The 205,177-nt window shown below is 57.4% G+C and overlaps 10 protein-coding genes and 1 non-coding gene across 14 annotated transcripts; 5 read left to right on the top strand and 6 right to left on the bottom strand.

The window, feature by feature from the left end:
* The first annotated feature begins 2,381 nt into the window (after positions 1–2,381).
* On the top strand, positions 2,382–33,093 carry RAB26 (RAB26, member RAS oncogene family). The gene is made up of 9 exons (XM_059826480.1): positions 2,382–2,585; positions 5,217–5,327; positions 27,902–27,943; positions 28,817–28,883; positions 29,277–29,329; positions 31,805–31,870; positions 32,048–32,104; positions 32,552–32,628; positions 32,914–33,093. The coding sequence occupies exons 1-9, from the start codon at positions 2,382–2,384 to the stop codon at positions 33,014–33,016; spliced, it is 780 nt and encodes a 259-aa protein (XP_059682463.1). The 3' UTR covers positions 33,017–33,093.
* A 4,100-nt stretch (positions 33,094–37,193) lies between these two features.
* Positions 37,194–37,284, bottom strand: LOC132318668 (small nucleolar RNA SNORD60). The gene has a single exon (XR_009484349.1). It is a non-coding gene; the product is annotated as a small nucleolar RNA SNORD60 (small nucleolar RNA).
* A 517-nt stretch (positions 37,285–37,801) lies between these two features.
* TRAF7 (TNF receptor associated factor 7) lies at positions 37,802–74,379 on the top strand. 2 transcript variants are annotated; one of them, XM_059826210.1, is made up of 21 exons: positions 37,802–37,838; positions 52,630–52,748; positions 52,997–53,054; positions 54,331–54,422; positions 59,015–59,131; positions 60,461–60,553; positions 62,341–62,374; positions 63,650–63,833; positions 64,556–64,690; positions 65,652–65,869; positions 66,463–66,536; positions 67,601–67,649; positions 68,152–68,279; positions 69,329–69,411; positions 69,833–69,872; positions 70,300–70,416; positions 71,616–71,738; positions 72,517–72,636; positions 72,860–72,991; positions 73,198–73,317; positions 73,563–74,379. In XM_059826210.1, the coding sequence occupies exons 2-21, from the start codon at positions 52,668–52,670 to the stop codon at positions 73,575–73,577; spliced, it is 2,013 nt and encodes a 670-aa protein (XP_059682193.1). In that variant the 5' UTR covers positions 37,802–37,838; positions 52,630–52,667; the 3' UTR covers positions 73,578–74,379. The 2 variants fall into 2 exon arrangements, with proteins under 2 accessions (XP_059682193.1, XP_059682195.1); XM_059826212.1 differs by lacking the exon at positions 37,802–37,838 and adding an exon at positions 41,335–41,407.
* Positions 74,380–76,875: 2,496 nt separating this feature from the next.
* CASKIN1 (CASK interacting protein 1) lies at positions 76,876–108,936 on the bottom strand. The gene is made up of 22 exons (XM_059826650.1): positions 108,843–108,936; positions 93,322–93,373; positions 90,360–90,457; positions 90,100–90,245; positions 89,912–90,007; positions 89,531–89,661; positions 89,354–89,462; positions 88,993–89,101; positions 88,778–88,872; positions 88,582–88,699; positions 84,636–84,743; positions 84,360–84,478; positions 83,283–83,370; positions 81,559–81,656; positions 80,989–81,099; positions 80,792–80,893; positions 80,142–80,280; positions 78,946–80,063; positions 77,951–78,911; positions 77,475–77,863; positions 77,014–77,034; positions 76,876–76,959 (listed from the first exon to the last, which is right to left on the bottom strand). Exons 1-22 carry the CDS (start codon positions 108,934–108,936, stop codon positions 76,876–76,878), a joined length of 4,386 nt encoding a protein of 1,461 aa, XP_059682633.1.
* A 2,804-nt stretch (positions 108,937–111,740) lies between these two features.
* Positions 111,741–115,597, bottom strand: LOC132318662 (hexosaminidase D-like). Its single transcript, XM_059826653.1, has 14 exons — positions 115,579–115,597; positions 115,286–115,382; positions 114,898–115,135; positions 114,643–114,752; positions 114,236–114,323; positions 113,989–114,153; positions 113,710–113,893; positions 113,431–113,502; positions 113,117–113,321; positions 112,939–113,021; positions 112,612–112,690; positions 112,286–112,387; positions 112,046–112,135; positions 111,741–111,924 (listed from the first exon to the last, which is right to left on the bottom strand). The coding sequence occupies exons 2-14, from the start codon at positions 115,378–115,380 to the stop codon at positions 111,741–111,743; spliced, it is 1,695 nt and encodes a 564-aa protein (XP_059682636.1). The 5' UTR covers positions 115,381–115,382; positions 115,579–115,597.
* Positions 115,598–120,156: 4,559 nt separating this feature from the next.
* On the top strand, positions 120,157–125,527 carry MLST8 (MTOR associated protein, LST8 homolog). Of its 3 annotated transcripts, none has more exons than XM_059826656.1 (8): positions 120,157–120,285; positions 120,460–120,508; positions 120,619–120,781; positions 120,897–120,972; positions 123,108–123,260; positions 123,467–123,591; positions 124,053–124,216; positions 124,764–125,527. In XM_059826656.1, exons 1-8 carry the CDS (start codon positions 120,157–120,159, stop codon positions 124,880–124,882), a joined length of 978 nt encoding a protein of 325 aa, XP_059682639.1. In that variant the 3' UTR covers positions 124,883–125,527. The 3 variants fall into 3 exon arrangements, with proteins under 3 accessions (XP_059682639.1, XP_059682638.1, XP_059682637.1); XM_059826655.1 differs by having other exon boundaries at positions 120,457–120,508; XM_059826654.1 differs by having other exon boundaries at positions 120,457–120,544.
* Positions 125,528–125,721: 194 nt separating this feature from the next.
* BRICD5 (BRICHOS domain containing 5) lies at positions 125,722–132,584 on the bottom strand. The gene is made up of 6 exons (XM_059826573.1): positions 132,561–132,584; positions 129,076–129,207; positions 128,221–128,373; positions 127,848–127,955; positions 126,280–126,433; positions 125,722–125,816 (listed from the first exon to the last, which is right to left on the bottom strand). The coding sequence occupies exons 1-6, from the start codon at positions 132,582–132,584 to the stop codon at positions 125,722–125,724; spliced, it is 666 nt and encodes a 221-aa protein (XP_059682556.1).
* PGP (phosphoglycolate phosphatase) lies at positions 132,275–135,721 on the bottom strand. The gene is made up of 2 exons (XM_059826657.1): positions 135,106–135,721; positions 132,275–134,633 (listed from the first exon to the last, which is right to left on the bottom strand). Exons 1-2 carry the CDS (start codon positions 135,719–135,721, stop codon positions 134,308–134,310), a joined length of 942 nt encoding a protein of 313 aa, XP_059682640.1. The 3' UTR covers positions 132,275–134,307.
* A 546-nt stretch (positions 135,722–136,267) lies between these two features.
* On the top strand, positions 136,268–145,697 carry E4F1 (E4F transcription factor 1). The gene is made up of 14 exons (XM_059826651.1): positions 136,268–136,424; positions 136,895–137,046; positions 137,186–137,282; positions 137,693–137,898; positions 138,115–138,235; positions 138,520–138,672; positions 139,007–139,173; positions 139,713–139,940; positions 140,268–140,373; positions 140,891–141,108; positions 141,484–141,682; positions 142,932–143,092; positions 143,913–143,975; positions 144,647–145,697. Exons 1-14 carry the CDS (start codon positions 136,268–136,270, stop codon positions 144,992–144,994), a joined length of 2,376 nt encoding a protein of 791 aa, XP_059682634.1. The 3' UTR covers positions 144,995–145,697.
* Positions 145,698–147,417: 1,720 nt separating this feature from the next.
* Positions 147,418–154,454, bottom strand: ZDHHC4 (zinc finger DHHC-type palmitoyltransferase 4). The gene is made up of 6 exons (XM_009808251.2): positions 154,257–154,454; positions 151,772–151,845; positions 149,940–150,118; positions 149,714–149,839; positions 148,820–149,064; positions 147,418–147,750 (listed from the first exon to the last, which is right to left on the bottom strand). The coding sequence occupies exons 1-6, from the start codon at positions 154,377–154,379 to the stop codon at positions 147,466–147,468; spliced, it is 1,032 nt and encodes a 343-aa protein (XP_009806553.2). The 5' UTR covers positions 154,380–154,454; the 3' UTR covers positions 147,418–147,465.
* Positions 154,455–160,446: 5,992 nt separating this feature from the next.
* Positions 160,447–199,158, top strand: GRID2IP (Grid2 interacting protein). The gene is made up of 23 exons (XM_059826572.1): positions 160,447–160,758; positions 160,855–161,010; positions 163,841–163,995; positions 174,202–174,456; positions 176,148–176,233; positions 176,662–176,731; positions 178,016–178,110; positions 179,578–179,761; positions 182,494–182,648; positions 184,668–184,769; positions 187,170–187,267; positions 187,747–187,864; positions 188,247–188,572; positions 188,810–189,223; positions 190,518–190,605; positions 191,975–192,052; positions 192,759–192,955; positions 193,502–193,657; positions 195,680–195,766; positions 196,341–196,470; positions 197,918–198,036; positions 198,504–198,668; positions 199,087–199,158. Exons 1-23 carry the CDS (start codon positions 160,447–160,449, stop codon positions 199,156–199,158), a joined length of 3,618 nt encoding a protein of 1,205 aa, XP_059682555.1.
* The last annotated feature ends 6,019 nt before the right edge of the window (positions 199,159–205,177 follow it).

Below are 205,177 nucleotides of genomic sequence, written 5' to 3'. Positions count from 1 at the left end.
GCCGAGTTTCGGGGGGCCGGGGGCAGCGGGGATCAGCACTGCTGCAGGCGCTGGAGCACACGACCTTTGATAAAGGCAGAATTAACCAGGCACGTTCCCCCGTTGCCGCCCATGATAAGGGGCCATCCTCCTCCGGCGTTGCCCTGATGCGGCGGTGATAAGCAGCTGGCTTTGTTTGCTCTTGAACACGAGGCTGTTGATGGAGATTTCCATCATCATCATCAACTGTGGCTGAGAGAGGGGAAAAGTCCCCGTGCGTCAGCGCTCACAGCCTGTGGGGGGGTGCGCCCTGAAGGCGCGGGGTGCCGGGGCTGCGTACCCCCTTCCTTGGGGCAGGTGGTGCTGGGGAAAAGCTCCACCGCAGCTGTACCGCTGCACAGGGATCAGTTAAAAACCCTACAGACCCACAGATGGCTCCAGCATCGCACTTTGCTCCGAGGCCTCGGCCTCTATTGACTGCAGCTGTCCTGGAAAATCAGATTATAGTGCAAAACCCTGGCATCGAGCCTGCTCTGCCGAGTCAGGTCTTCCATCTCCCGGCTAGATCACCAGGATGAAGAGTACATGAAGGGGAACGGGGGGATAAGCCTCCACCCTGACAGCTTTTCCTCTGGCCTCAGCTGTGTCGGAGGAGCGCATGCAAATCCACAGCTCCTCGATGTTCCCTGGGGCCCACGACGGCCATGGCCGTGCCTGAGGCTTGGGGTGGGTGAAGGGGGACCTCACTCAGGAGCCACGCACAGGAGCTCCTGACCCGGCTCGTCTCCCTTGTCCGTGGCCAAAGCCATCAGAGCTCTGCTGCCCACTCCTTCTCCTCCCCTGGAGTGCTTTAGGGCCCTTGAACAGGGATTAACTATAGATGTAAATGCTCCCAGGGCAGCAAAGGGAAAAGCTCGTCCCTGCCCAGAGCGACAGTGACCCCTCAGCCTCACCGCAGCCGGCACCCGAGCTCCAGCATTGGCACCTCGGCGTCACCGCAGCCGGCACCCGAGCTCTGGCGTCAGCACCTTGGCATCACCACAGCTGGCACCCGAGCTCTGGCATCGGCACCTCGGCATCACAACAGCCAGCACCCAAGCTCTGGTGTCAGCACCTCAGCGTCAGTGCAGCTGGCACCTGAGCTCCAGTGCTGGCACCTTGGCATCACCACGGCCGGCACCTGAGCTCTGGCGTCGGCGCCTCAGTGTCACCGTGGCCGGCACCCAAGCTCCAGCATCGGCACCTCAGCGTCACTGCGGCTGGCACCCGAGCTCTGGTGTCGGTGCCTTGGCGTCACCGCAGCTGGCTCCTGAGCTCCAGCACTGGCACCTTGGCATCACCGTGGCTGGCACCTGAGCTCCGGCGTCAGTGCCTCAGTGTCACCGTGGCTGGCACCCGAGCTCCGGCGCTGGCCCTGGGCTTGCCAGGCTGCCTGAGCCCTGCCGAGTTGGCCAACACCTCCCCTCCCTCTTGTGCAAGCGCTGTTACTTATTCACGTTTTCATTGTGTGCCGGCCTGGCTTCTCACCAGAGCAATTTCTTTTCCACTCCTGCTTCGGTGCCGCTGTTCAAGCCTCCTTTTCCAGTCAGGACGAGGCCGCACCACAGGACGTATGTCACACAGCGCCAGACATTTATTTCAGCTGAGACAGTCGCGGGCGCCCCAGGTGACACTTCATTTGCAGTCAGAAAGAAAGATGCCGAGTGTCGCTCGCCGAAACCAGCTGCCGAGAAGACCGGGGGTAACGCGGCTCCCCCCCTTGGAATAAACCCCAGCCGTGCCCCCCGCGGGGGCTGCCCCGCTCCGCGGCTGCCCTCGGACCCGGCTTCTCCCCGGGGCGCTGCCAGCGGCAGATGGGCCGTGTCTGCCTCGCGTGACCCCCACCCCACGCCGTGCCCCGACTGTGGCAAGCCCGGAGCAGGGGGGGACCCCGAACCCGGCCGGGGAGCTGCACCCGCAGCCCCGCCGCGCACTCTCCCTCCCTCCCCGCGGGGCTGCGGCGTGCGGGCGGCTCCGGGGGCGGCGGGCAGGGCGTGGGGCACCCCACGCTGCTCCCCGGGCTGCCAATGCCCCCGCGGGTGCGTGTGAGCGCCCCCCGCACCGCTCCCTTCCCGCGCGTGTCGCAGTCCCGCGCGCCGCCCCCCCCCCCCACGCGCGTGCACCAGCGCCCCCCGCGCGCCGCTCCCCCGCGTGGGCAGGTGCCCCCCGGTACCGCGGGTGCCGCGCGGGGCGGGGCGCGGGCCGGGCCGGGGCGGGGCGGAGCGGGCCGGCCCCCGCCGCCGCCCCCGCGGCGCTGCCATTGGCGGCGGGGCCGGGCCGGGCCGGGCCGGGGGAGGCGGCGGCGGCGGCGGCCGGCACAGCCCGCGCCCCCCCAGCGCCCGGCGCGGCGCCGCGGCCCCGGCATGTCGCGGAAGAAGGCGGCTCGCAGCAAGGGCGGCGGCGCCGCGCCCTCCGCCGCGCTGCCCCCCGCCGCCCAGGGGCCCGGCCGTGCCGCCGCCGCCCCGCGGGGCTCCGCGCCCGCCCCCGAGCTGCCCCGCAACGGCGGCGCGGCGGCCGGGCGGCCCTCGCTGAGCAGCAGCGGCGAGTTCTACGACCTCGCCTTCAAGGTGCGGGGCCGAGGGGCGCGGAGGCGGGAGCCCGGTGCACGGTGCTGGGGTGGCGGTGCGGGGTCCGTCGGGCGCGGGGCCGGGGGCAGCCTCGCCGCAGCAGCCGGAGAAGTTCCCGGGGGCCGGGACCGGGCGGGCACCCCTCCCTCCCTCCCAGCCCGGCATCCCGCCCCTCCTCAGCTGCTGCCGCCGGCGGCGGGGCTCGGGCGGCGGGGCTCGGGCTCCCGGGGCGGGGGGCTGCCCCCGCAGAGCCCTCGGCAGCAGGGCTGCTTCTGCGGGACTTTTGCAAGTGATGCCAAAAGGCTTTCTGCTCGGATGAGTTATTGCAGCCGTCTGGTTCCTCTTTAACGGCAGAAGAAAACAGGGTTGTAAAGCGGAGCGACGGTGCGCCTTGAGTCGCATCGAATCTGCTCTGGCTGCTGTCGAAATGTCTCCAGCTTGCGCGTTCTTCCAAGGGCTCAGATGGCTCCTTCTCGCCACTTCGGATTCTGGCGAGCGAGTCGCAGATCAAACGTATTTGCACCCCCCCTCCATCGTGCGACCTGATGCAAGCCTAGCTCGGAGCTCGCTTAGCGATTTTGGCTGAGGCTGCGATTCCGCGCGGCCCATCCGACTGCGTTTCTAACGCAGACCTTCGTAACCGAGCGCCGGGGGTTTAAGCTTTGAGAAGACGGTGTTTGCTATGGCAAGTCCAACCTTGGCATGTCGTGTCGGAGGGCTCGGTGCCTGTGGCAATCGGCGTGGCCATCGTCTTGTTGGGATTTGGGAGGCGAGGGGTGTTCAAGAAGTGAATTTGGTTGCTTTGGTAGGTGGTTGGTCCTGATACAGCTGCAGTAATAGTTCAACAGCCTCCCTAAAATGGAGCCACCTCCGTGTTCACGCTGATCCTTGGCTCCTTGAGCTCTCCTCTCCCTGCCCAGGCTGGGGCTTTCCCTGGGGATTGCCTCCACAGCACAGGGATGAGCCGAACGAGGTCTCGGATAAGCCCAAATGTGCTGGGTAGCCCAGACCTCTGCTAACGGTCTGGCTGGTTTTGAACCAGTGGCGGAGAGAAATCGCTTTGTATTCAGTAAAAACCTGTTTCATTAAACTTTGTCTTTCCCTTACCCCTCTCTTGAGGCTCCCGGGCTCTGCCAGAGGCAGTGGCCAAACCTGAGTCCCCGGCATGGGGCCAGATCCTGACCACCGAGCCCTTGGCGGGAGCCTGGCCCTGGGTGCTGCTGCGTGCCCCGGCTGAGGCTTCGACCGTGCTGGGTGGGCAGAAGCTGCCTTTGAGGGTCACCCTGCTCTAGAACAGAGGTCTGGAAAGTTTAGAAAAATCAATACTACTGTTTTGTACTAAAAATGACTTTTTTTTTTCCCCCCTTCACTTGGGTTCACACGGATGCATCCGTGGACTCACTGGTTCCCCCAACCCTGTTGTGCCAGAGCTCGGTGCGCGGCTGTGCGTGGTGCTCCCACGGGACACCCGGTGTGGGGCTCGGCACCGTCGCCAGATCCTGGCTGCCGGCTCCCCTCCCCGGCAGTGCCCCCCTGCCCCAAAACAAGTTACAGCTGCGGCCGGGGCTGCTGCCGCCTCTCGGGAGGCTGAGCCGCAGAGTGGTTGGTGGCCTTTGCTGCTTCCGATGGCTCCTGCGTGGGTTCGGTGTGACCCGGGGCAGTGCCGCCTTCAAACAATTTAAATTTGGTCACGGGCTAATGGCTTGCGGAAGGCTGCTGCCAGTGCTTTCGGGAGAGAGGGAGCCCTGCCATGTCAGCGTGAAGCCGTGCAAATCGGCGCGGGTGCAGAAGCCGCTAATGCAGCTCGGCTGCGTGGGCCGGGGTTTCTCGATGGCGGGAAGCTGTTGCCCTGCCAAGGGCAGCGGGGTCAGCAGCCCGGGGGGCAGGAGGGCTCAGGAGGGCTTGTGGTTTGAGCACAGGCTTTGAGGAGCTGCGTTTGGGAGCAGCGTCAGCTCTGCCATGGGTTTTTTGTGGTGGGGGAGTGCCTGCCCTGTCTGCGCCCGGGGTTCGCTGCTGGGTGGGGAAACTGAGGCAGGCTGCACTGGGAGCCCCTCTGCTGAGGACCGGGAGGGTGACCGTGAGGCTGTGCGGCTCCCGCCGAAGGAGTTTGCTCGCAGAGGGCAGAGTGCCCCCCTGGAGTTGGTGCTTGTGGTTGGGGGCCCCCCTGAAGTCTCCCTGGGGGCAGTCCCGCCCTCCCAGAAAGCCCCGCACGTGACGGGGTGCCGGGGTGTTTCGTGGGTGCGCCGGGGGCAGTGTGGGCCCTGCAGCCGGCGGGTCACAGCCTGCCTCGCCTAGACAGCACCTCTTGGTTTTCAAGGGGTGTTGGTGCCCCACGGGGGATCTGCTAAGTACTGGCCGGGGGAAGGTGTCTCAAGTTCGGCCAGTGCTCAGGGACACGCGTGGTGCAGGGTAGGAATAATCCCGCTGTGGGTCCCCCCTTTCTCTCCGCCACCCTCCCCTGGGTCCAAGGATGTTGCTCTTGGATGTGCTTTTTTTTTTTTTTTCCCTTCAAGAATACGGGATTTGCTGCCTGCTCCCGGGATGGGGCTTTTGGGATGGAGACGGGTAACGGCTGCGATGGGGCTTCCTTCCCGAAACCCGGTGCCTAATGCTCCCCTCTGTCCCTCGCAGGTGATGCTGGTGGGCGACTCTGGGGTCGGCAAAACCTGCTTGCTGGTGCGGTTCAAAGACGGCGCTTTCCTCGCCGGCAGCTTCATTTCCACGGTTGGAATTGACTTCAGGGTAAGTGCCTGGGGCGCTCCTCGGCCCCTGCCGCTCGGCCCCTGCCCGCGGGGTCTGGCAAGTGAGTGATGGCTTTTGCAGAGGAGTAACAAAACGTTGCTCGTCATCCTGACCCGTGTCGGCTCCAGCCGCAGCACCTCGGGGCTGAGCAACCATCTGATGGTGGTGGCGGCGCAGCGGCCTCTTCGTAACCGCTTTGCAGGAGGATGGGGGAGCGCGTCCTCTGCTCTGGGTCCTGGGGATGGTTCGTGTAAGAAGGACTGCTGAGGCCTGAGCATCTGCCCAATGGAAATATTTCTCTAAGTCGGTTTCAGTGTTTAAGAGTTTAAAAAAACCAAAACAAATGCAAAACTGACACAAAACAAAATCCCCTAGAAACATCTCCTGAGCGCAGCTTTGGGGTGCTGACGTGGGGGTGCGGTGCCGGGGTGGCCCTGCTCTCTCTGGCATGGAGGGGGGGCATCGTGCCGAGGGGTCTCTGAGCTGTCGGAGAGTAACTGTTCTGTTGGCAGCGACCAGAGCGTCCCGCTGCCGGTGCAGGGGGAGCGCCGAGGGCAGCGTGTCGGGGTGGTGTGGCACCAGCAAGGGCAGCGGGAACCTGGCCAAGGTGGGCTACAGTGCCGCCACGCATGCCCTGGGCTGCGGAGCGGGCATCCCTGGGGTGGGACAGCAGAGCAACGGGGACAGTGCCTTTACAGAGATGGCATCAACAGAACCTTACGGCAAGCTGTGAAGGGCCAGCGAGAGCTTTTGCTGCCAAAGCAGCAGCCGGCAGCATGCCTGGCTTGGGTCTCTGGCCCGAGGATGGGGTGCTCCCTGTTCCTCACCAGTTCCCCAACCATCTGCTTCCCCCAGCCCACGAGCTCGCCACCCCCCGAGACGCCTGGCCAGTGCCGCAGGCTCCTGGGGGAGGCTCGGCCCTCGGGACTGGGGACGTGCCCGGTGGCCGTGCTCTCCCTGCCCTGCTGTTGGGGCACCAGTTGCATCGTCGCGCTGTGCGATGGCTTTTGGCTCCCTTTTGGTGCCGCGGTGGTGATGGGTGGGTGCGATGAAGAGCTGGTGGTGATGCCACGCACCAGTGTTGCATCCTCCTGACCGCCTGTTCTCAGCAGGATCTCGGATCTCCCCCTTTCTTGGAGGATTTCTGGGAGATGGGTGTCTCTTGTAACCTGCTATTTTGCCAGGGTGTGAATAATACCTTGCTTGTAACAGTGACAAGTGGAAGAGATGAGGGATGGCTCAGAAAGCCTTCAGAAATAAAGCAATGCTCTTCCCTGCAAATGGGCTTTCGGTGCAGAGCGACGCTGCAGGCTGCAGCAGCGGCTTGGTGAAGTTGGTAAATTGGAGTCCATCATTTTATACAAAGGTAATTACACGGTATTTCAGGTGTTCGTAAAACGAAAAGCGTTTTATTACTGATTGCAATGATTGGTACCAAGGGTGGTCATAAAATCCTGTGACTTATTGATTAGAGCACTGAAACGACTGCTCTTGGGAAGCAATCACATTAGGGTTAATTTACTTCTGTAATAGAGCTGCTAGAGCTACATAGGTTTGAAATGGGCAGATTATACAGCGGGGAAGATCATGTGTATGCCCTAAAACTCATTATTGTAATCTTTGTAAGGCACTCATAATTTTTGGGGGGACATGGAAATAGTTTTTTGATTGTACATCTCTGTTTTCATTAAGATAATCCTGTTTGCAGGCGCCGTGTAATTGTGCCCCTCTCGCTGTTTGCATCACGATGCAGATGAAGCTCCGGGGTGGAAACGCTGGAGGCTTCTGCTGCGAGAGTGCGCTTGGGTTTTAATTTGTGTCTGTCTACCAACAAAACTGCCACATCGCGGTTCCTTTTCTCTGTAATTCCAGAATTTGGCATCGGGTTTTCTGGCTGAAGCAAGCAAGGCTGTTTGTCACCACGGGCGGTTGTGGTCGGGGAAGGTGGTCGCTGGGTTTTTGCTGCGTTCGCCTTGGACCGGTGCACGAGGCGCTGAGCAAGCGCAGGGCGTTATTTTGGTGCATCGGGTATTTTTGGCGGGGTGTGCGGCAGTCGCTGAGCCTCGCCGGCGGCGGAGACCGCGGGGCCCTCCCCAAGGCCAGGGCGTGCGGCAGCTGCGCTCCTGTGCACGCGTGACCTTGCTCGGCCGGGGGAGCCGGAAGGCTGGGTAACGGCTGGGGACGTCGCGGGGACGGAGCTGCCCGGCTCCTGCCGTTGTTCTCAGGACTGTCTCCGCTCCTCTTGATACCGGCTGGTCTCTGCGAAGCACCCTGGGATGGGACGGAGCCGTGTTGGGGGGCAGCCCCTGCGCCTGCCCAGCCGCTCTCTGCCTCCTCTCCCAGTCCGTCCACTGCTCCCAGCAGGCTCCAGGATCAGCCGCTCGTTTTCGAGGATGTCAAACCATTAGGTAGACGCAAAGCTATGGCTAATGGATTATGTAGGCCAGAGCGAATGTAAATGAATAGAAATCCATTTAAAATTAATCTGGCATTACAATTCCTAATGGCCCCCTAGGTTTTTCTCCTCCTGTTTTATGTTAGGGAGAACCTCTTGCATTGTGTTTGTTTATCATCGTCTCTTAAACAAAGAAGGATGTTGATCTAAATATATTTGGATAAAAACCCACTGATACTAGGGAAATAAAGATGATCGTGGTATTAAAAAATACATCAAAATGGTGCCTATTGGCTTCTAGCTTTGGAGATGCCGAGTCCCTCGGCTTTCCTTCCTGTGAAAATTGCGTTTACTGGGGCAGCATCTTTAGCTCCTCGGGAACACGCCAGCCCTCCCTGTTCAGCCAGGGCAGTGCCGGGGCGTCCAGGGTGCCGAGCAGAGGGTTTGGCTGGGGGTGCACTGCTGGGGCGAGACCCCCCCGTTCTGTGGGTGCCACTAAGGCGAGGCAGAGCCCTGGGGTGAGGGCTCCTGCTCCCGGCGGGGGCTCAGTCCGAGCAGGGGGCTCGCTCGGAGCGACAGCGACTGCTGTCCGAGTTACTGGGCTGCTTCCCTCCAAGAGGAAAGTCTCCCGGGGTGGGGGGAAACCCCTCTCTGCGTTGCCTTTGGGGTTCCAGCCATCGCTAGATAGCGAGGGGCTTAATTATTCTTTCCCATGAGCCGTGGTGTGGCCATGGCTATGCCGAACCATGGCACGAGGTCTTCCTCCTCCTCTTTCCCCGGGGCTGGGGGGGCTCCGCAGATCCCTCTGCTTGGTGGGTGCAGTGGTGGGGCCGGGTGTCTCCCTGCAGATCCCCGTGGGTGAGGGCAGGATGGGTCCTGCCTGTGCAGGCAGGGCGTGCATGCTTCTCAACTTCATACGTTAGGATTTTGGGGAGAAGGGTCTCCTGGAAAAGAGCAGGGTTATCACTCGGGGGTGTGAATCCCATTTTTCTCGGTGCTACTGGAAAAGCTGCCTTTTGCTGTAATTTTGGGAATGCAGCAGAAACCTTGTCAGAAATTAAAGCTGCGCAGCCATCGGTGCTTCTGTCTCGTCGTAACAGCTAACTCACAGGAGGAATCTCTTGCCAAAGCCGAGAAACCACAGGGCCACGTGAACCCGCTGTGTGCCCCCTCCCCGAGGACGGCCGGGCTCCGTGGGGCCGCCCCGATGCTCGCTGCCCAGCCGGTGCTTGCAGCCCCGCGCTCTGCAGGGTTGGGCGAGTTAAGATTTTTGTACTAATTGGACCTGAAAGGAGAAGAACATAAAAGAAAAAAAATTCAAGACGAGCCTTTTCTCCCTGGGAAGAGGTGCTAATGAGTTTCTTTGCGTTAGCGGGGGAGATGGTTTCTGCGTTAATCAGTGGGATGAAACTGTAAGGAAGTGCTTTGCTGGTGGGGTTCAGAGCAGGGCGGCTTGGCTTTGTTTCCCCCGAGGTATCGCTCGGGGTGCAGCGGTATCGCTCCTCTCTTGCTGCCCCAAGGCGAAGGGAGCAAACCAACATCCTCCTGGTGCAAAGCATGCTTAGGTGCTGCGGGAGGAGGAGGAGGGAGCCAGCCCCGCTGCGTCGACACAGCTTTGGGCTTCCGAGCAGGCGGCTGGCACAGGGAATGGTTCCCCTGAAGGCTGGGCTTTGGCACCCGCCGGTGTGCACCGACGTGCCCGGGAGGGGTTTCCACTGGTTGTTACCCCGCGGAGACCCGCAGCTCCCCCCAGCCGCAGCCTCCTCGGGCGAGCCGGCGGCGGCCGTGCTCTCTGCTCCAGCCTTGGCCGTGCCGCAGTTAATCTGCCCGCTGGGACGGCTGCTGCGCGCTGTAAATAAAAGCTGTCACTTGTGACCCTGAGCTTTAAGGACTCTTGATTACATTCAGCTCTGTGCTGCTCTGGGGGTGGAATCAGCGGTATATAATATGTTTTTTTGCATAAGAAATTTGTTGCATCTCTCGTTACTTTTTGTAGCTTGTGTGTGCACCTTCCGCCGGCAAAACAGCAGCTGCTGGCTGCCTGCCGACTCCCTCCGCGAGCTTCACTTTGCAGGAGACGGAAAGCTTCGTTCCAGCCATGCAGAGCGTGCAAACTAACGCTGGTCACGGGCTGGATTCGGCAAGTCTGGTCCGGGGTCTCCATGTGCTCAGGGGAGGGAGGGGTGGACGCCCTGAGCGCCCATGGGTCCGCAGCGGGTGCCTGCATCCCTGCCCTCGGGGCGATGCTCCAGCGTGGTGCCTCCCTTTGAAGGGTTGGTGCAACCTGGAGCCTTTTGAAAGCCAAGGGCTGGCTTTTATCTCCGCAGCTGGCACTGAGCGTTAGCAGGGCTAATTTTCTGATGGATCAATCTGGAAAAAGTGGGAGGGGATCTGCTTAGGCCGGAAGAAAGAAATGGAAATAAATGAATTCCAGCATGTCTTTCTATACAAAATTAGCCCTGAACATTTGAGGGAAGGGACTCTGGGCATCGAGCGGAGTGTTTAGTCTGTTCTGTTCGCACGCTTTCCCGCGTAGTGTGGCGACATGTGCGGGGTCGGGCAGGGGGGCTGCTGCGGGCTGCGGTCGGGTGGGTTTAGGTTGGTCCCCAGGGCTGTGAGCGGGACCACCGGAGGGGACAGCCCTGGCTCCGCACCCCCGCAAGAGCAGTGGCCTTCCCCTGGGAAGGGCATCTCGGTGCTGCCTGCGTCGCCTGGGCTGAGGGCCTGTCCCTCCGTGGGGCTGCCGTGCCAGCGGCAACGTGGGTGCCGCTGCTCCGGGCTGGGGGAGGCGAGGAAGGAGCCCTGTGCGGGCGCTGGCGTGGCAGGACGGGCAGGGGGATGCCTCTGCGCCTGCCTTGGGTATTTGCAGCAGCTCTTTGTCTGAAATTGTCTTGTTCTGCATCTCCTATTGCTGTATGAGTTTTAATAGAGGCCAGTACCTGATTTCATACTTTTGCATTTCTCGCTGTAAGGAAATCTGGGCTAAACTTGCCCCGAGGAGCTTCCCTGCGATGTTCCATCCCTTCTGCCTGGTTTAGGGGGGCAGATGAGATGCCGGCACCGGTGCCATAAGGACCAGGTGCCGTAAGGACCAGGTGCTGCCCGAATCCGGCAGCAGGTGAGGCAGGTCCCGGAGGGCTCGCACAGGGAGGGCAGGCGCTCTTGGTCGGAACACGCCTTGATTTTTATCGATTTCTGCAATCTGTGACTCGTAGGACGACAGCTTCTCCGCAGCTGCTGCTGGTTCCTGTTCCCCGCTCCCAGGACAGGCTCTCCGGGGAGTAAATAGCTATTTTTCCTGGGAAACCAAGCCTTGCTTTGCTTTCAACTGCTGCTCTCCTCCCTTGCGGAGGGACCCAGCTTTGCAGTCGGCGAAGCCTGTCATTTGCATGCAGGGGCTCAGTTGCCAAGAGATGCCGCGAGCAGCGCCCGTGGCGGGCTGCACCCGCTTTCTCACATCTGCTAGTATTTTATTCATGTTTCTTCGGCTCTTGCATTTGAAAAATAATAAACCTCCTCGGTGTGCTCCAGTTCTGCAGCACACCAGTAAAATGCACACACCCGTGTGCTGGCGGTAATCCCAGTGGACAGCAGACTCGATTCCTGCCTTGGGAAAGGCAAAAGGAAATAAGATGAATGTCTTCAAAGCAGAGAGGTGCTTGAGCCGCTCTTTAAATGAGCGGCTGGAGCAGCCTCAAGCCCCAGAGCCTGGTTAAGAAAACTCTTAACCAGTTTGCAGGATGGTGTGAAGGTGCCTGCCCCGCTCTCGGCACGCTGGGGGCTCTCCCACCCCCTCGGCGTCTGGGAAATACCACCCAGAATAGATTGGGTGTTTAATCTGGGTGTGACATTTTGCATCCGTTTCAGCTGACGGCGAGAGCACTGGGGACGTGGGGCTTCGTGGGAGATGCTTCTGGAAGGGCACTGGTGTCTCCCAGGCTCCCGCAGCCCCGCTGCTGCACGGTGGCTTCCCGGTGCGTGCCGGCAGCCGGTGTCCCCGCGGGTCTGTCCTGGCACAGGATGGTTGAAATAAAAGCTGTAATTAACTCAGGCGGAGGGCAGGAGTCTTGGGCTGCTCGGGAGCTGCAGAGCCAGGGCACAGGCACGGAGAAATACACGTGGGAGCCGCTGGCGGAACGTGGGAGGTTGTAAAGCTGTTCACCGTAATCTGCTTCTGTATCTTCCTTGTTTGAGCTCCCGTACAGCTCTAAACCCCGTTAGAGGATGGGGACCAACACGGTGGAAACTCAGGCGGAAAATGCAGTTCCTGCGCATCCGCAGCCTGTTGCGAGCCTACGTGGAAAGCGCGAGCCGAGTCGCTTCCCGGGCCCTGTAGCCTCTGACTGGAACGGCTTAATTTCTTAATCCTTTAATTTCTTTTCCGGGCAAGTTGCGCTGTGGCGGGTTGGGAAGCGGCACCCAGGAGCGAGTGGTGTCATTGTGGTGTCCTCTCCTTGAGCCATGGGCATCCCCCATGGCCGGGCCATCAGCAGGCGCAGTCCTGGCTCCGTGGGTGCACGGGGCTGGCGATGAGCGTGTCCTCTGTCCTCGGCGTGGGGATGGCACCGTGCCGTGGGGACAGCTGCCTGTGCTCCTGGAGCCATCCCATGCCTTTATCTTATTTCTGTTTTTCCTGCAGCAGCATGGGGAAGGGAAGCATTGCTTTGTGCGTCGTAAAATTGTATGAGCTTTTGGCGGTAGCTCGGTGGCCACACTTCAAAGTGCCCTGCGAGGTCCCTGTGGGGTGTTGGGCCTTGGTGTGGGGTGTCAGGCTTCGATGTGGGGTGAGGGACCCGCTCGTGCGAGTGTCCTCGCTGCAGCACCCATCTCTTGCGGGGATGGTGGGTACGGTGGAGCTGCTGCTGGGGACCGCTCTGCCTGTGAGCAGCAGCCGGAGGCATTTCCCCGTGTCCTCAGGGGTGTGGGTCAATGCCCCACTCCCTGCTTTGCTCTAGCTTAGTAGGCTCCCTGTGAAGGAGCCAGGTGAGGAGGAGGTCGGTGCTGGAGGAAGGCGGTGGGCACACAGATGCGGTGTGTCTGCGCCTCTCTGGATGGTGCCAGGCGAGAAACTGGCCCCGGGGAGGGCAATTCGGGTGCTGGAGCATCAGCTGCCCTGGTGCAGAGCCAGGCGTTACGCTGCGTCCGCTCGTGGTGCCGGGGCCTGCGAGGGAGCGTTTTATAGCCGATAAAACATTTAAATGGGTCTAGAGAAAGTCTAAATGGTTTGAATATTTAATGGAATACATTTGGCTTAATTTCACTTTCATCTTTTATTTGTGATAAAATATTGAATTCAGCTGTGCAGAACTGGGTTTTTCTTTGAAAGCAGAGGGGAGGTGGCTGAGCCGGAGGGGATGGGTGGGCTTTGGGGTGCCTCTGCCCCCCACTGCCACCCCCGTGATGGGCATTTAGGGGCACCCCTGCCCCATGGCTCTCACCTTGCTCAGCCCCCGTGATCCCCCCGAGCCCTTGCTGCCTCTCTGCTGAGCCGCTGACTCATTTCGTTACCGCTGATTAATTATTTGCCCCCAGCAGGCTTCGGTTTATTCCTGTTGTGGATGCCGGTGATCTCTGTGTGCACGCGGGGAAGGGCGAGGTGCCCCCCGGGTTCGGCGGTGCTGGGGAGGGCTGCAGCGGGACATCGCCACCTCTCCCGAAAAGCTGGTGTGGGGGGAGCCGTCTCCGGCCGAGCTCGCCGGGCGCTGACTGCGCATCGTCCTTCCCCAAAAACCACCTGCCCCTTCATCCTCTTCCCGAAGAGCCGCTTTCCTCCTCGCATCCGCAGAGGGTGGAGAGACCTGAGCCGTGGAGACAGGGGTCAGGTCGGTCCCGTTGATGGGGCTTTTGCTGAGCGCTGCAATGGTAACGCTGAGCATCGGCGTGGCAAATCGGAAGGGCAACGATCGGCCGCTCTGAAGCCTGGAACAGTGGGTGCCGGCAGAAGATTGTCCCTCTTTGGAAAAAAAAAAAAGGGGAAAACAATCCTTTCCAAGTGGATCGGAGCCGTGTTTACAGGGGAAGGAGCTGCAACACAGTGCGCGTCTGAGCAATTGTCCTCTCGTCCTTGGCTGGCGATGGGGGGACACATGCTGGTTCCTGTGGCAGTGGGGAATTTGGGGATCGAGGGCTTGTTCACCTGCAGAGCATTTGGAAGCAAAATATTTTGTCGGTGGCACTGTCCTGGGGGCGGGTGGGAGATACAGCGAGTGGGGGGACCCGGGGCGGCCGCTGGCAGGGAGCCCCGAGGAGGAGGGAGCTGTGGGATTCCCGCACAGGGCAGCGCTGGTGGCACCATGGGGACATCCCTGCTCCAGACCACTGTGGGGCTGGCTGAGCGCTGTGCCGTGCTACTGTATGCCCACGGCCGGGCAGAGCTGGGGCGATGCTCACCTTGCTTGGCCGCACCGCGCTGTCTGGGCAGCTCCTGGCCCCGCTCGCAGCCCGGCGAGAAGGGGAGCGAAGCCGCGGTGCTGCCATACACGCTGCTGGCCCCATCCAAAGCGATGGAGCTGCCCCTGCTCCCCCGACAAGGCATCTCCAGCAGAGCGGTGTAACTCATCCAGCTGTTTGTTTAACAGGGGCATACAGCATTTTTAATCCTGGCTGAGCACCGAGTCACTGCTTTGAAGGATTGTAGAACCTCTTGAAAGCAACAGCAAATATTTCATCTTTATGCCTGCATCGGGAAAAATGTTTCTTCCTGATCGTAACTAATACGCCTTGGGAGCTCGTGCTCCTTCAGCCTTCAAGGGTGATGCCCGTTGCCCTGGTCTGCGGCTGTCCCAGGGTGAGGAGAAGTCCGGGGGGTCCGGGGGTCTTGGCGATGCTTTGGGGCTTCAGGCTGGGGAGACGTTTGTGTTGCAGACGTGGTGGGTTTGGGGTCAGGGCTGCCCGCAGGCAGGAAAGGTCATCTTCTAGAGGTCGTAAGACCGGCAGCACGTCTCTGAGGATGCAGCAGGTCCTGTTGTGAACATCTGGACAGGTTTTGTTAAGCTTCGTGTGGGTTTTTTAATATTTAATTTATTGAAAGGAGGGGAGTGGCGGGGAGCCGTGCCCCGCTGCACCAATGCAGCCGAACCTGCCCGGGTCGGACGCCGCGAAGCCGTCCACCTGCGGCGAGCCTGGACCTCGTCAGCCCTCGTTCAACCTGCCCGTTTCTGAGGATGTTTTCCTCCTTCCTGCCGAGCCTCGATGTTCCCGGGCCCAAGTGACACGCTGGGGAAACGGAGGCTTTGGCTTTCCAGCTTTGCTTGCGCGGGCGTCGCCACGGCAACGGCGCGGCCGCCCCCCGCTCCCGCCGGCGAACGCCTCGCCCGACGCGCACCGTTTTATGGCGTTAACGCGGTTATGAGCAAAGTGCCGCCAAGCCGCCGCCGTTTGCGAGACGCGCCTGCGGTGCGATGCGTGCCGGGCGCGGGGCGGGCGGCAGAGGAGGAGCGGGGGGTCCTGCCCCAGCGCCGATGCTACTGCTCCTCATTACCTGTGATGGAGCTGAACCAACCTCAGCTCCCGGTATGGTTCCTGCCAGGGAGAGCTGCTGGCGTTGGCACTCCTGTGCCTGTTGCTCTCAACCTTGAAACAACCCCTGTTAATGGGGTTTTTTTTTGCCCCCAAAGCCAAGCGCAGGAGGCTGCTGGAGGCGTCCGGGGAGCACAGCCCCCGCTGGGCAGGACCTTGCCCGTCCGCTTGGTCAATGATGCTGAATTTGGTCCGAATTGCCGGGGTTTGCTTCCCCCATGCCGCTCGACGGCAGCAGGTCCCTGCCAGTGTCCCCGTGCCTCGCTGCTTCCTCTGAGCCGATGACTAAGAAAAACACAACTGCGTGGCCGGATGAATAATTCAGCCCAGCCTCGATGCTGGGGGGTTCGTAGCGAAGACCCTGTCTGGGGACCTCCTTGTCAGAGGGGGCTGGTCCCTGGATGAGGATCCATCTTACAACAGGGATTCGGTGCCCTGGGTGCAGGGTCAGTCCAGTCCCTTTCCTGAGTGTGCAGGGAGCCCTTCCCGCTGCTTGTGCAGCCCGATGGCTGGGCTTTAATCTGTTTTGGTTCCCCCCCCCCCAGCGTTAAGCACACTTGGCTCTCGGGAGCTGCAGGGAAGCAGCCGTTTCTCTGGGGTCACGGCTGTGGGAGCACAGCATCGTTTCCCCGGCGTGGCTGGGTGCTCGCCCTCCCGCCCCACCGGCTGCAAAGCCCCCACGGGCTCACCGCTTTCAGAGACGCCTCGTTTGCCGCGTGCCTCGGCGGAAACGCCGGGGGATTGTTGCTACTCTCAGCGTCAATTTTTAGAGCGCGGCGCGGGCTTTGGCAGCGGCGCCGGCCAGCCCACGCAGCCCCGAGCAGCGCCGGCCTCGGGGAAGGACTGGCAGCTCTGCCAGGCTGGTGGGGATGCGGCTTTCTGGGGGTGAGCGTGCCGTGCCATGCGCTTCCCCATGGCACCATCGCGGCCGGGCTGGCCCCTCCAGCCTGGGCAGAGCAGCGGGGCAGGGCTGGGAAGAGACCCTGGCACTGTGACAGTCATGCCACACTGCCCCGGGCAGCCGTCACCAATTGCATTTATTTTCTGCTGTAACCGTATGCCCTTGGGCGTTTCCGTAGGGGCTGAGGGGCCGTGGGGTGTTGTGTGGTCGCGGTGTGGGTCGGCGCATGGAGGGATCGGGGTTGTGAAGCATCTGAAGCCGTTGCACCACGGGTGAGGGCTTCCTCAGGCTCCGGTGAGTCAGTGCTCTCTGAAGGAAAAGCGTTCCTGGGAGATAGTGCATCGCAGGTTTCAGATGAGTGGGCTTTTCTTTTTCCTTTAAGTGCCAAAGCACGTGCAAGCCTGAAACCAACCCTGAGCAGCTCAGATGGTGCTGGGTCCTGAGCAGCCCAACCCCGCCGGCACGCTCTCCCCAGGGACCCCGGCTCCTTCCCCAGCTCCTTCCCTGGCTCCACCACGTTTTCCTGACATGGCTTGGAGAAACACAGCTGATGTGACGGGACCAGAGCAGGGCTGGGAATCGCTTCCCGGTGAATCCTGCTGCACTGGGTTTGGTAGAAGGGCTGGCTGCGGTGCATCCCTGCGGGGCATTGCCATGGGGCATCCCTGCAGCCCACCCCTGCGGCGTATTGCCACGGAGCATCTCTGTGGTGCCTTGCTGCGGTGCGTCCCTGCAGCACGTTGCCACGGTGCTTTGCCGTGGTGCAGGCACAGCAGCCCTGCGGCAAACAGCAGTGGCAGAACTGGGGGAGCCGGAGCCCTAAGAGGGGTGACCCCACCTGTCTCTGCCTGAGACCAGAGGTTTGTCTTGTGAGGAGGGGGAATAAAAGACGGAGACCGTCCTCTCTCCCTGTGCCCGCTGTCGCTGCAGTAGGCAAGTGGCACTCGGCTGAACGGCAGCGTGTGCTGGGGTGCGCAGTGCTGCTGCCTCTCCTGGGGCTTTGCTGACCCAAGAGAGCTGCAGGGATGGAAACACCCAAAACGTGCCAGCACAACGGCGCTGGAGCATGGTCTGCCGTGGGGGACGAGCGCTCCCAGGCCTGAGCGTTGTGTCTGCTGCTCTGCTGCCGTGGCTTTGCTGGGAAGGGACCAGCTCCTGTAGCATCGCTCTGCTCTGGGATGTGGGACATGCACCAAAATCAAAGAGCGGTGCCAGCCGTGGTCCCGGGTGCTGTGGTGCTGGCAGACTTTGGGGAGTGGCACCGGGAGCGCTTAATTTAGGAGTGACGAGGAGCTGAACTTGGAGAGCCGGCTCTCGCTGCCATGGGGGTGCGTGCCGTACCCCTTTGCATCGGGGTGAACCGCAGCTTGGCGAGGTGGCTCCCTGCGGGGCTGGGGCTCGGCAAGCGGGATTGCAGTTCAGCCTGAACTTTCTTAAATACATTAACGTGCTGCACTTATAAATGTGCATGAATTAACGTGAGAAGTGCTTGACAATGCCTAAAATAACTGTTCCCGAGCAAGCGTTAATGCCTGGCAGATGTGTTTTTCCCTCTTGAATAATACACACGCGGGGTCAAATTGCTCCCAAAAGCTCGGCGCGCTGGCAGTCCCGCGGGGCCTGGCATTGCCGAGGGAGAGCAGCGGGGAGCGATGCAGCTTCAGGGGGTGATTGATTCTCAGGGGGATCAGCCCCCCAGCTTGGCGCAGAGCTGGAAATCCTTTCCTGAGGACCCGGCCGTTCCAGGCTGAGTTCTCGGCTGCCGTCGGGCTTTCCAAGGGATGTCCCTGGTGCAACAAAAAAAAATCAAGGCAACTGCATGTGGGTTTTGGTTCAGTTTTATTTGCAAAAAGGTTGTCTGTGTCTCGCAGTAGCACCCGGCTGTCTGGGAGCACGTTCCGCCCTGCGTTCCCAGCCCCGAGCCCGGCACTGCTGTCGGACCTTGCGGTGCCCGTTGGTGGCCGGGCAGGACGGCAGCGGTGTTGCCGCCCCTGGCGAAGCGGAGCCGCGCTGGTTAGCGAGGAGGAGGTGAAACCTCAGAACGTTTTCACCCAGAGTTTGGAAAGCAAACACGGGGCCGAGGAGGGGTCCTGCCCTGCGGGGAGGGGGCCGGGGCTCATCGCGCTTCAGCCCCCACCGCCACCGCTGCCCGTGCGTGGGAGCTGCTGCACCACCGCAGAAACGGGCTGGGGAGTCAGTGAGCACCCAGACCTGGTATGTGCCCTTCCCAGGGTCTTAATGGACTTGTACGGACTTCAGAAAATCTCATTATTGTTGTTCAGGCACTCTCCTTCTTGAATCCTTTGAAGGATTCGGCTGGACTCGGGCTTGCTGCTCAGCGAGAACGCGGCTTTCGAGAGCTGCCTGCCTTAGCTGCAGGTGAAGGATGTGTGTGTATGTGATAAAAAGCTACAGATTCATCTGTCAGGTCTTTGGGGATTTTTTTTTTATTAGGGATGAGAAGTGCTATTTAATAATGCTGTTTGCAATGTTGTCTGCAGAAGATGCTGTTACTGCCAGATGCTGCCGGGATGTTTGCTGCTGGATATTCAAACCTCTTTTTTTTTTTTTTTTTAATTGGATTGTGAAGTCTTCTCTGAAACTTTGGGCAAGTTTCCATCCCTTTAGGTGCCAGCCCTCTGATGCAAAGAAGCCTGGCTGTGCCTCTGGCTGCAGTTGCAGGTACAGCTAATTGCACGCACCGTGCTGCGCAGGAGAGTTTTGGTGGCTGGTGCCCCGGAGCCTTTGTCAGGAGCATCTTCCTCCAGGCAAAGTGACCCCACTGCCTTCAGGAAAACTGTGTCTTATAGCAGGGATCGTACTGAGGGCAGATGAGGCTGCCCAGAAGGCTGGTTTTGTAGCTCTGAAACCAAATTACAGTGTTCTTCAGACTGGGATAGGCCAAATGGAAAATGTCTGGACCAAGCATAACAGCAGGAAAAATGAATCTTTCCTAATTTGCCTGCCGTGTCTGAGGGCTGCTCGGGCGTGCGGGGGTGAGCTGGAGCAGGGCCAGGCTTGCAGCCCCCCAGGGCTCATCCTGCCAGGCTGGGGGTCCCCTCGCTGGGTGTTTCCCAGTGGCTTTCTCTCCTGTGAACCCTGCCGCTGCATGGCTGCTTTGGGACCAAACCAGTTAAACTCCTCCTGAGCTGGGATGGGTGTTGTGCTGGAAATGAGAGGGCTGCTGCAGGGCTTAAATGTGGTTCCCGGGACCCTCCTCCCGGACACAACTGGGCTGAGTCAAAATCACGTCGCCCCGTGTCTGGGGCGGCTCCCCCGGAGGGGTCAGCCCATTTATCCTCCTTGGAGGGAGCAGAGGATGGAGCGCATGGGGACGGGGCGCACAGCCCGGGGCTGGCTGCGGTCACCGGGGCTTTGGCAAGGGTGAAGCTTAGGGTGCAAACCCGGGAGGCCGGTGAGCGGCGAGGCAGCGGTGCGGGGCACGGCTGTCGCAGCGGGGCTGCCCGGCTCGTCCCATGGCTCCTGCTGCTCCACGGGCTGCTGTGATGGGAGCGCTGGGTACAGCAGCACTTCTGACACAGGGACTGGCTTCTTTGACATAAAAACTGATGCAAGGCTTTACTTCCCCCGGAGTAGGGTAAATAATTCCCTGTATAACAGTAATTGATGACCCATTTATCATTCTCGTGGCATTGACAGGCGCTGTGTTCATTGTAAATGAGAAATGATATTGCAATAAATGCTCTGTAGAGATTCTTGTTCTGCTTTGCAGCATGGTATGTCCTCGATGAAGAAAATGAAGATAAATATGTTGAGTGCCACGTTACTTATTCTCTGTATTGGCACAGATCTGCATGAGCCATCTCTGCCCCCTTTGTTTCCAAGCCTGCCTGGTTTAGAAGTAAGCACAGATATTTTTAAAAATATCTCTTCTATTATAAAGTAGGAAAAAAAAAAAAGAGACTGAAGGGGTGAGTAATGCAGCCCAGGGTGGTGGGGGAGCTGCCGCAGACCGTCCCCGAGCGGGGAGGAGGGATGCGGCCATGGGCTCCATCCGCTCCCGGGACTCAACTGCGTGCTGGGAGCTGCGGGGATGGGCTGCAGCCTTCCTGCTGACTTTGGCTTTTTGGTGGCTCTGGTCTCTGTGGCGGCTGTAGCAGATCCTATCCCGTGGATTTTTAAGGGTGGAAAAGCCAGTTTCCCTGGCTGCCGGCGGGGCTGGGGCACAGGCTCGCTCCGATGTGTCTCCCGCCTGTTGGGATGACTCTGAGCAGCCCCGTCAGGCTTAAAAGCATCGATAGTCTGAGTCTCGTCTGCCTGCGCCTCCTTCAAGGAACCGTCCCCTCGATCACCCCCGGAGCGCTGACTTGCTGGTTAGATGGAGCAGCCAGGCTGGGGAGGGAGAGCGTCACCGACCCGGTACTGCTCCACCAGCACCGGGAGCCGGTGGCTGCAGGACACGGCTGCCGCGGGCGATGCCGAGAAGCAGAGCATGACTTTATTTTAAAATACATGATCCTAACCAGATCCTCTTACCTCTAATCTGTCCTAAAACAGGATTTTCTACTTCTTGCCAGAAAAACCTTTTATGTGCAGACTGATGTGAATAGAAGATGATAAGTCACTAATTCTTCAGTGTGTCTGCTCTAACAAGAGCCTTGACTCTTATCTCCTGCAGGGCTGGCAGCCAGGGAGATGTTAATTGTGCTTTAATGTAGCGTACATGGCTCTTGACAAAGCTTAGTGCTGCAGACATCCCTGGGGCGTTCGCTGGGTGCTGCAGGGTGCAGGGAAGGGGCCGCGCTGCCCGTGGAGGCGAGGGGCTCCGCAGGGCAACGCAGAGGGTCCGTGCCCACCTGGAGACCAGGGGTTGGGGTGATCTATATGAGGCAGGGCTTGCAGCTTCTCGCACCTCATCTGCAGCGCGCGGGGCAGGGTGAGCCCGGCGTGCAGGGGGAGAGGGGACACGGCGAGGTGACACCTCGAAGGAGGCAACATGGGGCGAGGGGACGCGGGGCCGGCTCCAGCTCCAGCAGCAGAGCAGATCAGAAGCGCCGTCTGCTGCAAGGTGCCGTGTTAATCTGCTTTTCGCGGGGTCTGCTGTTGAACTGAGCAGCGAGCGCCGACACGTTATCGTTTCTGAAAGGATCTTGGCACCGGGGATCGGCGGCTGGCTCTGGAGCGTCTCTGCTGCAGGCAGGAGTGTGCAAGTCCTGGGGAAAAAAAAAAAAACAAGGCAGAAGTTTCTATTTTTAGCTGCAGAGTGCAAATGCACAGTGCTGCCAAGGAAGTTAATCACCTGCCCTGGAAGATGAATGGTCGGGTTTTCTCTCCGAGCAGAAGATTTATGGGACGAGGTGGAGGGAACCATGGCGGGATGTCCTGGCTGCCCGGGTCTCCCCCAGGACGCATGCTGGGGCCGCAGGACACGTCGCCGACGGTGGCACAGCCAAGCTGTTTGTTGCTGCTCTGCAGCTGTGGAGGAGGATCATCGAACATGTTTCCCAGCGGCTGGGACTTACTCCAGCGGGACTCAGCTCGGCTGGAGCAGGACCGCGTCCAGCCACGCCATGGCACAGCCCTTCATCCAGCCCGTGTCCCTGCCCTGCTCTCCCAGCAGCTTTCCGCAGGCTCCCGCGCAGCATCGGGGTGTTCCCTCCCCTCTCTTGCAGGGAATGTGCTTCTGAAACGCTTTTTTCCTAAGCTGGGGGTAGTGAGCTGGCTGGTTGTGTTCTCTGTTGAGGCACTGCGTGGCCAGGCTGTGCCGGATGCACCGGCCGGCTGTCCGGGAGGAATGTCTGCAATGCCCCGTGAACCGGTGATGGGCAGAGCAGCCCCGCCACAATGTGCTTTGAAAGCTTGCATGAAGTCGAGATAAGAGCTCAGCACTGCTTTTACTGCTCTGGTGTCTGCTCGCCGTTGCTGAAACTTAAATATTTGTTCCCAGTTACTGTTTATCGCTGAACCGATCTCGATTTCAGAAGTGCGGATCCTTGTGCAATATCAGCCTCCCACTCTCTTCCCTTTTGTTACCCCCGGCAGAAATAACAGGAGGTTTTCAAATCAGCTGCTGCCAGGACAGTTTCTCCAACAAAAGCTCTGGGCAGCTTTTTCCTCGAGGTCGGGTCCGCTGCACCAGCCTCAGGCACAGCCACACTCGGCTCCCCTGCGGCATCGTGCCGGGCTGGTGGGCGCAGCCACTCTCCCGGCTGCTGAACCCCGCGGGCAGAGCCAAAACCTGCCGGGTGCTCACCCCGGGGGCCGTGGGCTCGCGCCGAGCTGCTGTCGCGCTCCCTGGGCCGTGCCAGCGTTGCGCACAGGCTGTACACAATGCAGAGCTGGAGAGTCGGGAAAGCTCCAGCTCCTCACCCGGAGCCTGCTCGGGTGGTCCGTACCCCGAGCCAGACCCTGCTGCTGTGTCCCAGCCTCCCGGCCCCCCCTGTTTGGGCACCCCCTGTTTGGGCACCCCGTGTTGGCCAATTTGGGTTGGGATTTTTTTTTCATTTTCTCAAATTAAAATGAAATTTTCTCATTTTCAGTCTCAAAAATCACCCAGTTTGGCTCCTTTAATTTTGAGGGACCAAGTTTTTAGAGAAGTGCTTGTACTGAGGGAGCAAAGGGGGGGGCTGCTTTTTGAGCCCTGACCTCGGCAAAGGGCCCGGCTGTGGCTGGAGAAGATGCTGAGCCACCGGGACCAGCTTGCTGGCAGCAGCACGCGTGCGTGTGGGAAAACTTCAGGGTTTTAATGAGTAAATTCAATGCAGCATCCTGCTGTTTTGAGCAGATTTCCATATTGATCCTTAATCTATTTTTACAGCCGCTTTTGAAGGTGGTGTTTATTTGTCTGCTATGGGTCCATCACAACTGTATCCCAGCTCCTCCCGGCACACGAGTGTTTATGCTCACGGAGGTGGGGGCTCCCCGGGCTTTGCCGAGTGGGAATTTGGAACCGGGTCCTGCCTTGGCACGGGGCTGGTGTCCCGCAGCATCCCTTCAGCCAGCTCGCCCGTGCCGTGCTGCTGTTTTCCTCCTGGCTTCCTAAAAATAAAGGATGCTCCAATCTATCGCCAGCTCCCCGCATGCTCCCGAGCGGCGAAGGGGACGTGGCAGCCCACCCAGCCCCGGCCGGTGCGTGACACCACAGCCCTAATGAAGTTTGCTGGGTGGCTGCGCTGTCAGTCCTGCAGCCCACAGCAGAGTCATTACTGCCGCTAATTAACTCGGCCAGTGCCCCGGCCGCCTTCGGTCGCATCTGATGTATATTTGCTAATGCGATTTTTTTCCCCTTTCTGCAGAAACTCGCCCCCGGTCGCCCGCGGGGGCTGCCTCCGAAGCGCACTGATGACGTTTGGAGGGTTTTTTCTTTTCCATTGTAAAAGTGGAGATGGGGATGGCTGGGGCCAGACCCCCACCGGCTCCGGGGACAAGCCCACCGCAGCACAGGCACCGGTGCAGCCGGGGCCCCCCGCAGCGGTGACGGGGATGGGTGCCCTCAGGCCCTGCCGGGACCCCGCAGCCGCCGGGTTTCTCTCCTCTCCCCTTCTCCAGGGTTTGGGGAGGAGCGGGGCTGTGGGCCAGGCACAGCAGGGTCCCTCAGCCGCTCCCCAGATGCTGCCCATCCCCTCTCCCCACTTTGGGGTCGTGCACGCCAGGCTGCCGCCGTGCCCGGGGTGTGCCGTGCTGCGCAGGGGGATGCTCCGGCGGGTGGGTGTTGGTGGGCGCTCCTGGGCAGCATCGCTTGAACCAGCACCCGTCAGAGGCACCGGGGAGCCAGGGTGAGGGGTTCCCCTTGCTGGAGCCTGAACGGTGTCAGCAAGCAGCTTTCCATTTATTGGATTAATTGCAAAGCGAGTTAATCCATGTATCCGATTTAATTTTTAAGGCTTTTATTAATGAGCTAATGCGTGGAAAAGCTGGGGAGCGGCCGGGTTGTCGTGCGATTACTGCCCCTGGGTTACACTGCGGCCTTTGCCGGTGCGGGCTCGGGTGTCTGAGGATGAGCTGGGATGTGCCGGTCACTCCCGGTGTGGTTTGCCGGCACCGTGGGAACCCCGTGGACCAGGGGAGTGGCATTACCCAAACTGCAGCCGCTGACGAGCTGACCCGAGAGCAGCATGGGGACACCTTGGTTTGGGTGGGAGCATCGTCCGTTGCGGGGTGCACGTTTTGGGGAGCGGCGCAGTTTCACCCTGTCACGGGCACTTTTTTCCTCCCTCCTCTCTGCCTCCGAAAGGCCGCTCTCATGCTGCGGTTGCTGGGGCGGGATCGCGCCGGGGCTGCAGCCAGCAGAGCCATTGGTGTGTTGATAACACTGCTCTTAATTGAGGACCATCTGCACTTGGTAATTTAATTTTTCCTGCATCTGCAAGGTTCCAACTTTATTTGTCTGACGTCCTGAGGATTATTTAACTTATGAGCATCATGTTCCTCCAACAAAGGCGCTCCAGGCATTCCATTGCAGCCCCTGCTAGAAGGTATTTTAATAACATTGTCAATGGCCCAGGAAAAAGGACACATAAAAACTGAAATTGCAAAAGGCGACAACAGAGCTGAGTTGCGGGGACGGCTTTCCTGCCCGCTTTTGCATAGCGGGTGGCGTGCTGTGAGTATTACCTCTATTATATTAAAATGTGCCCGATTAAGAATGAACCCTGAACAACACAACCCCGCTCGTTGTGAGCAGGCCTGGCAGCGCTGGCAGTGTATTTCACGTTTCAATGGGTTGACACACGTCGTCTTTTGTCTTTGGATGCTTATTAGTCGTTAAACCCCCCAGCTGTGCCTTTGGAGGGCTGTGAGCATGGAATTGAACTGCAGCTCTTAAAAAATAATAATAATTGGAAGCTGGAGAGTCTATTAGCGGTGGTGTGGGGGAAGAGTTGGGCATCTGGTTCACGTGGCACCGACGGGAGCCGTTGTGTGCTGCTGGCGGCAGCCCCTGCCTTTTCCCAGCCCGCTCCTCCCACCTTCTGCGTGGCTTCTTCACCCGTATTTTGCAGCCGTCCTGTGCTTGGGGGCAGGCAGGGGGGCAGGCAGGGGTGCAGGCAGGAGCTGCTGCTCTGGATGGCTCCGGCTGCGTCTCCTGCCTGCAGGAGCATCTCTGCAAATACTCGCCCTGAAACGCCGCTCTGTTCCACACCGAAACCCTGGGGAATCCATTTTTTTTCCCCAGCCCAGTCCAGCAGCACCTGGATCCATGTGCAGCCTTTAATTAGGTTTAGGCATTTCCCCCCCTAAAATGTAGGTCAGTCGTAATTAGTGTGAATCCTGCTGCTGCCAGCTTTGCTTTTAATTAAGCTCCTGAAGTGGAGGTTGATGCATGAGGTGCAGCATCGGAGCTTCAGCTTTTTCGGCTGCTTACCAGATGCTTTGTGGTTGCTTCAGCTTGGCTCGTCCGTGCTCAGGGCCAGGGCCATGTTCTCCCTCCCTCCCACCCACGGTGACCGGTCACCCTTGGAGCATGGCCATACTGGGGACATGGCCACGTTCCCAGGCACAGCCGTCCCTTGGCACACACTCTCCTCCGAGCTGGAGGTGCTGGTGCGGCCGTGGGGCTGTGCTGGGAAGGGTACTTGTTTGGTGCTGTTTTTAACATGAAGCTCCTGGTGTCCTCGTCCCTTGTCATCATCCATCACACCAAGCGTCCTTGTCCCCTGCAAGGGCTGCTGGTGCTTGTGCCGAGATCCAGAGAAGCCAGGTGCTCCGGGGCCAACGGGGAGATGCAGAGTGTTTTCCTTCCTCTGCAGCTCCCGGCACGGAGTCCCTGGGGACGGCATTTGGATGAGCATCGTGCCGGTTCAGAGCCCGGGGCGCCCAGCCCCTCCGCCTTGCGGGGTGTGCCGGCACCTCCTGCCCAACCTGCGGTAGGACCTGGGGTTTTGGAGGGCAAACTGGGCATAGAAACTGGTTCTTCTGCAGGAAGTAAATCTGTCCCATCTCACTCATGAAATGGGTGCCCGGCAGCACGGTTCTCCGTCCGCTGGGATGACAGCGAAGGTGCAGCTCCTCCGCTCGGATTTTCTCAGCACCGTTCACCATGGCGCGTGTTTCCACCCCAGGGACGGGGTGGCCACGCTCGCCCGGGAGCCGGCGTGCGGAGGTGCCGGGGATTGGGGAGCGCCTCACGGCAGTGGGGACCCTCGGTTTTAAGCACTTCAAGCTTTCAGCGGCCCCGGCTTCCTGTCCTGGGGAAAGCCTTGGCTCCGTGCGTGGGGCACGGTGAGCCGGTCCCAAGCCCCTGGCCGGCTTCCTGCACCCTTTTCGGCTCCCCAGCCCCGCAGCCTGGCTGCCTATTTTTACCGCTCCCAGGCTGTGAATCACTTTGCTCCCTCGTCTCGGTTGCTGCCTTTGAAGGTATTTATAAATTGCATTCGTCTCCCCTGTGCCTGCTTTAGCACTGTGTAAATTTAGCACTCTGGCTCACTCCTGCCCTTTCCTCCTCGCCCGTATCCTCGCTATTTGGCGAGTGTAGATGTGCAGGAGCCGAGCTGCTCCCTCTGCCTTAATTAAAAACATCAAACAGCAATGAAGAGCCCCACCGGTGCTGTCCTGGTGGGGTGATGCCGGACGCCGGCATCTCAAGGTGCCTGGTACTTGGTGCCGAGCGGCGTGGGATGTGTGGGGATGGCCTCGGCACGTGTGTGCCGCCGTTTGCCTGGCAGGGTTTTGGTGGCAACAGAGTTGGTGGCGTGTCCGGTGCCAGGGGGTGAGCCAGGGCAGAGCCCGCGGTCCTGCCGGTCGGTGGTGGGGAGCAGGGACGAGCCGGTGGAGCCCAGCCAGGGTCGGGGCAGCCCTGGCCGTCCCATGGCCGCGTGCCTGGGGAGGGGAGAGCACCCCACGCCTGCTCTGGAGCAAATGGGATTTAAATCGGGCATCACCGGAGCAGCGAACAGCTGCCCTGTCCTGCCGGCGCACCATTCCCTGGCCATGTTTTCATCACGTCCTGCTGATGACTGTGCTGATTTCTGTGGATGGAGCAGGCAAATTAATCTCTTCTCTGCTCCTTCCCCTGGGACTGCTGGATCGTTAGGGATGGGTTTCGTTAAAGCTTGGAGAGCCTGGTGCAGCTCGCCAGGCCAGCGGTCGCTCTGGGATGCGGTCAGGATCCGTCCCCTGCCCTCGCTGGCTGGCACAGCCGCCTGGAGGGGCACCGATGGGCTCCCCCGCCGCCCCGCACTGCTCCCGGCTCTGCTGGGGCGTGCGCCAGGCGTCACAAAAAGCATCGTGTTAGCTTTGGGGAAAACCCTGCGGGGCAGCGTGGAGGGGCACTGCCCCCTCTCCTCCTCCTCCTTCCCACCTTTTCTGCTAAAAACAAGCAAAACAGGGAAAAAAACCAAACCCTGAGAGAGAAACCAGGGCTCACTGGGAGAAAAATGGGTACAAACGGCAGGAAGAGGAGTTATTTTTAAGTTGCTAACTGAATATGGAGTAGTTGGCTGTGTCTTTTGAAGGCCATTAAGATGGGATGCTGGCGCTCATTAATTTATTGCCAGAGGTCTTCTAGCCCGAGCTGCGCTCCGCGCTAAATCAGCCTTGCAGACGCGAGGATGTAACTATGCAAATAGATGCAACTTGCAGCAGACGCAGGGAATGGTCTTCTGGCTGGGCCACGGTGCAAATGGCTCCAACAGGTGCTGAGACCAATGTATGCAAGTTTAAAAAGTGGGGAGTGGAGATCAGCCCGAGGGCTCGGGGGGAAATGCCGCCTGGGATGGGGGGTCGGGGTGCACGTGGCTCCCCGGGGTGCTCAGCGTCCCACAGCCGCGCTCGCCCCTCACCGTCCTTTCTCTTCTCTTTCAGAATAAGGTGCTGACGGTGGACGGGGTGAAGGTGAAGCTGCAGGTACGTCCCTGTGGCCCTGGTAGCAGCTCCCCCGCACCCCCCAGGTGTTTGGGGCTGGGCAAAGCCCCTCGGCAGAGGAGCACCCCAGAAGCGGGTTCCCCATCTCCATCCTTTGCCATCACGTCTCCCGCCCCGGGACAGCCTTACAAGCCCTTTCGGCTGCTCTGTCCCCTCGGCGGGTCCTGCTCGAGGCTGGGGGCTGTTCTGGCCGCGGTGACCCCCGTCCCAGCCCGCCTGCCTCCTTGCTGCTCCGTGACTGCGGACGGAGCCGGTGAGACCACAGCAGCACCTGCGGGGTTTGCCCGGTGTTCCCAGGCAGCTCCTGCTTTGGAAGAGCCGGAGGATGGTGAGAGGGACCAAGACCCTCCAAAGGGATCCATGTCCCCTGGCTCAGCCTGCATCCAGCCCGCGGGACACGTGGGAGATTTGGTGTCCCCCCGCAGCAGAGCCGCTCCGGCCCCCCGAGACCTGGCCATTTCTCTGCCAGGAGCTCAGTAACAACATTAGTGCTGATCTTCCCCTGACAGCAGTGTGGCACTCTGCAAACATATCGCTGCATTAAAAACTGATAAATTAAATTAGCGGGTCCCCACGCATCCATCTGTTGGATGGATTTTCCGATTAAGGGACATGTCGGGAGCCCTTTGCCGCGCACCATTGTCTCCATGTGCTGAGGAGCAGGGAGGTGCTGCTTCAATATTTATTGCACTTGTCATTTTTCCTATTACTGTCCCTAGAAGCAAAAAGCTGAAGCAGCTTCCTGGGGTTGCACTGTGCCGTTTGGTTTGGTGTGTTGGTTTTGGTGCTGGGTGGGTCCCTCAGCCTGCACGGCGGCAGGTCGTGGCTGACCCCCCGCTCCCGTCTGCCTTCCAGATCTGGGACACGGCCGGGCAGGAGCGCTTCCGCAGCGTCACCCACGCCTACTACCGGGACGCCCACGGTAAGCATGGCCACCTCTGCCTCCCGGGGCGAGCCCCCTCCCTCCGGCTCTTCGGGGCCCTGAGCCGCGACTCCAGGCCAGGTGAATCGGGAATCACCGGAGCGGTTTCCCCGTAGGAAGCAGCCACCAAGGATGGAGGAGCCTCTGTGTGTCGTGGTGCCAACACCACGTGGCTAAGGCATTGCCCGTGGTGGATTTAAGCATGTTGCTGTATGTTTTGCAGCAGGGACCTCGGCGGTGTTTTAACGCCACGTCCCCAGGCATGACCCACAGCGGGGCGTGCGCTGCCTCGGGGACCGGTGCAGAGCAAGCTCTGAGCCGCGGGCTCTGCTGGGCCATGCTCCTGCCTGGCACCACGGCACCAGCACTAATGCACCGTCCCTCTCTCCGCAGCCCTGCTCCTGCTCTACGATGTCACCAACAAAGCGTCATTTGACAACATCCAGGTACGGCAGCACCCCCGGGCCCCTCCTGCCTGTCCCTCGTGTGCGGTGGGCTGGGTTGCGGTTGTGGGTCGGCTCCGGGGAGGGGGTACGTGCTGCAGGAGGTGCGTGTTGGAGGTGTGAATCATGATCGTTTCCAGAAGGGCTCTGGTTAATGCTGAGCACCTGTCTGACGGCGGGTCTGCCTACAAGGACACCAGGGGACAGGCAGAGAAGGTTTTCCCTTTCATAGCAGATTCACTTCACCGGCAAATTAATGCCGTGTGTAGTTACAGCACCGGCTGAAGAACTTGCTCCGGTGAATGAGCGCAGGCAGCTTCACCGAGCAAGGTGCTCCCTCGTTCTCCTCTGCACCTTTGGGTCCCAACGGATCGGGCTTGGGGGACACGATGCCATTACCCACCTCAGTGCCAAACCCGGGGAGAGGGTCACGTCCTGCTGCTCACTCCCTGCCCCCAGCAGACCTGCCCTTCCTCACGGCTTTTGTGGGGTCCCTCGCGCCGCCCGAGTCTGCCCCCTCCCCGCTGACCTGAGCCCCTACATGGGTGCTTCAGGGGTGCTGGGGAGCAGTGTTGGAGCAGAGGGCTCCGTTAAATCTGGCAGAGGCGGGGAGGGCAAATGCTCCCCGTAGGCATGCTGCTGCATTGGGGGGCAGGAGGACCTGGCCTCGGCCTCCCCTCGCCCCGCCGGACCCGTGCGGCTGCTGGGGGCCACCTGTGCCAGTGCCAGCAGAGCGTGTCGTGAGCCCGGGGAGCAATTAGCCTCAATGAATAGGACGTAATTGCTCATGTCCCGGACACGGAGTACATCGTGTGCGTCTGCAGCAAGCAGGTTGCGTGCCCACAAAAACACCCTGTTCAACAGCGCGGGAGGTGCCGTCATCTGCCACATCAGCTGCTGGGGGGTCCTGTACCACCCTGACCCCCTGGCCCCGGGGTGCTTGGAGCTGTCCCTGCTCCGGAGCATCCTTCCATCGGAAGCCCCACACCTGCCACCCCCTTGCACCCACAGTCCCACAGTGGGGGACGGGGCATGTCCTGCCACCCTACTTCCATGTCACTGGCACTGGGAATGCTTCCTGCAAGCTGGGACTGGCCAGCGGTGGCATTTTCCAGCCTGAGGAGCTGGATGGCTTGAGGAGAGGCGTCTGCTGCTGGGTGTAATGGAGAGCGAGCGCTGGTCATTAACTAGGCAGCGGGTCTGCGCTGAGGTCGTGATCCTCCAACAAGATGGAAAATCACTTGGAGGTTTTGCTCTGCTGGGTAACATGGCCCCATCTGCAGTGCCAGCTCTCCCAGCCCCGTCGGGACACGGGAGGGACGGCTGTGGGCCATGCGCAGCCTCAGCGGGGAGGAATGAGCGCCCAGGGCGAGTGCGAGGTGCTGAAAAGAGGGATGGAGGGGGAGCGGTGCCAGAAGGGAGCCGAGGGGGGTTGTCAGGAGTGACCGAGTGTCCCTTGGACCAACCCATCCATGGAGCTGAGCACCCTGAGCCCAGCCGGGGTGCGACGGGGTCCCGGGGCTGCGTCCGTGTGCATTGGGCTCCAGCTCTAATCCCGAGTCATGCCTTGCTTTCCTGGCCAGCTGGGGGTTGATGCAGGATGCTGCTGGGTGGAGCAGTGGTGGAGCGGGGATCGCCCAGTGCTTGCTGTGTCCCCAGCGTCAGGGCACGGGCTGCAGCAGCCTGGGAGGCAGCAAGCCACCACTCGCACCGTGGGGTCAGGGATTATTGGGAATTAGGGCGGGTTTGATTAGATTAGGCTGGATTAGAGGGCAGGGAAGCCACCCCATGGCTTGCGGAGGCAGGTTCAGCCGCCTGCCGGGACGAGTGTGCTCGGCACGGGGGCAGCACGTGCAGGACACAGACATGGGGCATGTCCCGGGGCAAACCCTTGGCTTTATCCTCCAAAAGGAGGTTTAATCTTAATGTCCCAACTGAGGGGGAATTTGGCTTAAAGTCCTACAAGCGCCTGTGGTCAGACAGAGCGGGCAGCGGGGTTGAAAGGCTGCCATTGTGCTTGAAAATAGGGGCTGGTCAGCAGCCAAAGCGGGTCCCCTGCGGCTCGGTAGCACCCTGGGGTGCCCGCTCGTCTGCAGGGCTCTCTGGGAAAGGGTGTCCCCGGGGCCAGGTCACTGGCTGCTGTCTGGCTTCTCCTGCCAAACCGCGGGGGAAGAGGTGGCTCCTGTCCCAGGGTGCTGCTGAATTGCAGGGGACCTGCGGGACCGGCTGCTCCCTGTCTGTGGCTCCCGCCCTGCGCAGCTGAGTTTCTGAGCTGGGCTTTTTGTTTTGCATCTAACCCCCAGCCACCTCCTCCCTGTCTCCACGTAATGCCCCCCAGCATTGCTTGAGCACAGTAGCATTTCCCTCGGAGGGTGCCTGGTGCCCAAGACCAGGGCAGCCCCCCATCCTTCCTCCTCCTCCTCCTCCTCCTCCTCCCGGAGCTGTTGCTAACCCCTCTCTCTGGCTGCCTCCCTCCAGGCTTGGCTGACAGAGATTCATGAATACGCACAGCAAGATGTGGTCCTCATGTTACTGGGAAACAAGGTGAGCTCAGCCCCACGGCTTCGCTGGAGCCTTCTCTTCCTCCCCTGATGGTCCCACGATGGAGCCACGCTGCAGCCGTGGGCAGGGGAGCCTGGCAGGGTGTAAGGGGACATGGGGGTTGCCTACTGCTGACCTTCCAAATCATCCCAAATTGCTCTTCACCGTTACTGTCGGCAGGTGGATTCAGCCCAGGACAGAGTGGTGAAAAGGGAAGATGGAGAAAAACTAGCCAAGGTACGTGAGGTGTCTGTCTGCTGCAGCAGAATCGGTTGTTACGTGATCTGACCAGGGATGTGCGAGTACAACAACGTGTACTTGATGATGTACCCCAGTGAAATGGTTAACTGGAGACCAGTCTGACACAAAATACGTCTGGGAGCACTTTGCTTTTCTTCCCTTGTCTTGTTTTCCTCTTCCTCCTCATCTGCTCTTTTTCCTCTAAGCTTCCACTAACGTTTTTCCCTTCTTTGTCCTCAAAAATTATTTCTGAAGTTGTGTAAGAAACACCTGAGCTGTGAACCCTCGCTCAGCTTTTCCTGCCCACTGCGGCAGAGCTGCTATCCCAGAGCAGGCTATGAGCTCCCGCAGCAGGCACTGACGTCGGCCGGGCTCGGTGCGAGCTGGGAACCCCCGGGGACACCCCGGGTGATGTTCCTGATGCCAGTGTGTCTTGTCCCGCAGGAGTACGGAGTGCCCTTTATGGAGACCAGCGCAAAAAGCGGCCTCAATGTTGAATTAGCGTTCACAGCCATTGCAAAGTAAGTGACTGGTGCGGTGGCCGTGCTGGGCGCCTCTCCCACGGGGGGGACAGCCGTCTTTGCAGATACAGGCTGGCACTGTCACCCCCCTTTTCATTCCCTGGGCTCCCACCTCCAGCTCTTGTGCAGGCAAGTACTTGCCATCTCACGTGAGCCTTGAAGCGTCTCATCAGGGGGAGCTTTAGCAAACCCTCTAGACCAAGTCGAGTTCCACTGAGCTGAGCCAGGCAGCTTAGAAGCAGGCAGCGTAGGCAGAAAAGTAACATGTTTTTCCCCTTCCCGCAGGGAACTGAAGCACAGGTCCATGAAACTGCCCAATGAGCCCAAATTCAAGCTCCACGACTACGTGAAGAAGGAAGTGAGAGGCTCGGGCTGCTGCAGGTCCTAATGTGCTCGGTGCATTTGTACAGAGACTCATGCCAAGTGTTTGTGCGCCGCGCTCTCTCCTCGTGGACAGTGTGTGCATGTCTGTCTGTCGTGTCTGTATCTGCCTAAAAGGTGAGCGGAGACATGGGAAATGGAAGCAGCAGCAGAAAAAGCTCTCTCGGCTGGGGCAGACGCTGGCCGTGCTGCAGCCACGAGCCAGGCGCTGCTCCCTGAGCCCCCATCGCATCCATCCGCACTGCGAGCCCTCCGGCTTCCCTCGCCGGTCGCTCCTGCCTGGCTTGCAGCCGCTTGTCCCCACGCAGGTGGGCGCTCGGGAAAGGACTGGGGTGGGCTGGGGCTCGCCATTGCTCCTTCCAGGGCTGGGGCTGTCGGTAGACCCAGCTGTCTTTTACCTGTTCAGCAGCAGCCAGGAGTGTTATGAGGCTTCTTTAATGTTAGTAGGAATTATGACGTGACGAAGGGGAACGAACGCCTTCTCCCCACCACACATCTGGGTAGGAAAAAGTCCCGAATTCCCTTTTCTTTCCCCGCGTACCTGGAATTCAGCTGTTCAGAGCCCTGGCCTGGGGCACACAGAAAAGAGTTGGTTTTGAGGCAACAATTTTTGTAGTTGCTTGCGTATGTCTGTCCATCTTTCATGTGGTGTAACACACCTCCTCGATGAAGGTTTCTCCTCTTCCCTGCAGAAGACAAGAGCTTAGCCTAGCTAACCTACCTGTTGTACAGAGATTTCCTGAATGTTTATCTGTTTGGTAAAGGCTTTGGTTCTCTTACTACTGCCATTTCTAGTACTTTAATTGAGAAGAAATTGAATGTATTGCAGCTTATTCTAAATACCTTCATGTAAGTGTGATAGCGTTTCTAGACTGCAACAATGCTTTGATACCTTCAAAGTTCTCTTGGGACAGCTTTCTGTTAAGTGAAGGAAGCTGGGGGGAATGCTGCAGGCATTGATTTCACAGGTTTCAGACTCTCCTGCCAGCTCTCTTCAATGGACTCCTCACCCCTTTGGTCTGTGTCAGGCATTTGGCTTTTTTGTTTTTTTAAAGCTGCACCTGTAAGTACAAATTTGAATTTGGATGCAGCGTTCGGCCTTTGGCAATTTTCTTCTTTGAAAATTCCACACGCAACATCAGTTGCCCCCTGTGCCGAACCTCCTGTGCTGCCCTGAATGGGCCACTTAAAATAAAATAACCCATCCTTCACTCTCCAGCCAAGCACCAGCTCTCTCAGCACTGGGTTCAGACACCCCTGCCCCTTATTTCGCTGGGGGTGTAGCTCCAGCGCCGCATTCCTGACGTGCACAAAGACCCTCCGCAGCTACCGCGCGTGATTCAGGCAGGCAGGGACTCCTCAGAGCTAAACTCCCCAGTGAGCTACAGTAAAATGAGCAGCTACTGCTTAAAGTGGGCCCAGCGCAATAAAATTATTGAAAAGGATCTTCAAATAAACCTACTGCAAACAGAGCATTTTTTCCTAAATAGCTTTTTAGGGAGAAAGAAGTCCTTCAACTGTCTGATTTAAATTTTATTTAAATTATTTGTTGAAAAACCATTGCTGCAGGAATATTTGCGGGGCACGGCCTGGAACAGACCCCTGCTGCCAGAGCCAGCACCGTAGGAGCAGGCGGGTGAGCTCCACTGGCGGTAGCAAGCAGGGGCATGGCAGTCAGGGCCCTCCTGCCCCCCGTGTCCCACCTCAGCAGCAATGCTCCCCACAGATCCAAGGGGACAGCGAGCACTGGCACGGCTGCTCCCGCCGGAGCAGCAGCCATCCATTCCTCAGCCGAGACTTTCTCCGAAATAACCGGAACGACTCTCTTCACCTTTACCCGCTCTAAAAGGTGGTAATGCCTGCTACACACGCTCTCTTGTTTGCAAGTAGCAACAGAACATAGGGGAGGCTCTGCAAGTTACTTGGGCGGTCTCAAGTGTGCAGGAACCTGTAAAACTCGCCGTTTCACGCTGCTTTGGTGAGCTTCGCTGTGCTCCCGTGGCTGCTACTTGACCAGTGTCACCTACATGAAGCTGCTTATCTTACAGCCACCTCCATTCTCATCCTGGGCTGCGCAGCACACGCTTGCTGGCTGAGGTTAAAAAGGGAGTGGGGTTTTTGTCTAGTCCTGAGCTTGCTAAGTACCAGTACCACAGCTGCACAGTGAAGGGCCAGCCCGGCAGAGAGGCACAGAGCAGCAGTCAGGCAGCTCCAAGTCTGCTTTTGGCACTGCATTTTCTCAGCCTGACCTTAGCAGTGCAGCAGCAGCCCCTGTCCTGAGGTGCCTGTGGCCACACAGACGCACTACCCCAGAAGCTACAGGGATTCTCCCTGAAGGCAAAAATAAGCAGCAGTAGTCTTAAAGCTCCCATCAGGTTGCTGCCTTTCCTCTTCCTCGCAGGGCAGGAGAGCCTTGCACCTTGTTGTCTTGAAGCAAAAGCTGACAGCTCTTAGCTTACTTCTTCAGTGTGGGACCAAAACCAATTTAAAAACTAATTTAAATAAGGAAGATGTAAATGCTACCCTTTGGAGTACTTTAAATATGCCCGTTGGGAGCTAACTTTACTACAGCAGACATCACAACTGCATTGGTGGTATTAGACCTAACCTTTAAGCCAGACTCAGCCCCCATCTCTCCCAGTCGCAAGTTCCTCCTACACGACTGGTCTCCCAGTGCCTGCACACTGACCTTAGCCTAAAGCTCTTCCTCAGACTGTTATTTGGCGTCTTCTTACACCGGCCTTTACTGCCACCACGCGATGAGGAATTAATTGCTCAGTGCATTCAAACAAGCCAGAGGACTCGGCACTACATGCAACTTCTCATTTTTGCTGGCTCTTGTTTACAGCTTTTGTTTCATTCCTGTTAATAAAATTTTTTTAATAATCTTTGTGGCTACAATGGTGTTGTGATTGTCTAACATACACACCTACAGCGTTTCATCTTTCAAATAGTTCAGCTCATTCTTGAACCCATCCAGATCCTTCCATTACCAGCATGGGTTCAGGTGCTCCAATGCACCCAGCAAGAATTCAAGGGAGCTGGGCTAAGCTGAGCTGCAGCACACATTTTAATATCTCTGGTTCCCTTTAAAGTGAATAGTAACAGCAGAAATGCTCTGCTGAGTGCCCAAATACAAAGTCTGTGGTTTTACATGCCACCCATGGGATTTGTGAAAAACAGAAGCAAAAGCAAAACAAGTCTTTTGAAAGCTTTATTAAATCTGTAAACTATAAAATTGGCCTAATCTAGAAGCCAAAGTGGAGATACAGCAGCAAACAACTTAAGAATTACAAGGCTGAACTTGATTTGAGGCTGGGGAATGAACATTACCTGAGCAACTTGTTATATTCCAAAAAGCTAGTTAGCCCCAAGGACTCCAAGATTTAAACTAGTCATCTACACCATCTAGCGCCAGAGCTCACGCATACTGCGAGAACTGCTGTCTGTGAATCCTTTCAGTTACCCACACTATTGCATCCACCACCTACCACCGTCTTTACTTTCAGCTGCCACATGCAGTAGAGTAGAAGTCGATGACATTTGATTTCTGGTACTTCAGGCAGTTCTGCAGTTGCTTCTTTGTGCTTTAAAACTGCCCCGAGCCTCAAATTACACAGCATGAGAAACAGCAGCCTCCCTGTTTGATACACCAACCCCAAGTGAGTGTGGTTTTTAGCTTTACGAGGAGCTCATTGCTCGCTCTGCTCCGGAGCTTGCAGCCTGCGCCGTCCCTTGACCACCAGCTATGCCAAGGCACCAAGTAGTTGCTCCAGCCCCAGTTTCACCCGCCTGAGCCCCACGCCTGCTTCCCCTGCGGCCGCAGATCCCAGAAGCAGCTTACGGGGACGCGTGGTACGCTGGAAACAAGCGATGCCGCATTTCACCAGCTCGAAAGCCCGGGACCAGCCCGCGCTGCGGGCCAGGCAGCCTCCCGGCAGGCAGGGCGAGCGGGCGGGCCCCCGCCGTTCGGGCACGGAGGGTGCCGGTGGCCCGACCACACCGCCCAGGCCCCGGGAAGGCCGCCCGCCGCCGGGCTCCCACATCGCCGTTCACCGCCCCCGCCTCACCGCCTCCATCTTGCTCTCGCCGGTGCGATCCGGTTCCCGCCGGCCCCTAAGGAGAGAAGGCAGAGCAGTGAGAACGGGCCGGGCCGCACCGCCCGGCCCCGCCGCGCCTCCCTCGGGCCTCAGCCACGGATCGTCAGCAGGGGCCGCGGCCGCCCGCCGCCCTCAGACGAGGTGTCAGAAAGATAGATAGCGCTCATCAGCGGCCCGCCCCCGTTAACGGCCCCGCCAGCACCCGCGCCCTCTCACCTCCCGGCTGGAAAGACCGCTCTCTCCCGCCGCTGCAGACTTTATAACTCCCCTCACGTCGCTATTGGTCAAACTGCCTGCGACACGGCCAATCGCGAGCGGTTGGCGTGATCGCCCTCCCGCCTCTTCCAGCTCTCATTGGTCGCCGCTCTTCCTCGCTCCAATAGCGCCGCGCGGCGCAGCGTGGCCCGAGACGGTGGTCTGCCGCCGCCTGATTAGCCCCGGGAGGAGGCCGAGCCAAGCCAGTAGCAACAGTGGTTGTAGCATAGAGTGACTGGGAAAGCGCCAATCAGCGCTGGGCAGTGAGGACTGCTGGGAGTTGTAGTCCTAACGTCACGGAGGCGCGGCGAGGAGCCGGCGAAAGGCGGCGTGCCGGACTACAAGTCCCGAGGAGCGCAGGGCGCAGGGCTTCCGGCCCGGGCGGCAGCTGAGCCGCTAGACGAGCGGGGAGCAGGCCCGGGGTCGCGATGTGCCGGGGCCGGGCACCGGCGCTCCGGCCGCCGCCGCTGCCAGGTACGAGCAGGGCTGGGCCGGGCCGGGCCGAGGGGAACCGCCGGCTGAGAGGAGCCGGCCGGGCTGGGGGAGCTCTGTGAGGGGAAGGGCCGGGCTGGGCGGTGGGGCCGGTGAGGGCTGGGGGCGCTGGGCTGCGGGCTCCCCGCGGAGGGGCTGCGCGGCGGCCCGGGCGGGCGGCCCCGCTCTGGGGAGGTGCCTGCGGCAGCTCCCCCGGGGGCTGCCGGGCTGCTCGGGGCAGCTCCGGGGGCTGCCGCCCGCCTGGCAGCACTGCCGCGTCTCCGGCCGCCTCGTTCCCTTCCCTTGGGCGGTTTGTTTATTGGCTTTTAAACTCTGTGCAGGTGCCAGCGTGATTTTTCAGGTGCACAGAGGAGCTCGTGTATCACCTCCTGTGGTGTTCGGTCCTCGGTGAATCCTCTCCACGTCTTGCATTCTTCACCCAGGCTGCCTTCCCTTTGCTGTTTGATGTACCTCATCGTGGGGCATGCTTAGTTTTGTCTTTTTCTGCTCCATTACTTGCCTGACTTGTGGCACGTGTTGCTGATGGTTCTCTCTTGATTTCCCTGTAACCTCATTTCCTTATGCTTTGGTTTCACAACTTACGCAATATAGGACATTTGGTGGTAGATCTCCATAACTGCCCCGCGACAATTGCACATCTCGGAGCAGGCACTGAAATTGCGCTATTGTCTTCTCATTTCAGACACGCTGTTTAGTTCTGCCTTATTCTGCTGCCAGCTCGCAGCTGCTGTTCCTCTGACAGACTTGCTGTCAAATGCTTTTCTCGGTTTGATCCGTAATGGTGACCTGATGATCTTGTTGTGTTGCGTGAAAGCCAGAAGTGAGGACTTCCTTCCGTTTAGCTTGCTTTTGAGCTCTGTTGGTATCAAAGACAACGGCTCAGACACGCTCTGCTGGGGGCCGATGAGTGTGAGAAGAAAGCTGGTAGATAATGTAGTCAGGTTTGATATGTATGTAGCAAGCCAGGTCTGCCCTATTGTACCCTCTGGGGGGTAGGTGTATTGTGAAGAACTCTGGCCTAGCAGTTATTTTGTCAACTTTGACAATGTTGCCAAACACTTTTTTTCAATCCCAGCACTTTAATGTTGCCTCCTTTATCACCCCAGTGATGTATTCTTTTCAGTCTGTCTTAAGCAGTTAGTGTTCCCATTAAATAGCTGTTGTGTTTTGGCTTTGAGTGTTTGTCTGTCAGTGACTTTTGCTTACAGCCACAGTGAGATTTGTTGGGTTTGCAGGGAGACATCTGTGCAAGTGAAGGACGCTTCCAGAAAGCCCTTGCTGAGGGAAAATGGCGTGAGAAAGTCAACCACATCCATGACAGCCTTCATGCGGCCCCCTGGGAGCTGTGCGAGGAGGGGAGGTAGTTCACAGAAAGTGCGTTGTGGTGAAGATAACCCAGTGCACCCCCAAAAACTGGGCTGCATTGTGTTAAGTACTGTACAGATGTCTACTAAGCACGAGTCCAAAGAGCTGGCTGTCACCATTGACAAGGAGCGAGAGAGCAGACAGTGCTGTCCTCATTGCATACCCGGGGAGCGGAAGATCAAAGGGTTTTGGGATTTCCTAAGCATCACGCAGGAAACTGTAGGAGCAGGGAACCATACGCAGTCTGCTGGGTGCCCCTCCAAGTCCTGGGGTCCCCCACCCTGGGCACTGCTGGTCTCAAGTAAGGCTGAGAAAGGCCAGGGTAAATCCAGCCACGACAATCCAGAAAGCTCCAGCTTTGCTGTTTGGTTTGCTGCAGCGTGCAGCAGCAGATCGCTTGCAGGTGAAACTGCCTTGCAGAAAGGAATGTTTCGCGATGAGGGAGGTTAAATTTTACCAAGTGGCAGTGGGAAACCTAAGCCGAAGTGGAGTGACCAGAACATTCAGTCAGGGAATGCAGGTAGCTTCTCTGGTAACACCCAAATACGAATTTTCATGATGTTGATTGAACCCAAGGGAAAAAACCCAAATCCGTACTTTTCAGGCAGTTTGGTTCCCTGACCTGAGGGATCACGTGGTGATACCAGCCACTCTGCAGCTTAAGGGTGGTGGGGCTGGGCCCACAACTGCCCGTTCCTGTGGCAGCACAGCCTTAGATGACCTTAAGCCACTCGTGAAACACCACAGGTGAGTTTGTGTCCCCTGCCTGAACCCCTTCTGCAGTCAACCATTCCCTTCCTGGGGCTCCATGAACGCAACCACGCTGCTGGAGCTGCAGGGAGGCCCGCGGGCTCTGGGATGTTGCCAAGCACCATGTGATGGTGCTGGTGCCTGCTCTGCCCTGACGTGAAGCACCAGCCAGGATTGGTCCTGAGCAGTGCTGAGCATTTTGCAGCTTCAGCTGGCGTTCAGCAGTTAGTCACCTTATGGGCTGAGCGTTTGCCTGTTCCAAGAGACCTTCCTAGCCCCTGCTAGCCATGGCTGTGGCCCTTTGTGAAGTGTGATCGTACCTGCCTCTCAGGGTGTCTAAGCCAAGCCCAGCTGTGCCAGGAGAAAGCCATTTGTGAGAAAATCCTTCCTGGTTTCACTAAACACTCAGATTACGTGGACAAGTTCAGTCTGTCAGAACTCTTCCCTCCTGATTTTTATGCCCCTTGTCTTCTCTTCCCTGGCTGTACTCCTTTGCCGTGGGCATGATGAGGTGCATACTGGCATGTCCCCTTCCCCATGGGTTGGGTTGGGGAACGTAGTGGCTGCCTGGGGCAAGGGAGGAGGCGGGTGGTTGCTCACAGGGGTACGTTTTGCCCTTCTTTCAAGCTCAGCAGCTCCCCCAGGAGTCCAGGGCAGTGGCACCCCAACATACCCATTTACAGCCTGCTCCCGCTCTGCTTTTACCTTGTTGCTTTTAATGAAGTGTGAAAACTGCAGGAGGTGTATTGGGGGCTGGAGTGGGGTGAGAACTCTCCATGCAGTCCCTGCTCCTGGGAGAGCCTCAGCTGTGGGAGCACGTGTTTCTCCAGCGTGGGGTGGGTGTCCCTGCAGTAGCAGTCCCCCACTGTCAGTGCCTGTCTTTCAGGTGAGCCCTGCTCACTGGCCTGGGAAAGCTCTGCCTTTCTGTGGCAATTCTTAGTTAACTGGATTTCCCTGGATTGTCTCTACAAGCAAAGACACTGTTGCTGTTTGTTAGGCTGCTTGATATTCAGTATTATGAATAGTTTGGGAACTATCTAAAGAGGGTGAGAAACTCAAACTCCCTTTAAAGTAAGCGATGGACCGTCTTGTCCCTGGAGAGGTCTCTGATGAGAGGAATAAATCTGTGTGTGCTAAGAGAGTGGTTGTTTTTTCTGCACTAGACTAAACCTCTTCGGTCTCAGAGCGGCCAGGGCAAAGCTGCGAGGCAGCACAGAGATTGGCTGAGCTGTGGGATTTTCCAGCTGAATTTACATATCGCCCACTGCTCTGCATGCCTTTCTGTTTACATCACTTAAGAGCGATACACACATACACGCACACAGATAGCGGAAGAGACATTTTGACGGAGGAAAAGCCTGCCCACAGCTTAGGAACTTGGTCATGGTGGCGTCTTGCCGGGCTCTGCTGCTCCGTGCCAGCTTGGACGGCTGATGGTGAGTTTCCTCCAAGGTGAAGTGTTTGCCCTGGCTGCTGGATGTCAGGGCTGTGTCAGCCGTGTTCCCCGGAGGCTGCTGCGCTTTAGCGGTCGCAGGCAGTAGGGAGGGAGGAACTGTTTTCATGCTCGTGTCTAGATCTTAGTGAAGAAGCAGGAGGTATCTGAAATCCAACACCAGTTTGGAAGTGGGTACCTGTCGCCTGTCCGACGAGCTGGAGCTGTATTATGCTGATCTTGCGATCCTTCAGAGTGACCTTTGCAAGGACGTGTAACGCTTGACTCTGCAGCCACCCAGCAAGTGTTTTCTGAGGTTGCTTCTGGTGGTTTCAGAAATGGGAAATCCTTGATATTCTTTAGGTGAAGTTGTGAGCAAAGAAGCCAAGTTTGTGAGAAAAGGCAGTATCTCTCACTGCCTCTCCCTTGCATCCTAAGCCATCGTGGCTACAGTACAGCTGTTAATGGTATGTTGGGGGAGTAATTTAAATCCAGCTTTCCTAGCGTGGTGTTAGGTGTTTGTGAGACACTGAATGGTGCTTCTGTCTGAAAGCTGTCAGTAGATTTGCCACAGTGGAAGTGTTCACATCCACTGATTTCTTCAGGAATCAAGGATTCAGTGCTTGTTTATCAAAGGGCACTGGTCACTATCATCACTAGTTTGATCGTATTTTGCCCAGCTCACATGCTACTTGTAAAGCACTACAGTTTTCTCCCTTTCTCAGTCGCTGGTTAACACTCCCTAGCAGTGAGTGTAGCTGTCTTGCACTGTGCTCTCCTGCTCGTTCTCAGTGGCAAAGTCCAAGGAAACTGTACAAAAAAAGAGCAGGTGACTGAAATTTATGGTTTGGGTTTTTGTTTGTGAAGGAGCTGATGCATTTCAGATGGATCTTTAAAATGGTCTCATTGCACCCAGAGGGCAAGCAAGAGCATGTCATGAAGTTTCAAAGTTTTGGAGGATGTTGCGGGGGAGCAGGGGGTGGAAGTGACACTTTTGTGCATTTTGAGTAGTGATTATGGGCTCACGTTTCTTACGACTTTAATCTGGAAGAATCCCATAATATGATAGGAGTGGTTAAACCTTTCCAGAGAAGTGCAGCCACCTGTAAGGCAAAGCAGTTTGAAAAGCCCTCAGTGACTGCACAGCAATTGAGGAATGAAGTAGGGAAGAAACTTTGATTGCCTTGGGTCTAGCAGGGTGGCTCCAGGAAAGCAGAATGCGGCAGGCGAGACAAGCGTTCCTCTGGCTTCCTTGGAGGACATGGCGTGCAGCATCTGCTGAAAACTTTGTACGTGTATTGGTGTTTAACTCCTTTCCCAGGCCAGCTGAGAGCAGGCTTTTGAACTTTGGTACATTACCAGCCAAGGGTGGGACTAGAATGGCTGAGGATGGATTAGTTTCTGTTTTTCATGGGCAAGTCTCTAGGTCACAGCCTTGCTGGAGTGCTGGTGTTGGCACTGTGGAGGTGAGAGGTGCACAAAGGAGCTCGAGGTCTGTTTGTACAGGGGCTTTCTGTGTGAGCTCGTGCTGCTCCTGAACTGATCAACCAAGATTGAAGCCCTCCAAACAGAGGCTTTGCTTCCTCGTGTACTGTCCTGCCAGGACAGAGGCTGAATCTCTCCAGAACCAGGCTTTGCTGCTGGCCTGGCATTTCTTAAGAGTTTTTTTTTAAATGAGTTCCAAGCCCATCTATCTGCCGGATTCCTGCAGACCAGATTGCAGCAGGGAAACCAGCAGCAGACCCTCAGCTAGCCCGCAGCACCCCGTGGGGTCTCGGCAGCTGCTTGCTCTCTCTGTCAAGCAAGGCTGAGGAGGACCAGTTAGCACCAGTTCTGGTGTGATTTGTGTAGGTGACTATTCTTAGCTTTTGAAGCGTGATCTCTTATATCGTGACCTGCCTTGCACAGAGGAGATGGCCATTCCCTCTCAAGAAACAGCAGCAGGACTGAGATTTTGTCTTGGAGGGGTAGGAGGTTGTTGGTTTGGGAGCTTGATTGGGGTTTTTTTCTTTTTTCTTAAACAAATCCACAATTCAGTAATGTGAAGGTCCCCGAATGGGTCTGTTCTTTGAGTGAGGATGTGGGAAAGATCACAAGCTGTGAAGGGAACAGCATGCAGCACTGTAATGGTAGGGCCAACTTTTAAAGCACCTTTTGATTAAGGGCCTTGTGTGGAAGAGCTCTGAGCGTGCCTGTTTCTGCCAGACCGGCCACCTCAGCAGCGACCACGAAGGTACTGAGCCGAGAAGCCAATCTCGGTTGCAGGGGTTGGGCACTACCGAAACCTGGTCTGCAGCCTTATGCATAAGAAAAATGGTGTAGTAGGTGGATGCTTCCAGGTTTCCCAAAATGGAAGTAAAGCTTCAAGTATAGTTTTTGTGCCATGGAAACAGCATTGAACGTTGGCCTCTGTTCTAACTTCTAACTTGATTTTAGGTTTTTGGGAAAAATGAGATGCTTTGTTCCACTAGAGCAATCGCTTTTGATCCAGTTACAGACACATCTGAAAGTTACTGCCTCAGGTTTTAACATGAAGTATTGCAAAAAGTTTTTCTATCCCAAGGACTCATTACCCTTTAGGAAAAGCACCTAATACAAAATGATTTACCTTTCTGAACTGCATTTGCACAAAGGAATGACAGTGTTCAAACAGCTGTTGAATGTGCTCTCTCAGCTCTGCAGTCAGCTGAAGTGCTGGTAAAAGTAGCAGCAATTAAAAATACCACTTTTATTTTTATTGATGACAGCTCAGAACAATTATGGTCTCACGTTAAGTAGCTCAGAAAAGTTTGTGTGACTTTTAAGAACAATGCAAAAACTTGTAAACAACAAAAAGACTCTTTCTGTTCCACAGAAGCAAAGACCCACCAGATGGAAGCGCTGTGCTCTGTTGGTAAGGCTGAACTTCTGCTCATGTTTGACGTTCCTCTAACACTGTCTGCACCTCTCAGTGCATGAGCGTGGTCTTGGAGAGGTCACCCTAAGGGTGTAAGAAATGCCCTGCCGGGTCAGAGCATTGGCCCGCCTAGCCCCAGTTCTGTCTTCAGCAGTTCTGAAAATGGGTGCTAGTAATGGAGAGCACATGAACCTGACCACTTTCTACCATCCATTTGCCTCATATTTTCCTACCACTCAGAGGAGCTGGACTAGGGGACTGCATCTCGGTGATCATTTTATTTGTCAGTCCCTGAAGCTTCTCTAACTACACTGTGGCCTTCTTCTGAAGCAAAAAAACCAGAACGGCTACAGTACTCAGGAGACAAGTACATCAAGGTTTTATGTAGCACCCAAATGACACCCTCATGGTTGTTCTCCACAGCTTTTGCAATGCTGCTCAGCATTTCATTGGCTTGTTTGTCTGCCGCTGTCCTGTGGGCCGAGAATTGCAGCTGACTGTCCACGGAGACTCCAGCGTCTCTTTCCTGCGTTGTAGCATAGGCCTGCATTCATTATTTTCCCCTAGGTGCATTGCTTGACATTTATCTCCCTAAAAGCTCATCTGCAACCTTTTTGTCTCCTCAGTTTTGTGAGATTCTTCTTGAGTTCCTTACCATCAACATGGTATTTGACTACTCAAAAGAGCTTAGTGTCATCTGCAAACTTGGCGATTTCACTGCTCATTCTTTATTCGACATCTTCACCTATGACCTTGAAAAAGCTTATTCACCAGTGGTTCTTGGGGGAACCCTTGCGTAGTCTCCTCTAACCTGAGGAGTGACCATGGAGCTCCACCCTCTGCTTCCTGTCCGGTGACTGCCCCGAGAGATGTCTATCTCAGTGATCTGCTGTAGCTCACGCACGTTCTTACAGCCCGTGTTTTACAAGTCAGGCTAGATGCTGATAGTCCTTGTCACCGTGTTCTTTAAGCCGTGTTAGTGCAGTTCGCAAGCACTTATGAAATGAGTGCTATTTCCACCAGAGACACTGACCGAGAAAGCCAGCGGGACTGTCCCGTGGTTGTCTCTGTAGAAGAGTTGGCATTTGAGCTTATGAATCTTGTCTCATTTGTGCTTTGGTCTGAGACATTCCCTTGCTGGTTGCTGTGGAGCACTGAGAACCAATTCACAGAGAGAAAGTGTGGGCAACACCTTGGTACTGCAGAAGAACAAGGTGGAAAGAGTCTGCCCAAACTGGACTGGATTTACTAGCCCCGCTACCTCCCCCAGAGGTAACATCGCAAGCTCTCTCTGCGTGAGACCTTGCGATGCAGCCAAGGAAGGGGGTGTGGGTGTAGTCCACAAACGTGGCCCCCCTGCTCTTGGCACCTGCTTGCCTTGCCCTTGTGCTGTTGAGCTGGGCTGTTGGAGCAGCACCGTGCATTTTAGCTTTTGTAAGAGTATTTCCCCAGTGATATACTAATACTCTCAAGGATGTGTAACCCTTCCCGTTCTGGCTGTGGTGTTGTAAGAGGAACAGAAGCTTGTGTCTTATGCCATAAATATCCAGGCTGTGAAATAAGGAAATTCATGTCATCCGCAGCCTGTTCCCAGCCGGAGCACGATAATCCCATGCCTGCCTTTCTCACGAGGCCAGCTGCATGCATTGGCCTCGCTCTCCAGCAAAAACTCCTGCTGTGTATGATTTTGCCAGCCCAGCAGTTTCCGCAGGGGTGAATAACCTTAGAGACAGCTTCAATGAACTGAGGGAGGAAAAAAAGAAGAACAAAGCAGATGTAGGACATGTCACTGAGCTTTACGGGCTGTTGATTGCATAAGGCGGAGACGCTTACAGGTTTCTTGGCAAAGAGACACTGTGCAGCGTAGGGCATTGCGTCTGGCAGCCACTCCCCAGTGGTGCCGCGTTTCACCTGCGGGATTCGGTGCCGTGCCTGTGTCTCGCCCCGGAGAGCAGCTGGAGCACCAACCCCAGCAGTGCCATTGTGCCTGCAATGGTGTGTGGTTCCCGCATGAGGAACTGGCTCCTAATCGGGACCAGGTGGGTTATGTGATGTTAGTGAAGGACGAGATACTCTGCCATCCCTTCTCCTCGTGCCATGTCCCCCCTCAAACCCTTGGCCTTGATCTTGAGGTTGGTTGTAAAGATCTTTTGGTGAGTATTGGGAATAGCCAGGGGGGTGTGTGCACTCTGGGGGCTGAGAGGAGGGGAGACCCTTGAGGTACCCGTGCCGGTCCCACCAGACCTCTCTTGGGGGCAAACTCTTCAGCACGGGCCAGAGGATTAGCTGGGCCAGTGTTGATTCCCCTCCCTGCTTTGAGGTGCAGCGATGGGGTAGGCAGCAGCATGGAACAGCCGGCAGAAAAACGCTCTGTTGCTGATCCTGTTGGCCTCTACAGTGGGGAGAAAGAGCACTGCTTTCCCCAGCTGTCCCTGCAACTACTGGTGGTTGGGCTTTTCCTTGCCTGGATTACTAAAGTAGGAATTTTAAGGTTTTTCTTCTCGCTGAGTCTCAAAAGCCTGAGTTGATCCCTGTGGTGTGCAAATGCTGAAACCTAGCCCTTCCCCTCCCTCACATCTGGTGACTATCAGCTGTGTAATTAAGCGAATAGTGGGTCCCCACAGCTTCCTTTTTCCAGGCTAGATTCTTTCCCTTCTTTTTTTACTGTCAAAACCACTAAAGTTGCATGTTTAAAAAAAAAAATAATAAAAATTAACTCCGGGCAAGGAGAGTCTGGATCACAGGCTGGGTTCCCAAGCTGATCTCCAGACTCATGGGTCCACGCATGCCTCTCTGGTTTAGAGGGCAGCCCTGTGCTGTTGTGCTGCAGGGACACATACGTTCTTTCAACAGTTCTTGTCTTGTCAGAGCAAACGGAGCCTGTCCCCTCACTGCAGGTGTCATGGTGCCTCTGCAACCCGTTTTGCTGTAAATCATAACCTGACCCTGTAGAGTCCTGGGCCAGAAAAATTGGGGGAGTGTTTCCTGCATGAGGGCTTCTGACCTGCTGCTCTGCGGAGCTGCTGAAGATGCTCAGGGGGTTTCTGGAGCCCCTTTGTATTTGGTCATCTGAGAAGGACTTAGCAACCCAAAGGATTCCATGATTTCCAGTAAATCTTAGTTTTTCTTCTAGGTCACAGAGCACATGTGTTTCATGACACAAAATATTTGATACTTTGATTGTGTCATAGTCTGCATCTCCTCAGGACATGGTTCTCCTCGGACCCCGCAGGCTGAGCAGCTCTGCCTGCAGTCTGAGCAGGGGCAGGAGCTGCCCGTGGCCGGTGCAGGGTGCACCGGGGGGGACACCAGCCCCCCGGGGGGATGCTCGTCCTCCGGGCCTGGGAGCACAGGACGGTGTAGCTGGCAGGGTTCAGATGCCAAGCCAAGGTTCAGAGATCTGGTGGAGACTTTTGCAAGTGCTGTAGGACGTTGGTGTTAATGTCGACAGCACCAGCTGTTTTCTGCCTCCTTTTAACTTCTTTGATATCAGTTGGAAAAGGCCTGTCTCAGTACCTCTTGGAAGACTGCTTGAGATGTGAAGGAGCTGTCAGACACTGCTCTGGAGAGGTGTCTGCTCTGTTGAAATGCTTCCTATATATGGTGGTTGCAGAGATTTGGGCTGAAATCAGATATTCATGTGGCGGCTGGTGTTCTGCAGCCTGGCTGATATTCCACTCGACATTTTTTCCATTGCTTGCATTCCTCTGGTTTCTGTTCAGAGAAGACATGAAGCAGGCTCCCTGCTGCTGCTTGCAGGTAGGTTGCTCAGCCAAGCTGCAGAGCACAGGACATGCTTATAAGCGGTGAGTGGAAAATCCCTGTATTCCAGCCCCTGTTCCCTTCCTCACTTTGGATTTATCCAAGATCTGTTGAAGTTGGAAGGCGTTTTGCATCCGTTTCAGTGGGGCCTTGGGACAGGGTGAAACTGGAGATGTGCCTCCTTAATGCCTCTCAGCAATAAGCAGTTCTGTGGCCTGCTGGGTTACCCCCTGAGCCGCACCACTGTGGACACCTCCTAGCCTGCGCAGAAGTTTCAAAGGCAGTTATTTAAAGGATCATACTCACCCTTGGCTGACAGGCCATAACTCACTGATTGCAGTAGCTCAAGTGCCTGTTTGTCACTGTTTGTTGCACAGCTGATCCTACCTTCAACGATATTACAAAACTACTCAAACTGTTAGTTGTCCCCATTCTTGGTTTTTCCTGTAGCTTTGTGGTCCACAGGGAGTGCTTTCCCATTGCCTTTTTGAGTCTCCATCTGTTATGTTTGGAGGCAATACATACCCTGAAAATGAGAAGGGGATGAAGCTTTTGCCTGAGTCTCCAGGCAGCCCACAATCCTCCATAAGGATGGGCTTCCTCTCTTTCCATCTGGGAGTGATCGTTTGCTGTAAAAACCCAGTAGGAGTATTTGATATGCGAGGTTCCCTTAATGCTATCATGACTGGTGAGGTGGGACCATACCCCTGCTCTTCCCTTGTGAGTAGTGCAGGATAGAGGTGTTTGGGTAGATGCTGCTGAAGGAATCATGAATTCATAGCCCTTCTGAAAAGCAGGTCCCTCTATTTCCACCCTAACTGGGAGGAGAAGGGTGCTGAATCCCTACTCCAGAGGAGACTGGTGAGCTTAGCTGTATCGTTAGACATAAAGAACCTATATAGGAGAGGAACTGTAGGAATACATGCATGTTATTAGACATGAGACAATGCAACCTTGAGAGCTGACATCACAGGAAATGTGGCAGTTTGTGTCATCACTCGTGGAAGTACTTGCCTTTCATTATTTATGAGCACAGCATCATGTGGAGGCCACAGGTAAGGTGGAGACCTTTTTGTGCTAGACGCTGCACAAATATCCAAGGATTCTTTCATCTTCAGGCTTTGTAGTCCAGATACGCTGTGCAGAAGAGGTGAACTAAAAAGACTTGTGCAGGGAGGAAGCAGAGAGCTCCAGTGGCTTGCCCAAGGTTGCAAGGAAATGGCCTCAAGATGCGCCAGGAGAGGTTTAGGCTGGATATTAGGAAAAATTTCTTTACTGAGGGAGTGGTGAAGCACTGGCAGAGGCTGCCCAGGGAGGTGGTGGAGTCACCATCACTGGACGTGTTCAAGGAACGTGTGGACGTGGCACTGCGGGACATGGTTTAGTGGGCATGGTGGGGTTGGGTTGGGGGTTGGACTTGATCATCTTACAGATCTTTTCCAACCTTAATGATTCCATGATTCTGTGAGTGGGGTTCAGATCTCATGGGGCCATGGCCAGTGTGTTGCCCAAAAGCTTTGTCTGCCCTCTTCCCCACCACCCACTCTCCCTGTGCCTTCTCCTATCTGTGCTCTAAGGAACCAGTGAAAGGAATAAAAGGATCCTGCAGACCAGTGCCAAACTTCTTGCTTGCTGGAACCCAGCTTTAAACTCGGCAGGTCTCCACGATGCAGCAGCACAACACTACTTCATTCCTGCTGTTCTTGAGACAACTCCAGCAACTCTGCTTAGCATCTCCTAAGGGATCTGGCATTTGCAAAGGGCCAGGGCAGTGCTTTCAAGCGTGTGGAAAAACATTGTCCAGATCCCATTTTTGAGATGGTCTTGGGTTTGGTTTTGATGGTTTTGTTTTTTGGTTTTGGGGTTTTTTTTTTGTTTTAGACTATCACTTTTTTCGAGAGTATAGACCTGAGTAGTAGTTCCCTGGGCTGTGCTGCTGCTGTAACCTGGCTGCCTGACAGTGTCCGATAAAGAACTGCAGCCAGCAACACAAAGTGCTGTGTCAGGCGTGGCTGAGCTGTTGGCCGTTAGCCGTGCGTTGGCCGAGGACATCCTTGGCGTCGCCTTTGCAGTGTTTAAAATGGGAGTGCAGGACACGACCGGCCCTGTGCGCAGGCAGCCTCGCGCTGGAGCTCGCAGGGGAGGCAGGTATGCTCTTGGGCTGGGACTAAGGAGGCCCTGGGCAAGTCCCAGGTCACAGCTACGTTGCGTGATCCTGTCTCTCCGTGAGCCTCAGTTTCCCTTTCTGTAAAGCGGAGAAATCACAGCAGTCTCCTTTTTATAAAGACCTTGGAGATTTAGGGCTTGTCATCCTCAGGTAAGAGAAAACCAATTGCTAGAAACACCCTGAACGCTTCACGTCCCCAAAAGTTGGAAATGTGAGCAGCGGGAGTGGGAAAGCTTGGCCGGAGCAGTGCCATCTCAGCCAGGGCCAGAAGCAGGCACGTCTGAAAGGGACCGGGAGCTCTGCGTTGCCTGATTGCAGGCATCTGCAGGGTTTTTCTTCCGAGGCGCCCTTCGCTGGTGGTTGGCTCTCGTCCTGCAACAAAGGATTTTGGTTGTGTCTTAGTAAACCAGTGTTAGCCTGTCTGTTCTCGCTGCAGATGTCTGTTTGGCCCTTGGACTCTGCTGCTGGCAGTGAGAGTACCACGACTTAACTACACCTTGGACAGAAAGGGGTCTCTTAATCAGCATCCTTCCTGAGCAGCTTATTCCTGGCGTGCAGGGTCCCTGTCTCCTTGGACAGGCTGGGACAGCCTGTGAGTGCAAGCAGTAGCTCCCAGCTGCAAGGATGAAGGGGCAGCTTGGGAGGAGAGCTCAGTGCCCTGCTGAGTCTTCTCTGATGGAAACTTCTGCTCAAGCCAGAAGCACCTCCATATGATGGCAGAGGGGAGGTGCAGCTCCTTCTTAGGGGTACCCTGGCTCTGAAGGAGACTCTTTGAGAGCATCTTGTCAGATTCCCTGGGACAGCAGCATAATTTTGTGCCCTGAAGCCAGCATCAGGTTTCAATAGAGGTTAAAGGAAGCAAACTCCATGTGTTTCTGCAGATTATTATTGTGTAATACTTGCCTTTGCAAACTTGAACCTAGTAAAAACATGTGTAAACAACAGAGGAAGAGGAATGAGCCCCTCTGCTGACTTCTGGGGTGAGAGGGTTTTTCTTTCTGGGTGATGATCCAGACCTTGCTGGTTGTTTCTGAGCAGAAACTGGGAGGGAGATCCAGAATCACAAACATGTTACTTGAAGTAAGGTTTCTTTCATGGTTTCCTTGACCTCGTAGCTCAGACTGTGCTGGAAAGAACTTCTTTCATGCAAATTTAACTAAATCAAACATGGGATTTTGGCTTTCTGCTGAGATCTAGCCCTGGCTTTTGTGTTCAGCAGTACAGCCCAGGGCTTTTCAATTAAACAGCAAAACTCCCGCTGAGTTCATCACAAGAACAGGACGAGGCCTGTGCTAATCGCACTTTTGAATATGAGGCAGCCTTAAGTTCTGGGGGTGCAGGGAAGTTGAGGCTTTGGTTTCCTTGGCTGGAAGTGCCAGAAAGCGTGGCACAGCCTGCTTGGGAAAGGGGCTTCCTTGGCGGGATCCCCTTCTGCCGCCGCAGCCGACGAGGATGTGGGACTGCTGAGCTTCCCGGGCACCTCTTCCTTCATCTGGGGGTGGGTGGTCCTGGAGCAGGGAAGGCAGTCACAATGCCTTGTGCTAAAGCAAAGCCTTGGGTAACTGAATGGGATGTGTCTATCATGTGCTCAGAAGGTGGCCTGAGCTGCAAAGCTTCACATGAACAAGCTCCCTGGGCTCTGGAGTCCAGGCCAGCTCAGCTTGAGCCTCACGGTTAATGGGATAAAGGTTTTACTGGTATAGCTTTACATCCAGAGACCTTTTCTGCCCTCCATGCACTCACAGTTCCCAGGCACGCTGAAAGATCAGCTTGTGTCTGTGGCTTCTGCCAAAATCCCTCTGCCTGCCATGGTACAGTCTGCTCTGTGCTCGCCATTGCTGTGTCTTGTGGAAGTGGGGGGCTCCCTTCTAGGCCCCTGCTTGCTAATCACTGCTCTGTGCAAAGTGTTTTTGGAAGCAGTGGGTAACCTGCTTTCTGAACTGCGCTCAAACTGGGGAGGGAGAGAGGACCAGACACAGAGCCAGCATAGGGCTCTTCTCTGCTGGGGCTGTCAGTCACAACTGGTACATACTCTCATTTTTAAAAGATTGATGTGTATCGTGACCAGTGGAATGCTGTCTGTCTTAGAGTAATCCCCTGAGAAGCCTCATCTACTATTAAAACAGTTGTATACTTGTAAAAGCAGCTAATGATTATGGGTATTCCAGTATTTGGGTGGTTAAGGAGGCATTTTTAAAGATACTGTATCTTTAGAAAATGCTGAACACTCATCCAGGAATGATTTGAAGGAACCTGACTTTGACCTTGCCGCTTGCTTCTGAAAATCCAGGTTTATGTGAGCTTAGGTAAATACTTGGACTTAATGCTACAGGAGATTGTTCTCTGAGCCCAGGAAAATAAGTACAATGAACCTAACTCTCTTTCTGTCTTTCTTCCACAGAGCAAACTTCCCATGACTAACAAATGCTGGCCTAGATTATGAGCTCAAACAAGAACGCTCGCTACAATCGTTTCTCCAGTGGCACAACAAACATCACTACTTCCGAAAGCACTAACGGGGTAAGGCTCAGTGGTGTTGGCAGAGGATAGGGGCTAGGGCTGGTTCTTATGTTCTCATCCTTTCTTTTGAGAAAATGAAGATGGCTTTTGAAAGTATGGTACTTTCTTGCCTCTTAAAAATCACAATATGCACAGATAAAAGTTGGGAATATATATATATGTACATTTTTTTCCACCAGTTCAGGAAAGGTAGCAAGCCTGCTGTGCTGCAGTGATACACTCTGATCTTCATTTTGTCAATGTTTCAGACAAGAATGGAAACAACTTTTGGGCCAGCCTACTCTGCTGTGACGACCATCACAAAGGGTGAGTGTATTTCATGCATAGAGCTTCTCCCCAAAGCACTGTGTGTGATTCCTACCAGTTTTTTTGTTGTTGTTTTACAGATCAGAAAGCTGTTGGGAGAATCACTGTTCATTACAGACAGGTGCTGAGGTGCTGTTTTTAGTGTTAGGCAGCCCAAGTATTATTTAATCATGGCATCTGATCACCAGGCATGATGGAAATGAGCATGCACAGAAATTTTCTCCCATTAGGCAGACTTAACAGTACACTGGGAAGCCCTTGCTGAAATTAGGATAGTACAACAGGGTTTGATACAGAGCTCCGTCCCAAATCTTATTTATCCCTGTGACTTTTCACGCCATCATTAGCAGCACTGAAAATGCCCATCTTCGCCTCTGCCTGACTGTGAGTCACCTTGGACACTTCGGTAAAACCCCCATGGCCATTTTTAACTCAGACAGGAGCGGGTGCAAGCGTACTTGCTCATTTAAAATTCTTGTGCTTTGTTCCTCACAGCCCAGCAGGTGAGGAGTCTGAGCCCTGAAATGTGGTGTGAATGTAGGAAGAGGTCTGGTTTCATTTTGGAATAAAAATATCCTTACTTTAGTAAAGATAAACTGTGGCACTTGACACTGATTTAGATAAGGAAATGAACATCTGCCCGGGGGAAATGTTTGGATTACATTTGTACAGGACTCTGGACTGTAGATGTTTTTGGACTCCTGAATATTTACATTCAAAATTTTATATAAGTCAGTAATATGATCTTTATACAAATATCTCCGATTTAATTTAGCATGCTTCCCATGTGCTACAAGAATATCCAGACCTCCCTTGATCAAAGCAATTTTTGTTGGTGACTGAAATACGTGGGAGTATAAGGTTTCCTTTTAATAGTATTTTTAAGCTATGGACCTGGTAGAATATTATCTGTGCTCTTTTCTGGGCAAGCTACCTTCAAAGATTCAAGAAACGTGTGGATGAGGCATTGTGGGACATGGTTTAATGGGCATGGTGGTGTTAGTTGATGGTTGGACTTGATGATCTTACAGGTCTTTTCCAACCTTAGTGATTCTGTGATTCTGTGAAAGGGCCGCATGCATTTCAGCAAGCTATCAGAGATCAGGATTGTTCTGCCTGCACTGGTATGTCCAGGTCAAGAACTGGAGTTGGGGAATTCCTAGTCTTTTCCTTTTTCAAGGAACACTTACAGCTACAGAGATTGATTTGTAGCTCGGAAATGTTACTGAGGAGCCTAAATGCTTGCTTTTTTTTTTTTTTTTAATTTGCTTTAAAGCTGACGGGACCAATACTTTTAAACAGCATCGTCGGACCCCATCCTCCTCCAGCACACTCACCTACTCCCCACGAGATGAGGACGATGGCATGGTAGGTGTTGCCAGGAGCCCCACTGCTGACTGGCTTAGCTGATTATATGTCAAATGAGAGATGTCTGGTGCTCCTCTGGACTTCTCTGCCTCCCTCATCATTCCCATGCACTGCATTATATTGGAGGCAGATGTCTGCACCGGAGGCAGGACCAGCCTCAGCGCTTCCCGGCTGCTCACAGGGTTGGTGCAGTGGGGAAGCAGAGGCTGCTTCTGACCTGGGGCATTAGGCTGGCACTGCTGGTGCTCATTTTCAGACTGCATCAAAATGGTACGTGGTTGCAAAGCCCAGGAGCTACAAATCCTACAGGCCTACTTGTGAGGGTGTATCTGCCTCCTGATGTGAGCAGTGTGCTCTGGGTCTCCTGAGCTCGGGAGAAAACCAAGCTGCTGTCAGCGATATCTGGGGCTGTGGCTGAAGCCAGTCAGTCTCCATCAGGGTGTGTTGGATGGACCATCCAGCAGCACAGCTGGCCCTGCAGTTATGACCAGAAAATCCATTCCTCTTTCCACCTCCAGATGGGGCTTCTGACCACAGGGAGCACGTTTGAAACCTGCAGAGTGGGATGTCGGACACCACAGACTATGCTTGGCTCCTGGGGATTACATCATCAGGGTCTTACACAAACCATTCCCATGTCTCACAATATCTTCGCAGGAAAGCATTTCCCAATTTTGTACCCAGCTTTCTCATTCATCGCACTCACTTCTGAGTAACTTCTTTTTGGGGAATTTAGTGATCCAACAGGGTTAGCTGCTTAAAGAGAAATTAAATCAGCTACATCAATCAAATCAAGAACAGCAACAGAAAAGCAAACCTCAGTGAAGGGACTGATAGCTCTGAGGCCTTGATCTTCTCCTATCCCTAGTGCTCCAGCCACATCTCGTAACCGCAACCTCCTATTTAGATTTAAGCATGTGAGTAGTAGACTCTTCAAATTAAGTAAGTCATTGTAGACTTTGTCAGGCTACGAGACCCAGCTTCCAAGCCAGCGATAAATGCTGAAGTTAGGCACTGGCAGAAACTGGGGTCAGCAACAGTACGGAGCTACAACACTTCTTAAAATAAATTTGACACCAGATTGCAAAGAGCTTTATTGTCAGCATCCTGTAAAGTTCCTTCTGTTGCTCAGAGATCTTGCTGTGTTTTATGTGAGCCTGTGTTTGTTTTTTCAAAAAGTCCTTTGAACATTTGCCTCATGTCCTTGGCAAATGCAGCTCTCCATCACATCACTGACCCCATGGTGCTGGGCCACTGATCCAGGAAGCCCTTGGCTGTCAGCACTGATCCCGTGGGCTGAAGGCTGTGCTCACTGCACCCTCTTCACGAGCTGTGCAGTTCTCGCAGAGCACGGGTGAGGATTTTTCCAGAGGAGCAGGGGTGCTGGGGACATTACATTTAGCCAGGTCTGATGGAGAAGCTCCCTGGCTCCTTTGAAAACTATGGTGTGGCAAACTGAGGTGTGCAGCCAAGAATAGGAGAGATCTCTCCTAGGACCTAGCCTCAGTCCTCTTGGACAGTCTCAGCCCACCTTCCCCAGAGTGCTAAATATTCATAAGCAAAAATAGCAAAAGGATTAACAAGTGGTTCAGGAAGCAGCCTGCAGCCCTAGGTGCTAACAAACCAGAAGCGCCACAGCCCTTCTCTGCCTGCTGCACCATACAAGCTCTCACTAACCCTTTTAGGAAGCTTCCTTTGCTTTGTCAAGAAATAATCTGGAATTTCCCTTTTCATCGCTAAGTTTTCCCTTCTCCAGAAGCTGCCAAGGGCTTGTCAGTCATCAGAGAGACAGCTGGAGACGAGTCAGAGCCCTCCTCTGACCTCCACAACCCCTTTTTCTTTCTTTTTAAAGCTTCTGTTAATGAAACCAAAAGCAGAGCAGCATGTTCTGCCTGCAAGGCAGGGATTATTGAGCGGCTGCTGTCATCTTTCCTGAAAACTGGCACGGGTTCCCAGCTTCACTATGCCTACAGGGAGCGGGAACAAGGACTTTACTAGAGCCTTCACATGGAGGCTGCTGTTGTAGCTGACAGGATGGGAACTGTACCTAAAGATTACATCATTTACAATGAATATTGGGGCAAATGTATACTAATGGATGAAGTGCTGACTGGCTCTCCAAAGTCTCAGTTGTTTACAGGGAGCTCCACCCCTGAACCAGAGGCTGGACTGAGTTAGCGGCCAGCCACAAGCTATCCATCTTCCATCAAAAGACGTTTGAGCACTCCATCCTTGGGCTCTTTGAAGATGGACTCGATGTTTAGTGCAGAAATAGCCCTGGCACAGCTGTGGGGAGGTGGGACCCTTCTGACAGATCTTCCCAAATCCAAGCATTGCCCCTGTGGTAGGGCCTGGCGCTCCTCCGCTTTGGTGCATACGGGTCCCCCCAAACCTGGGCCAGTGCCCATAGGGTGGGAGTCCTGTGGTCCTTGCACCCTGTTACTCTGTTTGCAGTGCAAGAGCACCCTGCAGTCAGTCCCCTTGTGCTGGCTGCTCTACACACGACTAGTGCTGCAAAGCTCACTCTAAATAGCCAGGCTAGGAGTGGGAAGCAGTGCAGTGACTAACAAAGGCTGCAGACACCTAGAGGGGCAGTAAACGCCAGCGCACACCTCTGCCATTCAGCATTGTCGCTGCAGCTGACCTTTCTCAGCACATCAGCTTCCCTCCTGCGTAGTTTACACCAGCATTAGCCCAGCCAGGACACAGGGAGCTGAGCCTGCAGGGTTGCACAAGCCTAGCAAGGCTGTGTCTCACACCCCTGCCTCCTGGAAGTGCTCTGGGGCTGCAGTCCCCCTCCTCTCCATCCATGATCCACACAGGATGTTGCTCTTGATAAAACTGCCTCCCTGCAGAGGCTGCCTTCGCTGCCCTGATCTCTGTATCACCTCCAGAATGGGAACTATGCGCAGCCATTCTTGTTATTTTAATAACTTCTTTACTAGTGGAGGAAAATAATAAAATTAATGGATACACATAAAATTGATTTACCTCGTTACAACCATTCCTCCTCAAGGTTTACATATTTAGCCAATAAGTACGCCTTCTTTAAGAAAAAGAGCTTTATGCTTTGGCTTCTAAGCAGACACAGCATTTCTGAGCTCCTAGGATCCCAGTATCATAAAAATTAAGAAGCAGAGCAGTGTGAAGAACCAGCAGGATCCTGGTCTGCTCCTCTTTGGCAGCCCAGCAAGGACTGCACTCAGGCTGCAGTGTAGTCTGTCTCTGGAGAAGACAGCAGTCTCTGAAGCTCATCTTACATCTTTCATTGCTGAATTTCCTGACTGCCCCACTGGCTTCTTACATTGTTTTTGTCTGTCCTTGGGTCTGATGTCACACGCTTTCACCCAGGGCAAGCACACAGAATGCCGCTCAGGAGGTTCAGATTGAACACGAGGTAAAACCGTTTTGCTTACAGGGTAGTGCAGGAGAGGAACCCAGCATGGCACAGCCTCATCTGTGCAGCTTTCCCTGTTCCAGCTGGGCAGTGCCAGGGCTGACCTGATCCAGGGCCAGGGAGAGTCCCTCGTTGAGTGGGCAGCAGGGCCAGCAATCTCCAGAGCTCCTTCCAGCCAGCCCTTCTAGGAGTTTGCAACTGATGTAGGCTCCAGTCAAGCCACGTATAGGTGTGATGCGTGCAGGTGCATGCAGCCTGGGCATTGGTCATCTCGATGCTAAGCATCTGAAGCTTATGGCTTTATTCTGCCATGTCTTTGTCAGCCCATCCATTCTGCTCCTTGAGGACTTCTACTGCTCTGCACTCTTCCCAGTCTGCCAGCAGCATCTCTTCCAGAGTAACCCAGCAGTGGCTGTGCTACCGGCTGTTCTAGACCCCCAAATCCAATCATGCCGTGGTCTGAAGACTCTCCAGTTTCACTTTGACGCTGGATTGCATTTTGGCTACCTGCTGCTCATTGATATTCCACCCTTAGAGATGCGCTGCTGGTTAATATTCCAGGGGCAGCATTCCCTCAAAGCCAATCCCAAGGCCGCTGTAACCAGTGGGATTTTTCTTGATTGGTGCATGCGATGTCCACTTAGCTCTCCCCTCCCGAGCAGGAAGCGACAAAGCCAGTCTGTTACTGAATTGAATAGAAGGAAGTCTCCACACTTACGCAAAGAAATTTGGCAGAACTTAGATAGCGAGTGAAACAACAAGTGCTGCTGCAGAGATTATAGAAATTGCAGAAGTGGGTAGCTGTCTCTGGGGGAGATTTACAAAGCTTTCTGTGAAGGATTAATTCTTCCAAACCATTGCGTTGTGGGCACGCACAGTAAGTATACAAATGAATGCACCTTTGAGAAATTTACGTGCTTGGAATTTAGATGTCAGCTTGGTTTAGAAAGTTAAACCTGAATGATGCCTGTCCTGTCTCTGGGCACTGTGCACTGTTCCCGGCTGCCGGGAAGGGCACGCAGCAGCGAGACGTGCTGCTTCTGGGGGCCACTCAATGCAGCTTGGCAGAGTGGATGAACAAATGGAGTAGCTGAGTTTTGTGGAGGTGGGGGACTGCACTTGAAGTCTGTCCATAAGGTTTTGGAGTGGGGGGAATTATTTGCAATAACAGTAACTGGTTTTTATCTCTTTGAAGCCTCCGATCAGCACCCCACGCCGCTCTGACTCTGCTATCTCTGTCCGTTCATTGCATTCTGAGTCCAACATGTCCTTGCGCTCGACGTTCTCACTCCATGAGGAAGAGGAGGAGCCAGTAGGTATTTGGGATTGTCTGAAGGAGCAGTATTAGGAAGTTCAGTGTCAAAAGAGTAACTTAGTGGACTCTTGTGAGTACATAGAGCTATCATGGGCAGATTTTCATGATGTCTGGCAACTAAAAGCCTGGCTGTCAGGATACCTGGTTTTAATTTTGTTTCCACCACTGACTTCTGCAAGTTAATTTGCTTCCTTGTGTACCATTTACCCGTAAGTAAAGAGGGTGAGGCTTTTCTGCTTCTCAGAAAAACTGTAAGTCTTTGCAAAGTCACGTGTGATTCCCTGGCTCAGCTGCAGAGCAGTAGGGGGTTGCAAGTCTTTAGGCTGGTGGTCTAGCCCCAGGCAGCAAGACTAATACAATTCCCCCCTGATTCAGAGCCCCATCCTGCATTTAGGGCTGCGTGGCACCCCACTGACTTGATTGTAAGCCCCAGGAGGGTGCAAGGAATTGTCCGCATGTGACTCTTGTTGGGGGACGACACTTTTAAGCTGAGCTTAGTTTGTGACCCAGTAACTAACCCCAGACTGGATGCATAAAAGCTCAGGCGGCATTTTGCCACAGATCTGGGATAAAAGTGTGTGTTTCATATTTAGGAACCCAGGGGGTTGTGTTTGCAGTTCTGAGAGCAGCACAGGATGAAAAGACAGACCGAACTGCAGTGATTGATTTGAAATGCTCTGAAATGCGAAGCCCTACTTTGGCGTGGAGTGGGGAGCTGTGCTGCTCCGGGAGGACGTGCTCAGAGCCCGCGCTCCGGCAGTCTTAGTTGGTAAACAAAACTGGAGAGATGGGCCCATTGTGGCAGAAACAATGTTGTTTCTGCTTCATAAGGGAATGAAAGAGCCCTTCCTTCAGGATGTTTTAAAAATACAAAACAGCAAGCTGTTTTAAAATTGCTTTTAAACTTCAGGCTTAGTATGAGGGACATTTTTGACAAATGCACTGTTCAGTCCAACCAAGTAAAAAGTACCAGACAGTTCAGCTCATGCAGTTCTGGTGACTTGAGTCACTCTGGCAAAGAAGTTGGTCTGTGCAGTTTGCTGTCGGGTCCTGATCCTGCCACATGGTGGTGGCCCCCAGTTTGTGACGAGCTGAGGGTCTCCAGCCATTCCCAACTTCATTCTTCCCCTACCTCTTACATACTGGAGGTCAGCAGATCCAGACAAAAGTTTATTTTGAGATAATGAAACCCGTAGTGTGCCCTGTGCCCTGGGCTCCCCAAGGCTCACCGCTGAAGAGTTGTTTTGTTCCTTCTGCAGAGCTGAAGGCTCTTGTGTTTGGAATAATCCTTGTGCTCTCCCTGTCCCTTTCTCTCCTCCTCTTCAGGAGCCACTGGTGTTTGCTGAACAACCATCCGTGAAGCTGTGCTGCCAACTGTGCTGTAGTGTGTTTAAGGATCCAGTCATCACAACCTGTGGGGTAAGGCAGTACTCTTCCAGATCATGAGCGTGGGCTCCACAGGTGTCCTGTGTGACCCATAGTGAAGCTCTGACTGTCCTCGGTGACTGTCGCCCGTGACTGTCAGCCTGAGTGACCAAAGATGAGGCAGTCCCTGACCGGGGAAGCCAGGCCAGTGTAGGAGCAGAGATGCTGATGGACATGTGTTAGATTTCCCCACAAGGCAGCTCTGAACCAGGCTGCAGTGGGTGTGCGGGGCACTCTGCGGTTAGTCGGAGAAGCCTGGGGCTTGCTTAAAATTGGGATGCTTTTCCCAGGAGAGCTGTACTGTCAGCCTCCCTATCCTGGCCAGATTCAGTCTCCTTGGTGTGGCTTCAGTGAGGTCTAAAACTCCTCGTTCCCTGTCCTGAAGGGCTCTGCAGAGTGCTGCTTCCTCCTGGGCACCCCAGAAATGGCTGCTCTTCAGTTGTGAAAAAAGTGTTTCTTATAAAACAAGTATGGCTTGAAGCTTCATTTAGTTAATGCTTGCAAAGGGATTTGAGATCCTCTAATGAAAGGCACAGACTATTATGAATATTCTTCTATATTCCATTTTACTGGGATTTAATAGAAACTGTATATTATTCCTGCTTCTATGCTACATGTGAAGAAAGATGGCTTTCTGATGGGCTCTCTAATGCTTCTGACATGCTTATGATTGCTAGGATGGAGCTGTAGCAACAAAGACAGAGAGCAGGATTGTTTACTGCAGTGAGGGTGCCGTCCCCAAAGGTGGTGGAAGTTGGTGCAGTTTCGCTGCGCCATTTCAGTACGCAGCTCTTCATGGAGACACTGAGATTTACTGGTTAATATGGAAAAAAAGAATCTGCTGCAGGAAGCAGACTGGCTTCATTTGCAGTCCTGGTTTGGCAGCTCTGGAGAGAGCACCATGCAGCTGTGCAGGGCAGGAAAAGGCCATGTGAGCAGGGCAGCAGATAACAGCTCTGAAGAGTGACTTGCAGCCTCTCCAGCGCTGCTGCCAAGCGCTGGCCCCGTGGCAGGGGAATGTGGCTAAGGAGGCTCCAGGGAACCCACAGGGCAAGTTCAGGACCAGTAAAATGCTGCAGCCTTTGTTCTTCTCTTTATGTTCATTAGCATGGTAGATTAAATTTGCTACTTTATCAAGTTAAATTGTTACCATACTTTTCTGCTGTGAGAATAGAGAGATAGAGAGCTATCTCATGTTGCAAAATTTACAGTGCATTTAATGCGCTTACAAACCAGCTGTTCCATCCACCTGACAGCAGGACAGCTTCAGCTACATTAGAAGAGCTACAGAAGGGTAGGTGTGATGGGCTGACTGGCCAAGGACGGGGAGAGGCCAGACTTCCTCTTACTCTTCCCCTCGAGGACTTCTCAGGGAAATGAGAGGAATGACATGGACTAAATGGAGGGTGAAGAAGAGAAACCACATGCAGACTTGGAGGGTAGGAGTATCAGAGTGTGGCAGAACATGTCCGTGGCTTTGGCTTGCACCATGATCATGGTCTGATCTTGAACAGGGCAGAATCGTCAAAGCTTCAAACCATGCGCTTAATACTTCTTAGGAACAGGACCTGTGTTGCAGTCTTAGCTGCCTGAGCAAGCAGCTGTTTTTTGCCCTGTGGTGCAGACTCTAGAGCACGCTGAGCTATCACGCAGGCAGAACAGCTGCTGAGGCCCCTGTGCCACAGGCTTTGGTATCTCCTACCTTTCCCGTCGTTAGCCACAGGGAATAATTTGTCCGATACTGTTTACGCTGACACTGCTGTTCCTCTTTGTCTCCACAGCACACATTTTGTAGAAGATGTGCCTTAACATCTGGTGAGTACAGGACTGTTCTTGTGTAATGCAGCCAAAACGCTGTTATTTTCTGGTTTGTTTGCTTTCACTTAAAAAGAAACCCACAGAAAGATGTCTGAAGGGCTTAAAACAAGCTGTTCAGTCACAGGCTGCCACTGCAGCAGTGAGAGGCTGGGGCACGGGTGGCTGTGCAGCTCGGAGCTTTGATGGTACGCACTGGGCACTGGACGGCTAGGCCCAGCTCTTGGGCGCAGAATGTTCTCAAATCCTGGAATATGCAGTGGATAATCCCAGGATAATACATGTCTCGCCCAGAGCTGACCCACTGATTTCAGACAGAAAGCTTTCTGTGGCTGCATGTCTAAGGAACAGGGGGGCCATGTTCAGCAGAGGCCCATCAAACCCCTCCTCCCTCATCCCGTTAGTGTCAGCTCTCTGGCTGCTGACTGAGCCCGTGCGCAGCAGCACACAGAGCTGCTTTAGCTCACCCAGCTCTTCCAGAAACCTGGTGGAGCCCAAGTGTCTGGCTGCTGGCCTGGCCTAACCAGCTCCCGCTTGGTTTGGACTCTGCGCTACGAAAAAGACTTTATTTGGCACGAGCCTGTACCCCCTCTTGGAAAGTGGTTGTTCAGCACAAAGCCAAACCATTTGTATTACCAGAACAGCGAGCCCTCAGGAGGCTCCCTGGGAAATCCAGCAAAACAGCAGCTCTTTCTGCCTTAAGATGTTTGTCTTCTACATGTGAGGGTCCCCTCTGCTTTGTATGCTAACCCTCTATCACCATGTTGTGCTGTATTTATCCCAGACAACAGATTTGTAGCTAAAGGCTTTGCAGTTGCAGTCCTGAGCTGCTCAGTTTTGCTCCTGCCCTCAAAGCTCGTGCCTTTGCTTTGCTGCAGCATCCCTGGCCTGCAGTGCAGCGCTGGCAGCAGAGGAGCTGAGCCCCAGGCCTGGGTGGGGGAATGGGTTATGTATGGGGCATCTGCTGATTTGTGGTCACTGCCTGTGAATATTCTCACGTTTCAGCAAGCACAAGGTAGTCTGAATTAGTATGGCCTTCTTTCATTGGCACCTAGCTCAAATTATCATGGATTAACCTGAACTGAAACTTTTCACCAAGCCCCAAGACAAACCAGAGAAGGTGGCTTGCAGACCTTGCATGAATATTCATGGCTTATCCTATCGTCACCACTCTGGGAGTTTGCCGTCTTGGCCAGAGAAGGCAGAAGAATGAAATCACCTGCAGTGTCTCAGCCCTTGCTGACTCTCTCTCTCTTTTGCTTCCCTATCTGGCAGAGAAGTGCCCCGTGGACAATGCCAAACTGACCGTAGTGGTTAACAACATTGCAGTGGCTGAGCAGATCGGGGAGCTCTTCATTCACTGCAAGTACGGCTGCCGGCCTGCAGCCAGCAGCAAGCCCGCTGCCTTCGAGGTGGACCCCCGTGGATGTCCGTTTACAATTAAACTGAGTGCCAGGAAGTAAGTGGCTTATTACCAGCGTGCACCCTCTCCAGGGCAAGGGCTCCACCACCAGCAATTTGCTGTCGTATCTGAGCTGCCCTGTGGCTCCTGGGGACAGCGCAGCTCCTGCCAGCAGTGCTCTGCTGGGGCATGCGGGGGTGTGGGAATGGGCAGGGTGACTTGAGGGGACAGTTCTTTCCACTGTGTCTCAGTCTTAGGATGAAGGCAGATGGGCTGGTCTCAGGGAAAGGGTGCTGTTCTCTGCTCGCAGCTTACCTGAGTGTCTCAGCATCGGGACAGGGGATACACTGTGAAAGCAGCCACCTCACATCTGGGGTGAAACACTGTGGCTATGGTCAAGCAGAGACCTTGGGATTCTTTTTGTAAGAAGAGTTGTCCTAGTTATAGCCTAGGAATCTGAAATCTATCTCCCTCCCCATCCGAAATGCATTCACTGTCTTCCCTCTCACCTGGCCATTGCCTATTGTAGATAGCTGCCTAAAGGCTCAGCTGATCAGCTGCAGAAGTAGTTGTTCTCTGCATAAATGTGGCCTATTATTACTCTCAACTTACTGGCCAAATGCGAATTTAAAGCTGTAATTGCAGTCTTAGAGCAGGAGGCTTTCGATCACCTGACAGTCTCACAGGGCTGGTTTGCTCCTTTCCTCATGATCTGTGTTGTTTCCATTAATTTTTGCTTATCACTGTTTTTCCCTCCTTTTGCTTCTCTCTATGGGCAGAGATCATGAAAGCAGCTGTGATTACAGGCCAGTTCGCTGCCCCAATAACCCCAGCTGCCCACCTCTCCTGAAAATGAACCTGGAGGCACATCTGAAAGAGTGCGAGCACATAAAATGTCCCCACTCCAAATACGGGTAAGGTGCTGGTGCTTTTTAGCGGGAAGGATGCACTGAAGTCCTTTCTGAGCTGCTTTTTGGCTATTGCAGCCTTGGGATAGCCCTATGGGTTCTGAGCAGCTCTGCCCAGTGCTGTGCACTGGCCTGAGACTGAGATCAGGCTTGCAGGGCTTGCAGAAGGCAGCCCCCGAGCCTCTTGTTGAGAACAGGCAGGTCACGCTGCCCAGCTGTAAGCCCTGCTGGCAGCCAAGGAGGAGGCTGAGCGCGTAGGCAGAAGAACCAGCTGGAGGAGAGTCAGAGCAGTGGATGTGGCCAGAGCCACGCAGGGAGGAGGATGAGTACAAGAGTAATGCGAGTACCATTGCAGTGTCTTTCAAACCAGTCCTTCTCTCAGGGCAAGGGAAGTGCTGATCAGCCTCGGAGGGTTGATTGTCACCCAGGCAGGAGTGCAGCCCGGGCTGGGGGGTTCCCTGCAGGATGCACAGCTAAGGTTACTGTTGCAGGAAGAGATGTCTTGGCAGAAGCAGAGCAAAGCGAGTCCCGACAGAGCAGCCATAACTCCCTGCCATGCTGCAGGCCCAAGGCAGCATCTGCCGAGGTCAGCTGCAGTTTTTTCTGTTGGTTTTGATGGCTCTTAGATTGGGCTCCTGGTGAGCACACGAACTGACACCACATTCTGTCTCTTGCCCAAGATCTGCTTTTCCTTGCAACTACCAAGACAGACAGACAGACAGACAGACAGGCAGTTCAGTTTGCTGCCAATGCCCTGGCTGGAAGAATGTGAGATGCTTGGCCTCTCTGTTGCCCTGCAGTTGCCTGCACCCAGCAGGATGGTGAACCGCAGTACCACTGCTCCTGGCAGGAGGAGCAGAACAGCTGGGGACCCACACAGACCGGAGACCTCCCTCTGAGGAGCCAGTGAGCAAGGAGGTCTCCAGTGTGAGGCCTGCTCCAGCCAGTGTCTGCCTTCCCCTTGTAGGTGTACGTTCATAGGAAATCAAGACACTTATGAGACCCACTTGGAGACGTGCAAGTTCGAGGGTCTGAAGGAGTTCCTGCAGCAGACAGATGATCGCTTCCATGAGATGCAGGTGGCAATGGCCCAGAAGGACCAGGAAATTGCCTTCCTGCGCTCCATGCTGGGGAAGCTCTCAGAGAAAATCGACCAGCTGGAGAAGAACCTGGAGCTCAAGTTTGGTGAGTCTGCACCAGACGAGCTCTGTGGTCAGAGCTGTAGGGACAGGGCAGCTCTTTGTTAGGATGGTGCATTACAGGTTTCATTCTGTGTTTAAAACTGATGCTGAGCAGGTTTCAGGAGGTTCATATATTCCTTGCAGAGGAACAAATAGGGGTTCCATCAACTTCTCTGCTGCCAGAACACCATGGGACCTAATCCTGCAGTCACCTATCACATGGCAAGTCCTAGAAATGTCTGCAGGCAGCTACCACCTTTCTCCCATGACTTTTTCCTGTGCAGCCCATGGGCACAGGCCCCCATAAAAATCAGCAAGTTGAATAGGCAACAATGCAGCCATCCTGGAGCGAGCATGGTTCTGGACACCTCTGCTGTGCTCAGCCCTGTCGTGCCTCTGAAATTGACTGGGTCTTCAGCATCCAAGTACAACTGGCACTTGAGTAGCAGACACCCTTCTGCTTTTCTCTGCTGATAACAGCAGTGTGTTCTCCTCCCTCCTTGTTCAGAGGTTAGGTGGCAGCGGGTGTCCTCTGCCTGTTCCCCTGGATGCCATCACTGACTCTGCAGTGACTATGGGCCTGTCCATCTCTCGTAGATGTGCTGGACGAGAACCAGAGCAAGCTGAGTGAGGACCTGATGGAGTTCCGCAGGGACGCCTCCATGCTGAACGTGAGGAGGGGGCTGGGCCCTGGGGCTGAGCAGGGATTGCATGCAGTTAGCTGCTGGCTCTGCTACTAGTTAGGCTTCTCCTGCAGTGGGGGGAGTCTCTGGGGTTCCCTCCTGCTTGCTGGCTCTGCTCACCCCAAGTTCAGTTTGCTTTTACTGCAGCTGGGGTCTGGGTCAAGGTTTCCTCTAGGCTGACTTAAAGGCAGCTCAGTCAGCACATTCTGGTCACTGCATCTGAGCTGCTGTTTTAACTGTTCCTGCTGTCTTTTCTCAGCCTGTTGCTGCTCTTGAAATGTGTTACCAGAGGAGAGGACCCCTGCAGCAAGGAGAGAGCCCTCTGCTCCAAAGCCTGGGCACTCCTGAACTTTTTATACTAGCCAGGGGCAGTGTGCCCTTCTCCCTGCCTGCACAGAAAGGAGGAGGATAAGCAGATCCCTGCTAACAAGCTGGGAGTGAGAGCTGTCTCATGATTTTGGACATTATTCAAGCACTGATGTTAGATAGGCATTCCTCCCTAGTTCAGGCAGACTGCATCCTACCGGATGTACTTAGTGATCAGGAGGAGCTCACCCTGTTTTACTTAAGCATACTAATGAAGAGGATCCCCATGGATGCAGTAGGGACCGGGCCATGGAGGAGACTACAAAGAAACCTTCCAATTCTTCTCCAGCGAGGTGGGCTTCAAAGGCCTGGCTGAGCAAGCAGTCCCCATAACCGATTTGGTTATTTTTAGCAGTCTGGTGAATGGCAGAGCAAGGACAGTATATTCTGAAAGGTATTTCTGTGCCTCCCTGAATACTGAGGAGTTCAGTGCAGGTCTGAGATGCTGTCAGAGCACTGTGGTCTCTGGAGGGAGGTAACAGAGGGATGCATGTGTGCAGGCCTAGAGCAGGAGACCTGATCAGAGAACGAGTCAGCTGCTGAGGGAAGGCCTTCACAGGGAGTCAAGACCTGTGCAAAGGCAAGAGTGGTTTTACCACTGGAGGGGGACCGTCTTAAAGCCATGCCCAGAAGGGCAGGCTGGTCTTGATGGCTCTGCAGCTCATGCAGCATGTTCTGTTTTTCAGGATGAACTCTCCCACATTAATGCTCGGCTCAACATGGGCATCCTTGGATGTGAGTATGCATGTGGTTTTCATCCTCTCAGGATGGTTGGGTGGATGGCCCAGTGAGCCCTTTTAGGCACGGTCGCAGGTGTCTCTGGGTGCAGCAGTGATTTGTTCACAGGATCACCGCTGCTGCAGGAAGAAACTACTGATGGGAGAGTTTGCCAGAAGCACTGGCTGAGGGGGAGCTTACAGTGCTGCAGGGTTATTAGCTGCTGGGGGAGATGTCAAGTGGACTCTGCATCTCTGGCCTCCCTAGGTCCAGCCTGGGATTTGCATTAGGGAGACGAGTCCTGGGGCTCAAAGCAATGATAAGTCAATGAGTTGTAAGGGTGGGACACGAGACCCTCCAGCCAGACTGGGAGGGTCTCACAGTTCCTTCTGGCCTGCAACAAAGTGAAGTGCAAGGAGGACCTGCCGGGCCAGTGCAGGGAGCTCTGTCTCCTCCAAACTCACCATGACGTGGCACAGCACCCTTCTCCCACCTCTCACCTGCCCTCTTGTTTCCGTAGCCTATGATCCTCAGCAGATCTTCAAGTGCAAGGGGACCTTTGTGGGACACCAGGGCCCTGTCTGGTGTTTGTGCGTTTACTCCATAGGAGACTTGCTCTTCAGTGGCTCTTCAGACAAAACCATTAAGGTAAGAGCTTGCCTCTTCTGTGTGTCTTTTGCATTTGTAAATGTGCTCCTGGTGAGACAGAAACTGAGTTGCAGTTTGGGGAGGTGGGGACAGTGTCACTTCCCAAAGAATCTTAAATGATTCGTTGCAGTTATAGTTGGGCAAAATTCTTTGTGAGGAAATGTTATGTCATAGTGAAATTGAGACAAATTGTGGTTTTTGCAAAGCTCTGATTAGAGTCTCATTCCTGCTGCTGCTGGTTTTGCTTTAGATGGTGTTTAGGGCATCCAAGTCTATTTCGGGTTCTGATTTTATTTCCCCTTGTTATAAAAAATCATCTTAGAAAAAAATACTTTCCCCTGATCAAATGTGTCCTTTTTCCATTTTATGGCATGTTTGTTTTTCTTTGTCCTGTTTTCAATAACTCAAACTGACAGCACTGCTCCAGTGCAACCTAAACAACAATTCCCAATGTTACTGTGTTGGCTGCTGATGGCTGGGCTGGGGAGCCACGCGGGCTGCCGCGACTAGCCCTGCCAGGAGCAGAGCTTTGGTTTAGTTTCTTTAGTGGTAGCAAGAGCCACATGGAAGAAAATGGACATTGCTGTGCTTTATTGAAAGAAAACAGTTTCCTCCCCTGTCCTGTCTGCTCTGGGCACCACATCCCCATGTTCCCTCTCTTGAGAGACCGGTGTGTGCTCAGGGAAAAACCTTTGCAGCGGCAGGGGAGGCTGTGCTGTGCTGTTGGAGCCCTAGCATGGGGTGTGAATTACTAAAGCAGGAGCCCGAGAGCTGCTTCTCTGGTTCAGCGTGTTGTGTTGGCCTGGGCTGTGAAAGGCAGTGCTGGAGAGGGCTGATGCATACTGCTATCCAGTGTCTCATTAACTTTTGCAGTAAATTTCCTTTCCTAGACAAGCTTATCTCTGTCTGGGAGCCCGGAAGGCAGGTGCCCAGGTGACAGCCTGTTTCCTCATTTCGGTGCTTTTGTGGCTTTGCTGACATCCTGCTCGGGTCCGCAGCTGCTCTGTCTGCCATCGTGTGACCCTCTGCTGACTTGTGTTTCCTGTTAGGTGTGGGATACCTGTACCACATACAAGTGCCAAAAGACCTTGGAGGGTCACGATGGAATTGTACTGGCTCTCTGCATCCAGGGGTGAGTGGAGAGGGACACCTGCCCCTGCAGGACAGAGTGGGGAGAGCGCTGGGGCTCCTGAGCGTGCCCTTACAATTCCTGTCCTCAGTCCTGCACGTGCCAAGATGGTGCGGGAGAGGCTCATCTTGCCTCGTTGCTCTTTAAAAATCAACAAAGCACGTAGCTCTTTGGCCTCCCCTGGTGTCCTGACTTCCTTCCCTGGTCACCAGTGGGGTGCCTGCCCTCCTGCTCGAAGGGCCAATCCTTCCTGGCCTCCCCATGAGACCTGGGCTCTGCTCCTGGGGTTGGTGTGTTTAGTCTTGGCCCAGTGAGGCTGTGGGACTGCAGCTCCTCGCCCAGCACAGTGCCTGCGAACGAGCTGGGACCCTGCACTCATTGCTCTCCCTTGCTGACCTCCTTTTGTTTTCTGGTGACATTACAGGAACAAGCTGTACAGTGGCTCTGCTGACTGCACCATTATTGTGAGTACCCAGGACCCCTGCTCCGCTTTGCAGTTGGGATGTGAGGTCTACAGGCCAGCCCCAGGCTGTTGTAGAGCAGGAACCTGCATCCTTTTTTCTATAAGGCTCTTCAGCTGCCAGTGGTGTAAGACTGATAACCCGTGCGTGCTTTACCCACTGCCTTCAGCCAAGTTACTCGTGGGTTGGATTTGGGCGTTCCCTGCGGGCTGGATTTCCCACTCCCCGCTCCTGCGTGGGGAGCAGGAGGCTGGGGCTCTGAGCTGGGGCAGGGTGGTCAGTCCTGGTCAGGCCAGGACAGTGGCTCATAGAAGTGCCCTCTCCTGCCTGTGTTTTTGCCTGTGTGTGATTGCCTGCCTCCAGAGGCAAAGAGGAAGGGCTTCAGCACAAGGGGCCTGCCCCTCACGGGCACTCTTCTTCTCCTTTGCAGGTCTGGGATATTCAAAACCTGCAGAAAGTGAACACGATCCGAGCACATGACAATCCTGTTTGCACTTTGGTCTCCTCGCACAACATGCTGTTCAGCGGCTCTCTTAAAGCCATCAAGGTAGAGCTCTGGGGTGGCTCCTCTTGGTCTGGTTGGGGACTGACGGTACAAACTGTCAGGCAGCAGTGTCCAAACAGGAAGAAAGTGGCATTTTGGTCTGTAGGTGACCTTGTTACTATGCTTTCCTGAGCCACACAGAGAAGCACAGCTACACAGAGCAGCTAGCACTGCAGAGGTTTAGCCCGTGCTCTGTGCTGAAGTCAGAGATGTTCTGGATCCTGGCTGAAAAAACACTTTTGTTTCCTCTAACTCTCTAAACCTGAGGCTGCAGGTGGAGTATCTTGGCAGTTCCTGAAGGTGTGTGTCCTTGGGCCCCCTGCTCAGACCATTAGGAATTGTGCCTGGGGTCCAGAGTTGGCTGGGGGTTCAGGCTGCCTGTTTTGAAACACCCCCAAAGGATCTTGACTCTGCATTCTTTACCTAAAGCATGCAGAAATCAGGGAACAGCTTTGCAAGTTGCCCTTTAAAGCCTTGGCTAGATTCCCTTGGTTCTGCTTCCAGCTCCTGGTGAGACGGCTTATGGGACCGTCCATCTGTAAGAGGGCGCATGCTCTTTTCTTTATCTGGTGCCTGGAGTGGTTCAGCTATCTAGAGAGTGCTCCGGGCTGGAGCAATGAGACAGCACTAAGCAGAAGGAGAACTTGGGGCCTTTTTTTTTTTGTCGTCCCCAGCCACTTTCTGCCAGATGAGCCGAGCAGGCCAGGAGCGCCGTTTAGAGCGGCGGGGTGAGATCCGCTGATCCCTGCGTGCTGGGGGTTTTGGCCAGGGTTTCCCAGGAGCTGTGAGAATGGAGCTTTGTGGGGACAGGCTGGGAGTGGAAGTCCAGAGTCGTTCTTTACTGTAGATTTGGGTTAGGTTTTTCAAGCCCATGGCTCTGCTAGGGAAGGGTCTCTGCCAGTGATAATGCAGGCTCCAAGCGAGCTCTCCCAGGCCCTCCGGGAACATGCCTATTCAGCATAGTTACTGTGTTTTTTATCTGCAAGTCAGTGGGTTCAGGCAATTCCTGATTCCCACTGGGCAGGAGAGCCAGCACCAGGCTCCCCTTAGGGACCTGGTAGGGCTTTGTGCTGGCTGGCTGGGCAGGGGTGGGCAGCGCCTGGCCGCCCTGTGCTAGAGGCTGACCTGTTGTGCCCCATCACTGCCCAGTCCCACTGAAACTCTCCTCCGTGTGTGTGTGTGTATGTTTGTGCTTTCCTCAGGTCTGGGATATTGTAGGTACCGAGCTCAAACTGAAGAAGGAGCTGACAGGTCTCAATCACTGGGTGCGAGCGCTGGTGGCTTCTCAAAACTATCTCTACAGCGGATCTTACCAAACAATCAAGGTGGGACCCTGAGACCTGGGGCAACTCGAGGCTCTCTCCGTGCCTCTGTGTACCTGTGTTCTGTAGCATGGGTTGGTGGAGCAGGACAAAAGGTAGCTGCTAGGCTGTGAGAGCACTGCTGTGGCATTGCTGACACACTAGATTTTACTGCGTGGATTGCATCTTTGCAGGCACAAAGGCTGGGCTCTGGCTGGTCCTTGGGAGCGCAGCTGCTGGGGGATGCTTGCTGAGCTAAAATGCGGCCTCACAGCCACGGTGCCTCATGCTGCCTCCGCAGCTGCCGCAGCATTATCTGCGCTGACAGTCCTGCTGATAAGAGGAGAAGGTCACTGTCTGGCTGCAGAGTTACCATAAATCTGTGTGTGGTTTCTGAAATGCCCTCATCTGTGCTAGCTCAGGCTTTGATCAATAGTTCACCTCTCAGCATCTGGGTGACACAAGAGAATTGGAAGTTGCCCTCCTCAGTGTTAACAAATCCCTGTTAATTTGTCTGCATCAGTTTTCAGTGGTGTGTGCACAGTCACACACACAAGGTGTGCAATCTCCACAACTTTTTCAGCCTGGCTGTTCAAAGCTGGGCAGCTAAATAAGATAGGACTTTGCTCATCAGTACTGAACATTCCCAGCCAGACAGATTTGTCCTTAAAGATGTGATTTGGGCACACATGGAGCCAGGCTGACTCCATGCGTGGCTGGAGAAGAGCTTCAAGGGATCTCCCTCCTGGAGATAGGTGCCTGCATGGGTCTCATGCTGCCTTTGCTCTGGTGTCTCTTTCAGATCTGGGACATCCGCAATTTGGAGTGTGTCCATGTGCTGCAGACGTCAGGAGGCAGCGTCTACTCCATCGCTGTGACAAACCACCACATTGTGTGTGGCACCTATGAGAACCTCATCCATGTAAGGGCTGCGGGGTTTGATGCACTGTTTGGCCTGGGGCTGGGGGAGAGGGGCAAGGAGATGGGGACCTGGCTCTGCCGGTTGGTTCCCTTTATGGCACACCCAGAGCGTGGGTGCACAGCACCCACCCTGGAGGTGTGCGTGGAGGTGGACACACCTCTCGGAGGAGAAGTTGGTGGCCTGCAGCCCAGTGCAATCTCCGAGCCCGGCTCTCCTTCCGCAGGTCTGGGATATAGAGACAAAGGAACAAGTCCGCACGCTGACCGGGCACGTGGGTACAGTCTACGCCCTTGCTGTCATCTCCACACCGGATCAAACCAAAGTCTTCAGTGCATCATATGACCGGTCTCTCAGGGTACGTCTCCAGGGCTGTGCCGTTGCCTCTGTGGAGGACAGGGGATCCTCATTGCTGCATGCCATGTGGCCTCGTATTTCATTTGTGTCACCTGGCTCGAACCCTGTGGCCCTGTGGCACTCAGCATCCCCCATCCCTCCCGGTGCTCGGGGTTGTGCCAGAGCCCCGTGCCGCTTGCTTGGCTCACGCCTCCTGTGTGCCCGTAGGTGTGGAGCATGGACAACATGATCTGTACTCAGACGCTGCTGCGACACCAGGGTAGCGTCACTGCCCTCGCAGTCTCCAGGGGCCGCCTCTTCTCCGGCGCCGTGGACAGCACTGTAAAGGTTGGTTTCCTCAGGCTTCTCTTTGATGGTTTGGTCACTTCCAGTACTAGAACTAGGGCATTAAATGAGTTAAGAGCCGTCTTCAATCAAACAAGGGGATGGTTCCCAATGGGTGGGAGGTTTAACTCCTGACAGGGTGTTGTGGAAGCCAAAAGCCCCAAGGGAAGCTCCACGAGAGGATGAAGAGAAGCCCACAGAGCTGCTCAGAACAGTCACTGCCATGGGTTCCTGTTGTCTCTCTGCAGGTCTGGACGTGCTAGCGAGAGCCGCCACACTAGTCCTGCACACTGAAAGACCAAAAACTCCTCCCCTCCGTCGGCCTGCTGGGTGACTAACACCACTATGAAATAACTGCTGCAGCTCCTCTCCGCACCGACCACTGCCTGCCGCTGCCCATCGGCCGGTTCCCCCACCCGCAAGGACCCCGGCTGGCAGCTCTCAGGACAGGTCTGGCCCACGGAAGCTCCAGATGTCCCCTCAGATCTGCCGTGTATGATTGGATACGCAGAGGAAGCCGTTCCGGTGCCGGCGCCTTCCGCACCACAGGGTGCCCTCCTCTGCTTGCGTCCCCCCAGCTGGGGAGCGTCCTCTGGGGCCAGGGCTGGGGCAACGCTGGGCCTCCAGGCCAGGGCAGCCCCGCAGGGCACCGCTACGGATGCAGCGCAGCCCTCAGCCAGCGATGGGACTGGATGGTTCAGCTTGTCACGGGCGGGAGCCGGCGCTGGGAGGCTGGTCCCTTTGTAAATGGTAGGACTGAGCGTTAGGCCTTGCCCTGGGTTGGGACCCTGACCCCTTTCTGTCTCTAGTATTTAATTTTACTGCCAAGATGTCAGGCTGATCCATCTGGGAAGAGGTGTTTTTTGAGTAGCCAGGTACGATTTTTATGCCACAGCTAGTTCTCAAATCCAAGAACACAAACCCATTGTTCACCACCCTGTAATAATGGTCTCCACATTAAAGAGAAAAAGCCTCCGTTGCATTTTTACTCACATTTTCTACTGTTTTTAAGATTGTAATATAGATTTGATTATTTCTTCATTGACAATAAAAGTGGAAAGAGTTGTTCCTGGCCAGCGTGAGTTATTGCTGGCTCTCGGCGGGAGCCGGCGGCCAGCACTGGTCCTGCGGCAGCTCCTGGGGCCAGCCGGAGCCCATCCACCCCACGGCTGCTGCCGAGAGCTGTGCTTGGCCGCCCCGGAGGAGTGGGCATGGCCACGGCCCCCACTGTGAAAAATGGGGTGCAGGGCCTGGGCACCTCGGGGAGGGGGAAGAGCAGTTCCCAGCCAGCCAGGCAGCTGCACACCCCGCAGCACCCGGCCCGGGCTGCGGCACCCAAGGGTGGCCTTGAGCCATGCAGCACATACACCCGGCAAGACACGACCACGCCACAAGGACCCGGGTGCACCGCAGCATCTGGCACCCGCTGTGCCGGCATGGCCCGGGACCCCGCGGCTGCCTGCCAGCCCTGGCTGCACGGGGGGAGCCATGGCAGGCGATGGCTGATGGGTTTTGGACACAAACAGTGGTGGCAGCCCAGCAGGGGTTTTATTTTTTTATTTTTCTTTAAATATTTGTTGCCAGACTTCGTATAGGAGCAAACTTCTTCACAGCACCACGAGCCATCTACTATTCAGAATAGGAAGAATAAGACGAGTAGAGGTGAAATCTAAGCACAGAAGAGCAGGGAGAAGCACCAAGATGCATAGCTTGACAGATGGGATACGATACAGAGTCCATAACTTAATCATAAAAAATATATATATGTATATATCCATCATGTAGAACTTTATGGATTTTTTTTTTTTTTAAGATACATTTTTTTTGTTTATTTTTCAACAGATATTTTCAGGCGGGTGATTTTTTTTTTTTTTTGTTATTTTTAAAGTCTTTTTGTTGTTTTTTTTTTTTTAAAGAAATTTCAAAGTTGTGCCAAACACATCTGGATCAGCGACCACAACGGGAGAGACGGGGCGGGGAGAGAGAGTGAAAGGGGGGGGAGAGGGAGAGGAAGGCGGAGGAGGAGACCACTCTGTACGTCTCAAGAAAAGAAAGGTACAGCAACACTTTGTTTTGAAACCACAAGCAAAAAATGCATTCATCAGGACTCAAGCGACTGAACCAGACTCCAACTCCGGTTTATATAGGAATATACAGCGCTGCGTCCCGGAGAACGCCCGCGAGCACACGCACCCCCGTGTGCACACACACCCGCACCCACACGCGCACACCAAACAAATGCCAAAAAGAAAAAAAAATCGTAATAAACGAACCCGAAACCTGAAGACACTCCAAGAGAACTGAAACACCTCCAGTATAAGAATTAACAAAAACCTCCATAAAACAAGGCACATCCTTTGAGTTCTTAATGGTGTAAAAATAAAGACGTGACACTGAATCCCAACGGAAAGACCCGAACAGAACTGCTTGCACGTACCTTCCACCCAGAGAAAAGGTAAATATTGTGCTACTCTTAGAATGAGTTTGCCACAAGACACACAGCTTAGTATAATCTAATAGTTTTTCTCAAGCTAAAATCCAGTTTTCTCTTGATTTCTTTTAAACTGCTTTATATATAATTGCTAATATTTTTAAATCTTTTAAATATATATTTGTTAAAGTTTATTCTTTTTATTATTTTGGGGGTGGGGGAAATCTGGTTTATAACTTTTGTTTTTTCCCCCTCCAATAAATTAATACTTCTTTATAGCTTATCACTGTCCTCTCCCCCAGTGGGGAGGGGCCGGGCAGGGGCACGTCCCGCTGCCCCCCGTCTGCGCTGCCGAGGGCCCCGAGATGGGGCGTTCGCTCCCCGATTTGCAACCAACGCAAACGAACCCCCCCCTTCCCACGCCCAAGGCGAAGCCCCCGCAAAGGGGAGCCCCGCGGCCGGGCCCCCGCGCCCCTCGGGCAGCCCCCTCCATGGGGCAGCCCCCAGCCCAGTGCGATGCCGCGGCGGGACCCCGCGCCCTGCCCGCCCCCACCAACGACGACGGAAAACGAAAGAAAATTTTAAAAGGAAAATTAAAAAAAGGAGAAAAGAAACCCAAGTGCATTTGCCCACCCGGACCCGCCACCGGCGCGGCCACCAGCAAACGCCATCGGCAACACCCGGCACGCCGCTGACGGAGCCGCCGCCAGGGCCGCCGCGCCAGGCAGGGCTTGTGCTACATTCGGGCCGCGGTGACCCGCGGCGCCGGGGCCGACAGGGCATGGGCACGATGGCGGCCGCCACCAGACAGGTAGGTAGAGAGACCCCCCCGGAGCCCCGGCAGGCGGCGGGGGCCGTTTCGGTCCGGGGCTTGTTGCTTTGTTTCTTCTGTTGTTGGTTTTTTTTTTTTTTTGCTTCTGCAAAAGGGAGTCCTGCCGGAGCCGGCGCCGAGTCCGTGAGCACAATCCTGAGGTATCTTCTTCTTTGTGCAAACCCCGAGGGACGGGATGTCCGGGAGGGGACGGCTGTACAAAGGGGACGGGAGGAGGTCGATGGGGCCGGAGGGGGTCGTGGATCGTTGTGCCCTTGTGCCCACGTAAGCCCTGAGGTTCGCGGGGCCCTGGCGCCCCTCACTCCAGCATGGCGTCCAGCTGGTCCGCCAGGTCGTCGAACATGCTGCCGATGTCGTCCAGGATGCTCACGGTGCTCTTCGACTCCACGGCCGAGCTGGACGAGCGGCGGGGACAGGTCAGTGCCGTGCGCAGGACTGCAGCAGCACCGCAGGGTCCCTGCTGCCCTGTGCACGGCCCTCCTGCCCCCCTGAGCCCCGCAGTGCTCAGCACCGTGTCCCCAGTGTCACCTCCCCAGTGCAGACCCCAGTGCCACTGCACGGCCAGGGCCAGCCCAGCCCCACGATGCTCCAGCTCAGTGTCCCCCACTGTCACCTCTCTGACACAACTCCCGGTGCACCCACATGCCCCGGTACCCCTGCCCGTGCCGCTTTGGCACCGCACCCCCCAGTGTCACCGCCCCAACACAGCTCCAGCCAGGGCCCTGTGATGCTCCGGCACAGCGTCCCCACAACGTCACCCCTGGCACAGCCCGACCCCCTGCCTGTGATGCTCATGGCCTCTCGACCCCCCATCCCCATGCAGCTCGGTGGCACAGCACAGCCCCACGCCCTCCCCAGGGACCACCGGCCGCCCCCCGCGCCCCCTTACTCTGCCGCCTGACTGTCCTCCTGCTTGATCTTCTCCTCCACAGCCTGCAGCGCGGCGGCCAGGGACGCGCTTGTCTCCTCCAGCTTCTGCTGCGCCAGCTCGGGGCCGGCGCTGTCGACGGAGGGGCCGGCAATGGCGGAGCGTGGCGGCTTCACCGGCACCTGCTGGGGCTGCGCACCGGGCGAGAGGGGCTTGGCAGGGCTGGAGCAGAGCGAGGGCGGCGTGCTGGAGGGCTTGGCGGCGGCAGCGCCCAGCTGCCGGGCAGGGGACGGGGCCGGCGTGGAGCCAGCGCTCACCGACTGGATGGCGGCGTGGGGCTTGGGAGGCTTGGGTGCCGTAGGGGGTGGCACGGGCTTGGGGGACACCGGGGGCGGCGTGCCATGGACCCGCTTCACCTCTGCAGAGAGAAGGGAGAGGGGCAGAAGGGCAGCAGGGCCAGCCGGGACCCCCAGCGTCCGCCCCGGGGGGCTGGCAGGGCACCTACCTGGGCTGCCGGGGCTCGGGATGGGCACCTTTTTAGGGATGGGTGCTGGAGGCCCCGGCATCTTCTGGGGTGGCTGCGGCAGCACAGGCTTGGGGGACACCGGCGGCTTGAAGGGCTTCTTGGGCTCGGCGGGCGGTAGGGCGTAGTCGGGGCCATCAGGGCGGGTGGCGGGTGGCGGGGTGGGGGGCGGCTCGGCGCCGCTCAGCTCGGAGGCCGGCCGCCGCTTGACGGTGCCGGTGCCGTTCTGGTAGACAGCGAGCGGGGCTGGCTCCAGTGCCGGCTCCTTGTCCTTGGCCTTGGGCCGGCGCTTGACGGTGTCGGACTCGGTGAGGACGAAGCGGACGCCGTCCTGCTGGCTCTGCCTGGCCCGGATCCGCCGCTTGAGCGTGGCGCTGGCTTCCACCTTGGCCAGGTCCCCGTGGCGGTGGGCCGGGGACAGCCCCTCGCCCGCCTCCCCCCGGGCCGGCCCCAGGGGCCGCGGCCGCTGCTTGATGGTGAGGTTGCCCTCCTCGGCGAACGGGATGCCATCCGGGGAGCCACCGCGCTCAACCCGCAGCCGCTCACTGGGGCCGTCGGCACCTGCCTCCGATCGCACACTGTCGGCACGCTCGCGGCGGGCAGCTGCCACCAGCCCAGTGACGGGGCCGCTGATGGTCCGGCGCCGGTTCACCACCTCCCCATCCAGCCCGATGGCCTCCTTGTGCTTGACGGTGGCCAGGACGGTAGCCACGCGGGCACGCTCGGGGCTGCCCGGGGGGGCCCCCGGCTGCAGGTAGTAGCCCTCGGGTGCCTTGGCCAGCCCCGGCCCGCCGGCTCCATGCGGCTTCTGCAGCGCCAGCGCCCGAGCCCCGCCACCGATGGAGGACATCTCCAGCATGGCTGCGATGCTGCGCACGCTGCCGGCACTGCCCGTGTCCACGCTGCCGCCCAGGTCGCTGGCTCGCCGCTGCTCCCGGCGGCTCTCCCCTTCGGCGGGGGGGGGGCCCAGCAGCCACCTCTCCCTCACCCTCCTTGGGGAAGTCCTCAGCCATGCCAGCGCTGGAGATGGCGGAGCTGGAGCGCTTGGGGGGGGGCGGTGGGGGCCCCTTTTTCTTGGGGCGGACAGCGAAGGACTGGCTGCGGTTGACGTTCTTGTCGCCGCCGGTGGGTGCCCGCACCGAGTGGCTGCGTCCCACACGCCGCTGGACGGTGGCATAGGGCCCCGCGTCCGGCACCAGCAGCTCGTCCCGCTCCTGCTCGCTGTCGGAGGCAGCATAGCGGTTCAGGCTGTGCGCCCGCTTCTTCGGCCGCCCCGGCTCCTCCTCACCCTCGCCCGCCGGTGGCAGGCAGAGCACCGGCACTGAGACGGGTAGGACGGGCACCCCTGGGGGTCCCCCCTCGCCCTCGGTGGGCTGCGGCAGGACGTAGGCAAAGCCACGATGGGTGGGTGACTGGGGTAGGGAGCGGGGTGACGCGGGGCGCTCTCCCGGTGGCAGCAGCTGCGGGGTGGGCTTCACCTTGGCGGTGGCGTGGGGTGCTGGTGGGCCCTGTGGGGAGGGGGGCCGCGGCTTGCCGGGGGTCTGCGGCGGCGTCAGGTGCCCGGCGGAGGGCGGGAAGGGCTGCCGGGGCTTGCCAGGCACCGGGGGCACGCTGGCACGCTTGACAGGGTGGCCATGTCGGGGTGGGCGCCCCTCCTTGGGCGGTGCGGGGGGGCTCTCGCTGGCCCCCTCTGCCAGGTACTCCTGGCTCTTGGAGATTGCAGCGGTGGGGGGGGCCCGCGGGCCGTCCCCCAGCAGCTCCTGAGAGCTGCTCATCAGCCTGGTGCGGCCACCCAGCCCTGGGGGCGAGCGGTAGCCAGGGGCCGCGGGGTTCGCTGCCTTCTCGGGGGGCTCCTCGGGGGCTTCGCCTGTCATGGCCACCTGCAGCTCGCTGCTGAGCTCGCTGTCCTGGAAGGTGGTCATCTTGGGCGACTGGCACTCGGGCGGCTCCGGCGGGGGGGACTCGATGGCCAGCACCTCTGGGCACGCCGCCGCCGCCGCCTTCCTCTTCAGCGTGCCCGGCTCGTACTTGCCCAGCTCGGCGCGCTGCAGCTCCGCCAGCTTCTTCACCGCCAGCATCAGCTTCTTCTGGTGGCCTGGGGACACCACGGGGCATCAGTGCTGCCGCTGGGGGCTGGGGCTGCCGCGGCCGGCACTGCGGCATGGGACCTTACCCAGCTTGGTGATGCCGATCTCCTGCAGGTCCTCCCAGGTGATGTCGGTGATGAAGTCGATGTTCTCGTAGCCGTTCTCCACCAGCACCTTGTAGTACTGGGACAGCCCGATCATGGAGAGCCACAGTGCCAGGTTGGCCTGGGGGGGACACAGGGCACGTCTCAGCACCAGCTGGCAGCAGGGTCTGGCCCCGGCACCCCCCAGCACCGCAGCACCCATGCAATGCAGGTGATCCCATCTTGCTGGGGGACAGCCCCAGGGGGGCTTCCTCTTGTCCCCACACTGTCACTGCGCTCCACGATCACCTGGGGCCATGCCCAGCCCTGTTCCCATGGGAAGCCCCTTGCCATGACCAGCCGATGGGGCAGGAGGGGGCTCAGGGGACACACGGTGTCACGTCCATGCGGTGGCAGCTGACACCAGCCTGCTGGTCACCGAGCTGTCAGGAGGGGACGTGCGCAGCTCTGGGACCATGGGATGCGGGCATCGTCTCAGACCGGTGAGCCAGCTCTCACTCTCATCCCCCTGTGCCACCCCCTGCCTGGAGGGACAGGGCAGAGGGGACCGGCTGCCAGACTCCCAGCATGGCCGGGACCCCAGTGCCACCCTGGCTGTGGCTTCGGCATCCCCGGCCCCGCGTAGCCCTTACCGGTTTGTACTCCGGCAGCCACTCGGGGATATTGAGGTTGTTGATCTCAGAGGCGATCTTCTTCCTGTGCCCCGGTTTGGTGACACCGATGGCCGTGAGGTCCTGGGGCAGAGGGGGGGGGGGTTACTGCTGCCCTGCACCAACTGTGCCCCCCTGCCTGCGACACCGGCCAGCCCCGGCGTTCCCCGCAGCCTCACCTCTGGCGTCATCCGGCTAATGGTGGTGATGTCGTAGCCAGCGTTGATGAAGTTGGGCGCATAGAGCTGCAGCTGGAACTTGCACAGCCACTGGTACACGGCCTCCGAGCTCTGGGGAGAGGGACGGTGTGACTTGGGGCAGTCTGGGGGACAGGGACCCACCGCCCCTGCCCGTGTCCCTCAGGGCTGTCCCTGCACCCGTCCGCGTGCCGGCAGGAGGCCCCGGCTGGGAGCTGGCACCGCAGAGGGGCTGTGCTGCCCCGTGGCTCGGGGGGCCCCGGGGTGTGCAGGGAGCTGGTGCTGTGGAGCCGGGGGGGCCGGCAGCCGCAGGGATGACTCACACCACTGGCTCACAGCACGGCACAGCACCCCACGGGCACCGCCATCGTGGCCAGCACCCAGCACCATGCCAGCCTTGGTGGTCGAGGGCTGCCACGGCACTTGCAGTTATGGGTGCAGTGGGGGGGGGGGGGGGGGGGTGGCGCCGCCGTGTGGCCGTGCCTGTGTCCCCCCCCCAGCACCACGCTCCACCGTGGGGCTCCCCACACCACCCCAGCACTCCCCACTCACCTTCCCCTCCGATGGCGGCTCCATCTTTTTCAGCTGGGGCTCAGTGGGGGGCTGGGGGGCATACGGGGAGCTGGCCACACTCTGCGACCGCGACGAACCTGCCGGAGAGGCAGCGGTCAGCGGGGCTGGGGCCGCGTGGCCCCCCCGGGCTCCGGCCAAGCGAGGTGGGGAGCTGAGCCCCTGCCCCGGGGGGATGCCACGGCCATGACCCCCGGGTTGGCAGGGCCAGGACAGGCATGGGAGAGCGACACCCGCCCCAGCACAGCACCCTGGGGCACAGGGTCTGCTGCCCCAGGAGGGGCAGGGGTGGTGCAGGGCACCGTGCCTGGGCACTGCCGCTGGGTTGCAGCCCCTATCACTTAATCCCGGCGAGGCCGGCTGCACTGGCATGGGCTCACAGCGAGGGCTGCATCTGCATGGGGCTCTGCAGGGTGCCTGGCCACCAGCACCATGGTGTACACAGCTCCCAGGTGCCATGGAGCTGCCGGGACAGCCCGTGCTGCTGCCCTTGCCCACCCAGCCAGAGCCAGGCGAGCCCCCAGCCCAGCTGGGGACCGGGGTGCTGCAGTGCCCCCCAGGGAGTGCAGCCCTGAGCAGAGGGACCCAGCCAGACCCCTCCTCCAGAGTGGGCTTCCCTGGCTGCCCACCTCCCCCAGGCAGTGGTCAAAGGGTTCCCACTGCCCAAAGCCCTCCGTTCCCACTCCTCCGGCCACGCCACCAACCCGGGACGGGGCTCGGCCACCCGCCATGCCCCGCAGCAAGGGGCCCAGCCGGGGAGGGCAGGTTGGCACGAGCTGCCTTGTCCCCCGGGACCCCCGTGCAGGCAGCCCTGCTGCGCCCACCCTCCAGCTGGTGCCTTCGCCAGCCCTGGGGGTGTCGAGGGCCGCCCAGAAATTTCTGCCTCGTATTTCTGATCAGGACCAGCAAGAGCAGCCCCTTCCCCCCCGCTGGCAACTGCATCCTCTGCGTGCGCATCCCCCCCCCACCGCCGTGTGTGTGTTGTGCATCCCCCCTGTGCGTGCATCCTTCCGGCATCTGCATCCCACTTGCGTGGGCATCCTCACATGTGCATCCCTCTGCCATGTGCATCTCCCTCATGTCTGCATCCCACTTGCATGTGCATCTCTCCAGCACATGCAGCCCCCTCCCAGCAACGTGTGCATCCCCCCCACCGTGTGCGCGTCCCCCCCTCCCCGGGTTTCCATCCCCCCGCTGCGTGTGCATCTCCGCAGCCCGGGCATCCCCCCACGTTCATCCCCCACGTGTGCATCCTCCTCGCCTGTGCATCTCCCGTCTGCGCCCCCCCCCAGCACGTGCCTCCCCCGCGGCGTGGGCACCCCCGCGGTGTGGCCATGCCCCCCGCTGCTGCGCAGCCCCTGCCCGCAGCCCCCCGGACGGTGCCGGCGGTGGCGGGGGGACCCCCGCTCGGGCTCCGGTGGGGCTGGCGGGGGGCCAGGGAAGGGAAGGGGCTGGGGAGGAGCGCTGCCGCCCCCCCGCCTGCCCACGCCGCCCCCCCGCCCCCCGCGGGGCCCCCACTAACCGAGGCAGGAGAAGGCCTGGCAGCAGCCGAAAGGCGAGAGAGTCATTTTTTACCCACACGTTTTTCTTCTGGCGACGGGTGCCGTGGCAATAAAAAAAAAGACAAATCCCTGGATCCACGGCACGCCCGCGGCAGGGCCAGGGCTCCTCCTGCTCCCGGCAGCCGGGCGGCCGGCGGCACGCACCTGCGGGGATGTCCTGCGCCTTGGCCGGCCCATCGCCCACGGCAGTCTCTTGCGCAGAAGCCTTCTGGGAAAGGACCGTTGCCAGCAGCTGAAAAACACCCCGGGAAGGGGGGAGAGCAGGCAGGAGTGAGGCGAGCGGGCGGTGGAGGCCGGTGGGCGCGGGGGACGCGTGCTGCGGGTGCTGCGGGTGCCGCGGGTGCTGCGGGTGCCGCAGCGGCTGCCCCACTGCCAGCCCGGGCGAGGGTGGGCAGGGAGGGGAGCAGCAGATTCGGGCTGCGGCGGGGAGAGCGGGAGCAGCACAGATGGTGCTTCGCAGGCGGCGGGAGCCCGCGGCACCCTGAATCCAGCCTGACGTGCGCCCGGCCCAGGCTGCCAGCGCGGGCTGCTGGGGCCCCCCTGCCCACAAAGCAGAGCCCCCACGGCCGTCCCCAGGGTGCTCGGCTCCGGGGCACGCAGACCCCGGTGCCCAGCCTGCTCTGGCATAATGCAGGCTCGCAGGTGCCTCGGCCCAGGGACACCCCAGGCTGCCGTGGGCAGTGCACAAAGCGCAGTGGGCAACGTGCCGGCAGCAGTGCGCAGCGTGCAATGTGCCGGCAGCAGTGCGCAGCGTGCAGGCAGGAGTGTGCAGTGGGCTGCGTGCTGGCAGCAGCAGGCAGACGGCTCTGTGCTGTGCAGTGCAGTGCAGTGCTGCAGCAGGCAGCATGCCGGTGGCAGCACGCAGCATGCAGCGCAGCGTGCAGTGCGGAGGCACCCTGCGAGCGGCAGCAGAGACATGGCACGCAGCCTCGGCCAGACCCTGCACACGCTGGCAGCCCCTGCCCAGCCCTGCAGCGCAGGACATCGCGCCAGGGGCTGAGCCTGGGCTCAGCCAGCAGCTGGGGGCCAGCTGGGAGGGGACACGCTGGTGGCACACTGGGCACCGGTAGGACCTCACAGCACCCCGCCGAGCATCAATCCCAGCAGGAAGCAGATGCAGCTGCCAAGGAAGCAAATGCCTGCCCCAGGGCAAGCACTGGTGCCAGGACCGGAGCCGAGTGCCACCGCAGGCTGGCACGGCTGCCTCGGGGCTCGCCTTACCTTGACGCCTTCAGAGCCAGCGTGCAGGGCATGTGCCCCGCTGCCCATGCTCTGCCCGCTCCCCGAGCTGCGGGCAGAGGCCACGCTGCCCGTACTGCCCAGGCTGCTGCGGTCACCACCTGCGCAGAGAGAGCAGATGCCATCAGGGCACTGAGCCCCATGGCCGAGCTGCGGGACGCCACGGTGTGGCCATACCCCGCCAGAGCCACCGCCATGTCCTCCTACATGCCCGCCCCGGGGACAGGGAGGGTCCCAGCAGCATGCGCCTCGACGTACCTGTGAAGGGTTTCCGCAGCACCCAGATCTCCTCCGTGGGAGCCGGCGTGGCCGATCCACCCTGCGACGGTGAGAGGTGGGACGGGCTCATGTCGGCCCCGCGGGACCCTTGGTAGCAGAGCAGAGAGAGCAGCCATCAGGCATGCATGGCCCCGCGCGCTCAGGCTCACATCGGTGTGGCACGGGGTCAGGCGACCCGCAGCCCCAGCACCCGTCACTGCCGCACGCAGGGAAAACCCCACAGCGAAGGTGCGGGGTCCCCAGCCGCAGCCGTGCTCAGGGGTGCCAGTGCTGTCCTGGGGGCCTGTCATCCCCCCAAGCAGCTGGCACAGGGTGACAGCGACCAGCCCTGGGGCCCCGTCCTGCAGGGCACCTCCTCCCTGCCGCCAGCCAGGGACAGACCCATGGCGGGATGTCCCAGTGCCCCAGCTCAGCCCGGGCAGGGGACGGGGACCACGTCGTCTCTGTGCGCAGCAGGAGGGGGACATGACCCGGTGCGGGGGGGCAAAGGGAGCCGGGCAGACTCGAGCAGTGGGGAACTGGTCCGGAACCCACTGTCCCCCGGCCAAGACGGTGCTGGCCGTGCCCCTGCGGCTGCCTGCACCCATCTGGGGGAGGACGCAGGGGCCATGGGGGGGCCAGGCACCAGGTGCTGAACCCCCCGCACTCCCCAGGGTGCCTCATGACAGCCAGCAACACATGGGTGACACAGCAGTGGGTGAGAGGACCCGGCCCTCCTGGCGGGGCACAGCTCGAGGGTCACCCCCGAAGCACCGCTCCGTCACCGGCTCACCATGCTGCCCGCCTCTGCCAGGTCCTGCTCGCACCAGGGCCGGCCAGGGACGCCCAGCGCTGAGCCCAGGGTTTAAAACAGCATCAGATGAGATGGACAACAGCCCCGTGAGGCCCGGCGCTGCCGCAGCCCCACCGCCAGCCGCCGAGGAGCCCAGCCCCACCATGAGCCACCAGGTACAGGGCATTGCCACCCCACCGCTGCCCAGGCCGTTTTCAGTCATTAAGCCACTCACCCCATTAGCGGCCAGGCCGTAGCGGGGGGCGGATGGTACAAGGTGATAAAGTCACTGAAAAAGCATGAGGGGCAACAAACAGCCGTGCTGCAATCGGGCTGGGACATCCCTGAGCTGCACATGCCGTGGTCACACCGAGAGGAGCCTGTGCTGCCTGGGCAGGCGTAAGGCTCTGTGTGACCCAGCCGGGAGAGAAAGCCTGGGGGAAAAGTATTTGCTCCCTCGTCCCCATCACCAGCATGGCCAGCCCGGTGCTCTCCCAACACGACCTGCTGCGCCGCCGCCACCGGGCACAGGCAAAGACCCCCCACCCCCAGCCAGCCGGTGGCAGCCCCCGTGGGCATGGCATGGGCTGCACCCCTGCAAACCTCCTGCCAAACATCTGCTCTCCGGGCGCTCCCGACACGTAGACCTGCAGCATCCGTCACCTGCCCGTGCCATGGGGACAGTCCCCAGGATGCAGCTGGGCAGTGCTTGCGCTGAGCCAGCCCCGAGAGCATCCCCCAGGAAAACACGCCCGGCGCCACAGCCCCTTCCCACTCTTGAGCGCGCAGCCCCGACCCAGTTAGAGTGGCTCGCTGGGTGTCGAACACCCTGCGGGGGAGGCTGCAGCAGGCAGAGGGTCCCTGCACCCGTGGCTGCCGGCCGGGCACCGCGCTGCCCAGCCCTGCCCCCGGCACAGAGCCTGGGGAGTGTTTTTGGGGGTGCCCAGGCACCCAGACAGGGTGGGCAGGAGAGCAGGGGCCGTGCTGCCTCCAGCCCTGCCCCGCAGCCGGGGACACCGGCGTGGTGAGGGTGGGATGCGCCTGCAGCGGAGCTGTGGGCCACACGGTGCTACAGCAGCGCTGGAGAGGGCGTGCAGGGGAGGGGGCCGACGGCATGCATGTGCGCACGCATCTGCACGCACTGCACGCACACGCCTGCATGCACACACACATGCACACGCCTGCATGCACACACACGCACCCACTTGCACACGCCTGCACGCTCCCGCGTGCAAACACACCACGGCAAGGGGGAGAGAGGCCGAGCAGAAAGAAAAGACTCGATACACACTTGAAAGGAAAAGAAAGAAATCCATCGAGAGCACGAAGCGAGCGGTGAACTACCTTGTCCGTAACGCGGCTCGTCGGCACTGCTAGGGGAGAGCCTGTGATAGCCAAAGGAACTGAAAAGAGTCTGATGGGAATGTGGTGGTGGAGGTGGAGGTGGAGGCAGGGAATGGAACGGATGGGACGAGGCGTCACCGTTTAGCACAGCAGCCCCGTAAGCCGGGAGCGGGATCTTTTGGTACTGTTGGGGGATTGTTACAGTCTCCCATGAACCTGATAATAAAACATAACAAGAGACAAAATGAAAAGAATCAAAATAATAGAGACACGCTCAGCGCCACCAAAAAAGAAAAAAAAAGAAAAGAAAAAAAAAAGGGGAAAAAAAAAAGCGGCGAACAAAAAAAGCAACCAAAGGAACGTGGAGGAGCCAGAACCGAGACCCAACCGATGCGGAGCGGAGCCGAGCCAAGGAGCAGCAGCAGGAGCTCAGCACAGGGCCTGGCCCGGCAGCAGGGTACGGCTCGCGGGCACATCCCGCAGACCTGCCACGGCTCCGCAGTGGGGCACGGACACCGGGGCAGCCCCACGCTCGAGGCAGTGGCACATTGTGGGGCTCCTGCAGCTGTGAGGCTCCCACAGCCGGGCTGCCGGGGGTCCTGCTCCCCACAAAGGCATCCCGGGAGGAGGGGGGCTGCAGGCACGGCTGGGCTGGGGGCTGCAGTGCCAGCACCCTTGTGCCCGGCCGGCCAAGCCCTGGTGCAGCCACCACCTGTGCCCCACACTGCTGCCCCACTGCACGGGGCCCAGGGCTGCAGCCGACGGGATGGCAATGAAACCCCACACCCTGGCAAACGCCGCAGTGGAGCCGGCCGCATCCCAGGAGCCACGGCCCTCATCCCCGTGGTACCGGACCACGACCTGCACCCGGAGGGCAGCTTTGCCCCTGCCCGTCCGGCACGTGGCACCTCCGCAGCCTCCGCGGCTGGTGCGGCAGTGCCCGGCAGCTGGCAGGCACTTGTGCCACCGCTCCCCTGGGATCTCGTTCAAGTGCAGCCATTCCCTGTCCACACCCCAGAGATGTGGCTGCCCCGAGATTGCACAGACCGGGAGGAGCAAGCCCGTCGATATGCGACCTTTCAACGCTGCCCACAGAGGCACTGGCCCCATCGCACCGCTCCTGGCAACGGGCACAGCCACGGGCCATCCCGCGGGACCGCGCACCCCAATGGGAGCCTACAGGGGTGGGGATGGGGACAGGGACAGGCAGCTGCAAGGCAGGGGAGCAGGGTCCGATCCCTGAGACAGCCCCTGGCCAGGGAGAGGGCCCCCATGGGGCAGTGCCGGGTCCCTGGCACCAGTGCTCAGACCCCGACCACCGGGTCCCCTGGCCCCACCGCTGCGCCATCCCCTCCAAACCGCAGTGACGCCCCCGGCTCTCCCCATGCACCGACCTCCCGGTACCACAAACGCCTCCCCCAGCCCAATGCTAGCCTGGCCCCGGGGCTGCCCCGTGAGCACCCCGGGGCTGCCAGCACCGAGCCCCACGTGCACCAGGTGGGCACCGACCCCACAGGCACAACAGGGGCAGCGACCCTGCACATGCGATGGGGACACTGTCCCCACGCACTTCACAGGGCACTGACCCCACATGCACGATGGGGACACCGACCCCACACACTCTAAGGCACCGTCCCCATGCACACGACAGGGCATCGCTCCAGCTTGGCTTCACCGGCTGCACCCCCCCCGACACCCCAGGCACCGCCAGACCGAAACGGGGCTCCCTGGGGCTGCGGGTTTGGGCGCAGCCCCGCAGGGAAAGACGGGGGTGGGGGGGTGGGGGGAGTGGGGGGGTGGATTATTTGCCTGTTCGTTTGCTTATGGCCTCGACGAGGCTGGAGGGGAAGTAGCCCACGCGGTCATTGCCTGTCCGGTTGTCGTGAATGCAGCCCTTCCAGCGCCCGTCCGCATGCTGCTCCAGCACCTGCGGGCAGGGGCCGGGTCAGGGGACAGTGCCACCAGCGGGCCCCCCCCCCGGACCCCCCCTCCCCGCTGCACTCACGGTGATGACGTCCCCAGCTTTCACGTTGAGGCTGGTCAGGTCGTAGTTGTTGCAATAGTCCTTGACGGCCCGGACCTGCAGAGCGGCGGAGGCGTCTGCGGGGACAGAGCGGGAACGTTGCTGGCCACCCAGCCCCACCGCGGGGGCTGTCACCCCCAGCCCAGCACCCCCCCAGTGCCGGCGCTGCCGCCCCATGCCCCCCCCGGCCCCCCTACCCCGCAGCATCTGCTTGATCTCCTTGCTGGCCTGGCTGGTGGTGAACTGGTTGACGATGTCCAGAGCCGTCTGGTTATAGGTGTTCCTGACATGGGCGTTGATCCCACTCTGCAACGGTGCAGAGAGGGCTTGGGAGGAGGCTGCCCCCCCGCCACCCCCCGGGACCCCCCAGGCCACCCCGAGAGCAGGAGCTGGCGGGCACAGCTCGCTGTCTTGGTGTGTCCCCCGCCCCAGGACCCTCACCCCCATTCCCCAGGAGAGGTGCACATGCTGCTCCACAGCCCGCGGCCGTGGGTTCGCTCCCTTCCCGCAGCCCCTCCCTGGGCTGGGGGTGTCTGGGGGTGCCAGGGGGGCCCTTACATCCAGCAGCAGCCGCACCACATCCGTCTTGCCGCAGAGGGCCGCCTCGTGCAGCGCTGTGCCCGCCTTGGTTTGCCGGTTGATGTCGATGCCAGCCTGCAGCAGGAGCCTGCGGGCAGACGGCGAGGTCAGCGAGGTGGGGGGGACCGGGCTGCCCTCCCTGCCCACGGCACCTACCGGATGATGTCGATGTGGCCGTTCTTGGCGGCGAGGTGCAGGGGGCTGGTGCCGTTGGGGTCCGTGGCGTCCCCCGGCTTGGGCTCCAGCAGCGCCGCGCACATGTTGCTGTTCAGGAGCAGTTGGACCACCTGGCTCAGCAAATACAGACGGAGCAGGGCTGCAAGGGTGGCTCAGCCGCCTGCCGGGGCTGCGGCCCCCCCGGCCCCTGGCTCCCCTCCCTGCTCTGGCCCTCCTCCAGCAGCCGGAGATCCCCCACAGCAGTGACACCACGGGCCCCCACAGCCATCCCTCCCGGGGGCAGCACCCCCAGGGACCTCGCCGTGCCCCCCGCTACCTCCCAGTCTTCCTCTCCGGGATCCCGGCCCTGCGAGGACTTACCCCGACCCGGCCAAACTCGCACGCCAGGTCCAGGGGCGTCTTCCCCGAATTGTCCATGATGCAGGGGTTGGACTGGTGCTGCAGGAGCATCTCCGACTGCGGATGAGCGAGACCCCAGCTCGGCGAGGGCAGGGAGGGCGGCACGGCCCCCCCGCCACCACCACACCCCGCCGCCGGCCCCACCGTACCACGTCGTAGTGCCCGTGCTGTGCTGCCAGGTGCAGGGGGATCTGGCCCTCGTCCGATGGGATGTTGACGGAGGAACCCGCTTTCAGCACCATTTTCATGGGCTCCTTCTTGCCTTGCCAAGCCGCGTAGTGCAGGGGCCGCATGCCTGCGGGCGGGCAGGACAGGCACGCCGTGAGCCCCTCAGGCATGCCGACACACCCGGCCAGAGCCCGCAGAGAGGCACGGGGCGGGGGGCCACGGCCAGGACCCCAGGACTCGCCTTTGTTGTCCTTGATGTCCACCGCAGCCTGCGCCTCCAGCAGCAGCGAGATGAGCTCCGTGTTGCCGTTGAGCGCCGCATGGTGCAGAGCTGAGAACCTGGGGACCAGCCACGGTGTCAGGGATCCCATGTCCCTGTCGCCTCCGCAGCCCCTGCCCGGCAGCGTGGCCTCAAGCCTGCACGCACCGCAGCACCCCAGGGCACCCACTCTGCCTCCCGCAGCCCCCTACACACACATGTCCCCGAACTCCCCAGACAACCCCACCTCTACACCCCTCCATGGGCACTCGGAGAAGGAGCTGCCGCAGGGACCCGCTGTGGCTGAGCCACAAGTCGAGCCAGGAGCCAGCCACGTCCCAGCGCGCAACAAGAGCCAAAAGGTTGGATGTGCTGGGGGAGATGTGGGTTTGCTCTCCAGCCCATCACTTTATTGAGCTTCCCCTGGGGCGCTGCAGCCGCAGGACAGACCCCCCCGACCCGCACGGTGGGACGCAGGGCTGGGGGTGCCGCCCAGCTGGGAGCGGGGGCTGGCGGCTCTGATTTGGGGATGCTGCAGCGAGAGAGGCGCAGATGAAACACTCGCTGGGGATGTTGAGACCCCATGGGGCTGGAGGCGATGGGCAGGGCAGGCATGGGGGTGAGGGTGAGGGGTGCCAGGGAGCCGCCCTCCCCGCTGACCCACTTCCCGCAGCCTGGCCCCGGCAGCACGACTGCGGGCACCGGAGTTGGGGGGGCCCAGGCTGCCAGATGGCAGCGGTGCCCCTGCCCGGTGCTGCGCCTTGCCGTGGGGCAGGGAAAGCCCCCGGCCCCGCTGTGCCACACCCCGCTCTGCTTTCCTCGGGACTGGCCAAACCGGGAGGCTCGTTGCTGGGAAGCAGGCCAGGAGCTGACCTACTTGCTGCTCCTGGCAGCGGCATCCTCCACGCGGCTGCGCTCGCACCCGCTACCCCCGCTGCTCCGGGCCCCGGTCACACATGGCATCCCTGTCCCATCCCCGGGGCCATCCTGGTGTCACCAGAGCACAGGAACGGACTACGGACCCCAGCGGGACCTGCCGGCCCCCACGGCCGCCTGGTGCCTGAGAGGTGGGTGGTGGGGCAGCGATCCCATCTGCCCCCCATCACTGGGGCCCCCAGCTGAGGGGCGTCCACGTCCCCACTGGGGAGCACGTTTCAGCCACCACGTTCCCTGCGGAGCTGCCGCCTGTGATCCCCCGGCGGGGAGCGGCGATGCGAGCAGACAGCTCACACAGGAGGCCGATCCCCAACGTCTGCCTGGGAAATGTCAACATTTTCCGCTCCAGCACCCTGCTCAAATCCGCTCAAGATGGTGCAAATCGCAGCCCTCCCCCAGGCTGCCTCAGGGGCTTCCCCCGGCACGGCCCAGCCGGCCACAAAGGCCGCAGGACGTGCAGGGCACCGTCCTCCAGGCAAGTGGCGGGACACCAGCACGGTGCTCACTCAGGGTGCCAACCAGCCCAGGAATCAGCAAGCACAGCGGAGATGGGGAAACTGAGGCATGGCACCGGGGCTGGCTAAGCTGCACAGCAAGCCAGCAGCAGAGCAGAGAGCGCACAGGCTGCAGGCTGGGTCTGCCCTGCACGTTCCCAAGGGATGATCCTTTCCAGGAGCAGCGCTGGAGGCTGGAGGTTGCTCCCCTGTCGCAGGGCTGCTCCGGCACCGGCCAAGCTGGCTGGTAGCCGCAGGCAGTAGCAGGCAGGGCATGAGCGGGGGCCCTGCCCGCAGCTCTCGACTGCCATCCCAGCCCCGCCGCGATGCACAGCCCTCCGGCAACCTGCCGACCCCGGCAGCCACTGCATGAGGGGGTCTGTGGGGTGATACATCCCCTCGCCCTCCCCACATCGCGCCCTCCAGCCCCTGCCCCGCGCAGGCAGCGCCACGCACCCGCCCCACTGCTGGCTGGCGTGCCCACATGCTCCCGCTGCTGTGCACGCATGCTCGCGCACGCAGACACGCTTGCATGCACACACACGCTCAGCTGCACATCCGCACTGTTGCATGCACCCGTGCATGCACACACGTGCACACGCGCGGGCTGGCAGAGCCGATGCACCAGCGGCTACCAGGGGAAGCCCACTGCCACCGCTCTGGTGCCAGGGCCCTGCTTGGGGGGCGAGGATGAGGAGTGACCCAGGCTGCTGTGGCTGCGCATCCCCAGGGCGCGCCCTCCCGTTCCTGACCCCATCCGGCCTCTCCGCTCACGTGCCATTTCCATGGCCACAGCGGAGCCGTCCCTGGGGATCAAGCGGCATTGCCAAGCGGCACTGTGCAGCCCTGTGTCCTGCCACCCCACTCAATGGGGGGGCACAAGGCAGGGGGAGCCGGGGGGCACGGGGGGGCAGCTGCTGCCCAGCCCTGCAAGCATCTCTCCCCGCTCCCACTGCAGCCCCCCTTCTCTGAGGGGCTCTGGCTGCCTTCCTGCGCTGGTGGCCTCATTAGCGTGATTAGCAGGGGGTGAGCCCGCGGCCCCCTGCCCCGCTCCTTCCCGCCTGTTGGATGCCGGCTGCGAAGCGGCGCACCAGCGGCACAGCCCAGTGGGGTCATCGCTCGCCCACCCGAGCCCCGAGCCTGCGGTGAGAGCTGGGAAAAGGCCGGCAAGACGTGGGGCACAGCTCTTCCTCTGCCTTTCAGCCCTCGCCTCCTGCCTCCTCTGATGCCCGAGGCTGCTACGTGCAAGCCCACCGGCTCAGGGGTGCAGGCAGGGCTCAGCCGTGCTGGCTAACAGGGGCAAGAGCCCTTACCCACCCAGACCCCGGCAGCTCGACTGCATCACTGCAGAGAGCCCGGCATGCCCACACAGTCACACAAGACTCCTGCTCGCTGCAACTTGTGCTGCACGCATGGCTGGGCACGCGCACCCCTGCTCGCGGCACCCCACGGCACGCGCACCCTTGCCCACGCACCCCACTGCATGCATGCCCGGGCACGGGGCTCCCACTCACCCGTCGGTGTCTTGGAAGTTGACGTTGACTTTCTTTGCTGATCCGAGGAGCTCTGGGAGGGAGGGAAGGGGACAGGATGTTAGAGCAGCGCGGGAGGCGGCCGGGGCAGAGACCGGAGGTGTACCGGGGAGGTGACGTGGCTGCAGCTCCAGGTTTCCCTCCCCACCAAGGTTTCGGCTCCCTGCAGCTCTGTGGCCTGGGCCGGGGCACAGCGTGGTGCCGTGCAGGGCTGCCCAACCCTGCGGGTAGCTGCAGGCAGGAGGGCTCGGCATGGAGGGGTCCCCGCTGATGGCGGCAGAGCCCGAGGGCCTCTCCTGGCACCAGGGTCTCCATCCACCCAGGCTGCTGTGGGTTTGCCTGGGGTTCCCTCCCCAGCTCCTTCGCCTCGCTGGGGCTCTGGCATGGCCCTATGGAGCCCAGCGCCATACCGAGCTGCCGGGCTGGACTGCTTTGGCAGAGCGGGGAGCTCGGCACGCTCCCCTGTGCCCCAGCATGTCCCCTGCCCCTGCAGCCCCCCACCCAGCCCTGCCCCACTCCCACCCCACACCTGCCTGTGTGGGAAAATAAACCGCCTCGGGGCAATCCAATTAGCACCAGGAGGAAGGATGGAGCCAAATTTACATAAGATTTAACCGAAAAATGCCACTCAGGCTTTCCAGTGAGCCTGCTCTACCTCGCAGCCCCCAGCTGGGAGCCGGAGCAGGAGGAGGAGGAAGAGGAGGGTGGCTGCAGCATGGCAGAGCCCTGGGCTGGGGACCCATGCAGCAGTCCCCATGCCTGCCGCAGCGAGCCAGCACCGGCACAGCCCTGAGCCTACGGGAAATAACTCAAAGGCTGCACAGCCCGGCAGGGAGAAGGGGCGGCCATCCTCACCCCGGCAGCTCAGCAGGAAGCATGCCTGGGACAAGCGCACCGGAGACAAGCACTCACTGGGAGAAGCCAGCTGGAAGGGACAACTTCAGGCGGGGAAGGGAGCCGTGGGGCCAGAGGGACGCTCCTGCGCACCACGGCCACAGCCTTGCTCGCTCACCCGGTACTGTGTCTCCTTGTCAGCATCCCAGTGCGATATTCAATTATTCGGCACAAAGGGTTGCGTCAGCAAACGGGGCGCAGGGGGCACCGGCAGCGGGAAGGGTGGCTGTGCCTGGCCCTGATGCATGAGCCTGGGGAGCGGTGCCGGGCCAAGACATCCCTGCATGGGCCACGCATGGCAGACAGTCCCAGGAGCGGCCGGGACGGTGGCAGAGGTTTCTCCCTGCTCACACAGAGGGTCCCAGGCTCTGGCACCCAGCACCGGCTCCCTCCTGCGCTCCATCGGCCACCCGACAGCCCGAGCCGCAGGTCATTTGCTAACGACAACGCAGCCTGGTGCCGACTGGTGCCGACGGGCAAGAGTTACGGAGGACGGCTTCTGAACAGCCACAATGATCGGCCACCGGCCACCAGGTCCCCAGCCTCTCCTCCTGGCACACAGTGCCATGGGCTGCTGTGGGATGAGAATAGGCACTGTGGGGTCCCCCAGGACACAGGGAAGGATGGGGCATCACGAGGTCCCCAGGTGGGGAGGGACAGGGCACAGGGAGGGACAGAGCTCTGCTGGGTCCCTGCAGCCAGCCCCACTCACCGTCCTTCCAGCACACAAAACGCCACCAGCTCCAGCGCCACGTAACGGGCAGCCTGCCTCGCCCCGGCAGCCCGCTCTGTTTAACACATTAATCAACCTCCCCAGCAACAAATCCCCATCGGGGTAACTGGAGCCCGGGAATGGCCCCACACATCCCATACCCACTGCAGCATCCCTGTGCTCCCCGGGAAAGGGTCAGGCACTGCTGGCGGGCAGAGCCCCTGGCACTGGGACCGACCGCAGCGGACGGGGCTGAGCGGGTCCCTGCCAGCCCCGAGCTGTCGCCAGGCTCCCAAACAAAGGTGCCATTCAGTGCCGGTGGAGAGGAGCCCAGGGTCGCTTCCGCTGCCGCCCGGCGCCAAGAAGCAGCTCCCAGGAGAAGGGGGCCGAGCTGCCCCCCAGGGATGCAAATGGCCGGCGGACAAAAGGAGCCGGCAGGCACAGGAGCGGCACCATGCCCAGCACTGGCTCCAATCTCCGGCCCCGAGATGGGCCCCGCTCCGGCTAACGGGTCCTTGCAGACAGACGGACGGATGTCAGCAGGTCTGCGGTGCCTGGCCTTTCCCACGGGTTGCTCCCAGTGAGGGGCTGGGATGAGGCAATGCCGGGGTATCAGTGTTGTGGGGTGCAGCAGTGATGCCGACAGCGTCACCGCTGCACCCTGCGACACCAATCCCCAGGGGCATGCCAGCAGCCCCCGGCACCGGCCAAACCGGCATCAGCCGAACACACCGTAGCGGCACATCTCTCCTCCCTGCACCTGCAGGAGAGGCTGCGGCTGCCAAAATCTGTTTAGCACTTCCATCAACACCCGTGCCAAGTGCTTAGTCAGTGACTTCCAGCCGCGCAGCGGTTTGACTTTCGTTAAAGCTCTGGCAGCGGCCGCGAGCCTGCCGGTGCCCGTGCCGGGCTGCGGAGAGCTCAGGCCCCGGCCTGGCTTCAAGTGCTGCCGGGAAAAGGTCTCCAGGTGTAGCATCGGTCTGATGGGGTCCCCTGGGGAGCAGCCGGGTGGTCCCACGTCTTCCTGGGGTGCAGCACCCCGGGGTGCCGCCAGCTGCCCAGCAGCATGGTGAGCTGCGGCTGGTGGCATGGATGGTGGCACGGCGGCTGGCACCCCAGCGGGACCAGGCCGAGGCCCCAGGTGGTGGGAGCTGGCGTGGCACTGGCAGAGAATCAACCCCATGTCTGCACCAGCACCGGGGCCCTTGAGGGGTGGTGGCTTTGCACCGGCAGCGGGCAGGGCAGGGAAGGCAGCGGCTGCCGCGCCAACCAGCACCACCAAAGCTCCTGAGGGGCTGCGAGCAAAACCCTCATGCCATGGTCCCACAGCCCAGCAATTAAGCCCCTCCCGTAATGGAGCGGCGTGCTTGCCCGGCACAGCATTGGCAGCCTGGCATGGGGCACGACAGAGCGGTGCCAAGGTAGCAGAGCCGCGGCCAGAGCCTGGAGCCCAACCGGGCCCTCGGCACGGCCACACCGCGGCTGGGTGCTTGCGGTTCCTGGGGCAGGGAGAGCAGGACGGGCACCCCAACGTGCCGCTGGATCCGCAGCCCGGGGCCCTCTCAGCCCCACTGCCACTATGAGGGATTTGCAGCCTGTCTGGGGGCAGCGAGACACGGGAGAGCTCGTTAGTGGCTGGGAAGCACAAGGAAAACTCCTCCACTAACAAGGGAGAGGGAAGGGAGCTGAGAGCGCTGCCAATTAAAAATACCGGCTACAAAAGGAGACAGGCGCGGTGGGGAGGAGAGCAGGGCTCCTGCACGGCCACGCTGCCAGTGGGCACCAAGTGTCTCCCTGGCTGTCCTCCCCGCCGGGATCGCCGCAGGGGTGATGGAGAGCACCGAGCACCCACAAGCACCCGTGAGCACCGTCCTGCCCTGCCCGCGCAGGGGCAGATGCTGGGGCCATCAGGCAGCTGTTGCAGCACGGTACTGAGCAGGGTCGGGCAGGACCACATTGCCGGCCCCGGGAAAGGGGGACGTGCTGCATTGCCAGATCCAGCGAGCCTCAGCACCGCCGGGTCCAGCTCTAGCCCGCAACTCCTGCGCGCACCAAGAGCTGCAGCTGTCTGCCATAGACACCGACTATAAACAGCGTCTGCCGCGAGTAAACACCGCCACGGGGAGCTCAGCCCAGCCACTGCTCCCAGAAATGCCTTTACTTAAACAGAAGGATGACAGTAGCTACATGCACGCTTGAATTCAGCCCGGCGCTCTGCGTGCAGCGAGGGCAGCGAGCTCCTCGCCGGCCTCGTCCTCCCCTGCCACGCGCCGGCCTGAGCCGGCCACCCCGCAGCAGCGACAGCCCCAGGCGGGCACCGCGATGGCAGGCGATGCACGAGCCGGTTGCACGTGCAGGGCCGGGCGTGCACGGGGGAGCCGCTCTGCCTGACCCAGGGTCCGGCCGCACGTCACCCTGACCCCCTGCACCCCGGCACTGTGCCTGGCAGCTGCTCCGGGCATCTTGGTGCACACCATGGGGAGACCCCTGTCCCCAACCACAGCTCCAGGCATCCCAGTGCATGCCGCAGGGAGATCCCCATCCCAACTGCTGCTCCGGGCACCCTGGTGCACACTGCAGGGAGACCCCCGTGCCCAACCACGGCTCCGGACATCCCAGTGCACACCAAGGGGAGATCCCCATGCCCAACCGCTGCTCCGTGCATGCCAGTGCATGCCGCAGGGAGACCCCCGTGCCCGGCTGCTCCAGCCCTGTCCCTGCACACGTGTCCGAGGCCACGGCCCCACACGGTGGGACTCCGCAGTGCCCCCGGGGGCTCCTCTCCCTTCCCGGCAGTGGGGCCACACAGCACCCGTTAGCATGCTCATGCACCAGCCCCCTGCATCTGCAGCCAGTGCAGCGCCAGCAGCGATCGATGCCCAGCCGGGGCACGGGGGCTCCCGGCCAAGCCCCCGCTGACGAAGCACATCCTCGCCCAGCTCCCCCCCGGCAGCGCCACGCCAGCTCGCAGGGAGAGGGCGGCTGCTCCGAGCAGATGGCTCCAGCCTCTGCTAAATCAACATCTAATTAATGAGGGGAAAGCCGTCACTGCCCCCTCCCCAGCTTGGCAGCGGTGAACAAGCCGGGGCAACCCCCCCAAATCCTCTTCCCCATCCCTTCCATCACCCCACTGCAATGGTTCCCCCTCCCCTCCAGTCCCACCATTCCTGTCGCTTCCCCCCTCTGCGGCAGGACCCCTGTGTGTCCCCCTCCAAGCACAACGGGGACTCCCGGGACCCCACAAGCAGGATGACACCGAGTACCCACAGGGAAGACATTCACGGCAAAGCCAAGCGCCTGTTTCAGAGGAGGAGGGGAGGACCCTGCAGCGGCATCGCTGTGATCTGCCGGATAAAGGAAGCATCCAAAATAGCTGCTCTTAATTATATCCTTGCTGACGAGCACCACGCAAACAACGGGCGCTGCAAGCACTCGCTGCACGAGGAGCCCTGGCACAAGTGGTCTTATTCCTTGCAGCGGGGATGGGGTCCACGCTGTGGGGTCCCCATGGGGGCACGTGCGTGGGCAGAGCGCGTGACTACGCGCTCTGCCCACGCACGTGCCCCCATGGGGACCCCACGGAGGTGGCCACAGCAGCCCCGGCTGAGACCGGTGATGATGGGGACGCCGGGGAGCCGGTTCTTGCCACTGTCAGACAGCAAAAGGCTTGTACTCCTGCAGACAAGGTCGTGTCAAGCGCCAAGGCCGGCGCGATGTTCAGATGCTAATGAAGCCGTTATCATCTTCTGATCGATTTTGACTGTATAAATAATGCACCGGGAAGCTCGCGGGCTGCTCACTGCCTGGGAAGGGATTGCCTGGGGCAAAGAGGTGGCAGGGATGGGATGGACACATTGCAGCCCAGTGCCCACCACAGCTGGATAACTACTGCCCACCACAGCTGGACACCATAGTGCCCATCACAGCTGGAAAACAACCGCCCACCACAGCTGGACGCCTATCACAGCTGGATAACAACTGCCCATCACAGCTGAACACCCCAGTGCCCATCACTGCTGGATAACAACTGTCTATCACAGCTGGACATCACAGTGCCTGTCACAGCTGGACACCCACCAGCTGGACAGCCAGTTCCCATCACAGCTGGAAAACAACTGCCCATCACAGCTCGACGCCCATCACAGCTGGATAAAAACTGCCCATCACAGCTGAATACCCCAGTGCCCATCACAGCTGGACACCGCAGTGCCTGTCACACCTGGACACCCAGCAGCTGGACAACCAGCTCCCATCACAGCTGGAAAACAACTGCCCATCACAGCTGGATAACACTGCCCATCACAGCTGGACACCCCAGTGCCCGTCACACCTGGACACCCAGCTGGGTGCCCCAGTGCCCATCACAAGCCATTCCCCAAATCCCAAGGCACTCTTGGGGGGTGCTGGCCCCGTGCCCAGCGCACCTGCTGGTGCTCCGGCTGCCGGGCTGGGCCCTCGAGCCGAGCCTTCCCCGGGGAGCGGAGAAATCTGCACTTCAAAATCAATAGGCTGTGGCAGCCTGAGTCACGGTGCTGCAGCAGCGCAGGCAGGGCTGTCCCCCGGGGCCGGGATGAAGCAACTTAAATGCAGCTTTCTAGAGGCAGCAGGGACTCCTCTAATTTTTATTTTATTTTTTTTTTTTCAAAAAAAAGGAAACTTCGATTCCAAGGGACGACGAGGGGCTGAACTTGCAGGCTGTCAGGGCAGGTCGGGACGGGGGATGCGGGTGCACCCCAGGCAGAGCTGACCCGCTAAATACCTGGGGCTGGAGCCGGCCAGGGGACCCAGCACCCCCCTGTGCCTGCCAGGACTGTGCTGGGGCAGTGGTGCACACCAGCATCTACCGCGAGCATCCCTGCTCTCCCTGCCTTGCCAAGCCCTATCCTCACCCGACCTTTGCCGCGTGGTGCCACGGAGCCTGGCTGAGCCGTTCACCACCAGCGCTGCATCAGCCAGATTCCCCTGGGGCAGCTCTGGCCCCTCCAGGGCTTCCCCCAGCCCTGGTTTGGGGCTCAGCCGTGCAGCCCCCCGGCTCTGCAGGTGCTCCCTCCCAGCGCGGGGTCGCTGCCTGCGAAGTCCCGACAGCCTCCTGCCCGCTCCGGACTGCCGGCAAACCCGCTCACCCCCGAATAACACACAGTGCCACGCTGCTCTGCTGCGCGAAGGATGCCAGTGACTCGGCCCCGTGCGACCGGGGATGCAGGGAAGCCGGCAGCAGGGATGGGCTGGGGTGCGGGCAGCGGAGCGACAGGTCGGCTCTGGCCCCACAGGTGGGACACAGGGTGCTGCGCTCAGCCCCGCGGAACCAGCACCAAGTATCACACCAGCCCCGTCGCGCCCATTGCCGCCGGCCCGGTGCCAGCCGTACGCCCACCCTCGTCTCCGCGGAAATGCGTGTTGGTGCTGCTTCCACAGAGCCTTAATTGACAGCCTGCTCTCCCCGCGCCAGGGCGGCGGCAAACAGGTAATTTTCAGTAATCACCCTGGCTGGAAGGAGTCACCGCTGGCACGGCGAGGCTGCCACGGTGGGGGACGGAACGCGGCTGCTCAGGGCCACCGCCAGCCTGCGTCCACCTGTCCGTCTGCATCCCAGCAAAGCTGGCACCAGGCATCCTCAGTGCCTGAGCAGAGGCTGCCCAGGACAAGGGAGCAGAGAGGCGCAGATGCTGGCACCACTTGATTCCACCCCTGCTTCCGTCCTCCCCATCTCCTCCGTGGGGCCAGGGAGCCCCGGGAGGACCAACCCCAGCCACACCGGCCCGCAGGGAGGAACCAGTAACTTTGTGTACCTCAAAGCATCGTTAACTAACGAACAGTCACTATCATCTGGCCTCCCACGAACCCAGCCACAGCCCAGACGTCGCTGGGAAGTGGTGGGGAGCTCCCCGATGTACATGGAGCGTGTGCCCATGTGTGCACGCGTGTGTGTGTGGGCAGCCCAGGTAAATAAGAGGGCAATAAGCAATGCTGCAGCGCTGGGCTCTGAGCTCCTGCACCGTGCACGGGGAAAACAGGCCCTGGAGACTATTTTAAACATGGTGCCTTTAGTGCCATCATTCATCCTCCACACAACATCCTGGCTTCTGTGCGTGCCGGCGCACCGTGCCCACCCGTGCACTCTCTGCACTGCAGCGGCTTTCCCGGTGGTGCCTGCGGGCAGGACGGGCATGGCAATGGGCAGTCCTGTGGGCACATGGGCTGGCAGCTCAGTGATGCCGCAGTCACTGCCGGGGCGGATGGGCAGCAGCACGTGGATGGGCAGTCAGGCGATGCCGTGCAACTGCCCTGAGCACCGGGAGCCCAGACGGAGGCGTCACACTGTTCCCGAGGGCCTGGCAGCGCTGCAGGGGAAGGGCAGGGCTCGCAGGACCTGTCCCAGTGTCCCCAGTGGCCCCAGCACAGTGGGCACCGGAGGGGGGCTGGCAGGGGCAGTGCAGGACCACCTGCCCCATCCCTGCCAGGAGCCAGGGCTTGGTCAGAGACAGCCCCAGGATCCGCGCACGCCGGAGCGGAGACAGCTGGGAGAATAGCTGCTGCGGAGCTGCACAGCCGCGAGGAGTGCGCTGTAAACAGCCCAGCTGCAATGCAGGAGCCGGGCAGGCGGCTGCTTTGTCTGCTCCAACAGCTCCGGCAGCCACGGACCAAAAACCTACGGGGGCCTCGGCGAGGAGGCGGCGCAGAGCCAGGCTCCCAGCAGCCACATCTGGAAGGGATCAGCCGGCGGCTGCCACCGCCGCTGCCGAGAGCCATCCCCAGCGCCGAGCCCCACGCCAGGCCAAGGAGGAGGCACTGCCGAAGCGGCCAGCAGAGACGGCCCCAGGCACACGGCTGCATAGGGCAGATGCACATGGGCACACGATGCACACGGGCACATGCATGCACATGGATGCACAGGGGCACACAATGCACATGGATGCACAGGGGCAGATGCACATGGGCACACGCATGCACATGGATGCACAGGGGCACACAACGCACACATGCACAGGGACAGATGCACATGGGCACACGCATGCACGGGGGCAGATGCATGCACACAGATGCACGCATACACACAGGCACATACATGCATAGGGATGCACACAGGTACACATGGATGCGCACTGGCAGATGTGCTGGTGCAGAGCAGCCAGCTGCTGGCGGGCATGGTGCTCAGAGAAGCAGTGCCTGGGCTGTGCCCATGGCAGCTACTTGGGCACCAGCTCCAACCTACTCTGTCTCCTGCTGATACGGGCCGTGGCAGGGCACAGAGCCGGGGTCCCGTCGGTCTGCTGCGCCCCGGGGCAGCCCAGCCCCACAACCACCTCAATCTGCTCAGCTCTCACCAGGCAGTGACCTTGCTGGTGACCCCCAAGGAGACCCAGGCAGATTCAGCATTACCCCGCCAGCCGATCTCTCACACCATCCCAGCACTGTGCTTCCCCGGCCAGATGGCTTGCGCCGGGCACCGGCACCCATCCATCACCGGAGCAGGCCCATGCTGAGGCCGGTGCTGCGTCCCTGGCTTCCCATTTCTCAGGCTGATTGCCCCTGTCGCTGCGGAGCCCAGCGTTAAACACCTCATTTTCTACTCCCGTATTGAGTTGGAAAATACTATTAACATTTCATTACAGCTTAAAGATCCCTCTCAGCCCGGCATGAAGAGCCAGCCCGCTGGCGGGATCGCTCCTGCGCCGGGCAGGCTGCGCTGGCCCCCATCCCTCTGGGGAGAAAGGACAGGGATGGGAAGTCCCACACGCTCCAGCTGCGGGATGGGATGGTAACCCAGGGCAGAGGTGGACATCAGCACTGCACGCCGGCTCAGTGACCAGCCCGGCACGATCTGTACCCATGGCACGCTCAGCCGCAGCCGGGGCACAAAGCGGCAACAGAGCAGCAGCATCCACACAGGCCAGCATGAGCCTGGGCGCTGCCGCATAGGTTTTGCTTCCCAACGCCTTTCCCTCGCCCGCAGGAGCCCGGCCCCGCAGCATCAGCCATTAAATACCAGCAAATTAGTTCTCCAACGCTCTCCCGACAGTGCCTGACCACTTGTGAAAGGCACCTTTAGCCGCCGGCTGGGGAGGACAGCACGCAGCAGGTTCATGACCCGCGTTCAGCCGGAGGCTCACCAGCCCCGGCTCTTCAGGGTGACCGGCGGTGCCCAGCCCCGGTGCAGCGGCACACACCGCTCCCACACCGCCACCAGGATGGAGAGCACCACGGCAAACACGTTCAAACACAGCCCTGAGCATCGCCCCAGAGCCAGGCGGTCCCCTCCACCGCTCACCCCGCCAGCGACACACACAGCTGCCACCCACCACGTGCCCGGGGCCGACAGTCACCAAGGACCCACCGCTGCTTTGACACCTGCCTGGGCTCTGGCACAATGCTGTGCAGCCGCCGTCCATGGGCGTCACCACCGTGGGGCCCAGCAGCCGCCAACGGGGTCCTGTGGGCACAGGGGGAACGGGAAGGGGTTGGGGGCACCCAGGCGTGCCGAGCCGGGGAGGGGGCTGAGCGCAGCCTTTGCCGGCAGCTGGGAAGGGGAGGAAAGGCTTAAAGGGAGCACACCGGAGCAGGGGAGAGGAGCCAGATGCCAGCCTGGCTACTGGAAACCCAGCTGGGCTGGCAGGGAAGGGGGCGGCTGCAGAGGGGGGCTTGGGGGACCCATGGCACTCAGCCCTGAGCACCCACAGCACTGTCACCCTCGGATCCAGCCTGGCACTGCCACGTCCCCAGCCACTCCCTGAGAGCATCATCCCACCACGGTGCATGTGCAGCGAGGAGCATGCCAGCACCCGGCAGCAAGGTCCTCGAGGCTGCCTCGTGCAGGAAACAGCCAGAGCCCTGGTGGCCTCGGGAGAGCCCCGGGCACGAGGGGCCACCCGCCGCCGGCAAAGGGCTAATTGGTGCCAAGCCAGGTGAATTTGGGACTGCAGCAAAAAAATCCAGGCCAGCGAGGAAACCTCGAGCTGGGAGCAGAGCTGCCAGCCCACGGCCCCACTGCTCCTGAGCGTTGGTGGCCAACAGCCCCAGGTCCTCTGCAGCATCCCCCAGCGGGCAGGGACCCTGCAGCCGGCCCCGAAACGGGAGATACGCCGGGGCGGCAGAGGGGCAGAGGAGGGTTCGCACCCGCAACCCCAGCCCAGCCAGAGAGAGAGGCAAGAAAATGTCAAATAATGAGATGTCACCCCGGGCTGAGTAATAATCCCCCTCTGGAAGGAAACTTGGCACACGCCAGCCTGCGCCCGGCTGCCAAGTCCTGCTGGGAGCGAGGTTTCACATGTGGGCTAGAAACCCCCAAGAAGTTTATAAGGGACCCGCTGACACACCGTTAAGCACGGCAGCAGCAGGAGCTGCTCGGCCCCAACTGCCATCCCGCACGGCCCTGAGGCCCCACGCCTGGGACATGGCAGGGATGCACCGACGTTGCCCCGTGCCAGCATCGCCCCGTGCACACCAGCCCGTCCCCTTGGCGTTTCGCCCCTTAATCCGCACTGAGGAGATTGGGGGGCCACAGGAGCAGCACCCTGCCACGGGACGGGGGATGCGCGGGGGGCCAGCACCCCTTTGCAGCACCCCCAGCATGGCCAAGCTGCCACAGGGTCTGGCCCCGCAGCCCCATCCTCCGGCTCCAGGCGTCCTGCCCAGCGCTGATGGCTCTGGAGGCCGGTGGCACCCGGCGGCTCCGGTGTCCCGGTGAGCACTGCCTGCTCCCCCCCTGCCTGGGCTTTCTCTGCAGCGAGGAGGGGGCTGCCCCAGCGCCCGTGGCCGTGGCGCGGCAGCAGGAGCCATTAGGGGCAGCTGCCACCTGGGGAAGTTTCCTGCGTTACCGGAGGGCCGGGGGGAACGGGGCAGCTCCGGCGGCTGCCGGCCACGTGCGCCCCGGGCACTGCACCACAATTGGATTTGCAGCTGCCCTGCCTTTTACTGCATGGAAATTGAATTGTAAAATGTCAAAGACATTTCCTAACTGCGCCATATTAGCCTGGTTTTATTAAATACTGTTATCAGAGGAGATTATTAATGCAATCAAATGCAGGCAAAAAAACCCAGAATTAACTGGCCGCCGCGCAGGAGGACGCGCTGGGGGCAGGAGGCAGCCGGCGAGGCCCTGCCTGGGGTGCCCATGTCCCCAGGGGGTCTGGCTCCTGCCTCCCGCTGCCCCCGCATCCCAGACCACTGGCAAAGCAGCGATCCCGCCTGGCTGCTGCAGCTCTGCTTGCATCCCGGGATGGGTCCCCACCGAATGGCAGCACCCCAGAGGGTGACAAGCCTGGGGGTGCTCGCTGACCTTTGGGGTCCCTCCCCTGCTGCCTACTCCCAGGCAGGCTGCCCACGCTGCCTGCACCGTGCACACCCCTCCGAGGAGCTGCCTGGCTCCTGTCCGATCTTTTCACCCGTAGTGGGCTCTGCCTGCCACACACGGCCCGGAGCTGGGAGCAGCATGGCCAGAGGCAGCCGTGGGGCCAGTGGGGCTGGGGTCCCTACCCGGGCGGGGCAGGACCTGCTCCCCGCATGCAGCAGCAGGGTCAGGGCTGGCTGGGATAAGCCCCGAAATGCCGGGGCTGCTGCCAGTGACACGCGGGGCAGGACGCAGAGCCCTGTGCAGGCAGCAAGGTGGGAGCAGGGGTCTCCCACCCAGGGCAGGGGCACTCCAAGAGCTGCCTGCGCTTCAGCACCTGCACCCCCGGGCAGTGGGGCCAGGTGGGGCTGGGTTACCCCGGCATAGTGGGGCACAGGGCCCCGTGCCCAGGTCCTGAGCCCCACCAGGCAGCGCGGCTCGCCTGACCCCGGGCGTCCCGGAGCGAGGTACCCAGAGCTCCAGCGGCGCACGAGGACACGAGCCCCAACGGCAGCCTGCGGGACCAGGATGGCACCGAGGGCCAGGCGCAGGGGGGGCAGTGCAGCCCCATGGGACGCAGCCCTGGCTCCCACCTGCACAGCCGGGCTGCAGCCGGCCCCTGCCACACTGGGTGCTTGCCTGGCACCACGGGGCCACGTGCCAGGGCATCTCCTTCGCCGCACGAAGCCGCCCCGTGTGGAAGCGCTTTACAAAGCCCCCCAGCCTGGTGAGAGAAGAAGCCGGGGCAGAAGGGCCCGGCCCTCAGCTCGAGGTCCCTCTCGCAGCATCGGCGGGTGCCACGCAGAAGCCATTTCCAAAGCGGACGAGCCGCCGGCGGAACCAGCCTCAGAGGGAAGGAGCCTGCTCTCTCCAACACACCATGGCTGAGGAACTGCGGCTCCGCTGCGCAGCACAGCGCAGCCCCGTCTCCCGCTGCCCGGGATGGGGATGGTGCGGCGGGCATGGACGCTGCTGAGGACACCCTGGGGCCCTGTCCCATCTCACGGCACCAGAGCCAGGGAGCCGAGGGGAAAACGCCAAGTCACTACAATTCTTCGAGGTAGCACGGGGAGGAGGGGACAGGGAGGGAAACAGTTTGCTGCCAAATCCCTGCATCTGATTTGCGTAACTTTCAGACAACCTCATCAATTATGGATGCCCGGGAAGCGAGCGCGGTGTGCGCTGCGGCCAGCCCGGGCCCCACAAACTCGTACTCCACAGGCTAAATCGGGCCCCACGTCTCCATAGCAACCCGTGTTAATTCACGCAGGGATTTTTAAAATCTCATTTCTTAAACCCCACATGAATAGGATATTATCCAGATAGCAGAGCTAAGTTACAAATCTTCCTGGTGCCGCACAGCGCGGGGAGCACCGGAGGCACGCGTGGGACCGGCACGCGGAGGGGGTGGGGGGGACATGGGGACGCCATGTACAGGGACAGCCCCTGCTCCGTGCTCTCCCACCCCGTGCCACGCACCGCTCCTCCAGCCCTGCTGCCACAGCCAGAGGCACTTGTGCACCCCAGGCCGGGAGCATGGCACCCACTGCCACGCACACGGCCCTGCTGCCGGGCAGGAGAGTCGGGTCCCATGGGGAAACAGCGCCAGAGCAGCCCGGCACCGGCGGGTTTGGCAGAGCTGGAGAAGTGCAGCCCAGCCAGGGCACGGGGCAAGCATCCAGGCCCACAGCGGGAATCTCCCCAACACCGGGCTGGCTGGACTCAGCCTCGCTGGATGTCCCTTGTCCCTCACCCGCGAGCCCGGTACAGGGAGCACCGCCAGCCCCCGTGGCCGTGGTGCCCGGTAGCCGGAGGGCTCTGCAGTGGGATAGCGGCTGGGGTGGGAGATGTGCAGCAGAGCAGGGCTGGGAAGGAGAGGGATGTGGGAGGAGGTGGTGGCACTCCAGCACCGCTGGCCGTTGCCACAGCAACACCAGCTGTGCGCCCGGGCCAGCGGGGATCAGAGAGGGGTGTGCGGGGGACAGCGCTGGGCACAGGCCAGGCATCCTCCCTGTCCCCCCACGCTGCTCTGAGAGGCCATGGAAGTGGCAGCACCCGGAGTGGGTTGGGATGATGGGGGCTCCGAGCTGGAGCCCCTTCTCTCCCCGCACAGGCCCTCAGCAGCGACAGCAACGATGGCACTGGGGACACGGGGGACACCACGCCGGCCCTGCATGGCAGCAGGACACGGGCTACACCATGCCAGCTCTGCACGGCATGAGGGACACCACACCGGCCCTGCATGGCACTGGGGACATGGTCGATGCCACGCTAGCCCTGCACTACAGTGGGGACGTGGGGGATGCCATGCCAGCGCTGCTCAGCACCCGGACACGGGGGATGCCACGCTGGCCCCGCTTGGCCAGGAACACCCCTGCACAGCCAGGGACAGGGGACACCGCACCAGCCCTGCATGGCTCCAGGGACGCGGGGGTGCCCATGTTTGGGGAGCTCTGGGCCCTGGAGGGAAAGACGTGGGGTGCGGCGGCAAAGGGGCTGTGTACCCAGTCACCCGATGGCACGCGAGTGCTCCCCGTGGTCCCTGCCTGTGCCCAGGGACGGTCCCCGGCCCCCCGGGTCGGCCCCACGCGCCAGGCCTGAAACCTGCGGCTGCATCAGCACCATGAATAATTCAGTCCCGGGTGGAACGCCTCAACAGAGCGGTTATATCGTACAGAGAGCAGATACTCATGGAGCTACACACACGTACACACAGAGATACACACGTACAGCCACACGTACACCCCCGCAGCCTCACGCCTGGACACGCACACTCGGTGCACACACGGAGCCGTGCAAACCCAGCCGCAGAGATGCACACAGGGAGATACCCATGGAGCCACATCCAAACACTCCCACACGGAGAAACACCAACACAGCCACATCCGAAGACACATATGCCAGGGTACACACCGATACACAAACACAGACACGCACCCAAACACAGACACACATGCACACCCAGCACGCACGTACACGCACACAGCCCCAGCCACACGCACACAGACACACGCGTGTGTGCGGGCACCGGCACCGCCGGTGCACACGCGCAGGGTCGGTGCACACACGCTCCACGCACACTCAGGCACCCGCAGCTGCCCCCAGCTCTGCCCGGCCGCAGCCCCTGCCCGTGCCCAGGCCAAGCCCCCCGCCTGCGCTGGCCCGGCCCGGCTCCCCGGGGACCCGGGGGCTGCTCCCGGGCTCACGGCAAGGGCAGCCCGGCCGTGCCGGGGCTTGCACCGGGACCGGCGGGGCGACCCCGTGCAGCGCCGAGCACCCGCGCAGCGCCCGGGGATGCTCCGCCATCGCCGCCCCCCCCCCCCCCCCGCCCCGGGGCGCCGCCGGGGGTCCCCGGCACGTCTACGGCCCCCGCCCGCCCGCGCCGCACCGGGGAAGGGCCGGGGATGCTCCGGGGCCGGGCAGGGCGCAGGGGCGGCATCCCGGCCGGGCCGCGGGAGCCGCGGGCGGGATGCGGGCCCCGAGCCGCCGCGCCCGCTGCTGCGATGCCGGTCCCCCCCCCCGCCCCGCGGCGCCCCCGGCCCGGCCCGGCCCCGCCGCCGCCGCACTCACTGGCTTTGCCGGGCTTGGGCCTCTGCAGCAGCTTCTGCACGGCCGCGACGTCCTCCGCCTTCACCGCCTGCACCAGCTCCTGGTCCTTGCCCATGGCTCCGCGGCGCCGGGGCTGCCGGCTGCGGGCTCACGGCCCGAGCATCCTCCGCGGCGCGGCGAGAGGCGGGCGACGCGGCTCGGCACGGCTCGGCACGGCTCGGCACGGCGCGGCGCGGCGCGGGCCCCCCCGCCCAGCCCGCTCCGGAGGCGGGGGCGGCGGCGGCGGCGGGCGCCCGGGGCGGGGCGGGGCGCGGCGGGGCGGGGGGGGCCGCACCGGGAGCGCGGGGGGCAGCGGGGGAGTTCCGGGAGGAGGGGGCGGGCGGGGCACGGGGATCCCCCTCCCCGGCGCGGGGGAAGGTGCCGGGGCCCGGGGGACGCCCCGGCGGGAGCCGCCGCTGCCGCGCAGCCGTGGCGTGTAACGAGCTGGCGGGTCTCAGCGGCCCCGGCAGCCGGGGGCGGGGAGCGGGGAGTCAGGCTGCCCGGGGCCTCGTCTTCCTCGGGGAGGACGCCGGGGGGCGGCAGTGCCCCCCCGGGCGAGAGGAGCCGGGGCTGGGGGCTGGCCCACCCCGGGGTACCCCGCTCTCCCCCAGCCCCGCTCCGGGGTGCCCTTCACCGGTGCCCATCCCGCCGCTCTGCCTGGCCGCTGCAGTCACCGACCGGCAGCCTGTGGTGGCTGATGATGGGAACCAGGCTGGAGCAGCTTTTCAATTTCTTTAAATAAAGCCCTCATTACTGCCTAATTTTCCACTTCTGTAGACACAATGGCCAGTGACATTCGTCCCCTTCCACTTTTTTATGGCTTAAATGACCGAGACATTAAAGGTGTGGAGGGTGCCGGGCTGTGCCGAGGGCCAAGGATGCTGATGAACCGGATGGGAAACGGGGCCAGCGATGGACAAGGCGTTAATGTGCTCATGGTGCCCAGTCAGTGCAGAACACGGCCATCACCCCCACAAAATCACCCCAGATCTCTGCTCTCCCAGGCGAGCTACTGTCTAAAAGCTTTGCAGATGTCCCAGCTCCGGCAAAATAATGTTGGGGTGCGCTAGCCTGAAAGGCTGGTACCCAGCTAGCCCCTACAGCGCTGGTCACTGCACCGGTGGGTGCAGGTGGCTGCAGTGCACCAGTGGGTGCAGTGCACAGGGACAGGCGGCTGCAGTGCATCGGTGGGTGCAGTGCATGGGGACAGGCGGCTGCAGACCCGGGTGAGTCCCCGTGGCAGGGGGAAAGATGGAGGGAACCAAGCAAACTCTAGACAAACACAAACCAAGCTCCTCCCTGATGCCCCCTGCCCACCCTGTGCTGGCCCATGCCCCCGGCGCTGGAGCCCAAGGATGCCCTTCCCAGCGCCCAATTCCCTCCAGCCTGACCCCCCACTCAGGGACAGCAGGGTCTATCTCCTCTCCCCACCCCCACTTTCCAATCCAGGACATTTTGGTTGCCAGCACGAAACGCCGTCTAATCTGCCCTCTAATCCCGCAGCCTGGCGGTGTGTGGCTGCATGGGGGGCCTGAGCCACTGCGGGGCTCCCCGGGGGGGCTGGGGCTCTGCACGCATCCAGGGGCCCAGGCAGGTCAGGGGCTTCCTTCGCATCTGCCACCACTTGATAACAAACGAAGCTCCTCAACAAAGGTCCCTTTGTGCCCCACAGCCCGCTCCTGCTGGGCTCCCGCACCCAGCGCCCGCACCCGGGCACCCAGGGCAGCGGGGCTGTGTGGGGCGCGCAGCTTCCATCCCTCCTCCCCTGGCTGAGCCAGCCTTTTGCAGAAGGAGCTCCAGACCGCCCCGCGTTTCTGCGGCTCCCTCCGGGCTCTTGCCAAGTCGGCTTGGTCTTTGCAGAGCACAAAAATGTGCAGTGAAATGTCCGGGTCGCTGCCCTGCGCAGGCCAAGCCGAAACGGGCGCCCTGAACGGGCAGAGCCGTGGGCACGGGGGGGTTTGGCTTCGCCTCCCCCCGCTGCAGGAGCGGGCACTGTGGAGGAGCAGGCACGTGGAAACTCTTGCTTGCAGGAGCCGGAGGCACCATCGGCAGCGGGAGGGCTCGCCCTGCGCTGGGGTCCCCCCGCATCCCCCCGCCACGGCTGCCTTTCCGACGGCCGCAGGCGAGGAGCGCGGCAGAGGCCCCTGCCCGGGCGCGGGAGGTAGGACGTGCCTGGGAGCGCGCGGGGCCCCGGGCGCTGGATTAAAGGAGAGGAAGGAAGAGATGAAAGCGGTGTTTGGAAGATGGCTCGGCTCAGGAAGCGAGCCCCGTGCTCGCCTTCCTCCCAGCGATCAGGGGCTCACGGTGGCAGCCGCTACTGAAAGCGGCCACGGGATTGGGAAGGATTGCTGGTGGGAGCCTGGCAGGGCCCCCCCACATCCCCCCTCGGGCACTGCCCCATCCTGGGTGCCAGCCCTCGCCCCGTGGCATGCAGCACCCGCGCCAGGCTGGATCCTGTCCTGCTGGGAGGGCACGGCCACCCTCGAGACCAGCACGAGGCACACGGGCATCCCCGTGGGCCCGGTGGCACTGTCCTCTCCCTGCCCTGTGTCACGGCTCTGCCCTGCGGCTGCCAAACTCTCCAGCTCCAGCAGAGCAGGAGCGAGGGGCCCAGGAGCCGCCTGCAAGACAGACCCCGGCCCCCTGCGCCAGCCCCAGCTCCCCCTCACCTGCACGGCGGGGGGCAGAGCCGTGGCCCCCTCCAGCACCCACAGCATCTACGAAAATACTTTATTGTGGAAGTGGGACGCGTGGGAGCTCTCTGTACAGTACAAACCAGCAGCAGCGACGCAGTCACCAGCACACAGACACGCGACGGCAGCACCCGAAGCCCACCCTAGGGGGGCAGCGGGAGCTGGGGGGCCGGGGGGGGCACAGCCCCTACGTTGCCTTGGGCCTGGCGTTGAGGCGGATGATGGCCCGGTAGTCCCGCACCAGGTCCCGCAGCTGGTCCAGGTAGGGGTTGACGTTCTCCTCCATCCACTCCTCCACCGTGTCAGGGAAGTAGACCCTCTCCAGGTGGGCGCGCAGGTCGCGGACGAAGCTCTCCCAGTCCTCATGGAGCCTGGCGGGGGGAGAGCAGAAGATCCAGCTCCCTCCTGCGAGGGACCCCAGGGCTGAGCCTGGGACACCTCCCAGCCCCGCGCAGGCACCCGGGGGGGCTCCTGGCTCCCCCCACCACGTACTTCAGCACCTTGCTGCCAAAGCTCTCCATGTTGCGGGGGTTGCCGAACTGGCGCTTCCGGTGATAGGGGCTGAACCAGCCCTTGATGGCACTGGGGAAACATGAGAGGAGCGGGGGGCACAGGGCCCACCTGGGGATGGGGGAGCTACACACCGGGCAGGTCCCCTCCCCTGCAAAAACTCTTGTGCTCCAGCCCCATGGCCAGAGCCAGCTGACCCTGCTGCCTCCCGCCGCCCGTTACCTCTCCTCCTCCAGGGCTTTAAGGATGCTCTCCTTCAGGTGGCCATTAACCTGCTCGACCATGTGGTAGATCTCCGCACCAGGGAATGCTCCCCTGCCCTCGCTGGGGAAAAGGAGGAGGTTAGAGCCCAACATGTGGGGTGCACTGGCTGCGCCAGGGCTCCAGGCTGGGTGAACACCAGCACCCTGCGTGGCTGGAGGGCACCCGCCCTCGCCCCGGCGGGTCTGGGACCAGGGCACTTGGGTAACCAACCCCCCGCTCCCCTCCAGCGCATCCCTTCTGACGTGACCAGCGCAGCAGTGCCGCAGCCAGACTGTGCCACGCACCACGTGCTCTGCTCCAGCTGCATGCTCTGGAAGCCCAGCGTGTCCAGGACCTTCCTCTTCGTCTCGTCTGTGAAGCCCCCTGGGGAGGGCGAGGAGAGGGGCAGAGGGGCCCGGACCACCCCACCATCAGGTGCTCGCCCCTGGCTTCACCACACCCCCGAAACCGGGGGAGCTGACGCTCTCCTTCCCCTGCCTCCCACCCTGCTCCCCGTATCCCTCCCTGCAGGACGGGGTCTCGCAGGCAGTGGCTGCCCGCGGAGTGGGCAGACGGGGGACGGGCCCGTCCGCGACGGCTGGTCCGGTGCCAGCAGCAGCGGGGTGGCTCACCGTTCACCAGGGTCTGCAGGCAGATGGCCAGGGAGGGGATGCCGACGGGCAGCAGCTCGCAAAGCACTGAGTAGTGATCGTACCTGTGGAGCGGGGCCATCCACGCCATCGCCTCCTGCGCCACCGCCAGCGGGGCTGCGCGGGTGCTGGGGAAGGCGGGGGTCCCAACAGCCCTCACCTCTGCCAGCCGGTGAGGACGATGCCCTGGAAGCGCAGTGGGGCCAGCCGCGGCAGGGCCTGCATCACCTTCAGCCAGCTCAGGTGGTTTTTCAGGTGGTAGCTCAGGGGGGGCCAAGCCTGCGCTGGTCCTGTGGTGCCCTTGAAGGCGCTGGCAAACCACACCGCCTCGAAGCCGCTCTCCACGTACTTTGTGAGAAACGGCCCTGCAGCGGGACAGGCACAAGCCACCAGTGCCACCGTCCCTGGGAGGCTGGGGGGGGCTCGGTGGGGGTGTCTCCCCGCCAGCTCCGGGAGTCCGGCACGCCACTTTACCGATCTGCTCGGCCTCAAAGTCGGGTGCGTAGAACCACACCATGGGCGAGACGTGCTTTGCTATCCCGGACTCTGTGGGGGGAGCAGGGATGGGGACGTGGGCACCAGTGCCAGAGGCAGGAGGATGCCTGGGGCTCCTCATGCTCCCCCGAGTACTGTGTCCCCACAGGGCCAGGCACGGGCTCCGGCCGGGTGCAACGCCTGCCAGGGCGGCCACATGGACGGGTGCTGCCGAGACCCCTGTCTCAGGTGCCACCACTGCTGTCCCCATCCTCTCACCCCTCAGGGCTCCCACGCTGATCTTCCTCAGCATGTCGTCCCACATGAGCGCCCGCAGCCCCCAGTACTGCGTGGCGATGAAGCCCAGCACCTCCTTGATGTGCTTCAGGTACATGCTCCCTGCGTCGCCCTTGTTGTGGCTCATCCAGTTCTTGGAGTCCATCCCCTCCCCGAGATGGAAGACCTGGATTTGGGGGGGAAGGGGGATGCTCAGCACCCCTGGGAGCACACCTGGTGCCCGGGGCAAGGGCTGGGGTCCCTGCATAGCCCATCGCCCACCTCGTCTGCGCCAATGTGGATCCAGGCGGAGCGCCTGTGCTTCTCGATCACCTGCGACAAGATGCTCTTGAGCAGGGCCAGAGTGTCGGGGACGTGGGGGTTGAAGCTGTTGGGGAAGCGCTCGACCTCCCGCAGGTGCTGGTACTTTTCGTGCTTGAGGATGAACTGCACAGGAAGAGCCGTCAGGGGGGTTTCCAGGGGGAACCCCCCGCGATGCAGGATGAGGAGCGGGACCAGGACCCCCTACCTCCACGTGCCCGAAGGTCTGCACCAGGGGAACCACCTCCAGTTTGTGGAGCTCCGCCAACTGCTGGATCCGCTCGATGTCCTCCTCGCTGGGAGGGCAGGGACAGGCTCACCAGGGGATGCCGGGGCAGAGGGCAGAGCGTGAGGGCACTCCCTCCTCCTTCTCCGGCACCCTGCCCGTGTAGCCCTGGCCGCCCCACGCCTGTGTGGACTTTACTATGGGGACACAAATATTGACCCGGCGGGGCAGGAAGCCGGTCTGCCAGCGGCACAGCCCGGCACTCTGACCACGGTTATCGCGGGCACGGGTCCAGGCGGGTCACACCCAGCCCTGGGCACAGCGGGACCTGCTGGGGCTGCAGCGAGTCAGCAGCCCCCCGGCCAGCTCAGCACACAGCCCCGGCTCACCTGTAAGCGTACGGGGACTTGAGGATTTCCAGCTCCCCCTTGAAGGGGAACATGTCCTCGTACTCGATGAGGACGCCGTTGGCTCCCAGCTGGGACAGGAGGGGGAACACCTGCGAGGCGGGCAGGACGGGCTCAGCCGGCGGGGACGGCACAGTCCCGGGGGGCCGGCAGGGGCAGCCAGCACGTCGAGCCTTGCTCTGCCGCCTCGGCACATCCCTCCCCGGGACCTCCCGCTGGTCCCCGAGGCATCCTCACCTGCTCCAGGTAGGAGACCCTGGGCGCAGCTCCCTTGAGGTCCAGGTGGACCAGCCTCATCTCAGTGGCGCTGACATCTCTGGGGACCTGCTGCCCAGGCTCTTGCCTCGGTGCCGTTATCTTTGCCACAGGGAGCTCCAGAGCCTGGCTCTGGGGGCCGGCATCCTGGCCGGTGTCACCTGCGTCCCCCCAGAACCTGCTGTCCTTGCTGACGTGTTTGTGCAGCTCCAGGGTGAAGCTGCAGGGAGTGGAGAAAGGCTGCGGGTGCCACGGGGCACCAGCTGCCCCCCAGCACCAGGTCCCCGCACAGGCACAACCCCGGGGCTCCCCACAGACCCTGACCCCCCTGGGGCCCCCACCCATGCCTGGGGTCCTGCTGTCACCTCACCTGTCACGGAAGAGGAACTTGATGCCAGCCAAGGCCACGAGGAGCAGCACGACGAGGCGCAGCAGGTTCAGCCTGTGGCTCCGCTGGAAGGCCATCTCTGCGGGGCACACGCAGGGGTCCAGTCAGGTGGCAGCACCCTGAGCGCAGGTGACCCCGCGCAGCCCCACATACCGTGCCCTGCTTCCCTGACCAGGGCAGCACAAGACCCAGAGAAAGGGGACGTGGGGAAGACCCCTCCCACCACCCTGGTCCCCATCGGGGACATGCACAGAGGTACCCCGTGTCCCTCCTACCTCATGTGCCCCAGCACAGGGGCCAGTAGCCGGACCCGTCTTTGCCTCTGCCTGCAAGGGTGCAGCCTCCTCGGGCTCTGCCAGCGCAGGAGCAAACAAGGCGGTGGCTGCAGGGCAGGTCCCTTCTGGGGGATGCCCTCGAGCCACCTTGTCACCTCCAAGAGGAGGTCTGTGTCACAGGGCGGCTGGGTGGGGTGGCATCACCAGGCAGGCACGGTGCAGCCGGGGCTGGCCAGGCATGGGAGGCAACGCCCCTGCGGACAGAGGAGAGGCAACTGAGGACAGTCCGGGCACATGCTGGCACTGGGCTGCTCCAGGGATGGGCATCGGCACGGCCACAGGCACCGCCGGGGTGAAGGTGACAGCCCAGACCCCCCCAGGTACGGGCACATGCTTGCCATGCCCAGCCCGCAGCATCTGCCCCGGGAGGCGAGTCCCATCCAGCAGCACGGAGGGGAAGGGGCACGAGCTGCTTCGCCCATGGGAAAACAACACGGGAGAGGGGCAGGAGCCCAGCGGGGTCCAACCACTGGGGATCTGAGTCCCTGATCCCCGGTGAGAGGAGCTGCCGCTTCCCCCACAGAGGGGGAGAGGGGCGAGGGCGGGATGGCCTGTGCTGCCGGGGGCTGGAGACACCGCACCGCGCCGTGCGGGGAGAGGCTGGTCCGGTTAAACTGATGTTTCATCCCTCACGGGACAGGTAAGACAGGCCATGCGGCGCGCAGGGCTGAGCTCATGTCAAAGAGCTGTCACCATTAAGATTAATAAACTCCACTTGAAGTCTTTTTTTTCCTAAACCAATTTTGAGAACTCCTGAGGCGGGGATCTACCCATTTAGATGAAAGTGAGCCTAAACCAAAGGCAGTCTCCGCAGGGCGGGAGGCGGCAGGCGTCCCTTCCCCAGCCCCACCACGGTCACAGCGCAAGGGATTGTGCAGAGATTTGTACCTGCTGGCACGTGACCAGCACCAGCACCAGGACCCACAGCAGTGTCCCATGCAGCCGGCACCGCGGCTGCAGCAGGAGATGCTCAGCCAGGCCAGGCCCCCGGCGGGCACAGCGCTGGGGGCACTGCCACGACGGGGCCACCACTCCCGCCAGCCCCGGGGAGCCACCGACATCCGCAGCCCCAGCGTGCCTCTCCGGGAAAGCGCTGCGGAGGGGGGAACACCAAGTGCACCCCGTGTCCCCTGCTCCTGCAGCTCCCTCGGGTCTCCCCCTCGCCCGCAGCAGGTGACAAGGGACCTGCGGTGACACCTGCTCCCAGCCCAGGAGCCCAGAGTGGGCAGCACCTCTCCCGTGCCCCCTGCGGCACAACAGGCAGGAGGCAGCACGAATCCTCCTGGCAGCTGCACACGAGAAGCGCTAGCATCATTTCTGCCCTTTTTTCCTCCTTTTTTGCCAACTCCGGCATGCACAGCGGGGCAGGGATGGGGCAGCGCACCAACACCCCCGGCCCCCCAGCCCGGCAGCCGCTGCGAGCGCCAGGGCAGCTGCCACCAGCCCTTTCGGTGACTTGCCACCCAAACGCGCCAAAGTTTAGGGTTAAATTCAGCATCGCCAGATTTGGGAACTGAAAAGCAGATTTTGGCTGCTGCCGGCACACAAGCGGCTCAGCTGATCGCAAGGGTTTTGTTTGCGTTGCCAGAGCAGTGGCACCAGGGGAGAGCCGCGCTGAGCTGTCCTGCGCCTCCGGCTCTGAATTAGCCCTTTTGCTAGACACAGTCCTAATCCCTCCCGACGTGGTCTTGCCGCATGCTGCCACGGGGCACGGGGTGGGCGCAGTGGCCAGGACCCCCAACGCATCCTGCGGAGCCAGTGCGGGATGTCCTGGCCCCAGAGCATGAGGCCCCAGCGAGGCTGCGGCATGGGGCAAGGCAGCGCTGCATGGGAGGGAGCTGGAGCATCCCTGCTCCATCCCCATCGCCCAGTACCTGTGGGTACCCGGTCCCCCGGTGCTCATGCGCAGGAGGCAGGGCAGGATCCTGTTTTTGGGGCAGGTTGTGCCAGCACTGTCCCCTGCGCTCCTGTCCCTGCATGGACAAGATGCTTCATGCTCAGTGCTGCACTGGGCAAATGCAGCACCCACATCCTGCCCTGCCCGTCCTCACTGCATTTCCATCCTGCCCTGTCCTGGATGCTCCTGGCAGCGCCGGCACAGCCCAGCAGGGACGGCTGCCAGCCCCAGACACACCTCCGCTGGGTGCACGGGAAGGCGCAGGGCGGGTACGGGGGGGTCAGTGGCCCCCGGGCACAGGGCAGGCGGGCACGGGGAGCCCGGCACCCAGGAAGGCCATAAATATGCAAAGTGCTAATCGGGCTGTCATGGGAACACAGCGCCTGATCAGAACAGGGATAAATATTTAGACAGACGCTGTCAGCTCGCCAAGATTTGGCGGTTTTAATGTATGTTCTCTTACTTAAATAGAGAACCGGTTTCCAGGGGTTGAGCCTCCCTGGCACAGCCCAGGCGGGACGGGCGCACGCTGGTGGTGGGGCGCAGCACCAAGGGGTGACCGGGGGCAGCTGCGGCTCTGCGCCCCGTGCCGGCGGGAGATCCCTTCCCAGCGAGGGCTCAGCTGATTGATGCTGCCGCTCTAACCCAGCATCTCGCCGCTAGCACCCACTATATTTATTAACGTGACATCTTCCTCTGCCGCCCCTTTGGGGACAGCGCTGGCACGGTCCCTGGGAGGCGGGGAAGAGCCTGGCTCAACGCTCTCAGCAGCCGCTGTGTGAGGAGGGGGCCGGGCCCTCGTCCCCCTCCCCTGCCTCCACGCAGCCCATGTGGGTTTTGCTCCCGGCTCCCCACAACCAGCCCAGCTCCCCGCTTACCTTCCCGAGCCCGGAGGAGAGGAGAATGGAAGCAAACCCGAACCTGAGCCAGGAGAGAGCGGGGCCATGGGGAGGACACAGTCAAGTGTCCCCGGGGTGGTGGGTGCCCACCGCAGCCCGTGGGCTGGTAGCGAGGGTTTTGGGTGCCACCGCAGGGCTTGGATGCCGCCCGGCTGCCCACCGCCCCGCTCCGGCGTTCCCCAGCCGTTGCCGTGCCAAACCCTTGCTCCCGTTGGTGCACGCGACGGTGCGGCCGTGGGAAGCGTGACGCTGCTCCCTGCACACTCGCGTGCACGCTCACACACACGTGCACACGCTCACACGCTTCCAGAACCTTCCTCGGTCAGTCCAGCCGAGGCCGTCCCCGTCCCCAGCATGGGTCTCCCCCACGGGATGAGCTGCCCCTCACCACGGGCCACGCTGCTGCAGCCCCACGGCCGGGGGTCCTGCGTGGGGAGGCTGCGGAACCCCCCCGCGGGGCTACAGCCCCCACGGCAGCGGGGGGGGGGGGGCTGCTCCCCCGGCCCCCGGGCAGCGACAGCCCCTGTCCCCCCCCGCCGGGGCACACGCGGGGCAGCCCCGGGGCACGGGGGGGCCTTTCCGCAGCCGGGCCACCACCCGCACCCCGCGAGTCTGGGGCACCCCACACCCCCCCCACGTACCCCTCGGGCATCCCCGCACCCCACCGCACCCCGCGGGCTCCGCCGGGCGGCCCTGCGGCCCCGGTCCCACTGCGGCCCCGGCACCCCGGCACCCCCCGGGCATCCCCCCGGGCATCCCCCCCGGGCATCCCGGCATCCCTGCAACCCCCGGGCATCCCTGCGGCCCCGAGCACCCCCGGCTCCCCCGCCCTTACCGGCAGGTGCGGGGCCGCTGCGGGCACCGCCGGGAGCGGGTGCGGGCGCGGGCACGGACCGCCGCCGCCGCTCTTAAAGGGCCCGGGCGGCGCCGGTGCCGCGGGCGCTGCGGCGGTGCGGGGCCGAGGCCGAGCGGCAAGCGAGGAGGGATGCTCCGGCTCCCGCCACCCGCCGTGCACGGCGGGGCGGCAGCGGCAGGGCGGGGACCGTGCCCCACGCCCCGGTGCGACACCCGCACGGCGGGGGACACCGGCACAGCGCGGAGCCGCCCGCTCGCCCTGTCCTCCGGGCGGCACCGGCCCAATGGGTGGTCCCGGGACCGCCCCGCGGTGCCCCGGCGAGCCCGCCCGTGCCCGGTGTGCGCCCCGTGTGCCCGGTGCCCGCCCGGTGCCCGCCCCCGCCCCGCGGTGCTCGGCGCTGCACAGCCGCCCTCGGCGCTGCGGCCCCTGGCGGCGCTGCTGGGAACGGTCTCCCCCCCCTCCCCGTGCCCCGTGGTCTCGCCTCACCCCCCCCCCCCCCCGCGCCCTGCGTATGGTATCGCCCACCGCCCTGCTCTTGCGCATGCGTCCCCCGACGGAAGACGCCCCGAGCGGCTGCGCGCTAAGGTGGGGCGCCACGCTCATGCGCAGTGAGCCGCTCTGACGGCGTGGCGCATGCGCAGAACGAGCCGTGTCCCCTGCGCCGGCCGCGGCTGCCGGTACCGGGAGAGCGGGGGGGTGTGAGCGGGATCCGGGCTCCCCCGCGCCGCGGCACTGAGCGCACGGGGCGCGCACTGGGGCGCAGGCGTGGGCCCACGCGTGAGCGCGGGTGGGGTGCGGCGGCGTTGCGCGGGCCGGGACCGGGTCCGGGTCGCGGCGGGGCCTGAGCGGGCCCCGGCGGTGGGACCATGAACGCCGCGCAGGGCACGGTGGGCAGCGACCCCGTCATCCTGGCCACGGCCGGCTACGACCACACGGTGCGGTTCTGGCAGGCGCACAGCGGCATCTGCACCCGCACCGTCCAGCACCAGGACTCCGTATCCTTCACCGCGGCCTGGCGGGGCCGGGGGAGGCCGCCCCCATTCGCCCCCCCACCGCCCCACAGACACCGTTAGCTCAGTGTCAAGCCCCGCGTTTGGGAGTGCCCGGTGTCACTGGCCGGGTCCCGGCTGCTGCTTCTTCTTACCGACCTTAACGGGTGCCTGCAGCAGGTGAACGCCCTGGAGATCACGCCGGACCGCAGCATGATCGCTGCCGCAGGTGAGCCCGCCCGGCCCCCCGCTGCCCCGGGCACGGGTGACACTGGGCACAGGGGACGCTGGGCACGGGCGGGGGGACGTCGGTCATCCCCTTCCCGGTCGTTGTTGCAGGCTACCAGCACATCCGCATGTATGACCTCAACTCTAACAACCCCAACCCCGTCATTAACTACGACGGCGTGAGCAAGAACATCACCTCCGTGGGCTTCCACGAGGACGGGCGGTGGATGTACACGGGCGGGGAGGACTGCATGGCCAGGATCTGGGACCTGAGGTGGGCAGAGGCGGTGGGCAGAGGCGGTGGGCCCCCCCCCTCCAGTAGCACCCCAGAGGCGGTGGAGCTGATTGCATGCTCTTAAACATGCTCCTTCCTCACCGTTTTGTTGCAGGTCTCGTAATCTCCAGTGTCAGCGGATTTTCCAGGTGAACGCTCCTATTAACTGTGTCTGCTTGCACCCCAACCAGGTGAGCACCGGCTCCTCCGTGATTTCACAGGTCACGCTTTGCCGTGGCTCTTCTGGGTAAATGCGAGGGGCTGTGGAGTTTTATACTGGCAGACACAGCAAAAAATCCAGGGGCTGGCAGGGAGGGTGGCCTTCCTGGTGGCACAGACCTGCGAGCTCTCGGTGGCTTTGCTGGACAAGCAGCAGCTGGCTTCCTGCACCCAGGCTGCCCGTCCGCCTGCTCCCTCGCTGAGCTGCTGCTGCCAGGAGCTTTGGGTTGGTGTGGGAACACAGCCAATGTGGAGCCAATGCAGAGCCAACACGGCACGGGAGCCGGCACAACAGACGCGTAGTCCCTCTGTCTGCCCCGGGAAAGCCAATGCTGCTTTGTGTGGTGGAGCAAACCTCCCCGAGCAGCGGCGCTGGGAGCGGGCAGGTACTGCAGGCTCACGTTGTGCCTGCAGCAGGCGTCTGTGCCGCAGCCTGGGGGCTTTGTCCGCTGTGCTCGTTTGCCAGCTGGTGCATTTGTGCTAATTACCTGCTGGCTGTTCCAAAGAGACAGCGTAGCAGCTGCGCTGAGCCTCTTGTCCCGTAGGAGAGGACACTCCTTTGGAGCCATGTCTGCCCCGTGAATATAACCAAGGGGATGTTTTGGGAGTGGAACTGGTGGCGCGGGGCGGGCTGGGAAGCTTGAGGGTGGCACTGCTGCCAAGAAAAAGCATCTCAGGGCCCGTGGCCCCATTACCTTCAGGACTCAAGATTCAGCAGTCGGTTTAGAAGCTGTTGATAAACAGAGGGGTGGCTGGGGCTCAGGAAATGAGGCTAAAAGGGAGCACGGTGCATTAGAGGGGGAGGCGGTGAAAATCAATACCTATCATTGCAGTGTTAATAACCCGTCTGGTCCATTTTGTATTCACAGTGCTGTTGGGTTTATTGCAGACAGGGCACTGCAAACATTTTTAAAAAGCTGAGTAATAGAAACGTTTCTTTGCATTTGATTTTGCAAAGGTTTAATTTTGCAAATCCAGAATTTCAGACCAGATTTGAGATGAATTATTTAGACCGGACTTTACCCAAATGCTGCTGATGCTCCTATAGTGCCAGTGCTGTGAGAATGTATTACGTTAAAACAAATACCGTTGCACGTACATCTTACACATGAAATAATCGCTAACCAAGGTGCTGCTGGGTTGCAGGAGAAGTGTTGGCTTGTGAGCAGAACGCAGTTAATTAGTCCAAAGGTGGCAGTATTTATTCAGATAACTTCATTGCTCTGCAGTTCCCTGCTGCAGTGAAGCTGATCCAGTTAGCCAGGAGAGATTTCTCACGGCCTGGGTAAAGCCGTGACGGCTTTAGAAATTGCACTTACGCCTGCTAAGAGGGGGCTAAGGATTGAGGCGTCCAGAGGACACTTCTGTGCTGTGCAGTCAGCTAAATATATCGAGCGATGATTTGTCTTCCTCAGAAAGAAGCCTTTGCTTACAGGTACAGGATTAGCTGCGCCTGATGACCTGGTCTCCTCTAGGGATTCTGCTAAAATTATGGACAGCGCAAGACTGTCGATAAAAGCCCTGGTTTTAGTGGAGAGCTGCCAGCATTGTCTTCTGGTCTGAGCATGGGATCGGAGCCAGAACTCCTGCCCTTCAGCTGGCTCTTGTCCTTCCCCTGAGAAGGGGAGACAGAAAAAAACCCATTTAGGCTTGTGTTTTTCAGGTATGTGTACACTCTTGAGTGCTTCAGTTGTTCACTGGCCAACTTGCATCTTAATGCCCGCTTCTCAGACGTGCTGAAAATAATTTGGCTTCTGTTGGTGTTGTTTGGAGCTGTAGCTGTGCAACAGTTCTGGAAATCAGGCAGCTGCTGTCTGCTCTGGGGTTTACAAAATTAGCAAACACTTCTCTAAAGGTAAACAGCCTTTTTGCGGAGTGTAACGTGAGATCAGTACTCTGCTTGCTCTCAGCACACCGGGGCGGTCAGCAGGCTGCTGGAGCTCTGAAACAGCCCTGTGCTGGGGAATAATTAGGCAGAACAGGACCCCAATGCTTAAAACCAGAGCAAGGCTCCATTTGGTGCTACACGGGCACGGCCTGGGCATCGGCTTGAGGCTGCTGCTTGCAGGGTTCACCCGAGAGAGACAAGGCTGCTCTTTTCTTGCAGGCAGAGCTAATTGTGGGTGATCAGAGTGGTGCCATTCACATCTGGGACCTGAAGACCGACCACAACGAGCAGCTGATTCCAGAGCCTGAAGTTTCCGTGAATTCCGTTCACATTGACCCCGATGCCAGTTACATGGCGGCTGTCAACAGCTCGGTGAGCTCCGACGACCTCAAACGTGGGATGGGATTTACGGTGCTCCGGCAGCTGCTGGGCTGTGCCTCCCGTGGGCAGAGGCAACTGGTTTGCACGTACTGGCTTTGCCTGCAGCTTTGCTATGCTGTGGTGGGGTGCACAAAGTCCAGGTTGTTCTTGGGTGGGTGACTACCAGCCTGGCCACAGATCCCCCTGTCTTGCTGCAGGGAAATTGCTACGTGTGGAACCTGACAGGCGGCATCGGAGAGGAGGTGACCCAGCTGATCCCCAAGACCAAGATCCCAGCACACAACCGCTACGCTCTTCAGTGCAAGTTCAGCCCCGACTCTACGTGAGTGCGTGCCAGCCCCTCGCCTACCTGCCACGGCAACAGACGGTGCTGTCCAGGCAGGCAGAGACCAGCTGTGCCTCCAGCTGTTGGCTGATGCTGGCTCCACACTGCCCTGCGGGTCCCCCAGGGAGGAGCGGGACAGGAGGCATGGGGCACGCCGGCACTGGCTTGCTGTTGGTGGCATCCCAGCCTCCTGCTCTGTGATCTCAGCAACCTTTGCAGCCACGAGCTGTTCTTACAGCTGGGATCGAATTGCTGATCTCCAGGAGCAAAGAGGTGAACTTGGTGTAGTCCTTCACCAAGTCTATTTGCCTTGAATCTCATAAAGCAGATGATATAGGTGTAAAGAAATCTGATTAAAATGAACGCAGGTCTCCAGTTCGTTGCTGTTCCAGGCCCACATTAACGAGAGGCGCTTAGCGTGACTAATAAGGTTGCCCTTGCGTGTCTCTTCCTTGCAGGCTCTTGGCCACATGTTCTGCTGATCAGACATGTAAGATCTGGAGGACTTCAAACTTCTCTCTGATGACAGAGCTGAGCATTAAGAGCAATAACCCAGGGGAAACATCTCGGGGCTGGATGTGGGACTGCGCATTCTCTGGGGACTCCCAGTACATCGTCACAGGTGAGGCGCTGCTGCACTCCTGCCCTTGGCCCACCACTTGATTCGGGCTACGCTGGGCCCGCAGCAGCAGGGCCTTACACTGGCACAGGACTTAGCAGTTGCTCTAACTGGGACATTGGCAAACCCTCATGCACCGGTACGTGAGGAGAGAGCACCCAGCCTCACACCCACAACGCAGTCTGCTAACTCCCTTGAGCATTTTGCCTGTGCTGCAGTAGGGCATCTGTTTAAACTGGAGAGATGATCTTCGTGTGTGCAGTTTATTTCACCTGGTAGCAATGCTGCTTGTGGTATGCAGCATGATAGTGCCTTCAAAACACACACATTGTAATTTCCACAGTAACTTCTCTCTGAAATAATTAAAACCCCACATAATACAGAAATGCACTAAGCTTCTTGCTCTGCATGGCTCCCTTACCTGTCATCAACAGCCCTAATAAAGGTGTTGAATGAAGCAAGAGGAAAGTCTTTCTTATAATAATAATAATAAAGAAAGTTTAATGTGTAATGCAGTATATCCCACTCCTCTCTTCACTTTCTGTTCCAGCCTCCTCTGATAACCTGGCCAGACTGTGGTGTGTGGAGACAGGAGAGATCAAGAGGGAATACAGCGGCCACCAGAAAGCAGTCGTCTGCCTTGCATTCAATGACAGCGTGTTGGGATAGCAGTCACGTGTGGGAAGGAAAGGACCTCTGCTTGTTTTCCCTTGTCTTACAGTGGCAAGCTCCCTCTCTGGAGCCCGAGACATGCACTTGTAACCATCCCCTGCACTGACGGGGAGGGCTCAGTCTCTGGCATAAGCAGCTGCGTTTGCCTGGAGTGAGACCAGGCTTCAGCTCCGAGCAGATCATTACCGAAACGCGTGCGGCCTCTAAGGGAGGGTTAAATACCTCTAAGGGAGGCTGCTTGGACAAAAGGGAATGGGAGAGGGAGGCACAATCCCACTGAGGGCAGCTGGATACGGTTCAGCTGCAGGAATCCCCGTGGCATTGGCTGCTGACAGCTTTGTGATGTTCTTGTACCCCAAAGTGGAAAAAAAGAAAAAAATCAGCCTTTCTAAATGATGGAAGAGGCTGAGCAAAGAGAGGAAAGGCAGCTGTTTTCCTGTTTTGCAATCCCTTTATTCAGAGTGTATTTCACAGACTTACTTGGAGAGCTGCACTCTTAGAAAGCCAACAACCCCCCAAAAATGGAATAACCTTGTGTAGAACAGGGCCTGTAGCCATAAACCGCCAGCTACTTCACGTGATTCCTCTAGGCCTGGAGCTCCTAATACCTACATACAAGATGCAGCCCTGGAGCACAGCTGCAAATAAAGTGTCTGTACTGACAGTGCTGAGCGGAGTCCTGTTATTTTTCTAAACTCTCCTGAACGGCAGCATGAAATCAGCAGGAAGCTGTTGGGGGATATTGTAGATGTTACCTTCCTGGTCGAAATCAGAGGCTTTTCAGGAATCCAGTTCAAGTATGTAGAGCAGTGAGAGGGCATCTGTGGCTGCAGGGCTTACTCAGGGAGGTAATAGAAGCAGATAGACACACAGATGTTGCTTGGAAAACAGATGTCAATGCAAAGGTAGATCAGCCGCTGCTTCCCCGGACCTGCCAAATGAGCGAGGACAGAAGCAAGGTGAGAGAAATGCTTTGTAGTCCTGCAGATACAAGTCCCTGGGGAGCCAAACAAGTGGAAAGCCTCAGGGAATGATCTTTCCCATTAAAGCTGGAGTAAGACACAAAAGAATGAGAGCTTAGCAGGCTGCTTTTGGTGAAGGTGGCAAGTATTAAGCCAACAGCGTGGCCGGGGACTGCTCTGTGCTGTGGTTGTGCTGACTGGGGAAGGGGCCTCGGAGCCTTTCCCAGCCAGCACCACGGTTCACTGCAGGTTGTGGGTACAAGCCAGCGCTCGGTGATAGCTGAACAATGGTTTGATTTTGAACTAGAGGTCATCTGTCCCTGTCCCGGGCCTTGGACATGCATCAGCTTTTGCGCAGCAGAGCTTGTCCCTCTTAGATGTACTAGAAACAATCGTGCTTCCCTCTTCTGCAAAGGGACGCATACAACTTACCCTCCCCTCTCCTGACCCAGAAGATGGACGTCTGCTCACACAGGGTCTGGACAGCCCCCCCCAGGCTTTTGGGGTCCGCCTGTTCCCCCGCCAGAATGCCCAGGAACTCCCGGTAGTACTTGGTCTGGTTATTCTGATTTAGCAGCTGATCCGCCTGAAAGAAACGTGCCTGTTAATTCTTCCCAAGGCACTTTGCTCCTCCCAGCGCTGCCCTCCAGCCCTGCAGACCTGTTCTCGCTCTCAAGGCACCCAAGGAGCACTCTCTGCCCTGGCAGTAAGGGCAGGTTTCTCCCAATGGCTGCCCCATCCCACCAGGCTGCCGGGATGCTCGCCCTGGCCGGAGCAGCCTCCCAGGGGTGAGGCTGGAGCGGGGACAGCCTGCGGCCCCTCGCTAGCCCTGCAGCTTGGGAAGCAAGGGACGCGGTTCCTCCCGGGCCCTGCGCCGGGCTGCTTTGTCCACAGGCCTGGAGCTAAAACACCCTGTTGTGCCAGGCGTCACAGCCACCGCAGCCCGCTGGCAGAGGAGCATCAGTCTGACCCGCGCCTGCCCGCCCAGCACCGCCGCCACCCCCGGGCTTCGGCTGCACCAGAGCTGCGGTGACCCACGGCAGCCCTCTCCCCTCTCCATGCACAGTGGCAGAGCACCCAGCGCCAGGTGTGACGCAAATCAGCGCCCTTCAGCCCCGTGGTGGCTGAGACAGGACAAGGCTGAGCTGAGGCTCCTCAATGCCAGGTCCCATTTGACGGCCGACTGGGCTGCTGGCAGCCCCGGCACCACCAATTCTACTTCCATTAAGGAGCCTCAGAGCCTGGCGGATGCTTTCTTCTCCTTGCATCCCCTTTGGTAGCCTGCTCTCATGGGTGCTGTGTTCCTACACTCCTCCGGGTTAAATGCTGCCCATCGCTTCCTGGCTGGGCAGGAGCAGCAAGCGAGGGACAAGGAGCCCCCGAGGAAATGGAGAGCAGATGGCAGGGGCACAAAAAAATGGGGCCTTCTGTCTTCTTGAAACAGAATCTGCCCCCCGCTCATGCATCCATTAACATTTTGTTCAGAGGGTCTATATACATGATTTACTCCAACTTTCTTCCCTGTGAATTGCTAACAAACCCCCTTTGTTTTTTGTTCCCCGGATTTTTGAGCAGGTAACAGAATCCAGTGGGAGCGGGTCCTGCGAGAGCCCTGCTATTCACCTCTGTGGGACATATCCCCCTTCCCCGGCCTGCAGCACTGCTGTTTCTCACAAGATAGGATATCGGTAAAACTGAGAGTTGTCTCTCTGAGCTCGCACACTGAGCCCAGGACTGCAAGGCAGAGTTCTGCTCCTACAGAAGACACCAACCCAGCCCTTCCCCAAGCAGAATCACACAGAACAGGGGGCTGCCACTGCTACCCCCAGCTGGGAGAGCCCGTGCCCTCATTTAGCCACCCTTGGGATGCTGGTGTGCAAGAGTCACCGCTGCGAACACAAATCCAAACAGCCTTCAGTAAGCCAGGACCGCGTGCAAAGCCCGATTCATCACCCCCGTCCACTCAGCCGCCCTGGGGAACGGCTGCAGCAGCTGCTCACTCTCTGCTCGGACGCATTGAGGGAGGTCTGTAGGGTCTGGAGGTCCCAGGCGTCCATCCTCCTCAGGTAGCACGCGTGCTGCTCCTCCGGCTTGTAGCACACGTAGCCCTGCGAGACAGATTGTGCCCTGTTACAGCAGGCAGCGGCACGCACCCGCAGCTGTCTTTAAGATCCCAAACACAGACATTCCTCCTTTTGCCCTGCATTATCTTTCCCAACTAAAGGTGCAGGGAAAGGCACCAAACAGTAGCTGGTTGATGTTTTTCCTGGTCTACACCTCCTGCTCCCACCCCAGCAGCTCTTCTCCCAGCAGCCTGGGCTCCTCTGCTTGCTTCCAGGCTAGCAAGGCAGGTAATTATCCCAACACACTTACGTTCCTGCCGTCATACAGCACCACAGCGCTGTGGTTACTCTGCGAGGTTACGTAGTAGGTCACGGTGCTCCTGGACCTGTCCACCAAGGCTGTCTGATTCCTCAGCGGGTCTTGCTGGCCCTGGAGCGTTAGCCGGACGAGCTGCGAGTCAGCCTGGGCACAAAGAGAGGGAGGGCAGCACCAACCATCAGCTGTTCAGTGTCTGTGCGCAGCATCTCCCTACCAACATCCCCACCCAGCCCCTTCGCTGGCTTGTCTGAATTATTTAGCAACAGAGAGAAGCAAGCTCTGACCCAAGGGAGGGGAGCAGGTCTGTGAAGCAGACTGCTTTCCATCACACAGGGCTGGGGGAAGAGATGCCGGTGCCCCTCACGCCGAAGGCACCCACCTTGCCGGGCTGCAGGGTGCTGGAGGAAAGGGCCAGGGGACTCGACAGCCGCTGCCAGAGCCGCACACGGGGGGAGGTTGGGATCTGCCCCCCAAGGCAGCACAGCTCACTGGCAGCAGACGCACTCCCCCCTCGCCTCAAAGGCCACAGCCACGTGTCGGAATGTGCCTGCTTAGCAAAATACCAGCTTGCGGCTATATTTACAAATGATGCACTGAAGTTACTTTAAGCAATGGTATCTGGCAGGCGCACTGCAGGGGTGAGACAGCTGCTGCTCAGCGCGCTGCCTGCAGCGCTGCCGGTGCCTTCCTGCCCTCCTGCCTGCAGGTTGCCTGCATCTTCCAGAGGTGGGAACCGGCCAAACCCAGCCCTGATCTCAGCCTGTTCTTCCCTCCCAGCAAGTGCTTCCAACAGAGATCAGGGCTGCGGGCAGGACGAGGTCTCCTGCCTGGATCGGGATCCCTTACCTGGGCAGAGCTGGGGGAGAAGGTGAGAAACCCCGCCACGCTGATGCCAACAACTGCAAAAAACAAGGCAACAGACAAGATGATCCAGAACGTCCTGGACGGAGCCGTGAGAGCTGCTGCGGCCCTCCTGTCCTGGGAGCCAAGGCAAAAGAAGGAAAGAACAGGAGTTAAAGTGAACCCTTCTGCTGGTTATTCTTCACCATAAAATGCACTTCCCGCTCATGACACAAATCACTGTGCAAACTCCTGGGGTTTGAGTGCAGAACTGCCAGAACATGGCAGCAGCCCTGGAATAATGTCGCTTTTATCCCCCAGTGATGGAGTTTCAGAATCGACATCCCGGTAACCAGCACTCCCACAGCCGACCACTTTCCTCCTGCGGCCGGGGAAGCATGCAAGCACTGCAAACCCGCCGAGGAAGGTCTGGAGCAGGAAGCTTCCCACAAACAGGGGCTGCTGCTGCGCTTTAGCAGCAAATTGAATTATTTTGGTCTATAGCAGAAATCCCCAGGAGAACCATCAGCATTTGAAACAGGCCCCATGTGGTGTGATCATGCTTCCCTGCCCCTCTGTATATTTGGTTGTATTTTATTTTCTTGTTAAGTTGTTCTTCATGCAGACCAAGCTCTTACTTGAAGCAAAAGAGCTTGGCAGTCATGTGGCATTTCTAGTGGCTCGATTAAAATTCACTTTAATTCTTACATTGAAACAATTAAATTTAACTTAATGGCACATAAAATCATTTTTACAAAGCAGAAAGCATGTGCTTTCAATAACAGAGTTTCAACCAGCCTTAAAAAAATAACCTGTTTCTCAATCCTTCGAAGCACATAGAGAAATTCAGTAAGTGCCCATGGTGAGATTTGCTACTGCTGCACAAGGAATGGGCCAAGTCCCCGGGTAAGTTACTGATCTTTTGTGGTAACACGTAACTTCCAGATATATTCCACCAGAAAAGCAGGGAGTCCTAACAAAGTTAAAACTGTGTGCAGCTGAAAGCTCCTCAGTTCAAATGCAATAGAGCCCTACAGTAATGGGTAGATTTTCAATAGCTCACCAAAGTCCCTCGGGTGGGAAAGGTGCAAATAAAGAAATCCTGCGACTCCTGTCCCTCGGCAGGTCGCAGTTCACACGTGCACAGGCGTCCCGGGCGGCTCTGCAGCGTGCAAGCCTGGGTTCTTTACCATCCCCAACCTGACAGCCCTGCCCTGCCTTGTTACACGATCGGTTTATGCCATGGAAGTCCAGGCACTTACAAGAAAATCCAGCTGCCAGAGTCAGCTGCCTTACAGGGAGCTGAACTGCGGGGTGCTGAGGTTGGGGATGAACAAGATCTCACCAGGGTCCGCGGGAGCAGCAGGAGCTCAGCCCCTTCAAAAGGGGAACCAAGCACAGAGCAGGGACTCTGTTGGCGGTAGCTGGGGGACCGGGGATACTCACTGCAGTAACATCAGTGCCGGTGCCGTTCCTACTCTCCATCCTCCACTTCAGACGAGGACCTGGCTCCTGCAGCTCTGCCGTCTGATGACACACAGGCTGTGCATGATCCCCAACCCCGGGCACGCCTGGGAAACCTAAGCACGCATCCGTGAAATGTAAATAGGTGTCCCTTCGGCCAAAGGGCTTCCCAGCCAGGAGCTCCTCAGCTCAGACCTACGGGGAGGGTGAAACCTTAGAGCTGCCACCTGGGCAGAGGAGAAGGGAAGGGGGGGAACCCAGGGCTGCCGAGCGATGCTGTCAGCGCACAGAACTGCTCTTCCTGCTCACCTTGCGAGGCGGCTGGAGCGGGGCAGGTGGATGACAATCAGGGGCTTTATGTCGGCCCTCCCTGCTGGCAGGCGCTATCAGCGGGACTGGGTAAGTCTCCTGAAGAGATACAGTGAATAGAGAAAAGTGGCAGCCTGCCCTTGTCATCAGTTATTTCTACATTTCAACATGAACTTTGTGCTGCCAGAGCTCCGTGGGCTGAAGCCAATTGTTTATCCTGCAGACTGCTACCCTGCAAGCCTTGGCTGCACAGACGCGCTTGTGTTCCACCTACGGACCTCGCTTCATCCAGACCCCGGGGAAAAGAATCTCTGCTACAAAGTCATTGCCACAACCTGAGCTGCACTCGTGCTAACACCCGTGCCCTGTGATTGGAAACACCCCGCGGGGAACAGCGCTCCCAGGTCACCAGACCGTGGTTTTCCTGAGCAGTCCAGGAGCCCCTGAGGGAGCTTTGTCTTTCTGAGACCTGCCAGCCAGACATAATCAACCGAATGGAGGCAAGGAAAAGCTCAACAGGATTCCTTCATGGGGTATCTATCAAGGGAAAATACAGCTTTTAGACACTTTCCTATCAAACGTGGCCCAGGACCGATCAAACTCATCCAAGAGGGCGGCTTGTCTGGGAGTTTCTCATCAAAGCACTAGCAACCCCCCTCCCCACTCCACCTCTTCCCTTCTGTGCGTCAAAAACGAGCTATTTCAGTAGATCACCATCTCGTCCTAGCACGCTGCTTCTGCGGGACGTGAACTCAAAGTGGACAAATTCACACCTGAACTCTGTGGCCAGCGAGAGTCAACCAACCATCACAGTCACTCCTTTGAACCAGCAAAACTGAAAATGCCAGACTGCAGGGTCCAGTGCCGCAGCCCTGATGAGAAGGGGAACAGTGTTGGAACAGTCAAACCACCAGTTCTGCTTCCGCCAACCGCAGTGTTACAGAGATCCAGCAGTGCTCCCCGCAGCGTAGCCTGCTAGCTGGCTTCTGCTGCAGGGGAGCTTGGCACAAGAAGTATGAAAAACAAGCTGCAACACGCGACGGGGTGTTCTCCCCACAGAGATTTTAACAGCCACACAGCAGACACTTTCCTTAAGGAATTTATGCCCTGCCTAATCTAAGGCACAGGAACGAAGCAAAACCCTCTATAAAACATTGTTTATGAAAGGATTATTGCGAAGTGGAAAGCATTCTGCTCTGCGCTGTACTCTTATCAAAGCAGCAAATCCCAGCCCACGCTAAGAGCCTTGCACAGCTCTGTATGCCTGAACCGAAGAAATATTCTCCAGGGTTTGGGTTTCTTTCCCTAATACTGCATGTAAGGGGTAAAAACGATAAACACAAACTGAATCCCTAACTCCCAGAACTTCCACACAGTACAGCTGCACCAACGCTCACAAAGAGACTACAAAATAAGACAACGCCAAAGAAAGCAGGTTTCTAAGTTTAATGTGAATTCAAGTAGAGGCTTAAAAACCATTTGGAAGTTGATACAGAGTTTTGAAGCACAATTGACACCTTCACCAGAACATTTCAGCATATGTGAATCGAGGTAATGGTTCCCTTGTACAGTGAACAGTACTCGGCAGGGACAGCGCGCTGCTTGAACGAGGCTGAACGCCTCTCCTGGCGTTTACTGCTTTACTTGACATATTCTGAAATTATAAGCACCAGATACAGGAACTGAATCAAAGAACAGAGCATTAAGCCAGACCCTACCTGCAGTAAATCCAAAATGTCCATTTCCACGCTACCCAGATAAAGTTCTACCTGTAAGTATTTCTCTGTGACTTTATACGGTCACAGCCTTCTAGCTGGAGACAGGAACAGGGAAGAGATTATCCGTGTTTCTTTACACAGCTCCGAGTTACAAATGAACACCCTTTTACAAGATCCAGCTAATATTCTGGTAACACCGAAAGACAACACGAACAGCACGGTTATTGCTATACAAACAAGGTGGCAAGTCTACTCATTTTGAGTGGAAGGAAATGGTGTCGACACACTGCTAGAGCTATTCAGCTGAACAGTGGGAGACAAAGGAAGGCCAGTGTTTAAATTTAACTGCCAAGAGTGGAATCTATGGAATAAAAGCATGTTAGTTGCATATATCATTTTTCACTTAATTCTGTAATGCAAAAGCTTTCAACTGCGGCCATCGAATCAGCCAGCATTAAAATCTACCCCGTAGCCTGAGCCATGTATCACCCAAACCCACCTAAAGATCAAAATGAAACCATCACCTGAGCAAGCAAGCCCTCCTCTTTGGACAAGCAACCGGTGCCGGGCCCCCACGCCAGGCACACGTGGAAGAGATTAACCTCAGGTATTTAGAGGAAGCACATGCCATCGTCGCACACAGCCAGTACCCTCACAGGCGCGTTTCGGTGGAAAGCTGTACTGCGTACTGCCTCCATCCCCTGTGGACTGAGCGTTAATTCAGATTCTGCAGCTAAAGCCAAGGCAAGCAGCTATTTTGATGCTGAGGGAAGTACAAGAACTGACTCGGTACTTATCTGGTTATTTCTGGGAAGCAGCAGTAGTGAAGGACAGTCCTACGTGGTTACAGACTTTCTGCATTACCAAATGCAAACGCTTAGGAGAATTAAACCTACTGTGACCAGTAAAGTACATTCCTCTTATCCTCCCTTCTGGGAAACAAGATATATTATCATATACTATACTTAAATTTATATCTTATATATATTCTGATATATATTTAGGATCAGGGTATTTCTTGTATGTACATGTACTTTACACATACATCCAACGCTTGGACAAATACAGCATACAGAAGACACCGTTTGTGTTCTGTGAGTGGAACCATCTTAATCTGCATCACAAGTGCAATCTGCAACGGTCAAATAAATGAGACTGACGGATTTCAGTTTCTTTGACCTGACGTCGCGCTAGCAGCGGGCTGTACTGCTAAACAAGACCCTGTCCGGGAAAAAAAATTAATTAAAAAAAAAAAAAATCAATCTGAGGCCAAACGCTAATTCTGCCGGCCACTGCAAGCGTTTCCAAACACAGCCGCTAAGTTACTACACACTCCAAGAGTCATTTCCCTGAATAAGCCAGACTGAGCCACAGCCAGTCCAGGCGAGGACACACTGCGAGATGTTGGGTTCTTTTCCTCAGATCAACCAGCTCTACTCCCTCAACTCAGTCTAGAGGACAATGTGACATCGAGTATCACAAACATTCAGATAGATGTGTTGCTTATAATTTAAAAAAAAGCCCCAAGCCCACAAGATGTCGTGGGTGACACCGTCATGTCCTCTTTGTTTCAAAGTGCATTTAAAAATCAAGATGTAAACAACATCGTATCAAGAGAACAGAAGGGTTAAAAAGCTAAGGGTTGCTAACCGTGGGTGGTATCCTAGTGAGTACATTACTGTCACAAGGTGATTAACAGGGGCCCTCCTCGGGGTACCGCTGCAGAGGCTGCAAGTATTTTGCTATACTAATCCCCCAGCGCTGGGAGCAGGTCGGCTATGCTATCGACGTAGTAATCGGGAACCAGGCTCTGCCGGGCAGGACAGTCGCTCTCCTGGTGGCCCTTCACTTCGTCCAGCGTGGTGACCCCGGTAAGCGTCAGCAGGGTGGTGAGGCCGCAGCTATTGCCCATGAGGATGTCGGTGTCCAGCCGGTCTCCCACCATGATGGTACGAGCGGGATCGATGTCGAACTCGCTCGCCACGCAATCGAACATGTACCGGTTGGGCTTTCCTACGATGAATGCCTCGCGTTGGGCTGCCGTCTCCACCGCTTTGACCAGGCAGCCAGTTCCTAGGAAAGGAATAGAAAACATTGAGCATTGATTAGTGGCCGCAGAAGACTCTCGGCATTCACACGAGCTAGTATGAAACCGCGCGGCGCTTTGGAAACATGCCTCAGCTTTACAGACAGGACAGGTATGGGAACCGGTCAGTCCCAAGAGAGGCGGTGCACAAAACCTGCCAGGAACCTGGAATACCGTCCCATACGGAGATCAAAAAGGAACCGCTATTCCCCGAGTAAAGGATCAACAAGGATTCTCCCTCTTTCAGGAGGGTGCAGTGAGGAGGGGGGAAGCCCAGGCTCTGGGACGCTCAGGCTGTCACATCGAGGTGCAAAGAGATGCAGGGCCGAGCCCGGGGAGCCCCCAGAGCCCGGGGACTCGCCACAGGCGGCTCTGAACGGGCCGGGGCCACCTCCCCGCACCCACCGGGCAGCAGGCGACGCGCCCGGCCGCCCCCCGGTCCCCCCCCGCCCCGCGCACCGGGGATGGCGGTGCCGCCCTCGAGCGGGAGGCGGTGGTCGCGGTTGGTGCCGACGAGGAGGCAGCCGGGGCCGCCGCGCAGGAGGTAGCGCAGGGCCTGGCACAGCTTGGCGTAGCTGAAGTGCTCGTCGAAACCGACCAGGACGGCGCGCACGGCGGGGTCGAGCGGCGCCTGGGCCCAGTCGGCGGGCGCGGGGCCGGGCAGGGCGGCGGGGCCGGGCCCCAGGTGCGGGACGCCGACGGCCTCCAGCTCGGCGGCGAGCGCGGGGCTGCCCAGCACGTAGGCGGCGGCGCCGGGCGGCAGGGCCTGGCGGAGGTAGCGGGCGGCGCAGTAGGCCGAGCCGAAGACGTGGCGGGGCTCGGCGGGCGGGAAGCCCAGCCGCCGCAGCTTCTCGGTGTAGGCCGCGCGCGTCCGGCTGCTGTTGTTGGTCACGTAGCAGAGGCGCTTGCCCGCCGCCGCCAGCCGGCCCAGCGCCGCCGCCGCGCCGCCCACCTCCGCCTCGCCCCGCCACAGCACGCCGTCGCAGTCGAAGAGCAGCGTGTCGGCGGCGCCCAGCACGGCGCGGGCCGCCTCAGCCTCCAGCCGCCGGCACCGCCGCGGCCCGCCGCCCGCCATGTCCGCCATCGCCGCCCCGCCGCGCCTCAGCCGCGCGCCCGCCCCCCGGCCACCCCTATTGGCCGAGCCGCGCGAGACCCGCGCCCCCATTGGGCGGCGGCGGCCCCGCCCACCCCGCCGGGAGCCGGCGCCCGGCGCCCTCTCCCGCCCTTCCGCACGGCGCCACCGACGGCGGCCGGCTGGCTCCCGCTCTCATTGGTCGCCCACCTCACCGGCCCGCCCCCCGCGCTCTGCCATTGGCCAGGAGCGCGCGGTCACCCCAGGCGCTCCGCGACCCATTGGGCCATCCAGCCGCCCCGGGGGCTCGTTAGGTAACTCGCTGGGCTCCGGTCCGTCTGGGCACGGGGGTCAGAGGTCACCGGGGGACGCGGGGACCGGGCACCAACACCGCCCAACGGCGCCCGGGCCGCGCGCGGCCCCGGAACCCCCGCGCGGCGGCCGCGTTCCTCGCCGAGCCCCCACGGCGGCCCGTCCTGCGGCACGCGGCCCGTTGTTATGACGACACGGCCGTAAAGCCGCCATCTTGGCGGTGCGGCTCGTTGCGACATGGAGGCCGCGATGGCAACGAGCGCGGGGCCGGCGGGGCTTACGGCAGCCGCGGCCGAGGAGCGCGAGGGGGCGGCGGCCGCGGGCTCCGGCCCCGCCGCGCCGCCCACCGGCCCCGCCGCCTTCCTCAGCCTCCCGGCGCCCTTCAGCGAGGAAGGTACCAGGCGCGGGGCGGGCGGTGCCGCCGCGACAGGGCCCCGGCCGGAGCCGAGGGGAAAGCGGGGCCTGGGGGGCGTCGGGGCCTCTGAGGGGGCCCGGCCCAGCGGAACCGGCCCCTGCGGCGCTCGGCGCGGGGTGAGGAGGGTTCTGGCTGTGCCGGTTCTGTCAGCGGGGGTCGGGGAGGCGGCTGGCGCCGGGGTCTCCGTGCCCCGCTGCCCCCCGTCCCTCCTCCGGGCTGCGGGAGCGGACCCCCGGGGCCCGGCCGGGGGGGGGGATCGCCCCGCTCCGCTCCAGAAACCGCCTCGTTGCAGGAGCGAAAATACCCTTCGGCAACCCCCGCCCCCGGGTGCCTTCTCTCCTGGCGTAGGAGCTCACCGGGCCAAGCAGGACAAAAGTTTTCGGTGTAAACGCTGCTCGTTAATAGGTGCTGTATTTTCCTAAACCGATGACTGGATTTTTAAATCGTAGATGAAGATGACGTGCATAAGTGTGGTCGCTGCCAGTCGGAGTTCACCTCCTTGGAAGAATTTGTGCAACACAAATTACAAAAGGTCTGCCAGCGAGCTCCAGAAGCTCTTGCTGCCGCATCAGCAGGGCTCCTCAACCAAGAAGCACAAAAGGTGACAGCAGGCTTCTCCTCAAGCCGTGGCTGAAAATAATTAGGATGCAACGGTCTGTTGGGTTGGAGGGGAGAGAACAGAATACAGTGTTTTGAAAGGTAATAAAACCTTTCTGCTAAAATGTTATCTGTTACAGCAGGTCGTTCCTTCTGTCGAGGAGTCAATAACTGTTGCTCATATAGTTGTTGAAGCATCTTCAATAGCAGAGGAAATCGGCAACGCATCAGCTATAGTAGGTGAGCTTCGAGACGCTTGCCTTTATACCGCTGCTGGGTTAGGAACTTGTTTACTTGTCCAATGTCCTTTTTTGCTTGACTTGTGTCGTAGTTGGGTATGTGACACCCCAGTGTTACTGAGCTCTGGGACTTGGGACGAAGCATTACCTCAGACGTCTGAGAGAGGCATCCCTAGGCCAGCTTTGCAATTCTCTCCGCATTAATACAAATTAGATTTAAAACTCTGTTCCAGAAGTGTCCATTTTAATATTTATGCTGTGATAACATGAAGTTTGCAAAGGCCCGTGTTCCAGGTTTAAAGTACCTGTCTCTTCCTTCCTACTGCATGAAATGCTGAAACAGTAAATTGATCTAGTGGCGTGAAGCTCTCTTCTGTAAAGAACATAACTGTCCTCCTATCCTTTTCCCAGGTAGTGGGCACATCAAAGAAGTCATTGTTGCGGGAGACCACGTTTTTGAAAACCCAAATGGTCACGTTGATGGGGAAGTCACTGAAGAGCAAGGCAACCCTGACGATCAGGAGCAGGATATTTCCACAGAACTGATAAAGGTTAAGCTGCTGGTTAACAAAGAAGGGCGATATGTATGCGAGTTATGCCAGAAGACATTTAAAACAGTAAGTATCGCTTCTACTGTTTTGGGGTTAGTGAGTTATTTAGGCTGGCTGTTAACTAAGACATTTCAAGACTCGATAACAATGTGCTTCTCTACTGCATGCTCTACTTTCAAAAGGAAAGTTCTGCTTTCAGAAGGAGCATTGTTGTTCTTTACAGTTGAAATGTACAGTCCTTAACCATTTGGAACATCTTTTAAAATGAAATGCTTTCCGTAGGCCAGCATCCTCAAAGCTCACATGATCACTCACAGCAGCAGAAAGGACTATGAATGTAAACTCTGTGGAACTTCCTTTAGGACAAAAGGGTCTCTGATTCGACACCATCGGCGTCACACTGGTAAGACAGTTCTCCAAAATAAGAGCTCCTCGTTGCTGGAGTGCGCTGTGTGCGATTATCCAGCTTACCTTCCAGTGGAATGTATTGCTGCTTTCCATCTTCTGCTGAGCTGAGACCATGGAGCTCCCTAATGTTTGGGGTGCTGGGAGGCAATGCGAGGTCCTGGGATATAAGCACAGTCTGCTCGCTGTAGAAAGCTGAAAGGGTTCTAGCAGTCTGTCGCATAGAGCTAATACTGGCCGTGGTTAGTTTAATACTGTTGTGTCAACTCTCGTCATTTCCAGATGAAAGACCTTACAAATGCAAGAAATGTGGGAAAAGCTTTCGGGAATCGGGAGCTTTGACTCGGCACCTGAAATCTCTGACACCTTGCACCGAAAAAATTCGCTTCAACATGAACAAAGAAATAGTAGTCAATAAAGATGATTTGCCAACAGGTCAGTGATGCTGCCAATACCTGCCTTGTGTCTGATAAAACTGAGCATGCTCCCAGCACTTGAAGTAAAAATTCTTTTTCAGTTATGGAAAAAAAAAAATATTTGTGTGGTATTCAGTTTCTATCTTTTATACAGGAAAAAGTAATTCATAGAGCTAAACTTTTAACCTGAACGACATGTAGCCAGGCGTTGGCTGTGGAGAATGTTTGAGAATCTGGTGCAAAGATGGCTTTAAGAGGCACCTCATATTCTAAGACAGATTTTGTGTAGGGCACAGCAATTTGATGAGGGGTGGCAGTATGCCAAGTGATTCACTGTGCTGCTTTTCTTGAAGGATCCTGTAGTTCAAACACAGACCCCGTTTCATCGATAGCGAGTGAATCCATCGAGACCTCACCCGTCATTCATCTCGTGACAGACGCAAAAGGCAACGTTCTTCATGAAGTCCACGTCCAAATGCAGGAACTTCCTGTTGTAGATGCGAAATCCCTGGACCAAGATGTGAGTGTCACTTCTCTTAAATATCCTCTGTGTTTTATGCAAAGAAGTATTTTGAGGTATTTCACCTCATGAAAAAAATGTGCTTAGGTGCTGAGAATAAATCTGTGTGGTGGAGGTAAATGGTTAATTAGCTTCTTTTTCTTCTGAGAACATAAAAGGCAAACTCTGCTCTGACCTTGTCTGGCCATCTGCTGCTGCTGAGCTTAGCAGCACGCCTATAGCATACAGGGGGATGTGTAGGGTTCATCGCCACAGAAGGTGGACAATACAGAAGGTGAGAGGGTATTTTTGTTGACCATTCCCTGCTACGAGGCTCTGCGGTAGGAACAAAGGCTTATCATCCCTTGGACTATATGTTTTCAGAGTACAGATTCACCTCATCTTCCTCCCCAGTCCACGATCATTCCCTTGTTGAACTTTCAACCCTGTATCACAGCATTAGACACCCTAGAAAGAATGACTGTCATAGCAATGTTGCTGTAAAAAAAGGGCTAACTGTGTATTTGCTGTACCAATTACCGGACTGTTTATTCCTTCAGCAGTCGCATCCTGAGGAGCTGCCGTGTGAGGGGGAAGTGAGCAGTGAGAATCTGCTGAGGCAGGCCATGAGGAATTCGGGTATTGTGATAGAGAGAGTCGCTATGGAGGAAATGCAGAAGCCAGACGAGCCTGCTGTAGCTGCTACAGAAGAACTAGAAAATGAAGTGGTGGAAGCAGAAGAGGAGCCATGTGGGGAACAGTGTGTTGAAGTAGAACAAGCCGAGTCTGTATGTTTGTATTCCATAAACAGATTAATTTTTTAACCTTCCTTGCCTGCAGTTGGTGTGGACAGCGCTGTTAGCCTTGTCACCCTGCACGTTATCCTCAGTGCATCTCTCCCTGTGCCTGGATCTGTGTCTCAATTTTTATAGTTACGTTTTTCATGCATGCTTTTAAGTGTAGTGTTAGTACGCACGCACGCTGTCTTTGTCCTGTTAACAATGTAGATCTCTTTCTTGTCAAAGCTGGAGTATTTAATTGGGAATTTGGTTAGCAATGCTTACTGTATACGCAAGTATAAAAATATTTATGTTTTACCACTTTCTTTCTGACAGACAGATGCAGAAAGAACAAATGGGTACAAAAGTTACGTTTGCCCTCACTGTAATGAAGCCTTCAGTGAAGCTACTTCCCTCGAAACACACATCAAAGGTCATTTAGGTAAAGTTCTGCTGCTTATGCTGTTGTCTAAAATGTGCCATGTCTTGCTATGACCTTAAGCATAGTACAGCTTTGTCTGTTTCAAATTCCTGTCCTTTTAGCCGTGCAAAATCAATTGATGCTTAACACACAAATATGAAAAGGTTGACTTTGGTTGAGCTCTAGAATAGAGGGTAAAAGAAATACTTCAAAAAAAAAAAAAAAAAAAGAAGTAGTTTCCATGTTTCAGGGCCTGCACCGCATCCTTGAAAGTAGAATTTTGTGACGAGGCCAATAAAACGGTTAGCGAGGCAGAACAGGTTGATAGGCTGGAAATGCTGCTTGAAAGGCGCCAAAGGCCACAAGAGCCACATTTGAGCAGAATTCACTTATGAATGAGACAAAGCCCATACACGCAGCTGAAAATATGATTTCCCTCCTTCCCCGGGTTAATTTTTTGGTAAGAATTTTGTTACAGCATGTACTAGATACTTGTTCCTGCTGGGTGTCCTGTCAACAACATGTTCTCTCTCTCTAGATTACAAGCCTTTTAAGTGTGAGGAGTGTGGCAAAGAGTTCACGAAGGGCTATCTGCTAAAAAAGCACCAAGAAGTGCACGTGAATGAACGGCGTTTCCGCTGCGGAGAGTGTGGCAAGCTCTACAAGACCATTGCACACGTGAAGGGGCATCGAAGAGTGCATTCTGATGAGCGGCCGTATTCCTGTCCAAAGTGTGGCAAGCGGTACAAGACAAAGGTGTGCCTCCCTCACAACAGGCTTGCCTTCAGATTTTCCTTTCCAGAGCCAGGGTCTGGGAGAAGTTAAGAGGCTTTGCTCCTGAAAGAACAAATGCCAGCTTCACCTGCCTCTTGTAAGAGCAGAAGCTCCAGAAAGAGTTTTTGTTTTAGTGGGGAAAAGAGGGACAGTCTTAATAAAACCTTCACATTTGTGAAGAAACTGTTCCTTCGTGTGTGGAAAAAAATTATGTAATAATAATAAAACCAAGTATTTATCGTGTCTTACACGAGAAGTCCACAAAGATGTTGACTTGTACCCTGGAAGCTAAAATACTGCTTGCTAAAGTTTGTCCTTCCCTTTAGCTGCCCTTCTCTTGCTTCTCTCTTTGTACAGAATGCCCAGCAAGTTCATTTCCGTACGCATTTAGAGGATAAGCCTTACGTCTGTCAGTACTGCAGTCGGGGTTTTCGGGAAAAGGGCTCGCTGGTCCGTCACATCCGCCATCACACGGGGGAAAAGCCTTTTAAATGTTACAAGTGCGGGCGAGGGTTTGCAGAGCATGGCACTCTCAACAGGCACTTAAAAACCAAAGGTGAGGTGGCAAAGCTTGTCTGCATTGGGGTGGGGGGTGTGTGTGGTGTTCTAGGATTGGGTTTGGACCAGCTGCTTTTTGGCTGAATGATAATGATTTTTCAGAGTGGATCTAATGACCTTCATCCAAGGCCATTTGTTTATCTGCATCTCAGTTGCATCAGAAGGAGATGCATTATATTTTTTTCATCTACATTAATGAATTTTTCTATTGGGATCTTTCTGACCAAAAATTATGCTGAAAAAACAGCTATAAAACAGTTCTAATATAAAATCTAGATCATCTAAATAAAAACAGAATTTGCATTAAGAATCTAACTGCAGGAGTGCTGTGGGCTCTCTGCTCCAAACTCTGGCTTAAGTGGTCTCTGTAATGTCGCCGCTGCCTGAAGTGGGGAGGACAGACCTTGTACCGTACAAGAGTCTGCCCCAAATTGTGAAGTGGTTCTGTTCCAAGGCTATACACAAAGAGGGAGAAAATTAATGTTTTTGCAAAGTAATGCCAGAGAGAGCTTGACTTCTGTGTTGGGGAAGAGGTGAGAAGACTGTAAAACTTAGATGTGGCACGTGTTGTTATGGTTAAACTTGCCATTTGGGTTTTTTTGGCATTAAATTTGTACTAATTTTGGGATTTTATGAAATCCTGTAAAAACACAAAGTGTGGACATTCTGCAGGGAAAATGTCTTGAGTAGAGTTAAGTTCTCACAGATAATCTTATTTGATCGGATTAGTTGTACTGGACCTGCTGCTCCTTTAGCTCCTAAGCATGGATTTTCAAACTTCTTCAGGTAGTGATGATGATGTATTGAGATTGTAAAGGACAATACAAGTTTACCGGAGGAAAACTAAGAATTTCCTAGGTAGATACTGAAATGTAATGCATAAGCAGAAAAGATATGTGACTTAAAATATACCAAAAGTCTTACCATATGTTCTTCAAATGTGACTTTTGAAATCCTGTATGGTTTTACGCATCTGAATTTAGTTGTGTATTTTTTTTTGAAATGCCACTGGACAGTTGCTCTGCTCGAGGCTCAGTCCCGTTGTCTGGTGTCACGTAGGCTTCTTCTAGGCTGTTATTTGGCCTGTCTTAGTGGGATGAGAGCCTGGTGTCAGACTGCTGGTCACTCATCAGCGGCATCCTGTAAAAGGGGTCTCGTTTGTGCCACGTAGTATTTTCCAGGTACTCCTGTATTTGAGATGGTTATGAAAAATAATGTTTTTTTGGCATTTTTGGAATACCATTCAGGTGGCTGCCTCCTTGCTTTGAAAGAGGTGGAAGAAGTGATGGTGTCTGAGGAAAGTCAGTCAGCCGACAACTTAGCTGCAACAGTCATTTCTGAAGATCCTCACACTGTTTTGGTGGAGTTTTCTTCAGTGGTGGCAGACACTCAGGAATACATCATTGAGGTAAGAAGCGGGGCTAACAGCCTTCTCATTCTGATCTTGGCACAGTATTTTGTCAGTAAAAACTGCAGTTGTGCGTGTTCCTCCTCTAGGCTTTTGGGAGAAGGTGAAATAGGATCTGTCCGATGCTACTCCTGCCTGCATGACCCTAGGAATAAGTAGGATTAATCTCGTTCAGAAGGAGAGCACCGGGACTCTACTCCACCACTCTTCTCAAGTCCTGCATGTAATGTCAGCAGGAAAATGAGAATGCAGGGAAGACTGACAGTAGTTTATCAGAAGGCTGAGACTGACAACTTCTGACCATACCAGATTTTACATCCTCACAAACTTGCTTCAGCTTCCCCTCAACTTTTACCTACTCTTTTCTCCCATTTGTATTTAGCTTATTTTGTCCGAAATAATCTCTGTTGTTTTTAACTGGCTGCGGCTGCCAAAAGCAATGAATTACGCATTTCGCTTTCTTCACCTTCGTGACAAAGAGCCAGTACTCATCCGTGCAGAATAGCACAGTTCATTTATTGAGTCCCCTTTAGTGCTGCCATAGCTTTTCTCCAATAGGAGAAAAATCTACCAGTTGGCTGAGTCCTGCTGAGAGAGGATGTCCTCTTTCAGTTATTGGTGAGCACTTCACATTACTTTTAAGTAGCTCTCGATAATGGGATTTGGAGGGAATTTCAAGGAGGAGTTGTCTTTAGAGTAGCTACTGCCTCATGGGGGAACAAAAGGACTTTTGTGAAAGATCTCAGTGTCTTATATGTTGGTAATAAAAGATTTTTTTGTAATAATCTAAAAAGGGAATCATCATATTTTGTTTTTCAAGACTGCTACGGAAGACATGGAGACCAGCGAAGCTACTGAAATAATAGAGGGAACAAGACATGAGGTAAAGCAGCCACATAAACTATTATTTTAGGGACTTGCCTTAGATTAAATGAATCGTTTTTAGTGTCTACAAGTCATGCTAAATAAACCCAACTTTGGATAATTAATTTACATACCTCTGTAGTTTTGTAGACCTGTCTGTATAAAAACATACTGGGTTTGACCGAGCTCTGTTAACCCCAGATCCTCTCGGTGGTGGTTGCTAGAGGCTCGCATGGCTTCACACGCGAGAGCATAGCTGCCGGCTAAGGCGAATTGTACAGTAACGCTTCAACCTGGGGGAAATCATCCTCTTAAGGCATTCCTGAACGCTAGGAATAATGGTTGCTGCAAAGTCAGAGGCTGGCTAGGCTTTTGAATTGCATTCAGTCAGTTTAAACGTCTGGGCATGCATTGTTAAGGTTTTTCTACAAACAGTAGTTTGACTTTCTGTAGGAAGTAACCTGCTGGCGAAACAGCTTCAGCGGCATGAGGTGTGACATGTTCTAGGAGCCTGCTGTTTTCGGTGTGACGAGAACTACAGTCAACAGCTGGAGGAAATTGTAATTAAATGCTGCTTGTTGTACTGCCCTGCTGGTCATCAGGCACTGTTTATGGTGATGATAATTGTCTGTATTTCTAACAGCATACAATACACTGAGAAATAACATGGCCTCATTTCTCTTCGTGTAGGTCGACAGCCACATTATGAAGGTTGTGCAGCAAATAGTTAATCAAGCAAACTCTGGTCACCAGATCATTGTACAGAATGTCACCGTGGCAGAGAACTCTGAAGTAACCACAGACACTGCGGACACCATCACCATCGCGACCCCTGAAAGCCTCACGGAGCAGGTCGCTATGACGCTGGCTTCCGCCATCGGCGAAGGAGCAGTGCTGACCACGGAGGGTAGCATTGAGACGGAAGAAGCAACGGTGACGATGGTGGCATCCGAGGACATTGAAATAATGGAACATGCAGGAGAGTTTGTGATCGCCTCCCAGGAGGGGGAGGTGGAAGTCCAGACTGTGATTGTGTAATGAACGGCATGCAGCTAGCAACACATGTCAATGTAAAGCTTATTCTTTTTCTCCAGTCTGGGGAATTTGATCAGTCCTAAGTTTGCCATTATAATTGTTCAGAGAGCAAGGGAGAGAATGCTTCTATAGGTAAGTGGCGTAACAGGATGGTACAGCCCCGAGATGTTTTCTGTTTAAAATGGAAATAACAGCAGTTAAAAACCTCTGTGTGGCTATACTGTGGAAGTGACTGATACGCTGTATTTGACAGTCTCAGTATTTTGTACAGCTGCCTCAAATAAAGGAAGATCCTTTGCGAAGCATTTACCTCTGACCACAGGACAGTAGTGTTCTGGTGTTTAGATTTAAAAGGATTCAGAAAGTGAAGCAAGTATGTAGGGCCTCATAAGAGGCTACTTATTCATATGCATTTAAAACCAACCAAGAAAACCAAACCTAAGGAGTTCTGGTGTGCATTCACCACCACTCAAAAACTTTCATGCCTTGAACCTCACTACTTTAGTCCTCCTAAGGCATGGTACTGCAGTATTTTTTCTTTTCTTTTATATCCTGGACAAGTAGCCTTATGTACTGGTCTATGAAAGAATGCATCATTGTGCCCTTGCAATGCCAGACAGGCTACTCTGAGAGCTAGTCTGTTGGTGTGTAAAGCCATATTGTATATGATTTTTTTTTAAACCATATATGGATTTTTAATTGCATATTGTACAGATTGGGCATGTAAATAAATACATTTTTAAAAATAAAGTTATTTAAAGTTCTTACTATATTTTTCCAATTTCTGCTCTATTATCATTCAAACAGAAGAATTTCTGGAAAGAGAAGAGAACAGAGCCACTTAACATTGTGCTTAAGAAACCCTCATCGTTGGGAGAGTCAAACATGCTGTTTTCCCCAAAATAAACGCAAGCTTCTAAAAGCAGCCAGTACATCTTTGCTTTGGAGATCTTTCAAGCGATCCCTAGTTAGAGGGATTTCAGAAGGTTGCTTACATAGTTGTAAGTTTACTTTTGTCTGCCACCGTTAAGACAGAGGGTTTTCTTGAGGGCCAGTGATGAAGTGCCTTTTGGCATTCACCTAGAGAATCCCTGCACAGAAGTGGAAGACCGTGTTACTGCGGCACTTTTGCAGTGGCCTGTTCAGTGAGTGCAGGCAGGCAGCTCCAGCAACAGCCCCAGCAACTGTAACTTCCCCTGCTGCAAAATGCCCAAGATACAAAGAAATGCCTAAGACATGGTTGAGCCTCTCACTGTCAACAGATATATCAAACAGTGCAATAAAGACGAGAAATGCCAGAAGGATTAAGTTTGTAATCTGCCAGGACCTGTTGGTCCAGAGCTCAATACCACACTTCTGCTACCCGTTTCAGGATGCTGAAATTCTGCCTAGAAGTCCACCATTTTCATGACTCTGAGGCTGAAATGGCACCTTACTTTGAACAAGCTGAAAACAGGTATCAAGAAAGAGAGTGAGCAGGTAAGGAGAAGTAGCACTTGTGGTAGTTTCCTTTCTGAAATTAAGGTGCTCCATACTAGTACAAATCTGCAGTAGAACATGGTTTCTGCAGGCTAAGATTTTGCCAGTAATCACGGGGTTTTTCAGCTAAATACATGCAACCTATTCTGCATATTGTTAGCAGTAATGGGTTAATCATTTGCCAAACAAAGGTACTCACAAAAAGATGAAGCTTCCTCAAAGTTCACAGCAGCTCTTTGTTAGCTCTTCCCTTGCAAGTGCACACACGCAAAAAAAAAAAAAAGATTCAATTCAGTAAGATGGACCAAGCTTGCCTCTCCATACCAGCAAATTCACTACTGGTCCCTCTAACAAGGAAACAAGAGGACCAAGCTTAACCTCAGAGATCTCACCAAGTGACGGATCTTAAATAGTGCTCTGCTGAGGCACCATTAATCAGAATACTGCTGCAATAGTAACTCACAGCTGAATACAGTCAGCTGGGAGTTACCATTTTCCTGCAGCAGGAAAAAAAAATATGAATAGTTGACAAATTCAGATGTTGACCACTTCCACATGTGTGACCGCTATATTCTTGTAAAGGCTCCTGCAAGAAGACCTACTTAAGATGTACCAAAGTAACTTAGGAACTTAATTTGCCTATTATATAGTGGTCTATATTATGCAGCATACAAAACAGTAACCATAAAAAACCCCAGTTCCTTGTGTATCTTGTTTCTTAGCTGAACCTAACTCTAGTCCAGCCTGCTTCTGTACTGGGGTTGTGTCTGAAAAGACTAACAGACCACTGTCACAACTGGTACGAGTAGTGTCACAGATAAATGAGGAAGAATTCTAGTTTTTTGAAGACTGGTCAGCTTTATAAAAACATAGTTTCCAATTACTTCATTGAAATACAGTAATCTTTTTACAAAAGTTGTTTGGGGCATCAAAGTGCACTGCTGAAATAAAGTCTTACAAAAAGTTTAAAAATGCACATATAAAGAATAATATCTTCATGTTTTCTTCTTTCTTTCTAACACTGTAGGAGGCTTAAAGATTTCCTTTAAATTCATCCAGACTCCTTTAGAGTAAATGTTTTTGTAGACAACTCGTCTGTCATGAGGCTGCAGTGTTAGATGGTGGGAATGCCCATATCTTCTGGATTTATACCATTCATTGGAAGTTTGGTTGGTTAAGGCCAAGTATAGATTGAAGCAGCAGTACGCACCCAGTACGAGTGTGAGGAGAATAACAAAACCAAGCATGAAGACAATCCTAGGAAAAGTCAAGAAGAGGTGCTGCAAAAAAGAAAATAATAATTTCGTTAAAAAGTTGGAACATTAAATCACGTGGAGGCATGTGACCACTGCAGCATGCCAGCTGAAATGCACAGCCATATGCACACGTAACTGTGCAGCCCAAGAAACACGGTCAGAGCCCTGTCCCCCATCCAGCTCGGGGATGGTCCGTTCCTGATTGAATCTCTGAGCAGAGCATGCAGATTTCCAGAAATGTATTTCCTCGCAAGCCCTGCTAATATGCGGGGGTGTTTTCCACACCCATCTATCTCTGAATGTTTGTATTTCATACTGGAGTTTTGCTTGTTTGTTTATTTAACATAAAAAATGCAGATCATCTGAAAACAAACTGCCAAATGAAGGGCTACAATCTGGTACAACTTCAGGTTTTGCTGACATGATACAGTTCAAGCAGCTCTTTTCTGAGTTAAACTCCAGTACTGGGGAGTGGTAATGGTACTGCTCAAACATGAGCAAACATTCCCTGACCAAGATCCCTTTATAAGAGTCCAAGGCTGAAACATCTGTTGTCTAGAATGAGGAAAAGATAAAGCGTGTACTACTTATCCCTTTCTGTAGTATGGCAGTGAGGTGACGAGGGGATTGAAATGCAAATGACTCAAGTGCTAGAAAGACTCAAAGTCACCCTTTGATGGTACGTGAGAGAAAATATTCAAGTATCTAATTCCAGGGTAGCAGGGTCCTGCTTTAACATCTCCATGAAGATATCTCAAGGATTGTCAACTGTTTCCTAAATGTTGCTACAGTAGATGGTCATTGGAATGTGAAGTCCTTCTTTACGAACCAGGTCTGCCGAGTGAAAGCAGCCTGGAGACAGAAATCCAAAGAATAGGAGAGCTGAATGAAGTGCTATGAGCAAAATCCCGTATTTTTAAAAAGTATTCTGCAATGGCAGTTTTCTAAACTTAATTAGCTGTGTAAAGTTGCTAAAAAACCTGCAGTCTGTCCACATCCTGCCTGTGAGAACTGGTGGACTTAGAAGATTCCTGAGAGCAAAGACTGAGATAAATCTTTTTATAGGCTAATAACCCACACAGCATAAACTTACCTGAATGAGAAAGAGAATCTCAACAGCGTGCTCTTGTCCTTGGTCATCAATGTAACTCCCATGCATCATATTTGACAGCAGCACCACTTGGATGAGAAATGCTGCTGTGATGATTGCAATGGTTGCAGCCATGGCAGTCAGTGTGAAGAGGTACAGGAAGAAATACTTCGCATTGAAGGCACCGATGCAGTTGTTGACCCACACGCAGTGGTGATCGAAACGGTGCACACACATACTGCAGGAACCTTATGAGGAGAGAGTGACAAGACAGTTTAGTTATTTGTTTAAGTAATCAATTTGATTTTTACACAGCCTAGGATAGTTTTTCATCTGAAAAAAATCAGCATTATGGTCATGATTTAGCTGATAGCTTTCTAAGCAAATACATTCATTTCAATTGCATATCATAAAATCCCCCAATACTAAAACCAAAGATCCACATCTCATTTCCTCTTATTCACCACGACTGCAGCTCAAAGACTTTGGTTTCTCTGACAGTACTGCCTAGCAAAGCATATGAAAGGTAGAGATTGTAGCTCCCAGCTTTATTTTAGATGGTAACAGCAAATTCTGCAAGAGAAACACAAAATCCTGATCTCAGGTCTTGACAGGTGATCATTTTTCATCTAACTTCTAGATGCAAAAAAGCTTGCCTGTTCCTGACCCAAAATGATACCCTCGGAACTGGTGATTTCTGTGAGAAGAGCAAGCAGCAAAACAGTTCCATGGATGGGCAAAGGGCAGCTGTGACCGGGGACCCCAGTGAAACGAACACAGTCCTGTGCACATTGAGCTGGGTAACAGAACAGGTGTAGTGTGAACTGCGGTTATCGACAGAGAATTAATTTGGGGAAGTATTACTGTTATGCTTATCAAGGAAGTTAAGATTCTTACTGCAATGCTTTGATCTGGCTGGCTTCTCCATGTTGCACGTAGGACACACGATGCCTTTCTGAAATAATACACCATCATATGCATAAATCTTAACGAGTGATGCATGATTTGACTTTGTTATTATACCTGCAAAAGAAACAAGAAAAATAGTAAAAGTAATGGTGTTTGTAACATTTTTTAGGTTCTGCTTTCAAACAGCTACTGCTCACAATCAGCACGAGCTTACCAGGATTGGCCCGGGAGCAGAGAACGAAGCAGCCCACGTTCCCAGCCAGCAGCAGGTAGGGCAGCAGCAGGAGGAGGAGGTGGAACTGCAGCTCCCCGCAGTAAACAAACACCTCCCATGTGTATTCCCCGTACACAGCAGCCTGCAAGACTATGTGCAGGACAACAAACAAACAGCTTCTGTAACAGAAAGGGGACAGTCTATTTATTACTCAGCATCCTGATTAACAGGTCAAGTACACTCAGAGGTAAGCAGCAAAGACTTTCCAAATGCAAGGAGACACCTCTTTTAGGTTTTCAGGCCAGCATGGATTGCATATTAATAGTGTTTTCTCCATCCAGTGGCTTCTCCTTCTCTTCTTCCCACATACACTCCTTTAAATATGCCAGCTAAATTCACTTCCATTTTTGTCATGCCCTTTGGATTTTTTTTCCAACAGTAGAGTCAAGTACAAAGCACCCTTGGTGCTGACAAAATACGCCACCTATTGGCCACAAAACATTCTGCCAGAAGACGTTTGCTGTGTGCTGCTCTGAAAGCAAAGAAAACCCCCGTAAAAGGTAATTTAAAAACAACCTGTAATAATATAATCAGCTGTTACGGAACAAGTGTGGCAGGAGGTTAGCAATGGCGAACACCAGTTCCAACCTGTCAGCACACTACACCTTCTGCGAGGCAAGTTGCACAACCGTTTGGCGTGCAGGTTTGTTTGGGATGCATCATACTGAGCAACAACTTTCAGCAGCCTGGCAAATAGATACTCAGATAAACCACACATTGGGAGAGCAATGTTCACTTACTACAGTTCTCTGCATTATACATCAGTTTGCTGGACTTCTATTACGAGTTTTAAATAACTAGTGATGTGTATTCTACTACAGCGGGAAGTCTGTTGCAGACAAGCTCTCTCCTACACCATTTCTGTGTGCAACCCAGCAGGATCCTGCTCTCAGCTGCAGGGCTACATGAAGACACCCTCAAGCACTGCGCCTCACTGGACTTCTGCATGAACTGAAAAATCTCTCGCTTGAATGAGGTGACGCAGTCAAAGGGGGTGTGCGGAGGATCAAAGCGCCTCCAGCGCACAGCATAATCGAGCAATGACAACTACACCAGGCTCATCAGATAATTGCTCTGCTGCTGACTGCACATTTGACAGTGTAACCACTCTCTCCTGGGCTGTGTTAACTTAACAGCAGATAACCTGCACAGCAGACAGCAAAACAACTCCAGCACACATTCAACAGCTGTAGATGTTACGCCCCTGAAGTGTCTGTCATACTGGAGTTGCTGCCCCCAAAGGAAAGGTATTTAAATCGTTCCTGAAGCAGATTCTAAAGCACCAGAGTTTACAGGACGCTACAAAATTCCCCTTTATACAGCAGGCTGCACGTTGGCAGCTGTGCAGCTTCCCCTTGAGCCACCTGGACACCCAAGCTGCTGGACTAAGACTAATGGGATTTGAGGGAGACGATGGGGATCGCTAGCTCTCTGCAGCTGCCAGAGAGTCTGTTGTAATTCTCTCATGGATGCAGTCTCCCACCAGTGTAACCAACATCTGTTACACTGGAAACTACTGAGCCACATTATCTTTATTTGTCAATACGTTCAAATATTTCAGGGTACCATCTTCTCAACAATAAGCAAGAGACAGAAAGACAACAGCACGGCAAACCTTAAAGGGAATCTGTAATCCCCAACAAGCATCCCTAATGAAGAGAGAATATCTAAGGATAATACTGAAAGCTCTGATGGTGGCAGGAGGTCACCTATAGTGGCCAGAAATACTACTAAAAAATAAGGTCAAAAGCATAAAAAAAAATGTGCAATACCTTGTGTGGAAGAGCCTGTGAAGCACCCTCTGTGTCACTCTCTGGAGCTGTGTGGGGATTACAAATGACAGTACCTGAAGCAAATGAAAACACTGTGTTACCTGAATTCCACATTGCTTCTGCCTTGTAGAACATTCAAAAAAAACATAAGTCACCTAATCCCTCAGTTATGTATCACTGTACCCATATCACTGGGGAGGAAGCTCATTTTCAGGAGCATCTGAGCTCCTAAGAATATAGACAGGCACGTTGCTGGGGTTTTCAAAATGGGAGTGAGGTTCCATGTTCTTGGAAGCCCAGAAGGCACAAACAAATGTATCTGGGTTAACGTGTGAAAGTTATAAGGAGCTTATATCGGGTTATAGACTGGGTAACTGGTTAAGCAGGGGATAGAACTGAGCAATTTCTGAACTACAATATGCTTCACTAGGACAGCTGACAGATGCGAGTGGAGATAAGCAAAGGGATATAGTGGAAAAAAATCCAAAAAACAACCAAAAACCAAACAAACCCCACCAAACCCAAAAAATCCACAGTTTCTTCAGCTGCAGCTATGATCCAGTCTGATAACTCCATGACTATCTAACTGCTGTTTCAAAAACAGCTAGACACAGTGAAGAAGAAAACCACTTGTCTTCATTCAGCCAAGTCCTCAGCAATAGTCTGCAACTGTGGAATTGTTCAACTCCGCTGTTCAGAAGATGACAGATCTCTATAGCAACACACTGCTCCATCAGTGGTGGAGGAATTAGAGCAGCTGAGCCTATTCCTAGCCGACATGGAAAGAAAATATGCAGCGAGAGCTTCTTGTCTCAGATGTGAAAGACCAGAAGGCAAAAAGCATATGTAGAGTTAAATATATATTAGATGTTAAATATTTTTCTTCTAGCTGGTATGCCTCATATCAGCAGTTCAAGTGACAAGTCTTTTTTAAAAGAGGCCGTGTACTGCAATAGGAAACACACAACTAGACAGAAAAGCAACCTGCATGCAACTACAAAATTCAAATTTACATTAACTGTATGTGTGTTAGTACAGTCTAACATTACATTCGATATCCATTATTCCCCCACATACAGTACTGCAATCCCCTGTACGTCAGCCATTCCCTATGCCAAAACAAAAGGTTTTTACACTGCAAGCACAAATCATGTTTGATGATGAAAGCAGGAGGGAGCGAGAAGACCTGTATGATGAACACAACCATCTCACACTACTGAAGCGCTGGCAGCAAGGAAAACAGACCAGCAGGGTGGAAGCTGACTTGCCACAGAGCTGGAAACAGCCGTGCTCTGTGCAAGTTAATTATTTCATATTGCTATTTACAAAGTATTCACAATGAATACTTTAAAGGATCTTACAGGAGTGCAGTCAAACAATTTCAACAAGCTTCCAGGCTTATACGCTTCATTATTACAGCTAGAAATTTATTTAATATACAGTGTCTAGAGAAACTATTTAGTATTACCTATATTTATTTCATGCGTACAAGTATCGATTACATTTCTCCAGACAGTGACTTTGCATCACAGCAGTATTTTAATTACTGCTTGTTACATGTTTCATAGAAGCAGCTATTAAGAAATGTGGGAAAATAATAAATTCCTCTGCACTGTGATCTGCATGTCTATAAAGCAAAATAAAAAGGAAGTATAATACTAGTAATAAAAATCGAAGTCTGTTTAGACTCATGTAAACAGCACTAAATATGATTGACAAGTTAAATAATTCTCTTATCTTTTCCCTTCCAAGAATGCTACACCTTTTTTTTTTTCCTTCTTCATTCAGACACAGCCCAATAGACAGAAAAATAAGCTAGTGCCTTTTCAATTCACTCCCTGTTTTTAGAATAAAATGCCACTTCTTAATCCTCTTTTAAAGCTCTTCATTCCTCCCTCTTTCTTAGAAAAGAACAACCTGCAGCATTATTACAAACTCAAATTAAGGAGCTTCCCCTAAAATAGGTGCTACCAGTTATAATTCTCTCCCTATTTTAACTTTCAAACCTCCCCTCACCTTTTTCCTCTTCATATGAGCAGCAAGTACCATAAAATCGCAAATACTTCGGGCCTCATTATTATTTAATTTCTCAAAGCCGACGTGTTATGGTGTCACTGAACAATGTACTTTGAGCATCGCGAGAAGTTCCATCCTTAATACTACCCTGCAGTGGCTGCAGCCGGCCAGACTGGCACACACAGGAACAGGAGCTCTAAGATGCAAATGGTTTTTTACTACCTGCTTGGGCAGGATTTCATCAGCCAAAAAGACGCGTATTTCTATTTCCAATCCCAGTTAGCACTTACCTGAGAGCAGCTGTCAAAACAGGATGATATATGAAATATACCGTATCATCACTCTAACCACATATACCAGCATTTTTTATGGAGGAGAAATACAGCAGTTGTGCTGATTTTAGCACAACGAACTAGGGCAGACCACCCGAACAGGAGCCGATCATCGCTCTGAAAGCTCTGTTCTTTACCTGGCTTGCACCGTTGACACTCCTTGTGAGGAAACTCTCCTTTCTTCCCGAGCAGATGCAGAGTAGCGCAATAGTCGTGAGAACAAAACACAGGTAAATCATGAAGAGCGTCAGAAAGTCCATCCTGAGCCCTGCAACGCAACAGAAGCAGCTTATTAGTGCCCCTGGGTGCCAGCCCTCTGCGGCAGTGCCGGGGCCTAGCCGTGCTTCACGCCCGTTAGCGCATCACTACACCACCGCAATGAAGCAGCCCCGTGTCCAGCGGCGCAGCCCGACCCCCTCCGCGAGAGCGCAGGTTTATGTCCGTGTTTTATCTAGTTCTGTACGGGCCGGGGCCCCGCGACGGGGCGACTTATTGACAGGGGACGGAGAAGTTGGGCATCTGCCAGGCCTCGGGGCCTGCCTGCAGCGGGACAGCCCGGGCCGCGACGCCCAGGCCCCACCGACGGCGGGACCGAGGGCCGGCCCGGGGAGGCCGCTGACGGCGCCGGGCCGGAGCCCGAGGGTGCCCTGGGGGACATAGTCGGAGCCTGCGGGGCGTCGAGGGCGACGGCCCCGAGGGACACCGGGTGGGAGGGCGCTGTGCCCGGGGGACACCGGGGCGGGGGGGTATCCCCTCAGCCGCACCGGCTGCCCGCCCCCGCCCCGGCGGCAGGGGGCACGCTCACCGCCGCCCCTCCGCCGAGGCCGGCTAATCGATCGCCGAGCCCCCGCTCCCCGGGCCGCTCGGGGATCTGCGGCGGCGGAAGGGCCTGTCGCACCCGGAAGCGGGCGCCGCGGCGGGAGGTGCCCCTCGCCCGGCCCTGCCCCGGGAGAGCCGCCGGGCTGGCGGCCGCCCCCGGGGACCGGGAGAGCAGCCCGGCTGACCCGCTCTGCCCAAGCCGTTCAGAAGGTCCGTTTCCAAGGTCGGCGCCCCTCCAGCCGGCTGCCAACACCCGCCCGGGCCGGGCCGGGCCCGGCGGCTCCGGGGAGGGGGCCTTTCCCAGGCCGAGGGGAGCTGGTTGGCGGCGTCAGGATGGGGCTGCACGGGGCAACACACCGGGAAGCGGCTCCAAATCGAGCGAGAAATCAGCCGTCGCCTCCTGAAGGCGGTGAGGCTGTTGGGGAGAGCCGTTCGTTCCGGCCTTCTTCCTTCCTCTGCAGCAGAAAACGAAGATCAAAGCAGCAGAAATAAAAGTTTAATCATTTTTATAAATCCCGGAGTTGTGTGGCGAGTTCTTACAGTTCCGGGCAGCTCATTACTGTACGAGTCGAGTGCGGTTGATGTGCTGTTTTCTTCTGTTTGCAGAGGGTCTGTGTAACGCTGCCAACTGGCATGGCACGTCTTGCGTAATTTCTAAGGAATCTGCAAAAATTTCTTCAGATTTGTTGCCTTTGGTGAAACCTCCTTTAAAGCAAAATCCTTTTGCCTTCTACAGGAGCTCAGAGCCTTATATTCCCTTTTAATAGGGAGCCTCCCCTCGCGCCGTCATGTCCCACGTGCTGTAAGAAGTAGGGGTGAGTTTGTTCTCGTACCCGCAGGGATCTCATCTAGAACCGGGCTGAGGTGGACTAAAGCTGCAGGAGATAAAAGTCCTGTGCTGGTTCCTTACGCGGTAGCTGTCAACTGAAACCGTCCCGGCAGCCGGCGCAGCCCGTGCTCTCCGAAGCGCCGCTAATGAGCGGCCGATTGGGTTACGGTGCCTGGGTGGAATTTGCCATAGAAACTCGGCTGGTTGCTGCCGCCAGGTAACTGATCCAAAAGCTTCGAAGCTGCTGTGATGATTTTGCCAGCGCTGGGGCCCAGTCTGCCGCTGGCTGGGTCTTGGGCACTACAGGTAAGCCCTCCGAGGGGTGCTCGGGGTGCTTTGGCACCCAGAGGAAATTAATTGGCTTGGTCATGAGATGTGGCGGCAGGAGACAAGGTTGGGTTTCAGGAAGGGGATCGTTTTTTCCCTGGTAAGTTCTTGGCCCACAACGCCCCAAACCAGCACCCGAGAGAGAGAAATGCAGCCAAAATGTTGCCGGGGCACAGCTGTCCCAGAGTACAGCCCCAGGCGCTTTGCTCCTGATAGAGGATGTCATGAAAAAGCCATTTTTTCCCTTCCTACTGATACAGCAAAATTTCTGTACTGCTCCAGGTACAGCTGTAGGCTTGTTTGGGACGTTGGACATAACCTGGAAGTTTGGCAGCATAGAAGGGGCCCTGGGATGGGGGGCTGGCGGCAGCGTGGGTGCGAGGCGGTTGGTTTGTCTGCGGGCAGACGGTCAGGGTTTGTGTGCCGCGGTCCCTGTGTACGGCGCGGAGCTGCCTGCGCTACCGGCAGGAGCTGCAGCGAGTGCCGCTGAGCAGGACACCGGCACCGGCACAGAGCTCCATCCACTCTTAGTGGCCTTGTAAGCTGTGCTCAAGGACAAAACATATATACAAAATACTTCAACAGCAGGTTGAGTCTGAGGAAAATGAAGCTGATTCAATCCAAGTGCTATGAAAAATGAGTGAAAAGTCTTGTCTGGTCGAAGTCTAGCAGGTGGTCTTCAAGGAAACAATCTTTTCATTAGCTTGGAATCCCGTAACTAATTTCTTGCAGGGATTAAACTTTACCGGCAATGTTTTAAAGTATTCAAGTCACTTAAAAACAGAGGGAAAAGAAGCAATTACTTCACTTGCTGAAAAAAAAAAAAAAGAATATCCATTACAGTTTTGCCTGCCTGTTTGGGCAGTGAATAGCAACGAAGATGCCCTGATGTTTTTTAGGAAGGTGTGTGCATTTCTGTGTCAACACGGGAGGGCAGTGCACGCTCCCCGCAACGCGCCCGCGGATCTCAGCTGCTGAGGAGGAGATTTGTGTTTGTGCAGAACCTGCGAGAAAGGAGCCATGTCCCATCCCTAGCAGAGCATCACCGACACCAGAGCTGGAGAGGACAGGAGGAGGAGGAGGAGAGGTCTCCAAGTGCCTTGCAGCCGTGACACCTATGAACATGAAGGGCATGAGCGAGAGGAAGACGCTCCACCGCATCGTGCTTGCCTTCAGGTCGGGCAGAGCAGGTCCCTGCAGCTCTCCTTCATAAGGCTTTACCCGATCCCATGTCAAGTCTCCCAGGTTTCCTGGGGAGGTTGTTTCCCATCCAGCCCAACGCTGCTGAGAGCTCAGCCTGCACCGGTGCCAAGGGAAGACCGGATTGCTGTGTGGTCCGTGATGGGATGGAGATGGCCCCTCCCTCTGGTGCCGCAGCAGGACCCTAATACCCTAAAACCTCTTAGTGTGCTAAGCCCTGGTATCCCTAAGTGCTGTGGAAGCAGAGGAGAAAACCAGAAATAGCAGCTTAACGAACAGTCGGTGCCAGCATGGGGGTCTCTGCTGCGAAACCCTCTCAGCAGCTCCCCGCTGCGAGGACCCCCTCTCCCTTGCGCAGAGGAGCCTGGCTGGGGAGAGCTCTCCTGGCAAGCCCCGCAGAAGTCTGTCCAGACCCTGAAATCCCTGCAGCAAACCGCATGTTGTTTGGCAGACGCGTACTCCCAAAATCTCTGGTTTCCCACCCAAATCGCCGGCGGCAGGGCCAGCGAGGTCTCAGCACGCCCAGCTGCCGTTTGGGAGCGGCGACGGCCTGCTGTGTCTCTGCTGCTTTGCGAAGCGCTGTCTCTTTGGATTTGCCCTGTGGGTAAGGGATTTCCCTCCATGGATGCTAATCTGTTTTACCTCCTTCCAGCTCCTAATTCCCCCCAGATCTGCAGGCTCAGGTCAGCACCAGACTCAGCCAGGACCAGCACGGCAATTATTCTGTCCCCGCTTCTCTTTGCGATGGAAATAAAGTTAATTAGGAAAGGAAACGCCAAGAAAGACCTTTCTGCGTGCCTGCCGCTGACTCAGAGTGGCTGGAAGGGTGCAGGGCTTGAGTAAGAAGCCCGGGAAGGGGCAGCCACCCCCTGCCCAAGGGGCTGCCCCAGCTCTGCCCCACCACCACGGCACAGCAGCCGTTTCGCCCACTCCTGGACCAGACACGAGGGCTGTGCCCCCCGCACCCCGGGGGCTGCAGCGAGGACGCGGGAGCAGGGGAGATGCCCCCAGGAGCCTGGCGGGTAGGTGGGACGCGCTTCCAGGGGCGATGGAGGAGAACCGAGAAAGCTTTGACCCCGTAGCGGGACGAACCTGCCGCCGGTGAGAGCCCGCCAGGCTGGCTTGGATGGCTGCAGACTTCTGTAAGTGCTTGAGCCGTAGCGTGTAGAGGTGGAAGAGGGTGATGCAGCTCCCCGCAGCAAGGTGATGGCCACTGCTCTGCCGGGCTTTGCCACGGAGCTCAGCCCAGGGCGGCAGTGCCGGGGCCATCCCGGTGCTTTCTGGCCCCAGGGATGCTCTGGTGTCCGCTGGCCAATGGATTTCATCCTGCTGTTGTCAGATGTGTCCCCGTGCTTCACCCTCAACACTTTCCCTCCAGTCCTTGACATCTGTACCCGTTAACACGGGCAACAGCTTTGCTTCCTCTTTAAATAATAACAGTAATAATAATCCCTGATTTTTAGGTAGTATTTTAATCAGCACTGCTGTACAAAGGAGGACAAGATTATTACAGTTAGAATGCTAGTGACAGCATATCGCTTGGTCCTTTTTAATATTTCCTTACCAAGGCAGCACTTCTAGTGCCCTCTGTAATACAGCTTTGAGTAGCTGTTGGCAACAGCAGAGCAGGCTCAGGTTATTAACACAGATTTCTGCAGTAATGCTGTTTTCCCGGCTCATCCTCACGAATTTGCTCTCAGAGCAAGCTGGTCCATATTATCTCTGCTGAAAGTGGACACGAGAAGAGTTCCTTTCATCTCCCTGGCCTATAATAGGGTATTAAACAATGTTTTCAGTGCTACTGAGTTTTGACCAAGATTTCCCAGGTATCAAAGGAGCGGAAGAAATCTCTTTTGGTCATTCAGGTCCATTCAGAGCCAAACCGCCCCAGCAGCGGTGAGGTGGAGGTGTGAAGGGATGCCCTTGCTGTGCTGGCAGGAGCACGGACCGGAGCAAACTGGGACCCTCTGGGCTGCCCGGGCGGGGGGGAGCAGCCGCGCGGGGGGACGCACCGAGAGCCGGCTTGAGGCTGCTGCCGGGCTCTGTGCCTCTGCGCCCGCGTCTGAGGCTTTTTGATCTGAAGAGCACAAAACTCCAGGTGCGTTCGTGAGGCTGTTTTCTTGAGCGATTCTGAGTCCTCGTAATCTCTGTAAGGTAATTTGCCCAGGTTAAATAGTCTGCGTTTCATTTTTGTAAGTGCTTAATATGCGTTAAGTAGCGCAGATGGAATAAACATGGGAGTAAAAAGCATCTTCACAGACAGCTAAGATCAAACAAAGAGAAAAATCTACATGCGAATTATTTTAGCAAGTGTCAGCAGACAATGCAGGCACTTACACATCCGCGACGTCAGAAGGGCATCCAAGTGAGCTGCATAGATCAGCTGGTCTGATTTACCTTGGGCAAAGACGACTTCTGCAGATGTTTAGGGCTGATGTGCCCGGTTTCTCCTTGAGCATCCGTGGAGCCAGTCCTAACCCTTCAAATGAGCCACAAACAAGTCCTTACGGAAATCCTCATCTTTGTATTTCAGGATGCTGGGATCAGGTTAATGCTATGCACAGGACAGGGAGGGCACGAAGAAATACTCCCAGGAGAGCTGAGAGGATCTGGCAAATTCTAATGGATTTGCAGTAATTTTGCAGTTGCAAACTGCTAAAATATTGCGTATTGAGAAGAGTTAGTTAAAATAAGACTGTCTTAAGTCATTGGATGATCCGTTCATTACTGTGACATGCCAGGGAAATGAAATAATCATTTTGCTAGACAAATAAATATAAGCAGATGCCTAAAGGCACCTCCCTGGGGGTGGTTGTTAGGTAGGTGCCACCGACGGGCGAGACAAGGGCTGTGCGAGGCCATGGTCCGGTGCCAGGTGCAGCCCCGACCTTTCCAGCCAACGCAGCTTCCTCGCTGCTAAAGACGCGGGCACTGCCAGCAGCCTGACGATAGAAGAATAAAAGCTATTTTTTAGGGAAATATAGAGGAAAAGCGTATGTCTTGGGGCATTTCTTCCCACGGCAGGGGGGGCGCAGCGCAGACTAGAGCCCCCACACCCGATGGGATCCACGTGGCATCTACAGGAGCTAACGTTAAGGATGGAAAACGCACCACAACTCCTTGCTTTTCCCCCTTCTTTTCCAGTTGCAGCCATGCCGGCAACCAACCAAGGCTGGCCCGAGGCCTTCGGGTTCAAGATAAGCGGGACCGGTCCGTGCTACATCCTCTGGGTGCAGGAAGGCAGCAGCGCGGCGGTGGCGGGGCTGCGGCCGGGCGACGAGGTGCTGGAGATCGAGGGGCAGCCCGTCTCCTCCCTGGGCTGCGAGGCGCTGCTCGGGCTAGCCAGGCGCTGCAGCAACGTGCCCCCCAGCATCGGGGTGGTCTCCCGCCTGCAGCACACTGACATCCCTCCCGGTCCTCGGGGAGGCTTCGGCTTCGAGCTGGCGAGTGGCAGCCCCCCACGAGTGGCCAGTGTCAGCCCGGACTCGCCCGCCGCTGCCTGCGGGATCGAGGCAGGGGATTACGTGCTGGAAGTCAACGGGATGCCGGTGATGCTGCAGGAGGCGGCGGCCGCCCTGGTGGGGTCCTGCCACGGGCGGTCCCTGCGGCTGGGGCTGCTGCGGCTGCAGCGCGGGGCTGGCACGCGAGACCCCATCCCCAGCGGCGACGCCGTGCGCCAGGAGAGGAAGCAGAAAGCGCAGGAATTCAGCAAAAAGGTAAGGCCGGGGCGTGGGGCGAGTGTCTGGGGCTCAGGGCATGGAGCGGTTTGGAGATTGCCACATTCAGCCTTTGTGGCACTCTCGGATGGGGGGATGCTCCTGGCTCGGTCGCTGGGCTGGGGTGCAGACTGGGGGCTTCAGGGCCCGAGAGAAGAGTCTGAAAATTCCTGGGAGAATAGATGGATGCTGCAAAGAGCTTGGAGATGCTCTGGGGGATGACCCCAAGTACTTATTCCTTTGCACTACAAGAGCACGTGGAAACCCACAGGGGCAGATCCCTCCCTCCTGCACGTCTGGACGTCCCATCAAAGTTTGAGCATGTCATCCCGCAGACATTTTAGCTCCTATTTCGCTGCAAAGGGAAAACATTGATGTGATTACATCTTCGTTGTGGTCCTGAAGGCTGCCTACTGGGTAGTTCACCAAACACATTGCCTTGTGCTAATTATAAATTTGATCATGGTTGTTTTTTTAATCTTTCTAATTTCCATTTCAAAGTAGCCTTTTAAAATACTGCTATGAAAATAACCAGGCTTGTGTTTTTTTTGATCCCCTGCTAATAAAGGAGCAAGACATTCATAAAGAGATTCATGGGTATCAACCATATCCCCTCAGTCAGCTTCTACATTAAAGATTCACAAATATGCACTGAGGTTTGGATTCATAAGGCAGAGCATCGCATGTGAAACAGATACCTGCTGATTACAGGGGATTAACAAGAGGATGAGAGGTTGTTCCACACTGCCTCCATCTCATGAAGTCACATTAAACCACGTAAACGTTTCCTGGATGATCACAGGAGAGCACTTTTGAAGTGAGCAAGCTGGTCGCGATGCTGCGAGCGCCCAAAGCAGCACCTCTGCCTCCTCCCTTCCCCACCCAGCAGTGAGCACCCGCAGCAGCACCTCTGCCCCCTCCCTTCCCTGCCCAGCAAAGCCGCCCGTGACGGCCCCAGCCAACCCGGGCAGAAGCAGGTTTGCAGAGCACGCGTGCGTGCCACTGGCTCCTGGGTGCTGGAACGCATTTTGACTGGCAAACGCCTTTCTAGAGGGAGTTAATGGCACAGATGTTTTAAGTGGCTTCATTTTCTTTACACAATGCAGAAAATAATAAACCCCAGTGGAGTGCTTTACCCCCTCGGTTACCTGGGAGCTCGGCTCTGGTAGGTGCTGCTGGTGCCGGTGCCGTGAGCACCCGGGTACTTCTGCCCACTGGAAGGACGGAGGGTGCCGGTGGCTTGCATTTCGTGCCTGCGCTGCCTGCCCGTCACTTGCAAGCCTGAGGTACGGAGGCTTTTCCCATCCTCGTTTGTTTGGCAGAGCCCTTGTTTGAATCGCGCTCGCCTGGCAGACAGACCGGTGCCAGCGTTAGTGGCAGCGGGGCCAGGGCTGGAGCCGGGCTGTGCCAGCCGAGCGTCCCGGCAGCCTGGGGGCATCGCCGAAAGCGCTGGAGCTTCTCAGGGTCTCGGTTCCAGGTCAACAACTCCTCTTGTCCCCTACATGCTCAGGGACATGGTGGGGACTGCACTGACACGAGGGTGGCAGCACCCCCCCATTCCCACCCCACCAAGTCCTTCAGTCTCAGCCCAGGCAAAAATTTAACAGCAGCGTCCTGGGATTCAGGAACACCACGGTCTTTGTCATTTCTGTGCTGGACCTTGGGACTGAACAGCACGCAAGTCTGCCCGGGGGACGCAGCTGCCTTGGCTGCCCCAGATTTGGTAACCTTGAAGCGCTGCTGCTGCCGGGAGCCCCCGCGGCACTCGCGTGGCGGCTGCGCAAACCCAGCAGCACTTGGAGGGTTGCGCTGGGGGTCGCAGTGCCGGCCCTCCCCAGGGAGCTGCCAAGTGGGACGAGCACCTGGAGGAAACGGCTCTGCCCCTTCCCTGGGCAAGGGCCTCTCCCCGCCGGCGCAGGGGTCTTGGCCGGGCGATGCCTGCCGGCTCCCTCGCAGTGCCGCCGCAGGGGTGCACAGACATGCACTGGGGAAGGGTGAGGGGATCCCCTCCCCTCGCTGCTGCTTCCCCCTGGGCTCCCAGAGCCGGAGGGAAGCAGTTAAACCTGCTGTCAGCACAGAACCATCGCCTCGCAGGAAAACTCAGTGCATGGAGGGACTGCAGGGTGGTCACCAGGAGTTTTCTGCATCCTCCGTATTGGCTGCACCCAGCCAGGCTGCAGGCGAGGCAGCAGCACCCACTGCCCAGCACAGCCCCAGGGCGAGGCACAGCCCTCTGGCCTGGGAAGAGGCTCATAGAGGGAGGGTCCCATGCAGGGTAATTGGCTGGATGCTAATTAGCTAATTAGTCTGCCTGTCATGGCTGTCACAGATGGAGAGGATGGCTGGAAGCTGCCAATGCCATTTCCAGGGCCGGTGCTCATGTTTGTGCTCCTTGTCCCCACTTCCCTGCAGTCTCCCAGAGTTAATGGCAGGACGGTGCTGCCCGGCAGGGTCAGGGCGTGATTAGAGGCTTAAATACCTCCAAAAGCCCATGGCTGTGTCCTCTGCCAGGTAGACTCCAGACTGATCTGCCAGGTCCCAGCCCGAGCAGAGTTTCGGGGTTTGGGGTCATGCCGCTGTTTCCAGTGCAATGTTTATAACACGCAGAAGATCAATACCGGGGACGTGTGCGAGGCCCCAGCAGTGCTGCGCGATGGGCTGATGACTGAAGTTTCGCTTTCCTCCCCGCATGGGTTCCCTCCTTGTTGGCTGACCAGGTGCTGCAACTAGACGGACACGTTTTCTACGTCGTCAGTGCCTCCGTACGCATGGTTAACTGCTCTGCTGCTCAGTGCCCCTTCCCTCTTCTCTCCCGGCTCCCGTGCTGCAGGTGGATGACATCCTCGGTGACCAGCCAGAGGTCAAGGAGAAGGTGTTCACCGTCCTGAAGCAGTACGCGGCAGAGCGGAAAGTGGAGTACTTGGCCTACGCTCTCTGCATGGTCCTCACCCAGGAGTCCCACCAGCATCTGATCGACAACATCAGGTACAGGGTGCCGGCAACCTCCACACTGCCGTGCTGGTCACTAAACCACGGGCATCCATCTGCCCGTCGGTGACGAGTGTGCAGGGCTGAGTGGTGCAGACATGGGTCGGGAGGTTCCCGTGGGGAAGATGCTGACCCCCTTTCCAAGGAGCAGACGAGTTGAGCTTGGTGGGGTCTCAGCCCAGCATCTCCATACCCACCAGCCTGCGTGGCTGTCCTGCCCGGGGTGGGACAGGGGACGCCGGTTGCCCGCCGGCTGGCACTGCACCAACTGCCGGCTGTCCCCGTCCCCGCAGGGACCGGTACTCACCGGCCCCACAGAGCCACTGCCTCCGTCCACAGAGCGGGACATGGCTCTCATTTCTGGTTGTCGTTTCGAAGGGAGATGGGATTAGCTGCAGAACGGCTGGCGATTCTCCAAGAGCCTGGCCAGAAAATAAACCGAGCTTTGCAAGGCGAGAGCTGGCGGTGGGCGAGGGGTCGGCCAGGGCTGCCAGCAGCTCCGCTGCAGGGGTGGCTGGGGGGTCTCTGCTGGGGGCCACGGGCTACCTTCAGGCTAGCACTGCCCACAGCATACTGGGGCAGCTGGGGCTGTGGTCACTCATCCCAGGATGCTCTGGCAGTGCTCTGCTTGGGCTCGGGGTCCCCGGCACCTCTTGAGCCCCCGGCAGAGCGGCTGTGCCACGGGTGCGCAGCCGGTGCAGCCAGTCTGCTGCTCTCCTTGCAGCGCGGGCCGGCACTGCGGGCTGGGGCCGGTGCATGGACACGTGGTGGGGATTACGGCCAGGCTGAGACGATGGCCATTAGGGAATCAGGTCTCCATCTGGCCCGGCTCCGGGCCTGGCTTTCCAATTCCTGCTTTAATCAGTGGAATTGCAAGATATTACAGTTACCATAACAACGTCCCCGTGCCGGGGTCTCCATCGTGCTGCCGGGATCCCGCGGTGGGGAGGATGGGGACAGCGGGTCGGTGGCCCTTGCCACGCAGTGTCCCCCCAGCTCTGCTGCGGCTGCATGTGGGCCACCCAAGGCCCCCCATACCTGAGCAGGGACAGGCACAGACCCCTGCAGAGCCGGGGCGCGGAGGGGACCGTCACCTCCCCAGCAGCCGCCTTGTCCTGGTATCCAATAAAAAATAAAAATTAAAAAAAAAAGGTGCTTTGGAGACCAGGTTTCCCAGCTGCGGGGGTGCTGGGGAGGTGGGGGCAGCTCTGTGTGTGCTGCTGCGTGTGATCGAGGTGCTCATCCCGGGGTGTCCCATCCAACGGGTTTGCTGCTGAGCAAGAGCTTTTAATAACTCACTGAAAGGTGGTGAGCGGCTCCTGGGTGCTCCGGATTTACGGGCTGCTGTGAATTCATGTGGCTGATTTCTGCACAGCTCAAACTGGTTCGGTCCGTTGCTGGCTGAGGGGTCTGTGCCCCGACCAGCACCCCGGGACTGGGGAAGAGCTGTGCGGGGGATTCTTGCGAGGAGGGGTCCCGGCTCCAGCACTGGCTCCATGGATGGGGTGCTGGTGTGGCTGTCTCACCGTCCCCAGGGCGCAGGGCAGCCACCCCCGGGCAGCGGTGTGTGTTGGTGCAATTCGGGTGAGCGGAGCCCGTCTGAGCTGACCCGGCGAGCACCCTGGGGCTTGTGCCGCGGGACCACCCCTGCCGGCACGTGGAGCCGTGCGAGGACGGGTTCAGGACCGTGTGGGTACCCATTGGCCAGCCCGGGCGTCCCTGCGAGGCTGCGCTCGGCTCCCCTGTCCCCCGGGGCTGTTCGCAGTGCGGGGCCAGTCCCGCACACCTCGAGGGGAGGGATGCTGAGGGCGATGCTGGAGGCCAGGCAGACGAGGGTCCCCGACGCTCACCTCGCTGGCAGCCCCGGGCCCTGGCAGGCTGGCTGAGCCCTGCCGCAGGGTCCGTGGCGGTGGCCTGTCATGGGTGACCGCGTGGCCCCTGCCATGCAGAGCCAGGCGGCCGGTGCGTCCCTGCCTGCCGCTGACCCTGGCGCTGGCCTGATTAGATCTTTCCTCTGCACCAGCTGTATTTATTTTCGGGCCGTTGCTGCTGCCGGCTGTCCTCCCTCCCCTGCATGTCCCCTCCCCGGGCTCCCCCCGGGGTTTAACGTGCTCCCCGCAAGGTGCCGTGCTGCAGCGTAACCCAAGAGCCCCCGACTCAGCACACAGATCGACCCGGGGCTGCAGACACCTCTCCTCCTCCCTCCTGTCCTCGGGCTGGGCTTTTTCCAGTGTTGGTGGTTGTTTTTTTTCTTTTTAGCTCAAATGGATTTCATCCCATTTGCCCAGAATTAATCTCCTGCAGATTTTAATTTGCTGACATTTTCTTCATCCCTTCGGTTGTGGATAGCAAGGATAACGCACGTGCTGCGCCGGTTCCTCCCCGCTCCCATCCCCTGCCCATATGGCTGGTGTGTGTAGTAAAGCGCAGAATTGTAGTTCTGCTCAAGAATGATGAAATACGGCAGCGAGGGGGAAAGATGAGCTGTCTCGGGTGAGTAACGAACGGACCTTTCCTGGGAGCCGAGGGGGCTGGGAGGGGAATGGGTTTAAAGCAGCTTAATTCTCAAATCTGGCAACCCCCGGCACCGCAAAAACGAGATGTGCTAAAAGTTAATTAACTCTTAGCATCCGTATTGCGTCGGAGCTGCTCTTGTCAGGGACTCTGTCGGCATCGCAGCTCTGCTGGGGAGAGGGGAATCTCTGATTTTGCGTTACTCCATCACCTGCGAATGCCAAAGCCTGGGTCTAGTCCCCGGGGAGCCGCGGGGTTTGTCTCCCCTGCTCCCTGTGGCCGTGCTGAGTGCGCGTGCAGGGGCTGCGTGCATCTGGTGCTGGCGTGGGGAGGGGAGCGGGTTATTTTGGGCAGGTCGGGGTCCCAGGGGCGTGCGCCTCTCGGCACTGCTCTTATTTCTGAGCTGTTTTCAAACCAGGGCAGAGCTGCGATTCCAGCCGAGGAACAGCGCCGGCTCTGTACCCAAGTGCTCTGCAGTGCTGTCACAGCGGCCGCCGGCTTTTCCCGGGACTCTGGGGCCAGAGTCGCCCTCCAAGCTGAGCGGTACAGGTGGGATCGTCACCCGCATTGCACAGGGGTTTAGCACTTGCACACCACCGCGTACCGGTTGCCGTCTCCCTTTGCACTGTGCGTTTCCCCTGCGCGGGCGGCAGCATCAGCAGTGCCCGTGCCAGCATTGCACCAGCTCCCGGCAGCGGCGTTTAGCTTTGAAACATCTGTTTGCAGTAGAATTGGGGAGTGATGGAAATGCAGATTCCCCCCTCCTCACTGACCTGCAGCGTTACAAAAGCTGGTGCATAAAACGCCGACATTGATGCTCTACATGGACATTGTCCCATTAACCTGGATTTAAATAGCAGGATGCATGTGTGCTCCGGAGCACATCCAGCCGTATAAATTCATTAGACGGTAACTCTCGGGCTGTTCACGCTGCTAGGTGTTGTCATGGATCTCCTTTAAGTCACGTTGTGCTTCACTCGGCTGCGGGGAGAATAGTTCGGGGTAGTTTGTTACTTCGCTGCTCTGGTTACGGTCCGTTTGCTTCCCGACCAGCCTCTGCTCCTGGGGGAAACCCGAAGCGGGCAGCCGAAGCTGCCGGCCCGTGGTGGCTGGGCCGCGGCGAGCGCCGCTCTGATTGCAGTCGCTTTTGATCCCTGACAAAGACAAAATCGCTGCCCATCGGGGGTTCCCTTATTACGGGAGAAATGCCACCGAGTTCATTTTAATAATGCTCCAAACACAATCTATTTGTCTCAGCTTGTTTTTCATGGCAATAAAATCGCTTGGCATGTTCCCGTATTAAAATACTCCAGCCATCTGTGACTGTCTCTGGATAAGAAATTGCATTTTAGCCATCAGGTTTCATATATTAGGGATTGTGTGGCTTCCCTGCCTGTCCCCCTCCACGTACCCGCTCCTCCAAGGCTGGGGGGAGCTTTCCGGCTCTTTCGGGTGCCGATGCAGCTTGCAGCCTGGGTCCCCCCCCCAAACCCGCTTTGCTCTGGCTGCTGCCTAATGCAGCACTTCAAACGGCACGCAGACACCCTCCTCCTGCCCGCGCTCCGGCCAGACCCGCTGTGAAACCACGCGGACGGCAGGACCATAATGGAGGAAAAGCAGCTCTTGTTTGCTTCCGTTTTAAAAAATCCCTAATCTGATAGTCGGACATAGGGTCAACCGTCCAAAAATGGGAATTAGGGCAGCAGGAAAAAAATGTGCCAGTGGTGAAAACAATTGGGAGCGGAGTTCCTTTTTTCCCGGCTGAGTTCAAATAGGTCATGACCAAAATGCCTTGGTGCAAAATCTCCTGTTAGGAGATTAATTTCTTTTGACAACTGGAACTACGCTGTAATGCAGATGATACGAGCCTGGCCCGCTTGCACACCACCGCTGATTTGTAACTTTTATTTTGGGAAGTGGTTACTTGCTCCGAGTGTTTTCCAGTATCTTAAAGAAACCACGGAAAGCTGCATTTGTCCGAGTTCCCAGCAGAAAGCAGGTTGGGGGCAGTGCCTTGGCCGAGGTGACTGCTCTCCGCGGCTCTGAAAAGCCGGGGGTTACACAAGTCCCCGTGCCCCAGGGCTGGTGTGGGGTGCCGGCGCAGGGCACGGGGTGCATGGGAGCTGCTGGTGGCCCCACATCTCCCTGGCGCAGGGTCTGGCAGGGTCCCACGGGTGCCACAGGGGATCTGGGGGCCCTTCCGTGAGGCTGGGGCTGCATCGAGCAGCCGTTTGCACCCACCGACACGGCCACCATCCCCAATACCCACTGGGCCACGCTGGGCAGGATGGAGGCTGCAGAGAAAGCTTTTCTGGGGGTTTCTTTGAAGGTCTCCGTGTCCCTGGCAGCTGACATCAGTTTCGGGAGAGGTGAGAGCACCCCGAGGCCCCGACGCTCAGCTGCTGATGGGGAAGGTGACCCCCAGCCCGGCACGGGCTGCAGCGCTGCGCCGGGGAGGCTCTTGCTGGCAGATAACGCATCAATTGTTACTGCAGCCGGTGCAGGGATGTGTCATGGGAGGGTGACCCTCCCCGAGAGCTGCCGTGTGGGGCTAGGGGTTTTGGGCTGTCCCCAGGGACGAGTGGGGTGGCCAGGGAAGGGCTCCCGGCCCTGGTGCACGGCCATTGCATCCCACCCCGCGTCTGCGCTCACGGGTGGAAAAGCACCTTCATTCCTATTTAATGATAACAAACAACGGTCACATCTGCAAAACATCTGCAGCCAGATGAGTGATTACCGAGCCTCCCATTACCAGAGATAAGGGGATAACAGCCCCCGTGAAAATCGCAGGCCCGCGCTCGCTGCCGGGCTGAGCGAGTCCCGCTCGTGCACGGGGGTTCGGAGGCGCCGCGTCCCCCCGTGGCTGTCGGTGCTGCCGGGGCTGGAGGCCAGTGCAGGGCTGCCGACACCCCTGCCCACGCACCCCGAGGAATCAGGGAGATTAGGTTTGAGAAAATCTGCGCGGGTTCATAAGCAGAAGTCCTGTTACCTGGGTAAAGCAGTACATGAGTTTTCTCTCCCGAACGCGTGTGAATTTTAGCACTGCGGCATGCTGTCGGGGCAGAAGAGCTTCTCCAGACTGGTAGCTGTTTGCCCAGCACAGTTCAGACATAATCCAAGTGTAGCTCAGTGTTATAATCCACCGTGGGACGTGTGTTTCTGCATAACCGACAGACTCAAGGTCAGGTCTTTGCTGGTTGTTTTGGGGCTAAACCATATCTTTTTCATTTTTCCTTCCTTTGCTACCTGGAGATTGTATCTGACAGTGGCAGCTCTGGAAAGCTTCACATCCTCTTCATCAAATGCGAGTGCTGGTTTAAAGATGGTGTTATTTAAATTAAAGATGGCTCTTTTATCTTCTAGCCCTAATGCAAAGCGCTGCTGTGTTACCCTGGGGGTAAATGATGCTCTGCAGCTCAGGGGGCAGTTTGCGCCCATGACCGCGGTGCTCGTCCTGGTCCTGGTCCAGCCTGGGCACCCAGCAGCCGTGCACCCGCCACCGCTGCCGTTTGCCTTTAAGGTTTCTCATCCATTACAGCGGCATGTAATTTAAACAGAAGCACTTTAGAAGTCAACTAATTAGCACCAGAGAGGCATCCCCCCGGAGTTCGGCGCGGAGCCGTGCCCTCCTTTCTGTTATGAGAGCATTCCAGCTGGAAATTACAGCGGCTGCAGTTTTTCGGGAAAGCGAGAGGCTTCGTCGCTGCGAGCTGGGGCAGAGCCGGGGCAGAGCCGGAGCAGGGAGGGCAGAGCAGGCGCTAAAGCCAAATTGATAAAAAAAGGAGGCACTGGGTAGATGGTAAACCTCCGCCTGGGACTGAGAGCGCGGTGGGGAGGCGAGGGCGAAGGGAAGCAGGGACTCAGCCCAGGTAGAGTTTGCCGGCGAGCCGGCCCATCTGGCCGTGGTCCCCGTGCACCGCGGGGGTGCCAAGTGGCAGGGGGGCACCGGCTGGCGCGCGGTTTGGTTGTTGGATCCGGCCGCGTCGTGGGCGTGAGCCGAGGCTGAGACTCAGCTGCATGAGGATCTGAAGCATCTCCCTTTTGTTCCCGCCGCACCCTGACAAATGGGAAAGGACCGGAGTTTCTCTCGGCATTTTCGGTACGTCTCTCTGCTCCGCTCCTCCGCGCGGCGTGTGTGGCGTTGGATGTGCTGGGAATGCCTCGCACCCCAGCAGACGTCCCCGCGACGTCTCTCCTGCCTCTCTGAGCTGCGGGGACCCTGTCTCCCGGTGCCGGTGTGGCCCTGCCGCCAACCCGCACCCGCTGCAGCAGCGGCACGAGGGTTGGGGGGAGCCGAGCAAAGCTCAGATGAAAAATTGGGGATGGGGGGGCTGGGGAGAGGTGGAAAGAGCACATCTGGCTCTGCTTTGTCTCCGTGACTATAGTCCAGCAAAGGGATGGGCGGTGAGGGTGGGAGTTTGGGGGTGCTACATGGTGCATGGGGTGTGATGGAGTGAGGAACGGGGACCCCTCGCTCCCAGCCCCGGCTGAGCGCGAGCTCTGAGCAAACTTGGGGCTGCTTTTACCAGCTCCCACTGGGGCTGGAGCCGCTACCACTGCACTGCTCGAGGGGACGCATCCTGCACCGGCGAGCCTCAGCACCCAGCACGGGGTGGGACAGTTAGGGTGAGCTCAGCGCCCATCGCAGGGTACGTGCCCTTGTGAAAGGTGGTTTGCCAGGGCACTGGGCTGGTGGGGGAGGCAGCTCACAGCGAGCGCAGGCTGCGGAAATGGGACTGTCCGCTCGGAGGTGAGCGGCAAGTGACCTGCCTGGAACAGTGAGAGTGACAAAGACCAAGATCTGCTAAACATCCTCTGCTCTCGTGAGCCCCAGAGCAGGGAGCCGAGCGGCTGGGGACGGGCACGCTGCAGACAGGCTTCTGCCGGGCAGTTTTGCACCCCGCAGCAGCGAGCTGCCATCCCGGCCGGGCTGCTTCGGAGTGGGAGTGAAGACGAAGCAGCTTGCAGCCTCTGGGGCCTCTCCCAGCCCAGAGAACGCCCTGAATTAGCATTTGTGTGTTAGAGCAGACCGAATCCTCCTGAAGACCGTGTGCTGACACGGCTGCAGAGGAGGGTTAGTGCACCGGGGCTAAGCGCACCCCGCACCAGGGCCAGGGATCGGGCACAGGGCTGCAGTGCCAAGGGCTGGGGATGCCTTTCCCGTTCCCTCTCCAACAGGGAGCAGAGCCAGGGCTGACCTGGAGCATGCAAAGAGGAGGAAGAAGAAGCTGAAGGCACGAGGTCAGCACTGCACGGCTCCCAAGCCCTCCTGGGGCACATGCAGCTGGGACAGGGGCTCTGCCCCGGGTCCCAGCCTGACCTCTGCAAACAGGGTGGGCACATCCGTGCTCCCTGCGCCCCAGTGGGATCTGCTGGGAGAGGGAAACCCCAGCTGGGTGCTGCTCCTCAGTGCCATGGCGATGGGCAAAGCCAGGTTTATCCCAGGGCGCTGCAGGAAGAGCCGCGGTTTCCCTCTAAGCATCGGGCACCATCTGCCCTGTGCCGGTGCCAATGCCAGTGCTGGTGCATGCTGCACGGGCAGAGTTGTGCTGGAGCAGAGGACAGGCTGAGGCATCAACGCTGTCTGATGCCACCCCATGTGCTGCCTTTGGTGGGTCCCTTGTTAAGGACCAGACCGGAGCATGCACAGTTCGGAGGCCAGCGCCCGCTGAACCGCGGGGTGTCGGGGAGCTTGGGGGATCCAGCTCCCAGCAGCACTGCGGCACGGGGCCATCCCGGGCTCCCCGAGGCTGCACTGCAAGTTCTCTCAAAGGATTTTTCAGAAGGAAACTATTTTGCATGCTTTAATAGGATTATTTTTACCAGTCACTTAGCTCCTCTCCTTGCTAAGACACCGTTTTACTTCTAGCACTGAGTCAATTCCTGGTGAAACCCTTAAAACGTGTCCTTGTGCCTGGCTATTGCGCTAGCCGTACTTTGCTCCTCAGCTCTGATGTTTGTTAGCCCGCAGGCAAAGTAGCAGTCAGTGCAAAGTGGGACAGCCCTGCTGGAACGAGCCGGGCCAATTTAATTTGGCCGACTGAAATGGGAGCGTGCTCGTTTTGCCTGCAAGGAACCCGGACTTTTCCCAGGGCAGAGGCGTGGGGTCCTGCCGGGACTCACTGCCGTCGTGCCGTGTCCTCCCCTGCCATGGGGCTGTGGCAGCCTGTGTTTCTGCAGGAGCCTGCTTACAGCTGGGTGAACTATTTATTAGCAGGATTTCACTCTTTTCTAGTTGCTGCTTCATCACAAATTGACTGTGAATTGTACCAATGTGTTAGTTTAAATTATCACCAAATGCTTTGCATGAGCATATGTCAGCCTCGGGATGGCTTGCGATCTGTCTGCTCCTACTCAGCGTGAGCATCAGCTCTTATTTTGAGTTCTGCCTTTTGTTGGGGGGAAATAGAGATGTCCTGGTGCTGGTAGATTTGGGATTTGAAGCCTCCCCCTCCTTCTCCTCTGGCTTCACCCAGGCTTTCGGGTTCCTTTGGCAAAGTTGCCTGAGGGACGGGAGAAACCTACGGGAGCCCCCCGCCAGCCCCAGCCCCTCCAGCCGTGCTTCGTTAGCAGCCGGCCATCGTCCCGGCCGTGTCGCGCTGGTGCAGCCCCTCGGAGCAAGTTGCCCTGGGTCTTCTGACGCCAGCTGCGAGTTTGGCCCAGTTAGCGCTCCCCCGGGAGATGTGCTCCCTGGGCGGTTTGGAGGTGATGCTCGCATCCGTCCTCCGCCACAAGTGTTGGAGTTTGTGTTAATGTAGGGAGCGCATTCTCACACGCCACAAGGTGAAGAGCACTAATGAACCTCACAAGATGGTATTGTCTAACGAGCAAATGCAGCTGCGACAGGCAGCCCGGTACGGCTGCAGGGAGGAGAGTTGCTATAGAAACACACGGAGATAACAGCTCCTCCAGAAGCCCCTAAATGTGCAAATGGGAGGGTAGGAGTAGGTGAGCGGGGTGTCAGTGTCTCACCGTTGTGATGGCAGAAGGAAAAGGAAAAGAAAAAGCATTTCCTCGCATTACGGGGGTGAACCCCCGGCTGGGGTGGGAGCAGTGCAGCGGCACCCTCCCCGCTCCCTCCCGGGATGCCACTTTGCGCTCGCTGTGCATCCCCAGAGGGTCCCAGGGGGTCCTTGTGGGGGGCACAAAGGCCACTTGGCTGCGGGCAGAGCAGCTCCTACCGGGCGGAGAGGAGGTGACCTGAAATGGAGCAGGTTCCCAGTAGCGTCCCTTTTCCTGCAGCATCACCGTGCCCATCCTCGTCCCCGCAGCACCAGCGTCTCCCAAGGGGCACAAGGCTCCTGCCTGGCTGTGGCAGGAGCTGGGGGGTGGCAATAGCCAAGGCTGGAGCCCAGGAGAGCGAAGTCCAGGGCTCCCAGCAGAGGGGCTGGGGCAGGAGATGGGGAGCAATATTTTGGGGGTCCCAGAATGTGCTGGGGAAGAAGCGGGTCTGGAGAAGGCGGTTTGGCACTGGCAACACGGGGGGCACTTGCATGCTGGGACCCCTGGCTGTGGGTACCACGAGGTGAGGAAGGGGTTCGCAATGGGACGGGCACCGTGAAGTCAAGAGCGCACGAGGGGCGAGGGCTGCTCTGATCTTTCCTTTCCAGGTATGGCTGGATCCAGAGCTCTGGGCCACAGCTGCCTCGACCCTGCTCCTCACTCCCCTCCCTTGTCTCATTTTTCCAGGATTTTCATCCCCAAGAAGCACCGGCAGCGATTTGACGAGGTGGTGTCGCAGAGCCTGATCAGCAAGCTCTGCCGCTCCAAGAGCGAGCAGCACAGCAACCGGCTGCGGCGCAGCCGGAGCGAGGACCACCAGGAGCGGCTCCTCGTCTCCACCCGCGCCAGCTCCGTGCCCCGCAGCCACGAGGAGGTCAGCAAGAGCCTGCGGAAAACCACTTCGCTCATCACCAGCAATGCGGCCTCGGGGGCTGCCCGCAGGTAACACCTCTCCTGGATGCCCTCAAGTTCACGGCGGCAGCATCTAATTTTGCATGGATGGCAGCATGGGGAAGGGATGCCGGGGAAGGGGGAGAGGCACTAGGAAAGGGGATGTCTTCAGTGTGCAGAGTGGGTGAAATCCTCCTGGGATGAGGATGAGCAAAGACCTCTCCCTCTCGAAGGCTGGGCACGTTTGCACCCATTGTCCCAGCTCCGGGCCACCCTTTCTGCCCCCTCGCTGTTGCAGGGCTGGTTGGGATGAGCCACATGTGGAGCTGAGATAGAACTCGCAGGCTGCGAGGGGATGTCGGCTCCTGTGCTGGGTGGGCTACAGGGTGCCTGGCCATGCCAGTGGGATGCAGGGTACCTGCCCGTGCTGGTGGGATGCTGAGCACCCAGACGTGCTGCAGGATGCAGGGTACCCAGCTGTGCCAGTGGGATGGAGGGTACTCAGCCATGCTGGTGGGATGGAGGGCACTGAGCTGCCAAACAGGCTGTATCATCCTGCCCTTCCCCAGGCGGGTGTCTGGGTGCGAGGCCGTGGCTGTGCGAGGAAGGATGGACAATCCCCGGTGCACAGGGGATTAACCCGCTTCCCGCTGCGCATACGGCCAGACCTCAGCAGCCTCGGAGGGCCGAGAAGCCCTGCCAGGCTGGCAGTGTCTCCTGCTCCGTTCCCAGCCCTGTCTCACGAACAAGAGAGCAGGATTTGGTCTGCTAGCACAGCCGGGGAATCCTCCCGGGAGGGACTGCGCTGCCACAGGCACATCCCGAGCTATTCCCCTGTCTCCAGCTGGTATCTCCAGGGTGTTCAGTTGCAGCACACCTTCCTGCCAGGATAATTTTTGGTGCAACTTATCCAAAATCCAGTTCCAGCACAGTCTCCCACCCTGCCAGCGTAGGATCAGTCCCTACAACAGGCCTTCTGGTTGTAAATGATCTCGGTAATGTTGCCTTCCCCCAGCTCCCTGTGGGGAACAACTCCCAGCTCCAATCAGCCTCCCAGCAGGGAGATTTCCTAATGCTCCTTCCAAAATTTCCTAGCTGAATTTAATTTCTCCCTCATCAGCCTATGAGATCTTTGCCCCCTAAAACACGCTGCCTCTGTTATTTTATGTAACATATAAGCTATATCCCATGTTCAGCTTTAAAAACACATTGGATTAGAAGGACTGGATGGTGGTTTTATGAATTTGGTAATTAACACAGAGCAAGAGCCCATGCTCAGAGGCTCTACCCCTAAACCAGCGGCATCTCTTCCTGCCTCCAGAGCATCCGGATCCCCCCAGCCCTCCCCGAGGTTTTGTCTGGGCCATTTCTAGCACCCCCCGGATCACTCCCCACCCCACCACCCCGAGCTGGCTCAGCGCCGTGGGCTCCCTCCGCTCCCCGGCACAGGCAGGAGAGGCTGGCGGTGCTGGCAGGACAGGCAGCTGCACTGCGGCCATCCAGGGCCACCAAACCCACGTGCACCTTCTCTCCGTCCCCTCTCCCTGCGGGCAGGGCACGTTTCAGGGGGTCCCATTTGAAAGACACTTTGGTATCAAAGTGGACCTTGCTGGGACACAGGGAGCATCGAGGAACTGGGCACTCAGGAGGCATTTGGGCTGGCAGGGCTTTGGAGGAGCTGGGAAAGGAAACAAGAACCAAATATTGGGCTCTGATTTCACGTGTGCTTTTTTCACCTGCAGAACTGTGCGAGTTTATAAAGGCAACAGAAGCTTTGGCTTCACGCTACGCGGCCATGCCCCGGTGTGGATCGAGTCTGTTCTGCCAGGTAAGAAAACCTCCAGCCACAAGATTCAAAGACATTTATCTCCGGTCTGAACTTGAAACTTTAAGTGCCTGCTCTTTGCTAGAAGATAGCAAAAGGGACTTTTACAAGGCTCAGTGATGGAGTCTCCCGCGTTGAATAATTAGTGTCTTTGGTACAATTTAGTTTGGCTTTATGCACTCCTTGTTTTGCAAGGTGGAAAATGCCTGCGGTCGGTGAATAGCCCGAAACCACACCTGCGTTTCCAGTGCAAGCTGGGCGCTGGCATCGCTGTGCCCAGTGAACAGCTCCAGCCCGCCCAAATAGTCCAGCTGCCCTGGGGGGTGTCCCTGGGCACGGCTGGGCACAGAGCGGCCAGAGAGCTGGGACCCCTTCCCTGGAGGCAGGGGTCCCCCAGCTGAAGCCCCTCTCATCCCCACTCTGTGCATTAGGGAGCCCGGCTGAGAAGGCTGCTCTCAAAGCTGGAGACCGGATCCTCTTCCTCAACGGTCTGGATATGAGGTAAGAGGCTCTTTAAAAGGGGTGCCGGGGGGTGGTAGGTGGCCAAGCACATACGTGTTCACTCTTGTGCAACAGGAACAAGAGCTGGCTGTCCTTGAGAGCTGTCTGCTGAGGTGCACGAGGGGTTTTGCCCCATACAGGCATCTCCTTTACTATTCTTTTAGAAAAAATGGCTCTAAGAGTAGTATTTCAGCTCCATCCCTGCTCCTCCTTTGAATTTTCTGTGCAAATAGCCACGTACAATGCATGACACGCTATATATAACTGGTGTCCTGACAGCAACCCACGCGCAGACCCTGGTTCGAACCACTGCAAATTGTTGTACACAATAAACACCTGGGGCTCTGCTTTTGAAAGGAGCAGAGCACCAGCCAGCCCACGGATCACGCCCAGAGTGGGATCATAAGTTTAAAACCACACGGGCAATCGCATTTCCACCCAGAAGTTAATTCTTCCTATATTATTTGCACACAACAAAAGCAATCAGACCAGAGCCGAGTGTGCACCTCGCCAGGCAGTGGCAGCAGCCCATATTTCCTCGGGTTGGTCTTCCCGCACAAAAAACAAGAGCAAAGGGTTAGAAGAGGCTACACCATAAGAGAGAGTGATGAATATTTAAAGGTTAAACATCTGATGCTGCTTCTGTCAGTGCTCAGGTTCTCACATTTCAGCTGATGCAGCAAACTGTTGGCTGATGCAGCATTGCCAGAAAATAGAGAAGACAGAGTTGAAGATTGTCCTCTGAGCCCGCGTTTTGGCAGGCGTTGTCCCAGGCTGGCCCGTACCCTTCTCCAAGGACACTCCAAGTTTATTTTTGCCTATAAGAATGCATTTAACATCCACCTTGCATTTTCTTTTCCTGCATAATTAGGACAGGCAAACAGAGACCCGCAGGAGTGTATCATTTAAATGGAAAGTTCATCTTCTGGGTCTGAGCGTAGCTTGGAGTAACACTGGCTTCATTTGCCATAACAGCTCCGCAGGGGGCTCGCAGGCATGCCCTGCGGTTATTCCTCGCTGCCGGTACAGCAGAGAGCCCAGACACAGGGTGCGATTCACGCTCTCGCTTGGGGAGGCTCTTTTCTGAGCAGCACAGATAAAGCCAAGCAAAGATCGAGAGTCCAGGGGAATCGCAGCAGGGCCCAACACTGCCCGGCTCTGAGCAGCAAGATGAGGCTTTCTGCAAGACCAACGAAGGCAGCTGCAAACTCCATTTCACCGCCGCTCTCCCGCAAGCTGCAGGGAGCCTGGCAGCTCTGACCCCGGCTCTCCTGTGCCCCGCAGGAATTGCTCCCATGACAAGGTGGTGTCGATGCTGCAGGGCAGCGGGGCGATGCCCACTTTGGTGGTGGAAGAGGGGATCGTCAACTTCTCCAACGGTAAGAGCACGGGGAGGAGAGGGCCTGGAGCGGCAGAAACCCCGTGCTGGCTCCCAAATTCCCTGTGCAGGAGGGAATTACCTAATAGCTCCCATAGGCTCAGCAGGTTTAAGGTGCTGCCCGGAGGGCTGCTCCTCTCGCCGGGGCATGTGGCTGCCCACTTTCTGGGATCAGGCTTAATCTCAGGCTTGGCTGCTCTCCAGAAGGGTTCATCCTACTGTATGATCGTCCTTGACAGCCCTCGCCAATGTCCTTTACGTGCAGTCTGTGCCGTGTACTTGACCGAAGTAATCCAACCCCGTGCCTCCATGGTCGCTGTGCAAATCCCACGCTTGTGTATGGACTGTGCTGTTCAGAATAGCTGCTGCTGTTATGAATAATTTAGCTTGCTGCTGGTGAGCGAGTCAGCGGGAGATGAGGGCATCTGGGGCAATGTGGGTGGTAGTCAGCGCAATTTCAGCGGAGGGACAGGACTGCAGTCCAGGGCGGAGGGCAGTCGCTGCTGTGTTTCCAAAGCTGTGCGCAGGCAGGAGGGTTATTGGGGTGCTGCTCTGCAATGCAGAGGCCCAGGAATTAGGGATTGGCTCTTTCCTCCAGAGCTGCAGTGGACTGTCCTGAGCTTCACTGTAGGAGCCCTGTGATACCAACTCATTTGCATGTGCCCTAGAAACAAACCCGAGCACCTCACTGCTTCACAGTACAGAGGCAGTGGCACTCGAACTCCTTCACTGCCCCCCCAAAGAAACCAAGAAAGGATGGGATTTTTGCGCCCGCTACCATGGCCCTATTCCTACATGGATAAGTGCATCCCACAGCCTCGGTCGGGTCCCTTCTCCCAGCTGTGCGTATTGCCCTGCGCTCACTGCAGAGGCAGCCAGGCTGTGGCACAGGGACCAGTGCAGATGAGCGTGGCAAAGCAAATGACCTTCCTTGCCCCAGTTTACTCACAGGTAACCCTTGACTGATGCTGCTTTTGAAGTAAATGATTATCATAAAGCACTTGAAACTAGAGCGGAGGCTTTAGAGAGCCAGAGAAGGAATACCATCTGCGTGTGTTCACAAAAAGTGCGGAAGCAGCATGGTTGAAGAGATCGATCCCAGAGACCATCCCTGTCAAACCCCCCCGCTCGTCTCCAGCAGGTCCATGGACCTACTGGAACAGCCACGAGCTCCAGAGCAGTTGGTCCTGAGCGTGGGAGGAAGGCAGGGGCAGTCACAGCTCCGGATGAGCCATTTCACCTTGCCACCATGGTGCCTTCCAGTGACTGAAATCTGTTTTTGCTGGGGTAACGATGTCTGTATCAGCACATTAGGATTTGTATTTCTATGGAGCACCCATGGTGTGCGGGTGCAGCTGCCCCGGCTGTCCCCAGGATCGACCCCTGGTTTTGGGACAAGCCTTTTAACCTGTGGCTAAGACCCTTTGTCTTTGAATTCTCTTTTTTTCTTTTTACCTGCGCCTTGCAGACTCTGACTCTGCTGACTCCCCGAGCACCTCCTCTGCCCTCACCTCCCTGCAGTGGGTTGCAGAGATACTCCCCTCTAGCATCAAGATTCAAGGAAGGACCTTCACCCAGCAGCTGGAGCATCTGCTGACTCCGCCCGAGCGCTATACCATCTGCAAAGCGCTGGAAGGCTTCTTCCAACATCGGTAACTTGTTAGCAGCTCCGTTCCTCTAATGCTGGTACCTGGCCTGGTAGCAATCCCACGTCCGAGTCGGTCTCCGAGCAGAAAGCAGACCTCGGCTGCGAGGCTGTCAGCACCGAGCTCCGCTGTGACCATGTTCTCCGGTTTCCCCAGCTATGTATTTCCCTGTGCGTGTCCACAGGGCACAAGGCCATCTCTCGCCAGGTGTCCTGCCTGAGGACAGGGTAGACCATTAGCTTTTGAGGTTAATTCTGTCCCCCCTTAATCCCTCGTAAACCCACCTCAGTCCCCCGCGGCATGGGCTCTCTTGCTGTCTGGCCATCCCTGACGGCCACAGATTCCATTTCACCTCTTTCAGTAAATCTCACTGCATTTCATCCTTGTCTTCTCACTCTTCTCAGCATCTTGGCTGCAGCACTCCCTTGGCAGCAGCATGGAACGGCTCTGGCCAGCAGAGCCCTCGTCCTGCAATAGAGCACATCCTCCCCACCCTGCTGCCAGGGTTGAAACCGATGCCCTGGCAGACTCGAGACTTTCAATAGCAACCTTGTTTTCTGCCCTTGGTCTTTAGCCTTTCCGCACCATGATGAATAAGCCATCCCTCCAGGCTCTGGGAGATGCTTGCTACCTCTTCCCGCAGCCGCTGGGTTGACTGAGCCGGGCTGCCTGGCTGCTCCTTGGGAGCCCGGGTCCCGCATGGGCTGCGGATACACCGGCCAGGCTCCTGCTGCAATGGTGCAGCAGCCTGCTGGTGTGAAGACCAAAGGATCAGAGGATTGGAATCCTCACTTTCACAAGGAAATGCAGTAAAGCCCTCAGTATTTAGGTTACTGGTGGTAAGACAGAATGGAAACTACCGAGTGGCACTGCCCCTGTGCACCACAGCTCGGGCTGCGGGCTGCACCGCCCCGCAGCATGCCCCTGCCCATGCGGAGGCTGGGCTGCCTCTGTACCTGCGGGTGTGGGGGAGGCAGAGCTGCGTAAACTCCTGCACCAGCTGAGTGAACCCTCTTGAGCCCCGTGATCACTACCACTGCCCCGGTAAAGCAGACATCATTGCTTTGTGCTCTCCTGAGACCGTGCTGCTTCTACGGGATTCCCCAGTTGGGCATTTCAGCCCGAGGAGCGGCGGCTATGGGAGCAGATCCGGTCCCTGGGGTCTGCAACTGGGAAACGCAGACCTGATCCTAGCTGGGTATTTGCTCTTGCTCAGTGGCACAAGGGTGGGAATTCAAGCACCATGAATCCAGTCCCCAGGTTCCCCTCCCAGGGCAGGGCTGCCCACGTTGCTTGGTCTTCCAGCAGTGGTTGACTGGGGGCTGTCGCTGCTGCCCACTGCGGGGAGCAAGGCTCAGCGGGGGCACTGGCATGCCCATCCTCTCCTCCAGCCGTCTCATTTTGCTTGTAGCTGCCCCAGATGGCTCAATGCAGAGGCCACTACACCATTTAGCTATAATTCATCATGACCTAATTGCGTGCCTGTCCCGACAAGCCAGCTGTGACCTCTAAGTGCTCCAACAAGGAGAGAAACCCCCAAACATTAAGTTTATATTGCTTGCCACCACAGCACGTGGGTACCAGCATTTCCCAGGAGACAGAGTCGGGACACCCTGTTCGGGGCTGTGGTCCCCCAGCCATTTTGCACATGACAAGGCAGCTGGCCCTGGCCGGGAGGAGCAGTGCCTGCGCAGGGCAGAGCAGCCGCCTGCCTTGGCAGCTCCTCCACAATACTTGAACTTTTCTGAATGGGACATAGGCTTCTGCCAGCCGAGAGCTGTGGCCGGCTCCACAGAAAAGGCAAGTTAGCCCAAAACTAGGGAGAAACCTAGGAGGGGACTTCTGACAGGCTTTAGATGGCTCCTACTGATTCTCATCCCTGCTGGCCTCCAAGGACCCCCCCAAGTCCGTGCAGTATCTGAGCCTCTTCACCATTCGGCTCTCCCCCGTGTGCCTGGTCCCTGCTCTTTGGAAGGCAGCGATGGTCCATTCACTTAACATCAAGACAACAGATTTGTTCCTACATAATGCAATCTCCTTCCAGCTCTTTATAAGAAGTTCTTACTATTACGTCTACATTAAGGATGCAATAGTTGCAATGAGCTTTAACCCATCGTCTCTGCCTCAGTTTCTCAGTAGAAAAGCTGCCTGACTTTAGCTCTCCGACCCAGAACAGCCCTCCTCCCCCAGTCTGCTTTATCCTCCTCACTGAATGAGGCGCTCAGCCCTGCCATCCTCAACAGCCCTTTCACCATCTCTATACACCACAGAGCCAACCGGAGACTAAGCCTTCAGCCCAGCGAGGCTGCCAGCCCAGCCACCCTCTCCAATGCGGTTCTCCCCGAGCCCGCTTACCTGCTGCTGGCCAAAATTCAGGTCATTCCAGGGTATCTCTCTGCTTCCTGGTGCTCCTCTGTCCCTCTTATCCCCCAGACACCCTGGCTGACTCACGAACCAGGTTTTATACCTGGCTGTCAGGTGCTGCCGGTCCCTGGGAGTTTGCTTTCCCGTTAGCACCAGCTGCACAACTCCCCGTCCCAAAGGGCTCCGTCCCTCGCTCGCAGCCCGGCACCTCTGCCTTGAAACGACCCGTTTGTGCCAAAGACTCAGAGGCAAACTCGGCAGCGGAGACCCCGGTGGAGGCAGGCTGGGAAGCGCCGGAGCCCAGGGAAGCAGTGTGGTGGGGCTGTGCCGTAGGGATGCGTTCACTGCCCAGCCCTCTCTTTCCCATTTTGCAGGAATATTGACACTCTCATTGTGGATGTGTACCCGGTGCTGGACACACCGGCCAAGCAAGTCATTTGGCAGTTTATCTACCAGCTGCTGACGTACGAAGAGCAGGAGCACTGCCAGCAAAAGATTGCCAGGTTTCTTGGTTACAAGTCCTTAGCAGGTGAGAGGAAAGCCCCTGCACTCTGGCACGGACACGCCGTGTCCCACCGGGTCCCCAGGGACCTCGGGTCCATCGTGCTGGGAGCAGGCTGGGGCGGCGAGGGAGCCGCCAGCTCTCCCCCGGGGCAGCGGCTGTGGCTCTGCCCTGGTCCGCTCCTGCCCGCACGCTGCCTGCACGGAGGCAGTGGCTGTGCGGGATGTAGAGCAGCACAGAGGAGTTGCCAGCTCCTGTTACCCATGAGGTCTATCTGTAAATGTCAGGTGGGAGGTTACCTTTTCTGCACCACGGAGCCATGTAGTTTTGGAAGGGAACTCTGCATTGAGAGGAGAGATGGCACCTGAGAGCTTGTCTCTGGGAGCAAAGGTTTTTGGAAGCTGCTTGAGTCAGCAGAGGTTAGGAAGTTCTGAAAGGAAACAGCTGGTTTAGGGGCAGCATTCAGATCGGAGAGCCAAAATAAGCGATGACAGCGGTGTCCCTGGGGATGTCTCCGGCAGTCGGACGTTCGCAGGCATCCATGGTTAGAGGAGGTGGGGAGCGTGGCTCCCCTGGCAGTGAAGCGCCTGCCTGGGAGCGCTGCTCTCCCAAGAGACTTGGAAGGCAGTCGGCGATTCTCCTCCTCCCGAGTGCCCCTCTCCCCTCGCCATCACCTGGGGCTGTGGCACCACAAAAAACAGCCGTGGCTTGCTGAGCATTACGGGCTTTGCAGTCAGACAGAAGAAAAGCGAGGGCAAATTTGGAGTGAAATGTCTTAATCTTTGGATTTGGGCTTCTTAATTGTTTTCAAATTCTTCTATTTAAGCTATTTACATTGTGTTGATGTGTTTATTTTAGACTCAACGTAGGTAAAAAGAGGTGTTGCTTGAAGAGAGACTTTTGGAGGAACATGGTTATTTTAGCACAGCCTTTCCCCTCGCAGGGAGAAACAGCTCGAAGTCCTGGTGCAAATACTCCCTGCTGTGCATGGAAAACTGTTGGGTATTTGCTCACCTAATTTGCACTCTCAATTACCACTGCTTTTGTGTGTGCAGAATCGTGGCCCAACCTACCTAACGTGTTGTACATTCCCAAGAACCTAGACCCCAAGTTGATAAACTTCAGATGTCAAGGGGCAGCCGATATATTTGCAGTTTGCACCTATATTTCAGGCATACAAAGCAGGTATCCTCAGCTACTGGCAGAGGAGGAAAGCACGGGAATAAATCTCCCAGGACCAGGCTCTTTCAGACTGTTGTCCCCGGTTCGCAGGCTGGTCCCTGGCTCCTTTCAGCTCCCGCGGTGAAAGGAGCAGTCTCTGACGGTGTGAAGTTCTGGTTGTTCTGGTGCATTACATGTGTGTCCACGCGTGGAAGCGCGGTGGCCAGAGATCTCTGAATTTGGGTTAGTCCTTCATCTGGGCTTTTTCCAAACTCAGTGGCGATCTCTGATGTTTGTGTGTATCGGGCTGTCCGAGCATTGGTTTGTTGGATACCATTGGGACTGATGCTTCGGTATCTTCATCCTGCTGTAAGTCTGAGCCGCCCTGAGCTGTCGCACTGAACTGCACACAAACCAATCCATTAGACAATGTGGTTCTTCCAGGCAGCATTTTGGTGCTGGTCCCCACTCCCATCTTGTCCCTTAAGGGCAGGAAGGAGTTAGCCAGGTCCCTCTGAACCAGCCTAGCTCAGGGCTGGAGTTTCATGGGCACTATAAGCTGGTGGATGCCAATCCTGATGGAAAGAGCAATTGCATGTCCTGTCTTTGGGCATCCATCCCCTCGCCATGTGCTGGCAGGAGCATCTGTAACCCGCTCCGCTCCCCAGGGCCAGCGTGAGGACGGGGTGAGTGGCTACCCGGTGGGACAGGCAGCCGCAGTGCCAGCAAGGCTGTGCACGGGGTCACGGTCGAGTGCAGGGCTCAGAGGGCGGCTGCGAGTCCCGCAGACCTGGGGGAGCCCCGTGTCATGGCGAGGAGGAACGGGGGAGCTGCGGGGTCCGGCATGCACTGGCCATGCCTTACGAAGGGTGTTTTCTGCTGCAGCTGAGCCAGAAGCAGAGGATCGCTATCGCAGCTCCGTTCGAGGGGCCTCCTTGTGCCGGGGAAGCCTTCGAACCCCCCGCCCCGAGCAAGGGGGGGCAGCAGGTGGGTGACTGGGGGCTGCGCAGGGGTTCCCTCTGCGGGGAGGAGGAACCTGGGTCCCGGTGGCTCTGCCTGAGCATGAACAGTGGGAAAAGGTGCAGGTCGGCATAGAGCCAGCACAGAGGCTTTGACTGGAAATCCGTTTTCAGAAACTGTTGAAATAAGCAATTCCAATAAGAGGCCTCTTGGGCCGAGGCTGAACCTTGTTTCCAATCCCTTCCGTTGCTTAGATGTGAACTGATCCTGCTGGTCTGAGCCCTCTGTTCTGGGGTGCACAGTTTCTAGCTTCCCTGTGAACTTTCTTGGACACCATCAAATTCACAGGGAAAAAGGCATTTGTGGAATCCATGTGAGGAAGAAGATCACAGTTCAGTGCCACTTTGAGACTCTTGGTGAACTACACTCATGGCACAAACCCTCTCTCCTTTCAGAGATAAGCCCCATATCTCCCCATTCCTCTGAAAATCCCATCCTCCTGGTATTGCTGCAGGGCCCTCCACAGCCCCCCGATCTCTAACCCTCTCCCCCAGATGCACCCCGCGTTGCTGGTTGTGTTTTCAGTCCTCCGGGTCTTTGCCCTCCTCTCCCGGAGGGCAGGACAAGGCATCCTGCCTATCCCTCCATCGCCCGTAGCTGGTCGCAAAAGCACTTGACCTGTGCTTATGGCTTCTGACCATGACCTCCCCATCGCAACCAGCCACGCTCTGCCGGCACTCCGGCTGCATGCCTTCCTCCCGGCACCCCTCACCAGGAGCACGGTGCTCCTCAGCTGCCAGGGAGGGCTGCTGCCGGAGCAGTCAACTCCGAGACATTTCCCCGGGGAAGATCCTCTAAGCTGCCTCCGAGGAGCGTTTCTGGTTGTGATTACAGCATGGAGAGCGGCCGACAGCTGCGTACGCCGGAGGGAAGCCGCTTGCCCGGGCAGATGCTCGCCAGCTTGTCCTCAGCTGCCCTGTGGAAAGAGCAGAGCAGCCCGCGACCTGTCGTGCTGACCTTACCCAAGCCTGAGCAGGCTCTGGGGTGCATCCTTCCCCGGGTGCTCCTAGCTCACCTCCCTGCACAAACCATTTATTTATAAAAAGCAGACAACGTTCCTCAGTCCTGGAGAGGGAGGTGATGCACGGGGGCGATGCACCTCCTGTTCCCGATGAAAGCCCCACTCCAGAGCCTTTTCTCATTACAGTCCATCCTGGGCTCTCCTTTCTTTGTTGCCATTAAACACTGGGCTCTGAGCACACGGGTCCGGTTTGGCGCTGGGTGAGCAGAGCTGCTCCGCTGGGCTCTCCGAAGCTCTGCCTGCCCGCCCCGGTACTCAGCCTGGCCCTGACCGCTGGCTGGAAATGTTGTGGCTGAAAGGGAAGGTGAATCTGTTCGACCTGCCCTCCAGCAGCTCGGGAAAGGCAGGGATTGCAGACTGCTTCCCCCCGGCAGCCCTTCACACAGCCTTGGAGATAAATCAGGGATCTGCACGCACCTCAGCCAGCCTCCAGCCATTAACCTCTGAGCAGAAGCTCTCCACGGACATAACTGGAAAATTGGGGTTTCCTTTGGAGCTGGTCAAATCCACCTCACTCCAAGCGAGCTCCCTTGTGCCTTCGCAGGGGTTTAGACCTCCCTCCCTCCTCCCTCCTTGTGTCCCCCACAGAGCCCCGTCTCAGGGGACGCTGCTGGGGCGGCCGGTGCTGCCCGGGCATCTGCGACCGAAAGGACCAAATTTTGGAAACTGCGCCCTCGACTGCCCTGTGTGGTGACCCTGACTGTCCTGGTGTCCAGCACCTACCAAGGAGGCTGAAGGAAAAGAAATGAAGAAAAAAGAAACACCCATGGCCCCGCGGCATCTTGATACGTGGAGAGTTTTCGACGTAGTGCAAACTCCCGCATGTGCCCTGGATAATGTCTCTTCCCCTGAAATACTGTGACGGAAACCCCCCGCTCGGCACTGTCTGCCTGTGTACGGCACTAGTGAGGAACACACTAACCATGCCGCAGTTGTAGCACTGCTCAGATGCTGAGGATTTATAGGCAGCTTCCAAATCTACCAGTTGGGTAGACTGAGAAATGAATAGTATTCTCATTTTAGACAGAGAAACTGAATATGGAGAGGTAAAGGGCAAGGCACAGGAGGATTTTGTCTCAGCTGTGCTTGTCTTCTAGCACGCATCATGCTTCACTGCCGGGTGACTTCTGCCGCCCGGGGAGGCCCGCAGTAAGACGTTCTCTGTTTCACACGCAGCCCATGCACGGGGCTGCCAGCTGCCCTGCATCGGTCCCTTGAGACCCCCAGAGCCAGGAGCTCCCAGTGCTTCACTGCACGCCCGGGCACGAGGATGGCTCCAGGTCCCAGCAGGAGACGGGAGGGACCTTGGTGGCTCCTGACTGGTTTGTCTCTTCCTTCCCCGGCAGGCCAGAGCGACACTGTGGAGGTCCCGGTTCGCCTGATCCCTGGAGAGAGACAGGCTGGCGATGGCACATCCCTCCCGGAGACGCCCAACCCCAAAATGGTGCGACCTCGTGGGGCTGGGGTGGGGGGACGCCTCTGGGAAAGGCTTTGCCGACGTGTGCGGGACCGTTGCATTCACAGGGAGGGTCGACAGTTTGACTCCTTTCATGTTAATGCGGGAAAGCAGAAAAAGGAACAAGGGAAGGATGTGTCTGCATGTAAATACCTGCTGGTGGCTGACAACATCCCTGCCTCAGAGCTCGTCTCTGAGATCTCTTCCCTGGGCAATTAGTCAGATCTAATAAGGCTGGTGTCTGTCAACGTCCTCCTGCAGCCGTGTGAGTGAGAGGCTCTGGGGGAGCTTCAGAAAAGGCAGAGTAGCCTTGGGTTGGGGTGAAGCACTCCTTCAAAGAGTAAGAAACTGGGGGCTGGCGGGTCTGTGGTGGCTGTCCTGTCCCCATGCCATTGCAGCTCTCTGGGGGCTCCACAAGCTCCGTTTCCATTCGGGCATCAACAGCAGCTCTCTGCCCTTTTTTTCAGATGTCGGCTGTCTATGCAGAGTTAGAAAACCGCCTGATCGGCAGCTTTGCTGGCAAGAGGGGTAACGCTGCCCTGCACAGAGCATCACCTCCTGCCCCAGAGCTGGCACACGCTGCAGGTAGTGTCTGGCTTCCCACGGCGTGAGAGGGGCAGTTTTGGGGGGGTCTCAGGCAATGGTGGATGGTGCTGGTGAGGCAGGGAAGGAGAAGACATCTTTCTCTTGGTGCCATTTTATAACGAAGCAGTGACAATGCCACGTGTGAGCCCAGCAATGGCTCCTGTAAAGCTACATCTGCAGGAGGGCAATGGAGTGTGTGGGAGGGCAAATCCTGCGGGACCCCCGCCCCGCTGCAGTGCCCCGCGGGATCCCTCCTCCCGCAGGTTGCACCGTTAGCTCGTGTCACATTCAGCGCGGTGCTGGGGCTTGTCACAGCCCATGGGTGGGGGGCTGCGGGGAGCACCTGGTGCAGGACCCCTCTTGACAGCACTCTGTCCCGCAGGTGCTCGCAAGCCAGGGATGGCGATCTCGTGGCCGAGCGACCCTCTGGCCTCCCAGCAGTGCTACTACCGCCTGCACAGCAGCGTGGCTTCCCCAAGCAGCACAGAGTCCAACCCCTATGTCAGCCTTGACAGCAGCCCAGCCCCGTCCCCCAAGCACCGGGACTACTCGCTCAGCCCTCTGTCGCGACGGAAGAAGCTCTTCACCTTCTCCAGGCCCCCGCGCAGCCGCGACACCGACCGATTCCTGGATGCCCTCAGTGAGCAGCTGGGACACCGGGTCACCATCGTGGATGATTTCCTCACCCCCGAGAATGACTACGAGGAGGTGAGCGTGGGGCAGGGGTGGCTCGGTGCACGGTCTTTGTCTGTCCTGGTCGTGGGGCCATCCGTCATGCAGCCTGCACTGCACCGGAACGGGTGCAGAGCCCCTGGGGACACGTCCTGGGGCTCTGTGGGTGGCCGGGGGGGTGAGGGCTGCATGGGTGGGGGGCAGGACACCCCCGAGGGCTGAGTTGTGGAGGACGAGGTGCCACCTTCAGCCTCTCCTCTCTCCCTCACCCAGATGAGTTTCCACGATGACCAGGGCAGCTACGTCACCAACGATGTCAGCAGCAGCGAGTACATCAGCAGCAGTGATGAGGGCAGCTCCCTGACCTACTCCACCCTCTCGGACCACATCCCCCCCCCACCGCTCAGCCCCCCCCCACCACCCCCCCCCCTCCAGTTCCACGACCCCCAGACCATCCCCACCAAGGCGGAGGCCACGAAGGCCAGCACGTCGCCTGCCCCCAAATCCCTCGTCAGCCACCTGCACCCCATCCCGCCCCCCCCGCCCCCCCCGCCGCCCCCCCCGGTGCCCTGCGCACCCCCCCTGCACCGGGGGCTGCTGCACCGCAGGAGCGAGTCCAACCACATGAGCGTCAAGAGGCTGCGGTGGGAGCAGGTGGAGAACTCGGAAGGGACCATCTGGGGGCAGGTACGGCCCGGGAGCGGGGCCGGGGGCGAGGGTCCAAACCATGGCCTGGGGAGCGGTTGCCTGTGCCGAGGCCACACAGGTCGGTGGGAGCATCCGTGGGCACTGCCCTCCTCCCTGCCCAGAGCGCGGGGGGGCGGTCCCCTCCCCAGAGCGTTGTGTCCTAACCTCTTGTTGGGCCACACATTCAATACCTTGGCCAAGGGAATGAAGTCTGAAGATGCCACGTTACAGAAAGCCTCATATTTCTTTTCATCCTTTTAATTGTTTGGACCAAAACTGCTGGGATGAGAAGAGGCTCTGGAAAGCACCTGAAGTGCATTTTTTTTCCTGCAGCGTGCTGGGGAGCGCTTGCTTTCCTGCTCTCTGTGGGTTGACATAGGCAGGAGCTGCCTTCAGACATGTTCCGCAGCTGTAGGAGGTTTTATCAGTGGGAAACCACGACAAAGGTTGAAAGCAGAGTGATGGGGAGAGCACTGAGGCAGGGGAGGACACCAGAGGGGGAAAGCAGAGACAAGGACTGAGACTAGACGTGCTAATCCTTTGGCATCATAGACTTGAAGAGATGCAGAACTCTGGGGGTGGATTTGGGTCCATGGAGGGAGAAGCTGGCCTCCCTGGGGTTTAACTTCCAGCCTCTGTGTCTCTCATGATGATGAATGTGTTCAGATGTGCCATATTCTTCATGCCCTGAGCTGCTAGAGGGGAGCTGTGGGATCATCTTCCAGTCCCACAGGCACCCACCTCGAAGCAAGCACTTGAAATCCTGCAGGTCCCTCCCTCCAACACTCCAGAGAACAAGATGCTTTTTCCCAGTGTTTTTTTTTTATGCAAAAAATTCCCAAAGTTTCTGGAATTCCCACTTTGTCCTTCACTAAAGCAATGTGCCCAAGTAGCAAGTGAAGAGCAGTATTGCTCTGTAGGATTCCAGCTGTGTCAGAAGGTAAATGGATCCGCGGGGCAGTGCCACCAGCTGCAGGGTGGGAGGAAATGCTGACGGGGTGAATCTCCGGGTTTCTTCCTTTCTTCTGAAATTAGAACAGGTCCCACCAGATGGGCTTAGTGATTTGTGTAGAAACTGCCTCCACAGAGGTGAATGGCTCACCAGGCTCTGGTTTCTGCACAGGGTTTATGATGGCTGAGTTTCCAGTTACAGGACAGTGCCATCAACCTGTCCTGGTTTCTTCTAGGGATGCAGAGCTTAGGGTGGGACGGAGGGAAGGTGGTCCAGTGCAGGCGGGTGGTGTCGGGCTGTCCCCTGTGCCAGCACGGCTCCTGACTCTTCCTCCTCCTGCAGCTCGGGGAAGACTCAGATTACGACAAGCTGAGTGATATGGTCAAATACCTCGACCTGGAGCTGCACTTCGGGACGCAGAAGCCTACAAGTAAGTAACTGAGCCCCAGAATAGGTCTTGATACTGGCCGGAGACCGGGGTGCTGGGAGGAACCAGGACTCGGTGGGCAGCAAGGCAATGCCTGGTCCTAGCATCACCCGCAGCACGGAATTCATTCATACTCAGGAATTCGTGGCTGGTGGCACAGCGGATCATTAAGGTGGAGATCATCTCACTATCTCCCTTAATTTTCTTTGCTGCCATTATCTGTTTTCTCTCCGCATTTCAGTCGACCGGGGCAGTGAAACTCAGCTGGAGGGTTTCGCTCCCCGTTGCACTCAGTGCTGCTTCCCAGCTCTCATAGCTCCTGCCCGGCCATCTCCATACCGTGGGGCATGCCGGGGTGCCGGCACTGTTCTCCGGTGCCACGAGGGGCCTGGTTTGCAACACAGCAGAAGCTCAAACCTGCACCACGTATTATAACGATTTGTGCACAGCCTCTGCTTGTTACGGTCCGTGCAGTACGGACGGTCAGCCGGGCTGTCGGCATGCACGGACACCAGGTTGTGCTGCAGGAGCAGTAACGGCTGCAAATTAGGAAGCGAAGTGCAGCTCTGTTGCTTTGAGAACTCACTCCTGAAAAAGCTGTGAAAATCTCTGTTCACAGACAGCATTACAAGCAACACTTTTCTTTTTACATATATAATAAGTTAGTTCCCCCCAAAACCTATGTACGGGGTCTGTTGTTTCCTGCCAGTGCAGCCTTCCCATTGGAATCGGGGTCTCCAGCAGACCCACCGACTGGGGCTCTCCCACCCACTGGGGTTTCCGGGTGCTGCAAACCCAGGGAGCAGGTCCAGGCTGGGGGCGCCGAGCGACGGTGGCCGGGGTGGCCGCCCTGCGCAGCGGGAGGCATTCGGGGCACGGGGTGACAGCGGTGTGCTCCTGCCCCACTGCCACCTGCCCAAAGGGAGGCGTGGGGCAGCACGGCTGCCTCATTTACGCTGGGAAAAGTAAAATGCCAGTGGGATGTCTGAGCTCTCCTGCAAGGGACGTGATGCACGCCGGCAGGGTGGGCAGAGCTAAGCTAGCGCTGGCAGATACAGATGGGACTGGCAGTGGAAGTGAGATGAAATGGGATTCTTCTCAGGGGCTATCTTTTTTGGGATGTTTCTGGGCAGTCTGGGATTTTCTGTGTGTTTCACCTCTCGTTTTACCTTTTTCAGCTCCAACTGAGTCCTCCGTTGAGGAGATCTTTGAATCGCAGAATTCAAGGATTCCCAGAGCCATTGCTGTGTGCAAAGCATCAGTTCTCCTCTCTTTCATTCATGGTTTCACTGTTTTCAGGACAATTTTCTTCCTGCTGGAGCCAGCTGAGCCTGTCCTTACCCATAATTAAATCTTTCAGTTTCTCTTCCAGAGCCAACTCTCATGCCTGAAAACTTTAAAAAGAAAGACGTGGTTGAAATTTTGTCCCACAAAAAGGCCTACAACACATGTAAGTAAACATCACGGTGAACATACCCCCCAAACGGGCCCAGAGATGGGGCCGGGGATGTAGAGAACTGGAAAGGTAAAAGGAGGAGGCTTCATGAGCACGATCCCATGAGCGCAATCCCAGCACCGCTCTGCTGGTCTGGGCTGTTCCTGCAGCCCAGAGCCCCTCCGGGCTGGGCTCAGCCCCGGGCAGGGGGAGAAGGGGGCTTTGCAGGACAGGACGGAGATGGGATGTGACTCATTGGCCTGGGGAGGGAGAGGGAAGAGCTTGCATGGGGCAGCGAGGGTGTGCGGGGCCGCCCTGCCGCCCGCCGGGGAAGGCTCAGTGCCGCTTCTCCAGGACGTGCTTCTGGTAGGAAGGAGGGTGGGAGGGCTTGGTGGGACCTGCGAGCCCCTGGTCTCCTGGCCGCGGGGGACATGGGGGTGGTTTCCAGTGCCGCCCAGCCTGATGCGTTGGTGATGTACATGCACAATGATGCAAGACCCTGGGGTCTGCAGGACCAGAGTGACTCCTCGGGACCCCCGCGCAGCCTCTGCAGGGCCTCAGGGAGCGGAAAGTCCTTCCTCCCCCCAGGGCTGACCCTGTGCCAGCACTGGCACATGGAGAAGTCCATGCCGTGGAGAGATTGAGCTTCTCCTCCTGGCCCCGTCCTGGGGGGGGTCCGGGTCTCCTCCCCTCCCAAGTGACGCGCCTCCCTTCCCCCCAGCCATCCTGATAGCCCACCTCAAGCTCTCGCACATCGAGCTGCGCCAGATCCTCATGACAATGGAGACGGACCGCCTGGAGCCTTCCCACATCAAGCAGCTCTTGCTGTACGCCCCGGACGGGGAGGAAGTCCAGCGCTTCCAGAGCTACAAGGAGAACCCCGGCAAGCTGAGCGAGCCCGACCAGTTTGTGCTGCAGGTACCTGCGGGCAGGGATGTGCTCCGGGAGCGAGGAGGTCTGCATGTGCAGTGTCCCTGGGATGTCCCGCTGAGAGCCGGAGGGGAGGAGAACACACAGCAGAGAGGAAGCAGTCAGCGGGACGCTGGTCTGCTCCTTGTGCATGCTGTGGGGTGGGAAGAGCTGGTGGCAGTGGTCACAGGGACTGCCGGCGAGCGATGCTCGGGCTGATGTCTGAGGCATCTGGCAGCTCCCACGGCGGCTGTTTTACAGCCAAAGCATACCACGATGTTTACTCCCTGGTAAGAGTGACTTTGCCCAACTCTGAATTACTTTCTGTTGACAAAGTCACTTGTGGGTATTGGCATGAGACCCTCCTCTCCTGTGGCAGCAAACCGGCTGTGCTCTGCGATCTACAGCAGCCGTCCCAGCTGCTCCGCGGTGTCGCCTGAGCTGAGCAAGTGCATACTGCTTTCAAGTACAGGGAAATATGCCAGGAAAAACACCACTGAGGAGGGATTATGGCTAATGGTGATAGTAGTAATTTTCTCCTCCTTTTGCTCTCAGATGTTGTCAGTACCAGAATACAAGATCCGTCTGCGCAGCCTACATTTTAAGACCACTCTGCAGGAGAAGACAGAGGAGATCAAAGCTAGCTACGAGTGCATCTGTAAGGCCTCTCTAGAGCTGAAAAGCAGCAAGAAGTTGGCTAAGATCTTGGAGGTCAGAACAGTCCTTCCTTCTGGTAACAGCCACCCCGAGCCCCCAGTGTCCACGGGAGTGCCCACAGGCAGCTGGGCAGCTCGCAGGCAGCTCGCAGGCAGCTCGCAGGCAGCTGGAGCATGGCTCCAGCCCCACGGCTGTGCCCTGGGCCCCTCTGGGTCCAGCTCGGCCAGGCTCCATCCCCTGGCAGCTCCTGCTGGCATTTGCTTGTGGGGATCCTGGCCTCAGGAGGATGTGGGAGGGCAGATCGCAGACGGCCACACACCCACCCGCAGCACATGGCAGGGCTGCAGGAGCCAGAAACACACCCAATAACATAGTGGAGCCCACCGAGGTTGTCCTTCGGCTGTGATGGGGCTGGAGGATGTGGGGTTTGGCCGAGCAGTCACCGTCTGCATGTCCACGTGCAGGGAGCACTGCAGGCTGGTCCCTGTGCACGGCCGTGGCCTTGTGCCAGCCCTGCCGTGGGGCAGGGAGGGGTCCCGCATGCTGCCCATCCCTCTGAGGAGGTGCCGTCGGGGTCCTGGGGATGGGCTGTGCTTGGCAGAGGGGCACTGCACTGGCAGGAGAGAACGAATCCTGCTGCGGCTGCTCTTTGACCCTACTGAGATGAGCTGCCCCAAATTAATGTTAATTCATTCAGGTTTGCTTTTAAAAAAAAAGCAGGTGGCATAAATGAGGACAAGATGTGACAAAAGGCATTTCCAGATGAGAGGTGAACCTCCTTAGTGGCTCCTGGCCAGTAACCCCCCCAGCCCCTCGTTAAGTCCTTGGGGGGCAATGGCTGGTTGCACATTAACGGGTGGTGAACAGAAATTCAGAAACTCCCAGGCTGCAATCCAGGCGGTCCTGAGGTCCCCGCTCTTCACCAAGCCCCGGGAGGGATGTCAGGTCTCGGGTGAGCCCAGTTTGGGCTGCAAAGCTGCGGCACAAGGAATCAGAGCACTTTGGAGGGGAAAGCTGTCTCTGCTGGATCACTACTTTCCCTTTAAAATACCCCCTTAAAGACCTGTAGATAACAGCTACAAAAGGCTTTGGGAAGAGGAGAGCTTCGGCACTTGCCAGTCAGCAGGAGAGTCCTCGTCCTGCAGGCAGATCTCAGGGTGGACCTCCAGACTTAGCCCTGGTCCTGCAAGGAAAAACGAGTGAGGAATAAAAAGGCAAACCCAAGTTGTGCACACCCAAAGCCTGAGGCTGTGACACAAGACAAAATCCCCCCTTAAATGTTAACAAAGCTTGGGCACCTGCGTTGTCAGTCTGGAAGTGGCAAAGGAGCCGAGCTGGTGTTAGTGGTGCTGTGGGCTCCCTGCAGCTCTCCGGCGGCACAGACCTTCCGACGGCTGCGGGAGAAGGAAGGGGACTCCTGGGCAGCATCCACGTTAACCACATGGGGAAGCATCTAAATGGGATCTCTTCTAAAGGGCTTTGGAAGTTTGAGTCTGCAGATGACAAACGGGGTGTGTTTTCTAGCTCCTGCTGAAGACACAGGAGAGGTGGTGGATGAGGACCAGTTCCTGTAGCTGAAGCGTGGGCTTTTCTGTCGAGGGTTCAGTACAAGCTTCGTACAGGAGCAGCATGGAGAAGAGAACAGCCTGTGCCTCTGGACTCACGGCCGTCCCCTGGGGCTGCCGTGCCGACGGGTGCATTAGCAGCCCTCCTTCTCCCAGCGTGCTGTATGGGTGATAGGATGAACAGTGCACACAGAACCAGTGGAAATTCTGCCTTTTACATGCAGAAATCTAACACCTACATCTAATACACCTAATCTAACCCACTGAATGAACTGATAAGGTTTTATTAACCATGCTCTATGAGCACATGTACGGGGCCCCTTAGCAGAAGTGACCTGGCACAAAAAAGGGTGTTTTCCCACCATCCTGTAGACAGAGGGAGGCTTTTTACCTCTGCTCCTACCACATCGTCGGTAGGTCTCTGTGACCCCAAAGCGGGTACAAAAGGAGATGGGATGATAGAAGTGCTGGAGGTCACCGGCCAGTCATTCACTGGGGTTTCTCTTTGCAGTTTGTGCTGGCAATGGGAAACTATCTGAACAACGGGCAGCCCAAGACCAGCAAAACAACAGGCTTTAAAATCAACTTTCTCACCGAGGTAAGACGAAGCATGCTTGTTCCCATGCAGGAGATACCAATGCCGGGAGCTCCAAGTGCCGGTTTATTGTGCCTGTCCTCGTACAAGGCTCCTGGGTGCAGCGGCTCCCAGGGAGGGGACCGGTGGGAGGGCAGGGACTGATGCACAGGGGTGGCTGCAGAGAGGCCCTAACAATGGTCTGGTCCTTCAGTGTGCTGGGGCCTGAGACCTGCACTCATGTACGAAGCTGGCCAGAGCCCACGGCCTTCTGGCTAGCAGGGGGCAGAAAATGAAGGTCTTTATCCCACGTGGGTCAATGTGGGACTCCTGAGGGGTGGGGGACGGGGTGTCAGCCCTGGCCTGTGGGAGGGAGGCATTGCTTAGCATCTGGATGCCACTAATCTGGGCGTAACTTGCTGTGTAAACATTAAATGTCCTATTTAAACATTAATCCACGTAGCATGGCTGGGAATTGCCACGCACGTGAACGCAGGGTGAGCCGACCAGAACAGAGGAGCCCCTGTGTATTTGGGTGCTTGGCAAAGCCCGCTTTCCTCTGGATAGGAATCTCCTTACTTGTTTTGCTTTTCCATAGCTGAACACAACCAAGACTGTTGATGGGAAATCCACTTTCCTGCACATTCTTGCCAAATCACTTAGCCAACACTTCCCAGAGCTCCTGGGCTTTGCCAAGGATCTTCCTACAGTGCCGCTTGCTGCCAAAGGTAAATGAACAAAAGCACCTGCAAGCTCCGTGTCTGTTTGCACTGTCTCTTGGTTTTGTACGGGTCTGGAATCTGCCATGAGCTGCACAGCATTGACACAAGCAGGATGGTGGCCTAGACCAGTAAGGCATGGTCCTGAGCGAGAGGACGGGGCTAGGAAGGGACAAGCTTAGTGACAGGGGAGATCCCATCCATCCCACACTGCCGCACATGGGAGTCTCTAGACAAGGCTCTGTCCCTGACCTGAACCTTCCTTCTGACTTGAGAAAGTGGTTCCCAAGTTCAGAGGTATCTTATAAGTGCAAATGAGGCACAGAAGAGGGAAGTGCCAGGAGCTGGTCTGCTCCACCCAGCCTCTGCCTCCTTCCATCCCTGGTGTGCAGCCTCCCTGGTGTGGGTGCTAGCGTTATTACTGCTCACAATCGCGTGTGGTACAGAGTGTACAGCACCCCTCATGTTATGAGTTCACAGTCCAGTCGCAGGTATGTCACACTGACTGAGGATCATACGGCTTCGTTGGCTGCAATAAAAAGAAGTCACATAGATGCGGGGGTTATCATCCATCCACTTGTGCTGGTGGTGCCACAACAGGCTGGCTGCATGCAAAGCATGGGCTGTGTTCTCCTTGCACATCATCCCCTGCTGTTTGTGAGTAATTCCCTTGGGAATTAGTGCTACAGTGGATAAATAAAGGAGAAAATTCAGGCCTCGAGATGTAAATTTGCACTTGATGAAGGTCTGTATCTGTAGCTTTCCTAGCTGGATTTTGTGTCTGGTCTAACTGTTAAATAACACTTTGTCACGGAAGGCTCCCTGCTGCCCAGACTCCTGCCCCTTTATACCCAGTTTCAGACCGTGTGCCATCCAGGGCTGCCCAGCTTCGTGCTCATACAAGCTGCAGAGCGACACAGCTGCAGCACGTAACCCAAAGCCTCCCAACATGCTGCAGTTCACCTTCTCCTTTGCCTGTAGAAGAGCTAAGGCTTGGTTGCCCAAGGCAGCAAGGAGTCTGAACTGCTCATCGCTCTCCTGAATGCCATATGATGGGATGCCACGGAGGGCAGCCTGGATATTACCCCTTGTCCTACCGTCTTGTACGCTCCCTCTGTCCCCCTCCCAAGTTAAGTACCCGTGTATCCATTACCACCCTCGTGCTGCCGAGTCCTGCGTGCTCCTTACACTTCGCATGTTCCAGGCTCCTTTTGAGGTTCTTGGCATCTCTTGGCCTGAGCACCCAGCAACGGCTGCTGGCAACCTGCTGGAGGCCAGCAGGAAGGTCTGGTTGTCCACCACGCCCTGGACAACGTGGACAGGTTGTGCAGACCCATGTAGACAGACAGCCTGAACCACTCTGACCGATGGCCTACGCTTGTTGCCCTCGCGTTGCCGCAGGAAGCAAGCCAGGCCCAAGTCTCCTAACACTGTTGACTCCTCTCTTCTCCTGTAGTGAATCAGAGAACACTAACGGCTGACCTAAAGGACCTGCACACCACCGTCAGTGACATACAGATGGCTTGCCACAACATGCCAGCTACCGCAGAGGACAGATTTGCAATTGTGATGACTGTATCCTTCTGTAAAAGGGGCAAAACACCAATGTGACTTACTGCCCTCGAGTAAAACCGTGCAGGTGCCTTGGTGCCTCCTTGGTAAGCAGCAGGGCTGTGTCAGCTGGTAAGAAAGAACCATCTCAGCACTTGGTGAGAGCCTGGTGGAAATCTCCACCCTCCACTCACTCTTAGCCAACATGGGAAACAGCTTTTGTGGCGAGCACTGGTTGACGTGCCTCTGCGTGGCAGAAACCCAGTGCCACAAGGCCAGAAAGTGTGCCGACTCGTCTTTCCTTCCAGAGACGTGCTGTTAGGGACAGCTGAGCGTGCCAGCGGGCTCCCTTCGCACGTGGCCACAGCCTGCATCTGCAGCAGGTCCTTTCTTAGACCTGAGATGAAACCCAGCCATTTGATAAGCAGAAGTGATTCTGATCTGTAACAGACCCCCAGTGTGGCTGTTTTCCCTTAAGCCATTTCTCTCAGTCCTTCCTGGAGAGCGCCCAGCCTGCCATGCGATCCCTGGACGACCTGCAGCACAAGGCCATGGATGAATTCAGCAAGGTGTTGTCCTTCTTTGGGGAAGACACAAAAATGACAACTTCTGAAGCTTTCTTTGGCATTTTTGCAGAATTCATGAGCAAGTTTGAGGTGAGTTGCACTTTTCAAAGCTAGCCAGCAAGGGGTTTCCTGTTAAATGTCAGTGAAGCGTTTTACTTGCATGTGAGCTGTGGGAACGAGACGAGCTTTTTCTGAGCATGTGTACCTGAGTGTCTGTAAAATGCAATTTTTCTAACATACAGGTTGGCTGGCTGGTGCAGGGGGCTGAGGATGGTCCAAGCACCGGCCCCATGGAGAGTAAAGCAGATGTTGTCATGGTCTGACGTTCTTGGTTAACAAAGGCTGGGTCAGAGCACCAAAGCAAATGCATTGACTGCCAGGGCTTGTCCAGCGGGAAGCTGGGGGAGAATTAAGTCTGTAGTGGCCAGTACTGTTGAAACATCCTCCCTGTCCATGCCAGCTGCCCTGACCTTATCCTCAGCTCCTGCTTTTTGCTCTCTCCCTGCAGCGGGCGCTCAGTGATGTGCAGGTCGGCGAGAGCCAGCGCAGCCCCAGGATGACCTCCCCCCTTGCCTGGTGACGGGTCTGCAGCAATGTGAGGTGCAACAATTCATTGCCAACAAAGTGCAATTTGCTCCCGTTGAGTTTGGTTGTAAATATGCTGCTGTCACCTGCTACCACCAAGCAGAACCACGGACCGAGGGGTCGGGGCGGCTTGGACACTGAAAAGGCACCGTAGGTGATGGTGGATGGATGTGAGGGTGAGGCCCAGGGGCAAGAAGGTAAACACTGTGCTGCTTTTAACAGCAGCTTTCTTAGCACCCTCCCTTTCCAGTGTATTACTGAGTCAAGGATTTCAGACATGCCTGGGTAAAACCCCACTCTCCCGTGTTTCCAGAACACGCATAACTGGCACCAGCAGCCACTGGAGACCTTCTCCACATCCCCACGGGCAGTGCCTGAGCGTGGCTGTGCAAGGAGTCTGCCCTCCCTCCCAGGATGCAGCTTTCCCCAGGCAGGCACTGCTCGCCCCTGCCAGCCGTGGGGCCAGGGCTAGAGCCCAGCCACAGGCTCCCTGGGGAGCCAGAGCAGGTCAGGCGAGGAAGGGAGCACGGGGGGGGATGAAGGCTGCCACCAGCGCCTGCTCCCCCGGGCCCCTGAGCAGCAATGCTGCTGAGCTCCTCTCAAATCCCTCTCCAAGCCCGTCTGCCCCTGAGCTGCACCGTGGGGCTGGAGCTCCCCCTGAACAGACCATACCAGCAGGGTGGAGACCGCTGGAGGGGGCCTGGGGGCTTTAATCCCCTGCCATTGCAGGCCAGTGGCAATGGAAAGCAATATGACCTTGCAGAACCCTTCTGGCATGTCCGTGTGGTCCCAAATACAGATCCAGTCTGGTTGTACCCAGCTGCGCTGGAGAGGAAGGAGAGCCCACAGTCCTTTCCGGCCGTCAGCTTTGCTTAAAGGTGTGGCACAGACTGACAGGTCTCGAAATTTTCCCAAGAGGTTAACATCATCAGCAGTAGACTTGAACTCACCAGGAGACATAAATCCCTGAGCATTTTGGTGCCTCCTTGGGAAGTACAGAACCCTCGGTAGCCTAAAAATGAGTGGGAGTCCTCTGCAGCCCTGAGTACCGCCTCTGAGGCATGGCAGAGACCAGTGAGAAATACATCCCCTGCCCTCCTTTATTCACTCCCGAGGGCTGGAGTCCTGAGAGCCCCTTTGCTGTATGACAGTCGTTCATGCTGAGCATGCCCAGGGAACTCTAGAAGCATGCGTGTCCATCATTCAACAACGGCTGATTGTTGTTTAGATGACTTCATTCCCTCTGAGACATCGTCCCCTGGGATGAAAGGGTGAGCAGCATCCCGTGGTCAGTGCATGCGCCTCCGGGTGACACCGTGCCCCGAGAGCTTTACAGCAGCCAACCTACAGTGCGTTAATATTGTGAGGCATTACTCTGTGCAAAACGCATCCGTTGCCTTTCAAACCCGACACGCTCCAACATCCTTCCCCATGGAAGCGCTGCAGCAAGCCGTAGCGTAGGTAACCTTCCTCCCGTCTATCGCCAGAGCAAGAGCTCTTACTGCAGCCCCTGCTCCAGTACAGAATCACCAACGGGTGCATTATTTATGGGAGATCTTTGGTTTTCAGTATTTTTTTAAACCCTGCTGTAGAAAGTGAAGTATATTTTCACAAGTGTTCTCAGTTTATACAGCTTTAAGTGCCAGGTAGTTTCTAGCGTTGTGTTCCCAGAGGTCCAGCCCCGTCTGCCTCTGCCTCTCCTCCGCCCCGACGGCGGTGACAGGGCAATGCTCACTCAGCTCCTCTTTCCCTTTTGGATGTTGCACACTGCATTCAGTTGATTTTTTTTTTCTTTTCTAAAAACATATTCAATATTTAAACCACTGGAGGTTCTTTTGAAACTGTCACTCCAAATGTGAAAATGCTGTACATAGATTTTGCTACATGTTGTAACTTTCCAAAATAGTTAGAACTCCGATCCCTTTGGTATTTTTATGTGAATATTTTCAAAGAACCAGAACTTCTGACGTATGGTTATATTATTTGATAATGGGACTATGTATAGTCACAATTCAGTCTCTACCCAATGCCTATGTGCTATTCCTAAAATAAAGCTACTGCCTTCTGCCTCCTGACTGCATGTACCTCTGTGTTCTGTCAAAAATGGCTTCGTACGACAGCTGCGGGTGAAGGTGTGAGGAATTCCGCATCTGGCACTTCTGCGACTGCACTTCTTGATATTGGCCTCTTACACCTACAGGAGAGAGATGCAGGATCCGACCCTGCTGGATTTGGGCTGGTATGGGGAAGGTAACTGCATAATTGTGAAGAGAACTGCTTGCGTGCCAGGATTCAGGCCAGCGCGGTGAATATGAACAGCAAATTCTTAAAATAGTATGGATTTTTTCTGCAGCCTTCAGAAGAAAACATTTAGTGAGCGTATGAGCCAGTGAATTGTTCCCCTCTGGAAAGGAATTCTTGGCTGAGGTTGAGTTTATGTCCCCGGAGCAATTTATCTCCCTTTACGCTAACAGCAGATAGACAGGGACTGGTTTCGTATCAGATTTCCTGGTTGTAGTTTAGCTTGTTTACAGCAGCCTGCTCAATCACTGGGTCCTCCCTGGAGGCCATGGCAACATGTATTTAAAGTGTCCGAACCCCTCCTGATGTTTCTTTAGCCCTCCTGGCCGATCAAGCCTGCCTCTTCTGCAGCCCCGGGGATCTCGAGCCGCCCAGCCCGGCCATCCAACCTCCCACCGCACAGTCCGGCGCAGCCCGGGCTGCAGTCCATAAACCCCCACAGGAATGATGTCCCAGAGCCTCCTTTGCAGCATGGTACATCTGACAGTCGGCATCATTCACCGCACACGCTTGTTTTGCTGCTTCTTGATAACTGCAAACATTAGGTAATTTTTTTTCCCCAGAATCAGTGTTCTGGCTGGGCGCTCTCCTTTTAGCCTTGTACAGCCCAACCTTAACAGATTGCCTGCGTCAGCCTTGATCATGGGATCGTCTTCACAGGAAAGCCTGTCCTTGGAAAGGAAGTAATAACTCAGGCAGCAGCCCGGGGTCAGTGTGGGGAATGCAGCCGTGGCGTGGCTCCTGCCCCACGGGGTGCCACTTCCATCCTCTGACAGAGACAGGGAAACAATGACCCTGAAAATCCCAGGTTAGCGTCCAAACTTGGGATTATTTAAGGATTTTCACTCTTTCCTGCAAGAAATGGGGAAAAAAAAGACCTCAAAGAGAAAATGAGCATCTTTAGTAAAGTCACGGTGAGGACACGATCACAGCTCCCGTTGGTGGACTGGCTGGAATAAAACTGTACCAGGCTGGCATCTCCAAGCCAAACTGGAACCACATATGCACCCTCCCTCTAACTATCTTGATAATGGCTTGAGGGGCCACGGTCTGTAATTATTTTCCAGGTGCCATGAAAGATGCCAAAGAGACAGACAGAAGTTTCAGCTTCAGGCTGGAAGGGCTGGAAGTCAGGAAAAAGTGGCACAGACTGGGAGCTAGCACGAGGCACCTGGATGATGAATTTGAAGACCGCGAGGATCTGCCCTGTTCTAACGCAACTTAGGAAAATCTGGGGTTTCTGAATTCTAGCAGATCAAATTAAAGCATCTCCAATCACAAGATTCAAAGGCCTTTGGTGATGTTCATCAGAATTGTGAGTCGAGTGTGAAACAATGAGATAAAATACAGATGCCAGGTTTTTCCCACTTTGCTTTCTGGTTTCTTAGACTCTGGGGTGCCTTTTTTCTCTTTTTAACTTGCCTCCATGGTCTCTCTAGAAAACTCAAAGGTGAAGGTGAGAGCTGAATTCTTGATTCTAGCAGCTGAGATTGTCAGAGAAGGGGTAAGATTCACAAAACCTATGGTAAAAGCAGTGCAGTTAGTTGCAACATTAAATGACTCGTGAGTGAGACAAAAGCAGCACCTGCGCTCAAGGTGCTGCTCACGCCCGGCCAGCGACGCGGGACCGGGGTTCCCCGGGGGCTGCCCTGCTTTGGCCGAGACTTTCACCCCGGCGTCGCAGGAGAGCTGAGGACTCGCCACTAAAACGTGCCCTTGGGGGATCACACACAGTAAAATTTGGGTTGATAACTCCACCGTTGGGACATGGATTAGGCTTGTGTAAGGACAGTGCCCGTGCTCGATCTGCCCTCCCAGCTAGCGGGTTACCTGCCCGGCGCTGAGACATGGGGCTGCTCGGCAGTGCTGCCCTGGGGCTCTGCGCACCCCGATTTCACAGATGTATGAGCTGCCTCCTGCCACGGTCTCTCGCTGGGCTGGAAGGTCCCTCTTCAGCATCATTCTCTGCATGTTATTTGGCCGTAAGTGTTTATCAGGTTTTTCAGAACAGATGATGCCGAAGCCAAAACCTCCAGCCTGGTCCCAGAAGGGGACCCGATTTTGGGATTAACCTACAGACTCAGAAATGAGTTATGAACCCCACCCCACGGATGAACTCTGCTGTTCGTAAGGCTGAGGCATAAGCTTAGAGACAGGGCTAGCTGTCAGCTCCCCCCTGTGTCGCGGGCCGTCAGCTTGAGAGGACATCAGCATGGATTTTTTTTATTGTTACTCGTCCCTTCTCTAGCTGCGCAGATTGCTTAAGAGAATGGCTCTCTGTGGAGTTTGACCCATGAGCCCTGATAGTGAAAATAATACACTTCTCACCAGAGCCCTGGGAGACCGAAAGAGTAACTTCGGGCAATTAGTTTAACTTTGACTATAAATATTCCTTCTCATTCCTTGTGACACCGTTAACAGCCCCGCTGGCAAATCCCGATTCTCTGGCAATATTTAAGCTGCCTGTCAGTTGGCAGAGGCTTGGTGGTGCCCGGCGCAGGGAACAGAATGAGACCCAGCTGAGCGCAGTAAGTTCCCTTTCAGCTTCTACCTCGAATCGGGGAGCTCCGGTTGATGCGTGGGTTCGGGGCTGCTGCTGGGCTGCGTTCCAGCCCCGGCGAGGGGTGATGTCTTTAGGAGGTGGGTGGACCTGGGAATGCTTTAAAAAAATCCCATTGAGGAGGCATTTAGAGCGATACAGCCCCGATGGGTTACTCGAGACCCACGTGGGCTGCGTCTCTCCCGGGACCATTGATAAAGGGCTGGCTTCAGCAGCTTCATTTCAATGCCACGCATGTTCCTTCCTCACAATCTCTGGCGAGGAAAGCGCTGCCGCCTGTGCCAGGAACCGAGGGAGACCGGGCTGTGAGCTGAATTAACAAAACAGGCAAAATTTCCACTGGGCCGTGGCAGAGTTAGGATCTGAAATCACAGCAACCGAGCCTACTGCGCTTTTCCTAATGCCCAGCCTCACCCCCGGCTCTGGGAGCCGCAAGAGGAGCTTTAACCGGGCACCTGTATTCAGCTCCGGGAATTTCCCCTGGAATGTATCCTGCGTTTCCTTTCTCTGCTGCCGGGCACGACAAATGCCTGCAGAGCTCTGCCCCAGATCCGCAGGCATTTCGGAGGGAAAGACACAACGCTTTCCTGCGCGTGCGGCTGAACCCCGTGTGAGACAGCGTATGCCGCTGGCAGCGCAGGCTGTGCTGCCGGTGCTGACCACCCGCCTGCGGGCCCCGATACGGGAAGTGTCTCGGGATGAAAAGAAACAGCAATATCAGAGCTGCGAAAGAGAAAGTAGGAGGTGTTAGAGCGGGGTTAGCAACTTCCCAAGGCTGGCACACCAAACCCCGTTTTTCTTTTCCTAGTTAGAGGTTAAGCACGTCAGTAAAAACAGGGCAACAGCCAAGATCTGTTGCCTCTTGAAGAGGTAAGATAGCACTGATCTTCCGATCATCAGTGTCCTGCATCAAGCTCCCAAGGAATTCAGTGGGATCCGGGGGCTATATAAGGCACAGAAAAGGCTCTGCCAAGGTGCTGCAAGTCCCCGGTCCCAGCCCGGGGCTGCCGCTGCTGCCACTCAACCAGAACACGGCTCTGCACCAGCTCTTGTGCTGGAGGCTGCTGCTGTCTCAGGATACAACCCCCCAGCTGTGGGAAGCGGGTGATGGGATGGTATCTGCCACTGGAAAACTCCTTATTTATTGTCTGAC

This window comes from Gavia stellata, chromosome 18 (genome assembly GCF_030936135.1).
Source record: "Gavia stellata isolate bGavSte3 chromosome 18, bGavSte3.hap2, whole genome shotgun sequence".
Lineage (NCBI taxonomy): Eukaryota > Metazoa > Chordata > Aves > Gaviiformes > Gaviidae > Gavia > Gavia stellata.
This window is presented reverse-complemented; position numbering and strand designations above follow the sequence as displayed.

Bases quoted from the DNA above. Each gene is read 5' to 3' on its own strand.
- RAB26 (XM_059826480.1), top strand. From the start codon at position 2,382: ATGTCGCGGAAGAAGGCGGCTCGCAGCAAGGGCGGCGGCGCCGCGCCC. The intron at 29,330-31,804 runs GTACGGCAGCAC...GCCTCCCTCCAG, and splicing joins CGTCATTTGACAACATCCAG to GCTTGGCTGACAGAGATTCA. The intron at 32,105-32,551 runs GTACGTGAGGTG...CTTGTCCCGCAG, and splicing joins ATGGAGAAAAACTAGCCAAG to GAGTACGGAGTGCCCTTTAT.
- TRAF7 (XM_059826210.1), top strand. From the start codon at position 52,668: ATGAGCTCAAACAAGAACGCTCGCTACAATCGTTTCTCCAGTGGCACA. The intron at 52,749-52,996 runs GTAAGGCTCAGT...TCAATGTTTCAG, and splicing joins CTTCCGAAAGCACTAACGGG to ACAAGAATGGAAACAACTTT. The intron at 72,637-72,859 runs GTAAGGGCTGCG...CTCCTTCCGCAG, and splicing joins CCTATGAGAACCTCATCCAT to GTCTGGGATATAGAGACAAA.
- CASKIN1 (XM_059826650.1), bottom strand. From the start codon at position 108,936: ATGGGCAAGGACCAGGAGCTGGTGCAGGCGGTGAAGGCGGAGGACGTC. The intron at 88,700-88,777 runs GTGAGTGCAGCG...CCCTGCCCGCAG, and splicing joins AAGCTGGGGACGTCATCACC to GTGCTGGAGCAGCATGCGGA. The intron at 84,744-88,581 runs GCAAATAATCCA...TCTGCTACCAAG, and splicing joins GGCCATAAGCAAACGAACAG to GGTCCCGCGGGGCCGACATG.
- LOC132318662 (XM_059826653.1), bottom strand. From the start codon at position 115,380: ATGGCCTTCCAGCGGAGCCACAGGCTGAACCTGCTGCGCCTCGTCGTG. The intron at 115,136-115,285 runs GTGAGGTGACAG...CACTCCCTGCAG, and splicing joins AAGTTCCTCTTCCGTGACAG to CTTCACCCTGGAGCTGCACA. The intron at 112,388-112,611 runs GTGCGTGGCACA...CCTTTTCCCCAG, and splicing joins CAGCTGGAGCAGAGCACGTG to CGAGGGCAGGGGAGCATTCC.
- MLST8 (XM_059826654.1), top strand. From the start codon at position 120,157: ATGAACGCCGCGCAGGGCACGGTGGGCAGCGACCCCGTCATCCTGGCC. The intron at 120,286-120,456 runs GTATCCTTCACC...GGGTGCCTGCAG, and splicing joins CCGTCCAGCACCAGGACTCC to CAGGTGAACGCCCTGGAGAT. The intron at 120,782-120,896 runs GTGGGCAGAGGC...GTTTTGTTGCAG, and splicing joins GCCAGGATCTGGGACCTGAG to GTCTCGTAATCTCCAGTGTC.
- BRICD5 (XM_059826573.1), bottom strand. From the start codon at position 132,584: ATGGACATTTTGGATTTACTGCAG. The intron at 129,208-132,560 runs GTAGGGTCTGGC...CTTGGCTCCCAG, and splicing joins ACATTTTGGATTTACTGCAG to GACAGGAGGGCCGCAGCAGC. The intron at 125,817-126,279 runs GTAAGTTGTATG...CTCATTTGGCAG, and splicing joins CTGGGTCAGGAGAGGGGAGG to GTCCGGGGAAGCAGCGGCTG.
- PGP (XM_059826657.1), bottom strand. From the start codon at position 135,721: ATGGCGGGCGGCGGGCCGCGGCGGTGCCGGCGGCTGGAGGCTGAGGCG. The intron at 134,634-135,105 runs GTGCGCGGGGCG...TTCCTTTCCTAG, and splicing joins GGGCGGCACCGCCATCCCCG to GAACTGGCTGCCTGGTCAAA.
- E4F1 (XM_059826651.1), top strand. From the start codon at position 136,268: ATGGAGGCCGCGATGGCAACGAGCGCGGGGCCGGCGGGGCTTACGGCA. The intron at 139,174-139,712 runs GTGAGTGTCACT...TTATTCCTTCAG, and splicing joins CGAAATCCCTGGACCAAGAT to CAGTCGCATCCTGAGGAGCT. The intron at 143,976-144,646 runs GTAAAGCAGCCA...CTCTTCGTGTAG, and splicing joins TAGAGGGAACAAGACATGAG to GTCGACAGCCACATTATGAA.
- ZDHHC4 (XM_009808251.2), bottom strand. From the start codon at position 154,379: ATGGACTTTCTGACGCTCTTCATGATTTACCTGTGTTTTGTTCTCACG. The intron at 150,119-151,771 runs GTATTGCACATT...TTTCTGTTACAG, and splicing joins CACAGGCTCTTCCACACAAG to AAGCTGTTTGTTTGTTGTCC. The intron at 147,751-148,819 runs GTAAGTTTATGC...TCTTTTTTGCAG, and splicing joins AGATTCTCTTTCTCATTCAG to CACCTCTTCTTGACTTTTCC.
- GRID2IP (XM_059826572.1), top strand. From the start codon at position 160,447: ATGCCGGCAACCAACCAAGGCTGGCCCGAGGCCTTCGGGTTCAAGATA. The intron at 174,457-176,147 runs GTAACACCTCTC...TTTCACCTGCAG, and splicing joins GCCTCGGGGGCTGCCCGCAG to AACTGTGCGAGTTTATAAAG. The intron at 192,053-192,758 runs GTAAGTAAACAT...CCTTCCCCCCAG, and splicing joins CAAAAAGGCCTACAACACAT to CCATCCTGATAGCCCACCTC.